The sequence below is a fragment of the Siphateles boraxobius genome, unplaced genomic scaffold (genome assembly GCF_051911475.1).
Source record: "Siphateles boraxobius isolate OS27281-9 unplaced genomic scaffold, OSU_SipBor_1 16, whole genome shotgun sequence".
NCBI lineage: Eukaryota > Metazoa > Chordata > Actinopteri > Cypriniformes > Leuciscidae > Siphateles > Siphateles boraxobius.
Window position 1 is genome coordinate 5,365,374 of NW_027508766.1, and position 209,627 is coordinate 5,575,000.

The window sequence follows — 209,627 nt, forward strand, 5'->3', positions numbered from 1 at the left end:
TCTTATACAATTTCACCTCTGAATGGGAGAAAATCTTACACAATGTAGCTTTAAATAACGCAGAACGTAAGCTGACCTGACTGTCCATTAAACAGTTTAATTTGAATTGTTTGGGTTTTTTGTTTTACTTTCAGAGCAGGACTGGAGAACGCCTTACGATGTAATGTTGAGACTTCTTCCTCTGAGAAAAAGCTACACCAAATCAGTGATCACATCTGCTGTTCATCAGTTGTACTGTAGGGTACAACTGAACAAACTGTTTAGATGAGGAAGAAGAACACAAACACGATAGAGACGTACAGGGAAGAGCAAGAAACCAGTTTAGCTGTGATAATGAATCATTTTTTTCCAACACAATATAAAATCTGTTTTCTGTATCATAGGTAACTGAATATGATTCTCTGGCACTCACTTTGTGGCTTCAGCAGTTGTGAATGGATTAATCTGATATTAATGTATTTTTGAAGGCTAATTGTTATCTTGAATCTCAGTTTTCTTTATGCTACTTTATCAACTTTATGTTGTGTCCTCAAATAAAGTGATGTGTAATAAAGTATGGTGAATATTGTGTATTGAAAGTGGTGTTTGGGACAGAATTTTATTTGAGAAGTTTGAATTTCTTATTTATTTAGTTAAGTTCATAATTTAAAAACAACTAAATATAATTAATTACCATAATTATTTTACTTAGGACATAAACATTTTGTTGTGGTTAATGATATTTGGGACAACAATGCAGCAAAAGTTGCACATACTTGCATGTATGCCAGTTTTCAGTGAAATAAAGAGAAGGTGTGTTAATAACAAAAGGCTGCAGTGGGCTATCTTGCAACAAAAACTTTAAGTATAATTGAAGATGTTCGATGTTGATCATTCTAGTACATCTACTACTGGATTTAAAATGAAAGCATAGACATTACTGATGTCAGGCAAATAATCAGCAGTCAGATGGGGTGAAAAGGATAATTTGGCACTGTTTTGTTGTTTTACTGAATGGTGCATTATACTTGTGATATAGTAATAGTTCAAAATCTAAAATCTGTGTAGACTGTACTGCCCGTCCACCCCCAGGGGCCCAGCAATGGCCCACAGAAGAGCAAAAGAATGCACATTTCAAATGGCTGTAACTCAAAGTCCGGTTAGTGTATCAAAGAGACAATATGAAGGACAACTGCTTATGCTATGTTTACTAAATAATGTTGGGCACAGTTTTCAGACATATATGGAAAGCTGGCATAAAGGTTATTTTAAAAGTGCTCACAGTAAAATATCAAATTTCAATCTATCCCTCATATACAGTATATCATAAAGGTTTGCACAATTAATAAATTTAGATATCCAGTTGCCTAGTAAAGATATTATTTATTTAACATTTACTGTTTCATTACTAAACGTTTTAAACTACATTACCCACATATCTCTGTCATTAGATCAATGGAACAGGGAACATTGTGCTGTAGTTTATTAAAATGTGCAGACATGCTTAGGGTTAGGGTTGAGATCTCGGTAAAAGAGAAATTTCTCACAACATAGAGACACTTTCTAGTTACCTTAATGTATAACTAACGTAATAATAACACCAAAACATACTTCGTAACATGAAGCGCCGTTTTATATGGGTTAAAAGATATCCATAAAAGATATTCCAATCACAGCGAGTTCTACGATAAAGTCACAGCCAATAACAACCCAGCTGAACAGATGCGTCACACTTACTTGCCCAATTATGGTAAATGATGACAGATCTTTTCCGGTTCCGGCTGCAGGGATAGATTCCTTAAAGTAAACCCTAGTAATGTAATAGCCTCTATAGAGCCCGAATTTGCTTTTATATAAGTTAACCCTGTTTACGTTACTTTACGACCTGCAACATATCATGACTGCACACATATAACGTTACTTTACTGTAAATCAAAGATTTGACGATGGATTATGTGGGAAGTAGTAGCTACCTCCGACCGTGGCGATTATATTAAAAAACTTACTCTCAGCAATGGTGAGATCTTGCCGGATCCCTACGTAATACCTGACGATCTTTGGATTGTGGATGACAAGAAGTGGGCAGCATATATATATATATATATATATATATATATATATATATATATATATATATATATATATAATTCAGACACCAAGTGTGTATACAAGAGAAATGATAAGAGCGTACAAATCCCTTGATGCATACAACTACGTGCTATGTGGTCATGTGCAGCTCGTCAAATACTTTGATGCTGCACCGGATTTTTGCGTGTTGAGGTCATATGTGCTCCCTAGTCAAGGCATTAAAGCCTGATGCCTGGGTGTATGTCCATAAAGGCCTTGGTTACATCCTTACGGCTAACTGCAAATGCATGGCAGGGTACGTCTATCAAAATGTATCTGTCATCAGAAACCCTTTACTCCGGTACGAAGACCACGGGTCTTTTGCCCCCTGGCTGCGTGCGCAAGCAGTGATGACGTCGACGAGAAATCCATGTATACATTTGAAAGAGAAACTTTTTTTCTAAGCAATGGCAGGGTAGTTTGCAGTTTTTTTTTTATTAAAGATAATTGCATGTACTAAAGTGCTTCTAACATTTACAGTGTATGTATAGTATATCAAGTATATTATATAACAAAATGTAACAAAAGCATAATGAATGCACACAATTTCTAAAGCAAATTCCTATGTTTAATGTCAAACTGTTTAAAGACAAATGTAGTGCCAAAACTACTGCACAACAGAATAAAAATCAGTTAATTGTAAATAAAACATAAAATCCAGATACAGGGGCAATCTATTATAGTGACACATACAGTTATTTTTAAAAAATCGCTGATGATGTTATGTTTTTACAAACCACGAGTTGAGATTCAACTTTGTTATGTGAAAATATATTTGTTCTTCCCTTTAAAGAACAAATGGGTGAAAACTTAAGCACAACACTTAACATTCTCATCTTTAATTCTATATCGTTGTGATTATTGGTCACTTTTATTGTAACTAAATGAGAGAAAACCTAAAATAGTTAATTATTATAAATGTCAGCAAGAAAATGCTTCTATAAAATACATTCACAGGTAGGCCTGTATTACAAGTACATTAACCAGGTAGTCATATAATGATAACATAGATGTAGTTATGGTGGATAAATAGTGACCACTGTAATTGAAGGTTTAATGAAGCTAAATGTAAGACATTAAGTCCATCTAAAAGTAAAGGTAACAAACTCAGAATAATGTCCAGTTGTCAAGTGTGTCAGTTTTTGTAATACTCTTTCAGCACCAAACAGAACTCCATAAATATTGCTTGTTTCAAAAGGTTTTCCTGAACACTCTCACTATCTTCAATTGTTCGGACAAACACCTGCTATATACACTTGCAGAAATATACATTTGACTATTGCACCATGAAGTCGCTGCATGACTAGAACTAATGGATGTCAATGAATATGTCCTTTACCAAAACTCCTGATGAGCACTGACGCTTATTTGATAAAGGCATTAGGCAGACCTCAAGTACAGTTTATGAAGATGAAACGAGAAAACAAAATTCTTTAACAATATGGAAAAAGATAAATGACTATTTTAAATAATGGTTCTGCATATATCAGAGATCATAAGAGTGGGACTCCACATGAAGACTTTCAGAAACTGTGACAGAGCAAAGGGACCACCTCGCTGGACACATCCTACGCATGCCCAAACTGCACAACAGAAAAACAGTTATGAAGTGGACACCACTAGGAGGATGCAGGAGACAAGCAAGACCAAGGAAGACACGGAGACAGATGTTTCACGAAGACCAGAAGAATGTCAGTGTCCTATGGGAAGATGTGGAGAACTTGGCCACGGATCGAATACGTTTGAGGACACTTGTTGCCCAATGTGCCCAGCACAGGACTTGATGAGGATGTTGTGAGTTTATCCATAACTGTGGGATATTTTTCTGTAAGGAGTATTGCATAATTAAATGTTAAATGCATTTATGTAATAAGCTCACTGATTTGTGGTCATTTCTATGAAAACAAGCATGTCTTTAATAGCAAGCAATAATCATATAAACTTGTTTAAAAATAACACGATTTATATGCAAGCGGGACAGTTATCAGCAGTGTAACTGATCTGATTACGACAAAATAATCGAGTATCTGATGTCGTGTGACAAGTCAAATTAGCTTTTCCACTCTTGCAAACAGAGGTAGGTCATGAGGTGTGGAGAGACATCATGTATCACTGGAACATCAACAGACAGGGACCAAATTGTAATAATTTAATGAATACAATGCAATTAATATAAACTTTTCTGATAGTGTATGGGACATCCGTATACTTTCCAAGAAGGCGCGCAACTGATTTACAAATATGGTTATAAATATTAACAGGAATTGAGGCACTAGCCATTGACAGCACTAGGAGTAAAAGCTGTATGATTATGTACAAGTATTGTACGAATTTGACAACTTGTTGTTAAATCTTGTGAATTATTAAGACTTTGAGACTATGTTTGTACTGATTGGGCTATAGGTTTTGTAAGAAAAGGTTTAAGAAACAACAAATGCTTGATAAAATGTTTGATTTAGGGTTAAAACCAACACATACATACCATTGTGAATATTTGCCTTTGTAGCTTTTCGTCTCCCTTTTACTTCTCCTCAAACAATAATGAGCTGACTGAGACCGAAAGGCCCTTTTGGTCTTTTCAGCTTAAAAAAAGAGAAAAGAATATATCATTATATATAATATATCGGATTATTTAATGGAAAAATTAAATAATTAATTAATGCACCTGAGACCCGCAGTGACAGCTGCTGTCAAACTAGCTAAAATGGAGTGACGCAAGTAGCTTTGCAACAGAGCGGTCATTTGAAGTCGAGAACTTTTCTCCCCCTCCTTCACCTGAAGTGTAGGAGGGTGAATTGTCTCTGGACACCAGCTCAAACTGCGGTCTTGACTCCCGCATCGCGATCGGCATCCGATTATTCTTATATTCAGTCATTTTGAGGTAATTTTTCCAGGATTATTATTACTATTACGTTCAATATTTTGCTGCTATGTGAAAAAAATAACCCGCAAATTGCGCCGGCGCGTTTGTCGACACCAGAGGATTAACTTTAGCCTAATAAGAAGGAACATAAATTGTGATTTAAAATATATGCTCACTCACATCATGCGCTGCGGTGGTGGAGTTCATGCAGGAAGAGGTATGAAGAGCAGCGTTTGGCAGCGCGAGCTGTGTGGAGAAGCCCATTTCCACCTCCATTGCGTTGGAGAAGCAATCCCACGTAAAATGCAGGTTGCACACTGGAGCGATAGGCGAGATTAACTACCTAGGCTACACGAAATAATCTAAATAACTATATAAATGCTATGCTAACTAGATGCTAATATATACAGTATCTATCCTGATAGTTTTCAATACTTGTAATTCCAACTCCTGACTCGCTACAGTAGTTTTGACGGAACCAGATGCTTTTATACCAGGGCGTGGTGAGCTGCACCAAGGGCGTGACCGAGTGACGTCAGAGAGTATTCTACGTCAGAGAGTACCCCTACTGCAGGAGCTTTCCGTTTAACCTGAAGAGGGCAGCACTCAGACGTTTTTACACCATATATTTGAAAATTAAAACACTTTATACCCAAATGTCAAAAAATGTGCTCGAATCAATGAACAGCATTTATGAAGCTCCATTCTTACAGATAATTAACTAAAAAAAGTTGTTTTAGTGTTTAGTTACCCTTTAAACACTATCTGTCACGTGACGTGCTATAGGCCTAGACCTTCTATCAGTTAATAATATTCATATTAGGTTTAATCACCTTGTTTTGAATTAGAAAGCAATGAAACGCAAAGCAGTGACTGGACATGAGCTAATCTGATTCATTTCGACCATCAGAAAAGACATTATATCAAACATTATTAGGACAGTGTATTTTGCTACTTACCAACATCTGGCACACATGAACTGATGCCAAATATCGCGATGAGTTCGGAAGGAGGCTTATTCAACGCGATTTCCTACTGATAAAATTTGCGTAGTCGTTTATACTTTTTTTTTTTAAATCAATAAACAGCAAAGCAGTCCAGCTTCCCTGGCAATAAGACCGAAATAATAACATTAAAATAAATACATATATGAACATGATAAGATATCGTGAATAAATGTCGATTAAACAGCTTTCTCTGCTCCAGCCCGACTGGCAGAAAGAATCGTGTATTACATTAGTAAACAAATAAATAAAATAAATAAATAAATAAAAATGCTGATATCACGAAAATAACGAAATAAACGTGGCAGTATCACGAACCAGTAGATTAAATGACGTGACCATATCACGAACTGCCGTGAGACTAGGCTGTGTGGCACCTCAAAAGCGTGGAAATAATCCTAATTAATATAAAAATGAGTGTAAAGGCCTACTGAGAAGTCTGAACATTACTGGTATTGTCATTTTTATAACCTTTATTTATCCATCTGGAACGGAGAAAAAATTATACCACTTAGACCTTTAGTGGACTTTTCACCCGAAAAGTGCAGGGAGACGTAGGCTACCTGGAGGTACGTATTTCAGGTTTTGCAAAAATGTAGGCAGAGTAACGTATTTCCAATGAGCCTGGGTTGCAATTCAAAGTCAAAAGATCTCTTGGGATCCTGAGACAAAGGTCAATACAGTTTTCATAATTAAACAAAACTTTGAAAAATCAGGGGGGAGGACACCCCGTACAAATATGGCCAAATGGAATTTGTCATGAGTGGCTCTATAAATAAGCACAAAAAGACGAATAGCTCAATTAAAACAGTCGTTAATCCAAAAATCCTCAGGAAACACATCCATTTAACCAAGACAAGACAGGGAGTATATATACACAGGCTAAATTAGTTCATTAATAGAATGAAAGGTGCACAGAACACAAACACAAAAAAACTAAACCAAAACAGAACATACATGTTTGGCACTTTTGCTATGTTATTTATTTATTTTTGAAATGGCTAACAGAATATTGAAATTAAACAATCTTTTCATATTCACATATTTCTTTGGTTCACAGAACACACACACACACACACACACACACACACACACACACACACACACACACACACACACACACACACACACACACACACACACACACACACACACAAATAAATCTTTTTTTATTACAAACTGAAATACTAAAATGGCTTGGACAGTATTTTTTAGCACTGTAGATTTAATTAAATGTTCTTAAAGCTGTCCTCTGGCAGTTTGGCCAACATTTCTTTTGTAAACTGCTCCAATTTTAATATTAAGACTGCCTTCTTCCAACTGCTGCTTTCGATCCTTCCATTGATATTTCATTGGTTTTATATCTGGATTTTATATTGCTTGCCACTTTAGAACTGTTTTGTTTTCAACCATTCTTGGAAGTTTTTTCTTTTTTGGAGGTTTACAGACATTTGTCTTACTGACTCATGACCTTTGATCCTGGCTGAATTTTTTGATGCTGGGTACATGGTGCCTTTTCATTTACGGTAAGGTAAAGAAATGCCCAAGCCAGCACTTGCTCAGAGCAATCTGAAAATAAAATTCTAGTCTGAAAATAGATGGAATCTTTAGCTTGACAAAAGCAGCATTTTCTGTTCCCTTATTTTGCAATTTCTGTCTGTTCAACAAAGCAGTTTGTTTGTCAAACTATTTTAGTAAACAAGTTTCAGCAAAATTATCATCCACTTACTATTCATGCAGTACACAAAAATTCCCATCTTAAACAAAACGAGAATTGACTTGAGTCTAGATTTGAGTATAAGTTTGCTTTGTAACAATTTAGATAAATCCATTGTAAAGGACACGTAGATATTATCAAATACTTTATGATTATTCTGTCATTCTTTTCTCCTTTTATCAATCATTATAAGACAAGTGTCCTTGTTACATGTCACATATAGTTACAGTACACTATAAATGATGCATAATTAAATGCAACTAACTCTAAACTAATCAAAAGCCCACACTAACCATATAGTAGTAGCTAATTATTACTCAGTACTTAAATGTATAATTACATTGTAACATTACACTGTAACACGGACCCCTTAAAGTAAAGTGTTACCATTTATACTAACCATTAAACCACTGTTTAAATATATAGAGAAAGTGATTCAGATTCTGCTTGATATTTTACATAACAGTATTATAATGCACCAGCCTTAAAAAAAGCTTAATTTTTCTGCCACAGTGAAATATCAGTCTTCAGATCCCAAAACACACATTTTTGTGTTCATTATATCTGGAGTGAGGTCAGTCGAGCCACTAAAACATGAAACTGAAAGTACATTTCAAATCTTTTCAAGAGAATGGAAACCATGCAGTTTCCAAAGTGAAACAGTGTCAGTTTGCGGATAAAAGAGACTTTAAGACTGCACAATTATGATGAGAAAAATACAATATGAAAGGAACCAACTTTTAAAAAATTCTTTATATATGTGTGCATGTAGTTTCCCCCGACATATGTAAAGGTGTTTTTCCTAATTATTTTTATTTTATTATTGAGCCGTTTTAATCTTATTACATTCAGGATGGAAGATCATTTTAGGCTTTAAATTATTCTTCTGTTGACACTTTGAATTTTTATTACTAATGGATTCCAATAACAAAGTCCTGAAAAATAATAGAGGACGTAGAGCTTCAAAATAATATGCAATATATATAAAGTGAGACAGTATTATCTTTCCATCTCACCGCAAAATTTAAACTCGTATGCATTTTTTCCCACTCCTTTATCACTTCCTCTTTTGAGCATCAATATAAACTGTTCAGAAGACGCCTCTCGTCCTAGACCTGCTTCACTCTGATCTTCTGATCTCAGCCTCAACATGTCTCTGAATTCATATTTACTGCTGGCAGCTATTGCAGTCTGCTGCTTCACAACCCACATGGGTAAGAAAAAAACTGTTATATATAATAATCACATTTTCAATTTTATTGTATAATATTTATATGAATTGTGTATTCATTTAATACACAAAAAGTTTAAGTTTAAAGTTTAAAGGTGGATCTGTGTTATCATTTACATGTTGTTGTTAGGATGCAGAAATGTACTTTATTATTTAAAAAAACAAAAATTAGCATTAATTCTGCCTTTGATTCTGATCAAATGATTTTAATATTGTACTTTTGAGAAACATAATTCTTACTGTTTCAGCATTCCCAATGGATGGCTTTGCTAACAACAACAAGTGTCAGTGTCTGGCCACCACCTCAGCCGTGATCCCACCTCGGCTGTTCCAGAAGATTGAGATCCTGCCTGCAGGAGCGCACTGTCGCAAAATCGAGATCTTGTGAGTCATGATATTTTTCCTCTATACGCTTCAATCACAGACATGGGGAAATGTGCATGGGGGTGGGCATTTCCTCTGTTCTAACAAACCTCAGAGCTCTCGAAAATACCTTACATTATTTGCTCATTTGCCCACGCAGCTCTCAGACAAATGTCAATTATAGCCCAGACAAATATTGTAGCATATAGTCATCAAATCTCTTTTAATTCTTCAGGATTACCAAAAAGGACAACAAAACAGTGTGCATAAACCCCGAAGCACGATGGATCAAAAATATCATCTCAAAAGTAATGAGAAGGTAGGATATCAAGTTTAAACTCCCAAAATCAAAACGGTCTAATCTAGATTTGACCTTTTGTTTTTTTCTTTCTTTGCATTGTCTAACTATCTTCTCCTTTTGTTTCTTTTTCCTTTAGCAAAAGAGCTGTAAAGAAAACTTCTGTGCCAACCGCGGCATAAATCAATATGGACAAGAGCAACCGCAAGAAAGATATTTTCCATTTTCTCAACTATTCCTTTCATTCAAACCGCTAACTGAATGTATGGTGAATGCTATACAGCCACAAATTTATATGTTGTTATCGTAGGCTACCTAATAAACCTGTAATCATTTTTTTGAATTAAAAATCTCACAACCTTCTTCCTTTTAAATGACATCTTTATTGCCTCTAAGGTAGGATACAAGGACTACAGGACTTTCAGTTTGTTTTACAAATGGGCCACACATAGCACCATTTTCAGTTGCAAAACAACACAATAAAGACTAGTTTTGTATTTCAAATCATAACCATATGCGTTCATAGACCAAAAAAGATTCCTCAGTTGCTTCATTGAGAAAAGCCAATGATAAAGCCATCATCATATTGGGAAACTGCGTTTCACCCCTTGCCAATTCCAGTCATTGTGTCTCAAGTTTATTAAAATTATGCTTTACATCATATTACAATCATGCAGGTCCTTCATTAAATAGAAATTCTCAACCAAGACTGACCTCAATTCTTGATGACATTCAAGGAAAGACTTGCACTATATTTCACATGCATTTCTAACTAGTTTTAAAACACTGCATGTTAAATCTGGATTAAAATAGCATGGCTAGTCAGACCCTTTGCCAATTATACTTGGAAATGTATATTCAGCTGGTTCAGTGGGAATTTCTGTGAGGGATACTGGATATGTTTTAAACATATACACACAATATAAGCATCAGAATAAAAAACTTCTGCTACCACAAAACCAGTGAAACAATAAAAAGCAAACTGACTTAGCACTGCTGACCATAACAGCAACATTATAACAGGATCACGGTCACTTTAGAAGTCAACATGTCTCTCTGGTGAAGAATAGAGATGGATGGGTGGATGGAAGGGATGCTGGTGCTGGCTCACTCTTTAAGCGTCTTGCTTTCACAGGCAGTACTGCTGTAGAAAAGATGATTCAGACTAGGCACAGTTTGATCAAAGTGGAATGCTCTAATTCTGAATCATTTTCTGCAAAAATGAATTCACAGAGGCTGATAAGACTCACATTTTTGTTCTTGTTGTGTGAGATGTTACTTTTAGAAATTATATAGAAAATCATATAGAAATCATCATTTTCGATTGAATTAAGTTTTTGATGACCATCAGCTATTAAAAAAATGTGAATGTGTTGTATGTATCCAAACCAAATATGTAATTAAACTTTACAGGGATGGGAGTTAATCAGCGTGGTTATCGTTTTGGTTTTTCTCCAAAGTCCAATGGCAGTAAGTTAGAAGTAACATGCAGCCAGAGGTGGACAGCAACACAGTACATTTACTTGAGTACTGTACTTAAAGGGTTAGTTCACCCAAAAATGAAAATTACGTCATTAATGACTCGGCCTCCTTTCGTTCCAAGCCCGTAAGACCTCCGTTCATCTTCAGAACACAGTTTAAGATATTTTAGATATAGTCCGAGAGCTTTTTGTCCCTCCATTGAAAATCTATGTGCGGTATACTGTCCTTGTCCAGAAAGACAATAAAGACATCATCAAAGTAGTCCACGTGACCTCAGTGGGTTAGTTAGAATTTTTTGAAGCATCGAAAATACATTTTGTTCCAAAAATAACAAAAACGACGACTTTATTCAGCATTGTATTCTCTTCCGGTTCAGTTGTCAATCCGCGTTCATGAGTCCGCTGACGTAAGATGAGCTGACGTGTTATCTGGTGCGCCCGAACAGAACTGGAAGACAATACAATGCTGAAAAAAGTCATCGTTTTTGTTATTTTTGGAACAAAATGTATTTTCGATGCTTCAAAAAATTCTAACTGACCCCCTGAGGTCACGTGGACTACTTTGATGATGTCTTTATTTCCTTTCTGGACAAGGACAGTATACCGCACATAGATTTTCAATGAAGGGACAGAAAACTCTCGGACTAAAGCCCAATTTATACTTCTGCGTCGAACTTATGCCGTAGCTACGTCGTAGGCTGTCCGTAGCGCGCGTACCCTTCGGCGTACCCTGACATACACCTCTCCAAAAATGTAACAACACGTCAATTCTACGGGGACGCAAGCGCTGTGATTGGTCTGCTCGAACTGCTCCCTCGGGTTTCACATGCTCCCTCTGCGTGCGTCAACGCGGACAACGACGCAGAAGTATAAATTAAAACCAAAGCGTAGTCTACGGCGTAGAGGCTCTGCCGTAGGTCCAACGCAGAAGTATAAATCAGTCTTAAATCTAAAATATCTTAAACTGTGTTCTGAAGATGAACGGAGGTCTTACGGGCTTGGAACGACATGAGGGTGAGTCATTAATGACATAATTTTCATTTTTGGGTGAACTAACCCTTTAAGTACACATTTTGAGTATCTGTAATTTACTTGAGTATTATTTTTTCTGAACACTTTTTACTTTAACTTCACTACATTTGAAAGTCAAATATCATACTTTTTACTCCACTACAATTACGTCAAGGTCCTTGAGGACAAAGTAGTAACGTCAGTCAGGGAGAGATTTTGGTTGCAGGGGTTGCATTTTGGTTGGAAAATAAAGTTGGGTTGACGTCAGAATGACGCCAGAACCCGATGAATTTTGTCATTGTTTTGGAGCACGCTAGCTTATAGATAATAGTAAGGCTAACATATTCATACTAAAAGCCAAAAACCTTGAAAAAGGGGACTATTTGAGGGAACAGCCATTTGGGTGTCTGAAAACATTGTGGACGTTATTGAGTGCACTTATTCAATCTCACATTCAATCCCACTACTTGAACCGTGTTCTCGAAATTAATATGAAATTGAAATGGGGGTCATAAGGCATAAGGTACCGTAAGTATTAAATACAACAATGCAAAAATAATAAAACAATGGGTTTCACTTTATTTTGATGGTCCCTTTAACACATTTTGTTGTCTGTAAGTAACACTGCACCTTCATGTCTACTAACTCTCATTAGAGTATTAGTAGAGTATTAGTAGACTGGTAGGGTTAGGGTTAGAATAAGCTGACATGTAGTTGCAAAGTTACTTATAGTCAGTAGAGTATCTGTTGGAGGACCTTCACAATAAAGAGTTTGCAGATATGAATCAGATAGTCCACTAATCTCTAATGAGAGTTAGTTGACATGTAGCTGCAAAGTTACTTATAGTCAACAGAATGTTCAAAAGAGACCATCAAAATAAAGTGTTACCAATTGGTCTTTACAACTTTTACTTTTAACGGAATAATATTTGGCCAGTAGTATCTGTATTTTCACTCAAGTAAGGAAGTTGTGTAGGCTACTTTGTCCATCTCTGCATGCAGCACACATAGTCCAACACCTCATAGTCAACTTTAGCACCTCTGACCTTTCTTCTTTTGAAGCTTTTTACTCATAACAACTCCACACAGACCAAGGCACAGTCTGCTAAAGCATGGTGAGCAATAGCTTTGTCCAAGTAGTCATTGCGTGAGCCTGGATGTGTCTATTAGACAAGTACTTCCACCAACTTGCACTCCTCACAGGTTAAACATCATAAAACCTCATAAAATGCTCCAGGATTTTAACTCAACAACATGCTTTAAAAAAATGATGATTGCTTGTTTGGACAAAAAAATATATATTTTGGTTTATTAAAGTCTGAATTCACAAGCAATCATGTAGAGAAATAACCACAGTAATGCCACTGATATCAAACAAATGCTTTAGAAGTTATTCTAGTTTGGCCAAATTCAGCTTAATGGTGGAATACACTACAAAACTTGATTTACTCGATTTACAGTCTGTACAAGTCAGCGTAAGTTTCCTAAAGACAGAAAATCTGAATATCTGATTTCACAGAAAATTGTGTAGTGTATGGGACGTATTCAGATTATTTCTAGCTTCAGACTATGATTCATCCCGGCAAACATGTTGCTATTTGGTTTCAAATCTGTTCAGAATTTAAAAGTCATTTAGCCTTCATTTAAGTCATTCCAGTTTTAAGAGATATTTAGTAAACCATTAATCCTCGAGAACCATAAAAATGTAGATATAACAGGGAGATAAAACGGCCTCTTAAGAAAGAAATGCTCTTAAAAGGGTCATGACATGAATTTTTTTTAAATGATTTAATAGGTTCCATGAGGTCTTGTCATAATTTTAGTAAAAAAAGAATTTTGCACAAAAAAGAATGTGGAAAAACTATTATTTTCAACCCTCATTGACCCTTTTTCTGTAATTATCTGTTTTTAAGGAGCGGCTTTTCCGTAAACGGACGCTGTTATTATTGGCTAACATCATTGCACAGGAAATAGTATCAACACCCACTTGCTATTGAACATGATTAAGTGTTTTTGAAAACGTAATAATTTACAGACAAAGCCTTATCAAATAGTTTATGATTTGCAAATGAGCTTCTGTCAGATCAAATAGAGACGAGTGCTCCAACTGTTAACAAAAGTTTCTTTGCAAACTCTACATTACACTGTGCCTTATTTACAAAACAATCTGCGATGAAATTCTCTGAACAAACATATAATTCTCTGACGTGATCCAGGATGGCTGGCATTAAAAATAAACTACTTGTTCCAGCCGCTGATATCCTTCTAAAATCTCTACAGAGATGCAAACAAGCTTGCACTTTGTAATAAATCCTTCCCAAAGCCCTAAAATTATAATTATTACATTTTTTTGGTCCAGAAAGCTTATTTCATTTCATTTTGATGATATTTTTCTACATTGTTAATGCAGTATTTTTGGAGATTTTTTGTTTAATTTATCTTTAAATGACTAGATTTTATCAATAAATAAATAATAATTTAAGAAAATTCTTTTAACTTAAATTCAAAATAACTCACAATTTCATGCATAACCCTTTTAATTCAGCTCAAAAATCTTACATAAATGCGTTTGCCCGCGTGATGTCACAAATCCCACAATATCCAAACGAACTGTGATTAAATAAATGCTTTGTTTATAATGAGGAGTATGTTTTAATCGCTGAAATTTACAGAATGTTTTAATGGTATAAAGACCTCTTATATGTCAAAAGATCAAGGAAAATTTGATTTATCATGTCACGATCCATTTAAATCATATACTTGTGCCAAACTAATAAAATGAGAGTAATTTTTCTCATTTCCAACAAATAACAAAATGGCATTTATAAATGTGAATTAACCGATGCAGCTAACAAGGCATTAGCGTTGAAAAAAGCCTGAAACAACACGACAAAGCAGATTCTGCCTTCATTTACTCAACCACATGTAATTTTTTTCTTCTGTGGAACACACAAAAAAAGGAATTTCTCAGTGTTGGTCAAAAATGGAAGTCAATGTTAACCAAACTTTTGGGTTACCAACATGTTTCGTTTTTGTTTGACAGAAGAAATGATAGCTTTAGCGTTAGTTCTACCAGGAAGAATCGAATGCCACATCTTTCATTTAAACTGGTCAGGCCAATCACTGATTGACACCTGAAGTGTATAAGCACTGAACTCTCCGTTTCATGTTCGCAGTTAATGACGCTGACGTTCCCCTCCATCCTCTCCAGCACCACCAGGTTGGCCCCTGTCCTTCCATCGGGTGTAGGCTCTGCCCCTGCCTTCATCTTCAGGCAGGATCAGCCAAATCTACATCCCCAAGGATTGGGACTAGGACGGGGCCTACACCCAATAACTTTTCTATGCAACTAAACATGAATCGTAGCTCACTAACATCTGTTAATTCTTTACGGAATAAACACCATGCAAGCGTTCACCTGGCCTCTGAGTCTTTCTGGTAGAAATAGTAATACAGGATTGAAAAAACGTGAGAGAGTGAGTAAATGATGGCAGAATTTTTGGGTGAACTATCCCTTACCCTCCTAGCTAGTCTTCTGTAGCAATAAATTGTACCAATAACACCAACCCTGCCAATCAAATATTCTTTTGAAATGCTAGTTGACATAAATGAGGCAGGGAGGACTTTGTATTGTGTAAATATACACAATCGATGTTGTTTCGATGTTGCAAGCAGCAAGAGAAAACAGCAAACATACACAGCTGGGTTATAATCAGTAGGGCTGGGATCCTCTTTGATTGTGTCAATTTTGGACTTAAAGAAATGTTTTGCATAATACTTCCCATTGCACTATGAAGGATTTTCGATAAAAACTAGATTAAAAATAGTTTTCCACCTGATTATGTTAATGCAAATCCATCTTCTGGTAATGTCGAATAGGGGAACTTGGGTTTGAATCGGACAGGATGAAGTGAATATTTGATGTTGCACAATAAAGAGACAAATGTGGTTTTATTGTACTGGGGAAATTTACAAATCAGGTCATTTTTATTTGAATTCATTACACTTCCTTTGTCAAATTTATGAGATGTTGAAGGGGAATTTAAAAGATGCTGATCGAAACAAAGTCTTAATACTCGTGCTGACATTATTATGCTACACGATCTGTCTTCTCATATGTTACACATTTCTACCATCCATATACTGACACATGGCTTATACAATCTCACATTCAGATTCAGACAAACGGATCAATTTCCCTGAAAGCAGCATTTGTTTTGTACCAAACAGAATCCCAACCCTAATTTGGTATTAAGCTTTTGTTTTCAAGTTGGAAAATGTAATAATAATATCATACAATCGTGTGCAAATATTAAAAAAAGGAACAAAGTAGGTGAGTACTTCACTCCTTAATGTGTGTGCCTATAGTTTTAGGGGCTCATGATTGGGATTTGTCCATGATTTGGGGTTTAGGAGAGTGAGGGAAGGTGGGCTGCACTACCTGTGGACAGGCAGATGCAGCCCGTTGAGGGGGGGTAAAGGCGGGTGGTACTCCAGCTGAGCCAGGAGGGAAAAGTGATCAGAGGGGATGTGCGGGTGTGGGCAGCCGGTTATGTTGTTGTCCTTCAGCCACTGAGTCTCCAGTGGACCCAGAACCCCCAAAACACTCATATGTGTCTTAGAGAAGAAGACGTAGTCAATCACACCCTTCAAAAAAAAAGAGGAAACAGGCTTTTAAAAAAGGGCACTAATCTTAATATGCAGCATGCATTTAGAAATGGTAAATGGAATAAAAAAATATATATAATTTGCACTAATAATTTAAACTCAGGAGCCCAAAAGCAGGCAGTACCCTGGTTTAAAAAACAATAGAAATAAAAAATAATAGAAATATCTCTAAATTATGAATCTCCTCACCTTGAAGTCATAAGTGTAGTTGGTGTAGGGCATGAGATTCCCCTCGTAGGCACTCTTCAGCTGGAAACTGTGCGTGATACTGCCATCAGGCTTGCCGTTTTTACCGTTGCAATTGAAGTTGGTTAAACAATCACTGTACCGCAGTTCCTTAAAGTCTTTGTGATTTTCTGCAACTCCACCACTACTCAGATATTCCACCACACCTGTGAGGAAAAGCCAGGAAACTAGTGATACTGAGGCAAGGGCTTCATGCCAAATCTGACTTAGGCAAAAGTTGATGTCATTATTTCTCTAAGCACTGTCATTAAAGGGACAGTTCACACAAAATTTTAAATTCTGTCATCATTTACTCACCTTCATGTCATCCCAAACCTGTTTGACATTTTTTTTCTTCTGTGGAAAATAAAAGATGTTATTTTGCGAAATGTCTGTGATTTTTGTCAATACAATGGAAGTCAATGGTAAGCAACATTCTTCAAAATATCTTCTTTTATGTTCCACAGAAGAAAGTAAGTCATACAGATTTGCAACAACATGACGTTGAGTAAATGATGACAGAATTGTAATTTTTGCGTGAACTGTCCCTTTAATATCGTAGCAGGTGGATGTAGTTTTAACCCAATGTGAGGAATGGAAAGGCCAATTTCCTATATTATGGCTTCTGTGCTTGAGGTTGTAGTTATAATTCAGATGAGACTTTTCAAAAGTTCACACTTATCACTTATTCAAATAAACTACACTAACAGAGCAATAGTACCAGAGTTCACCAGAGTGTGAACACACCCTTAATAAGAATTACTTACACAATACAGATTGCCCATGTGTTCCCCTATTCCTTCTAATAATTTATCTTTAATAAGCAGTTCCAAATATGACCCACCAGAGTCTGGGAGGGAGTTGAGGTCAGCACACAGGACGATAGGGATGGAGCTCGTGTCTGACGTGGGCGAGGCAGAGTTGATGGATCCCGAGGCCCTCTCAGCGATACTTTTTAGCTCAGACAGGAACATCATGGTCTGGATGAGCTTCACGTCGGAGTACTCTGGATCCCAGTGCATGTGGGCATCAGCTACCAGCAGGAGCTGTTTCTCTGGAGGCTGCTTTAAGCCTGCAATGTAACAACACTAAAGCAAATGGGAGGAAAATATTCCAATAAAGAGCAGGAAATGGAGCTGCCTCCTTTAATTACTGAGATTTTGAACTACAATGTACTATGTAATAAATAAATGAGATATTTTATTATCAAGGTTATTGAAACTCTGCAAAACTGTGAAAAAAGGAAACTCTGTTTTGAAAGTGCAATCTATAGTTTCAAGTTTCAAAACTTGAAGTTGAAGTTGAAATTTCAATCATTTGAAAACACAAAATACTGTAAATTGCTTTCACAGAAAAAAACTAAGAATATGCTGAGAAAGAAGAAATAATGCAGCACCAGGGTCTTATCTGAAACACTGCTGACAAATGTATTTTGATGAACAACTGAAGACTTTATGGCAGATCATGAGACTGTTAAATTTGTGTTAAATTCTTCAAAAGTGTGCACGCTAAAGAAATTATATTCAGCTGTATGAAGGGCACGTCGTGTTATCATTGAAAAACAACCTAGCAATAAATTCGACAACTACAGAATATTATTCTGTGAATCAGACCACTACATAACCCAGCATTTTGGGGTTATAAAATTTTGACTGCCATAAAAGTCTAATTTAATTTAATTGTTTTATCTTCTAAAACATGCTATTATTGATGTTCTTTTTTTAGGTGTTTAACATCCAGGTAGCAATGAATGTCTTATAGATGGATAACTGGACGGATACAGATTTTTTCTACTTTATTTTCAAAGACAGTAGTTCTTATTGTCATCTCAGGTACACATTTTTAACTTTGAGATCTACTGCCATCTACAGGACGAGGCTAAACAGCAGCGTGTGAAGAAGAGGAACCCAGGAACTATTTAATGTCAATTACAGAGTTATCATTCAATGTCCTTACCACTAGTAAATAGGTCTTCCTTCACCTCCAACAAGACCGCTACTCCAATGTTATCTTTAGTCATGACTCTGTTTAGCATAACCTCTGAGCCCTCTGAATTTGCCATGGCAACCTGATTGAACTCCACTGTGTTTTTCTGCACCAGAGCGAATCTAGAAAGTAATAAAGGGGCAAAAGATGAGCTGGATGTCAATTCACTTTAAACCCTGTAAAAGATGGAAGGGGTTACTCACTTCTCAGTCTTGAAGAAAACAGCACAGCCGTCCACATGTTTCCGCTCCTGTTCTGACACGAGTTTGGCACGAGACTTTGGACAGAAAAAGCCATCATATCCACGCTCTTTCAGTGTTTCCAGAAAGAAAGTGTAGTACTGCTCTGTTTCCACCTCCTGCACATGCAGTTGGAGAATTAGAGCTAAGTGTAAACCACCGCAGATATCAAAAGCACCATACAAACTTCAAGGGAAATCTATTGTTTCAATGCATATTTCATAATTTAACTGTTTATTCTGGAAAAAACACATTTTCATTAACCATAATAGAAATTACAGACATGAGAGGTAAATTACTATTGAAAGGTTTGGGGGGTCTGTAATAAAAAAAATAAAAACACTTTTACACAGCGAAGATGCAAAAAAGATCAAAAGTGACAGTAAAGTACTTTTACATTGTTATAAAAGATTCATATTTCAAATAAATGCTTTTCTTTTGAATTTTCTACTCAAGGAATCATGAAAAAAGAGAAAAAGAAAAAAAAAACGTACCACGGCTTCCACAAAAATATTAAGCAGCACAACTGTTTTTAACATTGACAATTAGCGGTCAGCGTGAAGCCAAGACATTGAAGATGGTAAATTGGGAGCAGATATTTGATATTTCGAATGGTTTGGCAATGGCGAGGCAACAAATTTATGGTGAAAATAGGGAAACAGTGTTATAACTTCTGCATACATTGACTGATTTTGATGAGACTTCTGCTGTGTGTTCGCTGTAGGAGACCGATCACATTGATGTGACTATTGTGAGTCAAAGCCATAGCGCCACCAACTGGCAGCAGGAAGTATGTTACTTTCAAAATGCTAAGAAGATCTCCCCTATTTTTACCCAATTTGCTTCAAACTTCGTCAGAATAATGTCAAGACATTGCAGATGTACACCTGCTAAAGGATTCTTGATATCTTGTATACTGTTGTCATCGCAACGCTTCAAACTTTAATATTCTTTTTGGGTGTTTTTGAGACTTTTATCATGCTTCAAATTGCATGAAACTCGACAAACACACATTAGAGTTGTCAGCCAGTAAACATGGGTTAAAGCCTTAATAATGGGCATGTAGAAGGGCTGAGTAGCGCCACCTTTTAAGTAAAATGGGGGGTTAGTTTTACCTACAGTAATCAAACTCAGTAAATATATTCTTCTCATTGAGCCGGACAACTTTCTAATTTAGAGTCATAAGCTCCGATCAACAGGAAGTCATTTTTAACTACTACTCCAAATGGCTTCATACGATTCACACCAAACTTTCTCAACATGATGTCAATATATTAATGATCCTAAATTGCTATTGGGTATTGGATATCTTGAACTGTGTTGCCATGGTGAGGGATTAATTTAAGGACAAAAATGGAAACTGGAAGAGTCTCATATCTTCTAAATAATAAACTATACACCATTTAATTGTATATAAAAATATAATACAAATTTAGAATTAATGCATTGTCTACAAGTTACAAATTGCAGATTCCATGCTATCTGGCTGAAATGAATAAATTAAATTAAATTAAATACACAGTATAACCACTAGATGGACTATTTTTAAACAGGGTAGATCAAACTCTTGTTGCTGAGAAGAGTGCTATAGAGATAGTAGCTATTGTGTATTTGGATATATACTTAGATATTATGGAAGACTACTTTTTGTCACAGTTTAGATTAAAACATCTTTTGTTTAAAATGTTGTTAAATTTTCTAGCTCAACTAACTGCTAAACAGCCTCTCTCTCTCTCTCTCTCTCTCTCTCTCTCTCTCTCTCTCTCTCTCTCTCTCTCTCTCTCTCTCTCTCTCTCTCTCTCTCTCTCACTAAGATTCAAATAGCTTTTAATCTTTACATTGCCAAAGCATTCATAACAGTATACAATAAAAAATATTATTTTAAATGAAAATAAACATAGCAATTAAAATGTTTAATCTTTTAATATTTATATCAGTGTCTCTAGGTGTATAGCTCTGTCCTACCGGAGGCTCTTTTTTTCGTGACAGGACCTCACATACCTGGCAGCCAGGTTTGAACTATATGGGCTTTCTCCTAGCAGGAGTGGGAGTTTGTCCTTATTTGATTTTTGATGGAAGTCTTTCTGGTGGGTTGTGAAAAGGGGATAGAAAGTGTCCCTAATTTTTGTATAATTGGGGGAGGATGTCAAAAAGTGTAGCTCTGTTTCCACTTGATTCTCTGTGCAGTGAGGGCACAGCCGCTCTTCCTTCGGCTGCCAGGTCTGTCTGTGTCTGTGTGTCTGCCTGTCTCTATGCTCAGACTGTGTTCACTGAGTCTGTACATGCTCAGGACTTTTCTCAGTTTAGGGTCTCTCACTTTACTCAGGTATCCTGCCAATTAATATAATCTTTTTAGGGCCAAATAGCATTCCAATTTACTCTGTTTGGCTGTTGCGTCTGTCCAATGTTTGAGGTATTTTTCTTTTTGTGTTTCTCTCTCTCGCTCTCTCCCTCTCAAAAGATGCCATTAAACAATTATTTAAAATATACTGTTTTTATGTTGGTTCTACATTAATTTGGAGATTACCTGTAAAATGATTACATTATAAAATATATTAAAAACAAGCTATCTTGTGCAATTATAACAAAATTATCCCAAAATAAAAACACAAATAAACTGATTGAGCAAACATTTAGGTGACTTTTGCAATGCAAATTGAGCAATGTTTATATAAAAGCCTTAATTCAATATGTCATCATATAAAGTGATCTCTTCAGAAGAAATTCCTAGACTTTCAAAAAATATCTATATGACAGTAGGCGGTTCTTCCCTGTGGTATTGAAATACATTCGATACATTTCAAGGTATAGTATCAAAGTAGTATCGTGACAACACTAGTGTAGGGTGCCACAAATTTTTGAAAATTTTCAAAGGGTGCTGTGACTGAAAAAAACGTTGGGAAACACTGTTTTAGAGTTTAAAGAGGTCCTATTATGGTTTTTAATTTTTTTAACTTAAGTTAGTGTGTAATGTTGCAGTTTGAGCATTAAAAAAGATCTGGAAGGTTAAAAAGCTCAGTCCACTCTACAGGGAGATATTTTATTTTAACAGAATCCACTTTTCAAGAACTACAATGAACGGCTCGTTTGGACAACAACACGCTTTTTCCAGGCTTTATGAAGTCACAATGTTCCACATTTAAATAATCACTGCCCACGGAATACGCAGACAACGCCTGGATGAGTTGCTGCTATGTCAACGAGATGCTGTTTTTTTTCCAGATCTCATTTGTTTGACCTTCCTAAGGCTGACGAACTTAGAATGGGTCAATTTAAGATAAAAAAAATGCAAATGATAACTTCGAACTCATTTGAAAGTGACCTATAACATCCTATGACATGAAATACATCTAAAATTAAATGGATGTGGCTGTTGCGGTTCATGGTCATACCAAATGTGGCGTATTCAAACGATTTTGACGTAGTTCTTTTATATTTACCCGCTTTAAATGCACATTGCCCGTCGTGCACAGTTGTCCTAAAGCCACTGGGGTGATGGTGGTGGTGCCGGTGCTTGGGCCTATCATTGCTACTTACAGCTATATTACATAGAAATGTTCCTTTAACACCAAATCTGCATATTAGACTGATTTCTGAAGGGTCATGTGACGCATAAGACTCTAATGTAATAAAGTAATGATGCTGAAAAATCAGCTTTGGCATCACAGGGATAAATAACATATTAAATTATATTAAAATACAATAGTCATATTAAACTGTATTTCACAATATTACTGTTTCAAAGACTTCTTTCAAAGACCCTAATTTTTTGGACGGTAGTGTATATTTTGCTCATTTTAAATATGATTTTGTGAGCTTCATATTGTGGATATGTACCTGCAGACTGATGATGTCAGCGTCACAGTTAGTGATCTCCTCCATGATGCCCTTCTTCCTGTACTCCCAGTTAAGGGCCCATGAGGGACAATAGCCATACAACTGCCTTGTTGCATACTTGTCACAGAGCACATTGTAGCACATTACTGTGAACACAGCTTGAGAACACAGAGATTTAATATTAGATTTGCGGTTGCTAAATCAGGCTTTTCAAAAGCCTGTGACAGGATGCAACTATGTACCTGTGGGCATCATTTGGTCTCGCTCCCTCAAAGTGATCCAAGGTCTTTGGGGGAGTTGTTCAGGGTGGACTAATTTTGGGAGGGGAAATAGTTGTAAAGTAAGTCAAATGAATAACTTAATTAAATGAATAACATGTGTACTGTATTAATAAGCCACTATGTACCTGTGTCCGTTATTACCTGCAAGATTGTCTAGCATGTAATTCAATAACTTCCTTGTTCCATCAGGCTCCTGATACAGGTTGAGTATATCCTGGGACAATGGATTACCTGCAAAAGAAATATTGTTCTCAGGCCTAATTAAAAAATTGGATGTTTGTTCTGCACATTTAAACCTTAAAAAAAGGTTCACCTTTGAGGCCGAGGGTTTGCAACTGGAACAGCCGACCAAGTTCATAAGGCAAAACTCGTAAACAATTGTTGTTCAAAAGCAATTCCCTTGAAATACACACAGTACAAAACATGTTACCATGCTTAGTGTAACTGAACAAAATCGTTCAAAGTGAACTACACAAAGGTCTATTGATTAGACATTTTAGCAATAGAGTAAGAAGCCATCGGAGTCACATCCTATTTCTATTTTTATACATTTTGCCTATTTTAAATGGAAACAATAAACAATTTAGTGTTCTTAAAGACTATTGTCTTTAAGAACGTGCATGTGCTGAAATGCTGCATTCAGTCTGACAGGACCGATTTGTTAAAACGCACCTGAGAGTCACCATGTTGCCAAGTTCTGCTGGCAAGCTGCGCAGTTTGTTGGAGGACAGGTTCAGGTAGACGAGATGGGGCAGCTTTGCGATTTCAGGGGGAATCCGGCTCAGGTTGTTGTTGTTGATGTGGAGAGCAGTCAGGTGGGTCAGCGTCCATAGTGAACTGCTCAGGCTTCTGACTCGCCCTGTACCACAGGAGCACAGACAGAGTTTGTGACAAACTTTTTTTTTCACCAAATATCCCAGAGAACACACACACACACACACACAGATAACTGTATATCTCCAGCACTAGAAGCCATTTTGGAAAAAAACTACTTTTTTTTTCACGTTTCACTTAAGTGGTTTATTCATTCATTTCTCTTGTCAGTGTTCCTTCAGTGGCACATTTTTTAAAGATAAGTTGATTTTAAGTTGAGTACAGTACAGGAGTACTGATGACGTGATGACGTACTGACGTAGTGTGTGTGTGTGCGCGTTGGGTGCGAAATTCAACATGGCAGCGCGCCGCTGCTAGATAAGACAAACAAACTTTGTATTTTTTTTTTTTTTTTTTTTCTTCTCTTTCTTTTCCGCTACAACATCACCCGCGTTAACCCTAACTTAAAACCTGGATTTCAACTCGGAACTGGACCAACTGGAGGATTACATTGACCATCACTTCAACAGACTCTGTAACGTTGCAATGGGCCGATCAAGCAAAGCCAAAAAACCACGCACCTCGGATTCACCCTTATCAACCGATTCACCGCCGTCACCAACATCACCAGCTTCCACGCCGATCAAAACAAACTGCTGTTCCGACGTACTCTTATCAATCAACGAGCGCTTAGCTAACCTGGAATCTAGACTCTCACTAATCGAAGTACTGCACAAAGAATTTCAAAACCTCCGCCACAGCCTGGAATACAGTCAACAACAAGTCGATTCGCTCACTGAAGAAAACAAATCACTGAAAAGCTCCGTGGACACACTCACTACAAAACTCTCAACAGTAAACAGTCAACTTACCTCCGTCACCGCTGAGAACAAAGCCATGCAAGAAACCATCCTGGATATACAGTCACGCAGTATGAGAGACAATCTAATCTTCTCCGGCATCCCTGAATCATCCACCGAGGACCCCGAAAAATCTGTTAAGGACTTCCTGATCAACCAGCTCAAACTTTCACCAGAGACTGTAGAGCACATCACTTTCCATCGCGTTCACCGTTTAGGACAGAAACACATCAACTCCACCCGTTCCCGCCCCATCATCGCCAAATTTGAACACTTCAAACAAAAAGTACTGGTACAGCGACAAGGACGACAGCTCAAAGGGACTCATTACGGACTCAACGATCAATATCCACAAGAAATCATCCGCAGACGTAAGCTACTTTTCCCCATCCGTAGGACAATGATCAATCAAGGTAAAAAAGCAATCATCACAGTGGACAAATTATATATTGATGGACAATTATTTAGAGACAAAGACACTACTCCCTGGCTTTACTAATAATTGAAAATAGCAATGTAACATTTCCAATCCGTTTATGCTCAATTTATAGTCAATTCATAATCTTCATATTCTTTCATTAACCCAATTGCACCACACACGCACATTGTATTCTAAATGCACCTAAATAGCCTTGCTCACTGTTTATATGTTCTGTATTTGTTGTTTATAGGTATCCCTGTTTTATTTGTCATTTGTTGTTATAGATTTACACACACACACACACACACACACACACACACACACACACACACACACACACACACACACACACACACACACACACACACACTCAACCACATTCACATCCACACACACAGACTTATATTCACACAAGGTAACTATGAAATATACATAATAGGTTCATGCAATTGAAATTCATAACTTGGAATATTCGTGGTGTTGGTTCACAAACAAAAAAAAATAAAGTTTTAAATTACCTAAAAAATACACAAGCGGATATATGTCTAATACAGGAAACACACCTCTCTCAATATACACAGAACAGCTTAAAAACTACACATTTTAACCACTGTTTTTCCTCCCACTATAATTCAAAACAAAGAGGAGTATGCATCTTAATAAACAAAAAAATACAGTTTAACCACCATACAACCATTTCAGATCCTGAAGGCCGTTTTATCATTATTAACATTTCAATCAATAATAATCCAATTACAATTGGCAACATTTATGGGCCAAACTCTGATGATTCCTCCTTCTTTGTAAATTTCTTCTCTTCTCTTTCAAACATTTCTAACGGTCCAATAATTATAGGGGGAGACTATAACACTGTAATCAATCCATCACTTGACAGGTCAAAACACACAGGAAAATCTGGGCAATCTTCCAAAACAATAAAACAGTTCATGAGTGATTTTGGTCTTTGCGATGGTTGGAGGCTACAACACCCACTTGCCAGAGAATACACCTTTTATTCTAATGTCCACCAAACCTACTCCCGCATTGATTTCTTTCTAACCAGTAATTCAATCATACCAAATATTTTAGAAACCAAAATACATCCGATCATTATTAGCGACCACTCTGCGGTAACTCTAACATGGAACCTATCTGCAATACAAAAGCACCCCACCAGATGGCGTTTTAATACATCACTCTTGAAAGATCCAGAATTTGACAGCTACTTCAAGAGAGAGTGGACATCCTTCCTTGAAATAAATGACTCTCCAAAGTCATCAGCATCGCTACTCTGGGAAACATGGAAAGTAGTTTTACGGGGGAAAATTATTTCATATTCAGTACATAAAAAAAAAAAGGACAGAGAAAGAGAAACCCAACTGGAAGAAAGAATAAAAGAATTAGAAATTTTACATGCAAATAATCAATCAGAAAGCATCTATAAAGAAATTAGAGAAAAAAAAATATTGCTCAATGAAATAATAAACAAAAGAAACCAGTTTCTGATTCACAGGCTCCGTCAAGAAACTTTTCACCATAGCAATAAATCCGGAAAATATTTAGCCAGTCAAATTAAAAGAAATAAAGAAAGAACAGCCATAACCTCCATCAGAAACTCGGCAGGGAAGCTAACCAACTCACCAGTTGAAATAAACAAGATATTTCAAGATTACTATACAAAATTATACTCATCTGATCTTGATCCAAACCAAGAAGACATAACCCAATTCCTCGATAACACCATTCTACCAAAACTCAACATGGAACAAATAAACACACTAGAATCACCAATCACTGAAAAAGAACTTCATTCCGCATTGAAAAGCATGCAAAATAATAAAGCACCAGGTCCGGATGGCTTCCCTGCTGAGTTCTATGAACATTTTTGGTCAACTTTATACCCACTATTTAGCAGAACAATAACAGACATAAAACATAACGCAAAATTCCCTTCCCACATGAATACAGCACTTATATCACTCATCCCTAAACCTAACAAAGACCACACCTTCACATCCAACTATCGTCCTATCTCACTTATGAATGTCGACATAAAAATTATTAGCAAAGCACTAGCCCATAGAATTGAACAAATTATACCGTATATAATCCATCCTGATCAGACCGGCTTCATAAAAGGTAGACATGCATCTAATAATACCCGCAGATTATACAACTTAATGCACTACTCATCAGTACAACAGAAAGATACTCTCATTACCACATTAGACGCCGAAAAAGCTTTCGATAGGGTCAACTGGAAATTTTTATTCACCACGTTACAAAAATTCGGCTTTGGAGAGTCGTTTATTAACTGGATCAAGATTTTATACACATCACCATCGGCCACAGTAACAACGAACGGACTAACATCACAAAGCTTCACACTGCACAGGGGAACGAGGCAGGGATGTCCACTCTCTCCATCCCTATTCACCATTTTTATTGAACCTTTAGCAGCAGCTATCCGTCAAAACCCAGCAATCAAAGGTATTGAAACACCACAACAAACACATAAAATCTCACTCTATGCAGATGATATCCTACTATATATACAAGAACCCCTAACATCTACTCAAGAAATAATTAAAACAATTCAGTCCTTCTCAAAAATATCCGATTATGCAATAAACTGGAATAAATCTTCCACCCTCCCTTTACATAAAACCAAATGGGATGTGGCTCCCCAGCAATCACCAATACCTATTTGTCAAGATCACATCACTTACTTAGGCATTAAGATTTCCTCCAGACTGTCAGAGTTGGTAACACTCAACTTCACACCATTGCTAAAAAAAATAGAAGACGACTTGCTCAGATGGCTCAATCTCCCAATCTCCATAATCGGCAGGATAGCAGCAATAAAAATGACGATTTTACCGAAAATTAATTACCTATTCTCAATGATTCCAACCCACCCCACACTCACCTGGTTTAAATCACTAGACTCCATTATAACTCGCTTCTACTGGAAAAATAAAACGCCAAGGATAAAACTCACTACACTTCAAAAAAGTAAGGTTCAAGGAGGACTAGAAGCACCAAATTTCCAATATTACTCAATGACTAACCAACTGCAATACATATACAAATGGATTCGCCCCACCCAATCTGATATTGTATGGCTAGATATAGAACAATCATTATGCAAAGAATTAAATATAGCTGACATACCATTCCTCACCAAATCAATTAAACAACACACATGTTTTAAGGCAGTAACTATAGCCACCACTCTGACAGCCTGGTGGAAATTTCACCAAATCACTAATTCTACATTAGCTCCATCTAACCTCACCCCACTGTGGAACAACCGTGACTTTATAAGCAATAAAAAAACATTGAACTTTCACACATGGGCGGAAAAGGGTATCACCCACATTAAGCATATTTTCAAAGCTAACACATTTAGACCATTTCCGGAACTGGCCCAGGAGTATGGCATCGGGAACAACGAATTTTTAAAATACCTACAACTCAAATCTTCTGTTCTGACAAAAATAAACATCAGAGACACAAATTTAGAACTTCCACCGGCAATATCAGACTTGGTCAACATTTCCTCTCCAAAGAAACTTCTCTCTAAAATATACAAAATGATCTCAAATCAACTTCAGACCATATACTTACCAACAATAAAATGGGAAAACGATCTATCAATAGCCCCTGATGCCAACTTCTGGACCCAAATCTGTAAAAACATCTATCACATGTCCAAAAATTCGAATCTTCAGTTAATACAATACAAAATACTTCACAGAACGCATTACACGGGCAATAGATTAGCTAAAATGGGATTCACATCAGAAATTTGCACACATTGCAATCAAAATTCTACAGATACATACATTCATGCAACCTGGCACTGCACTCCAATCAAACACTTTTGGGAAGAGGTCACACAGGCACTATCAACTATAGTTGGCTGCCACATCCCAATGTCGCCTTCCCTTTGCTTGCTGGGGGACCTCACAATAATAACTGATAAAACCATAAACTCTAAAATACTCCTCACAGCTCTAGCCATCGCCAAGAAAACTATCCTCATGAACTGGAAAACCAGAAATAAATTACACATTAACATCTGGAAAAATCTTATAACAGACTTCATGGCAATGGAACTCGCATCTCCCCTTCATAATAACACATCTGAAACTGATCCCTGCCGTCCAACACTTTCTGACCTCTTACAGCTATGAATCCTTTCTCTGTTTTCAACTCTGACTTCTCTCACCTTCTTACTCAACCCACGAATATTCATATTAGTTGTTTAAACTTGTTTCTGTCATCATTGTTATTGCTATCTTTACTGTTACTGTTATGATTACTAATTTCATTTTTTTTTTTTTTTTTTTTTTTTTTTCTCCATTGTTGTAACTACTGTTGTTGCTGTCTTTTGCTCTTACCGTTATGATCACCACTGCCATCATCATTGTCATTTATTATTATTATTAATATTATTATTATTATTATCATCATCAATATTGCCATTGTCAATGCTGTTTTAGAATTAGATATCATTGTCATCACTAGTGCAATAACTTCCCCCTTATCTCTTCATGGGTTTTTAATGCACCACAACATAGAATGAAAAAAAAAAAAAAAAAAAAAAAAAAAAAGAAGGATTAAGGATATATGGAAAAACCTCACAAACACCAAGGCAGGCTAGACAGGCGAGAAGTGGTTTCAACGGGACAGCATCTCTGTCCCAATTTGAGACACTCTCGCACTGTACTCCCTATTTTAATGCACCTTAGACATTGCACATAACACACATAACACAAAAAAAAAAAAATTAAAAATTAAAAAAAAAATAGGAAAAGATATGGACTGATGAGATGAGGGGGAAGGTTATATTATATTATCTTATATTATATTATCTTATTATGTCGTATTTTATGCAGGATTGACAATGGCAATTATTACATAGGAGGAAGGATGGAAGTAAAAAATCTACCAACACAATATTGGCAATATGGTGGTAGTGGGAAGTGGGATGGTGATGGTAATAACAATGGTAATACATAATAAACGGTTACTTTGTTTACGCATACACACACATACACATAACCACACTCACACCCGCACACATACACACTTAAACACTTAAATCACTCTTGTCACTGCTGGAAGTATGGATTTACAAGATTGCTCACTACTGCACTATGTTGGTTTGTTTGTATGTATGCCTGATTGTTAAATAAAAAAAAAAAAAAATAAAAAAAAAAAAAAAAAAAAAAAAAAAAGATAAGTTGATTTTATGAGTTGAGGAATAAGGTTGAATAAATGAGGAATAATAACTAACCAGAAATCTCCAACTCGGTCCAGTATGATTTCTTCCCACTGACTGCTTCCTCAGCTGACATGATGGTGTATAATCTGCGTGGGTCTGGAGGATCATATTTTTCCTTTGGCATGCCTGTTAATCTGAAAATTCATGCAGAAAATATATCATTCATCACTAGTTCTCTTACTTACAGTATGTCACTTTCTCTAAAGACAAATATTTGTATGAATTTGTATATTTGTATGAATCATAAGAAACTGAGAGAAAGTTGAAAGTCTGATCTATGAATCAGCTGGCAGTTTAACCGTAATTGTTGTGGTCAGTTGAGGAACGCCGTGAGAGTGTCCCTGTCCCAAATGGCACCCTAAACACTCACAGTCTTCCTACGAGTTCACACTTTCATAACGTAAAGTCCGCTGCAGAGCTCGCATCAGTGTGGGCAAAGAAAACCTTTTCCTGACAATGCTTAAGGTAATTTTAAAATAAAGCTTAAGAAAAACACTATGTAGTCACTAAGTAAGGTTGTAAAATGTCAGTTTAGGGTCGGTAAGATTTTTAAAAGGTTTTTGAAGGTTATCTCTCTTATTCTCTCCGAAGGTAAAACCAATACTGTGAAATATTACAATTTAATAACTGTTTTTAATTTTAATACATTTTCAAATGTAATTTATTCCAGTGATGGTAAAGCTGTATTTTCAGCATCATTACTCCAGTCTTCAGTGTCACATGAACCTTCAGAAATCATTATAATATATATATATATATATATATATATATATATATATATATATATATATATAGGTGCAAACATTTCTTATTTTAAGTGTTGAAAACGAACCAGGTTACATTTATTCAGGATTCTTTGATGAATAGAAAGTTAAAAAGAACAGCATTTATTTGAAATTGAAACCTTTTGTAACATTATAAATTTCTTACTGTTACTTTTGATCATTTTTATGTGTCCTTAAAAGTATTAATCCCATAAAAAAAAATGTCTTAATGACCCCAAACTTTTGATTAATAATATATTCTAAAATGCAACACAGCGGTAGAGATCCTGAGTGCTTACTAAGAGACAGACAGCTGATGTTTACACTGAAATGTTTGAGTAGTTGATACAGTATCTCCAATCTCCATGCTGAGCCAAAACATTATGGCAATCTAGGGCACTGACAGAGTTTAACTTAGTTGAACTTTGGAGACGTCGCAGAAGTTTCTTATCAATCCCTTTCAGCTGAAAAAAGATGAAAGCAAATGAGCACTTTCACATAAGACTCTATTAATAGGTAGAACCACCAGCAAGAGCTTTTGAACAGGCCCTTATTGGTCTTGTATAGAAAGAACACGCGCCGCGCTGTAATCATTCAGTCGCAGCTGTTACACACAGAAGCACACTGCCAAACTCTGCCAAAGATCTGTTTGGGTATAAAATGTCCTTCTTCTGAATGTTCTTTCTTTTTTTCTTTTACATGCAGAAGATTATTAATTCTACTAGACTCTGGACTAGATATCATAGATCAGTTTGTCACACAGACCATCATATTGCATCATATTAACATTGTCACAGACAAACATATTAACATTGTATGTTGCTGCTGTCAGTATACTCCTGCATATGTATACGTATTGGGGTGTATATTTCATTTAGCGAATATATATATATATAGGGTATATATAATATTATAAGTATATATATGTACACTGTGCATACTGTTCAATGTGTGTATTGTGAGTTCTGCCACTAAACCGCTGTGTATAGTCATGTGACAAAAAGTTATTTGACTGAACACTATGGCGTTTAATATGCAAACGAACGCTGGGTCACGATAATGACAGCTGTGGCGTTACGTAACATGCTCTTTGAAGTTACTAAGTAACTTCCATGAATAAAACAAAAACACAAGTTCTGAACTGATTCTTACTTGCACTTAACGTTACTGTTTAAAATGCATTCAACAACGTCGTGGTGTATTGCATTACAGGTAACTGCGAGTCAACGACTCAGTGGTTGTTGTCAACCACTCAAACGACGGGGTTTGTGTTATGTAAGGCTATTATTATTAGCAATTCTTGCCATGTCAAAAAAAAAAAAAAAAAGTTGTGTCCTGGGTGATTTACATGAAATAAGTTTTGTTGGAGAGCTGACAACCACAACATGAAAACCAGGAGCAGATCTGGCTGTGCTACAGACATTCCTCGTCATCACCAAATACGGTCATATATAAATCAGGAGAATCTGTGGCGTGTTATAGGTTGAAACACTGTTCTCTCGTGTTTATTAAGTTACAGAACACACCTTCTTCTCGTCTGATCTTCTGGAGGTAACTTAGAACTGCCTGGAGCATTTAGGCATATTTGACACCCAACAATATGCACAACAGAAAATCAGCACGCCGGAATGCAGGACGTACACTCTTACCTGCATTCGGGAGGTGGGAGAGGAGCAGCTGGTGTGATATGATCAGAGACATACAGACAAACTGTGACCGATCCTCATCATGAGAGTCGGGCAGAAGGAAGGACAACACTCTGAGCTTCCGCTCCAGTCAACGGTCCCCTTACAACTAGCGATAGGAAGTCCGACTCATTTATGCGAGTCGGTTCTTTAGAACAGTTAACTTCAAAAGAATCGGTTCAAACAACAAGATTTGGATATTATTTTACGACATTACGTAATTGTGTCACTCACGTGGTCGCAACGTCACACATTCCACAAGATCTAATAAAATAAAAAAAATCCGTAAAGTGGGCATATTTGGTTGTTTATTTATTTTATATGAAGTTTATATATTATATTATATTTTGTACTTAATAAAACGTTATGAATGAGTTCGTATGTTATTTGGTTTATTAACTTACTTTTCACCCCGTTAGTCAAATCTTCCGTTCGCCCCAAATGCTTTTTGTTCTCGTATTGCTGTGTGAAGTGTGAATCGAACAGGTAGATTCTCCGTTTAATAATTGGTGAATCGAGAACAAGAGAAAAGATCCGCCTCAAAGAACAAATCGTGCAATTTTACTCACAACCTCTCTAAAAATACAACTTACCTGCAATAAGTGGAGTAGAGACCATGCTGCTGTTGCAAATAATACTTACACTATCTACAGCTTTATTTTATTATTGCATGCCTTTAAAAACATAGAGTACACGCATTCATAAAGGGACACGTTTATAATAAACCTGCAAGAAGAAGAACTTGCTGTAACATTTTTACCTTTAATGTGTAACTTTTGTGTATTTCATGCAGGTATGTTGGATTGTTTGTATAAATGGGGCAAATAATGTTATTGATGGTGGACGAGAAGGCATTATGTAACGAGCATATTAGCTGTTTGTTGTCGTATCTACAAATATAACGCATGTATAGAAATTAATTTCTAAGTATGCACAATATTTTACCAAAGCAAAGATGCGCACAACAATCATAACGATATTTGTGAATGGGAACGATTAAACGGTGGTTGATGATTTAGACGGAACATTAAAGTGTAACACACAATTCTGTCAACATGGCTGCCCCCTCGAGGAGTCTTTTAAGAGGTCAGTTTTAAGCATTACATATTGTTTTAATTATATTCTGTTTATTCCAATGTATTTTCATGATTAATAACATGCAACCTGCCATGTGCAGAATACACGAGCTGATCGTACAATAACTACTGAAGCTAACAGTTTTCACCACGATCTCTTATAGTTATGCTTATGTGAATTTATGCAGCGTGTCTGTCAAAATGATAAATTATATTATTTTAATATATATTAGATGCATTATTTTGAATTGAGTAAACGGAAAGGAGCCACATGTTTTTAAATTGTTACATAAAATGGCCATGGTAACCAATAATTGATGGCAGTAATGATTGCTCACAGTATCTCACAGTGACAAGTTCTGTAGTAACTATTGTTTCTTGATGGAAACTTTGGCCAGCATGGTACATTTTGCAAGAAAGTTGCCTAGTGGTTAATCTCTTAATCCACTCCCTTTAGTCTCTTTACTAATGAGTAGTTAGTTGTAATGTAACCATTAATATAAATCAGTTGACCAAGTCATTTTAATTCTATTATGCTCATGTGTCTTGTTTCAATCACAGTATTACCCAGGTGTCAGAGTTTGTTCTTCACATGGAGAGCTCCTTCTGTCTCCTGCAGCTCACTGACTGCAAACAGACAGCAGCATGTAAGATCCTACATTGCTACCAAGTAAGTTCCCTTTACATGATCTAGTCTTTACCATTGTAAAAAGGTTGTCTAATAAAATTAAAAAAAGAAACCATGCAAAAACAGATGCAAAGAGGAGTCATGTTCTTCATTAACTCTTTTTGTAGACACAAAGAGAAGAAAGAGGAGAAGGTTCAAGAAAAGGTGGTGAAAGAGAAAAAAAAGGTGGATGACAAAGACAGGCATAAACCATATGGACTCACATACTGGGCTCCAGTAGATGATGTGTACATGGTGAGGTACTATCCAAAACCTGTCTATGAGACACCCGTGGCCATTGAAATGCTGAAGAACTTTCAGAAACTGGACTTCAGTCCTGAAAACCAGCCTGTTTACATTAATCTACGTCTGGACATGAAGCTGGAAAAAAAGGTACGTCTTGTGTGGTTGTTTTATTAAGCTAAGTTTGATTAAGGTAATATTTGCGTAAAATAATAAATTAAAAGTGCAGTCTGTAAGAGTGACAACTAGTAGTTGAAATGAATACTGCAGTCCAATTCAAAACATTGGAGATCGTTTCTCCCACCACCTGCTCCTCAGACTGGACGGCGCCAAAGTCCTTTTAGGCAAGTCATGCCACTCGGCCGCCATCTTGGCAACGCCACCGGGCAGCTATTTTGGACTAACAAGACCAGGCTCCTATCTAAATGAATGGGCAGAGAGTCAGAACTGTACTTCAACTGGTCACCGGGACATAAAAACTGCATGTATAGAAACAGCAGTAAAATATGATAAAAATCGCTGAAAAGTTTGATTTCGCCCCAAAATAAGGTTTAAAACGCCTTTTTCCCCACAGGTTATACTTTTACCACGCATGCGAAAGGGTTCTCTCCCTCTCTGACGTGCGCGCTACAGGGCTTGAAGCACAGTATGTGCGAGCTCTTGCTCGCTTGCTGTAGATTCCGGGAGATTTGAACTAATTTGCGGGCATCAGGGAGCCGCTATCAATATGCGGTAGACACTTGGGATGTCTGATATTTACAAAACGCACACATACACTGCATGTCAAATCTGCCGCCTTTTCAAACAGTAACGTATTTTCCCCTGTCGCAAACCTCAACTATGCGCATGCATCAGTGGAACCAGACGATAGGCTTAAATGTTTCCCGTCTTGATTGTTAGAAGCAGACGATTGGCTTTCCAGCAGGAGGGGCGGGACATGTGCATACAACCGCCATCTTTGGTGTTACGGGTTTTCCCTATATAGTTGTATTGAGGTTTGAGTAAGTGGCATGTCTCTATATAAATTGTCTCTGACGGCGCTTACACGGGTTGCCAGTTTGAGCACACGCAACAGGAACGAGCGCAATGGACAATGAAAACTGGCAACGTGCAGTATCACAAACAAAATCAAAAACAAACATTCCAGCCTGGAAATGCACATTTCAAAGTAAAATAACTGGCTGTAGAAGTGTTTTTCAGAGAAACGAGTATGTGAACTTAGCATGTTTCCTCAATATCTGCAAACATATTATGGTATGTTTATGCTTTAGTAGAGTGAAAGAGTTACATACAGCACCTTTGAGAGAAACGTTTTGAACTACTGTTCAAAAGTTTAGTGTCGGTAAGATATTTTTAAAAAATGATTTTGAAATTAGCTTATGAAATCAACTTATGCTTACCAAGTACGCAAATGTTAAATAAAGTAGTATTTTGAAATATTAAAACTCATATTACTAGTTTGTATGTCTAATCTTATCCAAGTTTTAATTGAATTTATAAAATGATTGTAAATTAATGAATTTGAGTGGTTGCGAAAACTATTGCACTACTGTTTTGTAAGTTTGAGGTCAGTAAAATCTTTTAATGTTTTGAAAGATGTTTTAAGTTTGCCAAAGTTGCATTTATTTAATCAAAGTACAGTAAAAATAGTAATATTGTGAAATGTTATTGCAATTTAAAATAAGTATTTTCTATTGTAATGTTTTAAAATGTAATTGTTTTTCTGTCATGGTAAAGCTGAATTTTCAGCATCATTACTCCAGTCTTCAGCGTCACATGATCCTTCAGAAATCATTCTAAAATGCTGATTTGCTGCTGAAGAAACATTTCTAATCGATGTTTCTTCATGTGCTACTTGCAAGTTCAAAAGAACAAAATTTATTTGACTTTTCTTTAGTAGTACTTTTGATAATGTAATGCATACTTGCGGAATAAAATTAATTTCTGGCCCTAAACCACAAATAATTCATCTGCAAAACTAGAGTAACTAACCCTGAATTAATTCTGCTAAAAGTTTTGTTAGTTTGGTGGAAATGTGTCCAGGACAGAGCTTTCCCGTGCTTTATTTGCAGTTGTCAGAGACAAGTTAAAGCTGTTATGGAGCTGTTCTTGCTTCAAGAAAGCTTAAATGTATTAAGTTCTGCTGTTCTACACCATATTATGATGATTCTTGAAGGTTATCAAGTTTAATTGCTGCTAAAATACGTAGTATGTGATTAATACAAAAGTCTGTCTTTTCTTGTCATGGTTCACTTTAAATTAAATAGGTTCAATGAGCTAGAAACAATGTTATTTTGAGTTAACTGGATGAAAAATACTTCTCCTTAGCTTGTTTGCAGAAACATTTCAGCACTATAACTGCAACAAACAATTATTTTTAAACGGAACATTAAACCTTAATGAAATTCCATTTGTTTTGTTTCAGAAAAAAGTGGATCCGTTTGTTAGCACAATTCAATTACCACATCCCTTCAAGTCGAACAACAACAGAATAGTGGTTTTCACTGAGGTGGGAGCATCACTCTGTGGTTTACGTTAAACATTATAGATATCATTGACTGAATCGATTTTACAGCTTCAGTTCAGGAGACTTTTCGGGTTACATACATTAATTCTAGAGATATGGCTTTACAGAATCCAGATCAAGCCAGAATAGCGATGGAGAATGGAGCAACAGTTGCAGGTGGAGCAGAACTGATTGACAAGGTAAAGCTCATGAGAACTTGTTGGCTGAGTAGAGAAGGTTAACTCCTAAAAAGGTCCAGTTACCCTGAATTCAACCTACGTTTTGGCTATAACATAGTAATCATTTATTGAAAAGAGCATTGTTGATTTTTTTGCAATTGCTCATTTACTGTGTGTGCCTTTTAATCAATGGTAATTACAGATTTTAGTTGATGAGATCACAGCAGATTTCTACTTGGCTGAGCCAGACATTCTACAAAAGCTGCTTCCTTTGAAGAACAAGCTGAGGAAGAAGTTTCCCAAGAGCAAGAGAGGTCAGTGAGTTTCCCCATGTCATGTAACAGGCATGGTCAATTAAAGGGATAGTTCACCTAAAAATGAAAATTCTGTCAGTATTTACTCACCCTCATGTTGTTCCAACCCCGTAAGACCTTCGTTCATCTTCGGAACACGAATTAAGATGGGTGGTGATGGCGCAGTGGATAAGACACATGCCTGTGGTGTGAGAGACCCGTGTCGAATCCACTGTGAGACACCAATGTGTCCCTGAGCAAGACACTTAAACCCTAGTTGCTCCAGAGGCGTGCGATCTCTGAAATATAGCAATTGTAAGTCGCTTTGGATAAAAGCGTCAGCTAAATGAATAAATGTAAATGTAAGATATTTTTGATGAAATCTGAGAGCTGGATCACCATTCCATAGTAGTCCATAGGCTTCTTCAGGGATTGAAACTTGCCGGCCTCGAAAAGTCATCAAAGACATCGTTAAAATAGTCCAAGTGCCTACAGTGGCTCAATCTTAGGTTTATCAAGTGACGAGAATACTTTTTGTGCGCAAAAACAAACAAAAATAACGGCTTTATTTCAACTATACATTTCCTTCTCTGTTGGCCTTGAGTCAGTTCACATTGTGTTATAGTGTAGAGCTGCGTCACACGTAGGCTCACTATTGGCCGACGCTGGTCATGTGTGTGATGCGGGTAGCGTACAACACAGAAGCACTTACGCTAGTACACTAGTGAACTGACTCGAGGCTCACAGAGAAGGAAATTAATAGTTGAAATAAAGTCGTTTTTTTTTGCGCACAAAAAGTATTTTCGTCGTTTGATAAACTTAAGATTGAACCACTGTAGTCACTTGGACTATTTTAAAGATGTCTTTAAAGACTTTTCGAGGCCGGCAAGTTTCAATCCCTGAAGAAGCTTATGGACTAGTATGGAGGAGTGATCCAGCTCTCAGATTTCATCAAAAATATCTTAATTCGTGTTCCGAAGATGAACGAAGGTCTTACGGGGTTGGAACAACATGAGGGTGAGTAAATACTGACAGAATTTTCATTTTTGGGTGAACTATCCCTTGAATGTACAACTAAATAGTGGTTAAATTTGATTCTTGTGTTGTGTTTCTTGCATCAGGATCTGTAGGAATAAATATACCCAGAATGCTTGCATTGTTCAAGACTGGTCATGAATATATGGTGGAGGACATCCATGTTAACACACAAGTTGCAACAGTAAGTCACATTGAACTGCTTTGGGTGAAAGACATTTCTATCTATATATAATAAATAAGGGCGAGCAGGGTGATATCTGCTTATTTTCATATCTATGAGTTGTTGTTGTTTTACATTTGTTAACTCAGTTTGATTTGTTAAACAGCTGGATATGCCTAAGGAGTGTATTTTGGAAAACATTCATGCCATTGTAAAAGATGTGGCAAGCCATAAACCAGCAGAATTTGGTAAGTAATTAATGTATTAAGTATATGTTTAATTTAGCGCAACCATCTCATAAACTGAGCAAATGCCAAGGCTGAATTCCTTTGAACATTTAAAAACTACAGAATTAAGACGACTACATGTTTGTTACCATGTCCATGCTCACTACAATAGATTTGACATTGGTTAAACTACTGCTCCTATTCTTTGACTTGAATAAAATGTCTTATCTTCCAGGTCCATTTATTGACCGAGCAATTATCTGCAGTAGGTCGAGTGAAGGTTTGCACATCAAAATCGATGAATGGTTGCCACAAGAAGAGAAAAAGGCATGAGCTTTATATGTATATATTTGCATTGTACAAAAATTAGACTGCAATAAAATGGTAAATATGATAACTGTGTGATTATTCTGTAGCCAGGTTTTACAGCAGAGGCATATTTTAGGTAGAGATATGACAGAATTGTCAATAAGGATGCCCTGTTGCGAAGGATTTCGGCCCACATTGACTTTTTTATCATAATGGAGATTCATTTGTTATGATATGGAATGCCTCAAGTTAGTGTATTTAACAGAAAATTGTTCACATTTTGATGTGGGGGTTAATTTTAAGTTTTTATTGGAAAATCATTATCAGTCTTGCAATTTCACAACTATTTGCATATGTGACAAATTTTGCCTCAACTCCACTATAGTCCTCCCTCTGAGGGGAAGAAGTCACTTTTTATATTCACATATTTGTATACTATGTTTAAACCTTCGTACACTTTGGGACTTTTAGGGTTCTTTTCCCCCTGGGTCTTACATCCCCTATCTATAACAGCAGGTGGCAGTAGTCGCTCAGACACTTCTCCTAAACTAATTGGGCTCAAATTTAAGTTTTGTCTTCATTGTTGGCATTTTAAAGATAAGACATAGGCAGGTTTTGTTGCAGACAGTATGTATTAAACCATGAATATGTAATTACAATATATATGTTATATTTAAAATGTTATATTTTACTTTTTAAAAATAGTACTATTCTTTAATAGCTAATCTTACTGTAGGATATATTAATAGATTTTAAAATGAAATTTTAATATAGCATGGTTAGAAAGGTTTGAATTTCTTCAGTTCTACAAAATGTCCTTTTCTGTATTTGCCCATGAATGAGCAGCACAACCAAGGATCAGATTGCGCTACTGCACGTGACTCTCAGGAATCTCTGACCCTAAAGTGCACTACTATTTTAAGTAGGCTATTCAAATTATTTAAACGTTTAATTAACGAAATTTAATTTGCATTGTTCTAAGTTTGGAATGCATGTTTACACAATCTAATTGGCCTAATAAATAAAAAAAACCGCATTAACAGAAGACCACCACAAAACCCCAACCACGTCAAAGCTTTGATGGCCACAGGTTTTGTTCCCACAGTGGTAACTTCGAGGTGACGGAGGAGGGGGTTTCTCAACTCGTGAACGCAGCTGGTCGTGTCTCCAATAACTCAGTTTAAAGAGCAGCTCGTACGCTCAGTGGTCGTTAGTGCGTGTTCCTCTGTAATTACTCGCGTTCAATTTGTCTTTGCTATGGGCCCGTACTTTTAAGAGGCAGGATTTTCGTGTCGGAACTGCTTTCTGTGAGGAAGTTTCGCTGGAGAGCGCACTGGACTGGATGCTTCCCAGTAACGAGACCGACTCTCTGCAAGACTTCAAGCTCAGGCGCTGCTGATTGATTCGAGTCCTCGGGACAGAAACGAGGATGCGTTTTAATTCACATTCAACTTAAAGCGATTGTATTTTTGAGCATTTTGGATTAACAGTTTCTAAAGTGAATATGGGTCCTATTTGGATCCTTCTAACCGTTTTAATTGGATATATCACCATCTCGCCAGAAGCAGAAGGTTGGTGTTCCTGTTATTGTGATTTTATTGAATTCAGTTGAAAATGTGTTGCTATTGGTAGGCTACAACCTGCAAATAAGCGCGGTTAGTTGAATAAAATAGATTTACAAATGTGTGTAAATCAGTTCTCCTGTAGGTGCATGGAAATGCGATAAAATAACAATGCGCAATACAGTGTCCTGTAGCCTACTATTAAATAACTGAATGACTGTCTTGGTGATGCTGCTTATTAAACGGCGTCCACATCCTGTACGTAGGCTATCTCTCTGTATGAATCTTCCTACATCAACTGGTGATGCATTTGCGTTAATTCTATAACACACCAGTTATTATTATTGGGAAGTTTGATTGACAGTCAACATTATTGCGATTGGTTTTCAAGATGAAAGTGTATCCTGACGGAAGTAGGCTTTCTTTAAGAAGTAAAAATAGACATCCTAACATAGTTAACTTAATCTTAAAAAAAAAAAAGTTTCTGGACCATGTTTTTACGATTATCTGCATGCAATTTATGCAGTTTCTATAATCTTAAATACATTTGTTCCCTTGCCTGATGCCTATAAATGAATACAGTTTAGCTACAGTGTCTTTCAGTTCTCAACTGTAGGCCTATCTGTTAACATGGCAAATGAATGTCAAACTTTTAAAACGGATCAAGAATGATTATAACATGTTGACTGACATCCTTTTCCCTTTACAGCTTTTGAGAGTAGCCTAAACCGTTACATTTCATTAATGAACTGTGTGACAATCTTTTGTGTTCTCTCACATTGGGTGATACTGGCATTTATGAATGTCCAAGACATTTTCGGACACATTATTCTCATGACTGTGACATTTGTCACGAGTAGTAATGAATTGTCATTTGGCCTGCTAGTGAAAGCTGATGTATGGATCCTCTTCCACCCTTGTTCACCTCATTTTTTCCATCCACAGGAGCATGTGTCCATCAAGGCGCATTGTTTGCGGTACGTATCCATTCCTCCTCTTGTTTTCGCTCCCTTTTAATCTGAGTATTAATGTACTTGTGTTGAGATCTGGGGCTCTAAGCAATACTCCTGCTCCATGGTATGCAAGTCAGACATTGTGTCTTTAATTATTTAGTTGCCCATTATCACAGCACTGGCACTGAAATGAGTCACCTGGTAAAGTATCAGTAAGAATGTCTCACAGTCCCTACAGATAGATTTGAGAAGAAATACCTTATAAATAATAAACATGCTGACTTTGTGAATGGTGCTTAGAAGGAGATGGTCTAGACTAGAGATTGTGTAGGCTACCTTGAGAAATGGATAGAAGCCTTATATTCAGGTCTCTCTGTTACAGCTCAGTGCAAATTGTTAGACACCTCTCAGATTCCCTTTCATTTTGCGGTTGTGAATGATGAGATTGCCCTTTTGTTGTTCCCTTTGCAGAACTAATGCTTTCTATGTTAACGTATGTGTGTAATTTTAACCTTCATCCATGATTACTTGCAGGAATATTAACAATTTGAGTGCACAAGCACTTTCTTTTCATTACAAGAGAAAATACCTGCTTCACACAAGCTTCATACATGGAACTGTAGTGCACAACAGATTTTCTTCATGGTTTAATGGGAAATAATGACACATCTTGGTCTCTGCTATTGTGTAATGACAGTAATTAAAAGAAGTGTAAACACTGCAGCAGGATTCTTTCCTTCACTGCCCTGAGAACTGGGAATGGAAGTGAATGGTATGTGCATTATTCCCTAAAACTCTGCTCCTCCTGGGATTCAAGAGGCTTTGTGGGGAAAATGGGGAGCGGGTTGGTAAGACAGTCGTGGGCAGGTGGAGACATGCTGGAGAGAGTCAGGAAGAGGCTCTTTGAAGTTCAAAAGAAAAGTCAGCCAAAACACCTGGACAAGGAGCCCAAGTGTCCTGATATAGGGGAAAAAAGGGCAGGATTTAAATAGCAATTATGGCTCCAAACTCTTTTCAGAAGTCGTTAGCAAATCAAAGCACCAGTTAAGTGAATGCTTAAACCCTGTCAAAACGTATAGCTAATTGGTTTATTTAGTTTCTTGTTGTATTAGAAATAATATTAAGATATTTAATTCTGTGTACTTGTATAGCTTTCTTCAATTCAGCTAATTATGGGTTTTGTGTCAGCTTTTTAACCCTTTGTTTGATGATAGCGATGGAAAGTAAAGGTACACACTACCTTTAAAAGGTTTGGGGTCAGTAAAAGTTTAGTTTAAAGGCAAATACTTTTATTTATATATATGCTTCAAAGAATGCTAAAAATTTAATATGGCTTCCACAAGTATATTAAGCAACACAACTGTTTTCAACATCGTTTTGCACCAAATCATCAAATTAGAATGATTTCTGAAGGATCTTCTGTAGAATGGAATAATGATGCTGAAAATTCAGCGTTGCCATCACAGGAGTAAATTACATTTTAAAATGTATTAAAATAGAAAATTATTCTAAATTATAATAATGTTTCACATTATTTGTGTTTTTACTGTATTTTTGATCAAATAAATGTAATCTCGGTGCATAAGATAATTCTTTAAAAAAAGATCTTGCCGACTCCAAACTTTTGAATGTTATATTAATTTATTCAAATTTTTTATGGTGTCAGAAACTAACCAGTTGTTGTGTGTAGTGCCATGAAGGTGAACATGTATATGTAATCTGAAGAGCCTGTTGAGAGTTATTTGGCAGTTGGTCTAAAGTTTTTCTATCAATATTTTTAGCTCTGCTACTTTAGCTTTCGAAAGCGGAGAGTGTTAAAAAAACAGTAGGTGTAATGACAGATGCAGACTTCTCAAGAGTGTTAATTTCGTTTTAGCAAACAATGGCAGAAAACAGCAGTTTTGTGCATTTTTGCTGTGAAGAGTCCTTGCAATGAATACAGTATAAAGATTAATGAGACCCAGTGCAATAGCTCTCAACCTTTCTATTCAGCAGCACATTCTGAAATAAGGTACATCACCACATCTAAACATATCACTCGTGCCCTGGAGCACAAATTCCTTGCGCTGCAAGTAGTCCGCCTCCAAGCAATCGAAATGTAGGGCAACTCAAGAATTCAACGGTCTAAACACAGACCCCTAAAATGACAGATTTTGGCGGTTTGATTGGTTTAAAATAAAGTATTTAGTTCATTCTAACAAATCTATAATTTGCTTGGAAATCAAATAGGAATTAATTGGGGTAAAATATTTTAAGATTATTTGGGATTGAGGAATTTGGAAATTAACTACTTACGGTCTTGTAAAAAAGATTTGAACCATATCTACTTAGTTATCTTGTTTAGGGGGGTTATTTAGCAATTTTACCAACAAATAGATCACATGCAGAGTAAATACGATTGTGCTGGGTTATTAAATAGAGAGAGCGTCACGTTCACCCATGCCACCCATGATGTTTTTTAGTGTGGTAGCCATATTTTTCAGAGGATAAAGCCTTAGGCTTCATTGACCTCAAGGCTCATGGAGGTTCTCCCCATTTTAAGCCTCATTATTGTGTTTTTCTGATTTTTACATAGAATCTGTTTTAACGATAGGTCACTTAACACTTGACCTGTTTCTTTATGTCTCAATGCAACTAAATCTGAAGTTGAACCCTGAAGACTTTTACATGGGATTGTGAAACATGCATCCAAACATGAAGATAACAAGTATCTACTTCATAGAACTGATCTTCTCTGTTGGTAGCAGTCACAAACCTTTTTATTCACTGTTGGATTTTATGTAGTCACACATATAGGGCAGTATATCATTTGTAGTAGGCAGGGCCTGATTTTATTCATGCTACATTAATGAGTGAGGTAGTTCCATGGGTTTCCTGTTGTGGATAACCTCACATGGCTTGTGTGGGTAATCCAGCAGGCCTTTAGGTAACAAACGGGCTTTAATCCCCTTTCTGGCCCATTGAACACATACAATTTTGTCCCACTTATCAAGCTAAGCAGCAATATGACAAACAATTTGGGCACAGAGCAAAAAGGGAGTTTTTAAAAAGAGTCTTAGCAGTCTTTAATTTCCTAGATGCAGGAATATCTTAGAGCACAGTTCTTGTTCTTCAAACATGCACATAGATACTTGCTTAAAGCAAACACCCTGCTTGAGTAGTAGAAAAGCACTCCAAACCGCCTGAACTGTCTAAAACCTCTGCAAACAGCTAGTTCTTGCTTGATGGTGCCTTTTCTGAGTTGTTTGTCTGAAGGTCATCGCCTTTTGTTCCTCAGTTCATTCCAAGTGATTATCTTACAGCTCTAAATTGAAGCGTGTTTGCACCTTGTCTATTGCTGTGGATAGATTGGTATAGTGTGCATTTTTAAACATGACCTCACTGGAACAACTAACTTTTGTCTAATGTTTATGTTACAAATGTTGTCAAGAACATTTTCTCCAAGCAATCACTCTCTTGCCACCTAAAAAGTTAAACGGAGGCACATTTTACCATACTTATGGCCACGATGGTCAAACAGACGTTATTATTGCATACTTGCATGACTTTCTTTCCTCTGCGCAACACATATGAAGATATTTTGAAGAATGTTGGTAACCAAACAGTTTTGGTGACCATTGACTTCCATTGTATGAAAAATAAAATAAATAAAAACTTCTTTAATGTTCCACAGAGGAAAGACAGTCATACATGTTTGTAACAGATTGATGGTGAGTGAATGATGACAAACGTTTCATTTTTGAGTGAATTATTTGCCAGATAGGAGAGATGAAGGTTGAAGGGTGAGTTCTGTTCAGAATTGAACTGAGGTTGCTTTTTTAATTCCTGAATGTAAGGTGAATTTCAATCGAGGTAGCAAATAGGATATATAAGTGCAATTCAGATTGGAATGTAAGAAAGAAGAATGGATGTGAATTGAAATTCAATACAAAGGTTTTTAGGTAATAAAAAAAAAGCAAAGTTTGTAAAACAAACATTGAATGTTGGCTTGACAGAGGCTTGAAAGTTTTGAAAAAAGGTTTTGCCTTGAAGTATGGATGGATGGATGTTTTGGTCAAATTAGCAAATGTTTACCTAAGGCTTCTGTGGTTTGAGTTTAGTTTTTTCTTAGATTCAAATTTTACTCTAGCTGGGGGTTCAGCATACTATGAGATGGCATGAGAAAGCTTTTGCAATGAACTCCAGAAGATAACTCTTGAGTTCGGCGACCTGTCGCTCTCCCTTAAGTGCAGCCTCTGGCAGTCAGAATAATTCATGTTCAGACTTGATTCAATTTGACATTTGGATTCAACACTTCATGCACTACAATTTCATCCCATGCTGATCCACCAAAAGCTGGAGGTTTCAGAAATGGAGTAACACTGAAGTGCAAGATGATCTGACAGGGCAAATTTCAAAGGTCAATTTGAGGTTGAAAGACTCATAAAGTCTTGATGAGAAACATTTTGGAAAATCTCACGTCAGAGGTTATTACGCATCTCCGTGTGGTTGTCTGCACATCTGTGACTTCATCTTGCTATTGTTCCTGTTGTGTTTTTAAACATGGACCCCTCTGTGAATTCCATGGAGACAAGCGGAGGTGAAACGACTGAAGTGCGGAAAGACGGTAGCCTGAGGAAAGACAGCCAGACAGGGCCTGTCTCTGGCTCCAGCCTTCTCCACCCTCAAGTGCCTAATTTTGGTTTTTGCTCATGTTCTCCTGTTCAGTGGCAAAACAAAGCTTCCACCGTGTGGCCTGCCGCACAAGACGTCGGGACTGAGTTTGCACTTGTTATGCTGGTACAAAGAGATCTTCACACATCAAATCTACAGGTCTTGGCAAAGGTCCCAACTGATAAGAGGGGATCTAACATCAAGCCTCAGCCAACGAAACTATCTTCCAATTTCACGTTCTTCAGCAGCGTTTGGTAATGAACCTAACTTGAGGCAAGCCCCTGGCATGTTCATGCAACAAAATGAATAGCTTATAATCAGCATCATTTCAATCCAGGCTGGCATTTATGAGAGTAATTTAGCCCTGATTTGTTATACACTTAAGGTGTGAGATTCTTATCTTGATTGTGTCTTGGAATATTACAAAGCTTTTTTTCAGAGTGTTGAGTGTAAACTCTGGTGTCTGTTGGAAATATTAATCCACCCTATGAATGGCTCCTTGTCGTCAGGTCCCATTTTAAATGGTGGGGAATTAGAAAGCAAACACACAACAGACTCTTTCAATGCTCCATAATTAAACTCCTTTAATAGCGGGACTGGTCTTTAAATATAAATATGGATAACATATTCACTGCAATCAAAAGATAAAACATTTCAGAGTCAATCATTTACACAGTTTAGTGTCATTCACATTGTCTTTAAAGTTTGTTGTGGTAAAAACATTGAGCGGATGCATAATTATGTATATGTATTATGAGTTGTATTGTGTGTGTGTATACTGTAATAATATATTTCTTTGCTTGTATGATAAGGTGGTTTATTGGCTTTTACGAAGTGCAGCTGATACTTGAGAAATGTGTTAAATACTTTTGAGCTTTTAGATTGATTGCACCATACTGTACTTGTGACATTATCTTAAGCATCTGAAGCATTTTGAAAGGCTTCATTCATTGTCAAAGTTTACTGGTTAGTTTGTCTTTTCTGTTATATAATGGAGTGTGGGTGTTGTGGTCATTTTGTCAGAGGCTTTTTATGAAATTGGATAGAAGAATCTGACTTGTCTTGCATTCACAATTATTAATTTATTATTCATTTATAAATTATTATGTTCTTATGCTCATCCAGGCATTTACTTGTTCATTTGTTTTATTTACAGTAAAACAGTAATATTATGAAAGATCTTTACAACTTAAAGTAGCTCTTTTCCCTTTTAAAACCTTTTAAAACGCAATTTATTCCTGTAATGGAAATTTTTTTAGCAGCCATTGCTCACACAATCCTTCAGAAATCATTCTAATATGCTGATTTGGCACTCAAGATACATTATTACATATTACATCTATAACATGCTGCCTAATATTTTTGTTGAAACCATGATATTGCTGAATAAAAGTTTAAATTTCTTTAAAAAAATCTCAAGAAATTTTTAAATCTATATTTATACATTTTAATTTCCACATTTTATCTCATAATTAACCGTTAGACCACCTCCCCCATCAAAAAGACTCCCAGGGTGTTTTTTAAGAGTTGGATGAGAATTAAAGAGACGTGGGGGGTTCATATCAACACAATGGAGTAGGCGGGTTAAGTGATGGCTAAGGTTATTGACCTTTACACCATGGACCTTTTCGTAAGCAAGACTATAGTGTGAGGGTCGAACCTCTCAGGAAGTGTGTAATGTGTGACTGACTGTAGCAAAAAAAAACAAGTTAGGAAATTAACCAGTATCATTCTCTTTGTTGTGGATTTGTAAACTGCCTTTGGCTCACTTAGTAGTTAATTGTGTGGAAGTATTTAATATCCACATTTTTATAGGAAGATTCCTCCAGTTTTCTTTTACCATTAAACTTTTCAAAGTTTAGGATATTAAATGCTCAGCTACACAAAAAGAACTAAGATCAAAGCTTGTCCTCAGTTGAACTAGTTGTGCCTCGCTCTGGTCTTTTTAGCAGCGGTTTGCTCATTAATCCCTGAAGCCCCTGCTTCTCAGTCGTGTCTAGATGCTGCAAACAAACCTGTGGGTATTTTAATAGAAGGTCATTACATGTGCTCGGGGTCGTGCTTTTTGCCTTCCCTTTAGACACAGGCATTCTTTATCTTGTCTGCTGCAAATAGCAGGCAGCCTCCACCCTCTTTCTTATGCGGAACCGAATCAGCAAAGGGCGCTTACATTTGTAGAAGTCAGGCAAAGTAAACAAACCCCTCTGATTGTTCACCGCCCTCCACACACAGACATCATTAATCTCATCAGTTCAACAGCCAAACCCACTGGAACTGTGTTTTTCCCCTCAACAGTTTTCACATTTCTAATGGGTTAAATAAAGTTTAGGAATTGTTTACACCTGGTATTTATGTATCAGGTGGCCAGCCATTAAAAATTGCGCTAATACCTGGAATTACAGTATATCAGCAGTCACATTGATATTGGTTGTTAAATGTGAGATTATTTCTGGCTGGCCAAATATTGTAAGTTCTTTGAATAAAAATTATTATTATTATTATTATTTTAATCCATGGCACACAGGATATTCTTCTCACATTTGTTTTTTTTAAAGAAAGTTGACCATAAGACCTTTTTTTTTTCTTTATTTCAGTGGCCAAATGATTGTTGAATAGTAAAGAAGTAGTCATGGTCACTCTTTAGATTAGGGTCCAATTCTCACTATTAACTAATTATTAACTATGACTTTTGCCTCAATAAACAGCTAATTACTAGAATATGGTCATGCCAAATACGCTTTATACGTACTTATAAACAGCCAATATCCTAGTAATATGCATGCTAATTAGCAACTAGTTTATTGTGAGAATTGGACCCTAAACTAAAGTGTTTATGATCGACAATTTCACGTAGGTTAATATCTAATATTGGCCAATTTATTGCTTATCTGGCTACCAAAAAATGTACAATTGGATTGGTTATCTGCATCGATTGTAGAAAAAGTTGACATTATGAAAAAAACAATACAGTACATTTTAAGCCATTTAGAGAGCAACTTAAAATATTAAACAGCATGAATTTACAATGTCAAGTTTTGATGGTAGGAGTCCAACTAACAGACTGCTGAACATGCTCAGTTGCACTTGAATAATTAGTATTTTTGGTCAAAGCAAATGATGATTACATAAATATTTCTCATTCAGCATTAATATAGATGTTTAAGCTCTATGTAGTTGTGTTTTTGATTATAATTTGTTGTTAAAATTATGTTTCAAGTTACTATTAGAGTGATTAGTGTTCTTTTCGGTGAAGTTTCTTCCATTTCAAATATTATACCTATTTTGGTGTACAGAAGTAACACTAACCGTTTATGTTTTCTCAACAAACAAGTTAAATAAACTAAGAAAGTTCTACATCACAGTTATGTAATTTTTATACCTAGCTTAACTTTAAACACAAGCTTATTGAACTTGGATCCACAAATTAAAACAATAATTTAAGATTTTATAGAAAATTGTTTTAAGAAAGCACATACCAACCTTAATTGTTAAGTTGATAGAACAATTTTTTCCAGATGTTGAGTTGAGTGTACTAAAAAAGTGCTCAAGCTGTTTGCCTTAAGTTTTGAGTTTTCTCAAATTTTGATTTATTATTTTTACAGTTTAGTATAAAAATGCATCTTTAACTTGTCTCCTTTGACAAATTTACTGTTTTCCATCGAGGTGAACGTCAAGGTCTGTAATGTAATCATATTCATAAAAGATTTTAAGGCTGGTGTGTTGTCTAGTTCAGGCAACTCGCTGCCACTGACTATGATAGAAGATAGAAGATTCATTCTCTTTCCTTTGATATTCTCTTTCTCTCTGGCATAGTTCTCTCACGATGTCTCTGCGTTGAAAGGAATGCTCTTGTTCTTTGTGTCGCCTGACTTTACTCCCTGGTCGAGGGTTGGCTAATGGCCAACAGGATGATTTACAGTTAGACAGTGCTGTGAGACAGCTAATGCTCAATTTCTTTACATTCCCTGTGGTTATCCCACTGCTGTCTTTGCCTCAACACCTGTCTTTTCCTCTTCTCCTCTCCTGTCATCTGTATAACATCAAACGAACACTACACTTAGCCTCTCTCTGTTCAGGTGTCATGACAGTTATTGTTAGCAGTGCAAAACACCTGGATAGAGTCTGCTTTGCCTCTTAATGGGGAAAACTGTAATTTGCAGCGGAAAGATTGTGAAAAAAAGAGAGGTACGGAAGGGGAGGGAAATCCTTCAAGGTATTTTCAGAGGGAAGTGCTGATCTGTCATTAGCTTTGAATGTTTTGTCATTTTACAGGCATATGGGCGAAAATTACAGTTTTGTACGATCAACGCTGTAAAGGGAAGCTGATAACGTTTATGGGAAATGTAATTCATTTATTGAAGATTTGCATTTCCGTTCCTTTACCTGCTTTAGGGCTTCATAGAGTAGTTCAAATCATATCTTAGGGATAATGGTTGGGGACCAAAGATTTAAAACCTTGTTAGATGTTTTACTTTTGATATACTTGGTTTATCTGTGCTGAAGAGGTGTTTGAAGTAAAATGTTGCTGAAATCATCAATGCAGTGAAAGCATTCAAGCTTTCTCTGTGTGGCGAGTGCTGAACAACAAGGCTTGACAGAGCCGTGAATAACTACTGTGCTCTTTTCTCCGGGGTAAGTTTGACAACACATTCACTTTGATAAGCTTGATCCAGGTGTGTCATTCATTTCAAATACTTGGAGCAGCTAAGTGAGTATACATACATAAGTTTGGGGTCAGTAAATTTTCTTTATTTTTTCTTTCTTTATTTTTTTTAAGAAATTGATCGTTCTGACTGATGCGTAAATTGATCGAAAGTGACAAAGACATTTATAATGTTAGAGTTGATTTTGATATTTAAAATAAATAATGCTATTTTAAGCTTGACTGGAGTAATGGCTGCTGAAATTCAGTTTTGCTATCCCAGGAATATTTAATATTTTTTATTTAGATGGTTATATGTAATATTTTACAATATTACTGTTTTTTACTGTATTTTGAATACGCCATTTTCGTAACTTTTTGTTCAAAATGTTTTTTTTTTTATGAAACTTACATTTGAAAAAAAAGAATGCATGAAGCTAGAATAAAATGTTTTTGTTCTCTGTTCTTTCTTATGATATTTTGCATGTTCAGATATTGATGCAACAAAATATTCTAGGGGCCATGAAAATTATGTGAAAATTATCAAAAATGCTGGCGGGAAAGTGTTAAAAATATTAAAAAAATCTTACTAACCTCTGATTTGTGAACGGTAGTGCATAGATGATACACAAAGCTTTCTTCTTTGTGAAATGGACATAATTTGCAGTTCGTTCACAATGTATTATTATTAATTATGCTTTATATGTTCTGTGGTGCTGTAGATTCAACAGCAGTGGTGCAAGAAAACTGACACGTTTCATTTCAATGCAGATTTGTTGAATTTACCTCAATGTCATAGAGATGTCTTATTCAATGTCCCTTTTTGATTGTCCGCATAAGAAACATTCACCATTCATGGTCAAGTATAGTTCAGAGCCTAAATTGGTTTTAACAACCTGACAGACGTTCCACTCCCTGCCCTTAAGTCATACCAAAACAAAGCCATATTAATGAGCACCAGAGGCACTCAAGATAAGCCATATACAAAAGCCTCCTCTTTTTGTCCCTACTTAGGTAAGATTTAGCATTTGGTACCCAGCCCAGTGTTTCTTTACTACTGTTCCATGGAAAGGGAGTGATAATGAGAGAGCAGAGCTTTCACCCACTTCTACTTCATCCTACATTATGTGTGAGGATCACAGAGTCTCTGCCATTAACCATGCTTGTACATTACTGCACTGATCACGTTGGAGGTTTGTCATATGGAAGCACCCTGGTGTTGGCTTTAAAGGGGCATTCGGCAACTCTAGCTATTTCTTCGCTGATTTTCACTTTTGTTGTCTCATGTTTTCTCAACGAGCTCCCCCTACAGCTGTGAGGCGTATATTTCACAACAATGTCGTAAAAAAACTCACTTGCGGCACCCTCCTCCCCGTTTCTACCGCTGCTCATGTGCATTTGTTATTATGGGAGCCGGCCAACTTTATCGTGTGGAGTATGTCTACCGAGGTGGGTAATAAATCATACACATTGAGGGTGACGTGTGTGTTTATGTCGAATTGCCGTAAAGCATTTTGTGTTTCTCGCTCGTTCTCGCTTCTCACGAGACTTCCTATTTCCAATTTACCGGGACGTTAATCCCCATGTTGCAAGGTTGGTTTTCCGCCTAGGAACGTTTGGGGGGAGCGGGGAAAGTCATCATTCTCACCAGAACAGGTTATTTAACCATCTAAATGATTTCTAAACGGTTTTATTAAGTTGAAATAGTTGCCAATTGCCCCTTTAAATGTCAAAAGTGAAAAATGCATATGTGAGTCTAAAAGGACACAGATTTCCCTAGAAGATGAATGGGGCTAAAAATAGCATTTGTATTTTAGGGTTAATTTAAACAGATGTTTCTGACTGGTTTAGCTCTGTGTTTTGTAGGGAATCGACCAACAAATCACTTATCACTAGTTAGCTCTGTATATTAGGCTGGGATACGAGATTTTAACATTGAAAAATGAATAATGTGATTGAGAGATCTGTGAAGCAGATTAGCAGACTTTACCCAGAGAATAGAAAATTGGCCTTTAAGTGGGCCATGTTGCTGTTTTTCCAGTCATTCAGGAATGGGTCAGGAGGTGGACAGGTGTAAGCAGTCAAGGGGCACGTTTTATTGAGCACACTCCCTCTGGAATACAAGTGTTTTACTGCATTGACTGACACTTGTTAAAAGAGATCATAATACTTTAACAGACAGATAAGATGTCCACTGCCATGCTAAATATCTACTCAACCTAAATCCACAAATCATGCAGTATTCACTTGTTTTCCTGCACTGTTTATGGTTTGGATTGATATATTAGGATTCTTAGAGTCAAAGGGTAAAGTGGTTCTGTAATCTTATGAAATGGCATTGCGTGAGCTTAGAATTATACAGTTCTAACTCCGTTTAGAGTAGTTCTGAGAAATTGAGCATCAGAGTTTTTATATCCCTGCTGTTTTGTGAGATGGGACCTTTTTATTTTATTAATAACTACTAACAAAATATTTTTTTACAAAAATAACACGCACAGGCATTAATAAACACCCAATGGATAAGATTATGTCAAAAACTCAATTTCGACCAAAAGTGGAGATAGAACCGTATAATTCTAAGCTCACGATTGATAGAAACAGTGGAACAGGTAATGGAGTGACTTATAAATCAGAAAGTTACATCTCCTAACATCAGTACTGCGTCTTTGAGCAAGGCATGTAACCACAAGTTGTTCCAGGAGGGCTGTCTCTGCAAAACGTTCACTTCAAGGTGCTTTTTTCCACGTTTTTTATTAGAAAATGATGAGCTAGTTTCTTTCAATTGCTTTGGTACTATTTTAAGTTGTTGTAAATTGTCAACACATCTCCAAACATATAATCAAAAATAGTTTTTTAGTATGTTTGAACACGTTTCAATTGTTTAATTTAGGAATAACTTAAGAGCACTCTTGTAACACATTTAGTTCAGAACCTCAGTGGTAACTTTGGAAAACATATCTAGCATTGTTTGAGGTTGAAATAATACTAAAATTTGTAAATTGAAAGAAAATCATTTTAGTTTTAGTGATAAGACCGAAGTTCAGCCAATAACACATGGTCACAATCATGTGTTTTGAAACTATGGTTATATGACAGTAAACATGTACTGTACAGCCCTGATGAAAACACTAGGTTTTAACTAGCTGTGGCACAACTGTCTAGTCTGATGTTTTGTACAAAGAGTTTTGAGAAGTGACCACCTACTTGTGTAAAAAACTTTAAACTAAAAGTGAAGTTTGTTTTTCTCCTAATTTTAGGATTCAATTACTGGCAACATAGGCACCTAAGAAAGTTTTAGCATTCAAAGAATTGGCATTTCATGGGATATTGTATATCTTTCTTATGTTTTATTTCTTTTTTAATATCCACATCAAAAATACCACCATGAGATGATGGGAGTCATGGTCAATCAGGAGCTCAGTCAAGGTTTAACAATCAGACAGGTTTAACAATTCCACCCCTGCCCTAGAGTCATGCCATGACAAAGCCATATTAATGAGCACCAGAGGCATTCAAGCTAAGCCATATACAAAAGCCTTGTCTTGTCGACCCCCAGGAGAAAGACAAGACTAAATGTTTGGTAACAAGTGTTTTTCTTCCCAACTAAACAATGAAAAGGTGGGTAGAGAGATTCCACCAGCCCTCTGTATGCAAGAATCACTGAAAAACATCTGTTTAGTGTCCCATCTGGAATAAGTGTAGCTCATCATTACGTATTACTTTACCCGCACATTCTTTTTGTTTAGATGTTTTGTGATGAACACGAAAGGGTACTTTAAATGTTTGCAATACCAGGCTGGTACCTCAGGACAGAGGAGGTGAAAGAGGTTGTAAGACTCAAATACAACAGTATCTTTTCACATCCTTTGCTTTTCAGGGGTCAGGTCCAGGTCAGCACACTGTCTTGTACCAGTTTTGTTACTTTGATGAGGTGTGGTGTAGCTTGAACAAGCAGTTCACAGAAAATTTAGCCTATATTGTTCTCCAAAAAAAAAAAAACAGAAAGTGGTAAACTCCCACATGGATCAAAGAGAGCAAAACATCTAGTCCCTCCCCCAACACACACACACACACACACACACACACACACACACACACACACACACACACACACACACACACACACACACACACACACACACACACACACACACACACATATAGGTACAGTATATTAGTTATTTACATTATATATATATTAATTATTTGTACCTATTAGAATCACAATCCCGGTTTCACAGATGAGGTTTAAGCTTAGTCCCAGACTAAAATGCTTTGTGCGGTTGTGTCACTTGCACTGACATATCTTAAAATATGTCATTGCCATTGCTTTTCTCAAGATGCACAAAGTAATGTTTTTTCCAAAGGCACGTTTATAAAAACTACTTAAATGTCCTAATTAAACTAAGTCCTAATCCTGGTTTAATCTAAGCCCAAAAAACTTTAAAGTTAAATGTTCATTCTGCGTTTGGAGCATATTTAAAATGACCTAAACTTTAACCTTGTAATGTGCATTACCTCTTTTAATAAGACCTTGCATCACCTATGAGTTGTCATGGCAACCAAATTCCATTATTGCTATGTTCTTATCTTCCAAAGAATCACAACAACAAGAGAGCATCCTCCAAATTAGCCAAATGTGGTGAACCAGGGCACTTTTTGTTGCTTCCATTCAGATGACTTAAATGGGGATGTGAATGCCAGAGATGGGGGTCCCAGGGGGCAGAAAGAGGGAAAGGCTTTTGTCATCGTAAACTTACTATGCGCCCCACAATGAGATGGCAAGTCAGAGTTATGTGCGAAATCCTGCTATAGTGAGTCGACTGGCCACCATGAATGTGTTCATTGTTAGAAACCCTTCACTGTGTTCTAAAGGAGCTGACCTTGATCCAAAACCTGTGCCTTCATCATCCTCACAATCCACCCTGCTTGTCTTCCAAAGATTTGTGCTTTTCGTTCCCTTTCGCCGAGGTTCAAAGAGTTAGGGCATTCTCAGATGTGTTTGCCAGGCACGTATGCCAGAGACCCATTACTTGTGTCCTCAAAGTCTGTTCATAAAACCAATTCATGATCTTCAGGACTTAGTGTGAGGGGGGAAAAAGAGTTTCCAAGCGTTATTTTACTCAATTGCATGATGCTTGTCCTATATAAATTCAAGCAGTTTGTCTTACTATGAAGATCGATATTTATCAATTGCACATTCTGTTGTACATTCCTCACAACAATATATAAAAAGTCATCATACAAAGGAGGTGTATATTCAGAATGAACTGCTTTGTTTTTTAGATCTCCTTACTGTTGTTCATCACAGAAGACACATTCTCAGAGTGACAAAGGCTCTCACAATGTTTGGCTCTGGTAGAACTACTTTTTAAAGTTTAGACAGCAACATAACATTTTTTTTAAATAAAATATATTTCAGGGAGCTCTGGTGGTAATCCTTGTTGTTCTAGTGAGATGGGGAAAAAAACTACTGATGGGACATAAAATACATATTTTTTCACTAGCTAGTGATCACCATGTATTTTCAATGTAACCTGTTTTTGTTCCCTGGGTAAATATGGAATTTTTGAAAGTTGCATTTAAAATCTACTTGGCTCTAAGGTTCACAAGTTATATTTTTTTGGCCCAACGCTTCTTGTTGTGAGACAAGTAGAATGCAGTTGTAGTACACTGTATTTTGTCACAGTGTCAAAACTCCCCAAATCGTATACAAAACGCTAGCAGGATTTTTTTTGTAGCTACAGTGCTGTGCTTTGATGTGTTGCCAGTGGATTGCTGTGCTCTTTTGTGTGCCTGGTCTGGGTAAGATGCCTGGAGTTCTCTGGAGGGCAACCACTTATCCAATGTGTGTCCGGAGACTTGTCCAACGTGCAACACATGCTCGGTAGCACTATCCTGACACTTAACGCTACGCTTCACTGCCTTTCTTTTCTTTCTTTTTTTCACTTGAACTCTCTTTAAACTTGCACATAAAAACATGCCCTCTCACTTAAGGGTGGATAAAAAATTGATTTGGTAAGAATACATTTTAAAAATGAGACACAGTAGCTTCCCAGTGGTTAAAACTTCCATTTCCTTTTCTATTCTGGACCAGAAATGGTGATTTTGTTCTCACAGGATGGAAACACTTGCAAATTATTTTATTTGCAAATTATTTTGATGATATTGTGATTTTTACAACCTAAGCTCATTATTAAACATGCCTGTGGCGACATTTCTGCAAAATTATGTTATATTGCTTCTTGCACATTTCACAACATTTTCGATGAAAGCGAATCTGGCAACGTTTGTTACATTGATTGTTGTATGGATTGCTGCAGTTGGGAAATTAAGTGTCTGAGGGGCGCTAAAAGGTTCATTCTCTATTGCATTTGAAAATGACGTACCACCTACACTAAACTCTACCCATAAACATAACCAATAGTGTTAACAAAAGCAAACGCATTTGCTGAAGCAAGCAACCATGTCATTTTAGCTTCAAATCTTTGATATCTCGTTACTTGTTTTTTTGTGTGTGTGTTTTTTTTATGAGACTCATGAGTGTTTGTGGTGATTATGTCAATGTCATACAAATGTCAAAATGTAGTAGTTTATAAATCAGGCACTATGATAAATGTGTTTTGAGATCGACACATCATATTGTTCAAGGAACCCATTAAAATTAGTCTTTATTAATTGATAATCTGCCACTGTAGTTTGTTGGAAAAGGAACAAAAGTTGTGCCACTACTAGTGTTAGTTTCACCGGGAAACTGAAGTGAATTGTATGTATTACGTTTTAGGAGATTTGCAAAAATATAGGTAGAAGCACGTTTTTCCAATCAGCCCATGTTGATTTTTAACAACTGGAATGGAAACATAGCTTGTGAGAGACTGTAAGTCTCTTAATGACAAATAGTCTTTTAGCTCTGCTAATTGTTTCTACTTCTAATCTACTGTACATAACATGACATCAGCCACTTCTGGTAACCTTTCCCTCTCTTTTTTTTATTTTTTAAAGAAGAGGTCTATAGCTGCTTTCAGTCTATATCTTTGTGCCCAATAGCTATAGTACAACTGTTCAGAGCTATTTGTAGAACACCAGGTCAGTGAGATATGTACTAGCATGTGTTACATTCAGTGTTGTCTCTCTCAGAGGAAGCTGATAGACCTGCTTTGTGTGAATGTTTGCTTGTCAGACTAAGCATAGAAGCAAAGACATTGTCTGGAGCCTGTTCGTTCCTCTTTTGACTTCCTGAGGTTCTCTACCCTTGGGCTTTTTCGGTTTCTATATGTTTGGACCTCCTAGTTGTAAAAAGCTTACTTCTAGCTCTAGGGACTCAGTCGGAAGAAATGCATGGGAAGGTCAGATGTTCTCTATCTTGAATTACTGTACACACAAAGTAATTAAGGTGCACTTTGATGAACCATGTTTGGGGAGGTTGGCTCAGAGAGGCTGCGTTTTGAAAGTACGTCTCTATCTATAGTAACAAGTTCAAGTGCCTTTGAAAACAGCCTCGACTCCTTGATAGAGCTGTTAGAATCAAGAGCACATGTCTCATGTTTTAATCTCAAACAAAACTTCAAAGCCTCCCCTTGAGGCCTGACTACATTGATAAGTTTGACATATTAATCCAAAAACCTCATCGTCAGCGTCCGTCCTTCATTAATGTTTGTTTACCAGACTTCAAACCTGGTCTTGACCTATGGGTGAACTGCAGATCATTTCCACAAAGAGTGTTAATTAGTGTTTATTGTATGTTCTCACTCCTGCAGTTTTCAATAAATATTTGATGCAATTCAGGGTTTGATGTATGAATAAATCAATTCCTAATTTATTAATTAATAATTATTTTTATGAGAATATCACACCAATTAATAAATCCTTGGAAATTAAATGACTCTTTTAGTGTTAGTGAATGTGTCACTGTTTTAGATTATGAATGTCTCAAATTCAGACTGTTTAATACAAATTATACGTGTGTGTGTGTGTGTGTGTGTGTGTGTGTGTGTGTGTGTGTGTGTGTGTGTGTGTGTGTGTGTGTGTGTGTGTGTGTGTGTGTGTGTGTGTGTGTGTGTGTGTGTGTGTGTGTCCGAAAACCAGTCAGTATCCGGTGTACTGACCACCAGTAACCTCACGCAGTGCAACACATCTCCTTCGCATAGAGTTGATCAGGTTGTTGATTATGCCCTGTGGAATGTTAGTCCGCTCCTCTTCATTGGCTGTGCGAAGTTGCTGGATATTGGCAGGACCTGGAACACGCTGTTGTATACGCCGATCCAGAGCATCCCAAACATGCTCAATAGGTGACATGTCCGGTGAGTATGCTGGCCATGCAAGAACTGGGATGTTTTCAGCTTCCAGGAATTGTGTACAGATCCTTGCAACATGGGGACGTGCATTCAGTGGCGTATCCAGGACATTTTTACTGGGGTGACCAAGATGGGACACAAAGCTAGTGTGGGGTGGCCATGGCATAGCGAAGTTTAATGCGTATACGTACGCAGCCGACCGCGGTTAGAATCCGAGTCCATTTCTGCATGCCACATCACCTCTCTCTCCCATGATTTCCTGTCTCGTAACTGTCAAATAAAGGTGTCTATGCTGTTAAAAAAAAAAAAAAATTATTTTGTATTGAGATTTAAAGAATAGATTGTCTATGTTTCAGTGTGGGGTTTGCTGTGTATTAGCAAATGAATAGCATACACTATGGGCAAAATTGGACCGTCCTTTTTCAATTAAATCAAGTATGAGAGTCCATGACAACTTCAGGTTACTGTTCATGAATGACATATCTGGACATAACAGAACTTGACATACCATGCATAGCAAGTGGAGCTCCGGACACTGCTTGATCCTCCTCTAGGTGTGGCTGGTCAGCTGTAGGAATACACAGATATCTGAGAAAACTCAGACATCAATTGGCTGGAGGTTCTGACACACACACAAACACACACACACACACACAAATTTATATTTATATATATTTATATGTATTTTTTACACTCACGCAATCATACATATGTACATACATACACACGTGTGTTTGTGTGTGTGTATTTATGTATTATGCACATTATTTTATTGTTCTTCTGTCTTTTACAACTGTTTTAACTATTGTTCTTGTGTAGTGATGTTTCAGACAGTTGTAATTGTATAACTGGAGTGACAAACGACTTGAATGTGAGCCTACATGGTAAATTCAAACTATCCAAGCATGACTTACCATCCTGTGCAGAAGGTGCAGACTGCTCTTCATCACTACTGCTGTACCTATGGTGACTTGACTGAGCCTTTTCACTGCTGCTGATAGAAGCTGTGGCTGGCTCTGACTCTTTTCTTTTTTGAAGAAGAAGAAGCAGCTCTGAATATCTCTGCTTTTCTTCATAACTATTCTCTTAACCCTAACCCTGGGGGAAATGTAATTCAATCAATCAATCAGTCAGTCAGTCAGTCAGTCAGTCAGTCAGTTCACTTTGAAGTAATAGCTATAACTAACATCAAGCAGGATAATTGTCAAATTGGGTTAGAATCAGTGTGCAAAATATAGGTGTTTGTGGGGCTCTGGAACCCCTTAAATAACAGCTTTGACTCCATTAAAATGTCAAAAAGAAAGGAGGTGTCATCAATGTGCCTAATTATGTCTAGTTATAGGATCTACAAAGGTTTATTTTTACATAAGTACCACTCTCACCACTCACTTTTAATAACACAATTAACACAAATTGCATCTCAAGCATTTGTGGCATTTGAATGCAATTTGCTCTGCTTATGCATATTTAAACGTCTAAAAAATATGTGTGAACTGTGAAGATAAGCTAATTGATACAAACAAAAAGTCCTTTATCTCCAAGAGAAAAAAGTCTTTAAACAGACCTTAAATCACAGAGCAAATAAATAAGTCACAGCTTGTTATTGTGCTATAGCTACTTAAATCTAGACTGTCACACTATATTTCACACACTGGTTGGCCAAAAATATATAACATTAGCTCTATTGAACACACACATCTGCAAAAAACACCCTCAGTCTACAGTCCAGAAAATAGCGTTTCATATTCCATGGCGGAATCCAAATAACAATAAAAAAAACAAATTGCTAACGTTCAATGTTTAACTTGGTTTGCAGGCTGCTAAGCTAGCTAGTGCAGTGTAGTCGACTTTTAGCTGCTACTTAGTGCTAGATAAAGTTTTCGTACACATTCAGAGGGAACTATGATATAACTAAACATTAAATTACCATACCTCTCAATCAACAGATTCCAGCGTTTGTATCGTTGTTTTATTGTTGCTGTTGTAACTGTGACCGTCCTCCTGTTTCACGGACCAGCAGCAGCAGGTGCAGCGTGCTCATCTCATGGGTCACCTGACCTGCATGGCCAAACGTCCGCTGAGCAGAAATCAGCTCTCACAGCCTCAGTACGACCATTACTGTGTTAGTTAAAAATGTAAAACTGGCCCTAAATCAGTTGATCAGCTGTCATCATTGATTGACGGCATTTCTCTTGTTTCTTGTGTTGACAAACTTGACCAACTAACTACCACTAGGCCACCCCCCAAAATCGCCATTGCGTGCATTATCATGCTGCAACATGAGGTGATGGTCGTGGATGAATGGCACAACAATGGGCCTCAGGATCTCGTCACTGTATCTCTGTGCATTCAAAATGCCATCAATAAAATGCACCTGTGTTCACTGTCCATAACATACGCCTGCCCATACCATAACCCCAACGCCACCATGGGCCACTCGATCCACAACGTTGACATCAGCAAACAACTCACCCACACGACGCCATACACGCTGTCTGCCATTTGCCCTGTACAGTGAAAACCGGGATTCATCCGTGAAGAGAACACTTCTCCAAAGTGCAAGACGCCATAGAATGTGAGCATTTGCCCACTCAAGTCAGTTACGACAACGAACTGCAGTCAGGTCGAGACCCAGATGAGGACGAAGAGCATGCAGATGAGGTTCCCTGAGACAGTTTCTGACAGTTTGTGCAGTAATTCTTTGGTTATGCAAACCGATAGTTGCAGCATCTGTCCGGGTGGCTGGTCTCAGATGATCTTGGAGGTGAAAATGCGGGATGTGGAGGTCCGGGCTGGTGTGGTTACATGTGGTCTGCAGTTGTGAGGCCGTTTGGAAGACTTTGAAACGTCTTTGGAGATGGCTTATGGTAGAGAAATGAACAATCAATTCACGGGCAACAGCTCTGGTGGACATTCCTGCAGTCAGCATGCCAATTGCACTCTCCCTCAAAACTTGCGACATCTGTGACATTGTGCTGTGTGATAAAACTGCATATGTAAGAATGGCCTTTTATTGTGGCCAGCCTAAGGCACACCTGTGCAATAATCATGCTGTCTAATCAGCATCTTGATATGCCACACCTGTGAGGTAGATGGATTATCTTGGCAAAGGAGAAGTGCCCACTAACACAGATTTAGATAGATTTGTGAACAATATTTGAGAGAAATAGGCCTTTTGTGTACATAGAGTTCAGCTCATGAATAATGAAGGCAAAAACAAAAGTGTTGCGTTTATAATTTTGTTCAGTGTAGTTAAGCTATAATGTCTCCTGTATGGACTTTCGCCTTCACCTACTGAGCTACACTGTGTGAGGGCATGGCCTGACATTTGCAAGAGGAAATTAGTTTGGTATTGCTTGAATAGTTTGTTTGATATTAATGCTAGAAGTATGATAGTGAGTGTTGCTCAGACTGGATGTTAGTGCACTGTAGCCTTTGGCTCAGCTCCACCAACACATTCCCATTATTTACATCTTTAGCATTGCTAATGCTCCTAGTTCCTATTACCTTAAGTACCTGACTATCTCTGAGGTTTTCGCTCAGTGCAAAGTAGACAGGAACTTGTCTTTCAGTGTTACACCAGAACGACACCTCATCCAGCTCTGTTGTCCCTAGATTTCTCCCGGAGTTTTCCATCCTGAAAGAGTAATACTTTTTAGTTATTTATTATAAAATGACATACACCTAGAGGGATTTTTAAATTTGATAAGTTCTAATGTATGCTGGTATTTTGGTACAAGCTGTTTTTTTATAGCTTTTCCATGTACGCAATCTCTTATTTAGAAATGCTTTTTGAAGCATGCATGCAGTATTACTATTGCACTGGGCCCTGAATACAGTACAAGGCATTTGAGGTATATAAGTGTTAGCTGTTTTCTTTATGGAGTCACAAATAGCTGGCTGGCAGTATCATATTTGCCTTTCAAATATAGGCCAATCCATGGCGACCTCACTACAGTCATTAGTCTGCTGGCACCCGGCAATCAATGAGTGGAATGCTATACATGCACTGCTGTTATTCAGAGGGCATGAGTGTTTCTGGAATGCAGCATATACAGTATGCACATAAAACAATAAAATGTAATCTAACTAAATGTGCTCTATTACTTATGTATGTAGCATTGGATTGGGGATTTAGAAAGCATTCATATTGATGTTGTATTATTTTCACCCAATATACAGTTTCAACAAAGTTAAAATAGAAACTTATTTCCTGCCGTGGCGCCAGGGTCAGCTGTTTTTCTGATGCATTCAAAGCCAGTATGCTAAAATAATCTCCGGATAGTAATAGGAGCATCATAGGGTTTACTAAATTCGGATGGGACTGAATTAAATATAACAGAACACCTGCTTTAGCAATCTGTAGGATGTAGGTAAAGCATCATTCCTGCAAAACTGCATGAGCTCAGCATGTGCTTTAATGTATAATAAGAAGTCAATATTACACCAGACCGAATGGAAATTGTAAATACGTTAATATATGACAGCTACATCTTTTTTTCTTTTCTTTTTTTTTGCTCACTTGTTTTGGGTGTTAGGCAGTATTGATTTTGGCCTGACGTTTTAAGACTGGGAGGGGAGAGGACTGATTGAAATAGCGTTCGGCTCAGACTGTGGAGACTCAAATCCATCTTTGAAAACATCATCTTAAATTGTTAAACCTACCCCTCAGACTTGTAAACGTTGAGACCAACTGGGCAGTAAGCTATAAACCATTCAGGAGATACCTGAGTCAGTCCATTCTTACATTTCCAGACCGACAAATTGATTGAAACTAAACACTTCTCTGTCCACGAGGCTCTGTTCCTGCAGGATAATGCACTGTAATGGGAAGGAAATGAGTGTGCCATTCAGTGCCAGTCAAGCATGCCAAGTCAATCTTTGGCCATCATTACCCTGTATGGCCCTTTCTCTATTCAGGAAGATTCAGAGTGTGGGCAAATTTGCTTTACTTACCTGCTATTTTCCATTCTCAGGTTTAATTAAATTGTATATTATTATTATTCCTCAGAACTGAATAATATATTTTTTCAGCAAATACTTAATGTAAACTTTTGGCGCTTGAGTTTCATATTTAAGAGTGAAAAACGTCTCGGTTACATATGGTAACCCTCGTTCCCTGAGGGAGGGAACGGAGACGTAGGTCATGACTGACCAATAGGAATCTCGCTAGAGAGGCCAATCTACTTCGAGTGAAACTAAAACAAGCCAATACACATTGGCGTGCAATCATTTGCATCAGCTGCGCGCCCTCGTTAGCGCGGGTATAAACGAGCAGCTGGTGCGATTGCACACCAGTTTTTTGCTGAGGAGCCAAGCCTGAGAAGCTGGCCGCCCCGGCGGGCGGCAGCGGATGTGGCGACGGGACCTACGTCTCCGTTCCCTCCCTCAGGGAACGAGGGTTACCATATGTAACCGAGACGTTCCCTATCGGTCAGTCACTACAACGTAGGTCATGACTGACCAATAGGAATCCCTACCAAAGCGCCACAGCCGCTGCACCCCATCCAGCGCCCCCGTGCAAGCCTCTACACCTTCTTGCCTGGAAGGACGATAGGCGGAGGCTTACACAGAGTGAGTCTGACACTGTTGTTCTGTAATAACCCATACAGTGAGATATTGGATAACACTGGGAAAGCGTGCCCTTTCTGTTTAGGAAGGAACGCTGCGGAAGCCACTTCTTCAAAGAGTTATGTGGAAATGCATATGGACTAGCCGAAGGCTGTACTGCATATGAAATAAAGGGTGACTTAGCCCAAGGGAAAGACACGGGCTTCCGATAGGAGCAGCCGTGGAATATACACATATGGGATCCCCGTAGGGTCACACAAATGGAACCCAGCCCAGATCCGGTTCTCAAGGATTCAGCGGATAAGGGCCTGGCGCCGGACGCTCCGCCAAGTCCGGGCCGAGGGGTTTTGGAGGACTCAACAGGTTTTACTCTGGAGCAATAAGGGTGCACAGTAGGGTGCAGCAAGCCGACAGAGCCAGACCTCTCAGTGCTTCTACCCGTCTAGGGTGAGAACACGGGAGGACACCGGCTCTACACGTAGGCTATAGTATCTAGCGAACGTGTTAGGTGTCGCCCAGCCCGCAGCTCTACAGATATCTGTTAGCGAGGAGCCACGTGCCAGCGCCCAGGAGGATGCAACGCCTCTCGTGGAGTGTGCATGCAGCCTGAGCGGGCAGGGCACGCCTTGTGCTTGGTAAGCCAAGGCGATGGCATCCACTATCCAGTGGGCCATCCTCTGCTTGGAGACAGCCTTTCCCTTCTGCTGGCCTCCGTAACAGACAAAGAGCTGGTCTGAGGTCCTGACGCTTTGAGTTCTGTCCACGTACATACGCAGAGCGCGAACGGGACAGAGCAAAGCCAGGGCTGGGTCTGCCTCCTCCAAAGGCAGCGCTTGCAGGTTCACTACCTGGTCTTTGAAGGGAGTGGTAGGAACCTTGGGCACATAGCCAGGCCGGGGTCTTAGTACCACGTGGCTGCCACCCGGCCCGAACTCTAGGCACGATTCGTCGACCGAAAATGCGTGCAGGTCTCCTACCCTCTTGACAGAGGCCAGTGCAACCAGCAGCAAAGTCTTCATGGAAAGAAGCTTTAAGTCTACTGACTGCAGAGGCTCAAAGGGAACATCCTGAAGTGCTCGAAGCACCAGGGAAAGATCCCAAGAGGGTATGGAGGGGGGTCGAGGAGGATTTAATCGTCTCGCCCCCCTAAGAAACCTGACGACCAGGTCGTGCTTTCCCACTGCTTTGCCATCTATGTGGTCGTGATAAGCTGAAATAGCGGCAGCATGTACTTTGAGGGTGGAGGGAGACAGTCTACGCTCCAACCCCTGCTGCAAGAAGGAAAGCACAGACCCTATCGGACATCTTCGGGGGTCTTCTCGGCGAGAAGAACACCACTTGACGAACAGGTTCCACTTCAGGGCGTAAACACGTCTCGTGGACGGCGCCCGTGCTGAAGTGATGGTGTTAAGTACCTCAGGGGGTAAGTCACCTAAAACCTCCGCGTCCCGTCCAGGGACCAGACATGGAGTTTCCAGAGGTCTGGATGCGGGTGCCATAGGGTGCCCCGTCTCTGAGTCAGAAGGTCCTTCCTCAGAGGAATGGGCCAGGGAGGGACTGTCACAAGGAGCATGAGTTCTGGGAACCAAGTCCGGGTGGGCCAATAGGGAGCCACCAGAAGGACCTGCTCCTCGTCCTCCCTGACTTTGCACAGTGTCTGCGCAAGTAGGCTCACTGGGGGAAACGCATATTTGCGAAGGCCCCGGGGCCAGCTGTGTGCCAGTGCGTCCGTGCCGAGTGTTCCCTCGGTCAGGGAGTAAAACAGCTGGCAGTGGGAGGTCTCTGAGGAGGCAAACAGGTCTACCTGAGCCTCCCCGAACTCTCTCCAGATCAGCTGAACCGCCTGGGGGTGGAGTCGCCATTCTCCCGGGAGCACAGCTCGTGATAGCTCGTCGGCCACACGGTTGAGCAAGCCGGGGACATACATGGCTCGAAGCGACCTCAGATGCTTCTGACTCCAGAGGAGGAGATGGCGGGCGAGTTGCGACATGCGACGGGAGCGTAGACCACCTTGTCGGTTGATGTAGGCAACGGTCGCAGTGTTGTCCGTACAGACCAGCACGTCCCTGCCCTGTAGCCGTCTTTTCAAGCGGGTCAGGGCGAGATGTACTGCTAGCAACTCGAGGCAGTTGATGTGCCAACGCAGTTGAGGGTCCGTCCACACCCCTGACACTGCATGCCCGTTGTACGTGGCACCCCAGCCGGTGGCAGAGGCATCTGTGAATACCACAGCATGCCTGGACACCTGTTCCAAGGGGACTCCTGCCCGCAGGAACGAGGGGTCTGACCACGGGCTGAAGGTCTGGCGGCACGCCGGTGTGATTGCCACCCGGTGAGTGCCATGACGCCACGCCCATCTCGGGACTCGGCCGTGAAGCCAGTGCTGAAGCGGTCTCATATGTAGCAGGCCGAGCGGGGTTACCGCTGATGCTGCTGCCATATGCCCCAGGAGCCTCTGAAAGAGTTTCAGTGGGACCGCTGTCCTGCCCTTGAACGTGTTCAAGCAGTTCAGCACCGACTGAGCACGCTGCTCTGTGAGGCGCGCTGTCTGGGCGACCGAATCCAACTCCATACCGAGAAAAGAGATCCTCTGCACAGGGGAGAGTTTGCTCTTTTCCCAGTTGACCTGAAGACCCAACTGGCTGAGGTGCCTGAGCACTAGGTCCCTGTGTTCGCATAGCTGATCTCGAGAGTGTGCTAGTATGAGCCAGTCGTCGAGATAGTTGAGGATGCGAACGCCCTGTTCTCTCATGGGAACAAGGGCCCCCTCCGTGACTTTCGTGAAGACACGGGGGGAGAGGGACAGCCCGAAGGGTAGGACTTTGTACTGATATGCTCGACCCTCGAACGCAAAGCGCAGAAATGGCCTGTGTCGAGGAAGAATCGAGACATGAAAGTACGCGTCCTTCAGGTCGATCGCTGCAAACCAATCTTGGGGACGGATACATTCGAAAATGCGTCTCTGCGTGAGCATTTTGAACGGTAGCTTGTGGAGGCTCCGATTCAAAACTCGCAGATCCAAGATCGGTCGTAACCCACCACCTTTCTTGGGTACAATGAAGTAGGGACTGTAGTGCCCTGACCTCATATCGGCTGGAGGGACCGGCTCTATCGCATCCTTCGCCAGTAGGACTGCGATCTCCGCACGCAAGACATGGGCATCGGCTGCTCTCACTGTAGTGGAGTGGATGGCCCGAAACTTGGGGGGACGCCGGGCGAACTGAATCGCATAGCCGAGCCTGATGGTTCGAATGAGCCAGCGAGACGGCCTGGGGAGCGCTAACCAGGCTCGCAGAGACCGTACAAGCGGGACCAAAGGGACCGTAGGCGTACCCGGAGTGGGGCAGCGAGGTGGAACACAGGGACGCAGCTCGGGAGGCTCTCTCTGGGAGGCGGCCCGTAGCGGGTCTGAGTGTGCTGTGCAGCACTTACCTGGTTCCACGGGGCAGGAGGTGCGGGAGGCGGCTCGATGGCGTTCTCGGACCGTACGCAGCTGCCGGCTGGCGATAGAAGAGGCGGATGAGAGTGGTGAGGATTCTGACCCCCCACTACTCTCCGGGCCCTCTTCGGACCCAGAGATGATAGAAACTGCTCTTTTATTGAAAATTTGGGTACCGCTGGTTTTAAGGCCAGCGGCGGAACAAAGGATTTTCCACCCGGCCCTCTTCCGGGGGAGGGAGCGATGCAGTCATCGTCTCCTGGAGAGCAGTCCCTTCCACCTCTGGGTCGCCCGTCCTAGGGCCGCTTACCCTTGGCTTTGCCGCCCCTCTTGGTGGGGGCCTGGACGGGCGGGGCGCCCTGCCTGCGACTGGCTCCACGGTGCCGCTTGGATGGAGGCTGCTGCTGCGGCGCGGGAGCAGGGGCAGACGCAGGCGGACGCCCACGGCGACGAGCAGACCGAGGAGCTGCGGGCGGTGGGGTGGAGGCAGCAGCTGACCGCCGCGGCAAGATGTGTCTAATGGCCTCAGTCTGCTTCTGTACAGCCGAGAACTGCTGGGCGAAGTTCTCGACCGCGTCGCCGAAGAGGCCGGTCTGGGACACGGGGGAGTTAAGGAACCTGATCTTGTCGGTCTCCCGCATGTCAGCCAGACACAGCCGGAGGTGGCGTTCCTGGACCACCAGTGTGGACATCACACGACCCACTGACCGCGCAGTGACCTTCGTCGCACGGAGCGCGAGGTCAGTTGCGGCACGAAGTTCTTGGAGAACTTGTGGATCATGACCACCCTCGTGCAGGTCCTTCAGTGCCTTGGCCTGATGAACCTGCAACAACGCCATGGCGTGCATGGCAGAGGCAGCTTCCCCACAGGCCTTGTAAGCCTTGCCGGTCAGGTCCGACGAGTACTTACAAGCCCGGGAAGGAAGACACGGTTCTCCACGCCAAGTGGAGTTAGGGCACAGTTGCATAGCAACGGCCCGTTCCACTGGCGGGATACGCGTGTATCCCTTAGCTGCCCCGCCATCAAGGGTGGTGAGGGAGGAGGATCCACCGAGACGGTTTCTGGCAGTAAAAGGTGCCGTCCACGTCCCTGTGAGCTCCTCATGCACCTCCGGGAAGAAAGGCACTGGGGTGGGTTGCTGAGAACCAGCGCGCGCCACCCCGAGATACCAATCGTCCAACCTCGAGGGCTCGGGACACGGTGGAGGGTTCCACACGAGCCCGATCCTGTTGGCGGCCCGGGAAAGCATGGCCATCATCTCCGGGTCCGACTCGGGCACCGCTGGCACACCTGAAGGAGGCAGCGGCTCCGAGCCGTCGTCCGCGGAGAGGTCTGACCCACCCTCCGATGCAGCGATCGACATCTGGTCTTCGCAGGGAGCGCCGAACGAAACGACCGGTACACATCTCGAGGACGGTCCAGAACGTTCCGTTGGCAGCTCAACTGGTTGCGGAGCATGAGAGGAGTGAGGGTTCCTAGGGGGTTGGTTCCCCGAAGGAAGCGCGCTCACTGTAATCCTCAGGTCACCCGTGTCACTGCCCGAAGCAACCCGCGAAGGGGGGTTGGAACGAGGTGCAGGCACGGGGACTCCGCCCCTTTGCAGGAACGTGAGTCTCGACCTCAGCTCCGAGATGGTCATCTTCCCACAATGGGTACATGACTCATCCACGAACGCTGCCTGTGCGTGTTCGAGGCCCAGACACACAAGGCAGCGATCGTGACCATCCCGCGAACCCAGGTAACGACCGCATCCAGAAACACACAGATAGAATGTCATCTTGAAAAAGACGCAAACTATCTGTGTAAGCTCTTTTAGAGACTGCTCTCCTTGGTGCTGAAGCACGCAGGGGAACGGTCACAGCGAACACAGACAGGAATGTGCACCTGTCTGTGCGCGATTCTCTCTCGCTGGTCTTACCAGCCGTAAAAACGGCCGTTGAGCGCTTTAATCGCGCACCTTACCAGCCGTAAAAACGGCCGTTGAGCGCTTTAACCGCGCACCTTACCAGCCGTGAAAACAGCTTTTTTGTTTGCTCAGTTTTAAAACAACAAACAAAGAAGAGAGAGAGAGAAGAGAAAAAGACCGCTCGCGCTGTTGTGCCGTCACGCCCGCACCAAAGTGGAGAGATCCAGAAGAGGCTTGCTTTCAAATTCACTCTGTTCAGCATACGAAGTGCTTGGCTCCGAAGCAAAAAGCTGGTGTGCAATCGCACCAGCTGCTCGTTTATACCCGCGCTAACGAGGGCGCGCAGCTGATGCAAATGATTGCACGCCAATGTGTATTGGCTTGTTTTAGTTTCACTCGAAGTAGATTGGCCTCTCTAGCGAGATTCCTATTGGTCAGTCATGACCTACGTTGTAGTGACTGACCGATAGGGAACTGATTTATCATATACATTTTGTTCACTCGCTTTTAATTATGTTCTAAAACATTTTTTGCTGAAAGCAGTTTTAAAAGTGCCACACATCATTGAAATGATTTTCTTGTAATGGTATTCAAAGTAAAATATGAAATTAGTAATTAAAAGGTTAATGGCTACCCTGTAATGTTTTCTTAATTTTTCATTCCGCAATCCATCTGTCAGTGAATGTTGGGACTGATTTAAAATTACTCACTCAGGAACAGCCTACGGAAATCTTTAATTGTAGTTGCGTACCTGAATTCTTCAGGACCTGAGAGCACAGCTGTTGTGTCGCCGGCACATAATACTCCTGTCACTGCAAATGCATTTGCCCCATTAAGACTGCCATGCTCGTACAATCAGGTTGGTCCATGTTCAGCATCCACAAACACCACAGGGAGTTAAAAGAAAAGGTGCCACAATGATTTTAAACCTCCAGGGAGGAGTGTAGTAAAACTGATTACTGTGGAATACTGTAACAGAAAAATCTCCAGCTCTCTGTTAATACCTACTCCGTTATTTATGAAATTTGTTATATGCTTGCTTTTCAGGGCAAATAGCATTAATTCAGAGTGTACATGGAACTTCTCTGAGGCACAAGTTCAGGAGCCTTTTGTATAAATGTTTTATATGTATAAAATGGCCTTCAAAAACTTTTCTTAGGAATGTGCATTTCTTCATAAACATTTGACCATGCACACTTTCACTGTTGTCAGTATTTTAGGTTACCGTTGATAGTAATGAAATAAGTGAATGCCTCTGAAATGTGCTGGTCAAAAAGCAATTAATAATGTGGTCAGCAACATTCACTGAACTCGTGTTGCAACAGAAGCACTAAGGTGCTAAAACTAAATGATTACTTTTGTCAATAGATATCACTTTAATTTCAACTGCGTATAGTTAATAAGCAATGTGCAAACAGCTTTGACCAACATGGTTTTGAGGCATGCTGGGCTATGATTCCTACAATTTATCAGATGGTAGTGTTGGTAACTGACTTCAAACTCAAGCTGTGCGTATCATCTTTTATTCATTGAACTCTCAGTTTCCAGCTCCTCACATCCAGAAAGAGCGAGAGAGAAGAAATTGCTTGCAACATATGGAGATAGAACAGACTAGTGCCATACGAAGCTTAATGACAATGTTTGGACTCGTTGAACGTTACAGTAGTACTGTGCAGTCCTACTGTCACTGGTGGATGCAGGCAAACAGACAAATCATAAGAATCCAAAAAACAGGGAAAGCAACACACTAAATGAAAGAGTGACAGGACAACAAACAGAGGAAGAGAAGGAACTTAAGTACTGACACAATTAGAGGTAATTAATAATACACAGCTGAAACAGACTCATAATGATGGTGACCATGGTAACAAAGGAGCTGTGGAAAAATCAAACAAAGGAAGACATGTGACTAATGAAAACAAACTGAATGTCCATGAAACCTAAGGGGCTATTTACACGACACTGTTTTCAAATGAAAACATAAAACTTTTTATGTGTTTTGGCCATGCATTTAGATGACAACAGCTTTTTGGGTGCCTGAAAACGCAAACTTTTGAAAACCCGTTTCAAAGGGCAAGTTTTTGAAAATGGTCTCCGTGTAAACAACAAAAACGCAAATCTCTGAAAACGATGACGTCATGCACATGTGTATTACGTGTTGTCTTCAATCTTTTGTGTTTCATTGCCATCTAAAGGCCTGGCAGCAGAATACAGCATTTTTAGTCGTTTTTTGCGGATCCGTGTGTATTAGGGTGGCAGTCCAGATTTTAAGCCCCCTGTCCGGCGTCTGGCGCAGCCTCAAGCCGGACACTCATTTGTCCCCATTTTTGGAGTTGCGCTGAGTTGTTTAAATAAAAAGTAACCTATAAAAATCCTGCATATTTATAACGGCTCCCTGATGCCCGTAAATTAGTTCAAATCTCCTGGAATCTCGAGCCGCGCATGCGAGACAGAACATAGCCTACTGTATGTGTTCCAAAACGTGTAGTGTTGTGAGGCCGTAGGTCAAAATTTAACAAAAAAATGTTTTACTTTGGATAGCTATAGCTGAGTCACTTAGAAAATAGGCGTGGCAAAGTCTACCCAACAACTTATCATCCATAGACGAAAACTCTGAACTTCGCATCATTAGGTGAGCCCATTCGGCACATGATTCTAAAGAAGCACACAAACTTTTAAGAATATCGGCCCGACAGGTTTGGCTATAACTGTTAAAAAGGTGTGAAAATTCTGCATGACCCCCCCGTCCCCCCCCCCCCCCCCCCGTCAACAAAACCGATCACCAAAATATATAGCCGTGAAATGACTTCTTGCAGGTTGGGATGTCTGTGTCCTCCTTTTTGGTGTTATGGAAATGGCCACCCTAGTGTGAATGGGGATCGTTTTGACAATGGCGTCGTTTCTACGCGGAAAACTCATAATGTAATACTGGATGCAGAACTGCAAAGGAACATCCAAAAGGGATTGGTGAGGATTTTTAATTTCATTTAATTTAATTTCATTGTTTCATTTCTCATTTAGTTTCTCATTTAATTTCTCATTTTGTTTAGTTTAGTTTCACCTTTTTATTTTATTTTGCAGTTTTGTTGTTGTTTTGTTTTTGACTAACATCAAGTCATACTTGTTCACACTGACAGCCTGTAACATCTTTTTGTTGCACAGATTCTGTTGTATTATGCAAACTTTTATACACGAGGGCTTAGCTTCTAGGAGAATACTGATTAACAATCTATTCTTGTTAGTGTTCTCTGGAACAACCTGTATTTCGGCAGTGAAAAAGTGAATTGTACCAATGACCTGGAGTACCCTTTTTTTAATCCCAAACATATGCTTATAATCCTCTTAGTACAGGCCTTTTTTGTTAAATGTCGAACTCCCCTTCCAGTCCTTCTATTGAATCTGGGGGAGCAGAGATAGGCTCATTCCAGTTATCCTCCAAATTTGACATCCATCTGTCTCCAGCTCTCCAACCCTCAGTGGGGTTTGGCTCAGCCGCAAACCTCTTGAGTGTCACTCAAAAAGGTTTGTGATTGACTGCAGTTTTTTCCTCACAGTTGGCCTGTTTGCTCTGATAGGCTCCTGCTGGCCTCTAAAGCTGTCAAAGCTCTGAGCAATTTGTAATCCATACATCCTCATTTCCGCCCCATGACCCAGTCCTTGCCCGATCTACCCTCAGGTATGCCATTACAATGATAATTCATATAGGTTGCAGTATCAACACTTTTATTATCAAATCCAGTCTAGTTTGGCAAAGGTGAAATTCTCAAATGTTATTATAGTGGCATTGATATACAAACATCAAATTCAAGCGATTATCGGGGTTCAAGTGCTTTAAGGCCTTTAAGCATACTCGTAAAAAGGTATTATGTTTTATTTAGCAAGCATGTAATCGCTTATAGATCATAGATGGAAAAGACAATTCACAGCCAATACAGGAAGTTTCCAAAGGAAATGCATGGATTTTAAAGCCATTTTTTCACCTTTATAACAGTTAAAATGGGCCTGATGTCCATAAAAGTCTCCATGCTTCTTTAGAGTCATGTGACGCATGTGCACACCCAATTTCTTGAAGTTCTACGCAAATCAGGCAGGAAGAGGTCCATTTTCTTGGGATTTGCCATAGAAATGCAGAATTTTCACACCTTTTTAACAGTTATAGCCAAACCTGTCGGGCCGATATTCTTAAAAGTTTGTGTGCTTCTTTAGAATCATGTGCCGAATGGGCTCACCTAATGATGCGAAGTTCAGAGTTTTCGTCTATGGATGATAAGTTGTTGGGTAGACTTTGCCACGCCTATTTTCTAAGTGACTCAGCTATAGCTATCCAAAGTAAAACATTTTTTTGTTAAATTTTGACCTAGAGAGTTCCAAGAGTTGTGCCACAGGGGTTTTACCGAGGTTGAGCCAAAAACCTAGGACTAGTTCACCAAAGTTGGTTTTTGAAATAATCTCCAATATTTATAGAACGATTCAATTGACAGTGGCGTTCCTAGAGGCAAAGTTGCTCAGAATGACGAGTTCTACCACCATGCGGCATTAATGCCGTGGGCATGTGCAAAATATCACACGGTATACAATCCTTTATTCACATGAAAAACGCAAAGGCACCCCCCCGGTGGCTGATTTCTTTTGAATTTCTTACAGGTCTCTAGGGCCGTGAGTCAATCAGGCCCAGGGAGTTTCGTTCCGATCTGCCTTCGTTAACCTTGTCTGATAGCTGCCCATACTTCATTGACTGCGCCGGCCACGTTTTTCGAGATACACAAATGTCCTCAAAGGCATTCTTGGCACCTTGGACGAAGACACTGCATGTCAATTTTCAAGCCAATCAGATTTAGGGTTGTGTAGTTATAGCCATTTTTGTGTTTTTTACATGTTATAGCACCACCAAGTGGCCCGTAACCATGTTCTTTTTCACATGACCACAGAATGAGCTCTTACAACGTGCGTTGAGTTTGGTGAAAATATCTCATTCTGTTCACAAGTTATAGCCATTTTAGGAAAAGTGTCTCTTCCCACTCCAAACGTTTTGGCATCGAAATTTCAACTCTTTTTATGTAATAATTATTTACAATCAGAACCCAGAGATTCTTCCTGTGCTGGTTTTGGTTACGCCAAAAACCTAGAACTAGTTTACAAAAGGTGGTTTTTCTGAAAAATCTAAATACCCCAAAATTTTGCCAGGGCAACGATCGAATCCGATCGGGGCAAGCTTTGGAGACGTTGTACAGTGCGAGTACTACCAGCCCTCAAAGTTCTAAGGTTTGGTCTGCCCAATCACTTTAAGGGGAGAATGCTGATCTTGGGAAAATTTTACAATTACGATAGGGTTTCAGTGGTACGCGCATGAACACTTGAGACTTTTATATTTGGCTATGTAAAGCATTGAGTGACAACAACCTGTTCCAGGTTAAATATTGATTGAGTGCAAATAAGAAATGTTTTGATTTGCAAAAAGGCCAGTATGCCAGATGAGAACTAAATCAATACCCATGCACAGTGTTCCTCGACAGACCACTGTTTACACAGACCATAGTCTGGCTGCATTTTAGTCAATAGTCTGGGGCAGCAGAAGTCCCCCCAGGTTTTGTTTTCATTTTAGAATTTTTATATAATAAATAAACAACCCTAACTTATATAGAAAGGGCTCCACACTGTCATAGCTTGCAAAACAAAAACAAAAAAACAAACAAAAAAAACATTTGAGAGCTTTGTCAGGCATTCTATTTAAAAAAAAAATATATATTTTTTTTTAATTGAATTTGTCATTGGCATTCCTTTCCAATGACACACTAAAATTTTGTATCCCTTTATACTAAATAATTCAAAATTTGTGGTCTGTAAGTTAGTTTACGCTGTTAGTAAATATATTTGCAATGTTACAAAATATTTATATCTCAAATAAATTAAGCAAAGAATCCTGAAAAAAAAAATGATCGTGGCTTCCATAAAAATATTAAGTAGCACAACTGTTTGCAACATTGATAAGAAATGGTTCATGAGCAGCAAATCATCACATTGGAATGATTTTTGAAGGATCATGTGACACTGAAGACTGGAGTAATGTTGCTGAAAATACAGCTTTGTCATCACAGGAATAAATTACATTTAAAATATAATAAAATAGAAAACATTTAAAAGGTATTTTAAATATAATAATATTTCACAATCTTACCTTATTATTCAAAAACAAACATTATGAATTGTAGTGTATGTAGATGAAATTTATATTTCTGATTAAATTCATATTTGCAAGCAAAATAATTGACCAAGAGTGAACTGACTCCAATGTTGGTATAAATCTGTTTGATCAACCATCCAGCACATAATTGTTAACCATTAACACACTGCCTTGCACTCTTCAGTCGGAAACAGGACTCTTAAATTTTTCATGGCAAATCTCCCACATTGTTTGACCAATCCCGCCCAAAGAACAGGTTTTCCACTAAGCCAGTTTTTGTAAATAATTTACCATCACTCTTTCACTACCTGAGCTTTCCAAAGAGCATTTTGTTTACACAGGCAGAGTGCAAAGGTGAACAGATTTACCCAGTTAGAATGCAGTGTTGTCGTTTTCCCTGTCATCTTTCAGGATTTTTAGCATTAATAATTCAATAGGTGTGTAAGGCAGAAGTGCTCATTGAGGTGAAGTGACCTTTTGCAGTTTAAAGTACAAATTATGTGAAAATCATGTAGAAATCATCTGTTAATGTAAATAAAGCATTGCTGACAGAATAAAGCCAGATTGAGCTTCATTAGCGGCATGGATATAGTTAATATTTTAATGCTTTCAACATGTTGACTTTTTCATATTTTTTTTAATTAAAAATAACAAGCTGTAAGACAGAAACTGTGAATTATTGAAAAGTCTGTCTGCACTGGTCATGGTGTTTGACCACATCCAGAGGAGTTTATCTAAAACAAAAAACGCTTGATCATGTTCCTTTTCTTCCTTAATTTCCTCTTCACTTTCATTACGTCCTTGTTTTTTTTTTTTAAATCTTCTAACACTAAGTGTCTCCACTTATACCCTAATACACACCAAGTATTTCAATGGCTCCATTATTCAGCTTCCCTCCAGTCAAACTGAATGCTTTCTGCAATAATGTATCATATTATTTAAGTGCAATCAACTAAAATGTCCATGATACATCTAATCTGTAAATTTAAATACAGTCTTTTAAAAGTGCTGTCAAATTCTGAAGTGCTTTTGAAACGTTCTCTTAGTTCCAAGAAACGTACAGCCACATTTATTCCTGGGGGTTTTTTTCTGAAAAGAATGACAGTGATGATGAAATGTTGTCATTTAATGACAGTAATTCTTCTTATTTTCCTGCATCTATGACATCAGGACTGTTATCAGAGATGATTATTGTGCGTAAGAGATTTCCAAGTCATTTACTATAGGAAATTTCCAGATGCAGTGATGAGATGTGAGTGGGAATAGAGCAGCACAACATAAAGGTGAAGCTATAATTTATTAGTTTCTTTTTATGTTGGAGCTAAACTATACATGTTTTGACAGCCTTCGTTTTATAGTCATAATTTCAGTGTTTACGAGGGGGACCAGAAGATTTTAAACTGCACATGGAAGATTGAATTCACACTGAGTAGTGGAGATGAGAGAACATACACGTTCGGTTTTCCATATGAGACGCATCTCTGCTCGTTCATAACACAGTAATTATCACATTTGCTTTTGAATGGAAGAACTGTACAGGCTATTAAAAATAACAAAGAGAGAATAAATCCACTCTGGGGCGTTTAAATTAGTTTTAATATAAAAAGGAAGTATAATTAGATGCTATATAGTTGTAAAAGTTTCCACCTCAACGTTTTTATGATGTTTCTTCCTGCTTTAATTTCCCTAAACAAGATGTGACCATTTGAGCATATTTGGGCAGTGACCAATAGATTTAGACATCCTTTTTTGGCAACCTTTTAGTCTCATCGCTTGCCTTGCAAGAAATTTGCATATAATCATGCTTGGCTGGCATAAGAAAGAAGTTGTGTAGAAGGCAATTGAAGTGCAGAAACTGAATACATTTGAATGTATTCAAGCCCGTATTTATTCAAAGGAACAGCAGACATAGCGCTGTGTCTTTAACATGCCATCCTTTCATGAAACATGGTGCCATATGTCCCTTATGCATTTTGCATCATGTTGTTAGTAAAGAGAGGCTCACCCATTGCTTTTATTTCACATTTGCCCACTCTGCCCAGGAATGTCAGAGACAAGGTTTTGTAACAGAACACTAACAAATCTATTTTTATTTTTACTGGACTTGTGAACAACTTTGCTGGGATTTTTGATCATGGTGATCCATGATGTTTTGTTTTATGAGCACCATATTTCATGTGAGTAATTAATCAATTAATTTAACAAAAATAAAATAGGCAGCAAGTTGGACGTTATAAACTATGATTGAAAAGTGTTTTTCTCTCTGAAAGGACACATTAAATTGATCAAAGGTGAAGACATATGTTTCTATTTCAAATAAATGCTCTTCTTGCTCCGTTCTTCAAAAATGTATCACAGTTTTCACAAAAATATTAAGCAGCACAACTGTTTTCAACATTGATAAGAAATGTTTCATGAGCACAAAATTAGGACATTATGATTTCAGAAGGATTTTGTGACACTGAAGACTGGAGTAATGGTCATTTCTTTAAATTGTAATAATATTTCACAATATTACTGTTTTTACTGTATTGTTAATTAAATAAATGCAGCATTGGCAGCTTTGAATGGTAGGGCCTATACAATGCTAAACATTGCAAAACATTTTTACTGATGCTTTAAAGAGAGTGTTTTTGTGCAGAATGTGCAGCAACTATGTAGAATACATCACAGAAAACCAAACGTTTAAGTTTTTACAAGAATGCTTATTTTTTAGAAACATTTGAAACTTTCTCTAGCTGCTATGTCAGCCCACACGACTAAAGGTCCTTGCACACTGAGTCCGAAATTTTCGTATGCGTTTTTTCGTATTCTTCATTCGGTGGCTCTGAATTGTCAAAACACCTTTCGAAAATCTTGCAGAAAATCGAATGCAGAAAATCGAACCTGATCCGAAATGTTTTTTATGACGTCGACAGTTGGAGGTAGACAAGTGTGTAAACGTGATTGACAAAACATGAGGTCCTATTTATTTTTTAATGTGCGAAAATTTCTGACTCGAATTTCTGACTGTGCAACCTTAATACCATCCATATAATTGATGTAGAATGTGCTTATCTTAAGATCTCTCAAACTGTAGCTTAAGTTGCATTGGTTGTAACTGTGGCCATCAGCCACTGCTTTAGTGGACTGAATTGGCTGGGGGACACGATTGGGCACATTCTCTAATTGAATTAGTCTGTGCAATGGTTCGGTTCTGGCTGATCTCTCACTGCCTAAATCAAGGCCAGCTCAATTTGGACTCAATTACCTCAGGCTTCTGCTTGCTTGGCTAGCAGTCTTTAGCTTATAGAATTTAAATAGGAACATTAACATGTGACCTTGAGGGTTTTAATGTGATGTTTTCAGCTTGTTATTTTTTATTTTTTTACTCCATTTAAATAGCCACTACTGTCATTACTTTGAGTAGAAAGTCACATGATACTTTAGAATGACACAGAAACAGAAGATAAATTATTTTCTTCGCTGTAGACAGTCTCAAATCATCCAGTGCACACAAGAGACCATTTGTCTGTGGGTAATGGTGTGTATCTGAATTGCACCTGAGTGGCCCACCAAATATGTCACATTACTTCCTCAGCTGATTTATCAAATATGTTCTGTCACATAAACTCTGGTGCTCCCTGGAGATTGTGCAGGTACACCTTATGCTTCTGTTAGCTTAAACAAGTTAGTTGGACCAGATCCAGACCTATCTTTAGCTTTAGCAACAATTGTCCTTATTTGTCGATTCTTCTCATACGTTGTTCCAAGCGGGGCCAGGGCCGGGGCCCATTCAAGCTTACTTTGTGTTTTAGACAACCCAATACATCAACCAAATAGCTTTTTTGACAGGGATACCCGTTCTCTCTTCTTTTTGGGGAAGGTGTATACGTGCCTCCAAAACCACCTTTAGAAAACCCTCAACTTTAGTGTGTAGTAATATAAGGTTTTACATTTAAGTCAAAAGTATTATCTGAATGTCAAACTTTGTGGAAAATATTCATAGTAGCTAACTGCATTGAACTACTGCACTGAAATTGCTCTGCTAGGACACCTTTGTGAACTTAGAGAGAAAAGACTTACTATACATCAACCAGCAATAATCTTGTGATTGGTCATTGCAAATATAGCTCAGAAAAGTCAACTCTGAGAATTTTATTTTTTAAATGGTTTGATGTTTTGTGATGTAATGCAATTAAATTCAGACATTTTTAAATACCAAAAATAGTTAATGGTTTTGGTTTTAATGAGTAATTACACCGTTTAAATGCGTCATAACATTTTGAATGCAGCATATACCTGATTAGAACTTAAGTAACTGCGTTGCTCCTCATGGAAATGTTTTGTGACTCATTTTTAATTTAAAGATCTTAAATGTCAGAGCTTTTTCCTCTCAACTAGCTTAAAGTGCCCCTATTATGCTATTTTAAAGTTTACTAATTTTGTTTTGGAGTTGTTATTTTTAAAGTGTTTTGAAAGTGTTATTTTGACATTTAATGCATGTTAAATGTCAAAATAACACTTTCATTTTCTCATAATATACACTGCACATCACCACATTGTTCAATGATTCTCATACAACTCAATGAATGAATCAGTCTCTCTAAATCCCTCCTTTCTGTGAGATACTTTGCTCTGATTGGCCAGACAGCCCAGTCTGTTGTGATTGGTCTACCGCTTACAGTGCGTGTCGGAAGCTAACGCCCATTACCATAATAACTGAATTTCAGCTCACGAGGCTTTCTCTGTGATCAGCGATACAGCTTTGCAGAACGTTCACATTCACAAACAGCAATATTACACACTGCATGAAAGGGGATATTCGAAAAACCATAATAGGGGCACTTTACATATATAATTTCATTAGACAAGTGTCATTCATAGACTTTTTTCATTTCATTTGTATTGCTTTTGTGCTTGGAGCACACATTTCTCCGGCCTAATTTGTTCAGCTGACAAAAAATGCATTATCTCAAAGCTGTTGCTTGCTCAAAAATGCACCAAACTCTGCTGGAGAAATACAACAATCTCTCAGTCAATACTGAAATTAAAAATTAAAAACTTCAGGGCTTTGCTTATGTAACCGACTATGCAATAGGAACATAATGTGAGTGAACTAGAAGCAGATGTTCTGATTCTTACTTCTACCTCAGGTGCAGACTGTTGATTAAGACTAGCTCAGACTAATTAAAGTTTATTATCATTTGATTGGTTTGATAAAATTATAATTTTATGAAATGTCAGGAGTTGTTTTTTTAATCAAATTATGATTAAGGTAAGAAATCACAGCACTTTTTTCTTTTAATTCTGCTGCCCTTATTAAGGCTCTTGGTTAAAGTTCAGCCAAAAAACTAAAATCTATAATAATTTCGAATAATCTTTCATTTGAAGCTTGACAGCCTCCGTTCTCGTTTACGTTCTTTTCATGGAAAGGAGTGGCCATAATATTCTTCAAAAATGTTCTTTTGTGTTTAACAGAACAAAGAATGTCACATGTTCTTGGAATAATACATATTTTCATTTTTGAATGTACCATCCCTTTAACATATTAATGTATTCAAAGCTCATTCCCCCATGACATGGCTAAATTAGTGCAATGTTACATTTTCACAATTTTAGCTAAATGTGCAGCATGCCACACATCACATTAGATGTGTTTTTAGAACACTAACAACCAAGATTGAATCACCACCCTGGGCCTCTGGATACTATGGGCAGTTTGCTGAGATATTGACTGTCCTCAGATCTTTCTGTGCTAGCCATTCAAAGCCACACTGGGGCCATTCCCCATGAAGACATCTGTGCAGAGTGTCACTTCAGAGGCTAGGTGCTGTGCTGAAATGCCCAACCCATCAACACTTGCTCAAAATGTCAGTTTGACAAGATGCCTCCTCAGGATAGCTGTCACTGTGTGTGATTTATAATACAACTGTACAGCATGTAATGTCAGAAAGAGCAAATCAAAGTTTTGTATAAAGTGTCACGTGTATGTTCTGTTTTGGTTTCATTTTCAGTCATTGCTATGTTCGGTTTTGAGTTCCCGGCCGGTCACTGATTCGTCAAAAAGAACTTGTTCATGAACTTTTTTAATGTTTCATTCACCCTCACCTTTCGTGTAGTTTTTTGATAGAAAAAAAACCTGTTTGAGGAGCAATTCAAACTCCAGCATGGTTCTCTGTCTGTTTGGGCCTGCTTGGATTAGTTCAGGGAAAATGCTAGCTTGACATAAAAGAGGCTCCTCCTCTGTTTTACCTCTTTGTTCATCTGATATCTTTAAAGCAGGAGGTCCCTCAGGCAAGACTGTTAATAGATCTTAAAATGCTAAAGCAACATCTTTTAGTCTTTTCTGTTGATGCTCTAACATTGATTGTTGGAAATGGGGATGCGTGGGGTTAAATGCAAGATAGCTTTACTATTTCTAATGGCCATGTTTAATGGTTTCAGTTAAGACTTTCTATAAACATATTCTGAAGCTTTTTTGAAAATTGATGATTGGGAATCTTTAGTGGGTAGGGAGATTACTGTTCTTGGAATCATTATAGAGTGCCGAAGTTATGACGTCACTTTGTAGGCCAAAACGCGGAAGTGAGTTAGCACTTTAGCACTTCCGGTTCCCTCGCCCTAAAGTCTATGGGTTTTTTGAATGGGTTTTTGCTAAATCGCCTGAAATAAGGTCTGTGGTTAACAAATCCTCTAAATATTTTCACGTTTTGATCTATGACATAAAACACACCAGTTATAACCTGCTTGTGTTTTTTTAAACTTTATTGTGTCTGCTTGTGGTGTTTAAAACTTTATATAGGCTTCAAAATGTATACATTTTGGATTAACTTGTAAAGATTATCTTGATAGACAAAACGTGTAAGGGTCACAACTCTTTGTTGAACACAAGTCTTATTTTTTGCGATTTTCCAAAAGTCTATCGGGAAAATGCATAGCTTTTCGATTGAGGGAACCCATGCGCCGCTAACTTCCGAGTTGTCCTACAAAGTGACGTCATATGTTCGGCACTCTATTAGAGCTTGGACTCTGATCTATTTGACTTGTTTTTATGTTTTCATCTCCACATGTCAGGGACTTACTTTTTAGTGTTGATCAACTGAGAGTTGATAGCATTTGGTTTGCATTTATGTCTTTGTAACTTTTTTCCTGTTATAGAACAATACATCATGGAAACCAGACACCTGTCAAGACTGCATCTGCTATAATGATATTGTCATCTGCAAACCCACTCGCTGCCAAAATCCCCAATGTGACTTTCAGAGGGTAAGAATAAACTAATGTCTCATAGGCCATTAAAAAGGGGCAATAACAGTGCCTGAGTAGATGAATGCAATGTTAGCTTGGAATGAAAGCAGTTTAATTGAAAAGAAAAACACACACAAAAAAAACAATAAAAAATTAATGCTTTTGGTCTAATTAAAACCAATACTAAAAACGCTGTTATAAATGGTTAGAATGATGAGGGTTCTACCAAGAACCATTTATAAGAGAATTCAATGTTTCCTGGTTCTCAAAGGATTTCTACAACAGTTTGTATTGGTCCTCAAAATTGGTGTTGTTGCTGGTGACATCACTATGCTAGTTTATGAGTTACTCACTGAATCATCCACAACTTACAATATATCTAGAATACTAAAATAACACTGGTTGCAAAGACGAATATTTTTGATCCCTTATTATGTCTCATTGCTCCTGAGTCCTGATAAAGCTTTCTCTGAAGTGTATTTTTACTCATAAAATCTATCTCTGGGATTCTAATGCACTCTTGAAATGTTTCTTTGGATGTTTTCCAAGGGTGAACACTTGAGAATCCCACCCAACAAGTGCTGTCCAGAATGTTTCGTGCAGTTGCCCGGCATCTGTCACCATGAAGGAATGGTTTATGGGGTAAATGACACTTCTTATGACACAACTCCAATGAAAGATGCTCTTAGCCTCATCCTGTTCCTTAGCCAATCTTTCCACTTCTGGTTGAGCAACCGGCTCGTTGATTGCCTCGTTTTGTGCACAAAGGCATTCTTGTTTGTGTTCCACTCTTCCCTGACAGAGCAAGCTTCTTTTTTCATCCCAATCACCACTGCTAAAGAGCCACTTGGTGCTCTGTTTAGGATTCAAGCAGTGTAGCTTCCAAGTCAAGTAGCATTTACTTTGGGGTGCAAGCTGTGTTGGCAGTGGGGCTCAAAACAAGAAGTGATATTTGGAACGTTTGCACAAATTTTAAAGTTAACAGTTTTTTTTAAAGCCTTTTTCATGTTTTTATGGAATAATATCAACATGTCCCTTCAACCATGTCCTGATCAACCTCTCTCTCTCTCTCTCTCTCTCTCTCTCTCTCTCTCTCTCTCTCTCTCTCTCTCTCTCTCTCTCTCTCTCTCTCTCTCTCTCTCTCACTCACTCTCTCAGCATGACAGTCAATGGAGTAATTCCAAATGTTCGGTGTGTACATGTTCACATGGGAAGGTGACCTGCAAGCCACGTGATTGTCCTCCTCTTAGTTGTGGGAAAGACCAGAGTCCTTTCATCCCAGAGGGAGACTGCTGTCCTGTATGCACTCATAATGGAGGTACAGTAAGCTACAACTTGTTTTCCCTGATGGAATACTATGTTGCTTGTGAAAGTGACTACTTCTCTCCCACGGTTTCAAGTTTTGGTCAGTTGGTTCGTTCACATTATGAAAAAAATTGTGCTATTGTATTTAAAAATGTACTTTCCCGTAGAACTCATGACATCACATATCTTTAGCATATTTTTTTTTTTACTATTTATTGAATGAAAATGTATAGTATTTTCCCTTTTTTTCCTTTTATTTAATTTGGTATTGTTCACTTTCAGTTTTATTTTAGTGTACCTAGTGAAAAAACGAATACCAAAATATTTTTATAGTATGTAGTATAATTTATACTAAGTATACTACAAATCCATTAAAATCTTTACTGAAAAATAGTTTGAGGATTACTGATATAAATAAAATAATAAAAATGTATTTGGAGTACTTTATTGCACAATGCACATTTCTTAATATTACCCTAAAATGTTTCAATATCATTATTAGTAATGATAGTAGGCCTATGTTCTCTCTATTGCATTAGTCTTTAAATGCAAGATATTTAAAGCGTAGCGAAATTGTGTACTTGCAATAGTTCCACTTTAGCACAATCAAATATACTTAAATATATCTTTAGTTGGACCTCAGCACTATTTCCAGATAACTAAAGTGCATTAAGTACAAAATTAATCGTTCCAGTTTAGCAGACTTTAACTATACCAATTTAGTATACAAAAAGTACAATTGCATCGTATTTATATTAAGTACATAAATATGTAAATGTATTTGAAGTATACTTGGCATAAAATAATTCTATTTCAAATACAGGGTCTCTAGGCCAAATACACTGTATATAATTATTTATATCTATATTTACTTATTTATATCTGCTCATTTATAAATGTACATGTTAAAGTCAGTATGAAATGAAAGTCTCAGTGAACTCATTGTGATCAATTTATCCATGCATATTTTTATTTTTTATTTTTTATTTTTTGACCTTGTAATTTTTAATCCTGCTTAAATCCCTGCACCTTTTTTTACAATCGACTGCAAGCTCACATTCAGACCTTCCTCCATCCATTCAAAAACCAGTGGTCATAATTAAGTCCCCGTCTTTTGTTTTTCTTTTTTTATAATCTGTTTCGCTGAGCTGTATTTCACAAAACAAAATAACTGATCTGACATATAACAGCATTGGCTAAACCAATGTATTTCCCCAACAATGACTGTTGTAGTGTTTAAAACTTGTTTGAAAACAGCCATTATTTTTGCATTTCTGTTTGGTGTCACTAGTGGCACAGATATTGCACATTTCAGTTTTTTACATGTGAGTCATGAAGTTAGTAGCAATCATCTGTTTGCCTCAGATCCTGTTCTCTTTGTTGAATATTTTGCTGATTGTTTTTAAAAGGCTTTCTTTTCTTAGCTATATGGGTCCCAAGAGGGTTTATTCTGCTGTCTTAGACCAATGCTGTGGTTTTTTTTCCTTCAGAGATCTTAGTACATTTTTTTGCAATTATAAAAAGCTCTCTCCCACTCCATAGCTTCATGCACCTGGGAAGGCCGTGAGTTCAGAGATGGGGTGGATTGGAAATCCAGCCCCTGTACAAAGTGTAGATGCAGAAATGGCCGTGTTGAATGCCTGGTTGCGGAGTGTCAGCCTGTTACATGCAAAGCGGTCAGTAACATCCTCGAACTGTCATTTCTGTTTTATGTTTCGATCTGTCGGTAACAGTCAAGGCAAAACACAGTGCTGTGTGTCTACAATAGATGTGTAAACTACTGTTATCTTCCACATTATCTCTAAAACTAGTTAAATTAACCCTGTTTAAATGTTATCACTTACTGAAAGAGTTGTTTTAGTTATTAAAAACAGCATGTTGATGTTTAATTTGCAGAATGAGAACCTGGTGGTCCTGGCAGGACAGTGCTGTCCGCAATGTGAGCAGAACCCATGCATGGAGGCTGGGAATGAGTACAAGGTAAGCCAGAGAGCAGATTAGAAAAAGGTAAAATATACATAGAGATCTAAAGGCAGAGATAGATTGAGAATGACAAATGTGAAATATAGTGCATGTCTGTATTATGGAAGACCTTTTCAGGGAGGGGATGGTAAGTGTGGGTTAAAGTGTGTTCATCATTCATATTGTGGCAGATGTGTTGAGGGTAGAGCCGTGTCTGAGTCCGGTGTGTCATTCATCAACACATTTCTCTCTCTACCTTATATCATCTTTTGTTCCTACCTTCATTGTTCACACATAATACACATTATTCCCTCAACTGGCTTTTCATCTGTTTGCTTGGTCTCTCTAACTCTGCCGTTTTAGTTTGCTTTATTAACATAAAAAACTGTACATTTGTATTTCCAAAGCATTTATAGCATAGCTGCTTACAATAATAACTTGTGCAATATAAAATAAAAAACAATATGTGAATAAACAAATCTAGTAGTAAATAAAATAAAATATTACCAGTAAAAAATTGAATACTGTAAAATAATAGCACAATTTAAAGCTAATCATGTTTATATTAATACATAACTATCTAATATACATTTATAATAATTGGCTGTATTTAAGATGGATAAATTAAAGAATATGATTAAATGTGATAAAAATATCACTAATGAGCAACAGTTTAGTGATGGACACACACATTCATGTCCTCTTTAATACAATTGTCAAACCACCAGAGCCAATATTTTGATAGACATAGAATATTCAGACAATGGTTCATTCATATGTTGTTGTTTTTTTTAGTGATTAATTCTTAAATTATTCCAGTGGATCCCCTCAGCTCTGAATATACGGTTCACACAACACATTAGACACACAACCGTCTCCAAAATCTCTCATTAGCTTGCCATTTAGGGCAGTTTCTCTCTTCGCCGTGTTCTCAGCGAACATGTCCCACTCAGTGAAATTCAGCTCTTTGATCACAGTGGATTGTGCGAAAGCAAAGCAAGGATTTAGGGAGGATAGCATTCACCAGTCTTTTCATCTCCTTGTAGTTCTTGTCTTGTTCACTACAGCAGTAGTTGAAATTGTCATTTATTTTAAATGAATTATGTGCTGTAATGCATTCTACTGCTAAATCTTTGAACAACTATGAGATGCCATCTGAATTTCAAAGTTGAATAGAGCTGTTGCTGGTATAGCTCACATGGGCTTAGTTGTTGTCCTATAAGATTTTACATAGATGTAAAAACACTGAATCTATATACAGTATATAGTACTGATGAGATACATTGATGATCCAAAACAATGCTAGCTGACCACCTGCTTAATATGCTGTTGGTCCTCTGTGTGCCGACAAAACTGAGCAGACCCACCGAGGTTTCGACTCTATAAGACCCCTGAAGGTGTCCTGTGGTATCTGGCACCAAGACTTTGGCAGCAGATCCTTCAAGTCCTGTAGGTTGTGAGGTGGAGCAGTGGATTGGACTTGTTGGTCCAGCACAGCCCACAGATGCTCAATTAAATTGAGATCTGGGGAACCTAGAGGCCAGGGTAACACCTTGAACTCTTCATTGTGCATTGTCAAGTCAAGTCAAGTCATCCTCATTTATATAGCGCTTTTAACAATGTAGATTGTTTCAAAGCAGCTTTACAGAGATAAACATATACTTTAAGGTAACAGAGATTGGTTTAGTTTTATAGTGGTTCTTGAAAAATGTTTTTTCCAGCTAAAGTTAGTTTTGATTGATTCATTTCCGTCTAAATGATCATTTGTTATTAAATTAGGGGCCGCTAAGACGACACCGTTCTCTCTAAACAGACTTTAAACGCGAACCTGTGATAGACGCTGATGACGTTCACATGCGCATTAAGAATTGATTCTATAGTTATGTGCGTTTGAATATATGTGCGCAGGTTTGTAATTCCTTACAAACCATGCCTAAACAAACTACTTTCCTTGTCTATAAATTGTGATGCAGAATTTTATTTTATCTTATCACTTTGGGTAGGTACGCGAACCGAAAAATTCCACAACGCTTTATCTGTAGAGTGGTATAGGGATCCTCCATAGGGAGAGGCTAGTTGGCACTTCAGCACTGCATTGTCATCAGGTCCAGGCGAAAGTCCTTCGTCAGATCTGGAAACGGCCTGGATCCGGCAGGCTGCGGGAAAACCTTGGGAAAAACAAAGACACTAAAATTAGCGTAGATGCCATTCTTCTTATGATGTAACGAGTACATCAGGATTTAAGGGAAGTGTTCCCAGTTCCGGCTGACCTAATCTAAGCAGCCAAATATTGAATTATAGAAGGCAGGTGGCAGGTGCATTATCCTGCTGAAAGAGGTCACTGATATCAGGAAATACCAATGCCATGAAAGGGTGTGTCTAGTTTGCAACATTTACTGTAGGTAGGTGACAAGTGTCAACTTGACGTCCACATGAATGGCCAGACGCAGGGTTTCCCAGTAGAACATTGCCCAGAGCATCACACTTCCTCCATCGGCTGTCATCTTCTCACAGTGGCATTGCTTCCCTAGGTAAATGGCGCACACTTACACAGCCAAAAAAAAGCAGGACTGATCAAACCAGGCTACCTTCTTCCACTGCTCCAATGTCCATTTACGTCACTTGTGTGCCCATTGTAGGTGTTTTCAACAGTGGACGGATCATCATGGGATATCTGACTGGTCTGCGGCTATGCAGCCCCATACGAAGCAGGGAGCAATGCAATGTGTTTTGTGACACATTCCTCCCAAAACCATCATTAAACTTTTTGTGACTTGTGCGCCAATAGACCTTCAGTCAGTTCAGATCAGATGGGATAGCTTTATTTGTGCTCCTGCCCATTTCCCCTGCATTCAACATGATGATTACAAGAACTGATTGTCCGCTTACCATCTAATCAACCCAGGCATTGACATGTGAGCTTGTTAGGAGATAAGATAAGTTAGGAGTTACCTTTGTAAGTCGCTTTGAATAAAAGCATCTGCTAAATGTTTAAATGACTGGTCATAATGGTTTGACTCCGCAGTGTATATGTTCCATTGACACTGAATTATTTTTTTGTGTATGTCTGTGCGTGTTTTTAGCATGGTGAGCAATGGCAGAGGGGCAGCTGTACCACCTGTGTGTGTGATCGCGGTCAGTCCCGTTGTCAAACGGAGAAGTGCCCTCCTCTCCACTGTGATAAGGTGAGCAGAAATCCATTACACCCCAACACTTCGTGTCAAAGTCAGTTACTTGACTAGCAAACTTACTTAGAAAATCACGAAAGAGAAGCTAGCTACTGGCCAACTGACTAGTATATTTTATAATTTAATAGAATCTCACTTTGATTCTTGTGGTTTATGCTTCTTTAGCCTGAAAGTGATAGTTAGGATTTTTCATCATCTACTGTATGATTGTTTGCGCTATGTATTTTGCATTTTGTCTGTTGCTCTGGGGTGTTTTCCATCTCAGTCTTTTGCATTCATGCAAAATTTATGATCTTATGTGCTGTGCTTTAGAACAATACTTTTTATGTCTTACCTTAATAAGTGTAAAACATTAAAGAGCTTGAAATCACCCCATGAGATCAAAATGAGAATTGAATGGCTTTTTTATTCATATCTATTAACTTTTAGTCCATTTATATGCTAAAAGTTTGCAAAATTCATTTTTTAGCAGTTATACAGATTTTAAAATCATTGTTTTTCTCATACTGGCAATTTTCCTAAATAGGGATGAGCCCTTACTTACTCTCACCTAAACTTCCAAATACGTCATCACACTTGTAAAACAATATCGTGGGGTCTTTAAAGCAATATTCTGGGTTAGATTAAACTGAAGCTCTATTTAAAGGATATCATTTTTTACAATGGATTTTCTTTTGTTTTTACAAACTGAGGCACAAGACAAAACTATTTGATGTGAATGAGCAAGTGTGTTTATAATACAGTATGTGCTAACATGTGTTCTTCTCAGGGTCAGATGAAAGTCAAGCGAGCTGGCCAGTGCTGTGAAAATTGTGTCCTGTCGAAAGGCAGCTGCCTCTATGAGGGCATCATACGTTACCATGGCGATATGTGGAACGGCACGGGTTGTGAGTTCTGCATGTGTGAACGGGGTCAGGTGCTGTGCCAACGGGTCGAGTGTGCCAGATCAGAGTGCCCACGGGTATGTGTCCAAATTTCGATGCAGAGCCATCAGCAGGATCACATGCTTGCCCTATTCATTAAAAGAAACAATTAACAAGCTCAGCTGGGGGATGCACTTTATGCCGCCATTAAAAATTATTTGGGCAAAATATACTAAGAGAGTTTAAAACCTGGGGCACATTATATCTGTGGACATTTGTCCTGGTTATGAATTATAGCGGTATTCAATCAATATATTTTCCGATATATTCTCCATTAATCATAAGGAGCTGTGAAAGGTTGAGCACTGGGAAGATTCATCACATAATTGTACTTTTGGCCCAAATCCAGGACAGTCAATGTAAAGTTTATCCTTTAGAAAGGAAACTCTGACTTAAAAATATTTTTGAAGTCCTTTGAACTTCTGTAGGGTCATGGTAGAGTTAATCATATGTTTTTGGAGTATTACACAGATATTACTCCTATACATTTAAAATGTGACACATTCTGGTGCTTAAAAGTATTATACACACTGTAAAAATTGGTAACATGCAATTATTTGGAGCAATTTCTACTCTTATAGGGATGATTACCCCCCACATACATAATTTGCTCACCCTCATGTCAATCCAATCCCATAAGACTTTTGTTCATCTTTGTAACACAAAAGAAGATATTTTTATTGTGAATAAAAGCTTAAATTAAATATGTTCATCATATGAAGCAATCATATTTCTTGAAGAGAGTTGAATTAAACTGCTCGAATCATGTCTTTTTGTGGTTTTTGATGTGTGAAAGCTTTGGTTGTGTGGACTTTCAATTGGTTGACAAAAATGATGAAAGAATATTTCAAATATCTTCATCTGTGTTGTGAAGATGAACGACGTGTTTGAGTAAATAATGACAGTGTTTTCATTTACATTTTTGGGTGAACAACAGCTTTAAATTTAGACGTTCTCACATGAAGCACATTACAGTATTAGGTTAAACTTTTTTCCGGTGCAGTGGTGTGAAGGTCCTGTTCTTGAAAAGTCATAGTAATAGAGCATCTGATTAAACAACACAGGAACACAACATATGCTTTTTGAAAACATTGATCAATCTGTATTTCCCATCTGTAGCTCCATATTTCACTGATATCTGCTGATCTCCCCATAAGACCACCATGACTTTGGTGATCAAACTGTGTTGCACAGTAACAACTAAAGATTCTCTCATGAATGTAAATGACTATTGATAACAGCCCCATATAAAGAACCTCAGAGGTAGAATTGGAAATGTGATGTAATTAGAGATTTGTGGCTCTGTGTGAGACAGCTAATCATTCCCCTGCGGTGTTTTGAACTGAAATTAGATGAGCTAATATTTCACACCTTGTGCCAGGGAGAAAAACTGGTCCATTTGCCTGGGAAGTGCTGCCCAGAGTGTAAGACAACAACCAGTTCCTGTACATATTCACAGCCAGACCAAAAGGTATGAAGCTTTATCTGCCGCCACCTTTAAATCACATTCAGTGCTCTTATATCCATGTTACATTTAAAATACATGCACTATCATTCAAAAATATGGTAAACACAGTAATGTAGTGGACTATTTTTTATAAAATAAATTCCCTTTTTTCTGTTTTAATGTTTTAAAATAATTATTACCATTGTTCAAAACAGTTGTGCTGTTTGATATATTTGTGGAATCCGATTCGTTGATGAATTGAATGTTCAAATGAAGTGCATTTGTTTGATTTAATATGAAAAATGTAAATGTCCTTTCTGAATAAAAGATATTTCTTTAAACTGTTTTTATCAATAGTGTACAATGAGCATTTGATGAGTAAATATTTGTCCCTTTAGGGGCGAAAAGCCAATGTCAAGAGTTTTAGACGCCTCACTGTAAGTAAACATGAGAACTTGATTTATGGTTCGAAAGATTAATAAATGCAATTATAACACATTTTTTGTCCAAAAAAAATTGTGTTTACTGTATCTTTTGTGTCTTTGGTCTCAGAATATGGAGAGTGTCAGAGAGGGGCCATGTCGTGAGTGCCAGTGTCAAGAGGGTCATGTGATCTGTTATCAGCACTCCTGTCCCACCTGTCCATTGGGAACCCTAACTATACCACACCGTGAGCATTGCTGTCCAGATTGCAATCCAGGTGAGACCTGCATCTATGTTTGCCTTACAGCAATGATGAATTACAAGCTACTGTAGTTAATTAGGATGCTCTCTTATGAATATGTTACAATGAAATCAGTAAAATTGGGGTTATACTATGAATTAATGAAAGGAAATCTCATTTATTTACATCTAAAGAACATTACATTATTCTATTCCCAGTTTAACAATATTTCTTTAGAAGTAATATAATTAAAATCATTTTTGATTTCATTTAGATCTCTCTAAAAATCTTTCTTTATCAGGCCTCCCAGGAACAATTCCTTGGTCATAAAATAAAAAAAAACAGTTGATCTCAGCAGGAGAAAGATGAGAGTATTAGATTATATTCTGGTTAGATAACGTGGTTATTTAGCTCTGCGTCACCCACGAGACTCGCGTCTGCTCTATATACTAAAATTCCCTGGTGACTTCCAGAGAGGCTGGAAGGAACATACATCTTTCTTTCTCTCTTTCTCTTGGAAAAGACGACAGAGAGAAAGAAAACAGAACGTATTTGTGTTTACATTTTGCTTATATACATATTATCTGAAGAGACAGGGTAAATTGTTTAGATGTTTATATGTGTGTGGGTATGCTTATAAGATTATACTAATGTAGCCTCTATAAACACAGCGGTCAAATTGTACATCTTCGCAGGAATTCAGTTGTCCCAAAAACCACTCTTTTTTCCTTATATATTTAACAGCACTATATTATTATTCGCATATGGTAAGTATCAGCTTGCATGCTGATAGCGTTTGTAAGCTAGTTAATGTCCAGATTTGATCATTACGGCAAAGGCAATGTGTATGCATTTATAGCCACATAACGATTTGTTAACTTGATTGCATGTTGTGAGGAACAGAAGGAGCCCAGCATCAGTGTTTTATCAGATAGATTGTCTGAGGCATAATTACTTGTTACTGTGATTCAGAAGGATTTAATTGCTAGTGACCGTGTTATAATACATTTGCACTCAAAACAAGTCGATTTTTCAAATCGATGGAAAGTCTCAAAGGTCATTCTGGCAAAAAAATGCTTACTTCATCTGGAAAATGGAGAGTAGGATAGTTTTTCCACCAAGAGTTATTGATTCATACATACCAAAGTATTTAATTAAATGTGATTTATAGGGGAATGTCAGAAAATAATAAGACTTTCATTTTCTTCCTCTGGATTTGAGTCTGGCATTGTTATTGAAGTCCGTTCCAAAAATTGTGATTGATCATCAAATAATCACCAATGCACCTTAAATGTCCTAAATTGCCCTCTTACTCTGGCCTCATGGACAGAGCCAGAAACCTGCAACCCAAAGTCCTTTAGCGAGGGATTTACAAGCTCATTAGAGATTGTGTAATTAATTATTGTGCCATGTAATGGTGCCAAAGGGAACTATTGTTAGAGGCTCGAGTTTCCTTTGGACCATGTGGAGAAGTTATGAATGCCTTATCGGAACACCAAAGACTTGTTTGGAGATTTGTGGGTTTATTTGCATGACTATAGATGAAATTACCATGATGTCACACAACAGGCAACTGTGATTTCAGGTGCTTCAGGCAAGAAACAGTTGTAATGGTTTGTTAAGCATTGTATAATGAAATAATATTTCTTAATGTTAAAATTATATATGGTTTAGAGAGAAGAAAACGAACACTATACCATTCAAAAATTTGGGATTAGTACGATTTTTTTCTTTTAGAGATTTATGTTTATTCAGCAACGACACATTATTTTTTTTCAAAAGTGACAATAAATACGTTATTTTGAGCTTTCTATTCATCAAAGAATCCTGCAAAAAATCAATAATAGTAAGAAATGTTTCTTGAGCAGCAAATCAGCATATTGAATGATTTCTGAAGGATCGTGTGACACTGAAGACTGGAGTAGGCCTAATGATGCTGAAAATACAGCTGTCATCACAGGAATAAACTACATTTTAAATTTATTGAAATACAATACTGTTATTTAAAATTGTTTGCTTAAATACCCTTTTTACCACCATAAATATATCTATTTTAAATACTTTTCTTAATTTAAAGCATTCACAATAAATGTAGCCATTCATGACGTTTGAGTTTGTGTGATTTCTTTGTGAAACAAATTTATTGTCATAGCTGCAGGCCAATCGGGTCTTTCTTATTAGAGCAGAGGTGATGATAATGATGTCCGAAGTCTGTGAATGATCGTAATTTGTTGAAATGAGTGTTTGTAAACAGTAACTTCATCTGTCCTCTGAGGGGTTTGACTGTGTTTTTTGTGTGTGCCTGCAGGAGTGCAGTGTCACGAGGACTGTTTGACATGCTCTGGCACACCAGATCACTGTAGCAGCTGCCGGGATCCTTCCTCCCTGTTAATGAATGGACGCTGTCTGCAGTCATGTCCTGAAGGCTTTTTCGCTCAGGGCAAATTTTGTGCAGGTATAAACAAACTTTTTTTTATTGTGTTTTACCATTGTACTTCTGCAGCCTAAGCTTGTTGTGTTGCATGAAATGCTGTTCACATCCTTTCTCACTTTACGCTTCTCCTCCTCCTATTTTACCACCAACATTCACACACTTTTGGCCTTAACTTATTTTTACAGTGTTATTTTAAATCCTCAAAATGCCCTCTGCTTTGGGTGACTTCCATTAGCTAATCCTATAGCTTTGTTGGTGTGTGTGTGTACTGTGTATGGATGTGCATGTACATGCACATGAGTCATGTTTGTCACAGTCATTTTGACAAGTCAAAACACAGACCGGATCCAACACTGGAATTTCCCCTCACTTTGGAGGGCTCTAGCATCATTTGACAAATTTCCTGCAGTCACACTTTAAAGGGGTGGTATAATGCCTTTTTCACAAGTTGTAAAATAAGCATTTGATGTCCCCAGAGTGTGTATGTGAAGTTTTAGCTCAAAATACCCCACAGATATTTTATATAGCATGTTAAAATGGTCACTTTTCGAGGGTGAGCAAAAACGCAACGTTTTTATGTGTCCCTTTAAATGCAAATGAGCTGCTGCTACTCCCACCACAGAGGGCGGAGCTTCAATTACCTCCTCACACAGACATGCACTGAAAATTTCAAAAACTTTTAGTCTTTTATGCATGAACCGGGGTCGGACAATGATGGAGAGTCTCAAGAAGAAGTGATAACTTCTGGACGTTTCTGAATGGTTAGTTAATGAATTTATGTAGCTTATGTGTAGTTATCTTCTAGTCATTGATTAGCATATTCTGTCATGATAATCAATAAATCACGTTCCCGGGGGCAGAGTTTATGTACATTTTAGGGTTAGTGATGTCGTGTACGCAGTCCTTAGAAAACAATTTCTTTAAAATAAAATATCTCCCTTTGCTTTATACTTTGAGCGTCGTAACTTTGCAGACTTTGCAGATGTTGTTTATGCTCAAACAGGAACATTACACACTAACTAAAGTTAAAAAAGTGAAATCATAATCAACCACCCCTTTAAAGGCTAATATGCAAACTCTCACACGCACAATTTCAATAACAATCTCAGTGTTTTTGCTCTGCTTTTGCATAGTGTTTTACAGGGCTCTCAAGAGACACACGCATTTCAACCCGTTCACACGTTCACACGCCACACCTTGTATTTCTCACGCTGAGGAGTAAGGGAACTTGTCCCGCTATACAAATAATGGACGAGACGCAGGCAAACGGGGGGAAGTTCTCTGCCGAGTTCATAGCATCTGTCTCGAGTTATACAGAGTTAAATGCTAGCTACCAGCCAATAAGAAATTAGAATTAGTTGTTTCCGGGTAAATTATGTGTTCCCGCTGCAAGCTCGTTCGTTACTAGATAACACGCGCACACACGGAGTGGAAGTTGAAAGAGCACGATCTGATGAATGCGGTTTGCGGACATCGTGATTTATTATTATTTTTTTTTTAGCATTTTGATTTTACGATTCCTGGACGATATCTCTTGCCTGTGATCAAAGACAGTGAGAGCTGATGTTGAGGAGTATAGCCAAATTCGTACTAAATTATTTTTTGATGCATTCAAAAACTCTCCAACTGCCTTTAAAGGGGTCATCGGATGCAAAATACACTTTTATATGGTATTTGCAAATAAATGTGTCTTTGCAGTGTGTGGACACAATCACCATGCAATGAAAAAAATACATTCACTTTTTTTTAATCCTCAAAAAGCCAAAAAATTGTTGCTCATTATCATTTAAAGAGACATGCACCGAAACGGGTCACTGTGAACAGAGCTGTTTTTGAAGAGGTAAAACGGGTGTTGTTTTACACAACCATTGAGAAATTTTAACCAAAGTATGTTACAAACTTTACATGAAGACCCAAAAGAATCATACCAACTTGTGGAAAATGGGCATCCGATGACCCCTGTAAAGGTGACCCCTGTAAAGCCATGAAAGGTGTTGTTATGACACAATGTTATGTACATTGAGCACTGATGTTCAGTTGGCTTGTTTGGGGTCAAATTTATTTTTGATTTTTCAATAAATTTGTATTTTTTAAATATAACTATTTATTTTATTTGGATGAATTTGTCTTTTTATCAGATTTAACAATTGTTATAATTTCCATTTGTGCTGGTCAATTATGAACAATAGGCAAAATTGAACTGCTAGCAAAAATTGAACGAATTTGGTTGGGTCGAGGGACCGCTGCTGCAAATATTTGGGCGGCTCCTCCCCTAAATCTCACTCTAAACTTTTGATAAAACTTGAGAGCCCTGGTTTTACTATTGCAGCCACAAATTGTTTCCCCCAACCCCCATCACCCGTCTTATTCTCTTTCTTCCAGCCTGCCAGCCTTCATGTGCCACCTGTGAGAATGAGTTTGAATGCACAGCATGTGGTGGGTCCTTTCTCCTCAGTGGCAGGCAATGTGTGACCACCTGTGAAAGAGGTCTGTTCCAGGACCACACACGCTGTCTCAGTAAGTCAACTGCAGTTTACATTTCATTCACTTTCAATGTCTTGACTTTCTGTAACGCTGTTTACTACTTTTAAGAGGCCGAATTTTCTAGCAGAGGCCGTCAGCTTTTGATTTATTTATTTGTTGGCATTTGTTACCAAGTTACCAAGATGTCCAGGAACTCCAGCAGAAAAATAGGCCCACAACATTAAAGATCCAGCAGTATATTAAACCGTGGGCATGGGGTACTTTTTATCCCTGTTTGCTGCCAAAAAGCTCTTTTTTGTTTCATCTGACCATAGAATCTGGTCCCTTTTGAAGTTTTTTTTATTGTATTACAGTTACAGTAGGGTGCAAATATCATGTGTCATTTATTTATCTCAAATTAGGAACATTTTAACATACATAAATTCATTAAAATAAATACAAAAAAACATTACATAAATCCTTTTTTTCATTGTTAAATAATAATAATTGTGAAATTAAGTTGCATTTACTTCATTGCGATCATCAAAAGTGCCCCCAGATTATATTTAAAATTGAAATTCTTATTCAACAACATTTTGCATGTAACATTTACATGTTAGCTCTAAAAGGTAAATTTCTTCTTTGCTATTAAAGCCAGATGGAGCATTACTGCACCTGCAGTGCATTCACTCCTTGCACAAAAATCAACCTCAAGAAGTAGGTACCTGGTCTTGTCAAGATAAATGTCTATAGGAATCCATTCTGGAGGGAATTGTGCATTAGTGACCTGCTAACTGGTCTATGACTGGGAGCACTAGACTGTACAGAATTACCCCAGTCCCCACTCTCTTACAATTTCACACTTTAATAAGTGTCTACTTAAGATTAGACCGTATTGTTCTACAAGGGACAAGTGAGAATGAATCTTACTGAGGGATTGATTCATTTTGGTCAAGTGATAAGGATTAATTTTCTTGTTTTTACTCCCTGACTGAGTGCAAATGCAATGGGTAAGAATTTAATTAGTTACGCAAAAATGAGGGAATATCAAGGAAGCCCTCAGATGTTCCTTCATCTTCATTTCCCTTCTCTCTCTCTCTCTCTCTCTCTCTCTCTCTCTGTCTCTCTCTCTCTCTCTCTCTCTCTCTCTCTCTCTCTCTCTCTCTCTCTCTCTCTCTCTCTCTCTCTCTCTCTCTCTCTCTCTCTCTCTTTTCTCCCAATTTAAATATGAGCTTTATTGGCATGACTGTGTAAAATAGCACAATATTGCCAAAAAAATAGACATATACAAACATATAGATAAATAATAGGGGATCAAAAACATTTCCAGATTATACATAAAAATATCATAAAAAAAAAGTTCAGAGAGTAGTTTAAATGGAAAAGAGGGTTCAGCCCTTGTCCCTCATATGATAGCAGGAAGACACATACTGCGCTGCCAGGTGAATACATTCTTCTTTCTCTCCCATAATATAAGACAATTTGTTTATGAGGCTTGCTTGTTGGAATTGAGGTATAATCTGTGCTATTTGTGTGAAATAAGTGTCTCTGATGTTTTTATACTTGCTGCACTCAGTGAGGAAATGCAGCTCGTCCTCTACGACTCCATTAGAGTGGTGTGAACACAGTCTGAGCTCTCTCTCTCTGCAGCTCTGCTTGTGTCGGCCCGTCTCCACACACAGACTGTGGTCGCTAATGCGATACCTTGTCATGAGCTTTCTCTGACCATAATTACTTATGTTGGTCAGGTATGGTGCCAATTTATAATCAGACTTTATTTTGTGGAAATATTTTAATTTATTTAATTGTGTGATTTTTATCTGCCTATCGTGTATGTATTCTTCTTTGGTTATTTTCCCTATTTCTTTTAGTTTTGAGTGTCTGAACTGAATTGTTGAATTAAATTGATGTTTTTCCACTAATTATTGCATGGGGTCTCTGTGTGTCCTGCCCTGTATCTGAGAGCGTAGTGATGGTAACTCGCCGTCGGCGTGTCTGATAGATGGAACCAGAACTTTACGGCTCTCTCTTCTGGATTTCAGATAGGAAAGGAAATCTGCCTAATTCTGCCCAGCAACCAAGACTTGGAGCATTTCTGTGAGTTCCCAGGATGTTCTTGGTGGAAAATTTCAACAGGGGTTTTGTCCGACGATTCGTAATTTAATTTAAATTAGGGATTTATCCCAGATTTCACAGCCATATAGATGGATAGGTTTGATGATGCTGTCAAAGATTTTCAGCCACAGTTTAATGGGTGAGTTAAATTTGAACAGGGGTTTTCTAATACTATACAGCCCTACGTGCTTTATCAGTCAGATCTTTTGTTGCAGTGTCAAATTTTCCAGAAGCTGAGATTGTCAGACCAAAATAATTATAACAGGTGACAGGTGATAAACAGGTGATTAAGAATTGTCCCCCAAGTGTAAATGTATATTTCTTGTCAGTAAGGCGAGGTTTTTTCTGAAAGATCATTATTTTGGACTTCTCCATGTTTATTGGTAAGGCCCAGTCGTTGCTGTACTGTCCTAGAAGCGAGAGGTTTTTATGCAGAAGAACGTCAGCACACAGAAGGCTTTTGATTTCTCTGCCCTCGAGGGTCAGACCAGGACAAGAGGACTTCTCAAGTGTTGATGCCAATTCATTAATATAGATATTAAATGGAGTCGGGTTAAGGCTGCAGCCTTGACGGATTCCTTTAGTTTGACTGAAAAAAATCAGTACGTTTGTCATTAATCTTAACACCGCATTTGTTCCCATTGTATATGTCCTTTATGATGTTACATGCCTTCCTCCTATTCCACTTTGGATTAGTTTTAGGAAAAGTCCATTATGCCATACCGAATCAAAGGCTTTTTTTAAATCGATGTACCAGCCAAATATTTTCCCTTGTTTTGTTTGCTGGACGTGTTTTTGTATGGGTGTGTGGAGCGTGTAAATGTGATTTGATGTTCTCTGTTTAGGCATAAATTGACAATTGTTAAGAATCTTGTGTTCTTGAATGAACTGAACTAATCTGTCATTGATAATGGAACAGAATAGTTTTCCCAGGTTGCTTGCTCACTGTGATGCCCCTGTAATTATTTGGGTCGTACTTCTCACTTTGTTTAAAAATTGGTGTAATCAAATTTTCTTTCCAGATCTCAGGAAAGTGTCCTGATTTTAATAAAAGATTGAATCATTTCAGAATTGCATCTTTCAGTTTGGGGCTGCTGTGTTCCAGCATCTCATTAGATATTAATCATATTTCATCTTGTCTGTCAGTTCATTTTATAATATGGGCTGGTCTAAATGGTTTAGCTGGTCTTTTACAGTGCGTTCCAGGTTATATAGTTGGGAGGTCAGATGTTTATGGGTGAGGTTTGGTTCGTTTTGTGAATAGAGTTTTCCAAAATGTTCGGCCCAGATGTTTGGGTCATTGATGGGAATGTGTTTGGGTTCTTTGGATTTATCTAAATTATTCCATAATTCCCAAAAAGAATTCTGATCAACAGCCTCTTCAATCTCATTAAGCTTTGCTTTCATGTGATCAGCTGTTTTCTGTATTAGTAGTGACTTTTATGTTTTAAGGGTTTGGTGATATGTGGCTTGTGATTGTTGGTTTGCAGGGTCTCTGTGTTTTTTATTTGATAATGATCGTAATTCTTAATGATAAGCAATATCTTTTTTACATCTGTATTTTTTTATATTTCTCAGGGCTTTTCTAACCACTATAGAAAATATTTCAGTTAACTGATGAGTTGCTAAATTTATGGTTTTCTTCTCTTCACTAAATGAAGTAAATGGAAATGAATCTATCATGTTCTGAAACCGAGTGCTGTGGAGCTGAGCTTCATACTGGGCAGGACTGTCTTTACTCCATATAAATCTGGAGGGGAGGGGACAGTGTTGCCAGATCTCGCGAGACAAATAAGCAACCAGGCCCGTGAAAACAAGCCCAAAACAAGCGACTTTTTCTCATAGACAGTAAAAGAGCTTTTTCTATGAAGCCCCCCTAGGTTCCAGGAAGAGAAAAATAAATAAACTGTGTGCACGGTTTTACAATCCGTGGGGTCGGATAGTTTTAAACTGTGGGTAGAGATTGTCAATTTACATCCATGTGGACAGATTGGTAAACTGTGCCCAGTTTTGTAAAACTGTGGACACGGTACAGTTTATTTTTCTTCTGTAATGAAGCGTGGCTGTCCATCTAGTGAAAAATGTTGGTACTGCGGCCAAATAAAATTTTACTGAAAGCTAATTTTTTGAGATATCAACCTAAAATTTGGAACACAACTTCTTTAGCTTTTTGGCATTACATTTGGCAGTTTTAGAGTAAAATATTTTTTGTAATATATATATTTTATATAAAATATAAATAATTATATTTTTACATTGTTCAATTTCATAAACTCAAACTTCTATAACTTTTTTTGTTTCACTTTCATAATTTCATAATACTTCACTTCAACAATAATCTGGCAAATGTCTTCTTTAAAACAAGACCAACGATAGGTCTATATTCCAAAGCATTCTTGAATTACAACCATTTAAGTTTGAATAGTGATTTTCATGTCTATGCGAAAAAAGGGTTAAACGATATTAAACTATAATATCTATATCTTGAATATCTAAAATATAATTAATATATAAAAAACTCTCCTACAGTCCAGTCACCATCAGTCGCGACGGTCGCGACTGACTAGTATTTTCATTTAAACGTCACTCACTGACGTTTTCCTAACCAGAAAAAAAAAACGATTGCCCTGCTCTGCCTCTGATTGGCTAGTACTCATTGCCATCTGGGTCAGAGCCAATTAGAAGCAGGATGTGGGTGGGAAAAAACTCTGTGTATAGGGAAAGGGGAGAGACAGAGGGAACAGGCAAGACAAACTCCTACGTTTAAATAACATATAGAAAATATCTGCTTGACAACGAGCTGAGAACAAGCCCAAATAAGCAATTACACTTTAGAAACAAGCCCAAAAAAAAGACCCGCAACTACCAATATTTTTAAGCGACTTTACAGAAAAACAAGCCCAAAGTCGCTTATAATAAGGGCACTTGGCAACACTGGGAGGGGGTGCAGTTTAACCTTCTGATATGAAGGCAGGAGGTTCACGGATCTGTTCAGACTGAGGACTATGTGACTATGGTCTGATAACGGCAGCTCTGGCATCACTGTGAAATAGTTCATTTTACTGTAGATTATATCTGTAATGGTGTAATCTACTTTCTCTCTCTCTCTCTCTCTTTGTATGTGCCTTTCTCACGTTCTCTTTCTCGTTTTTTTTTTATTATATCTCACGTAACACATTGTTATTATGAAACAAACCACAAACAGACATTACCAAACATGTTTCACATGATGCCACCACTTGGATATCTTCAAATGTATCCTTTCGCATCTGCAGCGTTTCAAGGATTCATGTAAAACCTTAAAGAGTTGTGCTGACAGACATGCCCAAGTGTGCTGTCACAAATTTTCTATCATGCCAAGCTTTTCCAAACCTACTGGTTAGCTACATCTCTTGTTCACACTCTGTTGGCTGTCAAAATATTTTGGTCCCATTCCAGCTTCTCAGGGTTCTGGGCCAGTTTGGTGCCAGTGTGTGAGTCTGTGGAGAGGTGCCATGTAGAACCATGAATGTTTCACACTGGGCGCCGTGCCCAAACCCGTAGTTTAATCCTGATCACTAGACTCGCACAAAGAATCAGATAAGGTGTCTAGTGACCTTATTGCTGCACAGCATAATTTTCTCAGATTCTGTGGTGTTCATAAAAATTTCTAATAATTAATAATTAGGTGATTTAGAAGGGGTGCTCAGCTGCAATGTAAAAAGTTAACTAGTTTGAAAAAATAAGGCAACCTATTACAAGTTTACTCAACTAATTCACTCCAATTAAAGTAAACTTAATTACCTTTGTTCATCTAATGAGTACAGGTAGACTTTTGAACTTAAAAAATATTTTCAAGGTAACTAGTTTAGGGTCCAATTCTAACTATTAACTAGTTGCTTATTAGCATGCATAATTTATAATTTATATATTAATGCCTTATTCTGCACAACCTTATTCTACATTGCTAATCCTATCCAGTACCTAAACTTTACAACTACCTTACTAAATATTAATAAGCAGTAATTAGGAGTTTATCGAGGTAAAGTTGTAGTTAATAGTTAGTTAATAGTGAGAATTTAACCCTAATCTAACGTGTGACCCAACCTTTGTTAACAATGTGTTTATATTATTCTTAAGTTTATTCAAGATAATAAATGGTAACATCCTACTAAATAATCTTTGTTCAAGCTACTTTTTTACATTGAAGGACGTTTTGCAAGTTGGGTTTTTTACAGTGTGATGCTTTGTCCCACATCTCTCCCTCTCTCTGTCTGAAGGGGAGATTGACGAGATTTCAAGACTTGTGTGATAAATTTATGTGGAGCATTCAGTAAATTTGCCAGACAGATTGAGTTAGTGCCCTGACTATTCAAATTCAGGTTACTTATTCTACCAAGCAAATATCTTTGTCTTATACGTTACCGAAAAAAACTAATAGAACACCCTCCTTCCATGTTTACCCAAAGCCCAATCAAGCCTTTCCAAATTGAGTTGGGAAATTCATGGCCAGTGTCAAAAATAAATAAAGATATAATTATTAAGGCTTTGTATTTAGTAGTAGATTGCATGCTTGTGGGACACACATCTTACTGAAAGGATGATTATAAAAGAAGGCTCTTGTGAAATTACACTCGTGTTATTTGTTTACATTTTGAATGCACATATGTGACCTCTTCCCTATGCTTCTCTTTGTCCTTCAAATCTTGAGACTTTGTTTATATATGCAAGTGTGTTCTTGTTTTTTTTTGTACCCTTTACAAGATCCCTCAGAAAGGTCATCTTTTGTCCTTGTCTGACTGACGTGTTTTCTCTCACAGTAACGTAAAGTCACTTTTATTCCTCACAGAAAAGCCAACACAAGACCCGAACATAAAGTGACCTTGTAAATCCAGCTTATGCTATTTGTTTTTGTGTGTGTGTCTTGTTTAGTTTTCTTCACTCACTTTGATTTTTAACACGTTATTGACTTTTTCTTCTTTAGGTTGCCATGACTCCTGTTTATCATGCCAGAGGGCGGGGCCTCAGGATTGTTTGACCTGCTCAGACTCCTCCCACTTACTGAAGGATGGATTTTGTGTCTCAGACTGTGGCGTAGGCTTTTATGCTAGTCAAGGCAACTGTTATGGTATGACGATGGGCAGAATTCATATCTTAGTTACCCTATGTCAGTTTGTGTGTTGTCGGTAATGGAATGAAACATTTTAATTTATGTTTCAATTAAACGATTGAGTAAAGTTTGATGCCTAGTGTATTTTTTTTTAAAGTGTAATGAATTCCAGCCTTACAGTGCACTCAGTAATTTTTATATTATTGCAATTCATTGAATTTTATTTAATTATAAATATGAAGTATTTTGATCTTGTATTCGGTTGATGTAGCATTTACTTGTCATATTGTCGTGACTTTAATGGCCTTATTCGTTGCCATATCACTGCTGATGATAATATCCTGCTACATAGAGACAAAAGCCTGCTTCACAAATGTCACCTTAAAAACATTCAAGCTTCACCCTGACAACACTACAGCAAATGCAGAATGACACTCTAAATGTCTGTTTTGCGGTGGGAGAACTTAAGCTGCCACATATTCAGCTTGTCTGTTTTATAAGAAAGAATTGTGTTGATGTGAGTTTTTTTGGGTTCTGACTATGGGTAAAAATAGCTTGTGGTTTGAGCACTTTATATTTTGTAAGGCTTTTCAGCATTAATTTGTTCTATTAGGAATGTTGTTTCTCATTTTGATTGGGATATTTAGTCATATGGGGTTGTACTAGATCTTTAAACAAAATGTTTTTTCAAATAATTTTCTCTCAGAAATGCTTACAAAAACACATCAAGTTACACATTAAACATTAAATTTCTTGCAAAAAATACTTATAATAATATTTCAGTAATTTTAACAGTGTAGCTGTCTTCGTTTAATATCTATATATCTGATATTTGAAATATATTTGTATCCTGTTGTAGCTTGTGACCCCTCCTGTGCAACCTGTCAACCTGACAACCCCAGCTGCATGAGCTGCCCGCCTGAACATGCACTGCATCGTGGGAAATGTGTACCACAATGTCCACCACAATATTTCAAGGGTGACCATGGCAGTTGCCAAGGTGAACATTTATCTGTTTTTGTATTTTGTTCAACACCTCCACGTAGGTTTACTGGCAACCAAAAACTCATAAATCTTGTTTTCAGCGAATTGAAAAAACATTCATTCTGAAACCCATTTTCTTCTTTGGAAAGTTTCCGTCATTTAGAGTCAATCCCGTGAAATGTATTCCATGAGTTTTCTCAGCAAAACCACATGGATTCGAAAATTGTCACGTCTTGATGTTAGTTTTATGCATGATGAGTTTTAAAATGATATATTAATAACCTGTCAATTATAATCCTGTGGTGTACAAGCCATTTGCATGTATCTTTTTTGGCAGGCTTTTCTACCTAACCAGCTTATAAGAAAGTGCATAGATTGTGGTAGCTAATGATTGCAGTTGAGTGCTGAAAGGACATTCTGAAGTAGCAAAACAACCACGGATATGTTATTTAAAGTATTTAAAGCTACATTTTTATCAAGCGACATGATATAATTGCTCCTGAAAGGTAATCGTTTACAAGAGGTCCAGGTTGGCTATTTTTGCTCTCATCTCATGAGATGTCTACTAAATCCCCTGTCCTGAACTATGCCTCTGTTGTTCTTCCAGCCTGCCACAGCTCGTGTGCGTCCTGCTCAGGGCCAGCTGTGTCTCACTGCACCTCCTGCTCAAAGTCTCTCATCCTGAACCAAGGCCAGTGTGTGGAGTCCTGTGGAGAGGGTCTGTTCTCCAGAGAGGGACACTGTCACAGTACGACTGCATTTATTCAACTCTAATATTCCTACTCCCACTGTAACATCATGATGTTGTTGAAACTGGGTCATGATAAAACAGGATGGATCATAGATGCGCTGTCCTAAAGAGTTTGAGGTTATTAATAAACAACGATTTGATTCAACCACTCACTAAATGATGCAATGCAACATTAAATTAGAATTTTTAAAAAGAAGCGCAACTAAATGGAGGGACAAGTTGCATGTAATTGAAGATAGATAGATAGATAGATAGATTGATAACAGGTTGCAATTATAAGGCAGTAAAGAAAGGGAAGTGAGTATTTTTGTTCTGTAGGAGTTATCTGTTACTTGTAGCCATTTAGGTGTAGTTGTCCCCTGCCCTGGTGTGTCAATCTGCACTGCATTGCGGGTGAGTGTGTGTGTGCCCTGAATACAGATAACCTACTCTGGCTTTGTGTGGAGATTCAAACTGCTTGTTCATAGAAGTGTATTTGTTATAGACTGGATGTATGTACATATATATTTAGGCTGGTGAGGCTGTAGAGAGTATAAAAAATATACACTACTTTTCAAAAGTTTGGGGTAAGTACATTTCTTTTAAAGAAATTGACATTTTTTATTCAGCAAATATGCATTAAATTGATGAAAATTTTAACTAATTTATAAAGTTACAAAAGATTTATATTTCAAAAGGCTGTTCTTTAAACTTTATCCAACAAAGAGTCTGGAACAAACTAGATAATATCATTAGCTCAGTATAAAAACAATAGAAGTCAATGTACACAGTCCCCACCATGGTAAAAAAAACAAATGTTTGTGGATGCATGTATGAAATCATAAATTGAGTGGGTGTACCTCATGATCCCCTCGAAAAAGCATCTATTAAGTGTAAATTTTCTAATTATATTCATGAGGTATAACATGAAATGGCTAATGTTTAGGTTTATTCTAAAGTAAATATAATTAGCCTAAATTAAGGTCAGTTAAAGTCAGTGACAGTGAGAACTCATTTCCTTCTCTATGCAGGGTGTCATGTATCCTGTAGGGTCTGTGTGGGTCCGGACTCCTCAGACTGCATGCAGTGTGTCAAACGGGAAGAGGTTCTGCAGCCTCAGAATGGACATGTCTCTCACGGGTCCTGTACGTCTACCTGCAGGCCACAGCATTACCTTGACACCGATCAGACTTGCAGAGGTGAGCAAAAACGAAGACATATCCTTATATTTTTCTCTTAACATGAAGACACATACGCTGTTATATCTGATTCTCAGTAGCTCCCTGATTATGAAGTGATGGCAAGATAAACGCTGTTGTGTTGAGTGACACACTGCAGGTTGTTTGCACTAGCTATTCCCTATGTCTTTATCCTTGATGACTGAAGATCTGCAGTTTATTCTAGATACACCAGGGCTGCTGTACAGGATGTTAAACACCCTCTCTGGAGAACGATTTTCATTTAAAATTCAAATCCTGATCAAATCCTGCCAAAAAGATTTAAGAATGACATTCTGTTGTGAGCCGTCATACAGGAACACAAAAATGTACTCTTAAACAATGTTAACATTTTTTGTTGTTGTACGTTCATCAAGAACTGCAGGCTTAGTACCACCAATACCTCACTTCCATAGCCCTGAATAACATTTACAGTTGCTTTTACAGTCACGTTGAATAGTGTCTGAATTTTGCACAGTGAATCATTTCTGTATTTATGATGTTCCTACATGCTGAGAGCTTCACAGGGATGAAGTTTTGACTCCAGTATGTGTCAAACACGGTGCATAACTGAAATGTTCTGCAGTTTTTATTTGTCTGAATATGATCAAATAACGTTTGCAGTTGTATCTGAATGAAAGGACTTATAATGAAATATTAAATTAAATTAATTGGTAACACTTTACTATGAGGTTCAATTGTTTAATGAATTTGGTATCATGAAGCATATCATTTAAGCATTTATTAATCTAGGTTAATGTTACTTTATAAATATACTGTTATTCATTGCTAATCCTTTTTTGTTCATAATACTTTCATATTTATATACAACTTGAAATGTTGGCAATATATTAATATATGTTGAAATTAACATTAACCAAGATTAATAAATGCTGTAAAAGTAAAAATAAATAAATAAACTTACCAATTGAATAAAAAATGGTATATTTTAGTTGGCTTTAAAGCACGTTACTGAAGGTAGTGAGAAAGTGGCCAGTGCTGGGCTGTTCATTCAATGGGTCCACTGTCATGAAGCTCAGTACTATAATAATGACAAGTTCCTCTTTCTTCAATGAAGACCTTTGTGTTGAGCCAGCATGCTCAGACAAATGTTGAGCTTCCTCAGGGCTACTTGTCTGGAGTGTGTGTGTGTGTGTGTATGTGTGTGTGTGTGTGTGTGTGTGTGTGTGTGTGTGTGTGTGTGTGTGTGTGTGTGTGTGTGTGTGTGTGTGTGTGTGTGTGTGTGTGTGTGTGTGTGTGTGGTGTGTGTGTGTGTGCTGATGGATCAGATATCATGCAGAGGAAATTCCAATCTGTAAATCCCTTTAAAGTCAGTCTCTCTGCAGACCTTCTGTGTGTGTGTGTGTGTGTGTGTGTGTGTGCGTGCGTGCGTGTTAGTCTGACTCAATGGCGTGATGAGATCTTAAATTCAATTTAGTGTGGGCAACCATTATACCTTTATTAATAGCACTCATTTATGGTGTTTTACAGATCCATGCATTGAAATAGTTAAAAATATCATGAAATGATCATTCATACATTTTCATGCATTGTACACTCAAGAAGTAATTGGACGCTTAAGTTAAATTATTAAATCAAGTTTCATTTATTTAATAATACATACAAACACTCTATTCAAAAATATCCAACAAGTATTTTGATTATAAGTAAAATCAATGGATATTGCTGTTATATGATTTGATTTTAATTTGTTGGAGCCACTGTTTATTCATACAATAGTTTGTTAATGTCACCTTAATGAAAGTAGAAATAGTTCATGCAGTTGTATGCAAGTGTAAGTGAAGGTCAACATTCAAGCACATATTAAACAGTATCCTGTCTCAGACTTTTAAACTATGGTGTGCGGTTTAAAAATCGATTAAGAGTGCATTAATGGATTCAGACCATGTGAACACTAACCTCCAAAACTGATGCACCATTCCCATCTTTCTGGCTCCATTTCAAAACACGCCCCATTGGCTGAAATGTGATTTAAAAGAAAAAAATGATCAATATGTGAGGCCTTTAGGCATGTTTATTGTGTGTCTGAATTGCATTAACAGAAAGCTTAGCCCTGTCTCCAATTCACTCAATAGAATACAAATGACCTGAGTTAGTATTTAGCACACCTACTATTCTTCTTTGGGGAACGTACTGAATTACGGGGGTAGATAAACCCCTTTGTTCTGATTGACAATGAAACCTGGCTGAACAGACAAATAATTTAAAGACAAACAGACAACTTTGGTCACATTGGAGCATGGCTGTTGACACATGTGTCTTAAGGGCTTTACTCCAAATCAAGAACAATTGTCATGGGCCTCTGTATTTTTCAGTTATTATGTATGTTGTCTGCATGTGTCTACCAAACGTCTCTCACATTTAATCTGGTAGAGTAGTGGAGACGAGTCCAGACTTCACTCCGTGACAGGCTTTCTTTTTAGAGCCCACTGCTTTCATTCAGCCGTGTGCACATGGCTCAGCTCTCTGACTGACAGCCTTTTTAGAGGAAATGCCTTTTCTCTACATATGTTGCTTAAAGGCAGATTGAGCATTGTGTCTACAAAACAGCAATCCTGAGCCCTGTGATGAAGTTGGCTCACTAACTTACTGATAACTTAAGTTAATAAGTAGATGTGGGAATGCAAACCTGTAAAAGTTTTATGTATGTTAGGTCAAGTCAAGTCACCTTTATTTATATAGCGCTTTTTACAATACAGATTGTTTCAAAGCAGCTTTACAGAGATGACAGGAAAATACTGTTGTAATAATATTGTTAAATATAAAATTAAATGTCCCCAACTAAGCATGTATGTCAATATTTTACATGTAATAAAAACATTTTTTAATTCAAAACTTTTGATTTTTGAAAGAAGTCTTTTATGCTCACCAAGGCTGCATTTATTTGATTAAAAACAGGAAAACCAGCAATATTATGAAGTATTATTACAATGTAGAATAGCTATTTCTCTTTTAATATATTTTATTATATGGCCTCTGATGGCACAGCTGATTTTAACAGCGTTTGTAGTTCAGGGAAGAAGGAGGCGGGAACAGGCAAACCTTCACTTTAAAGTTAAACACACAAAATAGTCAAATAAAAAGACAAGAGTAAAGCGACAGCCTCTCACAGACGACTGCTCAATATTATTTATTATTATTATTATTTAAGGGCCGATCCTTAGTTTCAGTGTGTTCATGAGTTTATAACACCAATATTTCACGTAAAACAATTACTTTCTCCCTCCTTTTCTCTTTCAGAATGTCACACCTCATGTTCAGGCTGCACTGGTGGAAGTTTCCAGAATTGTACTTCCTGTGTACAACCCAGTATCCTCCACCAGGAGCAGTGTCTCGATAAATGTTCTCATGGTTTCCATGTTCAGGACCGTTCTTGCAAAGGTGGTTATGGATGTTATTCTGTTCCTTCACACAAAAGAAACCCATTTCCCTGTGGATTAATATGTTCAATGGTTTCTTTTATGAATCTAATGTGGTGTTCATTATTTTCTCTCCTTTCAGCCTGTCATCCATCATGTAAGGAGTGTACGGGCCCGTCTCAGGCTGACTGTTCTGCCTGTCCAGCCCACGCCAGTCTCCATAACGGCTACTGCCAAACCAGCTGCCCTGAGGGCCAATATCCGAATGTTGTGGGCTACTGCATTGGTGAGTGAAAATCAATCTTCCCAGACCATCACCAAAACATGCTTCCTCGTGACACCTTTGATCTAAAGTCATTGCACCTGCCCGGGTTAAGGTGTCAAATGAGCACATTTTGCCTTCAAGGGAGGATTTGTTGTTCAAAGGGCACGTCAGGTATTGTTGTAAAGTCAATGCCAAGAGCATGGAAATGGGCAAATGTGCTCTGAGCCAGTTTGATTCATGAAACTAGTCAATTCTGTTACCCTGTTATTTGGGACTTAATAAAATGTGGTTGAAGTACCAGTCTGTGTCTCATAAAGAGAAGAGGTTTTGTGCAGTAAACATGAGAAAACAAAAAGAAAGCAGTAAGAAGTGAAAGTGCTTTAGAAAGTCTTTCTTCACTAAAAGATAAATGTGTCTCTCAGTCAAAATAGGCACGAACACAGTTGGAAAATACTGTAGAAAGAACAGATTTTGATATAGAGTATTTATCAATAAATTTGAAATTATTTAATTGGATTAAATAATTTGACTTTAGGGCTGAGAGCAGTTATTTCTTACTCTGTGTACTGGATTTTATTGCCATAAAAAAGTAAATGGTAAACCCTCTTTCCTCTGGTTTCACAGACAAGGCTTAAGCCTAGTTCCAGACTAAAGTGCAAGTTTGAGCTGTTTTAACTGAAAGCAACTTGCACTAAAATATCTTAAATTATGTAATTGACCTTGTTTGTCTCAAGATGCACTTTTTTTTCTAAGGCATGTTTATAAATAATACTTAAATGTCCAAATTGAACTAAGGCCTAATCCTGGCTTAATCTAAGCCCTGCCTGTGAAACCAGGCCTTGATATATTATTTTATTACCTGTTTTTTTATTTCAATTTGTCATACCTCATATTTTTATGTGGATAAGGTTAGAGTAGTGCTTTTAATGATTGAGTAATTGCCTCAGAAACTTTGCTGTTTAGATCTTACTACACGAATCAGTAAAGCCTGAACTCTGTGTATAATCTAAAGAATTTGTACCGATATTATCAGTCAGGCTGAGAAATAAGCCAACAGAGGATTTCATTGGCTGATATGCATCTCTTTATTATCAGTGCCCTCATGGCAATGAAGCCAGTCAACTCCCACAGCTGATGAGGAGTGAGAGAGGATATACAGATTATAGAGTGTTTACTTTTACACCTTTGGAACATTGTTAAGAAAAGATAATTTTTCCTGCATTTCCTCTCCTCAGTTCGGGATGTTCTACTGGATATGCATCATAATAATATATGCTGTCTGTCTCTTTTTTCTCTGTCAGAGTGTGAGGATGGATGCCAGCGGTGTGTGGCAGACCTGCAGTCAGGCTCTGGCACTGTGTGTTTGTGGTGTAAGGTTCCCAGGATGCTGCTGCTGGGAGATCGCTGTGTACCACAGTGCCCACCTAAATACTATCGGTGGCACGGAGCCTGCAAAAGTAAGTTAAAATGAGAAACAAAGTGAATTTAGAGCAAAATATAAAGTACATTCCCAGAACCAGATGCGTACAGACAGAATTTAGTTTTTACCCTTGTGAGGCTACACATGATTCACTGCATTTTTATGCAAAACAATATCAGATCGAGCAATAACACGCATCATTTTTGTTTGTAAGACTTATTGTAAGGTCTCCTATTAAATTCATATTAAAAGATAATTGAAAAAACTTATTTTGTATACAATTCTACAATTCTTTGCAATGAATCTGTAATGCCAAATATGCAAGATGTGGTGCCAAAAACCCAAGATTAATGTACAGCATCAAATAATTTCTAGTTATTTGTAAGTTACAATTAACAAATTACTTGTGTGACATCTTTTCACATCTTTCCCAGTTTTTTATTTTATTTTTACATAACTATGATTGTAATATCGCAACCATGGTGATAAGATTGTCACAATATGCTTATGTTGAACCTTAATGTGCATCTGCAACGATAATTCATCACATCTTTTAACATCATCTAACTGTCTCCCTCTGAGAAAACCGTGTGCTGCTTTATTTCCAGCATGAGTTTCATTATGTTGAATGAGCAATATTAGTCACACACAGTGTCTGATCTCAATGCCAGCATCCTCTTTATGCACTGGTTTGTCATTCTATGTGATCTCTCAATGTAATATAGCCAGAGTCTTTGTTTTCATAACCCTGATGCAATTACCTGTGATGCTTTGAAAGTGGCTCCTCTGCTGACAGTGTAGATGAGACGGTGCATTTGTTTTTATTAGGGAGTGTGATGTAGTGCTCGGCGTTAATGCAAAATCTTTTAAGATGCTGATGTGATCTATAAACCATTATGACCTTTTTTAATTGCCTGGCTTTTGTGTGATACAAAGGGAGCGTGCTTGTGCCCAAGTGTGTTTATACGTGAGTGTGTGTGTGTGTGTGTGTGTGTGTGCGTGCGTGCGTGCGTGTCTGAGTCTGAATCGGCTCTATGTGCATTAAAGGCAAAAGACCATTAATGGAAATTTTTTGCACTTAGCATTAGCAAGTCTGTGCCCTCTTTGAAGGTGATATGTCAAGTTGACAGCAGGCTGAATGTCGTCTTGAATGGATATTTCTGCTGGATGTCAACAGTATTGCTTTTAAATTTCTACTGTTTTTATAATACTTTTGTGGAATGTGAATGTCCTTGGCAACAGTGCTCATTAAAATGTCAAGGTTATCTGATACAAGTGTTGCACTATTTTCTAAGATCCTAAGAGTCTTTTCTCAATCACAGTATGCATCTTACATGACAGCAGTTTACAATGTATATAGTGTTATTTGTTATTAACAGTAAGTTATAATTAATTTACACAATGGAAGGTGTAAATAAAGCCTTTTTCATTCCATTCCTCTCTAGAGACCATAATTTCCAAAGCTAAAATATATTTGAAATAATTATCTCGTCTTCATACTTACTGTGCTAATTGTTTGGTCATCGTTCTTATTCTCCTGTGCCTGTGTTCTCCAGAATGTCACTCTTCCTGTGAGGAGTGCAGTGGGGACGGTCCTCTCACCTGTACTTCCTGTTTGGCGCCTGCTGTTTTGGCCCCATCGGGTCTTTGCAGCCCTCGCTGTCCAACCGGATATTACGCTGATGAAAACAGGGTGTGCCAAAGTAAGTTCATCTTTACTCATAGTTTTTTATAGTGCGCCCATCCATCCATCCATCCATCCGTAATAAAAAGTGTGCATATGTGTTTGATAATCATATTTGATACATCAGGTTTTATGGCTCATATAGTATGATAAAGTATGATTGAATCTCGTACTCGAGAAGGAAAAAAAAAACTTGATTTTATTCAATGGTGCAAACTGAGCAAAAATATGCAATTTGGGGCAGTTGGTGATATTTTATATTGCCAAAAAGTAAGATTAAATTCTGATAGCTGGTGATGTAAATCAATTAATAACCGTACAGCAGACTGCTTAGATAAAATGCAAATAAATAACAGTTGTCTCTCCATATCTCCCAATAATTTGTCTTAGCAAGATAATAAAAAAATAAAAAAATCCTTAGTTTTATGATTTTGTAGTTTTTGTTGTGGGGGCCAAACATATAATGCAATACAACGATGATTGAGAAATGTACAAATAAACATTCCTCAAAAGCCTGATGTATCATATTTGCATACAGTGTGTTTACATACATTTTAACATGATTTTTCCAGTCATTTTTCCAACAAGTTTTTTTTTTTCCCAGTAATATTACGAAAAATATGAAAGTTATTCTTGCATTTATTTTGATAAAATTCAGTAAAGCAACTGTATCAGTAAGGGGAACAATTTTTAAAAAATAATCTAAATGCCTTTTAAATGCTAAAACAGTATAAACTATCAATAGCTTTTTCAGCACAGTTTTAATTATGTTGATCATTTAGAGACATAATACATATGATACAGGATTACGTATTGATGAAATGATTATTGTGTGTGTTTCAGTGTGTGACACTCAGTGTCTGAGCTGTGAGATGGCGGGTGTGTGTACATCCTGTAGAGATCCTGCTAAAGTGCTTCTGTTTGGAGAGTGTCAGTATGAGACATGTGCTCATCAGTACTACCTGAACACCACCACACGCACATGCAGAGGTGAGCCATACATCAAATAATCATTCAGGAACTTTTACATCCTGATATATTCATCCATTTTAAAATCGAATTATTTTAAATTACTGATCCTGTAGAGTTAAACTAAACTGTTAGTTTTTTCTTGACCATGAGAAAGGTATCTGGAATTGAATCTTTGATTTGTATATTTGTTGTATCGCCCGTTATTTTTGCCTTGCTGCTCCAAAACTGTTAAGTTCCTGTTTCTTCTTTTGTAGGTATTGAACGTTAATCTCATAAAGGCTGGAATACACTACACAATGTTTTCTCAGAAAGTTGGATCAGAAACATGTTTGATATTTTGAGCAGATTTCAGAACACATATTGTTTTCATGCGTCTCCGAGCAACAAGGACCATGTTTCTGTGTGAGTTTGGAACAACATGAAAGTTAGGACTATGAGATCCTCAGTTATTTAGTGTAAGATGCCCAGTTTTTTTCTGTAACCATGTACAAAGTCAGAAAGTGTATGATGCCCATTGTTTTAAAAACTATTCAGATGTTGAAAGTTGTGTAGTGTAATTCCATCCTTGAAGAAACATCTTACATACTCTATCAGTCTATTATAACTAACATGCATCCTTAAAATGCACAGAACAGTTGGGCTAAAGAGAATGTATTTTAATAACTAATAATTAAGGTCAAGTAAATTTCAAGAAGACACTAGTCAAATTAAATTAATAATTAATTTATTTTCAGAGAATATATTTGTTAATATTTGTGAGTGTGTTCAAACCGGTGTTTAATACGATGTGGTTTGGGAATTGGATGTGGAACATAGATACCAATACAGTGATTTTTTTGTTTCGTTTTGATGGGATTTACAGAGAAGATCAAAAGGACACAGATTATTTTTTGTATGAGTATGTGTGTTTTTGAATGAGTGAGAGTGAATCAGAAATGTGTTACAGATATGTGATGCTGTTTACCCCTGCAGTAGGCTACAGTGAAGGAAAGTTACCTTGACAATATTTGGAGGAAGCACATCGATAATGCTGGACATCATTGTTGTTTGTGTCTTTATGGATAGATATGTGAAAGAAGAGCATGTCTAAGTGACATATGGACAAATGAGCTGCTTTTGAGTTGAAGCAGTAAATATGGACATCACTGACATTTGAATTGGATGTAGTGTTAAATGAAGTTAGCCACTGTTCTTTACAGTTGAATGTTTGAAATGTTTTGGCTGGGAGGATGGTTTCATTCAATGAGGGGAGAGATGATGAGATTATATAGATTGAGCGATGACAGAAAGAGCGTGATGGGGCTTTTTAACGAGCTTTGCTGATTTCGAGAGCGGAGGTCTGGTTGTGAGTTATCAAATGGTCGGTTAGCGCTCTCTTTAATGAATTATTCGAGAACTGAAATATTGTCTCTTATCTTTCTCATTGTAAGTCAAGCGGTGTATTGAAATCCTTCATATTTCTTTTTTGTACAGATACTATTCAAGCTTGGTTTTGCAGATAATTGAACCTTAAATTTAAATAAAACCTACCTTATGAAGTGCTTATAAAAAGATGGTGCATTCTGATTGGATGAGCTGTGTTAAAGCTGTTGTTGAATGGTAGTTGATGCACAGCTGTGATTGCACTTTCTATATAAGTTGCTACCTCACCACAGATAAACTAATGAACTATATTACTTGGCGGCCAATTGTTTATTCATTGTACAGAATAAATGATAGAAAAGATGTCACTGTTTCTGCTACATCACAACTTCAAGGGGTGTTTAAACACCCCACTGTAACATACAGTCTCTCTTGGCATATTGCTTTATTAATTACTATTTCTAGAAAGTTCTACATTCCTTTAGGCAATAATGTTGTCAAAATTTGCATACTGAATTAAAAGTGATTGGTCTTTATCATGCTCTGTTTTTCCCTTCTATAAATGCAAATCTAATGCCAATCTTTCATGCTCTCTCATCACTGTCTCTTGGCCTTTTTCTTTCTAGTTTCAATTTGCTTTTCTTCAGTCAAACTCCAATTAATCTTTTTTCTACTCATATTCCTCCCACCCACTCTATCTTTTGCTCTGTTTCTCTCAGAGTGCGACTGGAGCTGTAACGCGTGCCGCGGACCCCTGCGTAGTGACTGTCTGCAGTGCATGGAGGGATACGTCCTGCAGGATGGCATTTGTGTGCCGGGTTGCTCGCCAGGATTCTACCAGGATGTCGAGAGATGTCTGAGTCAGTCATCAACAAAACTAACAACCTTCATTATGAGTCCAACCAATCAATTTTCCAGCTCAATAAACGTTGACATTTCAATCTCTCAGTCAGTTGTCACGGTCGGGGAGTGAGGGAGGGAGGGCCGCTCATTTCAGCTGTATAGTGCCAACATCAGCCGCTGTGCTAGAGCCAAGGTTTAATGGCAACTTAATGGATTGATTTCAAATTAGACTGAAAGTCTATCAGCGGTGCTGTAGGTATAGACCAGATTGAAGAATCTGCACATTACTTAAAAGTCACTTTCTTCTGTGATTTTGAAAGATTAATATTATCCCGCATTATCACGTTATTGTAGCATGTAGTATTTAACTCACTGACACTGAAACATTTCAGCAGAGGTACTGGAATTTATTTTACATCTATTATAATTGATTACATTTGAATCTCTTTTAAATGTATTATATATTAATAATTGTTAAAATATTATTATATTTTAAGACTACATTTATACTACCATTTAAAAGTTTGGGGTCAGTAAGATTTTTTTTAAAAGAAATTAATGCTTTCATTTAGCAAGGATATATTAAATTGATCAAAAGTGACAGTAATGTAGTAAAGACAGTAATGTTACAAATATCCCAAATAAATACTGTTCTGTTCTGTTGAACTTTCTATCCTTGGTGCAGCCTTGGTGAGCATAAAACATTCAAAAATGTTACCAACTTTTGAAAGGAATTTAAAAAAATCATTTTAGTATGTAAAATTATAGACAACTTGGATTTCATATAAAATATAAATCAAATTTCATGTTTCAGTCTTTCTCTTCCTTCCAATTTCTCTGAACAGGCTGTGATGAGCACTGTGATCAGTGCCAGACCCATGGCCGATGCCTGCGGTGCCAGCTGCCGTATGCTGTGTTGAATGGACAGTGTGTGCTGGAATGCGGAAAGCGCTACTTTTTAGATGACTCGACCCGTCAGTGCACCGGTGAGTGCTGTAAATCTGGTCAGAGAGAGAGTGATCGTGACTGCTTACATTGTTCATTTTGGCATGCTTACCAACCTGCTAATTTTAGAGAAGCTCAGTATAGTGTGACGCAGTTCCCTCTCGTGTCCTGCCTGAGTCTAATGACAGATTGTTTACTGTTATTTCCCAGCATGCTCAGCTGGTTGCTTGGAGTGCGTGAGTGTAGGTGAGTGTCACGTCTGTGCTGAGAGCTCCTTCCTGAAGGGTGGTCGATGCATCCCGGATTGTGGTCATGGATACTACGCTGACCGAAAAACAAGAGCCTGCCATGGTAACCTAGAATTTCTGCTTCACATATCTGATACAAAATAAGATTTCTACAGACCAAAGGGAATCTTTAAACTTGGCCAGCATAATCGGAGCAGTGCTTTTAGTATGGACACATTTAAAATAAAAGGTTCTGTAGAGAGCCTCAAAGGGTTCTGACAGGCACTTCATATGTAAAACGTTTAGAGGTTCCCATCATGGGATAATTTTATGGATTTAGTTTTGATTAACTATTTTTCTTTTTAGTCTTTTTTTTACAGCCTATATAACAGACTTGTGCTGTGCATGTTAACTGTACTTAGACAGTTAAATAATTAACTGTATTTTCTTTTTTTAAGTGATTCGAATCATATTTCAAGCATTTCAAAACCATCATGGTGAACAGTGAGCATCTGAAGTGTGTCAGCTGAAGGAAACAATCCATTATTTATCGGCTTTTATTGGGCTGATAACAACAACATTAAAAATGAACATATATCGGCTGATACCAATATGGTTAATGATATATCGTGCATCCCTACTTTTTACTTTTTAAACAGCTTGTAAACATACTCTATGACTAGAAAAAAAATTAAATAACCCATTAAACGTGAAAATATTATCATTTAAGACATTTCGCCTTATTTTTAAAAAACTAATCAAGAGACCTAGAATTCTATATAGAACAGAGTAAAAGTAAATATTATATTTCCTTATATTATATTTTACATTTGTCTATTTTATTATTTTAAATATATTTAGTTTTTATGTTATTGAAATCTGTATGCTTTAATGACTGTAAGAGTATTTCACCATCCCATCCACTTTTGTTTCTACAGCAAACAGCCGCGCTCCATCTCTTTATATCAATGGCTCGCTGCTGGTTCCTATTGGTGGAATTAAGCCTCTGGATCCAGCTCTCCTGTCAATTAAGGATGCAGATAGCCAATCAGAGAGCATGCTGCTCCAGCTCCTTCAACCGCCTAGTAACGGCCACCTCGTGGTCCTGGAGAATGACAGAGACCGAGCACTGGGCAGAGATGATATTTTCACCTTTACTCAGCTCAAACGTAGAGCAGTGCGCTTCATTCATCATAAAGAGCAGACCAAGTGAGTGTATGTGTGTAACAGAATTGGCTGAATTAATCCTGGGTCATTTCCCCAGGATATTTGTTTGGGAAGTAATTAGAAACGTATGATTCTTATTTATCAACTAGAGGATATATGGAAGTCTAAAATCATTAATTTCATATTATTTACTCACTGTTTATAGTTCATGTAGAACATTACATTTCTCATCTCCTGAAATATCACTTTAGGTGACAATTCTGTTCTTCATTCCTGTGGGATGTGGCCTATTTCTTCTTAGATTGACATATTTTAGATATTTGTTGATCTTTATACACTAAAATATCCAGATAGATGCTGTACAGGTTGTATTAAGGCGAGCGGGTGTCGAGTGTGTGTGTTTTGGGGGATGGACTAAGTCTGAGTGTGCGCAGTCATTACCTTTAATTAACTCGGTGAAGTTGCTGAGGCATTTGACAGGGCACACACACACACACCCCACAGTCACCATAAGCCGTAGGATTTGTGTTGATTACATGTGGAAGTCAGATTGACTGCTGACCTTCAATTTTTTCTCAACTTTCTCACAGTTTATATCTTTGATGGCTCCTCTCACTCCCTTCAGCTCTGTGATTTAATTAACAAGTGATCTGTGTGCCCTCACACTTTCACTCCTATTTTATTCCTCATCTCTCTTTTCACAATGTATCCCTTTTTCAGTCTGTATCATTTCTCTTTAAAAGCTACCCTGAATTTATCTCATTTTCGTCTCTGCCGTTTGCTTCTCTGGGTCTTTTAGTAATTGTGTCATTTTCTGTTGCTTTTGTCCACTTTATACACAAACACACGTTTGTTTTTCTGTCACAATGTGAAATGGAAACTATTACATCCCATTGGCTCAATAATGAGCTAATCATTTTCATTAAAGGGTAAGTTCGGTGTTTTACAATTAAAGCCCTGTTTTAAGATCGTTTCTAATGAAATCGAACGGTTAAGATTAAAATTTGGACACATGCTGCTGTCCCGAGAATTTTAGATTTCTTTGGTAGCACCCCCCCACCTCAACAATGGTTTCATAGGTGCATTAAAAGAATCATTAATAAAACGCATTAAACTTTAGTTTACAAAGACGTGAAACTGGATGTTTCCAGTATGGTTATGTCAACATATTAAATTATGACATTATTTAATATTTTTACCAAGCTGTTTTCTTTGTGTGGACTGTTAGCTGGTCCCTACAATATAGATGCTTTTTGGTTTTGTAGCAAAATGTAAGCAAACCCTGACTCACCCATATTATTTATATCCTTGAATCTGCTCACAGCGGTGTAATGTCGACTTGTTTTTCAGAAGTGGGCAGTTCATGTTAAGGGCAGCAGATCCTCAGCTGTTCTCTCAGCCTCAGACTGTTTCTGTTCAGGCGCTGTCCCAGCAGGTACACACACACACACACACACACACACACACACACACACACACGGTACACACATGTACCTGAGGTTAACTATTTGCTTAAAACATGCCCACACCGTCTCCATATTAGGGCTTTTTTGAACATCCTTTTCTTCACAGCCTTTCATCATTCTCGCCCCTCACATATACAGGTCCTTCTCAAAAAATTAGCATATTGTGATAAAGTTCATTATTTTCCATAATGTAATGATAAAAATTAAACTTTCATATATTTTAGATTCATTGCACACCAACTGAAATATTTCAGGTCTTTTATTGTTTTAATACTGATTATTTTGGCATACAGCTCATGAAAACCCAAAATTCCTGTCTCAAAAAATTAGCATATCATGAAAAGGGTCTCTAAACGAGCTCTTAACCGAATCATCTGAATCAACTAATTAACTCTAAACACCTGCAAAAGATTCCTGAGGCTTTTAAAAACTCCCAGCCTGTTTCATTACTCAAAACCGCAATCATGGGTAAGACTGCCGACCTGACTGCTGTCCAGAAGGCCATCATTGACACCCTCAACCAAGAGGTTAAGACACAGAAAGAAATTTCTGAACAAATAGGCTGTTCCCAGAGTGCTGTATCAAGGCACCTCAGTGGGAAGTCTGTGGGAAGGAAAAAGTGTGGCAAAAAACGCTGCACAACGAGAAGAGATGACCGGACCCTGAGGAAGATTGTGGAGAAGGACCGATTCCAGACCTTGGAGGACCTGCGGAAGCAGTGGACTGAGTCTGGAGTAGAAACATCCAGAGCCACCGTGCACAGGCGTGTGCAGGAAATGGGCTACAGGTGCCGCATTCCCCAGATCAAGCCACTTTTGAACCAGAAACAGCGGCAGAAGCGCCTGACCTGGGCTACAGAGAAGCAGCACTGGACTGTTGCTCAGTTTTGCATGTCATTCGGAAATCAAGGTGCCAGAGTCTGGAGGAAGACTGGGGAGAAGGAAATGCCAAAATGCCTGAAGTCCAGTGTCAAGTACCCACAGTCAGTGATGGTCTGGGGTGCCATGTCAGCTGCTGGTGTTGGTCCACTGTGTTTTATCAAGGGCAGGGTCAATGCAGCTAGCTATCAGGATATTTTGGAGCACTTCATGCTTCCATCTGCTGAAAAGCTTTATGGAGATGAAGATTTCATTTTTCAGCAAGACCTGGCACCTGCTCACAGTGCCAAAACCACTGGTAAATGGTTTACTGACCATGGTATTACTGTGCTCAATTGGCTTGCCAACTATCCTGACCTGAACCCCATAGAGAATCTGTGGGATATTGAGAAGAGAAAGTTGAGAGACGCAAGACCCAACACTCTGGATGAGCTTAAGGCCGCTATCGAAGCATCCTGGGCCTCCATAACACCTCAGCAGTGCCACAGGCTGATTGCCTCCATGCCACGCCGCATTGAAGCAGTCATTTCTGCAAAAGGATTCCCGACCAAGTATTGACTATTGAGTGCATAACTGAACATAATTATTTGAAGATTGACTTTTTTTTTTGTATTAAAAACACTTCTTTTATTGGTCGGATGAAATATGCTAATTTTTTGAGACAGGAATTTTGGGTTTTCATGAGCTGTATGCCAAAATCATCAGTATTAAAACAATAAAAGACCTGAAATATTTCAGTTGGTGTGCAATGAATCTAAAATATATGAAAGTTTAATTTTTATCATTACATTATGGAAAATAATGAACTTTATCACAATATGCTAATTTTTTGAGAAGGACCTGTATATGACACTCTCTAAAGATGCATTCTCACATCTTTAGAGCCTAAGTGATATTTACCTACATGTGGTTTCAGTTGATCCTAAATTTTTCCTTACATTTAGAATTTATTTTAGTACAAAAGTTATTGGTGGATCATGATTTGTTTGAGAAAATGTTCATATGCAGATTTCACACACAAATTTGAGCGTATACACGCTTAGCATATGAGACCCACTGTGAGGAATCGCTTAGTTATATATTTTGTCCACCCGTTTTCCCATGCGCATGGCTAATATACAGCTTATGTGCCAGGCCTATTAATCTGCCGATATTTAGCATTTTCCCTGATTAACAAAACCCTGGAGTGAATATGTTATGTTTTTGTTTTGATCAACTATTATGTAAAATAACTCATTTTTTTAATTACATTTAGCACAGCATTTCAGAATCGTTGTGTACATCTTATTTGTTTTATTATTTCATACATTTTTAGAATAATAATAAACTCATTCAAACCAACTATGTAGTGCCCAATAAAATGGTGAACAAATGATATCTTATTATTTTATATTTTAGCCTATTTAAAGGGGTCAGTCTTTGCCTAGGTTACATCTCTGCACATTCTGGGCATGTTCTCAACCAACTTCATGAAGTATTCAGTTGGGATGCTTTTTAAACAATAATGTTTCAATGTACAAGACTTGCCACTTATGCTTGACACTTAAGTTGGCCAATTTTCCTTCAATGTCTGGTAAAATAAGTAAATGAATGAGTGAATGATTAAATAAATAAAAATTAAGCTTTGTAAAGAGATTCATATTTAGGTACAATTTGTCTACAAAACAATTTTTAAGCATTTGAACACACCTTAAGATCAATCGTTTTTCGTTTTTTGATCAAGAGTGTCCAAACTTTTACTGATACATATAAAGGACGAAGTTTTATACAACAAATATGTTTATAACAGCATTACATTCCTACAGTCGCCATATTGCGTGAGCGACCACCTCTGTCTTATACAGTTTCTGCTTACCCCCATAGTCCACATCCTTAACATAGATTGACTGCCCATTATCCTCACTCTGAGGAGGGCATTATAGCTCACACTGAGCCAGCATCTCTTCCCTCTCTTCGCCAGCCAAACGAACACACACACGGAAACCTGAGCTCCCCAACAGAATTCGAATGGATGTCATTGCAACAAATAACACCCAAAATACATTCCTGCCCCTCATGGATTGATAACAGCAGGCCAAGAAGTCAGAGCACTTCTTTCTGTTGAGTGAGGCAGTATCTCAAAGTGGAGAGAGAGAGAGGAGAGATAGAGGGAGGGGGAGAGAGAGAGAGGAGAGATAGAGGGAGGGGGGGGGAGAGAGAGAGGGAGGGGGGGACAGTGAATCTATTCCTTAGAGAAAGAGAGTAAAAAATGCAATAATCCCTCCCTGGGGGAAAAGATAGTCTTTTGAAAATAAGCCATTTGCTCTTGTATTCCCTTTGTGGTGGTAAACAAATGTGGCCTGATTTTCTCCACAACTCTTTGCAATAGAAACCTAATGAATCTTCATTACTTTAAATTGCTTTATACAAAAGGTATATTGTTAACAAAATGCTTTGGTGCTCATTTGGACAACACTAATTCAAATCATTCCTGCAACGTTTGTCATCTCTTTTCTTTGCCTATAACTTAAAGTGGCCAAAAATATAATTGGAATATAAGTGTTGATGCGGAAGGATACAGAATGAAGTCATGATAGACAAAGTGATGTTGGATCCTGGCGGGGACCTTGAACACAAATACGCACTTTAAACAGCCCTAGAGTAACATCCAGTATTGTCCATTTGTGTCTGTGTTCATCCCATTTGGACCTCAAATGCACAGATATCTGCCTTCTGTTGCCCTCATTTTCATGCATCTTGTCTTTCATTTGAGCAACTCTAGTTAAAGGTGCTCTAAGCGATGTCGGGTGACATCACCTCTGGTTGACGTTTAAAGTATTGTCAAACAAAATGAAGGCTAGCTAGACCCTCCCTCCTCCTCATCCGCACACTAACCCCCCAAACCCTTCTTATCGGTTATTGGCTGGAACAGTTTGTTATGTTTCGTGGTGCGGGTAAGGCCAGTTTGTTTTTGTTGCCGTTTGTGGAGCCTGGGGTGTCTGCAGAGACCATGTTTTTTTACAGTGTGTTCAGGGGACAGGCAGCTAGCGGATAGTGAGATGTTTGTTGTATGTGACAAAAAATGTTTTGGCCTAAAAAACGCGTGACATCGCTTTGAGCACCTTTAAGCACTGATAGAATTATCACCTCTGCATGCCTAAATTCACAAAATAAAACTGGGAAAATACATAGATGGAAATAGAATACAGAATAAGGGTATTGGGGCCCCAATATTAAATTGTGAAATCTTCAATATTTTACTGATTGACTGTCTCTGTGTTTCACTGAAACTGAGTTTGAATATAATATTAATGTTAATTTACCCCTTCCACAGCCACCCACTGTGATCACCAATCAAATCCTGTACATTAACACTGGTGAGACAGCCGTCATCAGCAGGTCCATTCTTCACATCAGTGACCTTGATAACCCACAAGACGTTTTCATCACGGTTCTGGATCCACCTCAACATGGTCACCTGACACACGTGCATGGTGATGTGCAAGTAACCAATTTTAAACTGGAAGACCTGGATCTTGAGCAACTGAAGTATGTACATGATGGTTCTGAAGGAGACCAGGACAGACTTCTGCTGCAGGTCAATGATGGACACAGCTACCAGAACATCCTGTTTCACATCAGCATTGCTCAAAAGGTACGGACATGACTGGTTTTACTCTTAAAAAGATTTGCTAAGTGACAGTTCACCTGATCAAGAAGTATTCTTCATGAAACATTTTTTATCATACGTATGTGAAGTGCTATTCTTCTTATCATATATTTTTATATTCTTTGAAATGGCATGTCCTTGTTTTTCTTTTCTTTTTTAAGCTAAATGTGTTTAATTTCTACTGGGTTTTTTTATTGGAAGTTTTTTTTCATTGTAAATGTGCCGTTTATAACTAATGACTAAATACTAGATACCTAAATTATTTATAGGCCTATCAATGTGTTATGTTCTTTCAAGTAAGTGTAAAAAATAAGAACAGCAGGCCATCAGCTCCTCTGCATTTTGGACTAAGACCAAGGTTTTTTTTGGCTAATTATAGATTCCTGCACCCACCTGATGCTGAAAAACCTTTATGATTGAACCTCAGGCTACCGCTGCGTAATGTCTTGATTTATGCATTTCATGTCCACTGTCATGATGAAATCATTCAAGACTCCAGAGTACACTGACAAAATTTAACATCACTGGATAGGCCTAAATACATTTTTCTATGTTTTTTTTATTTTTTATAGGGCTGCCCTCAACTAAAGATTTTACTAGTCAACTAGTAGTCATTCATTTAAGTCATTAGTCAACTAATTGCATGTGTATATTAATAAGCCATATAAATCATAATAATGAGCCTTTAATTGCCCATATATAATACATAGCCTAATCAGTGCTCAAGCGCACACATACAGCTTGCCACAGCGCACCGGCAAAAGTAATGATTATGAATGTGTTGTGAAAAAACTGCTATGGAGACTGTCTAAACATTTTAATAATTTATTGATAATGTTTACTGTGTTTTTAAATGCAGAGATTATGTCAACGATGATGACTCATCATCTCTCTAGTAGTGGACGTGCCTATACGCACGTTTCATATGGATTACATAATCTGAAAATATTTGTTTTCCACTTGAATTGGTTGACAATTGCTCGACATTTCAAGTTTCTATAGAAATATTTCGCATGTCTGTGAGGCAAGTATACACTGAGTTGAGTTTTTTTTTTGTGACGGGCTCAAATTCACAGAGACTGAGATGGCAGAAAGCGGATCCTCTTTGTTTTCTTATTTCAATGTTTTGTTGTTATTGTGAGTTACACAAATAACAAGTAGAACCTTTTTCGAATTTTTCAGTTTCGAATGATGTATTACTCTTATCTGTATGACCAGAAATTACTGTTTTAATGAGTATTTTAAGTTGTTTCTGCTGTATAATTTAAGATATTAATTAAATATTGTTAAAATTAATAACATTAACACACTATTTTCAACACATCTCAATCTAATTTTTAACACATCTCAATCTGATATTATTACAGTTTCTATAGACTGGTCAGAGATCCTGCAATTATTGTTTACATATTTGCAGTCCTAGTTTTATATTAGTAGAAATTAATAGAGAAATCTATGGAAGCTTGTTTCCGCCACAGAATGAAAAATAAAAAGGTAATTGCGACTTTTTATCTCACAATTCTGACTTTATTACTCAGAATAGTTAGATATAAAGTCAGAATTGCGTGAAATAAAGTCGCAATTACGTGTTATAAAGTCAGAATTGTGAGATATAAAGTCGCAGTTGCGTGTTATAAAGTCAGAATTGTGAGATATAAACTATTCTGAGAGGAAAAAAGTCAGTCTTTTTTCCCCCCATAGAATTGGACTTTATAACTCGCAATTGCGACTTTATATCACGCAGTTCTGACTTTATAACACACAATTGCGACTTTATATCACGCAATTCTGACTTTATACCTCACAATTCTGAATTTATAACACGCAATTGCAACTTTATTTCACGCAATACTGACTTCATACCTCACAATTGTGAGAAATAAAGTCAGAATTGCGAGGTGTAAACTCGCAATTGTGAGAAAAAAAGTCAGAATTGTAAGATAAAAAGTCGCAATTATTATTATTTATTTATTTATTTATTTAGTGGCGGAAACAAGCTTCCATACAAATCTGTTTTTATTTTCAAAAGTTTCATATTTTAGTAATATGCTATATGATAGTATAAAAGGCAGTTATTTAATTTTGGAATTTAAAAATATAATTATTACTAAATTCTTAACATTAAATGTATAAATAAGTATTTATACATGCCTTCAGCCTGAGATGCTGGGAAAGGCCCCATCTTCCCTGTGACCCTACATAGGGCGAGAGGTTTAGAGAATGGATAGATAGATGGATGGGTCTTTGTACTTAAAATGATTTAGCTGCCATTATAATTTAAGATGAGGATCACTTGCAAGGGGATCCTGTTTTGGGTTTGAAATTTTTTAAATGGACCTTATTAAATGGTTTTAGAAACTGCTCATTAAGGTAACAGTTGTAGGTTACCACTTTGTACAGTCTATTGTTGGTGTCTGTTTGTGATCACATAGGGTTCAACTAATAATAATTAATAATAATAATTTTTATTTATATATATCGTCTTTCCAACACCCAAGGCCGCTTTACAAAGATAGGTTTAAGGAACAGAACCAAATAGCAAAAGTACCAATACACAATACAATACACATAGTACCAAGGGCTGAAAAGTAATATACAGAGGTTGTAACTACTGTGCTCGTTGCCTCACAGGATCATATTTAAACCATAAGGTACTAGTATTTACCATGTAGCAGTAGATATGGCACTAATATGATGTAGGTACATTTTTGCAAAAAAATTATAAAGAAGTAAAATCTGACAGTGCAAGCACATTGAGACACAGTGGATCAATTCTGTGATCTAGACTACTGTGCGTAAAGTGTTTTTCATGACAGGGTAAACACCGCTATCGCATGCCTCTCTCCCACTATACGTACATACATAATCATCACCACCCCCTTGAAATTGCTTCTTTCTGACTATTTGACATGCCCTCAGCCTGCTGATGTCTAGACAGATAGCAGCACTTTGTTTGCTCTTTTCTATCTCTGTTCCCCCTTCCCTACACAGTTATCCACACATCTCTCAGTAGTGTCATCCGATTACACCTGCCTTGTTCTCTGCTGCAACCTCTTATCTCCCATCCTAAGTAGCTTTTGACAAATGGAAAGCCCTATTTCAGGGTGAACACTCTGTTTTCTGATCAATAGTACATCGTTTTTACTGGTAGGATCGCAGCAAGACTATTGGACAGAATCGCATGAAGGCCTCATCAAGGTCTTTAGTAATCACATAAGTGTTATTGAGTGGAAAGGTCAAATTCCATCCACAACACAAGGCGCTAAGAGCCAAAGTCCCTGATCTCAAAAGAATCGTAATGTGGATTTTTGCTATGAAGACAAAAAGGGATAAATGAGGAAGCTGACTTTCAATTAACCTTTTGAAGAGTTCTTTGGCATTTCTAGTACCTGATCACACTTTGATCGAAAGAAATCTAGAGAAAGTTAGAGAAAGAAAGAAAGAAAGAAAATCTTTGCAGGTATTACCTTCACTGTAAAATATGTTTTGTCAGGGAAAAAAAATTTCATTTTGATGTGTAACATCAAAATTAATTGGTTGTATTCTAGTGTTATGCATTATGGAGGAATCAACAGTAGTTTACACAAGCAAAAGTTATCTTTAAGGGTCATAGGTAGAAATGCACTACATGAAATGCAGCAAAAATCTCAATTAAGGGAGAGTCTATGATTTTGACCCATGAGTGAACTCTTCCGTAGAAACCTTGCCTTATAAATCCATCCTGCTCTCAGAGAGGTGATCAGGCTCAGCAGGAAGGTGGTGGAAGGGTGCCAAGGTGTTTCCTTTGTGAATCAGAGCTTTCATCTCTCCACGTCCTTGACAGTCTTTGATTACCTGTGCAGCAGATGATCTTATTCACCAGAATGAGCTCCTCAGCTAGTGTTGGGATGTTCAGAGCCTACTCAGGATCTAAAGATTCCTGGCATAGGAAGTGTAGCCTTGATGTTTCTCAAAGTAAAATGCAAGGATCATTCTGAAGGATCATGTAACACTGATGACTGGAGTAATGGATGCTGAAAATTCAGCTTTGCCATCACAGGAATAAAATACATTTTAAAACATTAAAAAAGAAAACAGTTATTTTAAATTGCAAAAGTATCTCACAACATTACTGTTTTACTGTATTTTTGATCAAATAAATGCAGCCTTGGTAAACTTATGAGATTTCTGTCAAAAACATTTGAACAGGTACTTTTGAACAGTAGTGTATAAACTATTACTTTATTATGAGGTACCTTACATGCTGTTATAAGCTGATATAAACATGCCAGTAATGGTGCATTATGGCTTCTCTTAAGGTTGGATTGACTCCTCACCTGCGTTCAGTGCCTAAGACCTGGGTGAGGGAGGGAGGAATGGTGCAGCTGTCTAAAAAGTGTCTCAATGCTCAGTTCCAAGGAGCCAGTGACTCTGAAATCCTGTACACCATTTATTCAGAGAGTGGACAGCCCAAACACGGTATCATCATCATTAATTCCTTACTCTATGTCTGTCTTTCTTTCTGAACTCAATTCAGTGCCATGCACTACAGTAAAATGCTTCTTCCTAAAGGAATCTTGTGTGTGTCTAGGAGAGATCGTGCTGGTGTCTATGCCCGCCGATGGTCCTGTGGAAGCATGGCAGTCTTTCCCAGATGGTCAGGACCCCACACCCACCAGCTCATTTACACAGCAAGATGTTAATGAAGGAACTGTCTGGTACAGACACTATGGTTCTGGAACACATAGAGACACTTTTCAGTTTCAGGTGAGACACACTGCGCAATAAATTTAACTCGAGGCATATACTGTCAATTCTGCAAGAGCCCTGCGGCTCAGTATGAAGAATCAAAGGTTGACATCTGACTGGGTTCATGTTTTAATCTGTGGATGTACTGCTCTGTTTCACATATTTGACACATATATAAATTATAAAAAAAATTATATTTGATATAAATATAATTTGGATCCAATTTTGATGCTCTTTACATAAGTACATTTTTACTGCAATCGTTTATTTTTGAAAGCAATGGTGTTATCGACCGAGTCACTATACAAACACTAAGGGCATCTTGATAAGCAGGGCACATTGTGTTGATATGAATAAAGATTGCTCAGGAGATGTTACTTTTTATGCTTTGGGGGTGGGGGGGGGGGGGGGGGGGGGGGTTGGGATTAGCCTTGTAAGAATAAAAACTTAAAAAAAAACTACCAACCTCTCACCTTTGAATAGTAGTGTACCTTTCTTTCTTTTTCTCTCACACACCCAAAATCAGACTTTTAGATCAGCGTATCTCCTGTTACAAGTGATGCACAAAGCAAACACAAACCTCTTAGGAAGATAAACAAATTGTTCCCGTCTCTCGCACTATTTGACTATTTTCTCCGTTTTACTTCAGTTCTGCTTCACACTCTTAGACTAATTTGTCCATCTGTCCTACTTCTCCTTCACCAGCCTCACTGCATTACTTCGGTATAAATGAGCTAATTTGTCTTCAAATCCAGTTTCAAATTAGTGTAAGCTGCATTAATGGACATTCAATCACAGTTAATTCATCAGCTTAAACCCCTAATGACTCTTGACACAACAGTGTTTTTGTCCTCCTGCAGAAAATTGCTTTCCCATCTTGTTTGTTCTTTTCTCTTCACATCTTGCCTGAGGCTGCACCCTGTGCCACAGACTTCATTAAATAAGATTTGAGTTTTAATGGTTCGACACGGTTTAATTTATTTCCTCAGGGGTGTTTGAAAAAAAGTGTTTTTTGTCAACCTATTAGTGTGGTGTCTGGTCACGATTTTTAATCCCCCCCTCCCCCAATTCAACAAAATCTATTTTGGTCCACACAGACAATTTTTTCACAAAAATTAAAAAAAAAAAAAATATTCTAGTGGAAACACACATGTGTACTGTGGTATTTGTTTAGTTCATAAATGTTTGTTCATGCGTGGGTACTTTTGTTGACAGGTTTCAAGTGAGGTTTATCCAGAGACTCTGAGTGATAAGCAGACCTTCACTATAGGAGTGATGCCTCAAAGCCCTGGCATGCCTCAGATCTCACCTGGAGCCGACCTGCAGATTACTGTAAGATTCAAACAGCAGGACATGAAAAGACTAAATGATTCTCTGTCTAGTTAAATAGGAGTTAAAATTCAGTGTATCCAGACTTTGAAACTGCTTCTTCTTCTTTCTTTTTTTTACTTTTTTTTAAACTTATATTCCTTTGTTAGTCAAATGTTTTTATATATTTTTTTTTTTTTACTTAAAACACCTTGCCAGTTAAATGGGGAGAAAAGCTTAAGGTCAATATGATTTTTAATTTTTGGCCAAACAAATATACTTCTATTTAGCACAAACACATTAAATTGATCAAAATTGACAGTCAAAACTTGCACAATGTTACAAAAAAATGTAAAATAAATGCTGTTCTTTTGAACTTTCTTTTCATCAAAGAATCCTAGGGGGGAAATGCATCACAAAGCATTTCTATATTGATAATAAGAAGAAATGTTTCTTGACCACCAAATCAGCATAATAAAATGATTTCTGAATGATCATGTTACACTGAAGACTGGAGTAAAATTCAGCATGAATAAATTACATTTTAAATCTAATAGAATACGGTTAATTTTAGTTGCAATACTATCGAATAAATATCAAATAAATGCAGTCTTGGTAAGCAAATGACAATTGACTGCAGACATTGTCTTGATCAGTGTATATGGTTTTGGCTGTGTGTGTGCAGGCACTGGAAGATCGCGTGACTGTGATATCTCCCTCTGCTCTCTCCTTCACTGACTCTGAGACGCCCAGCGACAAGCTTGTCTACAACATCTCCAAAGCACTCACCTCAGGCCATGGTAACTAAACCTCTATTATTGTCATAGGGGTGAGGGGAAGGACACTCATAGGCATAATGGAAGCCTGATAGTTTTGTTTTGTTCTCCTTTTTGTACCATTAAATAAAGAGTACATGATTTCAAAGGTGGAACTTGCTGTAATGGAAGGGTACGATAATTGTGAGAAGCTTCATTTGTGGTTCTATAATATGTCTCATATCCTTTTTATGGATTAGATGTTTTATCTGGATTAAATAACAATTATTAATAGAATGGGCATCAACCTTCTCTTACGTTTAAAAAAAAATGGTGGAAAAAGATTGTGATGCACCCAAATGACTTAGCTCATGGATATTAATTCAGTTTTGCATAAATAATCTTTATCCCACAATCTCTCTTTTATTATTTCTGAGCTTCTAATATTGGATTGATTGTTATATTAATATCAACATGATGATGTCACTCTCCTCTTTCAGGTGCGCTGGAGCACAGGGACAGACCTTACCATCATGTACGCCTATTCACCCAGGCTGATGTAGACAGTGGCAAAATTATCTACAGACCCCCACAAGCACCGTCCCACCTTCAGGAACTTTATCAGTACTCATTTACAGGTTAGTTTTTACTTAACTACATAAGAATTATTATTATTTACATTTTTTGAGTACCAAATCAGTATACAGTATTAGAATGATTTCTGAGAGATCATGTGACAATAAAGACAGGAGTGAATATTCAGCTTTAGCATCACAGGAATAAAATAAAATAAAATATAAAAATCGTGTAATATTTAGCTATATTGCTATTTTTCTGTATTTTTTGATCAAATAAATGCAGCTTTGTTGAGCATAAGAGACTAAACATTTTAATATGTTTAGTGTAGTGTAGTGTAATAAGTTTTAATACAACTCAAATTCTATTCATTTACAGTTCTGTTATTCATTCAACTATAAAATTGAGTCCCAAAGCAGTTTTAATTGGAGAGTTTGGTTTTTACAGTGCTCTATGAATGTAACAATAGTAGCATGCAATACTAGAATGACACGCTCAGTAATTTGAAATGCATATAGTTTGAATGGGAAGTTAATTAGCAAATATGTCAGCGCACTTTTTATTTATTAGTACTGTGATGCTAATTGGTGCTTCTGAGCAGTCAAACCCGACGGCTGAGGCATTATTAGCGATGCATTTGTCGTAAAACTCCCCTCTTCAGTATAACCATTTAAATATGAAATAATCTCTCACCCTGCTTGCTAATTACTGTGATTTGTTAGCAGTTGTTTGTGAAAGTAACAACTAACAATCTTCCATTCCTACAGGTCTACCAGAGTCAGTGAGCCTTCATTTCACAGGTATATTATCACTTTTGACCTCTGTAACCCCCTTGTGACTCTGACTTATTCTCCCTTTCCTTACAAGCTTCCAGCAGACCCAGAATTAATTTCTTCCTCTCAAATGCCATGTATAGATCCCTCTGTGCCTCTGATCCCACATCCCCTTGTGTGTTGCTGTTATTTATTTATGGGACCTTCTCTCCCCTAAGAGGGAGTATAATTCCCTCTCTCTTTCTGATGTCCATCCATACGCTTTATTCCGCCTGACAGCAGAATACGATTGTGCATCCATCTTCTTCTTGCAGCACACATGAATCAGAGCTGTGACTTCTCATATGCCCTTCTATGTCTGGATGGAAACAGGGCACTGTAGGGCAGACAAACTCCTTTTAGAGCTGTTAGTAATAGAGTGAAATGGATGCCGAGTTACACTAGACTGGAGAACAGCAGTGTCAGAAGTCGATGCTGAAAGAACTTTTTATTCCTCTCTCATACATGTATTCTTAACTGAAGGAAAACATCAAACATTGTCATAAAACATAGAGAATCTTGGCTCAGCAGTGGATTTCTGTTTGCATCCACAGTTTAAATTCAAATATTCTGTTCGCATTTTATTCTTCTTCTTTTTTCATTGTTCTGACAGGATCAAGGTCTTTGTTTTGTCTCATTTGCATTGTAAGTATGTAAATTGTGACTGTGGTTTGGGAAGCGGCTTCATCGCGTCTAGCCTTACAAAAATATATATCTCCACCAGCATACCATAGTAACTACTAGTTTTAGTTTACTGTAAAATAAAATAAAATGACTATGAGTAATAATTTGTTGATGACAATAGTGGTTAAATCCAAATCACCACTGTTCTATTGTAGTAACTGGAGTATTACATAACAACAAAAATACTTCCATTTCCTCTTTTGGTAAATTTAAAAGCACTGTGCAGTTTTGTTTGCAGTCAGACGCACACACAATCCCAAAAACATTTGGAAAGGCAAGGCAGCTTTAAATGATTACTGAAGACAGCACTAACCACAATTCAATATGCAAATATAACAATTTAATCATCTCTGCCACTTACATTTTTAATGCAGTGTAAACTCTTAAAATCTTAAAATGATTGTATTTCTCATTTAAAATATATGTTTACAAAAACAAAAAACTGAACTAAATGTATAGTCACATTTTCCATAGTTCACTGAATTTTTGTGATTGGGCATTTCGTGTGAGCACTGAAAAATTTGGCAAGTTGGTCACACGGATTCAAAAGTGGAGGCAGATGAAGGCGAGCCTGTAGGGGCAGTGTTTACTCTAATATTCACACACGTAACACAACTGTTCGTGCTCTCAGGTTACAGCGGCTAAAAGGGGCAGATTATATTAAACGGACACTTCCGTGCCCGCATTTATAGAGAAAGAATATTATTAGGCATGTTGATTAGTTGTGTCTCCCAAGTTGTCCCTTTAGTTCACATCTTATGTGTAGTGTCTGGAGGATGAGGTTGTGATGATGTAGGATTTCTTTTTCTCTTTTCTGTCTGATTCATCCTCCCTGTGTCTGTTGCATTCATTCATCTGAAGTGGAGAAGACAGGCTGGGTTGAAGGTCAACAGTGTTTTTGTGCATGATTCACTTATTCTGAGTCGCTCTTTTATTTCAGTGTCTGATGGAGAGCACACCACTCCAGAGATGGACTTTTCTATTCTGCTGTTGGCCAATCATCAGCAGCCGCCGGTCTTTCAGATTCTGGATCCGGTGCTGGAGGTCAGCCTTGGCGGCAGGGCACCAGTGGGTAAGGAAACGAGTATTGCAACAATGTAATTAGAGTGAATGAATAAGTATTGTAAATCAGAATTAGAATCAGAAAGAGCTTTATTGCCAAGTGTGCTTGCACACACAAGGAATTTGTTTTGGTGCTGAGGCTTCCAGTGGACTATACAAATACAACAAGAAACATGAAACATAATACTACAAGTTTTAAGAATAAAGAATAAAAATATAAATATATGAGAATAAAAAGTATCACAGTTAGGTTTAGTCAGAATAGACATTTCCAGATTTACAGATTATGAACATATTTACAGTGTTTTGAATATTATAAATAAATAAATCTACATATAAGTATCACCTGAGTTGTAGGATATTGCACTAAACAGTGGGAGTATTGCACTTAAAGGCATATGCCTTGGGAGGAGTGTTAACTGTTCAGGAGGGAAATGGCCTGTGGGAAGAAACTGTTCCTGTGCCGAGATGTTCTTGTGGCCAGTGATCTGAGTCTCCGTCTTGACGGTAACCGTTCAAACAGGTGGTGACCAGGGTGAGTGGAGTCTGTGATGATTTTACCTGCTCTCTTCCTCACTCTGGAAGAGTACAGGTCCTGGAGGTTTGGCAGGGGGGCACCAATGATCCTCTCCGCAGTCCGGACTATCCGTTGTAGTCTCCTGATGTCTGATTTGGTAGCTGAACCAAACCAGACCACTTACATTTTAGCCGACTAGCCGAAAACGACTGATTTTTTCTCAGTTAACCCCCTGTTGTTGGACACTTTTACGCATCGAAAAAAAATTCATTTCTACAATTCACAATTTTTTAAAGGTCCAGTCAGTATTTTTTTCCTCATTAAAAAGTTGTACACCTCATTAAAGTTTTGAACTGAATAGCTCCTTTGAGAAACGTTTCAAATCATGTTCACATGAGACTACAGTCACATCAGAAGCCTAATAAAAGCTATTTCATTTTTCATGGGGCGGGTCACCTCATGGGGGCCACCATTTAGAGATCACCTGACTAGCCGAAAACGACAAATTTTTTCTCAGTTAACCCCCTGTTGTTGGACACTTTTACGCATCGAAAAAAAATTCATTTCTACAATTCACAATTTTTTCACAAAAATTCACATTTCTACAATGACATTGGTAACTGAAAACCTTTCCTTTCGCATGAGGCTACATCCACACCACTAGATGTCAGTACAATGTCAGTCAGCACAATATTGACTTTTTATCTTACTGGGCTTGTTTCCATGTCGTGTAGGTGTGCGACAGTTAGCGGTGACAGATGCTGACACGACCGCTGAAGAGCTGGAGTTTGAGCTGGTGGAGGGGCCGCTACATGGGACCCTCCTGAGAGTCGACCTTGGCTCGCAGGTCCAGATGGTCAATGGTAGGTGCTGCATTTTTGGTTCTCACAAGTGTGTGCTTCTTTATTGTACTTTGTGGCTTCAGTTTCTTTCCTTTATTCATCAAAATTCTCCTCACACCTCAGGAGACACCTTCACCTCCAGTGACGTCACCAGGAACGTTCTGCAGTATAATCATGCCGGTCTCACCATCGAGGAGGACTCCATGACCTTCTCTGTGACGGATGGAATCTCACTGACCTCCATCACAGTGCAGGTTTTGGTGTCTGAGGTCAAAGGTGATGCTCCCAAATGTGACCCGAAGGCCTTGCTATCCATGGAGGTGGGGGAGAAGAGCAGCACCATTATTAGGCGTTCACATTTAGCTTATATGGTGAGGAATGGCATGTTCTTACAATGACTGAAAATAAAAGTTAAAATTGGCAGTTTCCAGTATGCATAAAAAGCGTTTGGTCAATGCCTTTTAGGATGATGAATCTCCAGATGAGAGAATTTTTGTGCAGTTAGTTTCTGTGCCAATGTATGGGATCCTCACCAAAAACAAGGTTGAAACAGAGGAACTTAGTGAATATTCATCCTTTACAATGGAGGACATCAACAACCACAAAATCAGGTAAATGCCCTACATCCAGTGTTATTGTAGTATCATTAAGATTATAGTTTTATTCATATTTTAAATCAGTTTTTTTATTTATATTTTATATTTAATTTTAAAGTTTTAGCAAGTTGGTTTTATTTTTGTAATTGTTATTAGGTCTTGTTTTCTTTATACATTTTCATTTACGTTTTAGTTCTTTTAGTACATCAAGTTAATCTAAGTAAAAATGAAAATGCTTTATTTTGAGAATTTACTTTATTTAAAGTATCAAAGGTTTTTTTATGGTTTTCGTTTTAGTTGACTAAAACCCTGCCTATTTATGTATTTTATATTCTTAGCAGCTGTTACTCTCATATATTTTACGATAATTGAATTTAGATAGTACTTGCTTTAATTTTTACCATAATTTTACTGCATATTCATGTTGTTTTGAATTTGTGGCCTGATCTTTTTATCAATGTGTTTCTCAGATCATTACTAGTATTAATGTATCATTCTTAGTTCTACTATGTTAATATTAGACTCCATAATGAGGCATGCAAAATGTTTGGCGAGCAGAAGTGCTTGGGGCGGCTCAACATGCATGTCAACACAAGCTGCTTTAATTGCTTTAAATTGTTGAGGTCCGCTGAGAAATGATGAAATATAAAAATTCACTCAGGCGATTGTCTTTGCCCATATTTGACTATTATCCTGTGGTGGTTAGCTTTTTAAACAGATGGAGCATTTAACTTATGTTTTCAGCTATTTTTCAAAACAGTTTGTCCCAGCTCTCTTTCTTTCAGAATTTGAAGAAGAAGGTTGAAAATAGTGAGATTTTTTTTCTTTTCTTTTTTCATATAGGTATGTTACGTCCTTTGAAACGGGTAACCAGCCTGTCACTGACATTTTTCACTTCGTTGTCTATGATGGTGAGAACAATCGTCTGGAAAACCAGATGTTCACTATCACCATCACCTCTACCCAGAGGCAGCCACCTGTAGTCACTGTCCGCAGCAGCATTAAGGTGAACATAGTTCTTACTTTAATTTAAAGGGGCATTCGGCAACCCTAGCTATTTCTTCACTGATTTTCACTTTTGTTCTCGCATGTTTTGACCAACGAGCTCCCCCTACAGCTGTGAGGCGTATATTTCACAACAATGTCGTAAGAAAACTCACTTGCGGCACCCTCCTCACGCTTTCTACTGCTGCTCATGTGCATTTGTTATTATGGGAGCCGGCCAACTTTATCGTGTGGAGCTATATTTCTACCGAGGTGGGTAATAAATCATACACATTGAAGGCGGCGTGTGTGTTTATGTCGAATTGCCATAAAGCAGTTTGTGTTTCTCGCTCGTTCTCGCTTCTCACGAGACTTCCTATTTCCAACTTACCGGGACGTTAATCCTCATGTTGCAAGGTTGGTTTTCCGCCTGGGAACGTTGGGGGGAGCGGGGAAAGTCACCATTCTCACCAGAACAGGTTATTAAACCATCCACATGATTTCTAAACGGTTTTATTAAGCTGAAATAGTTGCCGAATGCCCCTTCAAGATCTGGTTCTTTCAGCATTTTTTAAACTCTTTATGGCGTATGACAGGTCCAGGAAGGAGGGAGAGTCCAGCTCTCAGCCAATCACATCATTGCATCAGACCCAGACACGCCCAGAAAGGACCTACTGGTGTGGCTGATCAGCCCACCCAAGTACGGCTACATTGAGAACACAAAGCAAGGTGAATCACTCAGCGCTGTCTCCATGTGTAATATATAACCTAGCATTATATGTTAGCAGGGATTAAAGTTCTCCGTCGCTACGACAGATTTCCGTTAATTGCAGCGAGTCTATGGGTTCCCGTCTCTCCTTAATGTCTTAAATTCACTTTTCATAATGTTAAGGCCGTAAATAGGCTTTCATTTATCAAATAGTGTGATAAATGTCTTAATTTTAGTTTGAATAGGTCTTAAATTAAGGAAAGACTAGGTGTATTCACCTTGCTGAGGGGGATGTGATCAAAGCCTGGATTGGAGCGAAAGCACGTTCCTCTCTCCACTCTAACATTCTGTAATCGCTTATGGTCCACTCCGGGTTTTCAATTCCCGCTCACGGAAAAACTGCTCCGTGTTCACTTAGATTTGGAGAAGTGCATGTCAGGCTACAGCTGGTTTGCTGTGGTCCAATCCGAGCGCGTTTGTTCCCTGCGCCCCCCGCAGCGTTGGTCTGGTTTCACATTCAACTTAATTCTATCGAACCCTGGTGCGTTTGCGTGCATATTACGTCATCGCAAACGTGCACGGCGCATGATAGAAAACAGAACGCGGCAAGAGGGCTTATTTCGTTGGGACCAGAGCGTTTGTGGACGGGAAAGAGGTCTTTGTGAAGTAGGCATTGACATAACATTTATTTTTGACTCGTGTCTACAAGTGCCTACAGTATGCTGCCAGATGTGCAGGGGGGTTTGGAGATGTAAACTTTTGTTCTGAAGTTCTGTGAGTATGGGTTCACTCGCTGTTTTTTCGCTTAATGTTAGAGGTATGAGAAACTTAGTTAAAAGAAATCTTTCTGTTTTTTAGAAAATATGTTTGTGATTTTTATTTCATCCAAGAGACACATGCATCTGAATCAGATTTTCAGTTTTGGAAGAGCCAGTGGGGAAACGATATGTGGATGTCTTATGGTAGCAATCATTCTGCAGGTGTTGCAATTTTGAAGGGTAAATTTAGAGGAAAAATTGTTAAAAGTTATTCACATTCCTTGGGAAGATGGGTAATTTTGATTGTCGAATTCAACCAGCAATATTTTGTGTTAGGAAATATATATGCAACAAACAGTGTTGTAAGGAATAAAAGTTTACTACAAGACTTTGAAGAAAAACTCAGAAACATCTTGGATAGTTTTCCTGATGCTAAACTAATTACTGGAGGAGATTATAATAATATTTGGGATAATAACCTGGATTTCTTTTAGAAAGAGGCATAAGGCAGCCTTTTTTGTTTTTACTTGTAGCTCAGACATTGACTCTTTACATTAAAAACTATAACTTTCACGGCATCAGGATTTTAGAAAGAGAAATAAAGTGCTGCCAATTAGCAGATGATACAACTATATTTATTCGAGATTCATTAGAAATTAAAAGAGTGATTGATTGTTTGAATGGCTTTTCATTGGTCTCAGGGCTAAAATTAAATTTAAACAAATGTGAGTTGTTCCCCCTGAAAAATAGTGAATTTCTTGATATTAATGGCATCCCTGTAAAAAAGGTTATTACTTATTTAGGAATCAAAATATGTAAAGACGAGAAGGAAAGGGGTCAGCTTAATTTTCAATCTGTTGTTAAAAGAGTTAAAAATAGATTTAATTTATGGTTAATGAGAGATTTGTCATTAAATGGTAGAATTCTTTTATCCAAAACTGAATGTTTATCTCGTCTACTCTATCCTGCTATTTCACTAGAAGTCCCAAATAACATCATTAAAGAAGTTGATAAAAACCTTTTCAATTTCATTTGGAGAAATAGATCTCATTACATAAAAAAAGATACCTTAACTAATTCGTTTGGTGATGGAGGTCTAAATGTGCTTGACTTCAGCACCTCAAATTCAATTTAAAAAAATAGATGGATCAAGCATTACTTTCAATACAAAAATAAAATTTGGTATTTAATTCCTAATCTAATTTTTGAAAAGATGGGTGGGTTAGCTTTTCTGTTGCAATGCGACTTTGAAATCAGTAAGATTCCCATTAAATTAAGTAACTTTCACAGGTAGGTGCTTCTCTCATGGATGCTTATCTATAAACACAATTTTTCTCCAAACAAATGTATAATTTGGAATAACAGGTATATAACGTTTAAGCATAAAACTTTGTTTTTTCAAAAATGGGTTGATAATGGCATCATTATTGTCAAAGAGTTATTTAATGAAAATGGGCACCTGGATACTTATGTAGAATTTCTTCAAAGGTATAATATTCCAGAAACCCCAAAAGAATATTGTATAGTGTTCGATGCTATACCATCAGGTTTAAAGTGTCTGTTTAAAGGAAATGTGAATAAGGAGACTGTGAGTCTTAGACCTGATGTTGTAATTAATGGAGTTACTATTACTGATAGAAAATGGAATAATTACTTTATTAGGAAGTTCCTTACTGAATACAGCCCAATATCTTCTAAAACATACTGGTATTCTAAAGTTGATTGCATTGACTGGAAATATGCATGGTTGCTGCCAAAAAAATATTGCATAACAAATAAGGTGAGAGAAGTACATTTTAAAATACTTCATCTGGTGTACCCAGTAAAAACTCTTTTTCTAAGATTTCGTACTGATGTAGATGTTATATGTGATTTCTGTGGGACAGAGAAAGAAAATGTTGTCCACTTATTTTTTAATTGCATTTATAGCAAAATGTTTTGGGTGGATATGGAATGTTTTCTTTGTAAATGGTTAGGAATGAAAGTTTTATTTTCTGAAAAATATGTCTTTTTTTATTTTAATAGACAAAGTTTACCACCAAATGTGGCCTTTGTTGTTAATCTCTGTTTGATTATGGGGAAATATCATATACACAAACAAAAATGGGCTAAAGGAAAACCCAATTTTGTTTTATTTCAGATAGAAATGAAAAGTTATTGTGAGTTACTACTTGGGTTAAAAAACAGTAAAGCCATACGTACTAGGTCTTTATGTGAAGCTTTTATGTTATTTATTTCATGATCTCATACCTGTCTTTTTTATTTATTTATTTTTTATTCATTATTTGTATTATTATTTTTAAATTACTTTATATTTTCTTTCTATTTGCTGTAATGTATAAATATTCAAATAAAAAAAATAAAAAAATTGGAAAACAGAACGCGGGTCAATATTGCCCGTTTCTCAATACCAATACGCAAAGTTCGGACTTGCCAAGTTCGACTCAGGAGAAGGAACTCCCGAGGACGAGAGGACGCGAGCCCGGTTATTCTGCAAACGGAACCGCGGCGTTCTTGATCGCGTCACTCAGCTCCCTCTGGCTACTCCGGTTATCTCTTTATGTAGGCTATATTTTAGGCAACAATAAAACGAAATATGGTATAAAATACAACTCTGCCTATTTTCATCAACAATAAAACGAAATGTATACAAAACACCTCTTTTCATTTATAAATAACATATTATCATAAACATATTAATGGCCACACAAATGTGGCTTCAGACAACGCACATTGATTATCTTCACTCCATATATTTATAACAACACGAAATATAAAACACAACCCTGCTTCTTTTTGTTTTCATTTTAAAAATATGAAACATTATTGATCATGGGTTGTATCGTTTTATTTTATTATGCATGTACACATACAAGAGAATGCATAGTTATATTTTGCATAGTAATATAATGCATAAATATTTTATATATTTTAGAATATATAACATTACACAACTCTGTCTCTTTTTGTTAAATGTCAGTTTTAATGATCAATAATATCCAGTATAAAAGTATAAGTAGCCTAATATAAGAAGCTATACAGCAAACAATTCAGTCAAACATAAGTCAGCTCTCTAATAGGCTAAAAAGTTCAAGTTAAATAGCCTAAATATATAGTTATGAAACTTCACTTTGCCCTCAGCCAAAACGATTTTCCATGAAACATACTATATATTAATATAATTTAGCATTGTTTGGTCTTATAAGATAAATAAAAACATGCACTGAAAAGTTATGTACATGGTTGATTATTTGTCAAGCTAAGTATTTTTTTTTTTCATAGATTAAAATAGCTTTTAAAATATGCAAACTGGCAATATTAAAGCGGTTTAAAACATCTCCCCTTAAAACGCTATAGGTCTCGACTATTTAAATAAAGTTAAAGGAATATGAAATATGAATATGAAAGAAATTTCAGTCAGAAGAATTTTTTTCACTTTAATCCCTGTGTTAGTTTCCTTTTCTGAGTCACTCGGGGGCAATTCTTTATTTATTTTTTTCAGTTGCTGATGGTGTAATTTTATTCATGAGCAGAGCACTCATTTGGTGTGATAGAGATTTGTAGATGTGTGAAATTCAGATTAAAGCAGTAATCTTTATGCAGGCTTTTTGTTTGAGGAAGGAAGATGAAAGGAAGTGCAGATCATGGTGGAACATAAACACCCAAGGACAGTTGTACAGAATATGTTTTTCAAAAGAAAAACAAATGTTTTTCACTCAAAACACATAAGCAAACTCTGATTTCTGCTTTGATGTATCTACTTTCATTTTCATAATTTTGGGTTTGTTTTTGTTCCTCACAGCCATTCATTCTTAAATATTAGCGATTTCTTATCTGAAAACTGACAGTCACTCTCTGTTTTGTCTAGAAAGTCACTTTGTTGTGGTTTTTGTTCCATGATCAATTATTTGTTTGGAAACTAGGCCCAGAAATGTTGTTCCCAGTCAAAAATAATTCTTCAGAACTATGAGACTAAACTCGAGCTCCAAGTGTTGCGTTTGTTCAACACGTTGAGGTGTGTCCTTTGTGTCCAGCTTTGATCGGTGGATCTCGCATGATCAGCCCTGACGTCCCCTTCACTATAGAAGACCTCACTTCAGACCATATCTTCTACGTCCAAAACATCCGCCAAGCCAACATCCGCCAGGATGTCTTCAGCTTTTACATCACTGATGGATCAAGTCAAACCGAGGCTTTTGATGTCACCATAGACATCCAGGTATATTCGATAAGTATACTTTTGTGTAGCTGAATTTTTGTTTTGAAAGCTGGGTTTGTAGCCTTTCAAAGTTTATTCTATTTGATAGTGTGCACGAACACAGGCGGTTGACATGTGCACTAGAAAGTTTCATCGTGTCCAATGTCTGTGCTATTTCTCCCCAAAAGTTATGAAAGAAAAAAATTCTTTGTTCTCTCTTAATCCCTTCACACAGGCACTCATCAACACATGTGTATTGTTATTGTTGTCTCCAGCAGTTTGTTGTTGTTTCTTATTTGACTGTGAAGTAATGGCCCAGTTTGTCCTTGTGGACAGATTATGTGCGATTCGAAACAATTGGGTACTATGCTGATGACAATATTTACGTGATGTTTTTATACAAATTATTATTTGATGCGCACTGCATGCATACACATAGTGCATGCAAAAAATAATAATTTCAGTTTAAGACTGCACCGTGCTTCTTTGATGAATATTTTACAGAATATATTTTCAGAATCCATTTTGCTATTACTTTAAAGACATACAGGTTCTTTGGTTTTACTTAATTTAGCAGCCTCTTATACACGTTTGATGATTCCGTTCTGGCTCACTGAGACGCAGATTCAAATCTTTCTTTCCTCTCTTTCCTGACTTGTCAGGTTTTGTATAAGATGTTATTTGATGTTGTTTATAGCACACAAAGGAGGACAGAGTACCAATCATCTCAGTAAACAGCATCCAAGTGGAGGAGAACTCCGGTGTTGTCATCACTAACTCCTCCCTAAATGTGCTGGACCAGGACACACCTGAGAATGAGCTTGTCCTCACCATCATCAAGAAGCCTTCATATGGTCAGTGCCTCTCTTTCTTTCTTTCTTTCTCTTCATATTCTCACTCCATTCCCTAGTCTGTCGCTCATTCATGGCCATCCTTCAGCAAACATCCATTTTTTGTCACATTACCGCTCTGTCCTGCTCCTGTGTGGCTGATTGATGTTCTTGTCATTGTGCTTCTGCCGTTGACTAGAGAACCGATGGACGACCCACGACCCACAGGGCTTTATTGGTTAAACTTTTATGGATGCATGTCAAGGTGTTCAAAGCAGTTTTATTAGGAGTCGCAAGTAAGGAATGAACCTGACAGAACTGAAATAGTCAGTGTCAGAGTGTTATGGCAGCAGTGCAGCTACACAAAAAATGACATAGAGCGACCATTAGGGGTCAAGCGCACATTTATTTGAAAATGTGTGTTTATGCTGTGTTTGATGGGGGGAATAATGAGAAGGAACGTAGCATTCATTCAATTTCTTTGCAATGTTTCTCTGTGTTTGTGTCTCCATAGGGAAGCTTCGCAGAAGGCAGTTTTACTCTCAACCTTTAGAGAACGGCAGGATTCTTCAGCAGGGATCCACCTTCACCTACCAGGATGTTCTAGACGAGCTGCTGGTCTACACCCCTGACGGACGTGGCTCTGGGACCGATGAGATCCAGTTTTCAGTAACAGACGGCATATACACAGAGATGGGCCGTCTTGAGTTCAGCATGGATATTAGGAATAGAGAAGGCCCTAGAGTCACAATCAACAGAGGACTACAGATTCCAGCAGGTCAATAATATACACTACATTACAGTGTCCTTGCACACATCCCAAGCAGGTTACTGATTGATTAGGATGCTTAATTTTAGTAGTCCTCATAACAGCGTAATTTAGTGCATAATTATTTGCAAATCTCTAACTGCACTTTCTGAAATGAGTGTAAAAATAGACTCGCCACATGGAGAGAAAGTGCTGACATCACTTCTTTCTAGCATACAGTAATCTGTAAAAAAACAAAAAAACAACTATTTGAAACATGAAAAACTATTGCTGTCCCCTATACTGCCCAACCCCCCACCTTGAGCAGATCTTCTATTAGTATTCAAATGGTCTGTACTTAATGTTGAATAATGAAAAAATACATAAAGTATATTTAAATCGTTTACATTTTCATTGCTTTTGTCATGAGCATCTTAAAAAAAAGCTATTCAAAAAGGCGCCAGTGAAGTTAGTTTTTGTTGGGAAAAAATTTTCTTCTCACTTTTTATTGAATGATGAAAAACACTTTTATTGAAGAATAAAAACACAATGAAAATTGCATGTGTTATTTCTGTTTTCACTGCTTTGTTGAATAATAAAAAGTTATCCTTTTCATTAAAAAATAACTTTTTGTCAGTAGGTCCACAATGTTGTTTGATTTTCTTTATGATTTTGTTGCAAAAATATTTTAGTTTTAGGAAATTAATTTTAAATTATCCAAAAATAATTATCAATTAATGACAAAGTGATTCCACTTTCCAAAAGCAATATTTGGGGAATAGTACAGCTAGAAATGAAAATTCATCTTTCACTCACTCTCGTATCATTTCTGTATTTTTTTAAATCTGTGGAACACAAAAAGAGATGGATGAGAAGCACATAAAAGTCACATAAAATAAGCACATAAAAAGTCTTCTAAAGCCATACAACAGCTTTGTGTGAAGACCAGACCGAAATGATGCCGTTGAAAATGGCATGATGGCATGAAAATGGCATGATGGCAAAATGGCATGAGATGCCGATGATCCCTGCGCAATTTTAATCTCCCAGACTTATTAGTGAACTAGAAAAGCACCCACACTCTAAGAACCACTGCAGTTTCGTTCATTATGATGCACCAATTGAAACACTTCATGTCAATAAATGAGGTTCATACCTAGTTAGACGGAGTTCATGTTAATAAATAACTTAAATACCTGTGTAATTTCTCTTACCGTTGCTCATTCCTCCCAGCAGGTTCCTCATCTAAGATCACAGAGCAGCATCTGAAAGGAACGGACATAGATTCAGATAACCTTAAGCTGCGGTTCACTCTCACTGTAGACCTGAGCGTGGGATCCCTGCTGTTGAATACAGGCAGAAAAAAGGCTCAGATATCTGTCAAAGGACCTGTCACCAGCTTTACCCAGGATGACATCAACAAAGGTTTTTCCTACATTGCTCTCTCTCTCTCTCTCTCTCTCTCTCTCTCTCTCTCTCTCTCTCTCTCTCTCTCTCTCTCTCTCTCTCTCATACATTATCATCCATAGGCAATTTCTATGCAGAAATGCATTGTATCATGTGGTTTTGCACCTCGTCTGTTAGGATATGTGGAATACATTCATGAAAAGGGAGAAAGTGGAGGCAGCTTCTCTTTCAAGTTCAACCTGGAAGATCCCGAGGGAAACAGAGTCATTGACCAGTCTTTCTTCATTAGTGTTCTGGGTGAGCCAAGAATCTATTTTGGGACATTGAAAGGTGCATGTTCAGGAATGTTAGAAGGAAGTTATTTTGAAACATCCCCATCTTTTTTTCTCTCAGAGGACAGACTTCCTCCCACAGTGTTGGTTAATAAGGGTTTGGTTTTGGATGAGAACACCTTGAAGAAGATCACAACCCTGCAGCTCTCCTCTACAGATCAGGACAGTGAACCAGATGAACTTATTTATCGAATCACCAAACAGACCCAGCTCGGCCATCTAGAACATTCCAGCAAACCAGGTACACAAAAACGGACAAATATACTCCATACTTTAGTGGTAGCAGTGACTGTTGGTGACACTGTTAACTGAACTATATAATTCAATTTCAAAACAGTAGCTCAGGTTTCAAAATAATGTGGATTTTCCAGTAGCAAACAAAATTGTACATCGCCATTAAATGTCATATTAGAAGAATTATCCCTGAGCAAGCTAAGAAAATAATTACACTTGTCAAAAACGTCCACTATCTCATTTGTAGTGCTAAATAGATGTAGTATAGCGAAATGTGTAATGTCCATGTACTGTAATTCATTCTAGTGAATGTTGATCAGACAGTTCATGCAGTTAATTTGAAACAACTGATAGAAAACAGTAATGTCATGTTTGCTGGAATATTATCTAGGAAAATGATTCTCAGGTCGGAATATAGTAATATCCACCGTCAGACAAGGATTTATACGTTTTTTTTTATTTATATTTTACTGGGCCTTGTGTCCTAGTAAAAAGGCCTAGTGATGCCCTTGGTTATACATAAAAAAAGCCTTAAGTAGCTTCAATTCAGTTATGTCCTTTTATTTATAGCTTGTGGTGTAGCTTGCTACTTTTCAAAAGAGTAGTTTAATTGAATTATGGATAGCTTGTAGCTTGGCAGTCTACAGTTTGAAAGTAGCTTCCTAAAGCTATTTATTATTTATTATTTGTATGCCTTTAGAGGGCCATTTAGTTGATCCGTGGGTGGTTTATAAATGGTTGTGGAGGAGTTTACATTGTTATTTGATTGCAAGTGCAGTACTGTATATGAAGTGGTGGGAACTGCTGGTCACTGGGGAAGTTTCACTATTACATATAGTCTGTATTCACACAGTCACAAATCTGCCACATATGTACTAACTACATACACATACATACCTCTGCTCATCCACAAACACACATACTAGAGCATCATTGTTATTCCTGTCTCTATCAAAGATTTAATCTGAACAGCCTGAGAGATCATAATATATATTTATAGTCTGTAGTCCTAGTTACTGTATGGACTGTTCAGCAGAGCAGTACATTTATAAAAGCTGGCCACATCTGCCACGAAATGTTTATGAATTGAATGCAAGATATAGTATGTTTTGTATCTAAACATCATGTTCAAATAAAGACGGAGAGCTCATTAAATGGGATCGAGCCTATAGATCTCTATCAGGGTCTCATGGGTGAAGATCAGGTTTCCATTTTCTTCCTGCGCCCGGACTGCTCTCAATGGGTTTTCTGCTGTAGTGCATGTTTTATTCATCCATTTCAGTTGACCTGTGGGATATTTGTAATGGTAGCAATTGATCTTACATTATTATTTGATACAAAGTGCGGTATATGAAGTGGTGGGCTGCTGATCACTGGAGAGTTTTGCACTGTCTGATCCTGTTGCAGGAACAAGGATCAGCACGTTTACCCAGGCTGACCTGGCCTCCCGCAACATTCAGTATGTCCATACCAGTGAAGAGGAGACACACTCCGATGACTTCACCTTCACCGTATCTGATGGAGGAAATGAGGTGCATACACGCGCACACACACTCACATAGGTTTTGTGTTTTATCTCTCTCCATTGACATAATGTTTTTTATACTGTACAAAATTTACATTCTATCCCCTAAACCTAACCTTTACTGAAAACCTTCAGTGTTTTTACATTTTCCAACAAAAATAAGGATTTTTTTATGATTTATAAACTTATGGGGAACAAATTTTTTTTCCCTACAATGTCAAACAAAATTCTATCCTTGTTGGGACATTTGGTCCCCAAAATATAGGGAATGTCAGGACCAAACACACACATGTAGTAGGGTCTAAATTTACTTTGAAACCAAAGTGGGGAAAAATATGAACATGAGCAGAACATTTTGAGATTCTGAAACATGTAAAACAAAGAAATGTTATGTCACTAATCAAATAAGTAAATTTGTGACATTGATCATGTGATTCTTTGTACAGACAGTCAGATGTTCTTTTAATAAAGCACAAGATGCTCACTGGATCATCTCAAATCAGGCTGGAGAACATAATTATCAGGTTTTATACAAAATTGTTGAATACCTGCAGTTTGATTGCTGGGCAGTGTTGTTACTGTTAACTATTAACTGTTAAAAGTATTGTTTTTGCTAATTAAAACAAGCCGAAATATTTTTGTCAAATAAGCTTAAATTAAATAAAATATACAGTATTTGAAAAAAATTATACTTACAAAACTATTTGGAATACTTGTCAACTAATTGGAATAAAATAAGTTTAAGTTACTGAAGTTATAAAAAATATAAAATAAAAGTTAATTGAAAATATTAATAAATGCCAAAACAATGCTGGATGCTGCCATAAAAACGAAAGAGGCTACGACATTTTGAAATTCATGTGATTTTTCAATTAAACTTTTCACTCAAATTGTTGTGCTGATGATATAATTTGGTATAAAAAATGATTATACAGTACACACACTCATCCTTCACGATAACTAACATGGATATAAACATGTTGTACATGCCCACCTTTCTCTTTCTATTTCTCATTGCACACATGCTGAGCACACTTCCTCCCACAGTAATCTCAACCCTCCCTCTCGCCTTTTCATACTCTCTTCCTTTCACCGCTTTTCTTTCCATTACAAACACATACACTCCCACACACACACTAATTAGGGCCGAACAAGCTTGAATAAACACAGGCTGCCTAGTGAGTGTCTGAAAGAGATTAACATATCGGAGCATTCAAGTTATCCCAAAATAGGGTCTTCTCCCAGTAGGTAACACTGCCATTTTGAATGGAAAATGAATTGCAAATGCACACTGTGTTTGTGCTGTGCTGCTCAATTAAAGATGCATTTTTTATTACTGGTGTACTATTCCATATGGCAGTCAACTTAGACTTATACTGACACCTAGTGTCGTGGATGCAAAAGCAATACTGATGCCATACAGAAGCCATGATTCATTTATCCCGTAAGCAAAATTATCCAGTTATAGTATGGTTACAGAAATTAAGTTAGTAGTATTCAGCTGGTCATGTGATCTCAACATGGCGGCCCACATGAGGTGATCTGCTCCATGCTACTGATGACTGAAGTCTACATCTCATGTAACTTTACATTATTTTAATCATGTTTTTTTTTTAAGTATACCTCATATGCAAAGTACTTAATACATCTTGAATTTACAAATTTTCTAGGTTTTCTTTCCAAACTTTTATGAAATATTAGTTTTTGCGTTATCTATTTCATTTTAGCTAACAGTGGTCTGCTTTTCTTTATGCTTTCTCTCTTTCTGCTCTGATTTGATAATTACATAAACCTAATTAGTGGGAAATTAGATTATGTGCTGCAGAACACTTGAGCTCATATCTAGATTCAATTACTGAGCACTGTTTGCATTTAATTATTTCATTACTGCTGTCCTGTTGTTCTCCAGATTTCACAGACATTCTACATCACCATCCGGCCGGTGGATGACTCTCTGCCCGTCCTACAGGTGCCAGGGATGAGGGTGCAGGAGGGAGTGAGGAAGACCATCACTGAGTTCGAGCTGAAGGCTACGGATGCGGACACAGAGGTATCAATGTTCACTGAAGTTTCAATTATGCTGTGGTTGTGCTTTATTTGTTCTTGATAAAGTGTAAAAAATGACGGTAACACTTTAAAATACGATTTCATTAGTTAACATTAGTTCATTTAATGAAAGTGCAACCAAAACAACAACAAATGAACATAAGAATGTACTTTTTTTTCTTTTCTTTTACATAGGGTTTAAGTGGAATATGTTAGTTTTTAAAGTGGACTTTTTGTTTAATGCTACTGCTATGGGTTTCTATGCAAATGAAATATAGTGCAGAGACTGCACCGTGGAAAATAGGAAGTGGAGAGTGGAATTGCATGGTTATGACTGGATTTTTTTTTTTTTTTTGTTGAAAGTCTGAGCATTATGTTATCTTGATCCATCACAAGTATAACACATGGTACCGGCCTATAATGCAACTATTACATGTCAGAAAAAAATTCAGTGGCTTATTTAACAGACCATTTAAGGTCAAAATTATGGAATTTGTGAAATAATATTGTAAAAATGACCACCACAAATATTGAATGAGAGTGAACATGATGATATGGACTAAGTCAGGCCTTCTAAATAAAAGAGCCAATCACTGATTGATAAAGTCATTGCATCACTGCAGCTGCCGTTGGATGCTCCGCTTGCACCATTCACAAAACAGTATGTGGCAAAAGAAGTTTGTCCGTATTCGCAGTAACGTTACTCGTGAAAGAGTAGGCTAAAAGCACATGGATGACCTACTACTTCCGGCGAGATTCTGAAGTGTGCAATGTGCATACGATGGACCCTTTACTATCCCACAGGAGAGGATTTATGAATGGCAGTGAAGCGACGCTGGTAGGTCTCATGATAATGACAACATGCAATGTAGTACGCCCAGATTACATTCATACTGTACTACACACATTCATACTATATAGAACATACTTTTTAAGCGGTCTTGAAGTAATTACTTGTTCAAAATAAGTACCTACTCAAGAGAGAAACCACATTTATTAGACAGTTGTTGTCAGATTTCATTGTTGATTTCAAATATGAAATTTAATCGTAAACTTGTCGAACAGTTTTGGAGAATTTGATGTTTCCCCATTTAAAGAGATAGGAGCTGCACTTTCATGACTGAAATAGCTGCCCGAGAGGTGTTTCAAAGATGATTGCAGAGTGAAATGGCTTGCCTGAAAGAGAATCATTCAGAAATCATTCTGACATGCTGAATATGTTTGACAATCTCTCTATCCAATTCTCTGTTAGGAGGACTCTGTTACATTCACTATCGTTCAGGCTCCTCGTCACGGGACCATCGAGCGCACAAGCAATGGTCAACATTACCGTCAGACCAGCATCTTCACTATGGACGACATCTATCAGAATCGCATCAGTTACAACCATGACGGCAGTAACTCCCTCAAAGACCGATTCACCTTCACCGTCAGTGATGGCTCCAACATGTTCTTTATCATCGAAGAGGGTGGAAAAGAGGTTGGTAGACTTCCTGTGTTTTTTGAGTTTGTCCATGTGGCCAGTTGTCGTCAGTGTTATAATAGAGGACCATATTTCTGAAAATATCCTCTAAAATATTGTAAAAACTCATACAGATGATTTATAGAGACTAATTGGACTCTTTTAGTCTAGCTCATACCCATACTCATTTCAAGAAGCACCCTGGGAATTTTTAATGACCATCTGAAGGACAGTGCCTTTTAAAGCATAGTGGGCCCTTCATTATACTGCAGTATTACGACCCACACACACCATAGGGTGAGCGCCTCCTGCTGGCCTCTCTAACATCTTTTTCAATAACAACCTCCGCTTTCTTCATTTAGCTTCAGTGGGAAACCATGTGAAAGATGCAGGGTGATCTCCCTGTGAGAATGGTCCTTACTGGTAAAATAAAAATAAAAATAAAAACATTGTTTACTTGAATAAGACAAGTCAACGGAGAGTTCACACAAATATACACTATTGTTCAAAAGTTTGGAGTCGGTATGTTTTTATAATTGTATTTATTTATTTTAAAGAAATTGATTCAATTCAGTAAGGATGCATTAAATTGATCAAAGGTTACAGTAATGAGAATGCCACAAAAGATTTATATTTCAAATAAATGCTGTTCTTTTGAACTTTCTATTGAAAGAATCCTGATAAAAAAACATTTTTTAGTTTCCACAAAAAATATTAAGTAGGACAACTGTTATCATTTCATCAAGAAATGTTTCTTGATCAGCAAATCCAATCATATTATAATGATTTCTGAAGGATTAAATTGCAATAATATTATACAATATTTTCATTTTTACTGTATTTTTGATCAAATAAATGCAGCCTTGATGAGCATAAGAGACGTACCAACAATCTCCCCAACCCCAACTATTGAACAGTAGCGTATGCACATAAACGTATGCTTTTTTTGTTTGTGTGTTTGTTTATTGCTCATTTCCTTATATTTATAAAGACATATGGGAAAGACATAAAGACACAAGGAATATGAATTACCATATGAATCACCTAAAGGTATCAAGTCCATTTGTTCAACGTAGCCATTTAGGGAGCATGTCAGCTCTTCCTCTCTCTCTCTCTCTCTCTCTCCATCATAATAACTCCATCCATCATCAGTGTCTTTTTTCCTCTTCTAGCTGCGTCAGCTGGCTGTCAGCTGTTCTGTTCTGGGAGGTAAATGGTCTCTCGGTATTGAGGGGGCACCTCGTCTTGTCATTAGATGACAAAATAGCAGCCTTGTGACATTGTTTAATCTGGAAGTCCTAGAACACCATTACTCAGCACTTTAGAATTTAAATAGGTTTGATCTAGGATTGAATGGATATTAAAGTGAGCATTGTTGGTAAATGAGAAACAATTACTCTTATGGTAATACATGAAACAGGGTTTGTATCAGCCAGGAGGATTTACATAGTGTGTATATGTAAAACAATATCCTTTGTTTCAGGTTGTCACAGCTGCTCCACACAAGTTTAAAATTGACATTTCACCTGTTGATGACGGGACCCCGCGTATTGTCACCAACCTGGGCTTGCACTGGCTGGAGTACATGGAAAATAAGGTCACTTTAATAACTCTATTTGTATGCATGTAGGTTTTATCTTGCATTTAGTGCTCAACCAAATTATTGAGTAAAATTGATGTGAAATGCAATTTTAGGCCACCAATTTGATCTCCAAGAAAGAGCTTCTTACTATTGATCCAGACACAGATGATGGACAGCTGACTTATGAAGTCACTACAGAAGCTAAACACGGCTACCTGGAGAGTAAACTCAATCCTGGCAAACCCATCACCTCTTTCACGCAAGGTATAATGGACAACTCCTAACACCAAGAGCACACTTGTAATGACGCAGCAGACACAATGGGATCCATTTGCAGCTTTTATTAGAGTAGTCAAACAGGCAGGAATCAACAACAGTAAACAGGGCAACGGACACAGGGCAGAGACAAACCAGATAACAGGCAATGGTCGGGGTAGGCAGCGAGAAGCAAGGTCCAGTAAGCAATCCAAGTCGCCCCGGGAAGAGAACAAGGAGAAACGGGATACGCAGTCCAAGGTCAAGGTAATAATAAATCCACGGGAAGAAACGCTCGGTAATGGCAGCCAGGAAAGTCAAGACTTCGCACCGGTGTGTTGCGTGGAAGTGGTTAATATGTGTGTGTGTGTGAGAATGAGATGAAGGTGTGTGTGTAATCAGCGCAGTGCAGGTGTATGGTGTAATCAGTCCAGGGAGATGCATGAAGGGAAATGTAGTCCGTGATCTCCTAATCATGACACACTACATGGCTGAAGCTATTCTGTGACAAAAAAAACCCAAAGCATAGCTAACACATAGACAGCCACATTTTAATCCTCAACAAATTAGATAGGCTGTTTACCCTAACTAAAGCTGCAGACGTCTCCCTAACCACTGTCTTTATGTTTGTTTTTCCTCTTCCACAAGCCTTCCACCATATTGTTCAATGACCTGTTTTCAGGAATCAACTCTGGCTCAGAATTAGAATGAGAACGAATTTTGGGATAATAATTACAGTTGTGGAGGAGAATGATCTTGTAATTGACACACCAAGGGCCAGATTTACTAAACAAGGCAAATTAGCGTGAGAGCGCAATTCCAAAATGGCACCGAATGGGAGTGGAAAGTTCTGCACGTGATTATTTAAGACGTGCAAATTAAAGAACACAGAAGCAAACGGATCATTTCCATAATGACCATCGCAATCTCCCAAGAGCAGCTCAAATTAGCGTCTGGTTTAAGACATGCTTATTTGGGCGGTAAATAATGGCGCAAATACCAGTAAATAGACTTGCGCAAACCTTAGTAAATCACCATGCCTAAATAATTTAAACACTCTCCCCCCATACATTTTTGCATCTGAAAGGGAAACTCCTACAAATGCAAATGCAATAAGGTCAGCCACAAAATAACCAATTGTCCACGCCTTTTCAGCGCTAATTTTTCACTGCGTGTCTTTAGTGAATCCTGACAGTAGTTTTTTAACATCAAAAGAAGGTTTGCGCCGGCGCAAGCTGTTAGTAAATCTGGCCCCAAGACTGATTCAGTGCAGGCCGACAAGCTTCAGTCTTGTAGTGTGCACCTGGCGTTACATACTAAATACGCCTGCATCAAATTCTGCTAGTGGAGTTGTAAAATGTAATCTTAATTTATTCTGTCTTGCAGCTGACATAAACCTAGGCCTTATCCGATACGTTCTGAGTGAGGTTAGGGTTCAAGAGACCATGGACAACTTCAAGTTCCTTGTGAAGGACAGCAAACCCAACATCGTCACCGACAATGTGTTCCACATCCAGTGGTCACTTATCAACTTTGAGCACAAGAGGTGCGCCTGCCTCGAGTTTTGTTCTAGATCAAGTCTTCATCCCACCAACCTGTTTATGTCATGAATTGATTAAATTGATTCTTAGTAATGTTTTGTCTTCTGTCTGCAGCTACAATGTGAGTGAAAAAGATGGAACCGTGGCGGTCACAGTAAAGAGGACTGGAAATCTGAACCAGTATGCTATTGTGCTGTGTCGTACCGAACAAGGCACTGCCACCTCCACCTCCAGCATGGGCTCTCGGGTCGGACAACAGGACTATGTTGAGTATGCTGGACAGGTATGTTCTATGTTCTTTATTATTTCAAGGTATTACTATATAATATCAAATTCCCTTTGATATAATAGATGGATTATTAGTCTAGAACATTCAGATGCTTTTTAATGTTCTTCAGGTTCAGTTTGATGAGAGAGAAGACACCAAGGTGTGCACCATTGTTATCAACGATGACCAGGTCTTTGAGAACATCGAGAGCTTTAATGTGGAGCTGAGTATGCCAGTGTACGCCCTACTGGGGTCAGTGACCCGAGCTAAAGTCAATATCAATGACACGGAGGATGAACCCACCCTGCAGTTTGATAAGAAGACCTACCACGTCAATGAGAGCAAAGGCTTTATCTTTGCTCCTATTGAGAGAAAGGGTCAGTGGAACCAATTCCTACAAAAAAAAGCTTTCAAAAGATTTTCAGATATGCATGTGTTACAAATCGTATTCCCGATAATAATGCTCAAGAATGTTACTGCATATTTAAGATTGGGCACAAAAAATGTAATAATTTAAGGGCCTGTCCTAATCTGAATATTGGGGCTGTTGTGTGTATCGTTTAAATTGTATGTAGAGGTACATGATATATCGGTGCTGTATTGTTAATCAGCTTATATTAGTGATTAGTTTATCAGTATCAGTCAGTATTGCATTTATTAACATTTTGTACATTTTACATTTACATTTTTGTACATTGTAGATTTCCCCCAATTTTTATATTTATACGTTCGCTTCATTAAATAACTTAATAAACTCTAATAATTTATGAACTGTTAAATGTAATATTTAGCTAATCTCAAAATAAATTATAAACTATACATTATAATTTTTGTATCCCTAAATCCAATATTATAAATATTATTCATTTTAATATTGGGCATTGGTCAGTTTTCGACCATAACATGAACAATTGGCTTATCAACCAGAATATAGTGATTTAGTATTTATGTAGGCAAAGAAGTATAAATACTATAGATTTCAATATTGGCCATTTGTCGGTTATCCGCTTTTATATGAATTATTAATGATTAAAAAAACATTGATTTTATCAGCCAAAAATGTCTGAAGTCAAGAAGCCAATGAATATTAATGTATACATTTGTAAATTACAGACTAAAAATTAGAAATGATCACAATCCTAGTAAAATGATCATCTTCATCATCATCTAAATGTCATCTCTTGTCTTTGATCAGGTGACACCACCAGCACAGTCTCGGCCCTCTGCTACACTGTGCCTAAGTCAGCCCGGGGCAGCAGCCTTCACGCTCTGGAGTCCGGCTCTGACTATAAGACCCGTGGCATGAGCAGTGACAACAGAGTCATCTTTGGCCCAGGTGTGAGCATGTCCACCTGTGACGTAAAGCTGATTGATGACAGCGAGTATGAACTCTCTGAGGAGTTTCAGCTGGTGCTGTCGGACGCCTCAGACAATGCACGGATGGGTGATGTCACCGTGGCTAAAGTCATCATTGACGGGCCAAATGATGCCTCCACTGTCTTCCTGGGCAACGGGACCTTCACCTTCAGTGAAGATGCAGGTTGGTGGAGATCATCTGTCGTAGACAATATCATGGGTGTCAGTTTTGTAATCTGTGCAATGTATTACCTATGTAATATTAATAGTCTGAAATATCCTCCCACAGGCACCATTGAAATCCCTGTTCTGCGGCAGGGCAGTGACCTCTCCTCAGTAACTTCTGTGTGGTGTGCCACACGTCCTGCAGAACAAGATTCAGCAACGCCCGGTGTTGACTACATCCCGAGTTCCAAAAAGGTGGAGTTTAAACCAGGCAAGACAGAGGAGGTAATAAAACTAGACTGTTCTGACAGACAGACTGGAAGACGATTGGTATTTACAGGCCTCATTTCAATAAATCTTAATAATCTCAATAATTTTTTTTTTTTTGCATAGACATGCAGTTTGACCATAATGGATGACATTCAGAACCCTACAATTGAAGGGAAAGAGTCCTTCATTGTGTTTCTTAGCTCTCCTAACGGAGCGGTCCTGACTGAACCATATGAAGCCTCTGTCTACATCACGGACACCGCCCAAGACAGTGCGTTTGCTTGTCCATTACTATGGTTATCACTGTGATTTAGCAAGCACGTAACATCATATGCTTTCTTCTTACAGTACCTAGCATGCAGTTTGAGAAGCTGGGGTATACCATAAAGGAAAAAGATGGTGTCCTGCACATCCCCATTTTTAGGACAGGAGATCTGTCCTATAAGTCTTCCGTCCGATGTTTCACACGCACAATGTCCGCCATGGTAATGGACGACTTTGAGGAGAGGAGAAATGCAGATGATTCTAGGATCACCTTCCGAAAAGGGGAGAAGGTACGATAAATGTGTTTTGTCATTAATTAATTTCTAATCACTTCAGCGATTTTGACTTTGGAACAAAAGAATGATGGGTAAAGAATTTTAAAACCTCTTGCTTCTGATTGGCAGGTGAAGAATTGTACTATATTGATTCAAGATGACTCGGTGTTTGAGCCTGAAGAGGAGTTTCAGGTCCACCTTGGAAGCCCACAGGGTGACCACTGGATTGGAGCCATGATAGGAGTCAACGACATTGTGACTGTGACCATCACAAATGATGAAGACGGTGAGTAGTTAGCGATTTGCTTGAAAATGTTCAAAGAAAGCTCTGGTAGAGTTTGGCAAAAGGAAGCCATGGAATTCTCAGGGTGATAGATTGTATAGCTTGATTGTAAGTTGCATTGTATAAAAGTGTTTGCCAAATACATAAATGTAAAATGTAAAAAAAGTGCACAACATGCTTTTCAGCACCTACGATTGAGTTTGAACAAGCCTCATACCAAGTTCGTGAGCCCCCTGGTCCAGATAGAATTGAGGTTTTGAATATCAAGGTAATTCGTAAAGGAGACCGTGACCGCACCTCCAAGATCCGATGCAGCACAAGGGATGGATCGGCCCAATCAGGTGTGGACTATAACCCCAAGAGTCGAGTCCTTAAGTTCAGCCCTGGTAAGTCATATATTTGTTTATTTATTTTTTAGTACTTTTATACCTTCATTCTAATCGATGATAAAAAATTCTGTTGTGTCCTCAGGTGTGGACCACATCCTGTTTAAGGTAGAGATTCTGTCCAATGAGGACAGAGAGTGGCATGAGTCTTTCTCGTTGGTCCTTGGTCCAGACGACCCTGTTGAAGCTGTGCTTGGAGAGATGACCATGGCAACAGTCACAATCCTTGATCAGGAAGCTGCAGGAAGTCTCATCCTTCCAGCCCCACCCATTGTAAGAGATGTACAGTAGATGCTTGTGGTACTGACATTTAGTATATCAAAATCTGAATAATTGTCAGTTCGATTAAAATGTTTAATTGAATTGCATCATATTAATTAATCAAATTAATTGCACACTACCATTCAAAAGTTTGGGTTCTGTAAGAACCCTTCTTTTTTTTAAGTCTCTTATTCTCACCAAGGCTGCATTTATTTGATCAAAATCAAAACAGTAGTATTGTTAAATGTAATAAAAACTAAATTCAAATAAATATATTTTAAAATGTAATTTACTCCTATTGTGCAAAGCTGAATTTTCAGCATCATTACTCCAGTCTTCAGTGTCAGATGATCCTTCAGAAAACATTCTAATATGATGATTTGGTGTTCAAGAAACATTTCATACTGTTACTTATCATTGTTGAAAATAGTTGTGCTGCTTAATATTTTAGTGTAAACTATAATAAATAATTGTTATTATTTTTGATTAATTGAAAAAGAAAAGCATTTATTTGAGATGGATATGTTGTAGCATAAATACGTTTAGTGTCATTTCTGGTTAATTTAATGCGCCCTTGTTAAATAAAAGTTGTAATTTAAAAATAATTATTGAACCTAAATGTTTGAATGGTAGTGTATATAAAAAAAATCTGGAAATTTAAGACATTTGCCTACAATATTGTGACAGATAAGTATATCACTGCATAGATGTCACAAAAGTCACTTTAGAAATCAGTATGTTATTTCAATATCATTGAACATTCATTTTTTATTATATTCAATTGTACTAATTTATTTAAATTTGTCTTGATCCATAAATCTAATATTATAGCTGTGGGATCTCAGATTTTTATTTTTATTTTGAGTCATGCTATTAAAATCCGGTTTCATAATGACTTTTGGTTCTCCTCACAGGTGGTGTCTCTGTCAGACTATGACTATGTCCAGGAGGTCACTAAAGAGGGCAGTAAGAAGTCTCCATCTCCAGGATATCCGCTGGTCTGCGTGACTCCTTGCGACCCCCATTACCCCAAATACTCAGTCATGAGAGAGCGCTGTGAGGAGGCAGGCATCAACCAGACCTCTGTCCACTTCAGCTGGGAGGTCGCAACTCCCACAGACACAAGCGGAGCACGGTCACCCTTTGAGACAGTGACAGATAACACACCTTACACCACAGCCAATCACATGGTTAGTCATATGTTCATATGTAATATGATCTGGAAGAATTTTCACTTTTTACAACTTTTAAGTTTTTTTTTTTTTACGTTAAATAATTTTTTTTGCTACACAGGTCCTGGACAGTATCTATTTCAGCAGACGCTTCCATGTGCGTTGTGTAGCTCAGGCCAGAGATAAAGCCGGGCATCTGGGAACTCCACTGAGAAGCAACATTGTCACTATTGGCACTGAGGGATCGATATGTCACACCCCCGTCACCACGGGAACCGTTCGAGGCTTCCAGGCCCAGTCCTTTATAGCCACTCTAAAATACCTGGATGTCAAACAGAAAGAGCATCCAAACAGGTCAGGAGAGACTTTTTGTAAGCAAATGTTAGATGTAACAGACAGATTGCAGTCGATTTTTTTTTGAGATCGGAATTAAAAACAGGTTTCGGCTGAAACTGCAGCTTTTAGGTTTGTAGAGCACTACATAAGTTTTGCCTATGGGCAAAACAAGGTCAAAATGAATTTATACGTTTGAAAAAATAAACCTGTCAGAGAACTGCAAATCCAAACCAATACATTTCCCAACCTATGTTCAGTACTTCAAAGAAGAAAATAGCATTTTATAAAGTGAGTATTTTTTTTTTCTTCCTCTGAACAGGATCCATATCTCAGTGCAGATCCCTCATCAGGATGGAATGCTTCCATTGCTTTCAACAATGCCTCTGCATAACCTACACTTCCTGCTCTCCGAGTCAATTTACCGTCAGCAGCACGTCTGCTCCAACCTGGTCACACTTAAAGACCTACATGGCATTTCTGGTGAGAGTAGCCGCGTACTACAGTAGAACAGATCAGATCAAAGCAGATACAAACTAATCTTATCAACCTGTTTTAATGTAAAAACGGACTCGGCCATCTTTAACTTGAATGTGCAAGGCTTCCAGTATCTGCCGCTTCCAGTTATTTTAACTGTTATGCTGCTTTATGTTGCAAACTGGTATTTGTATTCATATTATTTAAATTTTGTATCATAACCATAAATACCCTGGTTTGTAGTGCTATTAGTTTTACCGTTTACTGCACTTTATTCTTCTAGTTATTTACTTATGAATCGAAAGTCTCGCTCATTCACTGGAAATAGCTTACTGTTGAACAATAAGGTTAATATTCTACATGAATTAGTTGGCAAAATTGCCTTCTTCCATAATTATCTTTACAGAAGAATTCATTAATATGGAGTTAATGTTAAATATAAGAATAATATATTATATATATTGAGAATGCAAACCTATTTTTCAACTCTGAAAACACGTTGTAAATTCTCCCCCAGAAACCGGCTTCTTGGACGACATGTCATATGACAGCATATCCCTGGGCCCTGGATATGACCGTCCATACCAGTTCAACCCCGGTGTTCGAGAACCCAGAACCATCCAGCTATACAAGCATCTCAATCTGAAGAGCTGCATATGGACATTTGATGCGTATTATGACATGACAGAGCTTATCGATGTATGTGGAGGATCAGTAACTGCTGACTTTCAGGTCCGTTTGAACACATGATTTGCATCCCATCACAAATTATGTACAAATATTCATGTCTAGCTGAAATCTGATGTGGCAGATTTAGTCTATACAGCAATTCAAATGAGTGTGTGGTTGCATTTTTGCAGGTCAGAGATTCGGCTCAGTCGTTCCTGACAGTTCAGGTGCCGCTCTATGTGTCCTACATCTATGTGACGGCTCCTCGTGGATGGGCCTCCTTGGAGCACCACACAGAGATGGAGTTCTCCTTCTTCTACGATACAGTCTTATGGAGAACAGGTACATGTTTTTTCATCAAAAGACCCTCAACCAATGGACAAACTCAGGTACACTCTGTGTTGTATTACCTGATGTCATCATCTAACTGTGTTAATGTTGCAGCCCATTTTTACTGATTGCTTATGAATGTCTCTTTACTCTAGGAATTCAGACCGACAGTGTGCTGTCAGCTAGATTACAGATCATTCGGATATTCATTAGGGATGACGGACGACTGGTGATTGAGTTCAAAACCCATGCCAAGTTCAGAGGTCTGTAGTCTGTGTTTTTAGCTATTTGTTTTAATTTCATTGTATTTGTGAACATAATTTGACCTCAAATTGTATTTGGATGCAATTTGACATTTAAAAATAAATGAATGTCATTGCATTTGAGCAGGGTTTCCCAAATGAGGGAACTGCAGGGGATTTGTTGATGAAAAGTTGGTGCAAAGCTAATAATGAATTAAATTGAATGTAAAATTGAAATCAATTAAATTCATGAAATAGCTTAGTTGTGTGAGTCAAAGTGAAAATTACCTTTAAAGATGTGTATTGTAATTGAAATCAACAGATAGAAATGGATAAACTGTAACAAAATATGCATATTTTGGATGTTTCCTTAAAGTCTCTGGGAGTACTTCAAGTAAATATGTTACATCTAAGGGGCCATTTGCATAGAGTCAAGCAAAGCTTCTAGTTTTCCGTTCCATTCCACTCCAATACTTGTCCATTGTTTTTCTAGACGGATGGGTTTGACCGAATTTTGAGTGAGTGATAAAACTTTCATCTCTCTCTAGGTCAATTTGTCCCTGAACATCATACCCTCCCTGGACAGAAGTCTCATCTGATGGCTCCAGATCACTTGGGAGGCATTGAATTTGACCTGCAGCTGGTGTGGAGCGCACAGTCCTTTGATTCACCCTACCAGCTCTGGAGAGCCACAAGTTCCTACAGCAGGTGAACAGCGTGAAGTCTAATTCTGTCACATCAACAAAGTGTACCTACCTTAATGCCACTGACCGTGTGCTTGCTGTTGTGCTCTAGGAAAGACTACTCTGGAGAGTACACAGTCTTCCTCATCCCCTGTACAGTACAGCCAACACAGGCATGGGTTGACTCTGGGGATAAGCCTCTTTCCTGCACGGCCCATGCTCCAGAGAAGTATGTTACCATGAAGCTTTTCCATTGATAACTCCTTGAGGGCTCTTAAATTACTTTTTGTTTTGAAGATGTTTTTTTCTGAGCCGTGCCAGCAGGGTTGAAAGATATTGCAGTTGTCATCCACTTTTACTGGTTTCATCAGACGCAGACTGTTTGTGTGAATCAAACAGAGTATTCAACAACTTGCAAGGGCTTGTAACACTCTCTTTCAATCGATAGGTTCCTGCTGCCCATCGCCTTCCAGCAGACCAATCGCCCTGTTCCTGTAGTCTACTCGCTGAATACTGAGTTCCAGCTTTGTAATAACGAGAAAGTCTTTCTAATGGATCCTGCTCTCACAGACATTTCCGTGGCTGAGATGGACTATAAAGGAGCCTTTTCGATGGGTAAAGTCAGCAAATCAATGAAAACGGAGGATTATTGCCACCATTATGCGTTCCTTTATTCATTGTTTGATATTACGCAGGTCAAACGCTTTATGGTAGAGTACTGTGGAATCCTGACCAGAACCTGAATTCAGCCTACAAGCTGCAGCTGGAGAAAGTATATTTGTGTACTGGGCGGGATGGCTATGTGCCCTTCTTCGACCCCACAGGCACCCTGTATAACGAAGGCCCTCAGTATGGCTGCATTCAACCGAACAAGCACCTCAAACACAGGTTCCTGCTTCTGGTATGTGTCTATTGTAACAAGCCCAGACCAGTTTAACTGGTCTAACAAGATTCACTTGGTATGGTTATGTTTTAACTTTGAAGATCAAACTCTTTTTGTATACCTTGGAACTAACATTGAGACGACAGCTGTAATACGATTTTACAGGGGAAAGTTTTAAAGATGCAATTAAAATAAGTGAAAAAGTGGAAAAATTATGGCAATGATCAATTATTAACTAAGAGAGAATATACAGTTATCCATTTTCAATAAGCCTTGTGATCAGGACCCAGACACCAAGCATATACATAGCATATGATTTTATGAGCATATTATTATAAATTACATTCTATATTATTAATTAAAGTGGGTTAATTAAAGATTTTTTTGAAAGAAATCTCTTATGCTCTCCATGCCTGCATTTATTTTAAATACAGAAACATTTTAATATTGTGAAATATAATTTTTTTTAAAATACTGTTTTCTATTTTAATATATTTTGAAATGTAATTTACTCATGTGATGTAAAAATCACTCTAAGCTGAATTTCCAGCAGCCATTTCTTCAGTTTTTAGTGTCACATGATCCTTCAGAAATCATACGAATATGCTGATTTGCTGCTCAGGAAAGGCCCTCAAAGCAAAGCACTCGTGTCGCTACATACAGTAAAATAGAGGTTACACCAGTGGAGTCACATGGACTACTTTTATGTCTTTACTACCTTTTTGAAGGTACGACCAATCAGAATGAAGTATTCCAGAGAGCCATGTAATAATTGTAAAAAATGTATCGCATAGGACCGGAAGCAGCCTGATGTTTGCGAACGCTACTTCCACGATGTCCCCTTTGAGGCCAACTTTGCATCTGACATTCCTGACCTCCAGTCCTTGTCTGCGATGCCAGGTGTAGACGGCTTTACAATGAAGGTTGATGCCCTTTATAAGGTCAGTGGCTGTAAGATTCTCCCAAAAAGTCAAGCTGTTAAACAGACCTTCTCTTTGACACATACTAGAAATCTTGGCAAATGTCAGAGCCAAAGCTATTCAATTGTACCCTTCAGGGAAATTCCTTAATCTGTTTGTTTAGGGAAAGTTGCCAGACTAACAGTCTGCCATGACTATAGGAAATTTGATAAAAGGACAAGAGCTTTTCTTTTTGCGTTTATAAAAAATCCTATTTGTTGCATTTACTCTTCTTCAGGTTGAGGCTGGGCACCAATGGTACCTCCAGGTCATCTACGTTATTGGACCCGAGTCCATATCTGCTCCCAGAATCCAACGCTCAGTGACCTATGAGCTCAAGCGACGTCAGCGAGATCTAGTGGACCGTTCAGGTCGCCTAATGCTGGATGAATCCCTGATCTACGACAATGAAGGTGACCAGGTGAAGAATGGCACCAATATGAAGACCTTGAAGCTTGAAGTGGAACCATCAGGCACCTTCAATCCCCAAATGGGAGGATCCATTGGGGGTGGATTGGCAGCCTTCGTCCTACTTTTCTTGGTCCTTCTAGCTTTCTGTCTCATGGTTAGGAAGTGCCGCAGGGTTGTAAAAAAGAGGCCTGAGAAGGTGGTGGAGGATTATCCTCTGAACACAAAGATGGAGGTCTGCATAGAACGTCTGGAGAAAAACCTCAACAGCAAGCACTGCTCTGTAAGAAACGTCAACGTCCTAAACAAGAACACTGAGACCTTCAAGGTCAATGGGGTCAAGGTCAAACAGGTCAATCTGGAGGTCAAACTCCACAACAACCTGAATGAAGGCACTGAAGTCTGACGTTCTAGAATATTTGAAAAAGAAAAAAAACATTTTCTATGAATATTTGTTATATTGACATATGATGTTAATGTATTTTTGTATGACCATGAGGACAAAAGGGAATGCTTGCCAGCTATGCAGTGTAAATCATTTCACAACTGAGCTACCTCAAACATAATTGAACAACGCATAATGGTGTGTTTAGATCTTGTTTCCAATCTCAGTTTCAAATCATCGCTGTGTATGAGGATCATACAATGGCTCGGTGGTAGCTCAGATACTTTGTTTAAATGAATGGAGAGTTTCTATTGCTGCATCTGCTATTTTATCACGTGTAAAAACACATGAAAGTATTAAAGGAAGGATGAGTGCCAACACTTTTGACCGGGCGAGTGATGTAAATACGTTTATTAAGTGCAATTATCGGATGACATGGTCATCCCTGTATTTTGATCTGGTTTTGATGCTTTGCCTCATTGTGTAATTTACTTTTGGCCTGATGATCACCGGTGTGCCATGTTGACATTTGTAAAGTGCGATTTATTTAATTCCAAATCTGAATAGACTGCCCAAAGTGACGCATTTATTAGTTTGTGTAAACCTTCGGTACTTGCAGACAAGAACAACAAAAAGTATTTTTGTTTAATATGACTGCTGTCTGTACTGATATAACCAAACACTACCAAATATCTTTTTTTTTTCTTTTTTAAGATTATTCACCTCATGTTATCTTGGATTATTTAGTTTTGTATTAATGTCACATCATGTATTAAGTAAGGCACATGTATTTGATTTTATTCACTGTATAGTATGGAAAAAAAATCTGTAATTTTGTATCAAGTCACCCGACATCACATGGTGCTAATTTGATCTTTCCAGAATCTTTAAAGCACTGGGAGTGGAAAGCATGGAAAATACTATGATTATTATTTCATTTAATACTGAGTCATATCTCTCTCTATCTCTCTCTCTCTCTCTCTCTCTCTCTCTCTCTCTCTCTCTCTCTCTCTCTCTCTCTCTCTCTCTCTCTCTCTCTCTCTCTCTCTCTCTCTCTCTCTCTCTCTCTCTCTCTCTCTCTCTCTCTCTCTCTCTCTCTCTCTCTCTCTCTCTCTCTCTCTCTCTCCCTCTCCCTCCCCCTCTCTCTCTGTTTCTTTCCATTGTTATAATTTTGTTAAGTTTTGTCCATTGCTAAGTGTCTAAGTGAGTGCCTATCAGACAAAGGAAAGTTTTGGAGATGTCAGTTTTTGGTGCTATCATTTATGGTGAAATAATCAACATGATGCCTGTACTTGTGCCTTTTTAGCAATAAAATAAATGAATAAACTGAATATTCCTAAAGTGTGTCACACTTTACTCAAATCGAATATATGATTATAGAATCTAGTATCAATTTTAGTTTTAGTTGGAGACTTTATGTAGGTTTTTTTTTTAAATGATGTTTTAATTTCATAGCAGCATGTTATTCACAAAGGGAGAGGCTCACTAAGAATCTTTTAAGATCATGACATCATGTCTTAAATCAGACAGAGGGCCATATGTAATTTATTAGTTTGTATTACGAAGGGCAAAAACTATTTAGAACTATACAAAACTGTTGGTAGCTCTAATTCTAAGTGTTGGTTTAATTAGCATAACTTTTGATCAACCCATGGCCAGAAAATTATGAACGCAACACTTTTGTTTTTGCCCCCATTTTTCATGACCTGAACTCAAAGATCTAAGACTTTTTCTATGTACACAAAAGGCCTATTTCTCTCAAATATTCTTCACAAATCTGTCTAAATCTGTGTTAGTGAGCACTTCTCCTTTGCCGAGATAATCCATCCCCCTCACAGGTGTGGCATATCAAGATGCTGATTAGACAGCATGATTATTGCACAGGTGTGCCTTAGGCTGGCCACAATAAAAGGCCACACAATATGCAGTTTTACTGTATTGGGAGGGTGGGGGGTCCGAAAACCAGTCAGTATCTGGTGTTACCACCATTTGCTGGAATATTGGCAGGACCTGGAACACGCTGTCGTATACGCCGATCCAGAGCATCCCAAACATGCTCAATAGGTGACATGTCCAATGAGTATGCTGGCCATGCAAGAACTGGGATGTTTTCAGCTTCCAGGAATTGTGTACAGATCCTTACAACATGGGGGGGTGCATTATCATGTTGCAACATGAGGTGATGGTCGTGTATGAATGGCACAACAATGTGCCTCAGGATCTCGTCACGGTATCTCTGTGCATTCAAAATGCCATCAATAAAATGCACCTGTGTTCATTGTCCATAACATACGCCTGCCCATACCATAACCCCAACGCCACCATGGGCCACTCGATCCACAACGTTGACATCAGCAAACCGCTCACCCACACGACGCCATACACACTGTCTGCCATCTGCCCTGTACAGTGAAAACCGGGATTCATCCGTGAAGAGAATGTGAGCATTTGCCCTCTCAAGTCGGTTACTACAACGAACTGCAGTCAGGTCAAGACCCCGATGAGGACAACAAGCATGCAGATGAGCTTCTCTTCATATACATATACATATATATGTTTATATATATAAACATCGCCAATATCACTTGTGTCACTGTTGTCATCTTTTCTGTGTTACAATATTCCATGCAAATGAAACTCGTTTATTGGTGATGACTGACAGTTTGTATCTGATGTTGTGGTAGCTTCAGTCCATCCTGATTGTCTTAGTGCTTATGACTGCTCGCTCTCCTTCATTTCAGACTGATGTGTCAGCTACAGGAGAAGTTCTCGAGATGCTTTATAAAATGGTTTCATGAAAAATTTCCCAGCTGTCTGGGGAAATACTGTATATCATTTATATATAGCCTACAGTTTATTGCAGCTAAAATAGAAACTACTAAGTGAGATTCATATTAATTTAAGATTCATATTTAAAACATACCTTTGGTTTTTTTCTCGGTCATAAATGTTGCATTTGTTTTTTTGGGGTTTTTTTATAGCAACATTTTGGGCTTACATGTTTCAAGGCAAGCAAAGCTAAAACTATTGCATTTTTTTTTTTAAATACTGGGAAATATACTCTTGTTCCATGTAGTTACAGGGTAAGTGGTGCTTGTTACCCTCTTGTTCCATGTAGTTACAGGGTAAGTGGTGCTTGTTACCCTCTTGTTCCATGTAGTTACAGGGTAAGTGGTGCTTGTTACCCTCTTGTTCCATGTAGTTACAAGGTAAGTGGTGACATTGCGGGCCGTAAATTAAAGTGGTTCTTGTTACCCTCTTGTTTCATGTTGTTACAGGGTAAATGTTATATTATGGGCCGTAAATTAAAGTGGTGCTTGTTACCCTCTTGTTCCATGTAGTTACAGGGTAATGTGAAATTATGGGCCATAAATTAAAGTGGTGCTTGTTACCCTCTTGTTCCATGTAGTTACAGGATAAGTACAATAAAAAAAACATACACACAATCTAATATGACTGACTCGGAAACCTTTATTTGAAAAACAACTTATTTCAGTCAGTTGGTCTGAAGCGATGGTCTACAGTTTAAAATATTGTAATTTTTCTTACAAACACCTATCATTTCACTTCAGAAGACATTAATCCACCCTTTGGTATCGTATGGATTACTACAGTTATTGCAGTATGTTACGACCTCTAGGGGTCAGCCGCAACAGAAAAAGGAAGAGAGTCACACTACCAGAGAGATAAAGAGTAATATGATTTTTATTGACCATAAGGGGTTATCGTCAGGGGCAGACAAGGCCAAAATAACAAACAAAACAATTTACTTTTTAGAATCTAAATAACCTTTAACAAAAGAAAGAAGAAATGAAAATACAGTTTAACTTACCTAACTCCCTTACACAAACAAAGTGAAAAATAGATATAAATAAATTGGCGTCAAACCCCCTACATCCCTTGGTATGGTAATAATTACAAGAATGCTTACACACATTTAAAATAGTATCAGGTTGACAAGTTAGAATCAGAATCCAAAGAGGTAATCAATCAGGCAATAATCAAAGAAAACCCGAAATAGTATTACATTCAACAAACACTTACTCAATTTCAGTAAACACTAATAATCTCTCTGGCACGACACTCTTACTCAATCAAACAATGGTGACACAAACAAAGCTAACGAGAAGTACCTAAACAGTACAACCACAAAACACAGAAGCACAAAGTCAGCGAGGCTCAAAGGCCTTGATAGAGTGTCAGAGGCGGTCCTTATATCCAGGTCAGGTGCATAGCTGGTCCAATCACAGTCTTCCACAGATTAACAGAGGTAACGCCCATCTGAAACAAGCTTGTTAACATACAGAGAGAAAAAGAGAACAAGACAAACCTTCACACAAGGACAGTTGATACCAACACACAAAATCTCAAAATCCTAACACCCCCACCCATAAAATAAAACATAATGTTTTACTAGTTGACACGGGACAGTGAGTCAGCAAGTACATTTTCGATACCTCTCTTATGACAGATCTTCATATTGTAGCTTTGACAAATCAGAGACCATCGCATTAACCGATGATTGCTATTAGACATTAGCTGGAGAAACGTAAGAGGATTATGATCAGTGAAAATGGTAATAGGTGATACACTCGAACCAATATACACTTCAAAGTGTTGCAAGGCAAGAATCAAGGCAAGAGCCTCTTTCTCTATCGTACTATAGTTCATTTGATGTTTGAGAAATTTCTTTGAAAAGAAACTGATCGGATGATTCAAATCATCTTCACCGGTCTGCAACAAAACCGCTCCGATACCAGTGCCACTGGCATCAACTTCTAGCAAGAATGGTTTTTCAAACTGAGGGGCAACAAGTACAGGAGCACTACAGAGCAGAGTCTTTAATGCTTCAAAAGCGGACTGACATTCAGAAGTCCACTTGAATGAGACTGCTTTACGCAGTAATTCTGTAAGAGGACTAGCTACAGATGAGAAGTTCTTACAAAAGCATCGATAATAACCCGTCATTCCGAGAAATCGACGGAGATCTCTTCTATTGTTCGGAATGGCAAAATCAAGAACAGCTTGAATTTTTGAATTCAAAGGGCAAATCTGACCGCTACCAACCTCCTTACCCAAATAGGTGACTGTAGCACAACCGAATTCGCACTTTGCTAGATTCAAGGTAAGATTAGCATTTTTAAGGCGTCCAAAGACTTCCTCTAAAACCTTAATATGTTCTTCCCAAGTGCTAGCATAACACACAACATCATCTAAATAAACTTCACAATTAGATATGTTGGATAACACAATAGACATTAACCGCTGAAAGGTAGCTCCAGCATTTCGAAGACCGAACGGCATAACCCGGTATTGTAGAAATACCTCAGGGGTGGCGAATGCAGAAATTTCAGCCGCTCGCTCCGTGAGCGGCACCTGCCAATAACCTTTTAGTAGGTCGAGTTTAGTCACAAATTTGGCATTACCCACACGATCTATGCAATCTTCCATTCGCGGAAGTGGAAAGGAATCAGCCTTAGTTAACGCATTAACTTTCCTGTAATCTGTACAGAACCTTGAAGTACCATCGGGCTTAGGGACGAGAAGACATGGTGAACACCATGGACTAGAACTAGGGGCTGCCAAATTGTGTTTAAGTAAATACTGAGTTTCTTGTTTCATCAGTTCCTTCTTAAGTGGATTTACTCGGTAAGCACTTTGCTTAACGGGCGCATGTGAACCAACATCAATGTCGTGTTTTAACACGTGTGTAGTTGTAGGCGAGTCACTGAACAAAGTCGGATACCTCTTTATCAAATTTAAAATGTCAGCCTGGGCCGATGAAGACAAGTGCGACAATCTTGCTGAAAAGTTTAACAAAGTTTCTGAATTAGGCAACCGAGCGGTTGTGAACGCGGCACTGTTCATCTTCAAACCATCGATTTCTGGTGAATATTCTGAGGGTGATACATCTACTGGAGCAACAGTGACAACAGGGATCTTAGTCTCAGAATTAGACCGCGTAACATATGCCTTCAGCATATTGATATGACAGACGCGTGACTTTTTCTTATGATTTGGGGTGTTAACAACATAATCAGTGACACTTAATTTCTCTTTAATATCATAGGGTCCAGTAAATCTAGCCTTAAGCGCTGAACCAGGCATAGGAAGTAAAACGAGAACTTTCTCTCCAATTTGGAATGATCGCTGCACAGCTTTTTGATCATATCGAGTTTTCATTTGGTCTTGAGCGGAATCAAGAGAACGTCTTGCCAACTTCCACACTTTATGAAGTCGCTCACGAAACGAGCTAACGTAATCTAAGACGTTCGTTGCAGGAGTAGGACGATCAGATGAAAGGATCTGCTCCTGCAAAATTTTCAAAGGTCCACGCACAGTATGCCCAAAAATCAATTCAGCAGGGCTGAATCCGAGAGATGCTTGAGTCGTGGTACGAATTGCGAACAACAATAGTGGGATTTCCTCGTCCCATTCTTTCTGTTGATCAACACAAAAAGTTCGAAGCATGGACTTGAGAGTTTGATGAAATCTTTCGATTGCCCCCTGTGACTGAGGGTGATAAGCGCTAGATACTTGATGTTTAATATTTAATTTTTTTATTACTTTGGCGAACACCCTAGACATAAAATTGGTTCCTTGATCGGACTGAATGCATTTCGGTACTCCAAAAGTGGTGCAGAATTTAATGATTGCTTTAACAACTGCATGAGCTTTAAGAGAGCGTAGTGGTATTGCTTCAGGATACCTAGTCGACGTACACATTAATGTCAACAAGTAGGAATTTCCAGATTTTGTTTTGGGTAGTGGCCCAACACAATCAATCAAAATACGCTCGAACGGTTCGCCAAGCACAGGTATCGGCCTCAACGGTGCTGGAGGAATAACTTGATTGGGTTTACCGGATAACTGACACGCATGACAAGATTTACAGAATTTTGAAACATCTGATTTCATGGAAGGCCAAAAAAAGTGTTTCAACAGATTATCATACGTTTTTCGAACTCCTACATGACCCGACAGTTCATGGTCATGTGCTACACTCAACACTTGTTCTCGATAAGGTTTTGGAACGACAACTTGAATAACAGTGCCCCAGTCCTCCTTGACATGACCTGGAGACCACTTACGCATAAGAACATCGTCTTCAAAGAAGTAAGCCACTGGACACTCTGGCAAAACACTCGGCTCAACAACAGCTTCAGCACAATGACACAGAGTTTGATCGGCACGTTGTGCCTCAATTAACATAGTTCTTCCAAATGGAAAATCAACATTGGGAAGTGCACACATTTTTAACTCAGCTGCATCAGCTTTTTCCTCTGTCTCACGAGAATTATCAGCACACAGAAAAGTTTTAGATAAATCCACAGTTTCTTTTAGCTTATGAGCTTGAGCTCGAGTTACTACACACGTACTAAATACTTGGGGAAATTCTTTCTGCAGTGCATCTTCATTATGTACATCAGGAACATCTATCACTTCAGGCAAACAGAAAACTTTATCACCTGCCAAATCATTTCCTAGAATGAGTGATACACCTTTCACAGGTAATTCAGCCCGAACTGCCAGTTTAACGTTCCCTGAAATAATCCCGGAGCGTAAATAAACATTGTGCAAAGGAACTCTAACTACAGTAAGATCAATGCCTTGCACTAGCACACTGGAACCACAGTTTGAAAGTTCTGAAAATGGTAACACGCTCTCTAAAATGAAGGATTGCGCAGCACCAGTATCACGGAGTATACAAATAGGTTTCGTTTCCAAATCTGCTTCATTAAATGACACAACACCATCAAAGATAAACGGCTTAAAAGCGGATTCAGCGGTCGTATAATCCAGAGACTCTGGCTCGATGGAAAAGATAGGCCGCTCTACTAACGCAACGCTTTTGAAAGTGTTTACTTTCTTGCCAGTTTTACGTTTCAGAACCGGGCATACAGAAATTAGATGTCCGACGTCATGACAGTAAAAACATTCACGGTTTTCCGTAAAGTCTGCTCTCAAAACGTTCTTAGGTACCACTAAGGAATCCTTAGAACTACGAACACGATCAGGAAGATTACGTTTCGTGGGTGAAAACACTACTCTGTGCGTAAGTACGAACTCATCAGAAAAAACTGCAGCAGCGGAAAGAGCGGAAACCTTCTGCTCATTTAAGTAAACCACAATTTTCTCTGGTAAACAATTCTTGAACTCCTCCAATAATATTAATTCTTTAAGCTGCTCAAACGTGACTATTTTGTTTGCGGCGCACCACTTCTCAAATAAACTTGCTTTGTCTCTAGCGAACTCAACATATGTTTGACTAGGGGTTTTCACATGATTCCGGAACTTCTGCCGATAGGCTTCAGGGACTAATTCATACGCACGCAAAACGGCATTTTTCATTACTTCATAATCCAAACTTTGCTCAAGCGATAACGCTGAACAGACTTCTTGGGCTTTACCCACAAGTTTACATTGTAACAACAGCGGCCAAACATTCCGCGGCCATTTCAACGTGCCAGCGATTCGTTCAAACACGTTGAAATAAGTGTCAACCTCGGTCTCTCGAAAAAGTGGCACTATGGATATCTGACGACTAATATCAAATTCAGGTTGACTTACTTGTGAGTTGCGTCGAGGTGCAGGAATAGGACTCGGAGTGGAAACAATCATAGGTGACGATACATTCACGTTCATGTCAGGCGCATCAACAGCTGAGGGGAAAACAGATGATTTAATTTTGAGCTCCAGCTCCAGCTCCTTGAGCTTGATATCTCGCTTGGTTTCAAGCTCAACTGTGCGTACATGCAACAGCTGACTCTCATAATGCTGTCTGCTCAGTTCCACCTCTAACTCTTTCAGTCTGATCGCCAGAAAAGGATCTCGCGGAGAAGCTAAATCGACGGGATCTATGCCGGCCAGCTCATTAGGTTTGGGTTGCTCACCCTCACTCGTAGAAACCGGCAACTGAAATGCAACACCCGCCGACTCACTCCGCTCTGGCAAAACTCCACGCTCCATCAAGTGTTTATAAATTACCTCCTTAATCTCCTGTTTAACTGCACCACGAGGAACTGTGATTTGATAAAAATCCGCAATCGTGACCAAATCATCTTTACGACAAATATCTAACTGTTCAGACGTAGGTTGAATCGCAAATTTATCTAGTGCAAACTTTAAAGACATACCAAATTCCCTCCCCCTCAAAGTGAAAACCACTAGCCAAACAACAATATACAAAGCAAATTTCATGAGTTCCTAATTCTCCTTTTTTCTTAACACACAGTGGCGAAACTCCAATTGTTTTTTTTTTTTTTTTTTTTTTTTCAATAAAACTTATTTTTAAGACGAGCCCCCAATTTCTGTTACGACCTCTAGGGGTCAGCCGCAACAGAAAAAGGAAGAGAGTCACACTACCAGAGAGATAAAGAGTAATATGATTTTTATTGACCATAAGGGGTTATCGTCAGGGGCAGACAAGGCCAAAATAACAAACAAAACAATTTACTTTTTAGAATCTAAATAACCTTTAACAAAAGAAAGAAGAAATGAAAATACAGTTTAACTTACCTAACTCCCTTACACAAACAAAGTGAAAAATAGATATAAATAAATTGGCGTCAAACCCCCTACATCCCTTGGTATGGTAATAATTACAAGAATGCTTACACACATTTAAAATAGTATCAGGTTGACAAGTTAGAATCAGAATCCAAAGAGGTAATCAATCAGGCAATAATCAAAGAAAACCCGAAATAGTATTACATTCAACAAACACTTACTCAATTTCAGTAAACACTAATAATCTCTCTGGCACGACACTCTTACTCAATCAAACAATGGTGACACAAACAAAGCTAACGAGAAGTACCTAAACAGTACAACCACAAAACACAGAAGCACAAAGTCAGCGAGGCTCAAAGGCCTTGATAGAGTGTCAGAGGCGGTCCTTATATCCAGGTCAGGTGCATAGCTGGTCCAATCACAGTCTTCCACAGATTAACAGAGGTAACGCCCATCTGAAACAAGCTTGTTAACATACAGAGAGAAAAAGAGAACAAGACAAACCTTCACACAAGGACAGTTGATACCAACACACAAAATCTCAAAATCCTAACAAGTATGTGCTGTTTGATGCTCCAACTTTTAGGAACACATGAGCTTGCATTATATGTATTGCCAGAGATGATTTTTTATTTTTCTAAAAACCTTCATTTGTGTTAATCTGAAGAAGGAAAGTCATATACATCTTGGTTGGCATAAGGGAAAAAGATGAGTAAATGATGAGGACGTATTTCTGGGTGTACTGCATTTTCTTTTAATACATAATAGAGAAAAGCAAGAGACATGATTTCTTCTTCAGATTCATCAGTGGAAAGAAAAAGAAGAGGAACAAAAGGAAGAGATCAAGCAAGGGAAAAAAGTGGGGGGAGCAAAACGTGCCACTTTCTGTCAAGACGTAAGCATTTGAAATTAATTGTTTATTTTAAAATGCAGTTTTACACTAAAAAGAAGTGTTGTAAATCTGTTTTGAATTAAGTTGTTTTTTCAGTGTCAGTGCTATTAGATTGTGTCAGGTGCGGGGTTGGTGAAGGACTCAGGTGAAGAGTTGATGGGCTTTTAATGATAATGAAATGAAACAAAACATAGCCTACAACAACAACTAACCCGAGGGGGAAAACAAGACAGACTAGACTAGACTAGACTAGACTTGAAAGAAGCACACATTGGAAACACACAGTGTACATATGAGGACGAACCAGCACAGGACTGAAAACACAAGGAATATAAATAGGAAAGAATCAGGCAAATGAATCAATAATCAGGTAACAAGATGGGCGGGGTTCGACAATGACAGGAGAGCACATGGCACAAGGAAACATAGATGACAAGCCATGTGGTAACACAAAACTAGACATGAACAGGCAGCCAATGAGAACACTCATAAGCCACATGTTCACACAAAACATAACAACATGAAAGCACACAGCTAGTGTTAAACACAAGTTGTGTGCTAAACAGTAGGCCTTACAAGACAAAACAGGAGTGTCAGGGCTCTGTCACAATACCAAGAAATAGACTAAACAGAAGTAACAGAACCCTGACATTGTGTGTATGTATTTTTTATTTGTAACTACATGGAACAAGAGGGTATAACAAGCACCACTACATGAAACAAAAGTATATTTACCCAATATTTAAGCAAAAGTTGCAATTGTCTTAGTTTTCAGTGCACTTTTGTTAAAAGATTACTTCAGCCTATAAATGCATATGTAGGCTACCCTGTCATTTTAAAAGGCTTATACAGTTTGTATTGGTACACAATTATTACAATTAGGTACGCAGTGTATGTTCTTGCTAAATTGGTCCCAAATGTGATTGTTGTATCATACTAGTAGAATTACCAACTTTACATGTTGTTCCCTTATACTTAAGTACTTTATAGGCTACATATAATTACAGAAAGTTACATTTCGCTTTAATTACGCAGTACTTTCTGGCTGTGATCTAAAGCGTTAGGCCTACCCAATTTTTATTTTGAATTAAATGGTAAATTCATAAAGCAGCTCGTTGGATATTCACGAAGGGAGAGGCTCAGTAAGAATGCAAGTCTTTCTTTTGTGACGATGACATCATGTCACTCACGCCCTGAGGAAGCAGGAGAAGTTAAACCAGATTGAGGGCCACGTTGAGTGTAGATTTGTATCGCAAAGGTAAGTGCAAATTGAATAAAAAGTAGATAAAAATGCAGGTAGCACTTACAAAGCTAAATCTTAATTAGATTCTGATCAACATAACTTCAGCTTTAGATGTAGGCTACAATTGATGTCCAGCAGATCGAGATTAAGAAGTGCGCGTTAATGTGATAGTCAGTCAGAATTTTTGACTCAGAAATCATGATAATAATAGACTAGTTTTTATAGTTTTTATCAAAACGTATTTTTCTTTACGATCTATTTCTGAAGGGAATTCATTTACCTGTAGCCTATTTAAAAATAAAGTGAAAATAATGTAGTCTGATTCTGAACTGTAAATGAATTGTTTATCACACTAGAATCCATCAAAAAATGGCAGACTTGTGGGTAAGCAAAATCTTAAAGCTAGATTCACTCATCCCTGAAGGTGATGTTTAAGTATGAATTTGAATTTAATTTCTTATATTACAGGAAGAATTGCAAAGTGTTGCGAATTCTGCTCCCTCTTCATTTACAGCAACGGTAAAAAAAAATATATATATATATCTTCAATTATTTGTATTTGTGTGTGTGTGTGTGTGTGTGTATATATATATATATATATATATATATATATATATATATATATATATATATATATATATATATTGATTACTCCTTTAGCCAGGGGAAAGGGGTACCATTAAAGCCAAAGCTAGCTTCAACGTCAGTGAAGATGTTGCAGCTCTTCGCAAAGCAATTGAAGGCATAGGTACATATATATACATACCTGAAGGCAATTATATACTGTATTTAATATGTTTTTTCATTTTGTGTACATTATTATTTATTTGGGGCGTTGTAGTCTTGTTGTTGCAATCTCTTTCTACTGTATATTGTGTATTTTTGAGAATGAATGAGTTATATCACCAAAACTTACCAGGTACAACCGAGAAGACGCTGATTGAGATACTGACCCACAGGAGTAGCAGTCAAAAGCAGGCTATTTCAAAGGCATACCAAGAAACCACAAAGAGGGTAAAATCTGTCTACTTGCTCATACTTAATTGTATGTGTGTGCCATGTTACATGACGCAAATCCATCTAATTTGTTTGTCTTGATCGTAGATTCTTGTAAATGACTTGAAAAGTGACACCCAGGGCAACTTTGAAAGGGTGCTTGTTGCGCTCGCAAGACCTCCTGCAGTCAATGATGCTAAATGGGTAATCAAAGCAATGAAAGTAAGTTATGTTTCATTTTATCAATAATCTGAGTCAAATTTAGCAATATCTATGTTAAGATATCTTGCATGTTATTTAACAATGTTTGTACATGTTTAATTGTTTTCCTAATACATTCATGATGTTCTCCAGGGGGCTGGAACGGACAACAGCATCCTGATAGAAATACTTTCCTCACGGACAAATAAACAAATCAAGGAGCTGTCTGCAGCGTATTCTGAGGGTGAGATGAGGAATATTGTAGTAACAAAATATGTAAGTTACAAAAAGTTGTTATAATTGCTTCTCTTCCCGTTGCCCTAGAAACAAAGAAAACACTGATACAGAACCTTAAGAGTGAAGTTTCAGGACATTTTGGTAAAGCCATCCTTTTGCTTGCTGAGGTGATTAAATACACATGCATAGCAGTTTATTCTAATGAATGCAGATGATACTCTGGAAATTGAAGATATTTTATTTGTCTCTCATTGTAAGGGTGCAAGGGACGAGAGCACCAATGTTAATGCTGATCAGGCTAAAGCGGACGCAAAGGTAAAAAGTTCCCTTTTTATATAATAACAGATCATCCTGTACTGAATTCATTGATTCAAAATATTTTTTATATCTAGTTACATTAGAATTTAGAATAGAAATACATTTGAATTTCATTGGGTAAAAAATCAGTCTATGGCATAAAAATCTTTGCTGCGTCCCAATTCGCATACTATCCGTCCTAAATAGTATTTGAAATTAGAATTAGTACGTCCCAAATCGTAGTATGTTGAAATGAGTGTTCCAAAGATACCCGGATGGTCTACTTTTTCCGGTCAGAATCCGAAGTGCAGATCGATGCGCACTCTAACGGCTGATATTGCCCACAACCCATCGCGCGTTGGACGAGGATTCGATTAGAACTACAAACACAAGTGAAAAGTGTTAAAAAACTACAGACATGGAGGACGCGCGAGTCCGGTGGTTATGTAGAAAGGTTTAGATAAAGGGGTTTGAGTGGGTAATTATCAGTATCTAACATGACGAAAAATTATTTATTCAATGTTGTCTACATTATATTGCATCTGCAGCAGCATTGTGAACTTTTGTAAAGATACGTTTAGCCATTAACTTTTAAATGCATCATTAAATTCATATTGCAAACACATGAGGAGAGTCACCGCATTAATGACCCACGGCTGCAGACCAAGGTACCACAACATTTCTCTCCGAAACGGTAGGAAATTAAATTAGATTGAATTGGGGATTTTAACTGTGACAAGATGATTGACAGGGCAGTTTACGGTGGCTGGACGCACGCGACAGAGCTGTCCGTTAAAGATGATGAAGTAGTATGTCCCGAAGCTTGCCTACTCTTTTACTACACACTCAAAAGTATTTACTTTTTCTTCACAAAAAGAGTACATACTTTTAGGTCGTAGTATAAGTAGGCGAATTGGGACGCAGCCATAGTATATTTTGAGCTGAATCTTGAATTAGGGTTTTTCAAGACAGGCTTTGATACATTACAAAGTCTTGGATTTAATTTGCTAGTCACAATGCCAAGATATATAAACAACTAAGTACCACATTCTCTCACCATTTTGTCCTTATTTTTATATTTAGACCCACCATGATGGACAGCAAGCCAAAACTTGTTCACCTGTAGCAACGTTAAAAATTATGTTTTCTACGATTATATGTGAGATGTATCTACATGTTCTCTGTTTCCTCCAAAGGCCCTCTATCAGGCGGGCGAGAAGAGACTGGGAACTGATGAGTCCAAGTTCATTGAGATCCTCTGTAAAAGGAGCATCCCTCACCTGAGACAAAGTACCAACATAATCATCAATATATAAACACAAGTGTTTCATATTGGAACTGAAATGACAGGTGTATTTTAAATATAACTTGACATCTCCGGTTGCAGCGATATTGGAATATAAAAACATCAGTGGCAAGACTTTGCAGAAGAGCATCGAGAAGGAAATGTCAGGAAACCTGGAGGAGCTGCTTGTTGCCATTGGTATATTTTCAATTATGAATTATGAATGCAAATACAAAAAAAGTATATTAGATACATTTTTTACCTCTACATATTTTTAATCAAACACTTTTCTTATAGTAAAGTGTGTGATGAGTACTCCTGCATATTTTGCTGAAAAACTCTATAAAAGCATGAAGGTACTGCTAGAAATACATTACAGTCTATCATTGTGTTTGTACGACACTGATGTTTGTATTAAAAACAGGACTATGTTTTATATTTGTGAATCTGCAGGGAGCAGGTACAGATGAAATCACTTTGACTAGAGTAATGGTCAGCCGTGGAGAGATCGACATGCTGGACATCAGAGCGGAATTCAAGAAGCTCTATAAGAATTCACTCAACAAGGAAATAAATGTACGTATTCGCAGCTGATATAAATACTTCAGCACAGGTTCAGGTCATCTGCCATCTTTCTTTGAATTGAGTACTATCTGACCTCCTGATCTTCAGGTTTATTTAATCACTCTCTCAAGAGATGCTAAAATTCATTAATAATATTTTGTCACTTGAAAAGTTCACAAGCAAATGAACAAGTGGAGGATTTGACACAGTCTGTTCCTCAAATCTGACAAAGAAAATGCAAATGAAACACATTTATTGGTGATGACTGATAGTTTGTATCTGGTGTGCAGATTGTCTTAGTGTTCATGTGGGTGACTTTGCTCTCCTTCATTTCAGTCCGATGTCTCTGGCGACTACAGTGAATGCCTGCAGATGATTTGTGGAGGAGAAGACTAACCCAGAAATACCACTGAAGATGGCCTCTTAAGTTCTCTCACAAGAAGTCGATCCATTGTATCCTGTGTGGCAAGCCCTTCGGATGTTAAACTTTAAATCTTTAATAAAATAGTTTGATTTAATAACATTTTTATAGCTTTTTTCAGGAAATATATCATTTATATGTCTGGTTTACTGCAGGTAAAGTTACAGAGTAAGATTCATATTGATTAATGATTCATATTTAATGGTAGTGAATGGCAAGTAAAAAACAAACAAACTCCCAGACAAAGTGATTTCGATTAAACCCCATCGCAATTCTGATAAATCATGAATATTCAAAAAATAAAGTACTATGCATATATCTGCATTTCAGTCTTTTTGTAAAAAAAATAAAATAAATCTTTTTACATATTAGCTTTTTGGCATCTTGTTTTTCATACACTACAGCAGAGTGTTTTTACATGCTGTCTGGGCATAATAGTAAGATGATTTATTCCACTTATTGACTTTCCATGTCTGTTTCTGTCTCTATTATTTAATTCAATTTACCTGCCGGCTGCCGCACTTTAATTTCTAAGTATTGATGGCACAATTTGCCAGATGTAGGCCCAAGTGTCATTAAGAAAAATGTATTGAGTGTCTGTTACACTGGCTGCGTGACGTGAGCGTGGCGTTTCTGTTACGTGTCAGCTGCGTGGCGTTCTTAGGCCTTATAGACTCCGGTAGCCTTTTTGCTTTATATTTTACTTTCTTTAGGGCCTTCCTCTGTCCACATGGCTCCTGCTTGAGTTTTTTTTTTCCTGAACTTCCCCTTTTCATTGCATATTTACTTTTTATTAAATAGTAGCTTCCCCATTTTTGGCAAAAAAAAAAAAAATTGGACCTCAGTTATTTAACTCAAATATGACAGTAGATTTTACTCATGATAATAATAATTATACAAAAATCTCAACTCCCAAAAGTTTTATTAAACATTGCAGGACTCGACAATAAGGACTGCCCGAAGGCCCGGGGGCAGCGTGAACGACACTCAGGATAGTGGACGGACATGATTGGGCAGTAGCGTGCACAGCCAGGCCAGTAGAAAAAAATCTTAAACGTTGAGCCCTGAACAGTCAACAAAACGTATATACTATGTTTGAAAAACAACCACAAAAACAAAAACAAAAAAACAACCAAGATAAATGGGTGTTCTTGTGATGTGCACATCGTTGAGTCATCTTTTCAGGGAGTTGCCGCTGATGAAACTTCGCACAGTCAGGGGAGTTGATCTGTATTGAGTGGAGAAGTGCCTGAGGGAACAGCAGATCCTCATTAATCCCATGTAATAATCCCAGACTCCAATTCGGTCCTCTAGCTCTCCATCGACCTACATCTGTAGCTATTATCAGATAGCCGTCACATTTGTACAAGCTTTGTATGCATTTCGTTTTATAGCCCTTGACATTATTCTTTTCTAAGTATCCCAATTTAAATAGCTCACAGTTTTCTTGTGTAGATGATCTGGGCACATTTTAAATATGATTGTTATCCAAAAATTAACAATATAAAAGTTGTTGATCCACAAAATGTGAGTGGTAACATTGCAAAAGGTACAAATCTTATCATCTTATATGTACAATTATTTTCTGGGATGAGGAAGTACCTGCTTATTTTGCAGTGTTTGACCATTAGAGGGCAGGCAGGACATTTTCATGGCCTGACTAACAGACGTACCTGAGGATCCTCAAAGGGTGTTGTCATTCCAGACTGGTTAACATCACATTATTGTCTCAATCTGACCTAATCTTTCTAAACATTGGTCCCAATTCGGAAGCTGCGTCCTCTGGAGGTTGCATTTTAAAGCTGGATACGTCATTAAGGCGGTCTCATTTAAAAAAAGTAACCAAGTAAGAAATAAATTACAGTATTTTACACCTCACGAGAAATAACAGTCAATTTTATTACTGTTACGTTTCTTAAGACATCCTTGATGAAGTATGCAGCCTTCAAATGCAACCTCCAGAGGACGCAGCCTCTGAATTGGGACACAGCTTAAATTAGCTGAATCAGTCTCCTGTTTAAACATATATTAACTTAAATTGAATTATGAGTGTCATGTTTGAAAATTATAGGTGGGAGATACATGTATAGATTATTATACAACAATAACAAAAAAAATCTAATTCAATTTTTTTCAAACCCAAATAACTTGTTATTTGAGAAATATTTATAGCTAATGCATGCAATTCTTTAATACAAAGAATGCAAAAAGTGCTGCACGAGGTGTAACTTCAGTATCTCGGTGCTCTTTGGGTGTAGGGATGATTCCACTCATAAGAAAAAACAATCCGAGGCACTCGAGTAAGTCGTTTTTACGAAAAATATAAAAAGCCTTTATTCTTTCATGGCTTAGATTTTAAAAACAGGTGACAAGCTACGGCACAGGCTTTTTATATTTTTCGAAAAACAAATTACTCGAGTGCCTTGGACTGTTTTTTCTTATGCATGTAATTCATTATTTTGCACTTTAGAGTGTAATCCTTAGACAACTTACTATGCAAAACATCTGCTTCACTTTTCTTGAAGGGTTGAAAATAGGGCATGACACTTTTTTGAAGACAAATAGACAGTTAAAGGCACAATATGTAGTTATTCGCCGCTAGAGGTCGCCTATTTAAAACAAAGGCGTAGCTTGATGATGCCAAGATTGAGCGTGGAATCATGGGAGTTGTTCCACCTCAAAGCCGGTAGAAAAGAATCAGTCAGGACTCGGGCAGAAATAATATTCATGAATGAGATTATTAACATTACTGTAGTATGAAGCAGAGCAGGAGCAATTTCTAATGAGAGACAAGTGCGAGACACGGGTCGAGAGCAGAGGAAATTTTATTATGCTACAGGCACCGCTTCAGGTCAAGCGTATGTGGGGTAGCAGCGCTGTTTTATCATTTACATTTGTTTGTTGAAAATGATGTTATAATGTGTTGTTCGCTCGGCGGCTGCTATGAGACACTTGTTGCACACTGCGGTAAGCTAGATCGATATTAGAATATCATATTAATAAATGCTGGATGGGTTGTGTTGCTAAATGGTATGCAATTAATTTGAAAACATGTATGGAGAAAATGCTGCATCCTAGCCACTTGATAAAAAGTGTTTTTCTCTGAGGCATGTTAAAAACATGGTGCATGCGGAAAATCTAGAAAACAAGCGATTCAAACAATAAGACGAACAGTGTTGAACAATGATTAGTTTTCTGTCAATAAATGTATCCAAACTGTTGTAACCTGTGTCCTGGTTAAAATTTCTCTGGATTTAAACATTCTTGGAAACATCTGGGATAATGTACACAAGTTAACAAATATATATAACACTGTTTTAGTGTTTTTTGGATATTTTAATCCTTATTTTTTAATATAATGTATTTTAATCCTTCCGCAAAACGCATGCAGTTCTGCTGATTAAGCGCTAGAGAGCTAACGACCTTGTCGTTGCATGTCAAGTCAATTCAAGTCATCGTCATTTATATAACGCTTTTAACAATGTAGATTTTTTCAAAGCAGCTTTACAGAGATAAACATATACTTTAAGGTAACAGAGATTGGTTTAGTTTTATAGTGGTTCTGAAAAATGTTTTTTCCAGCTAAAGTTAGTTTTGATTGATTCCGTCTAAATGATCATTTGTTATTAAATTAGGGGCCGCTAAGACGACACCGTTCTCTCTAAACAGACTTTATACGTGAACCTGTGATAGACGCTGATGGCGTTCACATGGCCATTAAGAATTGATTCCGTTTCTCAATATGCGTTCTTGTCTGTACTTGTGTCTTTGTGGACTTGTGAAACGTCAGTCGCTGCCCAAGTACTGTCTCAATACACAAGTTTGCATTTTGGCAAGAACGGTTAAAAATCCCGGAAGTGTTCTTGACACGCCCATTTTACCGAGGATGCATCGGTTGGTAACTTGTGAACTTGACGGCAGAAATATCCCAGCATTCATTTCGGCATTCAAGGAAGGAGCGGGGAGCAGAAATGTCGTTTTTCTACAATTTCGTATGCTATTTCATCACTAAATTCACTTCTGAGAGCATTTGATGAGAGAAATCTACTGTGTAGATTTCAAATATTGCAATTTTTACGAAAATTTATGGCGAATCGAAAATATGCTCAAACATTTTCGGTAGTGAAGAATCTCCATACGCGCACGCGGGTGTAGCTAGCGAGCCAACCGGCCAGTCATGCTAAAAACCTGGCTGTTAACATCAATAATTCTTGTTATGTTTGGGTACTGAAGACGGCGCTGTGTGGGGGTATTGCGCAATACCAGCAAGAACACATCGCCTCAAACTGTCAGCAGCGTTCTGTGTGCTCGTCACCTTGTAAGTTCATTCTTCCAAGAAAAACTAGCAAGAGCGTTCTCCCCAAGAACACAAGTCCGTTCTTTGCATTCTTGGTTTTGAGAAACGGCCTAGTTATGTGCGTTATGTCGCCAGTGGCTGGCGGTGAGGTCGCTAGTGGGCGTTCCCACTACTGGTTGCCTAGTAACGTTAAATTAAAGGAGGTGATTAAATGTTAATTATCACCATTATTCAGGTCACTGATCTATGCTATTTTGTTATTTTCCAACAATAGACTAGACAATAAGCACAATTTAACAAACTAAGATGTCATTCAGTAGAGGCTAGATATTTGGGACCAAATTATGGTATGTTATCAGAGGTGTAAAGTCAAGGTTCATAAAGTAAAAGTCCTCAGTAGCCTATTTTGTTCCAATCACCTGGATTTGCTAATTAGCAGTTTTTCAGCCAGGAGATATAATTAATTAGTGAAATCAGCTGGCTTAGTTCATGGGTGGAATAAACATATGGCAGGACTTTCTTTCTGACCCCGGACTTTACACCTCTGGTAGTTATAATGCAATATTTCCCATAAATGGAAGAAAATCTTTTTTTTTCTTAAAATAATTTGAATGGGTGAACTTGAGAAATATAGTCGACACTACAGTGTGTTATAACTGAGAAAATGTAATGATATTTATTTGCCATGCCAGATCCCACCATGCCTACAAATTTCCACATAATGGACCCCTTGAACATCATTACATAATAAAGGGATATTTTGGTAATAGTCGATATTGCTACTTAGTTTTCTCATTTAATCGACATTTTAAGGGTAAGCCACTTTTCAAGTCAAGTTAATTGCATACTAAATAATAGTTTATTCAATTATTCTGACAACAACAAAATCCAAATAAAAGTTGGATTTGTGCATCTGATGCTTAAAAACCGAAGGACAGAAAAGTGTACAGTATTCTTGGAATGTGCCATTTTCACTACATCAGCACCTCACACACTCCCAATCCATTCACATCATTCAACGGACTAACGCTTTATCAAGCAAGCTGCTGATCAATAAAGCGCAGGCAGAGACAGTCGTCCGTGCAATCCCATCAGAGAAGAGCATCTACAGGACGCGTCACGCTCACACCAATCATGACAATAGGAAGAAATCGGACAAAACAAGTTAGGTTGTCAGACAGTTAGCCTAAGTCGGATTGGGCGATAACAAACCTCCCACCAATTCTCCGGAGAGTCACGAGAGTTCGAACTTTATCAGTGTGACGGGGGACTTCCAGAGCACGAGGAACCGCTCTGCCGTTTAAAAAGAAACAACAGACGCTGTTCACAACACCGGAAACGTTCGGAGGTTTCGGGATTATTTTCTAGTAACGTTAGTAGTTTTTACAATGATACACGGCGTCCTTTTCAAGCATATAGAGGAAGCCAATCAGCTAGCGAGTTGGCTAACTAAACTATCCAAAGGGGAAGTGGCAGCAGTCATCGTTTAAGAGTTTCGCTAGCGTAGCTTCCGCCTAACACACCCACTTTCTGCCTATTTGTTGTTCACATTGGTTTCAGATAACTTGGACTTCAACCAATTTAAGCTTTCGGCTAAACGCAAAAGCGTGCTTTGGCTAAACAGAGCGTTTCGCCGTTGTTAGCCAGTTAGCGAGGCGAATGGTCTCTCCAGCTCCCACACAGGCTCGCTAGCCAGCCGAAACTGGAGTCGGCCTGAGAACACAGCAGCGTGGACGTTATCACTCGTGCTGTTGTCACTCATTAACGACGGACGGTTTACTTCTATGCATTTTCTTCATCGGGCTTTGGGGTAAATAAGCATTCAGATACGCCTTTCTGCGTCCCTCGAGCACTGAAGTGCCTGGCGCATCTCGGGAGAGCAGCTCTCAGCATGCTGGACAAAAGAGCGGAGATGAGCAGTTTGGCGTTTTAATCGTCTTTGGCTTGATTGGAACTGTCCGTTTGGGGAAGACGGGAACACAAGAGGCAAGAATGAAGAAGTTTTCGCGTATGCCGAAGTCAGAGAGCGGAAGTCTCGGGGGTGGATCTGGATGTGGTACTGGAAGCAGCAACTACATCGGGAAGGTGTTTGCTATCGGTCGATACCAAGTGACGGTGGAGGAGCTGATCGCTGAAGGTAATGGATGCATTTGTTTAGGCCAATACAAGTGAATGGCAAAACCTACTAGTGAAGTGTATAAGAGCCCCACAAACCCCACACACATCTGTTTTATAGAGCAATGAGCAGTTCAGAAAGGATGGTCTGGACTGGGTGTTTACTGCAGGTTGTACTTCGCCATATCAACGCTTTAAACAGTAACTGTAAGTTAGCTCCTTGCCATAAAAAGAGGAAGTGTATCTTGGTGCTTGTCCTTCGCAGAAATTGATAGAGAGATGATGCTTCTATTTAATCTAATGTAATTTCTTGGCTGTGTCGCTGTTACTGATCACATGGTTTTGGATCATGAGGTCTGGGGCTGGGCTGATCCAAATCTTGCCCTAATGTTTGTCACTGCAAACCAAACAAAAAGAAGACGTGTCCTTCTTGTCCTTGTTAAACTTTAAGCACAAGAGTTTAGTGAAAAGCTCAGGACCAAACTTTAAATAGTTTTATTGCCACACAATACACTAGTTTGACATGGCACACAAATATATTGAGACAGTAAAACAAAAAGTGTATCATTATTTTACCCTCTCTCTACAGGGCACATCTTTTTAGAGTTAAGTTTTTCTCACTTAAGAGATTTAAGTAGTTTGATGTCTTGATGATAATCTCCCCCGGACAGTGTTATAATCCTTGTGTAGCACTCTTATCTTTCTCAGTTGTTGCACATTAGTTATGGCATGTTCAGCTGCTAAGTTCAGTATATCCCAGTGGTTAGTCTGTTTTGCTCAGCGTTATCTAAAATGTAAAATATTTCATTGTTCTCACAGTTCTGTCATGTAATGCGACTAATACTAGAGCTAGCGTGTTTGTTTCCCATGTTGATGTTGTCAGTTCTGTGAGTTTCACTGAACAGCAAATTGGCAGCCCTGAACTTGCTGACTGGACACAATTATTTAATTTGCCTTCAGTGCAAAAGTTCACTCTCAAAAACAACAACTGTTGAGTTTGAACAGCTTTTATTCTTACTTTCTCATTGATTTGTTTTATTTAATGTAGTTTTTTTCATATAAAATTGTGCTTTATCAAATGTAAAACTGAATTTGTCCATTTGCACAAAATGACAATACAAGCTTAACCCTCTGGGGACTAAGAGCTTTTTGGTCCTTTTCTCTATTTTTACATTTGGGCTTATAAACTATATGTAATGGAGATGGAACACTATGTGTTTGGTATCTATGGATTCAGAAGACCCTAAGCTAACATAAGCACACATGTAATATGTTTATAAAGGAAGTATGAGTGAAAATGTACCATAAACTAGAGAATTTCAAAAACGGAAATGAGATTTTTGGCATTTATTTTTCTTTAAATCACACAACAATAGTGAACAGTTTTTGAACAAAAAATACATTTGTCAAAGCCTTTGCTTGACAGACATGTGTAATTGTTAAATAAAATGTGTAAAGAACAATGACAAATTTAACTTTATTTACAAATAGTCCCAGGCGTTTTTCTTAGGAATGTTCAGAATTTTCTAAGCAATGCTTTCTCCTCGTCACTCTCCAGTAATTGTTCCAGAGCTTGTTCCACCGTAAATCGTTTACTGCTTGCCATCATAAAAGTGCTAAAAATAATGCTATAATTGTATGTGTATATATATATATATATATATATATATATTATAATTGTTCTGTCTTTCTCTCATATCTCTGTGCGCTCTCGCTCCGTAAAGCCTTGTTTATACTCGACGCGTCCGTTTGCTTTCTGTCATCTCTGCCACTCAACGCTGTTTGCGTAATAGTATATAGTACCACCCCTTGCAAGCTTACAGAGTCCTCCGATTTGCTAGAATACGTCATGGTAACCTTCCTCTGATTGGGTAAGAAAAATATTCCTCCATCGGCAATTTTTCCATTGGTTGTTGCTCGTGAATCTGCCAAACAACGTCGATTTCATTGGACTTTGACGAAGTGGTATTGCGCAACAAGGAAGTGTGTATACAAGCCGGGTAAGTTTGTTATCACTGTTTTCAGCGGAATCTGAGGAAGACGGCAAAAAAGACAGCACCTCTCTATCATTAATAGTTTTTAAGATAATTACACATTTGTAAAAGTATGTCATTTTTGGAGGTACCGCCCAATCCGTCCCCTGAGGGTTAAGCCTATAGACTTTCTTCTATGGAGCTCAAAAGGAGATTATGACAGTCTTAGTCACTTTTCACTTTTATTTGATGGCAAACGATGTAGTAGCTATATGGATAAAACTGAGAGATTCTGCACAACAACATCTTTTGTATTCCACAAAACAAATTCATGTTCTTCTGAAAATGACGGAATTTGTATTGTTTTGGAAAAATCACATCCACATTATCTGCATGCTGTTCAAGTGATGGATAGGTGGTTTGTGGCCCTTCTGTTGTTGTTTGACCACTTGTTAAAAGTATGTGGGCAGACTTGGCACAATGCAGATCACCGTCCTGTAGATGGAAGTTGCTTCTTTTGTGTTTGCTTATTGAGCCCGACCCTCTTGAAAGACCACCATGCTCCCTTTTTATTGTTTCAATAAGTAATTTCAAGCAACTCGTTAGGGACAGCTGGGGAGTTGGCAAAGGATGGGTTGGCATTTGGGCGAGTCAGTGACTACGATTCTGGATGGGTGGTTAATTCTGTCATTTGCTCCCTGTAAAGTAGCTCTCAAAAGGCCTGTCCATGTGATTGTAATGTAATGAGATGTTTTATGAGGCTTGAACAGAAGTCTGTAATGCAGTAAACAGCAGATTTTTCACCTGCCGGAACAGAATAAAAATCTTTTGTCTTAAATTCTCAGAGTAAATTAGTGGCCATTCATGGTTTTCATTTGTATTAACCCTGAATTGGACACTGGGGTCTATATGACCCCCAATCGAAGTTTCCTTAGTAAAAAAAAATGGTTCCCTTCATCTCAGTGGAATAAGATTTGGTAGCTTTTCCTACATTATCTATCTATACACACACACAAAAAACTGGGCTTGATTCGGTGGTTCTATAGGTACGTAAAAAATTTTTTTACACTTCTGGTCTTCGGGGTCAATATGACCCCACATTGAAATGAATGGGAAAATCGAAAAAAATTTGTTTTTTATTTTTCATTTGTCAAAAAAAATCATTAAATCTGAAAATTTCCATACCGCAATGAAGTCCTGGTACTAGAGCACAAATGCAATGTGGAACGAACATGATCACTTGCACACACACGTGTACACGCACACAAACACACATAAACGTATGACTCCAATAGAAAGCATTTTTATTGAAATTGGCAAATAAAATCAATAAATCCTGCATAAATTTGAAAATTCTCACACATAAATGAAGGCCTGGTACTAGACCACTAATGCAATGTGGAATGAACATTAACACACACACATGTGTGCCCACACAGACACAGACACAAATACACACACAGATAGAGAGAGGTGTGACTGCAACAGAGAGCATCTTTATAGAAATTGGGAAATAAAATCAATAATTTCTGCATAAATCTAAAAATTTTCACACACAAATGAAGGTATGATATGAGAGCACAAATGTAACATGGAAAGAATGTGACTGCACACACATAACATTCACACAGAGAGACACACAAACAAACAAACAAACAGGTGTGACAGCAAAAGAGAGCATTTTTATAGAAATTGGGAAATAAAATCAATAATTCCAGCATGAATCTAAAAATGTTCACACATAAATGAAGGCCAGGCATTAGAGAAAAAAACAATGTGGAATGAGCATGATTACACACACACACACACACACACACACACACACACACGCACGTGTGCACACACAAACACACACAGACACAGGTGTTTATTCTTCGCTCCTGTTCATATCCGCCTATAGCTGTTTGTTTTTTGTTTTTATTTCCTTTTGAAAATTAATTTCTGATTCTAAAGTTAATCATTTTATACATTTCGATAATTGAAATAATATGAAATTGCAATCAAGTATTTTCTTTTAGTTGTAACTTGTGGCATTATTGCAAATTTATTTGGCATTACTGCAAAATTTATATAGCATTATTGCAATAACAAGATACTTCAAAAGACCTCAAACAACAACAAAAATAATTCTAAACTTTGACAAAATACTGATTTAATGTATTTTAAGCGTTTAAATATATATATTCATTAAAAAAAGCTGTTATAAGAGCAGTAAGTCACATCCAGAAAAATGAATGGATCTCTATGGGGCCTCTGCTGGATGCATATGGTAATTACACTTTAAGGCTAAAAACATATTATATACAAAAAAACATCTAACCAGCAGATGGCAGAATTATGCATCTAACACCTAGACCAATATCCAGAAACAATTCCCATTTAAATTTGATCATCATTAATGTGTTTTTTTCATAAAAAATTAATATTTCATACGTATGCTAATGGTGTAGTGGAGGAATTCTGCAGTAATTAGGTAAAAAAGTACTTCATATCTCCCAAAACACAGCATTAATGAATAGATTAGAAGTAAACAAAAAAAATGATATATTATTTGTATGAATAAAAATGTATATTTTTTGTACAATTACTCTATCAATTGTTGGGGTCATATAGACCCCAAAGCCCTGATTTGTAAACAGGAAATGAAGACCTTTTGAGGGTGTATTAAATGCAAAATGCGCCAACAAGCTTTGTGTGTTCAATATTTCCAGCCACCTGCTCACCTCTTTGGCATCGTTTACACTGTCAGTGAAATGTCACCCAATTCCAATTTTTTTTGCTCGTATGTGACACAGATCGGATGTGTTTTATGACTGTGTAAACAGGAAAAAACGCATCCATTCGGATATTTCGAGATCGGTTTCAGGCCTCATTCATATGTGGAAAAATCAGACATAAATCAGAGATTTGCCATGTCATGTAAACAGGCAGATCGGATTTTCTCAGGCATAGGTTATGTCTCCGCGCTTAAATGACGAGAGAAACCCTGATGCGCGTCTGCAATGGGAAGGATGGCCCAATGAAACATGTCATCATAGGAGAGGAATGTGGACAAACGTTGACACAACATATTAAAGTTTGGCTTGGTTATCCTAAAATTCCGGACCCACTGCTCCTCGTTAAAGCCCACATTTAAACACAAAATGCTCCCACCAGTCCTAGGATCTCTCTCGCACACAGTAACTGAAGCATACGCACAGGCTGCAATAATGGCACTTTTCGTCGTCCTCCTCCTCAGAATCATGATGATGTTTGGCGAACTTCGCATATATCGCAGAGCTAGCATCAAGCATATTTCGTGTTCATCCATCTGTGCAAGATAAGTTTCAGATAGTATGGCAAGTGTTGACGCATGAATCGGATATGGGTCACAATTAAAAGAATGTGTAAACGGGCAGTCAAAAAATGGATATAGCCTACGCAACAAATCAGAATTGGGCATCAAGACCTGCAGTGTAAACGAGGCCTTAGTCAACAAACCCTTTAACAACTTGTTTCTTTTGAAAAACAAACTGCTCATGACGAGTATTTTCCCCTGTTTCACTTCAATATGTGTCTGGTAGAATCTGCTTTGGTCGTTGATCTTTTTTTTCCAAAAAAAGCCTATCACTTGACACCAAACCGGTTCAGAGCGGTTCTTAATGTAAGGTGCAGTAACATTCTACTGCACTTTCGATAGGAGCGTTACTGGACTGACCTTGAATGAGTCGTGTACAGAGCTGTTGCCCCACTCACTGAGCATGTGCTGGTAGAATTGCTGTGTTAAAAGCCACTCTGATTTCGTTATCTCCTTTACTACTCTGGGCCTGTATGTCTTATTGACAGTTGAAGGTGTGCGTAAGTATGTGTGAAGGAGCGTTCAGTCATTTTGTCATTTGGTCTTTTGACATGTTTATGTTATGGCCTCTATTCTGTTTAGTTGTTGGAAAACATTATTTTTGTTTCCCAGCATCTAATGCATGTTTTGTCACTTGCATGAATATCTTTCAGTATCAATACAGGTCTAAACTTCTACTTTTCTTCTTTTTGCCATCCAGCATGCATGAGCGAAGTCATTTGGGTTTCATTCTTTGCACTAAATACGTCACAGCTAATGATTGAGATGAGATTTTGAACTTTGCCTTTAAACATGAATTTAATCTTACAGCTCTTGTGGCAGTGCAAATTTAATTTGTTTGGGCCCGGTTGCATGAAGCCCTAATGTTAAGAAAACCCTTAGTTATGGTTAAGGAAGGGCACCCTTTAGTGAAACATGGGCTGCAAGAAAAAAAAGGTCCTCTTAAGAGCTTTACAGCTGTCATTTTATTTTAGCTTATTACTTGAGTTCCCTTAAGTTCTGTTATGTGTTGCAACAAAGTCCTTAAAAATTATTAGGGCTGGTCCAAATACCATTTTTTGAGCTTCGAAGCTTCGGTAGTAATGAACATCGAATATTCGAAGCTTCGGCGAGAGGGGGCTGAACATATTCTTTTCACTAATAAAGGCAGGAATCTCTGTGTTGGTCTGTCTTTTTGCATTTTGATTATTTCGAGAACCGTTCATCCAACCGACTTCACAAGGGAGTGCAGTGTTGCATTTGGTGCAATATAGATGGACACGCGAGACGCGTCACATTCAGAATTAATAAACTTTTAGTCAGCTGCAGCGCGAGCGGGAAGCAGCGCACCTCACGCGGGCAGGGTTTATATGCTCCGAGAACGGACACTCCACTATGATATAAAACGCACACACACAGGTCTGTTAAATTAAGCAATACTTTTAAGGTAGTCTAATATTTTTCTGACTAACAAATTACTGACACAGTAAAGGGTAGATTTAAATAAAGAAAAACGAAATTTAAATAAAGAAAAAAATAAATTTAAATAAGGAAAAACGAAATTTAAATAAAGAAAAAAATAAATTTAAATAAAGAAAAACGAAACTTAAATAAAGAAAAACGAAACTTAAATAAAGAAAAACGAAATTTAAATAAAGAAATATGAAACTTAAATAAAGAAAAAACGAAATTTAAATAAAGAAAAATGAAACTTAAATAAAGAAAAAACAAAATTTAAATAAAGAAAAACGAAATTAAGTTAAATTAAAAACGAGATTAATTTAGATTGATAATAACGGGTAAAAGGCTAATACATTTTGTTTCTATTATTCTATTTTCCACAATGTCAAAGCAACGCAGCTTAACCCAAAACACAAGCTCAGGCATGCACTTCGGTCCATACAAACTCCGCTGTTCTGCGCTCTAGCCAGAGAACACTCCCGTTGCAGTTAGGCGTCGGTTCTATTTCTAGCATGCACGCATTTTCCGCGTGGCTCGAGCCGCGCCTGAGACGCGTGTTTCACACAGGCAGTGTGCAAACTCCAACCTGTTAACATGGGAGCTGAAATAAAAACGTACATGCCACACAGCTGAGACGCTCACGCCATGCAGCCAGTGTGTCGCCGGCCTTATTCAAGCGCGAGTGAGAACCGTTTCGCGGGGGATCCCAGGTGTGCAAAAAACAACAAAAAAAAACGAATATTCGAATGTCAAATTTTCAAATCGAATACCAACCCACCGAACGAATATTCGAATATTCGAATATTCTGGTCCAGCCCTAAAAATTATGCTCTAAAACATTAAGGGATCAAAACAGGTCCCGTCATCTGCTAAACACAAAATAAACCTGTTGAAAGTATGACGTGAAACATTGTTAATTGTCACAAAAAATAAATAATTAAATGAACACCGAATTGTTCATATTCTTCCACTGTGTGCTTAAATTAATTATCTCATGCCAGGCTTTTGTACTGTGCGCAAGAGTGACTGATTATAGCGGCAGGTTTGGGTGCCCCCCCATCAAAACAATTTTTTATATATATATATAATTTTTTTTTCTTTTTTTTCTTTTTTTTTCTTAGTTTAGATTTCTTGTTTCCAGTAGCCTACTTTAAAGCTGGTTAGCAGACGGGACTAGCCACGAGCCACGTAATGTCTTGGACACTGAACACGCCATTCTGTAATTTTGTGCTCAAGTTAAAAAAAAAATCTAAGCGAATCTAATCGCCAAACAGGCAAAGTGACATTGATGCATGAGTATAATAACAACGATATATATATATATATATATAATCTCAATACAAATATAATATATTTAATGTAAAGCTATGTGAGTGGCATGGTAGGATTTTGAGTGGCATGGTAGCATTTTGAGAATCTTCCGGTTTTTTACCTGGACTCCTAGAAACAATGTGCTCAAATTTTAGGACACTCTGTGTCGTCCGTCAGACCGCCTTTAATAATCTCCATAACTCAAATATTGTAGTATTGTAGTTTAGTAAATGTTTAACTTGTTTAAAAGTCAGTGGTCAGCAGGAATATTAGGCTGCTGTCACTTTAAGATCGAATGCATCGATCCAATGTACTGTTTATATGAGTTATCTTTCTCAAATGTTTTCTTTCTCTTAAGACATAACTGACTGTGTTTACGAAGATACTTGCCAAGATGGGCATTTTGACATGGCTACTTTTGTCTTGATTTGTCCATTCAAGCACAACGAATTGAAAGAGAACTAGCCCTGTGTGTGCGCATGCAACAGATGTGTGCACACAGAAAACTTCTCACACAGTGTGCAAGTACCGAAATGAGTTTTCTTGTCTTTTTGCACTTGAATGCTTAAATTTTAAGACTTAAAACATGTGCAACTGATTATTTTTGTGACTATTTGCACTGGCCCGATTGTCTTTCACGCTGGCCCCTACTAATTGGGATGTCCTTTTTGTCGAGCCCTGACAGGTGAGTTTAAACGAGAATGCACACTTTGGCAGGAATGCAAAGACGCACATTGCAATAAGATGTGGAGAGTGTCCTGTCAGTCATCCCTCTGTACTGTTGTCACGTGATAAGTGAATTCTGACTCCTGCACTGTGTTGTGACTCTGTAGCTCTTGCTGTATTGACCAGAGCAGACGCTTACAGTTAATTGAAGCATCCGTTGTCCAACTGAACTAAACATTTTTTATTTCTATGATGTGGGAGCGGTGCCATGTTCGCCAAATAATGTAAATGTGTATATCCGAACACTGTCTCGCATCAGTAAGGCCGTGTGTCCACCAAAGCGTTTTTTCACACAGCTGGAGTATAATTCCAATTGTTTTCAATTGGAGCGCCGCGTTTTTTGAACGCCATGAGCGTAACGAGGCGCTGAGCGTGTATATAACGCTCAAGCGCTGAGCGCCCGGCGTTTTTTACTGTTCGGCGAGAGTTGAAAAATGCTCAACTTTGGGTAAAACGCAGCGCTCATCACTGTCACTTTTTACCCAACTGTCCGATCACAGTGGAGAAGGGGCGGGACTAATATCACACCGACCAACTGTCACAACATTCTTTCTGTACAACGACATCAACCAGCAGAGCTAACCGAACAAAATGGATGAAAACATTTTTTTTTGTATGAAACCAATTATCTGCAAAATCAGTTACAAGTAAACTGTGCTGCGGATATGCTATTCTGTATCAAAGCAACGAATCGTCTCAACTGAAAAAAACGCTGCACTGCCAAAACGCTCTCAAGCGCCCACAGCGAGGCGTTTTCAGCGCGCTTTGGTGGACACACGGCCTAACACTAACTTCTGCAGCAAGCCTGGTCTATTGTAAATGTCTTTATGGTAACAAATGATTTACTTGAAAAATACCTTGAAATTAAGTTCATTCAGGACTTGATTGGAAAATCTCCTCTTTTCACACCTCATTCCCTGTTTTGTTTCTAATTGCTGGTTGCTAATGCTGTGTGTCTTTTGGTTTCTCTTTGGGGTTGTCACGTCCCCTTAGTTATATCTGTGTCATCTTCAGATGACGTAACATTTAGCACAGTCCTCCAGTGACAGTATGCCAGTGAATTAAAACGATCATTCAAAGGATTCTGCCGAGATAAAGGTTTGAAGCCAGAAGTGTAGCCTTTACCTATTTGCTTAATTTTACTAATCTAAAAATGATCGAAACTTCTATGGTCTGTCTGCATTGGGCCAAGCCGACATTGTGCCAGTGGCACTTGTGAAGAGATGACAAATTCATGATTGTCAGGTTTTCCTCACTCTTCTGTGAGGACCCATTTCTGCTTTTAACATTTCAGCTGTACCTCACACACACATTTCTTACACTGCTCTGAGAAAATAGGTCACTCAAGCTTTGTGAGCCAGAGTGGGGTTGGCATCGCACACAGTGTGTTGGCTCAAAAGAGTTCCTTAAGCAATTCTCTGTCAAAACATTACTCTAAGATTATCTAACTGTGTTTTGCTTTAATCCCTTTGTCTAAATCAGTATGTTGCTGGTTGCATGTGGTGAATCGTTTTTGGCAACTTTTTTTTGTCTGCCATCTGACCAGATCCACTTGTCGTTAAGAACAATGTAGATTGTTTAGACGGCAGAGTGAGACTTATTATATTAGATGTCTTTTACCTTTGATATTGATGGGGAGTTAGATCAGACTGTCATACCATAAAGACATTGTTCACACAGCTATTCTTTTTTTCTGGCAAAATTTCCACAGATGGACAAGTGGTTTAAAATAGTGGATGCATGCTTGTGTTGTGCTTTGCATGGTTGTGTGTGTACTTGTTAATATCATGATTATGAAGCTCTGCTCTGGAATGCAGGAGCAAATGATCACACATTCCTAAATGAAGAAAGAGTGACAGACTGGTTTTATAAAATTAAAAAAACACTTTAAATTTTCCTTTTAATATGGATTCTTACTTTTGAATGACAAAGGAAATGAAGTGAAATAAATAGTTTGGCTCAGACTAGAGGCCAAGGCTATGATTAGGGCACATATTAGAGTAAACTATTTCATGAGTTTAAAAATCTTTTGCTAAAATATAAATAATGTTTTGTTGTATTCATCAAGTCTGTGAGAAAAAATATGAAGACCATCTGTAATGTTCCAAAAAAGAATGAGAAGTCAACCTCATGTTGCCATCAAGGAGGTTGTCGCAAAGTGCAGAATCTCTAAGCTTCTCTCCAAAAGCAGACGTGTCTCTATTTTTAGAGGCTCAGCCTGTGCCAGAGATAAATTTGTGAGCATCATTGTGGTGTAAGTTGGAGGACACGAGGGAAACTGATTAGGCAGTGTTCTTTAACAGATATTTGTGGGGATGCACCAAAATGAAAATTCTGGGCCAAAACCAAAAATTCAGGATATACTTGACCGAAAATAAATAAATAAATAAATAAACTATCAATCAATCAAACTCATTTAATAATCAACACTCAAATAGCTAAAACCATGTACAAACATGATTGCACATGAGGCAGTTTTTAATAACAGAATTGCATCTACCTCAGTTTGTTGGTTAAATTTATTGAAACATTTAAATTACAATAAACTGTAATCATGCATTAAATAATGAAGACGTCGCTAAAAGGTTAAGTAAAAATATAATGTATTTGTAATACAGTGCATAGCCTATTTAGCAAAATACTCTACTGTTATTTTTTTCTAGCTAACTAATGAGTTTCTGGACATAGAATAGCTTTCTTGAGGTAAATGTAACGTTAGGCTAAGTGACATTGTATAGCCAACAATCTTTTTTTTTTATGTCTTTCCCCTGTTGAAACACTGAGTGATTACATGAGACAGGATTCGTTTTGGTTAATGTATTTTTCAACATACCTTTTGGTGTTCACCCATGTATATTTTGTGCTGTAACTAGTAAAGAGGAGATATGAGATGATTGCTTTACATGCGCTATATCCATGCTGCTACTTGAACTGTGCTACAGTGATCTGTCACGCTGTATTACAGGGCACCAAAATGATATTAATTATTTGAATTTCGTAATAATATGGACATTTTAAAGTTGAGAATTTTAAAAGCTTCATATTAAAAGTAACAAAGTACAAAGCTTTTGGATGGCAGGTGTGCTACAAATGTTTAATGAAGTTTTGTTCACGTAAAGGCTAAACAGGAAACAGAACAAAAGATTTTAGATTTAAGAAACTATATCAGCCGAACACCATGCCATTGAAGAAGTACTAATAAAACATCTGTTTCCGTCACTGATTTTGGCCCAAAACTGAAAATAGCTGTTTAGGGTGAATTTTCAGTAGCTAATTTTGGTGCATCTCTAGATATTTGTGAGCTTTATGTTGGTCGTTGATGATTATGAAAGATTCCAGACCTGTGAGATATCAGGCAAATGTGAAAAGGGGGGGAAAAGTTGACAGAGACATGCAAGTTGATTTGATATTTCACAAGCAGTGAATATTAAATGCATATTTATTTGCTCTGAGCATTTATAATCTTCCTCGTTTCAGTGGCTGTTTGATATGAATGTTGGCTCATCTGATTGAAAAGAAAAAACAAAACAAAACCCTTTCAAGGGATTTCAGACCAGTACATAAATAGCCAGATCTGTTTGAGCATAAACAACATCTGCAAAGTTACAATGCTTTAAGTTCAAAGCAAAGGGAGATATTTGCTTTTAAAGAAAAGGACTACAACAAACGGCTGGTAGGGACTACACGACATTCCTCCCGGGTTAGTGACATCAGCAACCCTAAAATGTACATAAACCCCTACCCCGGGACACGCAGTCTGTAGCTACGTTTACATGGACACAAACAGAATGAAAACAATACGATTGATGAATCCGAACACGGTGTTTACATGAACTATAAATAAAGTAATCGGGTTGATGTGCACGTTTATATGGCACAAGATTCAAATCGGAATTGATTTTTTGACATGCGCACACTGCACGAATATGCCGCTGTTCGCGCATAACTATTCTCCTTTATTGGTTCTTTATTTTTTTTAAACGGCAGACTTAATATTTATCCGTCTCTGGTCATGATTTGGAGACGATGAGCATGAACCGTTTTGCCGTGCTGCTATTGATCACGCAGTAAAACCACGCGCCCAAAACCTGTCGTCCATGGATGATAATCTGAAACAAGCACTGGTGGGACGTTGTCCTGCTCCACTTCACAGACGCTGAGTGAAATGAGAATTTTTTAATGACGGAACACTCATTTATATTCACTTTATTCAACAGGAAGAACAGCTTGTTCCACGCGTCATACGTCATTACGCTATTTCAACGTCATTGCACATGCGCAGTCCTTTAAGTTTCGGTTTTCAATCCGATCAAGTGTTTACATGTTCTCTCGATCGGATTACAAAAGGAGTAAACCACCCCTTTCAATCCGATCGAAATTCGGATCGAGCTCAATCGGATCGATTAAGGTGTTTACATGAAGGTTTTTTAGTCCGATTGAGCCGTCAATCCGATTATAAGTGTCCATGTAAACTAGTGATCGACCGATGTATCGGTTTACAGATATTTTCCCCGATATTTAAGCATTTTCCCATAATCGGGTATCGGTTTTATAATATCGGATTCGCCGATAAACGGCGCCATCTTGTGGCCGTTTTGAGAATTCCGCCATTGCAGCCCGCGTCTGAGGAGATCAGTCAACAACAACTCTGTGCACAGGTAAAATATATGTTCGACTTGCTTTGCTTTAATTATTCAACTTTATTTAACATAACAGACATGCAGAAATGAGATTTGAGACATAAATGCCTGATATAGTTTATTTATGCAGCTTGGTTCTAACAAATTGAGACGAACTCATGGAGTCACGTAGCGTAATCCGTCATGTCATGCCCCAATAAAGACGTAACTTTACATGAAGTAAATAAAACAGACATGAATGAGTGCATGTTGAAAATAAAAGCGCTGAATTTAATTCTCAATCTGTTGTATTTGCTCACCATTAGTCTCGAAAAAAAAGTTCGTTCATATTGCTGAGCACTCACTGGGTTGATGATCAGGAATGCTCAAGCACGGCCACTGAATGAAACTTTTGACCAGATTATCTTGTTTAAACACCCTAGATTATATGATCATTTACTACATAGCAATTATTTCGCTAATAAACATCTAAATAAACCGCTTTGTGGAAATTAATTATTTTTTATTTGCACGCTCGTTCGCGGTTGAGTTATAAGTTATAGTTCTGTGTAAATGCAAAGATAAACGGCATTTTGTCAGAAAGGATTTCATGATATAGACTGACAAAACTATTATTAATAATTAATAACATACTATTTGGAAAATGCAATTATGTATATGCTGTTTTGTTTGTTACTTTCCTGACAATGTTGTATTCCAGCTAATATTATTCATTGAATTAATATTACCCAGTGAATTATTCATCACTCTTAGTTTAAAACCTATTTAACTGCACATAAACCTTCTAAAACTTTAAAATGAATTACATTTCTGCAAAGGTGATATGACTCCCGTCAATTATTTTCTCCATATGAAAACATTAGACTTTTAACATTTATTTTGCCTACTGTTAACATTGTTGCTGCTGATGCTTATAAATTATATGTATAATTTAGATATAAATTATATAATGTAATAATATAAATGTTTTTATTGTAATTTGATTTATTTACCATTTATGAAAACAAATGAAGCAGGCTTACAGGGCAGAATGCTGAAAGACTCTGTTTTCTACACTACAACTAGTTCTGCTTAACTGGGAGTATTAAGTTACACTATAAAATAGCTATGCAAAAATAAAATTCGGGTAATTTAGATTCCTAAAGTTTTTTTTGTTTTGTATGCAAGGAGGGAAAGATTGTTATAAATAAAATGGTTTGTTCAGTTAATTTGTTTTGTAATAATTGTGTCAAAAACAGAAGTATAACAGTAAATAAACATCGGTTCTGCATATCGGTTATCGGGCGCATAAACATGCAAATAATTGGTATCGGTATCGGTTATAAAAAATCTAAATCGGTCGATCACTAATGTAAACGCAGCTAATGTTGAGAAGAGGAAAAGTTGTTGTATAAGAGTACATTTGTGAGTCAGCTCAAACTTTTAGCATCCTTTTCACATGCAATAAAAAATCACTCTGTGTGCATCATCTCACAACAGGTCCTATACAAGCGATTTATAGATTATCATGACAGAATATGCTAATTGAAGATAGTTAACTCCAAATCAGCAACATACATTCATCAACTAACCATTCAGAGACGTCCTGTTGCATTCTACATGTTGTCACTTCTTCTTGAGTCTCTCCATCTTTGTCTGACTCTGTTTTAACATTAAAGGCAGAACAGTTTCTGTCATTTTAGTGTCTGCGTGAGGTAATCGCAGCTGCTAACACACAAGAGCTCTTCAAACCCCGCCCTCTGAGGCAGCTCATTTGCATTTAAAGGGCCAGGCACTAAACGGTGAGTTTTTGCTAACCCTCAAAAAGTGACAACTTTAACATGCTATATAAAAATATCTATGGGGTATTTTGTGCTAAAATTCACACACACACTCTGGGGACATCAGATATTTATTTTATATCTTGTGAAAAGGGCATTTTACCACCCCTTTAACTCTCAGATCCTCACTAAGCCCTGGAAAGTTTAGCTTTTTATTTGCGTTTCGTCCAGTTCAGCATCCTGTTCTTTTCTTTTCCTTTCTGTTAAGTTTCATCCTGTTCATTGTTTTGCCAACCATATAATTAAAGTGCCTTAGCTTCACCAGAGCATATTTCTCATAGACTACGTTTACACTGTGCACCAACAATGCGATTATTTCTAATAATCAGAGTAAGGTCTTAATCGCAGTAAGATGTTTACTTGGCATGAGTAGAGCTCTTCACTCAAGTTTACATTAGGGCTGCACGTTTTCAAGTTTTTCATTAACCGTTAACCGAGGCCCTTAGCGGTTAATACTCGGTTAACCATAGTGTACGCGCCGCAACCCCGAGATACAGACACACGAGAAAGGGGTAGTTCATTTTTAACACCTTTAATAACTGCACAAAACATCTTTAACTTTTAGGTGGCAAAATATTGTTTTAGGCTACCTAATTCTGTGAATTATACTGCACAAACCAAAAGTACTACTGCCGAATGAAGAAGGGTCAGTTCTCCCCAGAACATAAAATATTCATTTTATTTTATTTTTCGTGTTAGCATTTATATGGAACAAACAATTGGACGTGGCAGTTCTGGAAGCGGCACTAAAACTTTCACAGAGACCTCAAACAGAATGCACAAAGCCTTTCTTTAAAGTGAATTTTGTTTTGTATTAATTGTATCTTAATTTTAATCAATGTTTCATCAACCAATTACCTGGAAATAAGTAAATATAGCAGACATTACTAGATAATACGGAGCCGCCGGCGCGTGAACTGGAGCTCATCTCATAAACGAATTCCGAAACTCATCGAAGGCTATAAGGTAGCCTAGTTGTCTCACAGACCTGATAAATAAATCTATATTGAAATGTCTACTTTTAAACACAACAATTCAAAACGAAAGAAAACAGACTGCTCTCTGCTTATGTAATCCGTATGAAAAGTGCATTTCTCTCTGGCGCGTTCACTTCGAAGATCGCGAATCAGCATTGTCAACTTCATCTTTCCAGCTGAGAGAGCCTGGAAACAATTAAAATGTCTCCTTGATATATTTGACATTCATAATCATTACTTTTGCCTGTTCTTTTTGACAGCTTTTAGGTTATTGGCAGCGCAACCCAGGCTACATTACATGAACGCGTCAGCACCGAAAACATGGAGATGGAGATTTTTTTAAAATAATCGCATAACCTATTTGATATTCCAATTAAATAGGCTACTCAGTTAGGCTACTCATCCCAACCAACTATTAAAAAAATGTTTGCTTGTAAGCGGTCTTTTTACATGCTAGTTTTTTTCTGTGAGCGGGAATTGAAAACCAAGAGTGGACTGTTAGCGAAGTGATTACAGAATGCTTAGAGTGGAGAGAGGAACGTGCTTTCGCTCCACTCCAGGCTTTGATCACATCCCCCTCAGCAAGGTGAATACACCTCGTCTTTCCTTAATTTAAGACCTATTCAAACTAAAATTAAGACATTACACTATTTGAGAAATGAAAGCCTATTTACGGCCTTAAAATTATGACAAGTGAACTTCTTGTGGACAATTCAAATGTCTGGGAGCGCTCTGGCGGTGCAAAAATGTATTACAACTAAATTCAATGCACGCCATTGACGCCACTTAACCGAGCAAAATGTTTCACTCGGTTACGCAATTTTTAACGGTTAATCGGTTAACCATGGACACCCCTAGTTTACATGCAATTTTTATTATTCTGATTATTCGCTAATAAGTATGGTTATTCCACATTCAGATAGGCATACAGTATGCATAGTACCGGCTATTGTTTTAATCCACTCACATCAAATTCAAAATACATTTTTATAGATGTTCTGGACATTATTCGGCGCAGTGATGAACATTGCATCCAAGAACGTGCGCGCACATGCTCACTTTGGTCAGAACGGTAATAATGCGATTAAGGTGTTTGCATGCCTGTTTATTGCTATTAAAAATGGCGTACGCCACACAGTTTAATGTGAATATGGTTACTATGATTGTGAGCTTAATCGCATTAGTTTGATCGAAATATTGTTACAGGAGGTAGTTTAATCGCAATATTACTCATACTGTTCCCATAGCATCAGCCACGCAGCATCTCGTTCCCTATTCAGGGAACTAAGGTTACACATGTAACTGAGACAATATTGTTATATAAACGGTTTTATGAAAATTAGCATAATTTACAGAGATGCAACGATTACAATTTTCTAGGCCGATTTTGACCTGCCGATACCGATTTTAGCCGATTCCGATTTCACTTTTTCTAACCACTTAACAAGACACACAAATATTTATTTTCTATCTTTTCTTTAATAAAACATTTTACATTTTGCATATAACACATAGAACTATAAACTCCTGGGTGTGGGAAATTCACACACATCTGGAGCCAGTTGCACCAACAGGGCTTACGCCTGGTCTAAAGGTAAGTAGGTCTTAACTCTGCATTCTAAGTCCGACCTAATAGTTACGACAGTTGCACAATCCAGGCTTAAGTCCTCTTCACATTAAGATTGGGCGTAAATCTTACGTCTAGTCAGTAGCAGGCGTAAAGTCAAAATCTAGGCAAGTTTCTATAGTAACCACTTGATAACTCAGCAGTAAAGACTTATACACAGACTTTACAATGAGCGGGCTTTTAGACGGGAGAGAGTTATTAAGGACAGAAGCAATCCATTGGACATTTACAATGATGAGGAGCTGATTGAGAGGTTTCGATTCTGTCGGAGAAATGTATATGAACTTGTTGAAGAGCTTACATACATTCTGTGAATGCACTCATTGATTAACATGCACGCCGAAAAAAAACACTCGCACTGCTCACGCTTGCAGTGTGAAACGACCGTAATTCACGAAGTTTCCTACATGTGCGTTCCTTGTGCACGTGTGATGCTGCGTGATGTTAATCATGCCCCCCCGAATGCTTTTGACTGGCATAAAATCGGAATATGTCAGACTGACCGGCCGGTCGCCGGTTATGGCCGATCACGTGAAAATCGGCCGATTCCGATCACCAGCCGATCAATCGGTGCATCTCTAATAATTTACTTTCATGTTCCAAACCTGTATAATATTTTTCTTCTGTGGAACAAAAATAAGTTATTTTGAGTGTTTTATATCTATATAACCAACCCAAACTGATCGAGTTTTCAGAAGTTTTATTTTTTGGTGAAAAATGCACAAGCACATTTGCTCAAAGCATAACACTTCAATCCCATAATCTCGCAGGTGAACTTCAAAATCTCTGGCCTGATTTAAGAACTTCAGGCCATACCATATGGGCTCCATCAGCGGACATCAACACCACTGACACTTCCAACATTTTGGATTTAAATCGCTTGCCTTACCATGAGCCCTCGTGTGAGGAATCAGGGGCGCCTTCATTCATTCTCTGGTGTCCCTTAGGATAACAGAATGATGTGTAATCAGTCTCTTGCTACTGTTCTAGATCACTGGAAGAAATAAGTGACAAGTATGTCAGAATAGCACCTGACCTATATTAGTAATAATCCGGTGTAATTTAGGACAGTGTTCAGTATTACGAATATTTTGTGGCCTGACTACACTTCCTGTTTCTCGTAAACAAAAAACTGCCTGCTTGCACAACATGCCTTGTCTTGTGATTCAAGACATTTTCTATCAGTGCCAGTGAGGTTTTTTTTTTTTTGTACTTTATTGCCCTGCTTGCACAGAAGATAGCTGTGTATGGGTCTGTAGTTCTCCCAAAAATGTGATCATTTACTCAACCTCGTGTGTGCGCTTGTGTTTGTGTGTGTGATTTTTGGATGAAGACTCCAATAAACAACAGTGTTTGTGTGTGCATTTCTGCACCTCTGGAAGCATTTGGGCTTAGTAATGGGAAGCATGTTAGTGTGAGACTGAACTATTATTTGTCTGTATTAGTCATCAGCTGCATGCAACTGCTTTCCTTGCTCAACGACAGGGTGAACCATGGCACACTTACTGAGTTCTCTATTCTGTTTCTGTGCATTTTGTTCATTCTTTGTGCTTCCTCATAGTTGGTGGAACTGTTGTGGGATGTCATGCTGTATATGCAACTCATTGTGAACAGGCAGGGATTGCTTTAATCTTTTTTGTTTGCATTCATGTAGCCTACTGAGATGACCTCAGCTCTTTTTTAAATTGAAGAATGAGAGATTTCACACAAAGCTCTGTCTTTGCTTCACACAAAGGTGAAGGTGAGCCAGTGCAAAGGGGATATCTGGGAGAGAGGGCCAGGCAGTTATCTTTTTAGTAGCAGCCTGGCTAAGTATTTTTTGTATCTGGATGTGGAGCACAATACGGATTAGATGCCCATCATGTGTTGCCAAGAAAGCTTTGTCATGCCCCTCCCTTTTGCTGCCCACACTGTGATGAACCTGTGTCGTTTTCCAATTGACGTACTATACACTGTTCACTTATACTATGCACTATAGTATATGTACTAGGGCTGCACAATTAATCGAAATGAAACCGCATGCGATTTGGCAAAGACACCTCTGAATGTAGGTCAGTGATTGTGCTAGGTGATAGGGCAATATAGCATTGCCTAGCCCCT

General features: G+C 37.9%; 6 protein-coding genes across 11 annotated transcripts in view; 5 read left to right on the forward strand and 1 right to left on the reverse strand.

The window, feature by feature from the left end:
- Window positions 1–8,766: 8,766 nt before the first annotated feature.
- Window positions 8,767–9,945, forward strand: cxcl13 (chemokine (C-X-C motif) ligand 13). The gene is made up of 4 exons (XM_077231328.1): window positions 8,767–8,904; window positions 9,170–9,305; window positions 9,520–9,603; window positions 9,722–9,945. Exons 1-4 carry the CDS (start codon window positions 8,841–8,843, stop codon window positions 9,762–9,764), a joined length of 327 nt encoding a protein of 108 aa, XP_077087443.1. The 5' UTR covers window positions 8,767–8,840; the 3' UTR covers window positions 9,765–9,945.
- On the reverse strand, window positions 9,946–33,340 carry cnot6l (CCR4-NOT transcription complex, subunit 6-like). Of its 2 annotated transcripts, none has more exons than XM_077231326.1 (13): window positions 33,111–33,340; window positions 30,710–30,831; window positions 23,983–24,169; window positions 23,624–23,709; window positions 23,452–23,541; window positions 23,272–23,340; window positions 23,030–23,187; window positions 19,157–19,311; window positions 18,924–19,075; window positions 17,812–18,039; window positions 16,932–17,134; window positions 16,516–16,721; window positions 9,946–10,726 (listed from the first exon to the last, which is right to left on the reverse strand). In XM_077231326.1, the coding sequence occupies exons 2-13, from the start codon at window positions 30,819–30,821 to the stop codon at window positions 10,690–10,692; spliced, it is 1,683 nt and encodes a 560-aa protein (XP_077087441.1). In that variant the 5' UTR covers window positions 30,822–30,831; window positions 33,111–33,340; the 3' UTR covers window positions 9,946–10,689. The 2 variants fall into 2 exon arrangements, with proteins under 2 accessions (XP_077087441.1, XP_077087442.1); XM_077231327.1 differs by having other exon boundaries at window positions 9,946–10,795; window positions 33,111–33,276.
- Window positions 33,341–34,125: 785 nt separating this feature from the next.
- Window positions 34,126–39,932, forward strand: mrpl1 (mitochondrial ribosomal protein L1). The gene is made up of 9 exons (XM_077231305.1): window positions 34,126–34,232; window positions 34,784–34,892; window positions 35,018–35,282; window positions 37,558–37,641; window positions 37,767–37,838; window positions 38,020–38,131; window positions 39,232–39,329; window positions 39,475–39,556; window positions 39,771–39,932. Exons 1-9 carry the CDS (start codon window positions 34,202–34,204, stop codon window positions 39,866–39,868), a joined length of 951 nt encoding a protein of 316 aa, XP_077087420.1. The 5' UTR covers window positions 34,126–34,201; the 3' UTR covers window positions 39,869–39,932.
- Window positions 39,933–40,964: 1,032 nt separating this feature from the next.
- fras1 (Fraser extracellular matrix complex subunit 1) lies at window positions 40,965–168,956 on the forward strand. 2 transcript variants are annotated; one of them, XM_077231329.1, is made up of 74 exons: window positions 40,965–41,415; window positions 42,352–42,383; window positions 84,187–84,294; window positions 84,826–84,918; window positions 85,435–85,594; window positions 87,124–87,257; window positions 87,478–87,561; window positions 90,627–90,728; window positions 91,501–91,692; window positions 93,036–93,125; window positions 93,500–93,538; window positions 93,654–93,801; window positions 96,074–96,220; window positions 98,582–98,716; window positions 105,741–105,884; window positions 106,726–106,866; window positions 107,458–107,598; window positions 108,612–108,779; window positions 112,059–112,199; window positions 112,320–112,463; window positions 113,744–113,899; window positions 115,419–115,565; window positions 116,390–116,536; window positions 118,600–118,740; window positions 119,569–119,709; window positions 119,879–120,019; window positions 120,834–121,104; window positions 122,413–122,497; window positions 126,720–127,040; window positions 131,354–131,513; window positions 131,626–131,801; window positions 132,999–133,115; window positions 133,777–133,891; window positions 134,347–134,484; window positions 135,190–135,222; window positions 136,859–136,990; window positions 138,232–138,360; window positions 138,463–138,710; window positions 138,805–138,950; window positions 139,779–139,941; window positions 140,516–140,648; window positions 145,421–145,605; window positions 146,282–146,438; window positions 146,929–147,192; window positions 148,399–148,587; window positions 148,747–148,866; window positions 148,963–149,142; window positions 150,543–150,667; window positions 152,570–152,710; window positions 153,959–154,186; window positions 155,652–155,765; window positions 155,864–156,014; window positions 157,392–157,551; window positions 157,661–157,829; window positions 157,945–158,191; window positions 159,010–159,354; window positions 159,460–159,620; window positions 159,729–159,876; window positions 159,954–160,159; window positions 160,274–160,430; window positions 160,613–160,813; window positions 160,899–161,086; window positions 161,989–162,264; window positions 162,368–162,600; window positions 162,902–163,062; window positions 163,574–163,788; window positions 163,917–164,067; window positions 164,211–164,318; window positions 164,846–165,005; window positions 165,093–165,209; window positions 165,429–165,595; window positions 165,676–165,881; window positions 166,658–166,804; window positions 167,061–168,956. In XM_077231329.1, exons 1-74 carry the CDS (start codon window positions 41,349–41,351, stop codon window positions 167,634–167,636), a joined length of 12,003 nt encoding a protein of 4,000 aa, XP_077087444.1. In that variant the 5' UTR covers window positions 40,965–41,348; the 3' UTR covers window positions 167,637–168,956. The 2 variants fall into 2 exon arrangements, with proteins under 2 accessions (XP_077087444.1, XP_077087445.1); XM_077231330.1 differs by lacking the exon at window positions 135,190–135,222.
- Window positions 168,957–179,137: 10,181 nt separating this feature from the next.
- On the forward strand, window positions 179,138–183,635 carry anxa3a (annexin A3a). The gene is made up of 14 exons (XM_077231306.1): window positions 179,138–179,278; window positions 179,620–179,647; window positions 179,732–179,782; window positions 179,924–180,011; window positions 180,183–180,277; window positions 180,368–180,481; window positions 180,614–180,704; window positions 180,785–180,864; window positions 180,956–181,012; window positions 182,191–182,284; window positions 182,382–182,477; window positions 182,577–182,635; window positions 182,733–182,855; window positions 183,180–183,635. The coding sequence occupies exons 2-14, from the start codon at window positions 179,633–179,635 to the stop codon at window positions 183,237–183,239; spliced, it is 1,023 nt and encodes a 340-aa protein (XP_077087421.1). The 5' UTR covers window positions 179,138–179,278; window positions 179,620–179,632; the 3' UTR covers window positions 183,240–183,635.
- Window positions 183,636–188,623: 4,988 nt separating this feature from the next.
- Window positions 188,624–209,627, forward strand: part of bmp2k (BMP2 inducible kinase) — a 47,833-nt gene continuing 26,829 nt past the window's right edge. For 2 of the 4 annotated variants that reach the window (XM_077231336.1, XM_077231339.1), the window contains exon 1: window positions 188,624–189,698. In XM_077231336.1, coding sequence (XP_077087451.1) covers window positions 189,554–189,698 — 145 coding nt within the window. In that variant the 5' untranslated portion in view covers window positions 188,624–189,553. The remainder of the gene's footprint in view (window positions 189,699–209,627) is intronic. The other 2 variants (XM_077231337.1, XM_077231335.1) reach the window with 2 other exon arrangements.

Excerpts from the sequence above, each read along its gene's own strand:
- cxcl13 (XM_077231328.1), top strand. The coding sequence starts at position 8,841 with ATGTCTCTGAATTCATATTTACTGCTGGCAGCTATTGCAGTCTGCTGC. Across the intron at positions 9,306-9,519 it reads TGTCGCAAAATCGAGATCTT|GATTACCAAAAAGGACAACA; the intron begins GTGAGTCATGAT and ends TTAATTCTTCAG. Across the intron at positions 9,604-9,721 it reads ATCTCAAAAGTAATGAGAAG|CAAAAGAGCTGTAAAGAAAA; the intron begins GTAGGATATCAA and ends TTTTTCCTTTAG.
- cnot6l (XM_077231326.1), bottom strand. The coding sequence starts at position 30,821 with ATGCCAAAGGAAAAATATGATCCTCCAGACCCACGCAGATTATACACC. Across the intron at positions 23,710-23,982 it reads GGCAACATGGTGACTCTCAG|GGAATTGCTTTTGAACAACA; the intron begins GTGCGTTTTAAC and ends GTGTATTTCAAG. Across the intron at positions 17,135-17,811 it reads CAACTCCCTCCCAGACTCTG|GTGTGGTGGAATATCTGAGT; the intron begins GTGGGTCATATT and ends TTTTCCTCACAG.
- mrpl1 (XM_077231305.1), top strand. The coding sequence starts at position 34,202 with ATGGCTGCCCCCTCGAGGAGTCTTTTAAGAG. Across the intron at positions 34,893-35,017 it reads AGATCCTACATTGCTACCAA|ACACAAAGAGAAGAAAGAGG; the intron begins GTAAGTTCCCTT and ends CTCTTTTTGTAG. Across the intron at positions 35,283-37,557 it reads ACATGAAGCTGGAAAAAAAG|AAAAAAGTGGATCCGTTTGT; the intron begins GTACGTCTTGTG and ends GTTTTGTTTCAG.
- fras1 (XM_077231329.1), top strand. The coding sequence starts at position 41,349 with ATGGGTCCTATTTGGATCCTTCTAACCGTTTTAATTGGATATATCACC. Across the intron at positions 148,588-148,746 it reads CCAGGATGACATCAACAAAG|GATATGTGGAATACATTCAT; the intron begins GTTTTTCCTACA and ends CTCGTCTGTTAG. Across the intron at positions 161,087-161,988 it reads TCCTTCCAGCCCCACCCATT|GTGGTGTCTCTGTCAGACTA; the intron begins GTAAGAGATGTA and ends TTCTCCTCACAG.
- anxa3a (XM_077231306.1), top strand. Across the intron at positions 179,783-179,923 it reads CCTCTTCATTTACAGCAACG|CCAGGGGAAAGGGGTACCAT; the intron begins GTAAAAAAAAAT and ends TTACTCCTTTAG. Across the intron at positions 181,013-182,190 it reads AGGCTAAAGCGGACGCAAAG|GCCCTCTATCAGGCGGGCGA; the intron begins GTAAAAAGTTCC and ends TTTCCTCCAAAG.